Consider the following 234893-nt stretch of genomic DNA (forward strand, 5'->3'; position numbering starts at 1 on the left):
ATGAAAATTCCAAATCATTGTAGCTCCTTCCTGTTGCTAGGAATCTTAATGTTACTGCCAGGCGTTCATGAGGAGAAATTTCCCTTCTCATACAAGTATTTTTCTCATAATATGAGGGGTTAAATGCTTTAAGAGATAATTATAAGTTTCGACATCCATCCGCAAATAATTTCGCCAGTTCGCAACGAAATTATTTTTTTATTACCGTTTCTCTGTTTGCCGAGGCGCCAACTGCCCGCAATTTTTCAATTAGAGCATTGTATGCTGCTGTCTTTTTGTCTCGGTCACTATATTCTTTAGTTTTAATCTTCCACAAACATGGGTGGTTTCTGTATATTTCAATGAATTCACTTACAAACTCTCGAGAACACTGACGAGTATCAGCCATTTTAATGCCCTGTGCACACAAATACAAACACTAGACTGAGCAAACAGCTGTTTCGCGCCAGATTTGCGACGATCTCCTGTCCACACGCTCCAACTTGTCTGCGCAGATGTGGTTTGAACCGACAGATTTGAGAGGTTTCGCTCAAACCTCCAACTCCAACTTCCAGGTTTGCACACACCTCAGGTTGGTGCAAATCTTCTGTTCACACGCAACGATCTGTCTGCGCAGATGTAATGTGCGCAGACATTTGCGCAGACAGATCGTTGCGTGTGGACGGGCCTTAAGTTCTGTGTGTGTTCGTACAAGCAGTTGCCAGCGAGCTCGTGCGCATGCGCAGAGCTGAATTCACGTATGAGCAGTGCCTTCCTCCCGCTTCTGGGTACTTGAAGCGTGGCTGTTTGCTGTACGAGCAGAAGCAGCAAGTAGCCAGATGCTACCCGGAAAAATTTTTCCGGCGCGCACAAGCTGCCAGTTTCGCGCATGCGCTGAGCAAGCTGAGTTATAGTGGGGGAGTCCTCCACGTGACCCGCGTGTTTTGTGATGCTGTTTGTCTCTTCTTTTACAGCTCCCACGTCAAATGAAAACAAAACAGATTTCTGAAACTTCCTGGCAGATTAAAACTGTGTGCCCGACCGAGACCTGGGACCTTTGCCTTTCGCGGGCAATCTCATTCTGAAAACAGATTTCTGTGGCCGGGAGCCATCAAGTGAATTAATACACATTCTTATAACCATGAAGGCCAAAATAAGTTCGTGGTTTCAATTTTCTGATTTTATATTATTTCCACGTTATTAGCAATCAACCATTAATGTCTTAATGAAGCTATTTCTGTCAGTTTTGTAGAGAAATTTGCTCTATTAATTTTTTCCACTGTGGCAGTTAGTTTATTTGAAACGAAGTGTTCCATTGCGCACTACTGTCTACTCTCAATTTCGTTCCGTTTCAAGTGCAAATTTTCAGTTTCTGGGACGAATGACTTCATACCATAATAAAGAACCAAACATGAGAATACAGTACTGTACCTCCAAGAAAACTGGTATCACAAAAAGCACATACAAAAGCTGAATATCAGGTACTTCCGAGTGCATCTGGACATAGAAATGTGTAATTAGAGCGGAATGAAGTATTTTAGTGTGGTTTACGAAATTCCGATGCTGCTGGAGTAGACTCTATGTCCTGTTCCTTTTATGACACTGTAAAGCCGCGTACACACCTAGCAGCAAAGTCGCCGGACTTTGTATGGGGACAGATTAGATTAGATTAGTTTTTCGTTCCATAGATCTGTGTTGAGGAGATCCTCGTGAATGTGGAACATGTCACCTTTTCTTTAAAAAAAAAAAAAAAAAAAAAAAAAAAAAAAAAAGCTGAAATAACAATACTAATAGTATGAATATATACATTACATCATTTGTTTCTATTAAAAAATTCGTCAATGGAGTAGAAGGAGTTGGCCACTAGTAAGTCTTTCAGGCTCCTTTTAAGCTGATCTTTATTTGTAACTAAATTTTTTATGTTTACTGGCATATTATTGAAGATGAGTGTTCCTGAGTAGTGGACCCCTTTTTGAACTAACGTAAGTGCTTTTAAGTCCTTGTGCAGATCATTTTTGTTCCTGGTATTGTATGTATGAACTGAGCTGTATGTTGGAAAAAGAGATATATTATTTAGGACAAATTTCATTAAGGAGTAAATATGCTGAGAGGCAGTAGTTAGTACACCCAGTTCTTTGAAGAGGTTTCTACATGACGTCCGTGAATTTACTCCACAAATAATACGTATTACACGCTTTTGGACTCTGAAAACTTTTGTTTGACTTGAAGAGTTACCCCAAAATATTATACCATATGACATTATGGAATGAAAGTAGGCAAAGTATGCAAGCTTTTTCACTTTTATGTCGCCTATATCTGCTAACACTCGAATTGCAAATACAGTCGTCATACAATGTCTCGAGACTGTCGCTAAACAATGTCACGCGTTCACATGTACAAAGCCAGTTGCGATACAGAAATCAGAACGCGATGTCACAAGAAATAGCTGTTTGTGCTGTTCATCTCTGTTTAAATAATTTAATGTTGTTAAGAAGCAAAAAAGCGTTAACCTAAACGGTACTGGACGGGGAATTTATTTTCTGGTGGAGTTACTACAGCTTTCAATCTTCTTGAAAAACTGAAGCTAGAAGATGTCATTGGTTTCAGAAATTTTGTCAGAATGAGCCCTACCGATTTCGAAACCCTTCTGCAAACGGTTGGAGAAAAGATTTCGAAAGAAAACACTATATTTAGGGAAACCATTGCAGCCTCAGTCAGGTTATCTATCACCCTCCGGTTCCTTGCTAGCGGCGAATCATTTTCCAGCTTGATGTACACCTTTCGAGTGTCAAAACAATCAATTTCAAGTATAGTTCCAGAAGTCTGTGAAGCCATAATTACTTCGCTGAAAGGGTTTGTAAAGGTAAGAAGTAACTCAATTTTTATTTATTACATTTTTTATTTTAAGAATGAATTAATTACAGGTATACAATTTTGTCATTTTCTAAATTACAATGATTTGAAATTTTCAAAAAAACCCTCTATGGTTTACTCTTCTCTGGTCCCTTCATTTTGAGAAGGAGGTTCCAGATCTTGCGAAGATGTTGAGGGTGTAAAGGAACAGTCTGAAGAGTATGAGTTTTGGCCGTCTGCACTATGGGAAGTTGATGGTGAAGAATGGAATGGGGGTGGAATTGTTTGAAGTGGGCTTAACGGGTTTGAACTGACCTGGGGTGAATATCCTATCGTACTGTACATTCCCATTTCCAATTTTAAGAATGTGTCATCAATTTCACGCTGGGCTAAGGAAATTTCGATGCGACTTCTACCGCAATTTCTTGATTTATTGGCAATATGCTCTCCGTAAACCACAAATTCATTTCAGTTCCTCTGTTAAAGATTTCATGCAGCTTGCAGTATCCCTTGCAATATCAACATGGTGATCTGCAGTATCGGTGGCCTTCTGAATTCTTCTTTTGGTGGAGTGGACTGTCTTTCATCATATCGCTCTTCTTCTGTTCCGTTGTCGTTATCCTCCTAGGGAAAAACCAACAATTTCATTGAACTTATTTTGTTTAACAGTTGTTACTTGTATTTATTGTTTTGATGTTATTGTATTTTGTTTAATATTTCATATGCCAACATCTAACTCCGAATGGACAGCAATAGCAGAACAATTCGCAACGAAATGGAACTTTCCTCAGTGTTTAGGTAGTAAGGACGGCAAAGACCTGCAGATAGTGGCTCCAGAAAACAGTGGCAGCACGCAATTATAAAGGAAACTTTGGTATTGTGCTTCTTGGAGTAGGTGATGCCAATTATAACTTCATATATGCTGATGTGGGATGTCAGGGCCGAATATCGGATGGCGGTGTCTTAAAATTTACATCTCTGTACAAGAAAATGGTGCAAAAGAAACTAAATATCCCCCCAGATAAAGCATTGCCAGGCAAATCTACCCCTGTTCCTTATATATTTGTAGCAGATGATGCGTTTGCATTATCCACCCATGTTATGAAACCTTATCCAGCCCAGCGATTGTGTTCAACATCAGCAGAAAGCATTTTCAATGACAGGCTCTGTAGAGCTCGACGCAATATTGAAAACGTATTTGGCATTTTAAGTTTGAAATTCAGAGTGCTCTTAAAATCCATTGCACTGGATAAAGTAGAATCTGTGGTTATGACATGTACTTATCTGCACAACTTCCTAAGAAGAAATTCTGAATCAAGGAAGTTTTATACTCCTTCAGGATCGTTTGATTTAGAAGACATTGACGGAAGTTTAATAGAAGGGCAGTGGAGATCTGAATCACCAAATAGTCTAATAAAATTGCAAAGTATTCCTGTAAGAGCACCTACCGATGTGCATTAAATTCGAGATGAATTCAGAGATAATAATCTCCAGCAGGAGCGGTTTTTACTCGGATAACTTTTTATGTTCGCGCCTAAACTGTGATTTGAAACTGTGGATTTTTTCTCCATTTCGTGGTGTCACATCTGGTATTTTTTAACTAGAGATTCCATAGCATCCCTCCTCATATTTCTGTTTTAGCCGGCCGGTGTGGCCGAGCGGTTCTAGGCGCTTCAGTCTGGAACCGCGCGACCGCTACGGTCGCTGGTTCGAATCCTGCCTCGGGCATGGATGTCCTTAGGTTAGTTAGGTTTAAGTAGTTCTAAGTTCTAGGGGACTGATGACCTCAGATGTTAAGTCCCATAGTCCTCAGAGCCATTTCTGTTTTATATTTCCCACATGCCACATCCCAAAGACAAGAGCAAACTTCAAAATTTTCATTGTTGTCTCTATTGTAGCCAGGTACAAGATGACGCGCACACGTCAAAGTATACGTACAGACTGCGAAATGTCGCGCGACATTACATCATGTTCCCCGTTTTGACGGGGAACCTGAGACTCGAGACTTGTATAGTCACAGTCTCGCAACACGAGAAAATGTCCCGGAACAACACTGAGACGGGACAAGTGTTCCGCGACTTTTGTTGCTAGGAGTGTACGCGGCTTAAGATCTCTTAACGCTATATATGTACGTACATACGTAAACATTTACTTGAAGCTGACTAAGTAGGCAAATTTGGTCAGTAGTTTTGAACTAATTATTTTGTTTCAAATATAATGACAGCTGTAGCAGAATTTTACAAATCTGCCTTCTGTGAAAGTGTTTTTCGATCACAAGGCACTTGTCTAGTACTTCCTCTAGACCTCAAGTTATTTCTTCATTTGTGTTTGCGTCTTAAATTTATAGAATGCCATTCTACGCTAAAATGTAGACTGGCAGCATACCATGTTTTATCATTTTAACTCCCCACATGGCTTCATATTTATTCCTTGAGTAGAATATAAACTGTCAGTTGTACAGTTTCTTTGCCTCACAGACAACCTTGTTAATTTTTTTACACATTTTGAAATAGTCATGAAATTTATTGTCCTTTTATTCCGGTGTAAGCTACACAAGAAACCGTTATGTTTTTTTTTTTTTTCGTAGATGTAAACCTGTTGGAAATGCTACATAACAATATTGCAGATCACAAATTAAAAAAAAACTGTCAAAGTCACACCACAGCAAAATTTTATGGTACTTTGAACTGTTGAGTCTAAGTTTGAAATGATAGTTTGCCAAGAACTGCTTCCTTATTCGGGGTGGGATATGATAAAACAATTGCTCTGAGTACAACTCTGTATGTCCTCTCAACAACATGCCGCAAGGCTGCACATGGTCACGTGATGCCCCACCACGCACGAAATTCCAGCATAAATGCGACGAAAAGCGTATGAGCAGAGCAAGCGCCAAGCATGGGCTGCCTACGTCATCGTAGCTGCGCATGCGCAGTACAGCCTGTTGTCTGGTGCTGTCTGGTAACTCCCCTGTACCTGAAGTAACTCTGTTCTGTTGTAGTAACTTAGCTATTCTGATTTGTAAGAGACGAAAATCGGAACGCAAAATTACTGTTGGAAGGCTTCTTCAAAGTTAACTCTCGCGTAAACATTTTGAGTTATTAAGCTTTTCTGGTGGGCTTCTTTGAATTTACATATTGTGGCTGATCCATTTTTGTGTTTGGAAATATTAGTGCTGTGTGTTTCTTATGGTCAGAGATTTAATATTATTTTTCTTTTTTGTTCTGCTGTGAATAAGATACAGATATATTTATGAGTAGGCCATTGATTCTTGCAATGGACAAAGTTGTTTGTGTATATTGAAATTGGTGATAATGCAAGTTTTCTTGAATTTTGGGGATATCCTTGTTAGTGTTTGGTAATTGTGTTGAATTGTTATTGGTAGGTATCATGGTTATTGATGTACGATCGCTGGTTAGAATGCATTTCTGATATTAGTCATGTGAGTATGATTTGGTTTGTTGTACTGTGGGCTTCTCTTTCGATAGAGTAAGTGAAAGTGTGGATAATGGATTTTAGAATTTGGGTGTGTTGGTTTTTGGTACTGTGGGAATCCTATTTTGCTGCCATATAGGTCAAGTGAAATTTGTGTCATCGGGTTTTGGAATTGTGTGCAAGTTCACGATATCTAGGGCTTTGCTTGAAATACCGTATTTACTCAAAAATCTAAGCCATACTATTTTTCCTGTTTTTGTAATCCAATAAACCGCCTGCGGCTTAGAATCGAGTGCAAAGTAAGCGGAAGTTCTGAAAAATGTTGGTAGGTTCTGCCACAACTAACTTCTGCTATCGAATATAGTTTAGAGTTACACAGGCATGCTTTGCAGGTACAAAGATAAATGCTGGTGTCAAAACCTCTGCGTCAATAAATAAATTTAAAAAGAGGTAGAAGACGAGCTTTTTTCTGCCGCGAGTTTCGACCACTGCGTTTTCATACGTCGTCCAACGAAGTAAATAGAAATTCTGTATTGTTCACCTCCGAATGTAGCAGCCTTTCAAATATTTGTAGCAACAAAAAAAATTTCTTTACATAAAAATACCAACAATGCACAAGGCTTTAGAATTGTTGGATGAGTTGATACGCTGGGGCTCATTAAGATTTCACATAGCGGCACCTGTTGCTTCGTGGAATATTGTGAAGTGCTAGTTGGTGTTAGTGAACCATAATGAAGCGTTTTCATTATAGTGCCAAATTCAAGAGGGGAGTGATTTCTTTTGCAGAATGAAGTTCTAATCGTGCTGCAGGTCTGCGATACGGAATTGATGAGAGCAATGTCAGGCGATGGCGACTGCAGAGACCCTAGCTATTTGAATGTTCAAGTAGCAGGAAAGCTTTTAGTGGGCCAAAGTGAGGCCGATATCATGCACTAGAAGTGATTTTAAATGAATTTTTTAAGGAACAGTGTCAGAAATTCCTGCCTGTGAACATCGAAATTTTAAAAATTAAGGCACATGAAATTGCTAGAGAGCAAAAAAATCGAAAATTTTAAGGCTACTCGCAGCTGGATTGATCTGTTTATGAAGCGCTGGAGTTTTTAACTTCGGAGGCGAATTTCAGTTAGACGGAAGCTGTCGAAAAATTATGAAGAAAAACTTGTGGAATTTCAGCGCTTCATAATTAGACGGCGCACAGGATAGCAATACCTTTTCGGTCAGATAGGAAATGGTGACCAAATTCCCGTTTATTTTGACATGCCGTCAAATTATACGGTTGGCACCAAAGGAAAGAAAAACATAAGTGTTCTTACATCAGGGGGTGAAAAACAGCGGATGTATGTCATGCTTGTTTGCTCAGCAGATGGACATAAATTACGCCCATTCATAGTTTTCAAGCGAAAGAATTTACCGAAATCGGAAGTGTTTCCAAAAACTGTAATTGTACGAGCAAACGAAACTGGGTGGTTTTCGGAGGATATGGGTGCTAGAATGGATTAGGCGTGTGTGGTATCATCATCCCGGCGCAATGCTTGATTTACGCAGTCTGTTGGTATTAGATGCGTACGCAGGCCATACAGCACCTGCAGTAAAACGAGAATTATAGAGAAGCAAAACGGACTCGGCTGTAATTCCAGGCGGGATGACATCAATTCTGCAACCACTTGACGTCTGTTTGAATAAACCATTTAAGGACAAGCTTAAACGCATGTACACAGAGTGGCTTTCGAAAAGCGACAGACAACTGAGACCAACAGGACGTGTAAAACGCTCAAGTGTGCCAATGGGTTTATGATGCGTGGAAGTGTGTTCCAAATCAGACTGTGCAACAAGCATTTAAAACATGTGGGTCATTCCATCTCAAATCAACTAACAGTCTGAACCTTGATATCTCAGATTTGGATGAATTTTTTTTTTCAGGTAATGTACCCACTAACACTAGTTTAAATTTGAAATTTCAAATTTTTCTGATCTTTGGTTTTTGAGTTTCAAGGGTTTAAAAATAAAAAAAAACCTCCGTTTTTGATCAATCGATGATTGTTTTAAAATGCTCTAGCTCAAAAACTATACAACCTAGAGAGCTCAAACTTGCACCATTGTTTTCCTCTATAAATTGCCTTCAATTTGATATGTAACATGACTATGCTACCTAAATTTGAAAATTTTAAACTGTTTCAAAAACACATTCTTTGAAATTTCCAAACTATGTACCCTCGGATTTTTTTACAAAAATTGTATATGTTGTCCAGTCTCATTGGCTTCTTGTATAAAATAATATTTTACTACCGCAATACACACTAGTGAGGTGAAAAGCAGACTACCTCTACTCTATGAATACTAAGGTAGCCCTATGTAATTCTAACAAACTTAAATTATTATGTTAGCCTTTTTATGCAGCATTACCCTCTTATTGTTTGTTAATTCATTAAATGTTATTTTAATGCGAGAATAAAATAAAAAAATAATAACTTAAGAATCTTAAGATTTTGTGCGACATTCACCATTTATTACAAAAAAACGTGAGATTTACACGTAGGGTCAAGGCTGTAGTTTTGGGCACTACCCCACTTATGGCCACCTTGATGTAACGGGGAAGCTACACTGCATCCTTTCATCATATATTATAAATGGGAGGGAAAACTAAAACATCTGCAGTATGTCTTCATATCAGATTGCCTGAAACATAATGCAGTCGCTGTCTATGTATTCCAGAAAAAACTGCTAGAAATCATAAACCAAAACTTGCCTTTTGCACTTAAAAAGATTACTTACTTTCCTGATGGCAGCGCTGCACAATATAAAAATAAGAAAAACTCCCTTAATATGTGTTTGCATAAAACTGATTTTGAAGGTGAGGCAGAGTGGGAGTTTTTGCAACATCCCCTGGCAAGAGCACATGCGATGGCCTTGGTGGAACTGTTAAGCGGCTAGCTGCTAAAGCTAGCTTACAAAGGCCATTATGACCAACAAATCTTAACACCCAAATCACTTCATGTATTTGCCATGGAAAACATAAAAAACTTTGACTTTGAATATTGCACAACAGAGGACTATGAACTGACCAAAGAATACTTACTACTTCGGATTAGTGACTCAGAAGCGATTGTGGGAACACAAAAGTTTCACTCACATAAACCCTGCACAGAGAGTCAAAATACTGTCAAGCCTTATCATTTTAGTCTGGTTCAAATGGCTCTGAGCACTATGGGACTTAACATCTGAGGTCATCAGTCCCTTAGAACTTAGAGCTACTTAAACCTAACTAACCTAAGGACATCACACACATTCATGCCCGAGGCAGGATTCGAACCTGCAACCGTAGCGGTCGCGCGGTTCCAGACTGCAGCGCCTAGAACCGCTCGGCCACTCCGGCCGGCCATTTTGGTCTGGATGGGTCTCTTGAATATGTGATAACACTGAACCAAATAACACTGTCAGATATGGAAAATATTACTGCTGGTTTTGTGACAGTAGCATATGACGACTCTTGGCTAGGATGCATTGAAGAAAAATACAATGACATGTACCGAATAAATTTTTTACACCCAAAGGGTTCAGCCCAGTCTTTTTACTATCCATAACCAAGAGACATATTAGATGTCCCAGGAAATACTCTTTTACAAACAGCGAATCCAACAACAGCTACAGGAAGAAGCTACACTTTAAGTGCTAAAGAAATGAAGTTGCCTTCTCTTGCTGTGGAAAAATATCTTAAAAGATCATAAAAGAAGCACATTTAAATTATGTTACACCTCCCTCCCTGAACACTAAGTTGTATAGATACCATGAGTATTAACTTTGTAAATACCAATTGGTATTAGAAATACAGTTCTATCCATGCAGATATCAACAAGTTAATCTTTTTCCCAAGTGAAATTACTTATATGACAATTTCTAATATAAGAAACTTGTTGAAAATGATTTCAAATAACACTGGAAAACCAAGGAAAAGATAATCTCTGCCCATTTACAATGAAGGATGAAGGTGAGTGGCTTTATTCAAAATTTTAACTTGTAGCACATACATTACCAATTAAAATATGTTCACTTCCTTCTGATGCATAGTTAAAAGAATCATGAACATTAAATTAAAACAACACTATATCATTTAATGAATTAACAAACAATAAGAGGGTAATGTTGCATAAAAAGGCTAACATAATAATTTAAGTTTGTTAGAATTACACATGGCTACCTTAGTATTCATAGAGTAGAGGTAGTCTGCTTTTCACCTCACTAGTGTGTATTGCGGTAGTAAAATATTATTTTATACAAGAACCCATTGAGATCCCATCTTGAAACTTTGCATGCATGTAGTCAGTTAGACTGGACGACACATACAATTTTTATAAAAAAATCCGAGGTAAGTATTTTGGAAATTTCAAAAAATGTGTTTTTGGAATAGTTTAAAATTTTCAGATTTAGGTAGCATTGACATGTTCTATATCAAATTGAAGGGAATTTATAGAGCAAAACAATGGTGCAAGTTTGAGCTCTCTAGGTTGTATAGTATTTGAAGTACAGCATTTTAAAACAATTATCGATTGATCAAAAACGGAGGTGTTTTTGATTTTTAAACCCTTGAAACTCAAAAACCAAAGACCAGAAAAATTTGAAATCTCACATTTAAACTAGTGTTAGTGGGTACATTACCTGAAAAAAAAATTCATCCAAATCTGAGAGGTCATGGTTCAAGTCATGTAGTACAATTGGTTGATTTGACGTGGAATGACCCATGTTCTATATCCAATGCACTAGACGGTACAGAGGACGATGCTCTGTATGAAGAAATGAGCAATAAAGAATCGAGTGATAGTGAGTATGAATCATAACTGATATTTTAAATATTTCGTGTAAGATGTATTACAAACCTAATAAAATTTTGTTTTAAATTTCAGCGTTTAATTTCTAAGTTATTTTCATTCTTATTTAGTAAGTGTTGCGACTCTGCATTGCACAGGATGGAGAAGCGTGGAGAATTGTATCAAACCGGTGTTCGGACTGAAGACAACAACCACACACTCTGCATTTGAAGTCATCACTAAAAATCTACTACGGAAATTCGACTGCCAAGACTGTTTGGGATGTTTGCCAATATGGCCAACTCTACATTCTGAATTTTTTCCTACTTGTGACAAGAGATGGTTGCTAATAGGAACTTTTATGAATCGTGAGTCACATGCAGTATTCTCTTCACCATAAGAATAATACGAATGTAAACATAATGCCATGTATTCCTTTGTGCTTGCTGCTATCTCATTTAAATCCTGTCTGCCTCATAAACTACGAAACTAGAATGAGAGAACAGCAAACGTGGAAGAATATACATATCATATCATGTTTATATTCATGTTATTCTTATGCTGAATTGTGATACAGTCAGAAATGAAGCACGGCAACTTTAAATCTAAGATGACACTGATTTATGTGCAAAATGTAATGTACTAACTCTCGTTCAGAACATCTATCATAATCAGCCTATTATTTGGTTCTTGTTGATCATTATCAAAGAAAGCAGCAGTGTAAGTAGCAACAAATAGCAGTCTCTTGTCATTGTTTTGGTAATGAGACGATTCCTCTCTCTTTTTAATTGTAAGCGGCGGTGGCGCGCACAAAAGCAAGCCATGCCGCGAGCGGCGACACGTCGTAAACACCCATTATCAGAATGCGTCAAACAATGCATGACACAGTATAGTAACGCATTTTCAGCTGAGAGTGACGTAAACACCTATAACAAAGAGAACGGCACTTATCAGATCAAAGCAAAATATAGCAATCGATTCACACCAGACGAAGCACGTGAAAAGGGAAGGGTACCCGTATAAATAGGGAAGGAGCGCCTGATGCATAGCAATGGCTACCTGGTAAAGCTTAACTGCTAACCTTACGACTTGAACCAAACTATTGTAGCTGTATCTTCATCCATCCGACCTAAATTATGTCTCATGTGACAATGGACCAACTTTGTTTCGATTTGGAGGTGCGGTCTAAAACTTCTCTCTCCCCTTGAATTTCGAGTCTCAAATTTCCGGTGCGGCTTAGATTCGGGATTTTTTTTCCCCTTGATTTCGAGTCTCATTTTTCAGGTGCGGCTTAGATTCGAGTAAATACGGTAAATAATGAGAAGAAGCGGTAGTACTACTGGTATACAAGGCAAAAGAAGCAAGCAACGATAGCAAAAACTACAGGCCAATTTGTCTTACCTGTTTTGTAAATCAGATATTTCATGGGATAGTCGTTAAATACAGGTTGTTAAAAGAATGAGATTTTCACTCTGCAGCGGAGTGTGCGCTGATATGAAACTTCTTGGCAGATTAAAACTGTGTGCCGGACCGAGACTCCAACTCGGGACCTTTACCTTTCGCGGGCAAGTGCTCTACCAACTGAGCTACCCAAGCACGACTAACGCCCCGTCCTCACAGCTTTACTTCTGCCAGTACCTCGTCTCCTACTTTCCAAACATTACAGAAGCTCTCCTGCGAACCTAGCAGAACTAGCACTCCTGAAAGAAAGGATATTGCAGAGACATGGCTTAGCCACAGGCTAGGGGGTGTTTCCAGAATGAGATTTTCACTCTGCAGCGGAGTGTTCGCTGATATGAAACTTCCTGGCAGATTAAAACTGTGTGCTGGACCGAGACTCGCTAACCAAGCACGAGTTCTGCTAGGTTCGCAGAAGAGCTTCTGTTAAGTTTGGAAGGTATGAGACGAGGTACTGGCAGAAATAAAGCTGTGAGGACGGGGTTTGAGTCGTGCTTGGGTAGCTCAGTTGGTAGAGCGCTTGCCCGCGAAAGGCAAAGGTCTCGAGATGGAGTCTCGGTCCGGCACACAGTTTTAATCTGCCAGGAAGTTTCAGGTTGTTAAAAAATTCCGTGCTTTGTGAGATGGTATTACAAACCAAAAGAAGAAAAAAAAATGTCCAGTAAACATAGACTCTAAAACGCACAGCTTAAGAGCTCCGAGCACTTGTTCGTCTTCGCTACTGTTAAATAAACTGAGGTGACAAACGTCATGAGATGTCTCCTAACATCATGGCGCACCTCCTTTTGCGGTCGGCCGGTGTGGCCGAGCGGTTCTAGGTGCTTCAGTCTGGAACCGCACGACCGCTACGGTCGCAGGTTCGAATCCTGCCACGGGCATGGAAGTGTGTGATGTCCTTAGGTTAGTTAGGTTTAAGGGGACTGATGACCTCAGATGTTAAGTCCCACAGTGCTCAGGGCCTCCTTTTGCCCGGCGTACTGAGGCGGCTCGACTCAGCACCGACTCAAAGGAAGGCCTCGGCGCTTGTTGGTGACGTCACGTCAGCTAGGCACGGCGAGCGCCCTGTCTGTTGCAGGCATACTCATAATGGTGGTGTCTCCCTCTCTGACGCAGGAAAATGTGAAACTATTGGCGGTAGTTGACCAACACACATTGTTCTGAGAGATTTCTGCAATCAATTAATTCTGCAATTCATTACACTTCTTATCAAATAGTGTACTCCTGAACTTAAATTTTCACCTGTTTTAAGGATTGACATACAAAAAGAACTTCATGGTCCAGCAGCAACAGAATTCGTGTTTCTTTACCTTACTTGTAAACCTGAGGAAGTTACGTTTGTAGTGGGTTGCTTTTACGAGAAACTGTGAACATATTGGTGCTCTTCTTTAGGTATCTTGGTTGACTATGGGGTGAGGAGCACTGAATGTTAATGAAATATCTTGCGATTGTACACGTTGGTGGAGGGGGTGGGGGACAGAAGATGAGGCAAAAGAGATACTTGTTTTATCAAATAAAATTTTCTTATCTTATAAAGTTTCTCCTTTCAGTTGCAAATGAGTTTCTAATGTGCATGTTTGAAAAACTTTTAAGCTCAGCAGTATTTTCGATGTATGAAGCTATTTTCGTTTCTGTTTAGAATTCCTTTCGTTGAAAACTACTGTAATCTAATGACTGGCAACAGTTGGGCATTTACACATATAAATTAGTTCACATTTACAGTGACGATGTCAAACGAAAATAAATAAATAAATAAAAGAAACGAGTTCATTGTAAGGGGGATGGGGTGAGTTTCGATAACAAAATGGATCAAGTAAATATAGTTAGTTGAATGTAAAATTTCCGAAGCTTGCAATGGGGCAAAGCATCTTCTCATATTGGTCTACGTTTGTTTCACAGGATTCAGTAATACAGAAGTATGATCTTCATTTGTAGCTTTACGATAGTAAGAAAATTTTTCATCTAAATTGTTGTTGTTGCTGTGGTCTTCAGTCCTGAGACTGGTTTGATGCAGCTCTCCATGCTACCCTACCCTGTGCACGCTTCTTCATCTCCCAGTACGTACTGCAGCCTACGTCCTTCTGAATCTGCTTAGTGTATTCATCTCTTGGTCTCCCTCTACGATTTTTACCCTCCACGCTGCCCTCCAATACTAAATTGGTGATCCCTCGATGCCTGAGAACATGCCCTACCAACCGATCCCTTCTTCTTTTCAAGTTGTGCCACAAGCTGCTCTTCTCCCCAATTCTATTCAGTACCTCCTCATTAGTTATGTGATATACCCATCTAATCTTCAGCATTCTTCTGTAGCACCACATTTCGAAAGCTTCTATTCTCTTCTTGTCTAAACTATTTATCGTACATGTTTCACTTCCATACATGGCTACACTCCAAACAAATACTTTCAGACACGACTTCCTGACACTTAAATCAATACTCGATGTTAACAAATTTCTCTTCTTCAGAAACCTTTTCCTTGCCATTGCCAGTCTGCATTTATCCTCTCTACTTCGACAACCATCAGTTATTTTGCTCCCCAAATAGCAAAACTCCTTTACTACTTCAAGTGTCTCATTTCCTAATCTAATTCCCTCAGCATCACCCGATTTAATTCGACTACATTCCATTATCCTCGTTTTGCTTTTGTTGATGTTCATCTTATATCCTCCTTTCGTGACGCTGTCCATTCCGTTCAACTACTCTTCCAAGTCCTTTGCTGTCTCTGACAGAATTACAATGTCATCGGCAAACCTCAAAGTTTTCATTTCTTCTCCATGGATTTTAGTACCTACTCCGAATTTTTCTTTTGTTTCCTTTACTGCTTGCTCAATATACAGATTGTATAGCATCGGGGAGAGGCTACAACCCTGTCTCACTCCCTTCCCAACCATTTAAATAAAACTCCAGAATCCAAAACAATACCAAACATTTTGTCCAAAAATAAGAGATTTATAGTGATAAGCACGCCCAGGCGTTTCTGCCTGCAACAGACCTGGCGCTCGCCGTGCCTAGCTGACGTGACGTCACCAACAAGCGCCGAGGGCTTCCTTTGAGTCGGTGTTGCTCGACGTGGCAGGGACTCAACGAACCGCTGGAAGTCCCCTGCATAAAGGACTGAGCCACGCTGCCTCTGTAGCTGTCCATAACTGTGGAAGTGTCGGTGCAGGATTTTGTACACGAACTGACCTATCGATTATGTCCCGTGAATGTTCGATGGAATTCAGGTCGGGAGATCTGGGTGGCCACAACATTTGCTCGAGTTGTCCAGAATGTCCTTCAAACCAATTGCGAACAAATGCGGCCTCGTAACATGGCGCATTGTCATCCGTAAAAGTTCCATCGTTGTTTGGGAACACGAGCCCACGAATCGCTGCAAATGATCTCCGTGCAGCTGAACGTAACCATTCCCAGTCAATGACAGGTTCTGCTGGACTGAAGGACTTATTCCATTCAAATGTAGAGACAGTCTATTCACCATTATGGAGCCACCACCAGCCTGCACAGAACCTAGTTGTATAACAGCCCAACGACCCCCTTAAAGTCAATTAAGACAGAATATCATAATATGTAGTAGGGAAGAGTTATCTTGGCAAATACGACATCTTTGCCGATAAACTAAAACCAAGAAGTTTTGATAACAACAACATTATGCATCACTGAGAGTTTTTGTTATGAAAAGAGGAGGAAGAAACCTCAGATTTAATTAATGGACAAATATCCAAGAGATAATTGAATTAATATCTTGAAAGCTAAGTCCAAGGTGATGTTAGTCACAGATAACTTTTATGTGGAAGGCAGTTGTAAGCGCAACGAAGAAATTCAATGCGCCTACAATACTCTTTCACAGAAAAAGTCGCTTGCTAGCTCTCGTCCTGTAAAGACGTGCGAGAACAATTCTTGTCTTAGTTATTGAGACTACGGAACGCGACGAGATTGTTTTGCGTTCAGAGGTGTTTCTCGCGTGACGTGATTCACGAACTTCGGAAATTGATTTTCTAAACAGATTCTTTGATTTAACGAAGGCTTTTGACTTTGTTGACCACAGGTATTAAAGTCCATGGAGAAGAAATAAAAACTTTGAGGTTCGCCGATGACATTGTAATTCTGTCAGAGACAGCAAAGGACTTAGAAGAGCAGTTGAACGGAATGGACAGTGTCTTGAAAGGAGGATATAAGATAAACATCAATAAAAGCAAAATGAGAATAATGGAATGTAGTCTAATTAAATAAGGTGATGCTGAGGGAATTAGATTAGGAAATGAGACACTTCAAGTAGTAGACGAGTTTTGCTATTTGGGGAGCAAAATAACTGATGATGGTCGAAGTAGAGAGGATATAAAATTTAGACAGGCAATGGCAAAGAAAGCGTTTTTGAAGAAGATAAATTTGTTAACATCGAGTATAGATTGAAGTGTCAGGAAATATTTTCTGAAAGTATTTGCGTGGAGTGCAGCCATGTATGGATGTGAAACGTGAATGATAAATAGTTTGGACAAGCAGAGAATAGAAGCTTTCGAAATGTGGTGCTACAGAAGAATGCTGAAGATTAGATGGGTAGATCACGCAACTAATGAGAAGGTATTGAATAGAATAGGGGAGAAGAGGAGTTTGTGGCACAACTTGACAAGAAGAAGGGACCGGTTGTTAGGGCATGTTCTCAGGCATCAAGGGATCACAAATTAGCATTGGAGGGCAGCGTGGAGGGTAAAAATCGTAGAGGGAGACCAAGAGATGAATACACTAAGCAGATTCAGAAGGATGTAGGTTGCAGTAAGTACTGGGAGATGAAGAAGCTTGCACAGGATAGAGTAGCATGGAGAGCTGCATCAAACCAGTCTCAGGACTGCAGACAACAACAACAACAACGACCACAAAATATTACTGCAGAAGTTGGACCATTATGGAGTAAGGGGAGTAGCTTACAATTGGTTCGCCTCTTACTTTAAGGACAGAAAGCAGAAGGTAATTCTCCGCAATATTGAGAGTGGTAGTGATGTTCAGTCCCAATGGGGCATTGTTAAGTGCGGCATTCCCCAAAGGTCGGTGCTGGGGCCACTGCTGTTTCTTATTTATTTAAATGATATGACTTCTAGTATTACAGGTGATTCAAAAATATTTCTGTTTGCTGATGACACCAGCTTGGTAGTGAAGGATCTTGTGTGTAATATTGAAACATTATCAAATAATGTAGTTCACGAAATAAGTTCGTGGCTTGTGGAAAATAATTTGATTCTAAATCACAGTAAGACTCAGTTTTTACAGTTTCTAACTCACAAATCAACAAGAACCGATATTTTGACCAGACAGAATGGGTATATTATAAGCGAGACGGAACAGTTCAAGTTCCTAGGCGTTCAGATAGATAGTAAGCTGTTGTGGAAAGCCCATGTTCAGGACCTTGTTTAGAAACTAAAAGCTGCTTTATTTACCACTAGAACAGTATCTGAAATAAGTGACAGTTCAACACGAAAAGTAGTCTACTTCGCATATTTTCATATGCTTATGTCATATGGTATTTTTGGCTCAAAAACTGGCTGTTCGAGCTATATATGTGGTGTAAGTTCGAGAACCTCTTGTCGACCCCTATTGAATAGTCTGGGAATTCTGACATTGCCCTCACAGTATATATTTTCCTTAACGTCATTTGTTGTTAGCAATATTAGCTTATTCCCAAGAATTAGCAGCTTTCACTCAGTTAATACTAGGCAGAAATCAAATCTGCGTGTGGAATGCACTTCCTTGACTCTTGTGCAGAAAGGAGTGCAGTACTCTGCTGCATCCATTTGCAATAAGCTACCACAAGAACTCAAAAATCTTAGCAGTAGCCCAAACTCTTTTAAGTCTAAACTGAAGAGTTTCCTCATGGTTCACTCCTTCTATTCTGTCGAGGAGCTCCTGGAAGAGCTGAAAAATTAAGGAAATTCCTGTGTTACATTCTTGATTTTCTTTATTTAAACTTACGAATTGTCGCTTGAATACGTTTCTTGTATTTCATTTTATCTGTTTCTACTATCGTGTTATAATTTCATGTATTGACTCGTTTCATGACCATGGAGACTTCTCCTTAATTTGGTCCCACGGAACAATAAATAAACAACTAAATAAATAAAAAGACAGGAACTGATAGACGCGTTTAACCGTGCACAACAGGTTAATTGAATATTATTGACGAAACTAGTGAATATTGGACTTGACTCTCAAATAGTTGAAACTAAAAGAAGAGTGGATAGTATATCAAAGGACTACACTCAATTAGTCTCGAGTAGGACACAATTACATGACTTCACGAAGATAATACAATTACGCTGAAGAGTCAAGTTCTTGTAATTGTCAAGAAACTTAATTTTAATAGAACTGACTTTACCAACCAACCGCGTGTGCGTGTGGTGCGAAAGTTATAAAGTATTTAGTGGCCAAGGAACAATAAACTGTTCATTCCAAGTGAAATGTCAAGCGTGGACTACATCATTAAGTGATTAAATCGATGATAGTAAACCAACGACTGTTCAGCAGCGACAGTTTAATCTTAATATCAAAATACCTACTTCATTAATTGAAAAGAGAACTTTTGAACTTTTTTTTTTTTTACATTTCGGCGTAGTTTCACTCACAAGGGGAGGCCGCCAATTGTGAAATTCAGATTCTATTCATACTGCGCATAATAAAAGCTCATGGCCAGAGGTGTAATGTGACAAAGCACCAAGATGCACTTCTCAGCCGTTGTCGAGAAAATCGACAGTTAAAAGAAGCCGTTCCGGTGAAATACTCTCTACGATTAATAATTTTCCATAGCGTCGTGGCGCAGCGGTAAGCGTTCGGGTTCGTAATCCGAAGGTCGCCGCAGCGGATCTGGCGCCATGGAACATTTTTTTTTAGGTATTTGTTTTTTGTAATTCAAATGTATATATAAATACACACACACACACACACACACACACATACATATATATATATATATATATATATATATATATATATATATATATATATATATATAATTCCCGGCAAGCAGTTGCAACAATTATGCATATAACAAGTTGTTGAAAGTCGTTTGTCGTGGAAAAACTGGCGACTTCGAACATCATTATGTTTTCCGCAAACAAAGTTGTATTTCACAAATGTTATTAATCGTCTTCAAAATGTTTACCACGTATAGTTAACGGAAGACGTGGAAACGATATTCCGAAACGAATACGTATAGTGTAAGTCAAACGTTCGAATTAGAATAGAATTTTTAATCGAGTGAAACCGTGACATCAACTCCAGAGACGATTGTATAAAAATCCAATCCATCGTCCACCACCAATTGTCTTCTCCGATTTTTGCCGATCTTACACGATACGCGTGGTATCCATCAAACCTGACGAACGATAGAACAATTTTTCAGAATGTCAATCAGATGTGTTTTATAATTTAAAAAACAATTGTTCTTGTAAAAACGCATCGTTTATCAGATGTGCTCGATGTCGTACTGTTTCCTGCTTTCCATGTTTCTGTGATAACTACCACTCTGGTCCGTGCGATACTCCAGCTACTTCTGGTCACTAACTGTTAATTATGTGCGAGTGTGTACCGAACTCATCAATAAATTGTATCCACTTGAATATTATTTGTGATATTGTGTTTTATTTCAAGTATTATTTTTCCACGACAAACGACTTTCAGCAACTTGCAACTTTACAAAAAAAAATAAAAAAAGTTGCATGGCGTGGGATTCGATCCGGCGGCCTTCGGATTACGAACCCGAGTGCTTACCGCTGCGCCACGACGCTCTAGGAAGCTATCAATCGTAGAGATAATTTCACGACAACGGTTTCTTTTAACTGTCGATTTTCTCGACAACGGCTGAGAAGTGCATCTTGGTGCTTTGCCACATTACACCTCTGGCCATGAGCTTTTATTATGCGCAGTATGAATCGAATCTGAATTTCACAATTGGCGGCCTCCCCTTGTCAGACGTGATCAAAGAGTATCTGTGGATCTCGCTTCATACAGGTTCAAGAACTCCATAGCAACGAGCCAACAACGTACGAGAAGACTAATAATTACAATGTTTCCTGGCAATTGGTGGTGTGTACGATGCGGGTGAGATAAGATTTAACTACTGCATATCCGGGCAATGAATCATTCAATCTTAAAGTGCGCGTCATTTACGACGGCGGCCGAGTTTAGGTTCGTTCTGCGCATCTGATTGCACAAAACACAGTCAGCCAATGAACAGAGAACGACGTTGCCAGAGCTCGACTGCAGTGCAGAGCACGGACGAGTGTCTTCAGTTTTAGAAACGTTCAGTCGTAAATAATTGAACAAAAGCAATGTCTTGATAGCAGACTTTCTTTTACAGAAAGTTTTGAAAAAGCATTCTTTATACCAATTGCTTCATATTCTATTAATTAATTAAACCAAACAAGCAATAAGCCTCCTAATTCCGGCGATAGCAAGGAAAGGTGTTTGTATAGATTAGATTAGATTAGATTAGTTTTTCGTTCCATAGATCCATGCTGAGGAGATCCTCGTGGATGTGGAACATGCCAACTTTTTTTTTTTTTAGTTGAAACAACAATACTACTAGTATGAATACATACAATACATCATTTGTTTCTATTAAAAAATTCGTCTATGGAGTAGAAGGAGTTGGCCACTAGTAAGTCTTTCAGGTTCCTTTTAAATTGATCTTTATTTGTAACTAAATTTTTTATGTTTGCTGGCAAATTATTGAAGATGAGTGTTCTTGAGTAGTGGACCTCTTTTTGAACTAAATTAAGTGCTTTTAAGTCCTTGTGCAGACCATTTTTGTTCCTGGTATCGTATGTATGAACTGAGCTGTTTGTTGGAAAAAGAGATACATTATTTACGACAAATTTCATTAAGGAGTAAATATACTGTGAGGCAGTAGTTAGTATACCCAGTTCTTTGAAGAGGTTTCTGCAGGAGTTCCGTGAATTTACTCCACAAATAATACGTATTACACGCTTTTGGACTCTGAAAACTTTTGTTTGACTTGAAGAGTTACCCCAAAATATTATACCATATGACATTATGGAATGAAAGTAGGCAAGGTATGCAAGCTTTTTCATTTTTTATGTCGCCTATGTCTCACTAACCGCTTTTTCGCAATAAAGAACAGCGGTAATTGTTTATTTCCTATTGTACTTAGACGAAACGTGAATAATTCAAAGTCATACCAACAGTGTTTGTCGGTATTTTGCGTAAAGTGCTCAGTGATGTCCATTGAATGACGAGCTGTGTTAGTGTAATGGTTAAAGTGTTTGGCTGCAAAGCGAAAGGTTCTGAGTTTGAACCTTGCTCGGTGCTTAATATTTTCTTTATTTAAAAACAATATCGAAGTGACATACTTCATGAATTTTATTCGTTTGAATGTAATTTTTTGAAATTTCTAGTGGCAACTAAAATCGACCATACGGAAAGTATACGCTATGGACTTTTACCTCTGCAAACTCTTCAAAATTTCGTGCAATGGTTTACTAGATTTAATGCTGCACAATAACTGCGTTGAAGATCGAAACAAAATTAAGTCATTTATTGTGGGAAGGTATCAGTCAAGAAGTTGTGTAAATATCAAATTTTTGGGCCACATAGTTTTTGTGAAATCGAATCATAAAGTGTGTCAAAGCAGTTGAAACGCCATGTATATGCATGCACAGGCGAGCAGTGCAGTGATGACAAAATCGCGCACAGCGCGGAATGCGGGGAGCACGTCTCTGTAGCAGCGAAAGGGTTGATACGGCCGTGGTGGCTTTACTTCATTAACTGTGCGCTCCCCCCTAAACGTAAGTTTGCGAACTATACAGGGTGATTCAAAAAGAATACCACAACTTTAGGAATTTAAAACTCTGCAACGACAAAAGGCAGAGCTAAGCACTATCTGTCGGCGAATTAAGGGAGCTATAAAGTTTCATTTAGTTGTACATTTGTTCGCTTGAGGCGCTGATGACTAGGCGTCAGCGTCAGTTGATGCTAAGATGGCGACCGCTCAACAGAAAGCTTTTTGTGTTTTTGAGTACGGCAGACGTGAATCGACGACAGTTGTTCAGCGTGCATTTCGAACGAAGTATGGTGTTAAGCGTCCTGATAGGTGGTGTATTAAACGTTGGTATAAACAGTTTACAGAGAATGGGTGTTTGTGCAAAGGGAAAAGTTCTGGACGGCCGAGAACGAGTGATGAAAATGTAGCACGCATCCAGCAAGCATTTGTTCGCAGCCCAGGAAAATCGACTCGCAGAGCTAGCAGAGAGCTGCAAATTCCACAATCAACTGTATGAAGAGTCCACATTGGCACTTATCTGTTCGTAACTACCTGAACGTCAACTACCTGAGGCGATGGATCGGCCACCAGGCAGCCCGTGACAGAGCACTTCATCACTGGCCTCCAAGAAGCCCTGATCTTACCCCCTGCGATTTTTTCGTATGGGGGTATGTTAAGGATATGGTGTTTCGGCCACCTCTCCCAGCCACCATTGATGATTTGAAACGAGAAATAACAGCAGCTGTCCAAACTGTTACGCCTGATGTGCTACAGAGAGTGTGGAACGAGTTGGAGTATCGGGTTGATATTGCTCGAGTGTCTGGAGGGTGCCATATTGAACATCTCTGAACTTGTTTTTGAGTGAAAAAAAACCTTTTTAAATACTCTTTGTAATTATGTATAACAGAAGGTTATATTATGTTTCTTTCATTAAATACACATTTTTAAAGTTGTGGTATTCTTTTTGAATCACCCTGTACTATACTATGGCGCTGCTTCTCTTAGAGCGTGCGTCGTGTGCAACTGGCAACGCAGCAATCTCCCGTGTCTGGGCGGGCATGCGCGAGCCGCCAAGATAAAAGAATTGAACTATAAATCAGAAGAAGCATCCATCGTGCGAGTTCGCATTTCTGTGTCCCGTACACCAACGGGGACCTGCGTCATCGCGCATCGCGTGTAACTCGGCTGCGAGAGCTGTGGCAGTAGCAGCTCTACGGCGTCCACGGTATGCGGACGCCACACAGTTGTCAACTCGGCTCCATGTCCTCGTGGGATCTGGACCACACTGGAACGAGCTCCAACCAACTGAAATCGGGACTCATCTGACCAGGCCGCAGTTCTCCAGTGATCTAGGGTCCAACTGAAATGGCCACGAGCCCAGGAGAGACAGCGAATGCGATTTTGTGCTGCTAGCAAAGGCACTCGTGTCAGACGTTTGCTGCCCATTAACGAGAAATTCCGCCGCAGTGGGCTAACAGATACGTTCGTCGCACGTCCCACTTTGATTTCTGCTGTTGTTTCGAGCAGCGTTGCGTGATTCCTTGTCTATTACTACAGTCAACTCAAACTGTAGCGTTTGTCTCACCAGAAAAGTACTTGGGCTCGAACAAACACAAATACACCAAAATCGTGTGAGACATAATGTAAAGGTCTCTTATTGCACTAGTGATACTCCCGCATCTGCTAAACTCTGCAGTCGTCCGTTAGGCCGGTATTACACTATCAAATTTCTTTGTCAAAGATTTGATCAAAGATGTGATCCAATATTCCGTCCAATATATTTGACAAAGATCTTTGACGTAGCGCTAGAAGGGGTATTACACTGTCATCAAATTCTGCGTCAAAGTTCAAGATGGCTGACAACAACTTGTTATTTAACCGCAGCAGTTCTACGTACTCCAATTGCATTGTGTGCACATGCGGAAAAGAAGTGGGGGGAAAATGGAACCATACATACGAGGTTGACAGTCTCAAAAGTCCTGGGATTACAACTTGATAATAAATTCAGTTGGGAGGAGCACACCACAGAACTGCAGAAAGGCCTTAACAAATCTGTATTTGCAATTCGAGTGTTAGCAGACATAGGCAACATAAAAATGAAAAAGCTTGCATACTTTCATTCCATAATGTCATATGGGATAATATTTTAGGGTAAATCTTAAAAGTCAAACAAAAGTTTTCAAGGTCCAAAAGCGTGTAATACGTATTATTTGTGGAGTAAATTCACGGACCTCCTGCAGAAACCTCTTCAAAGAACTGGGTATACTAACTACTGCCTCTCAGTATATTTACTCCTTAATGAAATTTGTCGTAAATAATGTATCTCTTTTTCCAACAAACAGCTCAGTTCATACATACGATACCAGGAACAAAAATGGTCTGCACAAGGACTTAAAAGCACTTAATGTAGTTCAAAAAGAGGTCCACTACTCAGGAGCACTCATCTTCAATAATTTGACAGCAAACATAAAAAATTTAGTTAGAAATAAAGATCAGTTTAAAAGGAGCCTGAAAGACTTACTACTGGCCAACTCCTTCTACCCCATTGGCGAAATTTTTAATAGAAACAAATGATGTATTGTATTTATTCATACTATTAGTATTGTTATTTCAGCTTTAAAAAATCGACATGTTCCACATCCACGAGGATCTCCTCAGCACGGATCTATGGAACGAAAAAACTAATCTAATCTGGGTGAAGCCGTGGGTTTTACGACGACACGATAAAAGCATTCAACAAAACTTGTTACGTGAGCTTACAGTGGAAGACGTCAAGTCGTACGTCAATTACTTAAGAATGGATGAGCATACATTTCTGTATGTGTTCAATGAAGTGTATCCTCATATCACAAAGCACAATTTTCACTTAAGAACTGCTACATCTTCAGAAGACAGGCTCACTGTAACACTCCGATTCCTTGCTACAGGAGAGGGTTATGTTAGGTTAGGTTAGGTTAGGTTAGGTCAGGTCAGGTTAGGTCTCCAATCTTCTTAATCTATTTTTGTATTCCGGGTGCCTCACGTTGTATAGCGCCTCATCAGCTTCAGACATCTCTATTAATTTTGTAGTTGTCGGCACACACCAATTGTATTTACCGGCAATGGTTATAAAAACACTACAGACGACAGAACGCTGCAGCGATGCTAGCGCTCCATGTGGTAACATGTCACATTGCAGTGAACAGAAGACAAGTGGTTTCTTTGATCAAATATACAGCGAGGCCCTAGATTTGATCAAATATTGGACGACATTTGACGAAGTCCCTATTACACTATCAAATATCTTTGACAAAGATATTGGACAAAGATATTGGACAAAGAAATTTGATAGTGTAGTACCGGCCTCAGAGGCCTCTGCGTATGCCGTGCCGCACTGCACACTGACCTGCCGGTACGCCAGTCGCGACCAGTAGGGACGGTGCAGTGAGCCTCTGAAGTTGCGTTCTGTGACATTTGTGTGTTGAAGCGTCAGATGGCTCGGCGATTGGTAATCAATCCTGCTAATATATTGCGATTGGTTGAGATGAAGTTACGAAGAACCCTTGTTCGTGAAGATGGTATTGGTGTAGAAGACGAATCATTCGTATGTTTTCTGGTATCTACTATAGTGCAGAAATATAAGCATAAGTTAGAAACACATAATGATGATGACAGGGATGATAATGACGAACAACTCATTGCAAACGGTAGTGCTACGGCAAGTGCGGGAAGAGGCGATGGAAGCAGTGGCAGTGAATACCTACCGTCTCCCAAGAAGAAGGTTAAAGTTGCAAGTATCATCATGGCGTTTGATGACAACACACTGGAGAACATGTACGACGATTATTACGTAAGAGGTTTCCACACATACGACAACCTCCTGAAAAGATACCCTAAACTGAAGTCCGAAAGCAATATTAAAAACATACTGGATTACGTGGCAAAGAAAAGAGAAGGAAATACAGTTTTCAAAGGAAATAGTACACTGTTGTTCAAGACCATCAAGGAGCGAGTAATGGCGAAATTCGATGAAGTGCGAGAATGCGGTTCCGCTGTTCATTATTGGCATTTACAACATTGGGCATTGGACGTAACCAGAAATCTCGGGTGTACAAACTTTACAGCTTCACTAGCATTTATTACTAATTTGAAAAAGGAGTTTAGGATAACATCACGCCGTTTCACTATGCTCCAAGCACGAAAAGATAAGGATGACGAAGAAGAGCTGATTGAAGGAGCTCAAACGTTTGTTGTCAATGAGCATATCACGAGAGAAAACATCGATGTTAGTTCTGTATGGAACTGTGATCAGAGTCAGTTCAACTATGAACTTTCTTGTGACAGAACACTATCCATGAAAGGGGAGAGAAACACTGTCGCGATGTTGCAATCAGTTAGCTGTGCAACACACAGTTACACGATCGATGTTGCTATATCAGTGGACGGACAGATGGCAGACAAACTCTATATTTGCTTCCAAGAACCCAGTGGAAAGTCTGGACTCCGCGTGTCAAGGGAAATAGAAAAGCGGTGCCCTCCAAATGTCGTCGTCGATGCAAGTGTGAGTGGGAAGATGACGAAACAACATCTGAAGACGTTTTTTCTGTCAGTTTTGAATCCACATTTGTCGAGAAAGTCATTAGTACTTTGTGATTCCTGGTCTGGACATAAGGATGAACGACTACTACTGGAAGCATCTGGCGGAAAACATGTAGATTTAAAAATCATTCCGCCTAAAAGTACAAAATATGCACAACCTTCGGATGTGTATTTCTTCAGGCAGTATAAAATATATGTCAAGAGAATAACAGACTTCACTAAACTACGTTCCAGTAATGTGCAGCCAAAATAGCACGACAGATTCTTTATCATGAATATGCATTCTGCCATTTACAATCAGTTATCTGCGGGAGTATTCGTTACGCATGGCAGAACGCTGGCTACGATATTGGTGAACCAGTTAACAACTTCAAAAGTGTCATTGACGTGGCGTTCAACACTGATACTATAGAATGTGCAAATACGCTGCGATCAACCTGCATTTCTTCACTGTGCGTTTTGCAGTCATTCGCATTGCTCGGAGCATTTTATTGACATTCCGCATTTACATTTATAGTTAAGATTGCTGTATTGCGTATGGCGTCTACAATTACATCTACAGTGATATCTAGAGCATGACTGTAGTTTTTTTGCAGAAAAGCGACACCCACCAGCACATTCAGAGGTACATAATGGTCCTGTAACCAAACGTTCATACGGATCTGTTTGTTCGAGCCCAAGTACTTTCCTGGTAAGAATAAGCGGCTGCAAACAGCGTCTGGCCCAGAGTTGAATTTCACACACTGTAGGGCTCACTACCTCATTAGCCAAAACCCCATTATCCTTCGGGATAACCCAAAATTTCCTTATTTTTATTTTTATTCTCTTTTCATGATGGAAACACAACCTCTTGGATTACATACCCCAGGTGGTAACCAATCCACTCCCGTTCATGGGACAAGTAGATCTGCGGATTCTGGGGAGTCTACAACATCATGTCATAAGAAACCTAAGACTTTCTGGCAATCATAAATATAAACTCTCTTCTTCAAGTTGGAAAATTGAAACAAACACTAGACATACTAAGAGAAAAAAATGTAATGATATCAGCTGTACAGAAGACCAGATTCACAGATTAATGTTGCTTTGAATCAGAAGGCTTTAGAATATTCAGAGGAAAACCTGACAAAGGAGTCACAAAAAATATACCACATTTAGGCGCTTGCTTTATTGTCAACAAGAAAATGATCGATTCAATCTTGGATTTCTCTTCAAGTTGTGGAAGGATGTCAACACTGCCTTTCAAATCTATGAATAAAGCTAATACAATAGTAAATTTCCATGCTCCCACAAATGAATCAAACAAAAAAGAATCAGAATCAGTCGACAAAAATTTGGGAAAAACTTGAAGAAACAATTGACAAAGTTCCAAAACACCATTCCATAATTTTGATGGGCGATTTTAATGCACAAATTGGTAGAGCAAAAAGTATGGGCAAATTGTTGGTGACTACCCTACACATAAAAGAACAAATAAAAATGCTGAGCCACTAATTGATATTTGTAAGAACTGTGATCTTCTTTTAATATCCATGGTCGTCAAAAAGCCAAAACTTGGAAACACCCTGACGCAATTCCAGCTGGACCATGTAGCTATTTCTAAAAAATCCACCAGGGAAATTTTCAGTGTAAAAGTTTTGAGGAATGCCAACATTAATTCTGATCATTACTTGTCTCTGGTAAAAATGAATATCATCCCAGATAGCCGAAAGAACCTTTCCAATATTTCAAGAAGAAACAGACCTCCAAAATTTGATATAAGTAAACTGAAAGATGTCAACAACTAATTTACAGAAACTCTACACAGCAAACCAAATAAAACAGATTGGAACAGAATAGAAGAAGCCATGGTACAATCACCCACTGTAACTATGCTGACCAATAAAAAATATTAACACCCGTGGTGGAACGAAGATTGTAATGAAGAAATTGAAAAGCGAAGTCAGGGTTGGATAAAATGGGATAGCAAGAAAACCTCCGAAAATCATGAAAACTTCTTGAAAGTTAGGAAAGATACATCAAAAGTGTTGAGAACAACTAAGAGACTCTTCAGCAAAAACCAAATCGATGAAATAGAAGGCATGACACTCGGGAATTTTAGAAAGCCTTTAAATCACAACTATCGAAGTTTAAACTCCTACGTTACATATAAGAGGACTCGATGGAAAACTAAATTTGAATGACAAATCGTGTGCTGCAGCTTTTGGAAATTACCTTTGATCCCTACTGAATGCTTAAAAAGCAAATGAAAAGCTTGATTCCTATTCTACTGTTCCTCTTGCAGATAGTCCCCCTTACACATTAGATGAAATCATGAAAACTAACAAGGCTTGAAAAATAACAAATCTGGAGGTGAGGATCACATCTTGGCTGAAATGTGGAAATACGCAGATCATAATGCAATAAAACATCTCCATGATATAGTGAGGATTTGGGAATCTGAAACTCTACCTCCAGATTGGACCGTAGCAATTATTCACCCACTTAATAAAAAAGGCGATAAGTGTTATCTGAATAATTACCGAGGAATCTCTTTGCAACCAATGACGTACAAGATCTTTTACAGACTGTCGTTAAACAGAGCTGAATCAGTCTAAGATCAACAATTGGGCGAATATGAAGCTGGTTTCAGGACATCAAGATCCTGTGCAGAGCAGATCCATAACCTGAAATCTGTTATATCATATGCCAAATCAAGATCAAAAACGTTTGTTGTGACCTTTGTCGACTTTCAAAAAGCGTATGACTCAATTGATTGAGAAACAAAAAAGAACACCCTTGCCGAATTTGGTGTAGATAGGAAAACAATGGATCACCAATTTAGTATTGGAGGGCAGCGTGGAGGGTAAAAATCGTAGAGGGAGACCAAGAGATGAATACACTAAGCAGATTCAGAAGGATGTAGGTTGCAGTAGGTACTGGGAGATGAAGAAGCTTGCACAGGATAGAGTAGCATGGAGAGCTGCATCAAACCAGTCTCAGGACTGAAGACCACAACAACAACAACAAGGAAAACAATCAATCTGATAAGCGCCACTTTAAATAACACAGTGTCAAAGGTCAAGTTCAGAGACGAACTATCAGAACCATTTGGAATCTGTTCAGGGGTGAGACAAGGTGACCTGCTCTCTCCATTGCTTTTCAACTATGTCCTGGAAAAGATAGAGAGCGGATAACAACCGTACCACCAGGCTATGGGATTCAAATTGGACACAAAAGAAATAGCCTCAGTGGAAACAGTTTGGCTTTTGCTGATGATCTGGCACTCATTGCAAATAATATTGACGAAGCTAAGGTTCAAGTGTCCAGCCTACAATGAATTGCTGCTAAGACTGGCCTAAAAATAGCATTTAACAAAACTGAATTCATCACAAACATCAAACACGCTCCTTCTCATATTGAAATACATCAAGAGAAAATCAAGCAGTCGAAGAAATTTAAATATCTTGGAGAAATAATTACACCTGACGGTTCAGAAAATGCAGCTATAGAAAGTAGGTGTTCTAAACTAGAAGGTGCTTTTCATCTGTGCAAAGACTTATACAAAAGCAAAAGCCTGTTTTTAAACCTAAAACTTTGTCATTATAACACCGTAATTAGACCGTCAGCTTTGTATGCATCAGAATGTTTAAACATGACGAAGAAAGTACCACTACGAAAACTGGAAGTAAAAGATGGGAAAATTTTGAGGAAAATCCTTGGCCCTATCAAAGAAAACGGGAATTCCGCCGAAGACACAACTGTGAATTGTACTAACATACAGAGGACATTGTTACCAGCATAAGGAAGTGGAGAATGATGTTTTTTGGTCATCTGGTGTAAGATGGCAAGAACTATGAACCTTACATGAAGTCATTAAAGATCACCCAACTCACATTGAGCGAACAGTAGGACTGAACAAAAATGACTGACAAGGCACAATGCATCTTGTAGAGAGTATAGTATGGACGTATTGGAATAATTAATGTCGGGTGATGTAAAGTAATTCACGACATGAAAACTTTGTGGAAATGCGTCGATTTACTGGAGGCTAGTTTATCCCAGGGAAGTATTCAGTTGACCATGGCCGGGTGGCAGCGTGCGGCTGGGGAGCTGTGAAGGGAAGCTACAATAGGCAGCTTAGGGTGGCTCAAGCTCTGAGAAAGTGGTAAAGGGGCACGGCCTCCAGCTGCCTTAAGATAAGTGACGGTGAGTGGGTGGTTGACCCCATGCTTGTGTACCGGGAAGCAGACGGGGAATTTGTATGCCTGTTGATAAATGTCCGTCATCCCGTTTTCAGTGAAACATGCGAGAAAGCCGCGCAAAGCTACGGTGGAGCGGTCTACAGAGGCCAAAATATGCTTGTTCGTGATTATAGCAACTTCACGCTGAATTCACGGTCTGCAGAGTCTGAAGTAAATCAGGTGAAGAGCGACAGATGGGAGCGTAGGACCGAGGAATTTGAAGTACACTCCTGGGAGTCAGAATTCCGGAAAAATTGGTGTTTTGTGCAGAAGCTAACCTTGATGGGTGGCCTGGGAGGAGTTAAATAGCAGAAGTTGAGAGGAAGGGAAATTTTGTGGGAATTTGTTCACTTCCCAGTGCAGGCACTGGTCGGCGCTGGGAAGCGACGCATAATTAACGCGACTTGCACTGCAATTGGCGTAAGTGATTTTGCTGGAGGGGAAACCGAGGTGAAGAGCGGACTGGAAGAAGTCTCCGTAGGGGTCTTCCATTCCCAGCTTGCCTAGAGTGCGGACGTGGCGTTCTTGACTCAGCTTGCCTGAGAAAGAGTGAGCATCTCTGCAGTTTAGGACTTAGCAAATGGAACAATTCAGCTTGGAGATAGAAAGTTTTGGTTCAGCTATGTACTGAGCAAGATAGCTAGGAGTGAATAGACGAGCGCAGCCTTGCAGCACCACGAGGTCGGCCGACGTCCGCACAACGACGCCGTCCCTCCACACTAAATTCGGCGATGTTGCGCCAGCTCCAGCTTGAATTAGGCCACATTAATTTGTTGGATCATGTCGGCAAAGTTTCCACAAGGATTTCATGTACTGGGAATTCTTCTCGCACTTCACATTGCGCCTGGGTCAGTCGATAGGAATTAATTTTGATTTATCGCGCTTTACTCCACGTAAACGCAATTTATTACCACTGCCTGATAGGAGAATCATGTAATGTGATGATGGAAGGTCGGGAGTTAAAATAAATTTGTGCTAATCAACTGCATCTGTTTTCAATCAAGTAGTTGAAATCCCAAGTCATTTTCTTAATTAATTTTATGTTCAACATTTGCATCTGCTGTTCAATAGCTGAATATAACATCAATGTGCACCCGTTTTTAATTAAAAGTGATCAATTCTGAATCAATTAATGTCAACACTGGCACCACAGTTCAATCAGGAGTCAAAGGGCCTTATTGCTTTCTTTGCGTTATCCGACATTGCGGCAGTTTTGCACTCTCTGTTGACCTGTTAGTCAACTAGCTGGGGTGAACACACGCCAAAACCAGATAAGTGATGGGTGGGGTGTTACAGTGGAAAGAATGAACCCACGAAGACTTAATCATTACACGCATTCAACAATTTCAAAAACAAAATCGTATTCAAAATGTGCAAGCCATGTTAAAAAGCATTTACAGGAGGCTGAAATTTCATTTGATGAAATTCAGAGAAAAAGTCAAAATTACTAAAGGCCTTATTTCGCTTACTACACCAGTTCCACGTCCTGCCTGCAAATGGTCAAAACAAAGAAAAGGAGCACAGTCAGCCAAAATGAAAATCTACTGGCAAAAGAGGACAACACAATCAGGGAAGGGATAAAAATCTTCGTGGTCCATAGCAGCCCGATACAATAGAAAACAAACAACAACAAAACTGTCAACTCTATAAAAATGCCACTGCTCTCCATCGTTAAGTGAAGGCCCTCGGCCACTGCGGGGTCCCTGGTGGCAGGTAATGCCTGCAATATGGTGTTATCGGCACACTCTTGACACTGTGTTTCTCGGAATATTTAACAATGAGCATTTGGCGTCATTGGCCGGGAGGCCCCTTGCGGGGCAGGTCCGGCCACGTTGGTGCAGCTCTTATTACATTCGACGCCACATTAGCCAACCTTCGTGCTGGATGGGGATGAAATGATGATGAAGACAACACCCAGTTCCTGAGCAGAGAAAAATTCCAGACCCAGCCGGGAACTGAACCCGGGCCCCTTAGGACGGCAGTCTGTCACGCTGACAGGATAACTAACACCAATAGATGCGACGTACTCTAGCGCGAGTACCATCTTCTACTCGTAACAATACGAATATTGTAAGGTCTAAAACGATCTGCCGTTGATGGAGCTGTGGAGCCAGTGTCTGCTAGTGGCTGGAAAAGACAACTGGAAATCTGTCGAGATGATACCCACCATTCTGGATATTTTTAGCAAACAGTGCACAGGATCGAGGCTTGCTTGCATACGTCAGACCTACAACACTTACAGACGTTTACCATCAATGAACAATAACATACGAATGTGTCCTCAATTCTTTCATAATAGCAAACAGCTTGCGATAGGAGATATATGTTTCACAGCAGTATAGGTGAACTACTGTTCATGCTGTTTTCCTAACCTACAAGTCCATTATAATGGCATGTGAACATATACACAAGGACGGCGCGGATTTAACAAGTTTAGCTAGAGGAATCTTGTTAGAAATGATGGATTCCAATTTCATTGTAGGTTTAGTGATTTCAGACGGTACGTTAAATGCAGTCTCAACTTTATGTAAAGTTTTGCAGAGACAATCACTTAAAATTTCGCAAATGCCTCTACTTGTTTCTGGAACTCTGGAACATTTAAGACACATCGACTGTCTTTGTGACTGCGATGGACATAGTACAGAAAATGAAACTCTTAACAAAATTAAAAAACTGCAGGAGGACGCAACAGAAGTTAGAGGTGCGCTATTCTCGAACGTAGAGGAGCAGATTCAAGCTATGATAAGCGCAAGAAAAATTTGTCAAATGTATGAGAAGGCAATAAAAGTGATAGGACTAAGTGCATATTTTGAAAGTTTTAAAAAATTTCTCAAGTTTAGTGATAATGTTTGTAAAGAACAGTGCTTGATTTTGGGACTTACAAACGTCGACGCTGTTATTGCAGACTTGCATTCTTTTAGGTACGTTGTAAGCAATAAATTAGTCGATACATCTTCTGATGTTGCTTCTGAGAGCCGACATTGGCTGCGAAGCACTACGGGCACTCGCAGAGTGTGTACTGTGCAGTCCCGTTCCGACTTGCTGTGTGGGAAGGTCATTTAGCACAATGAACAGGGTGATGACAAAATTAAAGAGTAGCATGGGTCAGGAAACGATCCAAGCATGTGTGAAGATTTCAGCTGAAGGGGACGACGAGCCAACAGAAAGTTTTATTGGTGACGTCATCACGAGATATGCCGTAAAAAAGCCTCGACGTATTTGTTTGATGTAAATGTGAGTTTTTTTGCATGCAATAAAATTATTTTATTATTTAAAATAATTAACTTAGGCTTAGCCTAATCGCTTAGTACTTAACCTACATATTATTTAATTATATATTACCTATTCATGAAAAATTTTAAATATTGATATCGCTGCTTCGTCTTTAGAACGCTATCACTTAAATTTTACGCCTATAACTCTTTGTTCTCTTCCCCCCCCCCCCCCCCAGGGGGACAGTGGTTGTATTCATAACTGATCAGTGTTGTGGCCACTCCTGTTCCTTATTTACATAAATGATATGTCTCTAGTATTATGGGTAGGTTAGGCCATCATTACTAAAATTACTCCATTAATTGTTAAAGCAAAATATCCCTTTTAAGGGGTCTTAAGCGTTGGGACCATTACGTTAATCACATTAATAGCATTTAACAATGCTGGAAGATGTTTAAAAAATTTATCCTTTCTTCTTACCCTGTAAATTGCTATTGTTGGTCACATGCTGAATGACAAATCATAGGAAAAATTTCAGAGTGAGAAGATAGGTAAACTACAATGAAACTAATGAACCAGCAATCTTCATTACCATCATCATCTCTTCAGGTATTAGGCAGGAATTGCCCATCACGGTACCCATCTGGGTCGGGGTCTTCCTCTGCCTCTTCTCCCATGGCACTTATAATTTCTTGCCTTTAAGGGAAGTCTCTCACTCTCCATTCTTTGTAGGTGTTTGTTCCATCTCGAATTTTGTCATTGAGGCTGAAGATATCTTGATTTCTTAGCCTGTCTTCTCTTGTGTAACCTTTAACACCTGTAAGGAATTTCATATCTTGTGCCTGAATCCGGCTTTCTTGCTTCTTGGTAATCACCCATGTCTCACTTCCATAGAGCAGTGTGGGAACTGCAACAGTTTTGTAAAATTTAATTTGAGTGTCTTTCCTGGTTTTGTGTTTTAGGTTTATGTTAACTGTTCCGCATACCCAGCTGAATTTACTAAGCTTAATTTCAATATCTCTGCTGTAGCCATATGTCATTTCACATCCGAGATAATTGAAATTGTTTACTTGCTCTAAAATCTTCTGCTCTATCACTATTTTTGTTCTGATTGGATATTTCTCCATGAAGGCCATTGTCTTAGTTTTTTCTTTTGAAATTCCCATGTTAAATTTTGCACTTATTTGTTTTAGCAAGTAGATTCCTTTCTGAAGGTCATCTTCCTTATCTGCTAGCATCATCAACACACAGTAAATTATTTAAAAGAATGTTCCTGTCTGGGTAGATCACAACGAAAAGATCCGAGAAATTAGAGCAAATACGGAGACTTACAAGCAGTCGTTCTTCCCACGCACAATTCGTGAATGGAATAGGGAAGGGGGGATCAGATAGTGGTACAATAAGTACCCTCCGCCACACACCGTAAGGTGGCTCGCGGAGTATAGATGTAGATGTAGATGCCTTTCTGAAATTCTGGTTTCCATGTATGTATTATTTCATTTATGTAGATGTTGAACAAAGTTGGAGAGATGAAACAGCCTTGTTGTACCCCTTTGTTAGTTGGTATCTCATTAGTTGTTTTACCATTGAGAGCTAGAGTGATGTTTGTGACTTGATATAAACTTTTTATCGCATTTACTAGATTTTTGGATATCCATGATTCGTCATTATATCCCAAAGTTTCTGCCTATTGACACCGCCAAAAGCTTTCTCAAAGTCAATAAAAGCAATGTGTGTTTCTTTATTATACTCTCTCTGTTTTTCTATTATTTGCTGTAGAATAAAAGCTGCATCTATTGTGGAGCGTCCTTTCGCAAAACCCTTTTGTTCCTCATGCAGTACTGCTTCAGCTATGTTTTTAAGTCTTGTATTTAAAATCTTAGCATACACCTTGTATGCTATGTCCAGTAAACTTATTCCTCTGTAGTTCTTGCATAGGCTTTTATCTCGTTTTTCAAAAATTGATATCACTCTAGCTGTTTTCCAGTCTTTGGGAATACTCTTCTTCTTCCAACATTGGTTGAGGGGATGTAGCAGCATTCCTCCATACTTTAATAATTCAGCATTGATGCCACCTTTTCCTGTTGCTTTCCTGTTCTTAAGTGATGTTAGTGCAGAAGTTAATTCGTCAGACTGTATTTCATCTAATCCTTTCTCGTTTAGTTCTTCAATTTCAGTTTCTTGTGCTGTATAATCATACCACAATTTGTTGTAATGATTTATCCACTGTTCTTCTTCAATACTATTTATTGGTATCTTCTCTCTTTCTGTTGTGCTTAATGTTTTTAAAACCCATATGCCATTTCTTGTCTTTCGTGGATATCATGTTTGATATTAGAGATAAACCTATCCCAGTGTTCCTGGTGTGCTTTCCTTACTACGCATTTAGCGTTATTTCTTTTCTCCTTATAGTATTGTTTGTTCTCAATAGTGGGGTAACTTAAGTGTTTTATATATGCATCCTGTTTTTCTTTGACAGCTTTCATTATATCTTCATTCCAAATTTTGTGGCCTTTTCTTCTCTGTATTCTTTTCTTTTTATCAAGAGTTTCTCCTGCTCCTCTGTATACAGTATTCTTCAGAGCTTGCCATTCTTCTTCTATACTGTCTTTATTTTGTAAGTTTGCTAGTTCTTCATTTAATCTCCTTTGGTACAGGCATCTGATACTATCCTCTTCAAGCAAGTATACTTTATAAACGCACTGATCTTGTTAGTTGGTTACTTGTTTAGTTATTTTCTTCCATTTTGTAAAAATATCTTTTCTGGAGATTAGTAAGAAATGATCTGACCCTATGCCTTGTCCTCTATAAACTCTTGTATCCCTCACTTGACCTGCTAGCTTATCATTTACTAAAATGTCGTCAGTTATTGATCTAAGAGCTCTGCTGGCCCAAGTATACTTCTTAAAAGGTGAATTTATGATTTTTAAGTTGTTGTAAGTGGCAAAATCTCTTAGTAATTTTCCATTTTCATTACATATTTGTTCTCCAAATGGGCCTATAATGCTTGTTACTGGAATATTTCTTATTCTGGCATTAAAATCAACCATCATAATAATCTGATCAATCTTCTGTAGTTCTTCATAGAAGCTTTCAGACCTTTTTTCCCTTCTTCAGGTGCATATACACTTATATGTGTATACAGTTTCAGCCTGACTCTTTCTTTCACTTACGTATGTACTATCTTGAATGTCTTTTCCCCATTTTTTCTGCGGGAGTAGTTCTACACCTTTGCTTGTTTCTTTTATGTTGTTCAACACCACTATAGAATATAATTTAATCCTCTACATATTTATTTCCTCTTAATTTCTTTTTACTTTCTGTGAGTGCTAGAGCATCGATATTCATTTGGCATGTCATGCCCTGAACCAGAAATCTAATAAAACATATTCTGAATGGAGGTATACCTCTACGCAGTTGTGTTTCTTTGACATTTCTATAATCATTGGCTTTGTTGACATGGTTCAAATTGCTCTGAGCACTATAAGACTTAACATCTGAGGTCATCGGTCTCCTAGAACTTAGAACTACTTAAACCTAACTAACCTAAGGACATCACACACATCCATGCCCGAGGCAGATTTCAAACGTGCGACCGTAGCAGCCGTGCGGTTCCGGACTGAAACGCCTAGAACCACTCGGCCACCACGACCGGCTTTTGTTGAAATGCACAAGACGCGATAGCATGCCTCGATTCTTTCCGCACTGCACATGTTTATGGGCTAGCAAAGAACACATAGCTAAGTTTTTTGCAAAGGTGAACACTAAAAATGTTGTGCATACGAACTGAAAATGTACGAACAAGCGCTACAGTCTGGAACCATGCGACCGCTACGGTCGCAGGTTCGAATCCTACCTCGGGCATGGATGTGTGTGATGCCCTTAGGTTAGTTAGGTTTAAGTAGTTGTAAGTTCTAGGGGACTGGTGACATCAGAATTTAAGGTCCATAGAGCTCAGAGCCATTTGAACCAGTTTGTACGAACAAGATGAAGTATCGATACCAGTAAGCAAACAGGCACTGATTTCGGAGATGCAGTTTCATTTTCTATCGATAAAATGCAGTGAAATTGGAATGAAATGGATCACGAAAGCATGCTTTTCACATCACTTCCTTCTGTTTCTGGTTATCCGAAATATAGCGGCAAAAAGCAAGTTACTTTTACGATGCCAAATGTATTACTGAAGGATATACGCATTCAAGAACAGGAAAACGTTCGAAATAGCCTTCCGCACACTATGCTGTTCATGTAAGCACTGTTCTTTGTGGCATTTTGAAACAGCTGTCATGCGCACACCACAGATATAATGAACAAGAAGCACTCGCAAACAGTACTCTGCTGATGTTTTGGTCTGTTTAAAATGGCGGCCCTCTCACTCTGGATTCAAAACAACGTGCAGCATTAAAAGCCTTTAGCGCAACCTCCCTTCATTTTGCATCTCCATGGAAAAAACAGTGCTACCAAAGTGTGTTATGCCAACTTTGTTTCGAATGTCCAACGTAATCTACGTACATTCATTGTCCATGGTCGTCAAACTGCGTATTTGTTTGGAGCCACAAATAAAATTCAGAAAACAATGTTAAATAACATTGATAACAATGAGAGCAGCGCACACAAGGAAAATTGTCTGATGGCATGAATGTTACGTATTTCACATCGGTGTTTGGAATGACACCTCATGGTAATTATGGTAGCACATCATGATATAAGTAATGCTTATAACCAATTTAAAATAGTTCAGATGGCTCTAAGCACTATTGGACGTAACATCTGAGGTCATCAGTCCCCTAGACTTAGAACTACTTAAACGTAACTAACCTAAGGACATGACACATATCCATGCCCGAGGCAGGATTCGAACCTGCGACTTTAGCAGCAGCGCAGTTCCGGACTGAAGCGCCTAGAACCGCTCGGCCACCAAAACATTGTTTTTGATGTGTTGGTAAATGTGCCAACACCTTGTAGATATAGGAGGCCGAAATGCACGCTATCTAATGCAGACGGGCGTGAATTCTGAAACAGGATAAGTAGTGAATTCTAATAAGAAAAGTATGCAGCTCCTCGAATACTTATCTTTTAATTCCGTCATGTGAGTACAGCATTCTGGATGAGACATTTCATACGATAACTATCAAACTATGTAAGGCTAATGGCGCCTTGCTAGGTCGTAGCCATGGACTTAGCTGAAGGCTATTCTAACTGTCTCTCGGCAAATGAGAGAAGGCTTCGTCAGTGTAGTCGCTAGCAAAGTCGTCGTACATTGGGGCGAGTCCTATTCCGTATCTCGAGACCTGCCTTGTGGTGGGGCTCGGTCTGCGATCACACAGTGGCGACACGCGGGTCCGACATGTACTAATGGACCGCAGCCGATTTAAAGCTACCACCTAGCAAGTGTGGTGTCTGGCGGTGACACCACAGTTTTCATATCATAAGTAGGACCGCTCGGCCATCAGTTTAAACATTGTATGCATATCATGAGTGACCCGTGCGTGGCTCATTTTCCCGCCATCATGTATGTTATGCCCTGTTTTTAACGTACTTCCATTTCACTACATTAATTAAAATTACTACTCCCAGTGAGCTGCTGCTTTGGCTGACCGTGACCGGCGCTAGCTAGCAGCGCGTATCGACGTATCCCCTATCGTAGTATCTTTGCTCGAATGCTATTACTTCCCGAACCTTGTGCGTCGTAAGCCAGTTCGGATAGGCAGTTGGGCGTCGCCAGTTCGGGTCACTAGTTCAGGCTGCCTGGCAGTGGGAACGCATCTGGAGCGCAGTCCGGATCTGCCAGTCGGGGAGCTGCAAAGCGGCACCAGTGCAGTCGGGTTGGAGCAGCAGTGAGGTCTGCGTCGACATGGCTCGCCTGACCGTTGCCGCCACGCATCACTTGAGCCGGGCCACGGTCTTGGTGGATTGTCCGTCGGTCGTCCTACCGGACAACGCGTTTTGGCTCGCCGATCGTTCATGAGTCGGCTGTGTGTCTGTGTGCATCGACTCTCGAATTGTCTTCGTGCGTGTTTAGTTACTGTTGGGTATCGTTCAGGTCTTCGTGCAAGTGTTTGTCAGGTTGTGTGTGTAGTTGGCGTTATTTCCACTGACGACGATTTTAGATTTCGGCATTCTGAGGGGAGTCGGTCGGTTGCTGCAGACCAGGGAAGTTATCTCTGAGCGGTGCAGTCGGCTGGGGCCGCTGGCAGCCCCTGTGTAGTGTCGGAGCGTGTGTGGAATAGAGATGGGCAAAACTGTTCTTTTCAGAGATTGGATCAGAACTGTTCACTCCCTGAAATGAACTAGCTCTTTTTCATGACTCACCACTCACTCACAACAGAAAATAAATGGAAGGCACTTTGCCCTTTAAACTTGGTTTATTCCAGTACTATACCTGTATTTTGATCTTATTTGATCCTATTTTGAAGTAACACAGATAATGAGTAAGAATTTTGTATTGTTTATTGAAATTTCCACGATATAACAAAGTTTTTGATTATTGATTTATTTTGCACTATCGTGGTTTTTTGGGTGATCGGAAAATGTTGTAACTTGAGATTTACATTAACAATATATTTGGCTATAATGTATTAAAATTTCATTAACCTCGTACAAATACATCGCAAGCCATATATATTTTTTTTTTAAAGTGAACATTTCCTTCCGAAGACGCCTAAAATCGCAAAATCCGTACTACAATAAGAAAAAAAATATATAAATTTGACTGTAAGACCAAAGTGCTGCATATAGCCTTCCGCAGAATAAAACAAGGAAAATATTGGTGTATCACTTTTGCTATATGTTTATCGGTTTGCTCGTAATTAAAGTGTAAATTCGAGTGACCATAATAAAAAATCCTATAGTAAGAGGAGCCGTCAGGAACCTAATCTGATCAGTTTAAACAAATAAAAATAAAATAAAAACAAATGATGTATACATAACATAATTATGTAATATACATAGCGGTATTACTACGAAGAACAATATCCAGTAGAGACGAACTCCGATGCAGAGGCGCTGAGTCAAGCAGGTGGAGCCGCGAGCTGTATTACTGCGTGAGCTAAGACCGCAAAGAGCAGAGTGACACCTGAGTTGCTTTGCTCAACGCTCTGGCTAGAGTCGAGAACGGTGGGGTGAGCGTTGAGCGGGCGAGTTCCGAGGGTGGGGGGAGCGGTGAGCGGCCACCAGTCACCCGCTCCGAGACAAATCGTCCGCTCTCTTGCGAGCAGGTTGTTGCAAGTAGTTCTTATGTTCTCCGCTAGGAGGCTCTCTGTCCTGTTGCTCGCACCAACCGCCCAGAGGGCAGGACGTGCGACTGAAACGATCGCCGACGAAGTGCTATGCGAAGTTAAGGTGCGCCAGACACCGCACGCGGCAGAGGAAGCACAGAGGGGGCACGGCATATGTGAAACACAAAATCCAATGGGGCACTGCACAATGCAGGCAGCCAAGGCAGAAGCAGGGCAGAGGCCGGCGCCGGCTGTGTTGTGTGGCGTGCTGTGTGCTCTGACCGGCAGAGGCCCCGCTGACCTGCTCCGACTCTCTCTCTCTCTCTCTCTCTCTCTCTCTCTCTCTCTGCTGTGGGAAACGTTTGGAGCTACCGTTCTTTTTTTCTGAATCACGGATTGTTCACTCCTTTGAAAGATTCAACTCTATGAATTAGTTCAGGAGCGGATCCCCCATCTCTAGTGTGGAGCTGTCCGATCGCTACGTGCTTCGTGGTCCACCGACCCAGGACTTCAAACTTGAGTAGTGGTGTCAACTACCCAAGACACGTCCATTCATGTTGCGGTGGTTCGTTTCGGTGGTTTGCTGTTGGGGAGGTTTTCCTGTGAGCAACACCGAATGCTTCTACTGCTGAAATTTAGCCACCATGTGGTGCAATTGACTATATTGGTTGACTACAATTCAAGTGCACCAGCGGAATTTTCTGCCTTGTGGCCATTAGTGTTCTGGCTACCTGCACTGGCCGCTAACGTAATTTCAGGCAGCGTCCTTTCCTCACCTGTTGTCGCTGTCCAACATGGTGTGTAATTTTGACAGCTGATACATACTCCGTTGTGGATTATCACATTTGTAACCTTTCCCGTTTGAATTCTCATGTACTGATTGACAGGAAGCAAGTCGTTGTGTCGGTCGGTCTGTGGCTGTCCACTGGTTGGGTTCTGACAGATCAAGTGTAGTTGGGCTCACCACCTGTCTCGCCTAAGCGATTGAGGGCAGACCGGCCTCCCTGGAGGCTTCTGAGTGCCACCGATGTTTAATTATCTGTTGTCAGCTAGTTTAAATTCGAGGCTTATGGTTACTTTTTTATTTTCTTAAAAATTTTGCCAAATTAATTTTTAAATTTATCTTACAAGCTTAAACATTGCGGCCTTCTGCCTTTAGAAGATTATGGTAATATGTTTTAAAGTTTTGAAACTTAATTGTGGCCTTCAGCCATTGGTATTGCACCTTGCATATGTATGTTCTCCTGCTTAGTCTTAAGGCTTTCCAGGTAGCTGTGTTAGGTATTTTTATTTATTTGATTTGCCTCTTTAATTGCATTTTAATCTTGTTGATTTTTAAGATTGCTTGTTGGCCCTCTGCCTTTAAAAGTCTATGGTAATATAGTCCAAAATTTTGAAATTTAATTGTGGCCCTCAGCCATCAGTATTGCACTTCGCATATGTTTGCTGGTGTTTTTAATTATTTTATTGCTATTTTAATTGGATTTTTATCTTGTTGATTTGTTAACATTTCTTGTTTGGAGGCCTTCAGCCGTGAAAGAGCTGCGTTCGGTAAAAGCCTGGCTATGTGTCGCTTTGGTTGTAAAGGTTATTACATTACAATAAATGACAATTAGAGGGAGAAACTGACCTCAACCTTTGGCCCTTTCCACAATCCCATTACCTGTTCTGCCCAGCGGGTTTAGCGGGGATATCAATGAGTGTGTGTGTGTGTGTGTGTGTGTGTGTGTGTGTGTGTGTGATTCAGTTACCGGTATGTCTGGAAGAGTGAGTAATGTGACACAAATTGAAGAAAAAAATAAGAAAAAACGCGCTTGATGTAGTTGCACGTTTACCTCGTGTTACAGCACTTGTTTCTGAAGTTTAGAAGGCAGTGTGCTTCACTGTTGCCCGATTGTCGCAGTTCTTTGTCGTGGAGTCTTCATGGCAAACATCTCCGTCGTGCCACGCAGGGAATCGTGTCCACATCTCGTTTCGATTGAAGGAAAGCAGAAAGCTGTGTCATTCCTGCACTGCTGAAACAACGTAATGTACGCAAACGAAGCAAAGCCGCTGAAGCAGTTTTTCGCAAAACGTGTTACTTGGTGCGCAAAACACCACATTTTTTTTGGGTTCGATTGTCCTTTCGCTACGAAAATGTCCTTAAACGACTGCACGGATGTTATTGCTCAAAAATACTTGATATTTAAAACTTCAAGTTGTAAAACATGGCTGGAACAGCAACTGTTGAAATTCTTCACGGTAAATGATAACAGCCAAACAGTTGCAGGATAAAGATTTATTAAAATCCTTGACCACGGTTTCGGTATGTCTAAACATACCTTTATCAGAAGCAAAATACACCTGAACAGGAAGACATCTTCATTAGCAAAAACTTAGCACCGTAACTGAGAAAGAAGTTTTTGCTAATGAAGATGTCTTCCTGTTCAGGTGTATTTTGCTTCTGATGCAGGTATGTTTAGACATACCGAAACCGTGGTCAAGGATTTTAATAAATCTTTATCCTGCAACTGTTTGGCTGTTATCATTTACCGTGAAGAATATTTAAAACTGTAAGTCCCACACCTTAGGCTGATGATGAGACGGTTACCTTTTCGTTATTGATCGTATTTATTTCGATACTTCAAAGTTGAGTAGCTCAGTGTAGTTGTCCGCAGAATTTGCAGTGGATTAAAAGTGCGAATTGTTACTGGTAATCTAAGGAAGGCAAAAGTTAGCACTCTTAAATTATCGTCATATTGCGAAATGCATTCCCCTAACAATCTGTAGAAGTATTTCGAAATCTTGTGTTACGTAGTGTTGCCACCCGTCCCGATATATCGAGACCTTCACTGTTATGTATCTTCATGTTCCAACATCCGGCCAAGAACCAATTTTGTCCCGATTTTGCAAAACACTGTTGCGGGATTGGCTCAAGTACTAAAGTAACGCCATCGGTTAGCGCAACATGTAATTGCAGCCTCAGTCAGTTTTAATCATGTCAACAAGTAGATGTTGAAAAGATTGTCTCACAGATGGCGTTGCATGTTGCGTGTCCTGTACCGACGATGCGGGCAACTTCTATATCTAACGGCAAAATTCGAGAAAATACCAGACTACTCCAGCAGTACAGGGCTCGAACCATTAAAGCGTCGCCACGCGGAAGAGTGGTCAGTTCCGATTTGAGCAGCGATCTGATAAGACGATTCCTTCCAAACGTAATACGAACAACGAGTGGAAGTTGGTACTGTTGTAAGTGTTTCCTCCGGGTATGTAAGGCGCGAAGTGTATAGTGACGTGTACTTCGAAGACTAAAGTGTTATTTGTCGACCGTTTACCGTGTAATAAGCTTACCATAGCTGTAAGTAGGCTGTTTAGGTTTTTATATTGGTAACACCACGCAGCGCTCTGTATGAAAATCACTGACTGTGCTGTGTGCAGTCTGTGGCTGGTTCGACTCACTGTTGGAATATTCGCTATTGTAGTGTTGGGCAGCTGGATGTGAACAGCGCGTAGCGTTGGGCAGTTGGAGGTGAGCCGCCAGCAGTGGTGGATGTGGGGAGAGAGATGGCGGAAATTTGAGAGCCGATGATCTGGACGTGTGTCCGTCAGAGACAGTACATTTGTAATATTGCATATCATGAACTGATATATATATATATATATATAATGACTTTTGAACACTATTAAGGTAAATACATTGTTTGTTTTCTATCAAAATCTTTCACTTGCTAACTATGCCTGTCAGTAGTTCATGCCTTCAGTAGTTAGAATCTTTTATTTAGCTGGCAGTAGTGGCGCTCGCTGTATTGCAGTAGTTAGAGCAACGAAGATTTTTGTGAGGTAAGTGATTCATGGAAGGTATAGGTTATTGTTAGTCAGGGCCATTCTTTTGTAGGGATTATTGAAATTCAGATTGCGTTGCGCTAAAAATATTGTGTGTCAGTTTAGTGATGATCAGAATAAGTAAAGTGTGGTGAGCATACTCTTAAGACCTTCGGTACACACACCATGAGATTATTTGACTTGTCGCTCTAACGAAGTAGGCGAGTGTCAGCAATATGTCTCGTGGTCTTATCGTGGCGTGTTTATCTTCTGCCGTTAGGTCGGACGATAGAAATGCCACTTGCACGCTTAGAGTAGCAGATTGACGGTGACCAACTGTAAACAGAACTTGATTAATTTTCACACACATTTATTAAAATAATAACAAGCATAAAAATTACTTAACTTGGTTCTGGATGCTATTTACAATTGACAATCTGAAGTTGGTACGTTAATCTTATTCTCACATATATCTCTGATACTTGACTAACGTGTCTATACATTTATCTTCATCGCTATGTACAGGAATATGGTAATCTTATTAGGCGCAGACTGAAACTTGACTGTAGACTGGTTCAGACAAATGTAGAACTCGTACAGACTGGTACAGACTAATGCAGACTGGTACAGTTTGGTGCAGACTAATGCAGACTGACTAATCGAAGGTCTGTACACTCGCTATAATACCTAGCGTGTTCAGGTATCACTGTGCAAGTGTGATCCGCGAGCAGAAAAGGTTCTACCTTAGCAGCAATCTCATTGGCTGCGTTACGTATTAATACGCGGATCAGCGGAAGCAGAATTTGGTCCGTCTCTATGGCAGCGCCATCTCGTAGAGCGGAGACGGACGAGCGCTGCGCCTGCGCTGTTGTGCTTAGCGGGGCGCACTCTATAGGGAAAGTTGTGTACGGGCTGACTACACGGGACTATGTACACAACATAAAGAGAGAAATGTTTGAGTACGTTCAGTTTTGCTCAGCTGTTAGAAAATCAAATAACGTAAGGGGTTTACCAGCACAGTAATTCATTAATTTTTCTAAGGGGACTTTTCATAGCTTACGGAAATACCTAAGGATGGAAAGCGGAAGTGTAACTTTTCGGATGATTACACAAAAGAGTCGTCTTTGTCAAGAAAGGAAGTACGGAGTGAGATTTGTAGCTGTTTCATCTCAGTAACTCACGGAGGTGAGGCAGATTCTACGAAGAATCATACAAATAGAATCGCGGTAGCATCGGCATCAAAGCCTATTTCTACACTCATGATTAAAGAAGGCACCCAGGAAGCACTGCTCGTTGCTGCTGCAGAACTAACAACAGCTCATAAAAGTTGTGAAACTGAATGCCGCAATGTATCCTGACACCAAACTCGCCGCAAAGCAGCCTACAGCCAGGACCGAAGCTACGGCGGTAGTTAAAAAATATTCTCACACAACACTCCGTGTCACAACAGCAAAATCAATTGCAAGTAGTTTCATTTTACGGCATAGGCACCGACACATCGAACCATAAAACTGAAAAGATGTTCCCCTTAGTTGTTCAATACTTTACTGAAACTGATGGAATCCAACAGTAGCTGTTCAAACTTGATTCGCTGAATAACGAAGCATCAGAGACAACCGCAAAGTTTTGTCTAGACACTTTATGACAACTGCATATTCTATTAGATAAATTAATCGCTTTTTGTCGAGACAGTACCAAAACCAACTTAAGAGGGCTTCGTCGATGCGGCCAACGGCATGAATTTCACCAAAGTGAAGAAGGACCAAGAAAAAATGTAGAAGGAATTGGATGCCCTGCCCGTATTCTGCACAATACTGTATCAAGCGCTGCTGGAGTCGGTAACTGTCGTCATTGAAATAATCGTCATGAAAATATTTAATTATTTCTGAATGTACATGGTAAGGTAAATGAGGCTAAAAGGGTTCTGCTTATACGTTCATGCCAATCTTCATACACTTCTGTGTCACTCAAGAACAAGACGGCTGTCGTTAATGCACGCACCTGAGAGAATTCTCAAGTTTTGGATTCCATTAAAACAATTTTTTGACGTCGAAGGCAGGCCACCTACAATAATTTCAGATTTTGTCAATAGTCCGATCAGTGCAATGGACTTCATGTTCCTGCAGTCAAACTTGACTGTTCGAAAAATATAAAAATAAAAGGCGTGCAGAAGAATAAAGTCTCGATTATTGAAATAAGAAATATATTAATCGACACTCAAAGACGTCTGAACGAAAGGAAGATCGGCAATTTTATTGGCAAGCAAACCAAGATTAATTTGACCAAATTAAAGAATGAGAAGCCTAACCAAGAAATAATTCTTCTGATATCGAAATCTGAGGGAGAGACAATGGCTTTCTATACCATAGCATTTGCTTACTTAGAGAAATGGGTTATTTCATTTAATAAATATCAAGTATTTGGTTGTATGACGCTAATAGAAACCCGGATTTGGTGACGATTGAAAACACTATTATATATCTGACTGAAAATGACATGGGGGTTTCAAGAGACAGTCGTTTTCAGAAAAATACAGGGTGGTCCACTGATGGTGAGCAGGCGAACTATCTCACGAAGTAAGCGTCAAACGAAAATACTACAAAGAACGAAACTCGTCTAGCTTGAAGGGGGAAACCAGATGGCGCTACGGTTGGCCCGCTAGATGGCGCTGCCATACGTCAAACGGATATCAACTGCGTTTTTTTTAATAGGAACCCACATTTTTTATTACATATTCGTGTAGTACGTAAAGAAATATCAATGTTTTAGTTGGACCACTTTTTTCACTTTGTGAGAGATGGCGCTGTAATAGTCACAAACATATAACTCACAATTTTAGACCAACAGTTGATAACAGGTACGTTTTTTAAATTAAAATACAGAACGTAGCTACGTTTGAACATTTTATTTCGGTTGTTCCAATGTGATACATGTACTTTTGTGAACTTATCATTTCTGGGAACGCATGCTCTTACAGCATGTTTCATATGTTACCTGTAAATACCACATTAATGCAATAAATGCTCAAAATGATGTCCGTCAACCTCAATGCATTTGGCAATAAGTGTAACGACATTCCTCTCAACAGCGAGTAGTTCGCCTTCCGTAATGTTCGCACATGCATTGACAATGCGCTGACGCATGTTGTCAGGCGTTGTCGGTGGATCACGATAGCAAATATCCTTCAACTTCCACCACAGAAAGAAATCCGGGGAGGTCAGATCCGGTGAACGTGTGGGCCACGGTATGGTGCTTCGTCGACCAATACACCTGTCACGAAATATGCTATTTAATACCACTTCAACCGCACGCGAGCTATGTGCCGGACATCCATCATGTTGGAAGTATATCGCCATTCTGTCATGCAGTGAAACTTGTTGTAGTAACATCGGGAGAACATTAAGTAGGAAATCAGGATACATCGCACCATTTAGATTGCCATCGATAAAATGGGGGCCAATTATCCTTCCTCCCACAATGCCGCTGATGTTCCACTTGTCGCAGCCATCATGGATTTTCCCTTGCCCAATAGTGCATATTATGCCGGTTTACGTTACCGCTGTTGGTGAATGACGCTTCGCCGCTAAGTAGAAAGCGTGCAAAAAATCTGTCCCGTAATTTCTGTTGTGCCCAGTGGCAGAACTGTACACGACGTTCAGAATCGTCGCCATGCGATTCCTGGTGCATAGAAATATGGTACGGGTACAATCGATGTTGATGTAGCATTCTCAACACCGACGTTTTTGATTCCCGATTCTCGTGCAATTTGTCTGCTACTGATGCGCGGATTAGCCGCCACAGCATCTAAAACACCTACTTGGCCGGCCGCGGTGGTCTAGCGGTTCTAGGCGCTCAGTCCGGAACCGCGCGACTGCTACGGTCGCAGGTTCGAATCCTGCCTCGGGCATGGATGTGTGTGATGTCCTTAGGTTAGTTAGGTTTAAGTAGTTCTAAGTTCTAGGGGACTGATGACCACAGATGTTAAGTCCCATAGTGCTCAGAGCCATTTGAACCATTTGAACACCTACTTGGGCATCACCATTTGTTGCAGGTCGTGGTTGACGTTTCACGCGTGGCTGAACACTTCCTGTTTCCCTAAATAACGTAACTATCCGGCGAACGGTCCGGACACGTGGATGATGTCGTCCAGGATGCCGAGCAGCAAACATAGCACACGCCCGTTGGGCCATACATCAACACGATATCGACCTTTTCCGCAATTGGTAAACGGTCCATTTTAACACGGGTAATGTATCACGAAGCAAATACCGTCCGCACTGGCGGAATGTTACGTGATACCACGTACTTATACGTTTGTGACTATTACAGCGCCATCTATCACAAAGCGAAGAAAGTGGTCCAACTAAAACATTCATATTTCTTTACGTACTACACGAATATGTAAAAAAATGGGAGTTCCTATTTTAAAAAACGCAATTGATATCGGTTTGACCTATTTCAGCACCATCTGGTGGGCCAACCATAGCGCCATCTGGTTTCCCCCTTCAAGCTAGACGAGTTTCGTTCTTCGTAGTTTTTTCGTTGGATGCTTATTTCGTGAGATATTTGGTTCCGTCACTATTAGTGGACCACCCCGTATATGTATCTGAAGAGTTTTTTTGGAAACTAAACGTGACTCGGAAGAATGGAAGTCCAAACTCTCCGTGGCAAAAGGTGGACTTACTTTCTCAGGAAACCGTAGAAATATTGAACCCAAGTGCAAACTGCTAAAATTATAGGGTATTAGCTTCCTATTCCCGCAAACAACGGCACTGTGGAAATAGTATTTTCGCTGATTTAGGTCCAGCGGACTAAGGAAAGAAACAGACTGCTGCCAGGGATTGTGGAATCAGTCTCACAGTGCCAGTTTAACTAAAAGCTGAGTTTTACAAATTCGTAAAAGGGAAAAAAGACTTTCCGAAAAAGGTGAAATCTTTCGAATAATAGATGTAGCAACTACTTCTTCCGGAACAAGTTCGATGTAACTGTGATCTAAGTAAAAAATAATTTTATTAAATAAATTTTGTACGTCATTTCTACATGCCTACCTCAGAGTGTCCCGACGAGGTCCCAGCTGGATATGGCAGCCCTATGTGTTACGCGTATTCATCCTCAAGAAATTTCAAACTCCTATTCAAAAAGATGGTGCATATGTCTTTATGCTCGGTTTTTGAAGACTTAATGCTGTTTCTCGCCAGTGTTGATTCGTTAACGGGTCCCCTGTATAATTTGAAAGTTCCCAGACAAATAACATCCTTCCCAGCAGCACGCAGAGAACCGTGTTCGCATCTGTGTTTGACTCGAGGAAAGTAGAAAAATGGGAGTTGAGTCATCTTGTGCCTTGCGACTAAACTTCTCTATACGGACGAAACAAAACTGTATCTCACGCTGCGTTTTACTCTACGCATACATATTTGAAAACCACAAGTTTTGGACTGACATGATTATTCGATATGCAGTTATTGCGAAATGATTGTAATTGACTGGGTGTCACTTGAGTGACCTGCACGTGCCTAACTTGCTATCCGACCGGGGAAAAGGGGGGCTACGGTGTAACGTGGAATGCGAGACACGTTTCGTTTCTGGCGAACCTTCACATCGGTAACGGATGAATGTTAGTTTAAAAGGCAGAGTGCGAAAAAAAAATTCGACATAGCCAGGTTTCGATTACTTTTCCCTAGGTGGCAGTGGCATCGCTTTCACAAACTTAGACAATTTGTAGGAACTGTTTATAAATTGTTCAAATGGCTCTGAGCACTATGGGACTTAACTTCTGTGGTCATCAGTCCCCTAGAAATTAGAACTACCTAAACCCAACTAACCTAAGGACATCACACACATCCATGCCCGAGGTACGATTCGAACATGCGACCGTAGCGGTCACGCGGTTCCAGACTGAAGCGCCTAGAACCACACGGCCACACCGGCCGGCAACTGTTTATAAAATACAAACACAAACAACATAGTAGTCATGGTCGAAGGGAGCCGGCACGGTAGTTCAGCGTGTTTGGTCAGAGATCAGGCTGGCCGCTGTCATAAAATCTGAGTGAAAGTATCAACAACGAACTTCAATGTACGTCATGTGACGTCCGCTACGACCTAATACAATCTAATTTGTTTGCCAATCTTTGATTAGTAAACAAATCTTCCTTGGTCCCGGGTTTGAAGTCCAACAGCTCTTCCTTGGTCCCGGGTTTGAAGCCCAACAGCTCTTCCTTGGTCCCGGGTTTGAAGCCCAGCACCCCTTTTGATTCCCTTCGCTTTGGCGTCCGAAGACTTCCGGCGTAATTAGTTACCCACATTCTGACAACGGCGTTGTCAAAGAGGGCGGAGGTGCGGACAAATGTTCAAAAATGGTGCAAATGGCTCTGAGCACTATGGGACTTCTGAGGTTAACAGTCCCCTATAACTTAGAACTACTTAAACCTAACTAACCTAATGACATCACACACATCGATGCCCCAGGCAGGATTCGAACCTGCTACCGTAGCGGTCGCGCGGTTCCAGACATGTGTCTGCTCGACCACCCCGGCCAGCGGACACATGTTCAGGATACTCTCTTGTTCTTGTGGTGGAGAACTGCCCCTACCGGCAGAAGAATCAGCAATGATCAACGGCATGAGGATGTAGAAGGCAATGGAAACCACTGCATCACAGACACATAGCACGTATCCACAGCGTATGTGGCCTGTAATTTGAAAAGGACCATGATGATCTCTCCATTATCAAAAGATTCCGGAATAGTCCCCCATTCGCATTTCCGGGAGGGGACTGCCAACGGGGAGGTGACCATAAGAAAAAGACTGAATAATCAACGAAAGGATAACGTCTTACGAATCGGGGCATGGAATGTCAAATGCTTGAACGTGGTAGGGAAGCTAGAAATTCTGAAAAGGGAAATACAACGCCTCAGTCTAGATATAGTAGGGGTCAGTGAGGTGAAATGGAAAGAAGACAAGGATTACTGGTCAGATGAGTTAAATTGCGTGCTTATGGAATATCGCCTCAGTTCTCAGCTATGTGACTGGATCTGTGATTTCCTGTTAGAGAGGTCACATTTCGTAGTAACTGACGGAAAGTCATCGAGTAAAACAGAAGTGATTTCTGGCGTTCTCCATGGTAGTGTTATAGGCCCTTTGATGTTCCTTATCTATATAAACGATTTGGGAGACAATCTGAGCAGCCGTCTTCGGTTGTTTCCAGATGACGCTGTCGTTTATCGACTAATAAAGTCATCAGAAGATCAAAACAAACTGCAAACCGATTTACAAAAAAATATCTGAATTTTGCGAAAAGTGGCAGTTGACCCTAAATAACGAAAAGTGTGAAGTCATGCACAAGAGTGCTAAAAGGAACTCGTTAAACTTCGGTTACACGGTAAATCAGTCCAATCTAAAAGCCGTAAATTCAACTAAATACCTAGGTATTACAATTACGAACAACTTAAATTAGAAGGATCACATAGAAAATGTCGGGAAGTGTGGGGAAGTCTAACCAAAGACTGCGTTTTATTGGCAGGACACTTAGAAAATGTAACAGACCTACTAGGGAGACTGCCTACACTACGCTTGTCCGTCCTCTTTTAGAATACTGCTGCACGGTGTGGGATCCCTACCAGATGGGACTGACGGAGTACATCGAAAAAGTTCAAAGAAACGCAGCACGTTTTGTATTATCCCGAAACATGGGATAGAGTGTCACAGAAATGATACAGGATTTGGGCTGGAAATCATTAAAAGAAAGGCGTTTTTCGTTGCGACAGAATCTTCTCACGAAATTCCAAGCACCAACTTTCTCCTCCGAATGCGAAAATATCTTGTTGACACCGACCTACATAGGGAGGAACGATCACCACAATAAAATAAGGGAAATCAGAGCTCGTACGGAAAGATATAGGTGTTCATTCTTTCCGCGCGATATACGAGATTGGAATAATAGAGAATTGTATAGGTAGTTCGATGAACCCTCTGCCGGGCACTTAAATGTGATTTTCAGAGTATCCATGTAGATGTAGATAATATCAACAGCAGCAGAAAATAGTATACTGGCGGTTTGGATTCGTTACGAACAGTAAAATAGGGCAGAGAGTGTGTTACTGTGAATAGTTCAGTGATAGGGTTGTTCTTAGCAGAATCGAAAGCAAACCATCAGGAACGATAGTTAAGGTACATATGCCGACGTCGCAAGCTGAAGATGAAGAGAGAGAGAAAGTATATGAGGATATTGAAAGGATAGTACAATATGTAAAGGGAGATGAAAATCTAATAATCATGGGTGACAGGAATGCAGTTGCGGGGGAACGAGTAGAAGAAAAGGTTGCAGTAGAATATAGGCTTGGGACAAGCAATGACAGACTAATTGAGTTCTGCAATAAATTTCAACAAGTAACAGCGAATACTCTGTTCAAGAATCACAAGTGGAGGAAGTATACTTGGAAAAGGCGGAGTGATACGGGAAGATTTCAGTCATGGTCAGGCAGAGATTCCGAAATCAGAACCTGTATTGTAAAGTGTACTCAGGAGCAGATAGACCATAATGTAGTAGTGATGAAGAGTGGGTGTTAAGAGATTAGTCAGGAAGAATCAATGCGTAAAGAAGTGGGATACAGAAATACTAGGGAATAACGAGATATGCTTGAAGTTCTCTAACGCTACAGATACAGCAACAAGGAATAGCTCAGCAGACCGTAGAGTTGAAGCCGGCCGCGGTGGTCTCGCGGTTCTAGGCGCTCAGTCCGGAACCGCAGGTTCGAATCCTGCCTCGGGCATGAATGTGTGTGATGTCCTTAGGTTGGTTAGGTTTAAGTAGTTCTAAGTTCCAGGGGACTGATGACCTAAGATGTTAAGTCCCATAGTGCTCAGAGCCAGTAGAGTTGAACAGGAATGGACATTTCTAAAACGGGCAATCACAGAAAATGGGAAGAAAATCATAGGTACAAAGAAGGTAACTGCGAAGAAACCATGGGTAAAAGAAGTAATACTTCATTTCATCGATGAAAGAAGGAAGTACAAAAACGTTCAGGGAAATGGAAATGGCTGCATGAAAAATGTGAAGAAATAGAAAAAGAACTAATTGTCAGAAGGAATCACTCAGCCTACTGGAAAGTCAAAATAGCTTACGATGAAACTGTAAGGAAGGATGTTAACAATAAGAGTGCAGTGGGAATTCCATTCTTAAATGCAGAGGAGAGAGCGGATAGGTGGAAAGAGTACACTGAAGGCCTCTGTGAGGGGGAATATTTGTCTGGTGCGATAGACGAAGAAACAGGAGTCGCTTTAGAAGAGATGGGAGATCATGTATTAGAATCAGAATTTAAAAGAGCTTTGGAGGACTTAAGATCAGATAAGGCAGATGGGAAGATAATGTCCCATCAGAATTCTAAAGACATGGGCGAAGTGGCAACAAAACGCAGGTTGGCGTGTAGACTGTATGAGTCTGGCGACATACCATCTGACTTTCCGAAAAATATCATCCACACAATTCCGAAGACTATAACACCTGACAAGTGCGACAATTATCGCACAATCAGCTTAATGCCCATGTATCCCAGTTGCTGACAAGAATAATATACAGAATAATGAAATTGAAAATTGAGGATTTGTTAGATGACGACCAGTTTGGCTTTAGGCGAGGTAAAGGCACCAGAGAGGCAATTGTGACATTCAGATTGATAATGGCAACAAGAGTAAAGAAAAATCAAGGCACGTTCATAGGCTTTCTCGACTTGGAAAAATTGCTCGATAATATAAAATGGTGCAAGATGTTCTGAATTTCTGAGAGAAATAGGGGTAACCTATAGGAAGAGAAGGGAAATTTACAATATGTACAAGAGCCAAGAGGGAAGGATAAGAGTGGGCGACCAAGAACGAAGTGCTCGGCTGAAAAAGGGTGTAACACAGGGATGTAGTCTTTCGCCCCTTCTGTTCAAGATGTACATCGAAGAAACAATGCCGGCTGCTATGGCCGAGCGGTTCTAGACGCTTCAGTCCGAAACCACTCTGCTGCTACGGTCGCAGGTTCGAACCCTGCCTCGGGCATGGGTGTGTGTGATGTCCTTACGTTAAGTAGTTCTACGTCTAGGGGACTGATGACCTCAGATGTTAAGTTCCATAGCCCAGAATGAGATTTTCACTCTGCAGCGGAGTGTGCGCTGATATGAAACTACCTGGCAGATTAAAACTGCCGAGACTCGAACTCGGGACCTTTGCCTTACGCGGGCAAGTGCTCTACCATCTGAGCCCGGTACTCACAGCTTTACTTCTGCCAGTACCTCGTCTCCTACCTTCCAAACTTTACAGAAGCTCTCCTGCGAACCTTGCAGAACTAGCACTCCTGAAAGAATGGATATTGCGGAGACATGGATTAGCCACAGCCTGGGGGGTGTTTCCAGAATGAGATTTTCAATCTGCAGCGGAGTGTGCGCTGGCAAAGGTCCCGAGTTCGAGTCACGGTCGGGCACACTGTTTTAATCTGCCAGGAAGTTTCATGTCAGCGCACACTCCGCTGCAGAGTGAAAATCTCATTCTGGAAACACCCCCCAGGCTGTGGCTAAGCCATGTCTCCGCAATATCCTTTCAGGAGTGCTAGTTCTGCAAGGTTCGCAGGAGAGCTTCTGTAAAGTTTGGAAGGTAGGAGACGAGGTACCGGCAGAAGTAAAGCTGTGAGTACCGGACGTGAGTCGTGCTTCGGTAGCTCAGATGGTAGAGCACGTGCCCGCGAAAGGCAAAGGTCCCGAGTTCGAGTCTCGGTCGGGCACACAGTTTTAATCTGCCAGGAAGTTTCAAGTTCCATAGTGCTTAGAGCCACTTGAAGAAGCAATGTAAGAGAAACGTTCAAGAGTGGAATTAAAATTCAAGGTGAAAGGATGTCAATGATACTATTCGCTGATGACATTGTTAACCTGAGTGAAAGCGAAGAAGAATTACATGATCTGCTGAAGGGAATGAACAGTCTAATGAGCACAGAATATGGATTGAGAGTAAATCGAAGAAAGACGAAAGTAATGAGAAGTGGCAGAAATGAGAACAGCGAGAAACTTAACATCAGGATTGATGGTCACGAAGTCAATGAAGTTAAAGAATTCTGCTACCTAGGCAGCAAAATAAACAACTACGGATGGAGCAAGGAGGACATCAAAAGCAGACTAGCACTGGCGAAAAGGGTATTCCTGGACAAGAGAAGTCTACTAGTATCAAAATAGGCCTTAATATTTGAGGCAGAAATTTCTGATAATGTACATTTGGAGCACACCATTGCATGGTAGTGAAACATGGACTGTTAGAAAACCGGAACAGGAGAGAATCGAAGCATTTAAATTGTGGCGCTACAGACGAATGTCGAAAATTAGACGGACTGACAAGGTAAAGAATGAGGAGGTTCTGTGCAGAATCGGAAAGGAATATGTGGAAAATACTGACAAGGAAAAAGGGCAGTATGCCAGGACAGCTGTTTAAAGCATAAGAGAATGACTTCCTTGGTACTAGAGGGAGCTGTAGAGAACAAATACTGTAGAGGAAGACAGAGACTGGAACACAACCAGCAAGTAATAGAGGACATAGGTTGCAAATGCTGCTCTGAGATGAAGAGGTATCAAACCTGTCAGAAGACTAAAAAAAAATAAAAAAAAAAAAATAAAACCGCCTTTCTCATGAATTTGTGTATCAATTAGGAAAAACAGTATCAGAGTCCCTACAGCATTTCCTGACGTTAGCCTGCACATAGATACGGAGGTGAGAAGGCAACTTGAATTTAGAATTTATGTAGGTGTATGGAGTAGGGCTGCTGGTAAAATAACGATATATAGGTCTTTTTTTCAATTAAATATCGATAACTACAGGTGATAACATTTTTGCCAATATATGTACATCGACATGGTAATATCGAGTGCCGAAATTTTTATTTTATACTTTTTTCGCAGTTTTCAGTAAATATTTTAAACTGTTCTTTCGAAATTGTAGTAGAACATAATTTTACAGAACCTTCAACATCGCAGCGCGTCAGCAGTCGTTCGTTAATAAATTAAAAAACTAAAAACCCGCCTCGATTCCGAAAAAAACACCTGGTGTTAAGTGTTAACCCAGGTTTCGGCGTAGATAACTACAGCTTCTTCAGAACAACCATAAAACCCACAAGCGCCTAAGAAGATCTTTGTGAACGATTACAAGAACACCATAGCTATATATTTGTAAACGAAAGAGAAAAGGAAAACACAAACAGTGCATATGTACAAAGTCAAAACCGGTACTTAACTTAATGGCGTACGCTCCACCTCACACCGGCCTATGTCCTATGGTCCATGACCCGTCATGAACTGCAGCTACAAATGGTCGCTCACTTACAGGCCCGACCCGCTACCTATGCACATGCGCAAGACAAGGGAAGTTACTTGAATGCGCATACGAATACGAATACGTGAAAGTTTATACATGGGTCGTGGCTAAATAGCCCTTATACTCCCACCTGTGGATCAACGTATATCAAAAAATAGAATGGATAGAATAAGTGACGAGCTAAATAGGAGATGAAGCTTGAAAATAACCGCACACGGTTGCTTATGCTAGTAAGGAAAGTTATATATGAAGCTACCTATGACAACAGGAGGAACTCTTAAAAACTATACCTAAAGGCAGTAGTTAGCCTGGGGGGGGGGGGGGTCTGAGGGGACGTAATCTAAAGACGTCGTGGTAATAAAGATGTAGGGATAAAACGTGAGGTGTTCAACGGGCTAAAATCACCTTCATCGTAAAAGGAAAATGAGGATAAAAAGAAAGAAGACGAACAGCTTGACCAATTGCGCTCGCCAATCAGCGCGCGCATGGTATAATCCCCAGATCATCAGATTTACAAGTATGAAGAACAAAGTAAAGGTGCGAAACCTTCAAAAAATTTTCTGTTTCTTAGTAGGAGTTGGTCATTGGGGATATTGTCTTTAGCATGTTGCAAATGCTTAAAGATCTGCATTTCTTCCAATGTTACTTCATGCCGAGGTTAAGGGCTTAAAACTGGATGTTTTGGAAGAAATGGAGATCTTTAAGCATTTGCAACATGTTAAGGACAATATCCTTAACGACCAACACCTACTAAGAAACAGAAATTTTTTTGAAGTTTTCGCACCTTTACTTTGTTCTTCATACTTGTAAATCTGATGATCTGGGGATTATACCATGCGCGCGCTGATTGGCGAGCGCAATTGGTCAAGCTGTTCGTCTTCTTTCTTTTTGTCCTCATTTTCCTTTTACGATGAAGGTGATTTTAGCCCATTGAACACCTCACGTTTTATCCCTATATCTTTGTTACCACGACGTCTTTAGATTACGCCCCCCCCCCCCCCCAGGCTAACTACTGGCTATAGGTATATTTTTTAAGAGTTCCTCCTGTTGTCATAGGTACCTTCATATATGTTTCTTTCCTAGCATAAGCAACCGTGTGCGGTTATTTTCAAGCTTCATCTCCTATTTAGCTCGTCACTTATTCTATCCATTCTATTTTTTGATATACGTTGATCCACAGGTGGGAGTATAAGGGCTATTTAGCCACGACCCATGTATAAACTTTCACGTATTCGTGTTCGTATGCGCATTCAAGTAACTTCCCTTGTCTTGCGCATGTGCATAGGTAGGGGGTCGGGCCTGTAAGTGAGCGACCGTTTGTAGCTGCAGTTCATGACGGGTCATGGCCCATAGGACATACGCCGGTGTGAGGTGGAGCGTACGCCATTAAGTTAAGTAACGGTTTTGACTTTGTACATATGCGCTGTTTGTGTTTTCCTTTTCTCTTTCGTTTACAAATATATAGCTATGGTGTTCTTTTAATCATTCACAAAGATCTTCTTAGGCGCTTGTGGGTTTTATGGTTGTTCTGAAGAAGCTGTAGTTATCTACGCCGAAACCTGGGTTAACACTTAACACCAGGTGTTTTTTTCGGAATCGAGGCGGGTTTCTAGTTTTTTAATATAAACCACCTTGATTCGTTTCAACTTCCTACCTGTGTATGCTTTGTTCTCATTTCAAGTTTGTTTCCTGTCGAACACTTATCGAATCTGTTGAAACTGAAAAGAGAAACGTGGAAATCGAGTACCGTATCACAGTGTGGGCCGCAACACATTTCGATAGAGAGAATGATAACAGGCCCGTGTGTGTTATCTCTAACGAAGTTATTGTTGTTCCAAATTACTCTTCGATGTTTGCAAACATCATTTAATACCGTTATTACAAATGCAGTGCATTTGTGTTTATTCTCACATGGAAAAACGAGATAAAATTTAATCATTTTGAGAAGCAAGGGCAATCTATGATAAAACACACTGGAGAAGATAAACTTCTTTGCCAACATCGCTAATAATAATCTATGTTCCCGATAACCGGTTTCGATAATCGTTACCACCGAGATCTGAAAATGATAACATCGTCTATTGAAACCGAAAACGTTTATCTCGTTACCACCGAGATCTGAAAATGATAACATCGATTATCGAAACCGCAGACGTTTATCGTCTCTAATCGAAAATTCTGCTCTGCCTTAACGTGAATCAAAGTAATCCATAAATTAATTTCGCATTTCCTTGGCTACGGCTGTCTATTACATACGTTTAGCTATTTGAATGGTACTTTTGTTCCGGTTGATATGTCTTCCCATTTTCGTTCCAGTACTGAACACACAAAATTTCTACAAGTTTGAGAAAAACTTCCAGGAATTGTCTAGTAATTGAAGCAAGAAGTTTCTTCTGCAAGTCCATTTGCTGTGGGTGTTTCCACGTCAGAAAATTTGCTGAAGTACTGACTTGCTGAAGTCTACTTGCTGGTGGATTTGGTACCGGTCTGTGTTGGTCTTAAACAACAGAGAAGAATCGAGCGCTACGTATAAAAAGCCTGTCGCTCGAACGCGTGCCAAATTAAATCCCTTCGCCGATTGGATGCGGCCTCCCCGTCGTATTTTGGAGACCACCCTATCTCTACGTTTTCATGCGACACGTATTCCGAAAGACGAAAACAGAATTTCGGAAACCGTTTTTCTCTGTCGTGTTCACACGTTTATAAGGTCTGAAGCGGATTACTTAGCCAGTTAAATTTGGGGGCTGGAAAACATGAGTTACAGTATCCGATTTAGTCAGCACTACCGCTGTTTCTCGTGAATTAGGCGAGCTTCAGTCTAATATTTCTACTTACCCTTCTACATCTACATCTACATCTACATCTACATTGATAATCCGCAAGCCACCCAACGGTGTGTGGCGGAGGGCACTTTACGTGCCACTGTCATTACCTCCCTTTCCTGTTCCAGTCGCGTATGGTTCGCGGGAAGAACGACTGTCTGAAAGCCTCCGTGCGCGCTCGAATCTCTCTAATTTTACATTCGTGATCTCCTCGGGAGGTATAAGTAGGGGGAAGCAATATATTCGATACCTCATCCAGAAACGCACCCTCTCGAAACCTGGCGAGCAAGCTACACCGCGATGCAGAGCGCCTCTCTTGCAGAGTCTGCCACTTGAGTTTATTAAACATCTCCGTAACGCTATCACGGTTACCAAATAACCCTGTGACGAAACGCGCCCCTCTTCTTTGGATCTTCTCTATCTCCTCCGTCAGACCGATCTGGTACGGATCCCACACTGATGAGCAATACTCAAGTATAGGTCGAACGAGTGTTTTGTAAGCCACCTCCTTTGTTGATGGACTACATTTTCTAAGCACTCTCCCAATGAATCTCAACATGGTACCCGCCTTACCAACAATTAATTTTATATGATCATTCCACTTCAAATCGTTCCGCACGCATACTCCCAGATATTTTACAGAAGTAACTGCTACCAGTGTTTGTTCCGCTATCATATAATCATACAATAAAGGATCCTTCTTTCTATGTATTCGCAATACATTACATTTGTCTATGTTAAGGGTCAGTTGCCACTCCCTGCACCAAGTGCCTATCTGCTGCAGATCTTCCTGCATTTCGCTACAATTTTCTAATGCTGCAACTTCTCTGTATACTACAGCATCATCCGCGAAAAGCCGCATGGAACTTCCGACACTATCTACTAGGTCATTTATATATATTGTGAAAAGCAATGGCGCCATAACACTCCCCTGTGGCACGCCAGAGGTTACTTTAACGTCTGTAGACGTCTCTCCATTGATAACAACATGCTGTGTTCTGTTTGCTAAAAACTGTTCAATCCAGCCACACAGCTGGTCTGATATTCCGTAGGCTCTTACTTTGTTTATCAGGCGACAGTGCGGAACTGTATCGAACGCCTTCCGGAAGTCAAGAAAAATGGCATCTACCTGGGAGCCTGTATCTAACATTTTCTGGGTCTCATGAACAAATAAGGCGAGTTGGGTCTCACACGATCGCTGTTTCCGGAATCCATGTTGATTCCTACATAGTAGATTCTGGGTTTCCAGAAATGACATGATACGCGAGCAAAAAACATGTTCTAAAATTCTACAAGAGATCGACGTCAGAGATATAGGTCTGTAGTTTTGCGCATCTGCTCGACGACCCTTCTTGAAGACTGGGACTATCTGTGCTCTTTTGCAATCATTTGGAACCCTCCGTTCCTCTAGAGACTTGCGGTACACGGCTGTTAGAAAAAGCCACTCCCTCCTTATTGGCCGAAAATTTTTAAGAACAAGACGAAACCTGACAGCCTAAGCTCGTTTCGAGACGGGTTGCGTTTACATACAAGCGAAAATCGATCGCGGAATTGGAAAATCGGCAACCGGAAGCGGATTTCTAGAATCGATTTTGAAGTGTTTGCGTGAACACGCAGAAGTAATTTTGGGAAATCGGTTTACGAAATCCGGCTTTGGGAACGAGGCATCAAGCGACCGCAGCGCCTCTCTCAGGCGAGATGGCAAACTGCGTGATCTCGCGCGGCCCACGTGGTTACGCTGTCCACCGCAGTAGAGCGCTGGAAGCGCCAAGTTGGGCAGAGGTGGACGTCTGCACCTCGGACACAGCCCAGTGCGCCTTCAACCCTCCCGAAGGTGGGTTCGGTTCGTGCCTCACGGAAGCGTCGCATCCCGTCTGCCGACCGCTCGGCGTCATCGCGAAGACGGAGAAAGGCAGTCGGAATAGGACCAGTTAAATCCGTACATCCCACCCGACACTTTATGGTGATTCTCCTGTCGGGGCAGTGACCATATTGTACGTGGTCCGGAATGTAGCTGTCGACCTCGAGACCCTAGCAAGTGGTGAACCGCGTGAAGATGGCCAGTGGACCGACAGTGCAGAAAGTGTGCTTTGGAAATACAGGCAGATTCAAGGCGGACGCAGACGAGGAGTGAAGAATTTCAGCGTCTTCGGACCGCGCGGACAAACACCAGGTGAGCACAGCGCCTAAACAACAATACTCTACACTCGACCACCATTCGCCAACCTGCGCCAAGCTTGACAAAATCCGCTTAATGCTACAATTTCTGATTCTATCTTACTCTCCCCTAGGCTGCGTCTGTCATGCCTAGTACGGGATACGCATTTCTGCGTGTTTGGCAAGTTTTATTGTTATTGTTTTAACTTCGTGGCCGGATGGACTTCCTCACGGAACAGTCGTCGAGGTAACCGAAACACGTATGTAAACGATGTACGTCTACATGGATTCTCTGCAAATCACATTTAAGTGCCTGGCAGAGGGTTTATCGGACTACCTTCACAATTCTCTATCACTCCAATCTCGTATAGCGCGCGGAAAGAACGAACACCTGTATCTTTCCGTACGAGCTCTGATATCCCTTATTTTATCGTGGTGATCGTTCCATGTAGGTCAACAAAATATTTTCGCATTCGGAGGAGAAAGTTTGTGATTGGAATTTCGTGAGAAGATTCCGTCGCAACGAAAAACGCCTTTCTTTTAGCGATTTCCAGCCCAAATCCTGTATCATTTCTGCGACACTCTCTCCCATATTTTGCGATAATACAAAATGTGCTGCCTTTCTTTGAACTTTTTCGATGTACTCCGTCAGTCCTATCTGGTAAGGATCCCACACCGCGCAGCAGTATTCTAAAAGAGAGCAGACAAACGTAGTGTAGGCAGTCTCCTTAGTAGGTCTGTTACATTTTCTAACTGTCCTGCCAATAAAACGCAGTCTTTGGTTAGCCATACACACAACATTTTCTGTGTATACCTTCCAAAAAAAAATGATTCAAATGGCTCTGAGCACTATGGGACTTAACATCTGAGGCCATAAGTCCCCTATAACTTAGAAGTACTTAAACCGAACTAACCTAAGGACAGCACACACATCGCTGCCCGAGGCGGGATTCGAACCTGCGACGTAATGGTCGCGCGGTTTCAGACTGTAGCGCCTAGAACCGCTCGGTCACCCCGGCCGGCTGTTCCTTCCAATTTAAGTTGTTCGTAATTGTAATACCTAGGTATGTAGCTGAATTTACGGCTTTTAGATTCGACTGATGTATCGTGTAACCGAAGTATAACGAGTTCCTTTTAGCACTCATGTGGATAACCTCACACTTTTCGTTATTTAGGGTCAAGTGCCACTTTTCCCACCATTCCGATATTTCTTCTAAATCGTTTTGCAGTTTGTTTTGATCTTCTGATGGCTTTATTAGTCGATAAACTACAGCGTCATCTGCAAACAACCGAAGACGGCTTCTCTGATTGTCTCGCAAATCGTTTATATAGATAAGGAACAGCAAAGGGCCTAGAACACTACCTTGGGGAACGCCAGAAGTCACTTCTGTTTTACACGATGACTTTCGGTCAGTTACTACGAACTGTGACCTCTCTGACAGGAAATCACAAATCGAGTCACTTAAATGAAACTACATTCCATAAGCACGCAATTTCACTACGAGCCGCTTGTGTGGTACAGTGTCAAAAGCCTTCCGGAAATCCAGAAATACGGAATCGATCTGAAATCCCTTGTCAATAGCACTCTAAACTTCATGTGAATAAAGAGCTAGTTGTGTTTCACAGGAACGATGTTTTCTAAACCCATGTTTGTCAAATTCGCTGTTTGTTATAAACGAGATTGCCAAACAAGCGCGCAGACGTACCAACCGAGTTTGTGAATCTCAACCTCAGTTCTCAAGCAGTTGTGCGTATCGTGTCGCAAACGAATTTTACAAGTGGCTGCCGATGCAGACAGAGCGCGCACTGCATTGATTTTAGCACTGTAACGAAGGAAAGGCAAACAACGGATTGGTCCAGCGAATGGTTCAGTCTGAGACATAAATATATGCATAAAAATACTTAATAAAATAATAAAAGCAAGTCTTCTGGTCCAGACTGTACACCAATTAGGTTCCTTTCGGAGTACGCTGATGCATTAGCTCCATACTTAAGTCATACACAACCGTTGGCTCGACGAAAGATCCGTACCCAAAGACTGCAAGGTTGCACAGGTCACACCAATATTCAAAAAGGTAGTAGGAGTAATCCACTAAATTACAGGCCCATATCGTTAACGTCGATATGCAGCAGGATTTTAGAACATATATTGTGTTCGAACGTAATGAATTACCTCGAAGAAAACGGTCTATTGACACACAGACAACATGGGTATAGAAAACATCGTTCCTGTAAACTAACTCTTTATTCGCATGAAGTGTTGGGTGCTATTGACAAGGGATTTCAGATCGATTCCGTATTTCTGGATTTCCGGAAGGCTTTTGACGCTGTACCACACAAGCGGCTCGCAGTGAAATTGCGTGCTTATGGAATATCGTCTCAGTTATGTGACTGGATCTGTGATTTCCAGTCAGAGAGATCACAGATCGTAGTAATTGGTGGAAAGTCATCGAGTAAAACAGAAGTGATTTCTGGCGTTCCCCAAGGTAGTGTTATGGGCCCTTTGCTGTTCCTTATCTATATAAACGATTTGCGAGACAATCTGAGTAGCCGTCTTCGGTTGTTTGCAGATGACGCTGTCGTTTATCGACTAATAAAGTCATCAGAAGATCAAAACAAACTGTAAAACGATTTAGAAGAAATATCGCAATGGTGCGAAAAGTAGCAGTTGACCCCAAATAACGAAAAGTGTGAGGTAATCCACATGAGTGGTAAAAGGAACTCGTTAAACTTCGGTTACACGGTAAATCAGTCCAATCCAAAAGCCGTAAGTTCAACTAAATACCTAGGTATTACAATTACGAACAACTTAAATTGGAAGGAACACATAGAAAATGTTGTGGGGAAGGCTACCACAAGCTGCGTTTTATTGGCAGGACACTTAGAAAATGCAACAGTCCTTCTGAGAGACTGCCTACACTACGCTTGTCAGTCCTCTTTTAGAATACTGCTGCGCGGTGTGGGATCCTTACCAGATGGGACTGACGGAGTACATCGAAAAAGCTCAAAGAAAGGCAGCACGTTTTGTACTATCCCGAAATATGGGACAGAGCCTCGGAAATGATACAGGATCTGGGCTGCAAATCGTTTTTCGTTGTGACGGAATCTTCTCACGAAATTCCAATCACCAAATTTCTCCGCCGAATGCGAAAATATTTTGTTGACACCGAGCTACATAGGGCGGAACGATCACCACGATAAAATAAGGGAAATCAGAGCTCGTACTGAAAGATATAGGTGTTCATTCTTTCCGCGCGCTATACGAGATTGGAATAATAGAGAATTGTGAAGGTGGTTCGATGAACCCTCTGCCAGGCACTTAAATGTGATTTGCAGAGTATCCATGTAGATGTAGATGTACAAAATTTGCTTAAGGAAATACGAGGCGAAAGCGGAAAGTAAGGTCCGATCGGTCGCGAAATGAAAGCCACAGTGAAAATCAAAATTTTTTTAATCGCAACAGTTAGCCACACCTTCCAGCTACCTTTTCTAAACAGTCAGCGATCCGACTGAGACATTTGTCGTGGCGTTGTACAAACTTTCCAGTAGAAAGCTGCCGCCTGTGCTTTCCGCCAATTCTCTACGCCGGTCTGCCTTTCGTTGTTTCTGCCAAAATGTTGCCTTCGTAGCCGGCGGTTCATGTGAGCAAAAATGAACACCGGAGGGAGCCAGTAAAGGGATGTATTCTCGGCGATCAAACACTTCCCATCGAAAATGCTGCAGGAGCGTCTTCATTGCCCCTCAGGAATGCAGCTGGAAATTGTCTTGAAGGAAAAACATCGACATCTACGTGATTACTCTGCTATTCACAATAAAGTGCCTGGCAGAGGGTTCAATGAACCGCCTTCAAGCTGTCTCTCTACCGTTTCACTTTCGAACGGAACGCGGAAAAACGAGCACTTAAATTTTTCTGTACGAGCCCTGATTTATATTATTTTATCGTGATCATTTCTCCCTATGTAGGTGGGTGCCAACAGAATGTTTTCGCAAGCGGAGAAGAAACTGGTGATTGAAATTTCATGAGAAGATCCCGTCGCAACGAAAAACGCCTTTGTTTTAATGATTGCCACTCCAATTCACGTATCATGTCTCCCCTATCTCGCGATAATACAAAAGGAGCTGCCCTTCTTTGTACTTTTCCGCTGTCATCCGTCAGTCCCACCTGATGCGGATCCCACACCGCACAGCAATAGTCCAGAATAGGGCGGACAAGCGTGGTGTAAGCAGTCTCTTTAATAGACCTGTTCCACCTTCTAAGTGTTCTGCCAATGAATCGCAGATTTTGGCTTCCTCAACCCACAATATTATCAATGTAATCGTTCCGATTTAGGTTATTTGTAATTGTAATCACTAAGTATTTACTCGAATTTACAGCCTTATCGCGTAATCAAAATTTAGCTGATTTCTTTTAGTACTCATGTGAATAACTTCCGACTTTCCTCTGTTCAGAGTAAATTGCCACTTCTCGCACCATACAGATATCTAAATCATTTTGCAATTCGTTTCGGTCATCTGATGACTTTACAAGACGGTAAATGACACCATCATGTGCAAACAATCTAAGGCGGCTTGTCAGATTTTATCCTATGTCGTCAATATAGACCAGGAACAACAGAGGGCATTGAAAACACTTTCTTGGGAACGCCGGATATTACTTCTGTTTTACTCGACGATTTTCCGTCTATGACTACGAACTGCGACCTTTCTGACAGGAAATCACGAATCCAGTCGCACAACTGAGGCGATACTCCGTAGGCACGCAGTTTGGTTAGAAGACGCTTGTGAGGAACGGTGTCGAAAGGCTTCTGGAAATCTAAAAATATGGAATCAATCTGACATCCCCTGTCGATAGCACTCATTACTTCATGAGTATAAAGAGCTAGTTGTGTTTTACAACAACGATATTTTCTTCGAAGTACTTCATAATGTTCGAATGCAGTATATGTTCCAAAACCCTACTGCAAATCGACTTTAGTGATATAGGCCTGTAATTCAACGGATTACACCTACTTCCCTTTTTGGGTATCCCATTCAGGCCTACTGTTTTTCTGAAAGAGGGAAAAGTTTTCTTTGTGTGGTAATCCTCTTAGGTGATTTTTTAATGATTTTAGATGCAAGGTTTGTAAAAAAATATGCACCCGTTTTCAAAACGTACTTTGTAGACTTGGCTTCATTTTATGCATTAAAATAACTAATTAAGAAATATTCTCTTTTGTCGTAAATAGTACAATGATCACTCAATAACTACCATGCAAAATAACAATAACTATATTCACTTATAAAGTGGAATATAGCGAACAACACATCAGTGTTCAACATTCACAAATGTGTACCTCATGTTTCCACTGGGAAAAATACTTCTGTTGCAGCTAAAATACAGCAAAAGTTAATGTGCACAATTGTAGCCAGAGGGTGTGAAAGGGGTATTGGTGTGACTTGAGCAATTTTCCAGTCTTTAGGTACGGATCAGTCTGTGAGCGAGTGGTTGCATACAATCGCTAAATATGGAGCTATTGTATCAGCATACTCTGAGAGGAACCTGACTGGTACACAATCTGGACCTGCTTTTATTAAGTGATTTAAGTTGCTTTGCTACACCGAGGATATCTACTTCTGTGTTTCTCATCTTGGCAGTTGTTCTTGATTGGAATTGAGGAACATTTATTTCGTCTTCTTTGGTGAAGCAGTTTCGGAAAACCGTATTTAATAACTGTGCTTTAGTGGCACTGTGATCAGTGACTTCACCGTTGTTATCGCTCAGGGAAGGTATAGCCGGCCGCAGTGGCCGAGCGGTTCTAGGCGCTACAGTGTGGAACCGCGCGACCTCTACGGTCGCAGGTTCGAATCCTGCCTCGGGGATGGATGTGTGTGATGTCCTTAGGTTAGTTAGGTTTAAGTAGTTCTAGGGGACTGATGACCTCAGATGATAAGTCCCATAGTGCTCAGAGCCATTTGAACCATTTGAAGGTATAGATTGCGTTTTGCCACTGGTGTGCTTTCGGTATGACGAGAGTCTCTTTGGGTTTTCTGCCAGATTTCGAGACAGAATTTTGCTGTGGAAATGATTAAAAGCATGAAATTCATGTCATGTGGGCTGCATAGCTTCTGGCGGAATCTCTCACCAGATCCACATACTTGCCGGGAGATACTGTTTCTGCGAGATCACTTTGCGCTCTGAACTGGAAAGAGCGACGCGAAACGATTGACAGGCACAATAAAGACACTGCCCAACACATCTGCGCAAAGCTCCATCAGATTTTCACAGTGGTTTCCATTTCGGGCCTAATCGGACCTTACTTTCCGAATACGCCTCGTGTTTACTCCAAGAACCTGATGTTCAAAAATTATTCAAATGGCTCTAATCACTATGGGACTTAACATCTGAGCTAAGGACATCACACACATCCATGGCCGAGGCAGGATTCGAACCTGCGACCGTAAAAGCAGCGCGGTTGCGGACTGAAGCGCCTAGAACCACTCGACCACAGCGGCCGGCCACGTGATGTTCATCTCTACTTTCTGCGAACCGAGAGTCAAACTTTTAATTACTTGTGAGAATTACGTGGCGCCCCTATAGAAAAAGGAGACACAATTAGGGCACAATTTATTCGATTTTCTGGACGATTATCTGTAACTTCGAGATGTCTTGCAATTGGAGCAGCTTTCGAACACTCACCGACATCACTATGGGAACATGTGAAGTAATAAATAAACTACTAAAAGACTATTATTTTATTACACTGCCGCTTATACGTAGTGCGTACATTACTGATTTTTCCCTTTCAGCTTCACCAGTACTACATACATTGAAAAGTTGCAATGTCTCTTATCATTTTGGTAATGACATATCATCTTTCGTGTTTGTATGAGGGGCGTTTGAAAAGTCCGAGAGATGGCACCACCGGCGCGTATCGAGGTCTTGTTTGATTATTAGCATCTTTGGAAAGAACGCACACCAAGTTTCAGCCACAGTGGTCTATTTCTTTGTGTTTGGCATTCGTGTGAATCAAGGAAGTCCAGTGATTGTCAAAAAATGGACGAAAAGGAATTTCGTATGGTGATTAAACATTATTTTATGAAAGGCAAAACGCCCCAGGACACTAAAGAGAAGCTTGATAAACATTGCGGTGACTGTGCACCTTCGAATAGTTTATAAGTGGTTTCAGTATTTTCAGAGTGGCCATATGGGCACAAGTAATGCTGATCGTTCTGGACTCCCTGTGGAGGTTACGACTCCATTCATAAAATCCATGATATGGTGATGGATGACAGAAGAGTTAATGTGTGTGAGATTGTTAGTGCTGTGGGCATCTCGAATGAATGGGTACATAATATTTTGCACAAACATTTGGACATGAGAAAGCTATCCGCAAGATGTGTTCCGCGATTGCTCACGCTTGACCAAAAACGGAATCGTGTGAAGTGTTGCAAGGATGGTTTGCAGCTGTTCAGGAAGAATCTGCAGGACTTTAAGCGTCGTACTCCTGAGACCAAAGATCAAGCTAAACAATGGGTTACCAAGGGAGAATCTACACCAAAAAAGGCGAAGACCATTCCTTCGGTCGGAAAGGTTATGGTGACTGTCTTTTTGGATTTGCAAGGGATAATCCTCATCGACTATGTGGAAAAGGGTAAAACTATTACAGGTGCGTATTATTCATCGTTATTAGACCGTTTCAAAACCGAGCTGCAAGAAAAACGCCGGAAACTGGACCGCAGAAAAGTCCTTTTCCATCACGACAATGCACCAGCACACACCTCAGCAGTTGTGGTCCCAAAATTATTGGAAATACGATTCCAACTCGTTTCACATCCCCTCTATTCTCCAGACTTGGCTCCCTCAGACTACTATTTGTCCTCCAGTTTGAAGAAATGACTGACGAGGCAAAGATTTTATTCAAACGAGAAGGTGATTTCAGCAGCTAAAAGTTATTTTGCAACTTGGACAATTCCTATTATTCGGAAGGGGTCAGCAAATTAGAACAGCGTTGCACGATGTATGTAAGTCTAAAAGGAGACTATGTCGAAAAATAAAAACGGTTTACCCCAAACACGTAAATAGTTTTTATTTTTGCACAGACTTTTCAAACGCCCCTCGTACATATAGTGCTTTGATTATATGCGGAAACTGAGCATACGACGAGATAAACAACAAAAGGTCGCTTTCGCTCAAAATGCATTTTCCACGCCGGACGTTTGCCACGCTTTTACCTGCTCCGAAGTGTTGGATCTCTTGTCTCCCCCCCCCCCCCCCCCTCCTCCACCCCATCGCTTACTGAGCCTTTCCGCTGGTTTATTTAGCATACGACCAGAATCTCTTTGGATTTTCCGCCACATTTCTAGAGAGACTTTCGTTGTGGAAACTATTAAATGCGTCTCGCATTGAAATCCGCACCAAATTTCGAGCCTCGGTAAAACCTCGCCAATCTTGGACATTTTGCGCTCGTCTAAACTATACATGCCTTTTTCGGGGCTCCTGCAGCAGCTTATTGTTGCTTTTTGTGTGCCGTGATGGATCAGTTCCGTCTCGTATTAATTTATTTGGTATGAATCTCTCCAGTGCTGCCCATGCAGCTTCAACACGATACCACAGTTCATCGAGAGTAATGACTGGCGTATTGTGACGAGCCAGTTGCTCGGCCACCATTGACCAGACGTTTTCAGTTGGTGAGAGATCTGGAGAATGTGCTGGCCAGGGCAGCAGTCGAACATTTTCTGTATCCAGAAAGGCCCGTACAGGACCTGCAACATGCGGTCGTGCATTATCCTGATGAAATGTAGGGTTCCGCAGCCATCGAATGAAGGGTAGAGCACCGGTCGAAACACATGTGAAATGTAACGCCCACTGTTCAAAGTGCCGTCAATGCGAACAAGAGGTGACCGTGAAGTGTAACCAATGGCACCCCATACCATCACGTCGGGTGATACGCCAGTATGGCGATGACGAATACACGCTTCCAATGTGCGTTCACCGCGATGTCGCCAAACACGGATGCGACCATCGTGATGCTGTAAACAGAACCTGGATTCATCCGAAAAAAATGACGTTTTGCCATTCGTGCACCCAGGTTCGTCGTCGAGTACACCATCGCAGACGCTCCTGTCTGTGATGCAGCGACAAGGGTAACCGCAGCCACGGTCTCCGAGCTGATAGTCCGTGCTGCTGCAAACGTCGTCGAACTGTTCGTGCAGATGGTTGTTGTCTTCCAAACGTCCCCATCTGTTGACTCAGGGAAGGAGACGTGGCTGCACGATCCGTTACAGCCGTGCGGATAAGATGCCTGTCATCTCGACTGCTAGTGATACGAGGCCGTTGGGATCCAGCACGGGGTTCCGTATTACCCTCCTGAACCCACCGATTCCATATTCTGCTAAGAGTCATTGGATCTCGACCGACGCGAGCAGCAATGTAGCGATACGATAAAGCGCAATCGCGATAGGCTACAATCCGACCTTTATCAAAGTCGGAAACGTGATGGTACGCATTTCTCCTCCTTACACGAGGCATCACAACAACGTTTCACCAGGCAACGCCGGTCAACTGCTGTTTGTATATGAGAAATCGGTTGGAATCTTTCCTCGTGTCAGCACGTTGTAGGTGTCGCCACCGGCGCCAACCGTGTTTGAATGCTCTGAAAAGCTAATCATTTGCATATCACAGGATCTACTCCCTGTTGGTTAAATTTCGTGTCTGTAGCACGTCATCTTCAAGGTGTAGCAATTTTAATGGACAGTAGTGTATTGACATATTGTGGTGTGCGAATTTAATGATGTTCGAGCTATAACCGGTTTTGTATTTTCATGCACTGTGGTTTGCGTACCCGTCATTTAAGTCGCCTGCTAGAGCGAGGTCGGCGACCGCGCGATGAAGGCATCAGATTCCCAGAGTGTAGGGTGCGAGTCCGATTCTTGGTCGAGGCTTTACTTCATTCGAAATTTTTTTTCAGCGTGTCCGATAATATTCACCGTCGACATCCACCGCTCTTTGTCAGCCGTTGACGTTCACTTCTTCCGACAGGTAAAGAATTTCACCGCGCCACTTCTACACTGAAGCGCCAAAGAAACTACTAAGGCCTGCGCATTCAAAAACAAAGATATATAAACAGACAGAATACATCGCAACAAGTGTCTGGCGCAGTTGTTAAATCGATTACTGCTGCTACAATGGCAGGTTATCAAGATTTAAGTGAGTTTGGACGTGGTGTTACGGTCGGCAAACGAGCGATTGGACACAGCATAGCCGAGGTATCGATGAAGTGGGGGTTATCCCGTACAACTATTTCACTACTGTACCTTGAATATAAGCAATCTGGTATAACATCAAATCGCCGACATCGCTGCGGCTAGAAAAGGATCCTGCAAGAACAGGACCAAGGACGACTGAACAGAATCCTTCAACGGGACAGAAGTGCAAACCTTCCGCAAACTGCTGCAGATTTCAGTGCTGCGCCATCAACAAGCGCCAGCGTGCGAACCATTCAACGAAACACATCGATATGCGCTTTCAGACCCGAAGTCCTACTCGTGCGCCCTTGATGACTGCACGACACAAAGCTTTACGCCTCGCCTGGGCCCATCAATACGGACATTGGACTGTCGATGGCTGGAAACATGTTGCCTGGTCGGACGAGTCTCGTTTCAAATTGTATCGAGTGGATGGACGTGTGCGGGCGTGGAGACAACCTCATGAATCCATGGACCCTGCATGTCAGCAGGGGACTGCTCAAGCAGGTGGAGGCTCTGGAATGGTGTGTGGCATGTGCAGTTGGAGTGATAGGCGACCCCCGATGTCTAGATACGACTCTGACAGGTGACACGTACGTAAGCATCCTGTTTGACCACCTGGATCCTTTCATGTCCATAGTGCATTCTGACGGACTTGGGCAATTCCATCAGGACAGTGCGACACCCCACACGTCCAGAATTGCTACATAGTCGGCCCAGGCTTGTAGAATACATTCCTCGTCGAATTGACGCCATTATCAAGGACAGACGTGGTGTCACACGGCAGAAGCGTGCGACACTTCTATATAAAGGGTGCGTCAAAAACATGTATACACACTTTGAAGCGTCATAGAAAATTTATTTCCCGTTCTACAATGTTAAATTTCTGGAAATGGAAAGCTTAAAGTCCAATTGCAAAAATAAATGTACTTTGCAAATGTGATTAATGTTCAAACTGGTGGCCTTCAGCATCAATACATTTCTGAGTGCGAGTCACCACTGAGTCCGTACATCGTACCAAAGTGTCCGATGAGATTTCTGCGCACACCGCCTGAATCTCATTCCAAAGTGTGTCCACGTTACGTGGTTTACGTTTGTACACCTCATCTTTTACTGTGCCCCATAAGAAGAAATCCAGCGGCGTGAGGTCTGGAGAGCGTGCAGGAAACTCGATTGGTCCCCTGCGTCCTATCCCCTGGCCTGGCACATTCTGATCTAGGTATGCTCGTACGTCCCTATGATAGTGCGGCGGGGCGCCATCTTGTTGGAAATAAAACTCATCACTACCGTATAATGCACGAATGGCAGGGAATATGGAGTCAGCAAGCACTGTTAGGTACGTTTCTCCAGTAGCAGTACCTTCAAAGCGGAAAGGTCCAATGAGTCCCCTTGCACACAAACCACACCACACATTTACACCAGGCAAATTCACAGCCTTTTCAACTGCAATGTGAGGATTATCTTCAGGACAGTACACACAATCGTGCCTATTGACAGTTCCATTGAGTTTGAATTGGTCCTCATCTTATCAATTTATGCTACCCATAAATCCCGGTTCACGTCTCACCATCTCCTGAACCCATTCACAAAATTTTAATCTTCGATCTGGATCGTCGTCACTTAGATGTTGCACCAGCCTTGGAATGTACACACGAAACTTGCCTTTCTTCAGAATGCGTAGCACACTACTTGAAGGTGGTTCTGTACCATACTCACTTCTCCACTGTCTTCGAACCGCAGCCACATTCTCGTACTTCCAGTACCATTTAATTATCTGCTTCCGCGCTTCAAAGCTCTAACGCACGTCCGCCATGTTGCAGTTACTTCCTTGCCACTGCTGCCACCTGTTGAAGAAACATAACATTACTTTCTCACAGATATTTAACCTTGTAGAACGGGAAATAAATTGTCAACGACAGTTCAAAGTGTGTATACATTTTCTTGACGCACCCTGTATATACACTCCTGGAAATTGAAATAAGAACACTGTGAATTCATTGTCCCAGGAAGGGGAAACTTTATTGACACATTCCTGGGGTCAGATACATCACATGATCACACTGACAGAACCACAGGCACATAGACACAGGCAACAGAGCATGCACAATGTCGGCACTAGTACAGTGTATATCCACCTTTCGCAGCAATGCAGGCTCCTATTCTCCCATGGAGACGATCGTAGAGATGCTGGATGTAGTCCTGTGGAACGGCTTGCCATGCCATTTCCACCTGGCGCCTCAGTTGGACCAGCGTTCGTGCTGGACCTGCAGACCGCGTGAGACGACGCTTCATCCAGTCCCAAACATGCTCAATGGGGGACAGATCCGGAGATCTTGCTGGCCAGGGTAGTTGACTTACACCTTCTAGAGCACGTTCGGTGGCACGGGATACATGCGGACGTGCATTGTCCTGTTGGAACAGCAAGTTCCCTTGCCGGTCTAGGAATGGTAGAACGATGGGTTCGATGACGGTTTGGATGTACCGTGCACTATTCAGTGTCCCCTCGACGATCACCAGTGGTGTACGGCCAGTGTAGGAGATCGCTCCCCACACCATGATGCCGGGTGTTGGCCCTGTGTGCCTCGGTCGTATGCAGTCCTGATTGTGGCGCTCACCTGCACGGCGCCAAACACGCATACGACCATCATTGGCACCAAGGCAGAAGCGACTCTCACCGCTGAAGACGACACGTCTCCATTCGTCCCTCCATTCACGCCTGTCGCGACACCACTGGAGGCGGGCTGCACGATGTTGGGGCGTGAGCGGAAGACGGCCTAACGGTGTGCAGGACCGTAGCCCAGCTTCATGGAGACGGTTGCGAATGGTCCTCGCCGATACCCCAGGAGCAACAGTGTCCCTAATTTGCTGGGAAGTGGCGGTGCGGTCCCCTACGGCACTGCGTAGGATCCTACGGTCTTGGCGTGCATCAGTGCGTCGCTGCGGTCCGGTCCCAGGTCGACGGGCACGTGCACCTTCCGCCGACCACTGGCGACAACATCGATGTACTGTGGAGACCTCACGCCCCACGTGTTGAGCAATTCGGCGGCACGTCCACCCGGACTTCCGCATGCCCACTATACGCCCTCGCTCAAAGTCCGTCAACTGCACATACGGTTCACGTCCACGCTGTCGCGCATGCTACCAGTGTTAAAGACTGCGATGGAGCTCCGTATGCCACGGCAAACTGGCTGACACTGACGGCGGCGGTGCACAAATGCTGCGCAGCTAGCGCCATTCGACGGCCAACACCGCGGTTCCTGGTGTGTCCGCTGTGCCTTGCGTGTGATCATTGCTTGTACAGCCCTCTCGCAGTGTCCGGAGCAAGTATGGTGGGTCTGACACACCGGTGTCTATGTGTTCTTTTTTCCATTTCCAGGAGTGTATATATTTTACGCTGCGCTTATCGTGTGACAGGGAACTGTCAACTTCGCTTCCCAAAGTTGTCTGGTCAGAGATTCTTATACTTCGTGTGACGAATTCTTACGCAGGTGGTGGTAATTAATCGTTCTGCAAGGATAATGTGACTGGAAACTGGTCGGTTTACGTAAGAGATATTGAATAACGAGCAACAATTACCTAAATTTAGAACGAGTCTGTGAAGGATACCCACCTGCGACCTCGCAAAGTTAACTTCTTACCAGCGTGGCGTTGTGTAACGTGTTTCGCGACGGACACTAAAATCAGGTCTTGTCTAGGTTGTTGACTGCGCAATAGAGTTGGACGTTAAAAACAGCACGGATTCACGTTAAAAAATGTATCGATGCTTTTTGTCCAAGTGTTTGAGAGGAGCGGAAGCAAGAATTCCTTCAAATTAGACAATGAGTTTTTGTCTGAATTTTCACAGTGAAGAGTGGGAAATAGAGAAATGCTGTATCAAGTTGACCAGCGTGAGGTCTAATTATACAAATACAAGGTGTAATTGCTTTAATCACAATAATTAAGAAAACAATACTAGTGACTTGAAGGGAAACTGAAATATTTCATGAAAAGCTGCTGCACTATGTGAACAAAAGTACCCGGACACCTGGCTGAAAATGACTTACAAGTTCGTGGCACCCTCCGTCGGTAATGCTGGAATTCAGTATCTTGTTGGCCCACCCTTAGCCTAGATGACAGCTTCCACTCTCGCAGGCATACCTTCAGTCAGGTAGTGGAAGGTTTCTTGGTGAATGGCAGCCCATTCTTCACAGAGTGCTGCACTGAGGAGAGATATCGATGTCGGTCGGTGAGGGCTGGCACGAAGTTTGTGTACCAAAACATCCCAAAGGTGTTCTGTAGGATTCGCGTTACGACCCTGTGCAGGCCAGTCCATTACAGGGATGTTATTGTCGTGTAACCACTCCGCCACAGGCCGTGCATTACGAACAGGTGCTCGATCGTGTTGAAAGATGCAATCGCCTGGGCCGGCCGGTGTGGCCGTGCGGTTCTAAGCGCGTCAGTTTGGAACCGCATGACCGCTACGGTCGCAGGTTCGAATCCTGCCTCGGGCATGGATGTGTGTGATGTCCTTAGGTTAGTTAGGTTTAAGTAGTTCTAAGTTCTAGGGGACTGATGACCTCAGTAGTTAAGTCCCATAGTGCTCAGAGCCATTTGAACCATTTTTTGATGCAATCGCCATCCGCGAGTTGCTCTTCAACAGTGGGAAGCGGGAAGGTGCTGAAAACATCAGTGTAGGCCTGTGCTGTGATAGTGCCACGCAAAACATCAAGGGGTGCAAGCCCCCTCCATGAAAAGCACGACCACACCATAACACCACCGAGCTAGCAGATGACGTTCACTGGACATCCGCCATACCTAAACTCTGCCATAGGATGTTCACATTGTGGACCGTGATTCGTCACTCCACACAACGTTTTACCACTGTTAAATCGTCCAATGTTTACGCTCCTTACACCAAGCGAGGCGTCGTTTGGCATTTACAGGCGTGATGTGTGGCTTATAAGCAGCCGCACGACCATGAAATCCAAGTTTTATCAATTCCCGCCTCATTGTCATAGTACTTGCAGCGGGTCCTGATGCAGTTTGTAATTCCTGTATGGTGGTGTGGATAGATGTCTGCCTACTACACATAACGGCCCTCTTCAATTGTCGGAGGTCTCTGTCAGTCAACAGACGAGGTCGGCCTGTACGCTTTTGTGCTGTACGTGTCCCTTCACGTTTCCTCTTCATTATCACATCGGAATCAGTGGACCTAGGGATGTTTAGGAGTGTGGAAATCTCGCGTACGGACGTATGACACAAGTGACACCCACTCACCTGACCACGTTCGAAGTCCGTGAGTTGCGCGGAGCGCCCCATTCTGCTCTCTGACGATGTCTAATGACTACTGAGGTCGCTGATATGGAGTATCTGGCAGAAGATCGCAACACAATTCCCCTAATACGGAAAACGTACGTTTTTGGGGGTGTCCGGATACTATTGATCACATTGTGTGTGTGTAAAGTGACGATCAAATAGAAACGAAACAGGGGGATGGAAAGTAAGTAAACTGTTTATTATTTCGAAAGTAATCGCCTTTGCTCTTAACATAAGACGGTCAGTGCCCTAGTGCAAAGCTGTTTGCCGTCGGCTACAATCCATGATTGTACACAGTGGCGTATCGCTTTGCCCTATGCAAACCGGTGGCCACTAAAGTCTTTCTTAACGGCTTCAAAAATAAAATCGCATGCGGAGGGACAGGGGTTGTATGGAGGATATATGCAGAAGGCCCACATTTTGCCAATGTTGTTTCTGCTGCACTGAGACGTTTCGCTGCGAAGCCATTATACAGTCGAACTAACTGGGGCTTAGCCCATCTCGAACTAAAAGAATCACAGCTGATACGGAAATATCACTAAATCAACGGGTAAATAGTGGATAAATGTTTAATTAGCACAATAATGATTAAAAAATAAATAAACAAACAATGGAGTACATACTACACTACTGGCCATTAAAATTGCAACGCCGCGAAGATGACGTGCTACAGACGCGAAATTTAACCGACAGGAAGAAGATGCTGTGATATGCAAATGATTAGCTTTTCAGAGCATTCACACAAGGTTGGCGCCGGTGGCGACACCTACAACGTGCTGACAAAAGGAAAGTTTCCAACCGATTTCTCATACACAAACAGCATTTGACCGGCGTTGCCTGGTAAAACCTTGTTTTGATGCCTCGTGTAAGGAGGGGAAATCCGTACTATCACGTTTCCGATTGCGGTTCATCGTATCGCGAGATTGCTGCTCGCGTCGGTCGAGATCCAATGACTGTTAGCAGTATGTGGAATCGGTGGGTTCAGGAGGGTAATACGGAACGCCGTGCTGGATCCCAACGGCCTCGTATCACTAGCTGTCGAGATGACAGGCATCTTATCCGCACGGCTGCAACGGATCGTGCAGCCACGTCTCGATCCCTGAGTCAACAGATGGGGACGTTTGCAAGACAACAACCATCTGCACGAACAGTTCGACGACGTTTGCAGCAGCACGGACTATCAGCTCGGAGACCGTGGCTGCGGTTACCCTTGACGCTGCATCACAGACAGGAGCGCCTGCGATGGTGTACTCGACGACGAACCTGGGTGCACGAATGGCAAAACGTCATTTTTTCGGATGAATTCAGGTTCTGTTTACAGCATCATGATGGTCACATCCGTGTTTGGCGTATCACCCGGCGTGACGGTATGGGGTGCCATTGCTTACACGTCTCGGTCACCTCTTGCTCGCACTGACGGCACTTTGAACAGTGGACGATACATTTCAGATGTGTTACGACCCATGGCTCTACCCTTCATTCGATCCCTGCGAAACCCTACATTTCAGCAGGATAATGCACGACCGCATGTTGCAGGTCCTGTATGGGCCTTTTTGGATACAGAAAGCACATTCTCCAGATCTCTCACCAATTGAAAACGTCTGGTCAATGGTGGCCGAGCAACTGGCTCGTCACAATACGCCAGTCACTACTCTTGATGAACTGTGGTATCGTGTTGAAGCTGCATGGGCAGCTGTACCTGTACACGTCATCCGAGCTCTGTTTGGCTCAATGCCCAGATGTATCAAGGCCGTTATTACGGCCAGAGGTGGCTGTTCTGAGTACTGATTTCTCAGGATCTATGCACCCAAACTGCGTGAAAATGTAATCACATGTCAGTTCTAGTATAGTATATTTGTCCAAAGAAATCCTGTTTATCATCTACATATTTACCTGGTGTAGCAATTTTAATGGCCAGTAGTGTAGTATTATGCAGGGTGTCCTATTTTAATCAATACCAGCCGATATCTCTGGAGCGGCACAATTCTGCAGAAAAAGTCTTTAGTAAAAGTTGTAAGGTTTGAAGGGGGTCACGGAGTGGTTACCTCGAAATGACCTTGATCCCGGTTTTCAAGGTTAAACCAAGGTGAAGTTCGTTTTTGCAGATCGTAACCGCTATTTTTTATTTCATGTTCGTATTCTACGTGACAAAATACGCATTGTTTGTAGGCAACATTTTTTTCGGAAAGCCTATGGTTTGTCGCCATTGTCTCTTTCCCAGGTTACCAGTATCTCAAGAACGAAGCGAGGTCGGGAAAAAAATTTCAGTGAAAATCTAGTATGGTTTCTGAACTCCGTAAACTGGTGAAATTTTCGTGAGCTTGAAATGGCCATGTATTCTGCAGTAGGAATTAACCTGAAAGCGAATACCGTCGGCATTAGCGGAACCCAGGGTTGTCCAGCGGACTTAGCACATCGAGGGCCCTGAGGGCTGATTGGCATGATTCTCACTGCAAATCTACCATCTCATATGCTCGATCAAATGCCCATCTTGACGAGTTTGTCCTGAGTCCTGCGAGGCGAAATTCATCAGAGTTCGACTAGGTGGAATTTTTCTAAATCCCTTAATACACATTTTTTGTAAGTCCGTAAGAGAAAAAATTACGAGTCACGCCAGTCAAGAATCATTTTAACTGAGCACAGCCGAGAAATTTTCAGTCTCCAAAGGAAAAATTTCTCTCAACTCCAGTCAGTATTTCAAATTCCCCTACAATGACGCTTCTCCACCCCTCTCTTCTCTGACTGTGCCGGCACAAGCGCAGTGCTGCTTTCTGATTCGGCACCCTGCAAGTGGTCGCCAGTGGGTTCTGCTAATGCCGACGGTATTTACTTTCCGGTTAATCCGTACTGAAAAATTTCAAGGCCATTTAAATATCACGAATATTTCACCAGTGGACAGAGTTCAGAAACCATACAAGATTTTCATTGAAAATATTTCCCGGTCTCGCGTCGTTCCCGAGATACTGGTAACCTGGGAAACTTACGATGAAGTTCTCCCTGGCGACAAAGCATTCTTTTCGAAAAAAATGTTCCCTACAAACAATGCGCATTTTCTCGCGTAGAACACGAATCTGGAATAAGAAAAATAGGGGTTACCATTTGCAAAAATGATGGTTCAAATGGCTCGGAGCACTATGGGACTTAACTGCTGTGGTCATCAGTCCCCTAGAACTTAGAACTACTTAAACCTAACTAACCTAAGGACATCACACACATCCATGCCCGAGGCAGGATTCGAACCTGCGACCGTAGCGGTCACGCGGCTCCAGACTGTAGCGCCCAGAACCGCACGACCACTCCGGCCGGCTTGCAAAAATGAACTTGACTTGGTTTGACCTTGTAAACCGGGTTCAAGGTCATTTCGAGGCAGCCACTCCCTGACACGCTTCCAACGTTACAATTTTTACTAGAGACGTTTTCTGCAGAGTTGTGCCGCTCCAGAGATATCGGCCGGTATAGATTAAAACGGGACACCCTCTTTATACGTACACACATGAAAAAAAAGTTTTATCACCTGGGTTCCGAGAGTTCCGGAACCTGTACAGAAAATTGGAACAGAGATCAACGTAAACATCATTTCCGCCCTTTTCATTGCTCATGAAAACCACACATTGCATGTTGTACCACCATACAGCGAGACCTTCAAAGGTGGTGGTCCAGACTGCTGTACATAGCGGTACCTCTAATGCCCAGTAGCACGTCCTCTTGCATTGACGCATGCCTATATTCGTCGTTGCATAGTATCCACAAGTTCATCAAGGCACTGTTGGTCCAGATTGTCCCACACATCAACGGCGATTCGGCGTGGATCCCTGAGAGTGGTTCGTGAGTCACGTCGTCCATAAAGAGCCCCTTTCAGTCTATCACAGTCACTTCCGATGGGGTTCATGTCTGGAGAACAAGTTGGCCACTCTAGAAGGAAGTCATTCGCAATATGTGGACGATGGGGGCGCGAATTGTCGTCCATGAAGAGGATGTGGTTGCACTATCGGTCGGAGGATGACACTGACGTATCGTACAGCCGTTACAGCTCCTTCCATCACCACCAGCGGCGTACGTCGGCCCCACATAACGCCACCCCAAAACACCAGGGAACCTCCACCTTGGTGCACTCTCTGGACAGTGTGTCTAATGTGTTCAGCCTGACCGGGATGCTTCCAAATACGTCTCCGACGATTGTCTGGTTTAAGGCATATGCGACTCTCATCGGTGAAGAGAACGTGATGCCAATCCTGAGGAGTCCATTCGGCATGTTGTTTGGCCCATCTGTATTGCGCTGCACGGTGTCGTGGTTGCAAAGATGGACCTCGCCATGGACGTCTGGAGTGAATTTGCACATCATGCAGCCTGTTGCGCACAGTTTGAGTCGTAACGCGACGTCCTGTGGCTGCACGAAAAGCATTATTCAACATGGTGGCGTTGCTGTCAGGGTTCCTCCGAGCCATAATCCCTAGGTACCGGTCATCCACTGCAATAGTAGCCCTTGGATGGCCTGAGGGAAGTATGTCATCGACACTTCCTGTCTCTCTGTATCTCCTCCATGTCCGAACAACATCGCATTGGTTTACTCCGAGACGCCGGGACACTTCCCTTGCTGAGAGCCGTTCCTGGCACAAAGTAACAATGCGGACGCGATCGAACCGCAGTATTTAGGCTTGATTGAACTACAGGCCTCCTTCCTGGTGGAATGACTGGAACTGGTCGGCTGTCGGACCCCCTCCGTGCAATAGGCGCTGCTCATACAAGGTTGTTTACATGTTTGGGCGGGTTTAGTGACATCTCTGAACAGTCAAAGGAACTCTGTCTGTGACGCAATATGCACAGTCAACGTCTATATTCAGGAGTTCTGGGAACTGGGGTGATGCAAAACTTTTTTTTTTGTGTATATGGCCAACATTCCAAGTTGCAAAAATGTAAGTTAAATTTTAAATAAATAATCTACTTTGTTTTAGAATAGAACCTCGTTTTCTAGCAGCGGTGTTGCGCCATCTTCTAAGAAGCTATTCAGTATAACGCAGTGCCACATCTACCGCTGCCAAACCGTCGCTGGTGAAATTTCTTCAGGCATTTCCTCGTAATGCGAGTTCACTAGAACAAAATCTTCATAAAAATATTCGTGTCCATCCAAGAGATTTTTGATAGACATGTGTAACAGGCAGTGCGGAAGTAGGCTCTAGGCTTGACTGATTTCCCTATTACCAGCAGCCTCAGTCTCCAGTTCCATTCGATGCAGCAACAACTGTTAACCTCTCCCTACGTTTTCCGTAGCCCGGGACAGCGTTTTCTTCCTTTGAGGCTACAGTTTTAGATGTAAACATTTTATAAATTAGCCGTGTTTCATCACCGTTACACAGCTGATCAAGATTAAGATTTTCTTCCTGTATAATTTTTCTTAATTTCTCACAAAATTGTGTAACAGTCTCAAGAATCGGTAGACAGCCATACTGAACGTGCAGTAAAATCGTCCTCACCTTCCTTTATCTCATTTCTAAAAATAAATAAATAAATACAGCTTTTTCTTGCAGAATAAGCTCCGAAATTGGATTTCCGTATTGTAGTTGTTGAGGAAACCAAACAAACAAAGCTTCGCTCGTTTTTTCATATTCGGATTGTTCCACTGGCTTCCGTTCAGATGACGAAATGATGTTTTTTGTTTGATGAAAACTTTTCAGTTTCGTCTCTGTTTCTACTGCAAACTCCAACTCTCCCTTCACCGACTCTACACCCCGCAGCAAGTTTTTTTTAAAGCTTTTCCTTTGTCTAGTCTTTTAAAAGCCTCGAGTTTCACGTTCTACTGCACAAATTTTCTCTTACTCCTGCCACTCATTATAATGTTTGACTAAAAACATTACTGTTACATATGTACCGTACACTGTTCGTACATACAACACATAGCAGGAAAAGTGACACAGGTGGGCTCACTACGCAACCAACTACAGTACGTACAAAAATTGTCAGCCAGTGTTGTAAAGTGTCTACAGTATTGATACTTAAACGTACTGTGTCAGATAGGCGAAATACCCGTAGACTTCAAGAAGAATGTAATAATTCCAATCCCAAAGAAAGAAAGAGCTGACAGGTGTGAAAATTACCGAACTATCAGTTTAATAAGTCATGGCTGCAAGATAACACGAATTCTTTGCAGACGAATAGAAAAACTGGTAGAAACCGACCTCGGGGAAGATCAGTTTGGATTCCGCAGAAATGTTGGAAAACGTGAGGCAAAACTGACCCTACGGCTTATCTTAGAAAATAAATTAAGGAAAGTCAAACCTACGTTTCTAGCATTTGTAGACGTAGAGAAAGCTTTTGACAATGTTGACTGGAATACTCTCATTCAAATTCTGAAGGTGGCAGGGGTAAAATACAGGGAGCGAAAGGCTATTTACAATTTGTACACAAACCAGATTGCAGTTATAAGAGTCGAGGGGCGTGAAAGGGAAGCAGTGGTTGGGAAGGGAGTGAGACAGGGTTGTAGCCTCTCCCCGATGTTACTCAATCTGTATATTGAGCAAGCAGTAAAGGAAACGAAAGAAAAATTCGGAGTAGGTATTAAAATCCATGGAGAAGAAATTAAAACTATGAGGTTCGTCGAAGACATTATAATTCTATCAGAGACAGCAAAGGACTTGGGAGAGAAGTTGAACAGAATCACAGTGTATTGAAAGGAGGATATAAGATGAACATGAACAAAAGCAAAATGAGGGTAATGGAATGTAACCGAATTAAGTCGGGTGATGCTGAGGGAATCAGATTAGGAAATGAGACACTTAAAGTATTAAAGGAGTTTTGCTATTTGGGGAGCAAAATAACTGATGAGGGTCGAAGTAGAGAGGATATGAAATGTAGACTGGCAATGGCAAGGAAAGCGTTTCTGAAGAAGAGAAATTTGTTAACATCGAGTATAGATTTAAGTGTCAGGAAGTCGTTTCTGAAAGTATTTGTATGGAGTGTAGCCATGTGTGGAAGTGAAACATGGACGATAAATTGTTTGGACAAGAAGAGAATAGAAGCTTTTGAAATGTGTTGCTACAGGAGAATGCTGAAGATTAGATGGGTAGATCACATAACTAATGAGGAGGTATTGAATAGAACCGGAGAGAAGAGAAGTTTGTGGCACAACTTGACTAGAAGAAGGGATCGGTTGGTAGGACATGTTCTGAGGCATCAAGGGATCACCAATTTAGTATTGGAGGGCAGCGTGGAGGGTGAAAATCGTAGAGGGAGACCAAGAGATGAATACACTAAGCAGATTCAGAAGGATGTAGGTTGCAGTAGGTACTGGGAGATGAAGCTTGCACAGGATAGAGTAGGATGGAGAGCTGCATCAAACCAGTCTCAGGACTGAAGACCAAAATAAGCAGCAACTGTAACACTCCAGTGTTGGGACTACACACAAGACAGCACGTGACAGTCTCCAGGCTTTCGGGAAACCCAGTGGCGTCGCTTTTCTATACGCTACCTCCAGTATCGCTTGGCATTGAGTACAGAAACGAATGCCTCACGAGAGGCTGTCCGACCACTGCACCTAGTGTTGGAAAATTCCCGGGAATTTAAAATCGAAAAAATAGTGATAATTGGCAACCAATGCTGTACAATCGCACTAAAGTGATGAGATGTTCAATTGACTCTTTTATTAGAACAAGTTACGCGTTTCGGGATTACACCCATCTTCAGACATCACAAACTTTTCAACTCCTTCCTAACCAGCCAGGCACACAGCCTTGACAACTCAAAGAAAGTGCCCAATAACATATGACTATAACTGCGACACAAGCAGCTGTCAAGGCTGTCCGCCTGGCTGGTTAGGAAGGAGTTGAAGTTTGTGATGTCTGAAGATGGGCGTAATCCCGAAACGCGTAACATGTTCTAATAAAAGAGTCAATTGAACATCTCATCACTTTAGTGCGATTGTACAGCATTGGTTGCCAATTATTAACATAAAAATGATCGCAGGCCTCAGACGGACTTTTATGTCCTGTATATTATAGAAGAAATATTCCCATGGAATATTGCTGGTAATATTCACAAAGTTCATAAATTACTGGGAATTTATGATTAATTAGCAAGACAGCTCTAAAAACAGTAATTATATGGTTATATCAAATTTATATGGATCTGGACTAAACCTCCTTGTTAGGAATAAACACATTTTTTTGGTTTTTCAGTGTTTTAAATACGGAAGAATTAGCCCTAGAACTGCCAACCGTCGAAATTTACGACTCTTACGTTTCGTAGAACTGCCAACAAAGAAATAATCAACCTTTAGAAAAACGGAGTTTATAATCTTGGTTCAAATGGCTCTGAGCACTATGGGACTTTACATCTGAGGTCATCAGTCCCCTAGAACTTAGAACTACTTAAACCTAACTAACCTAAGGACATCATACACATCCATGCCCGAGGAAGGATTCAAAACTGCGACCGTAGCGGTCGCGCGGTTTCAGACAAGCGCCTAGAACCGCTCGGCCCAACGGCCAGCAGTTTATAATATTGATAGGCCATCTAGTGACTGACTAAAGTTACTAAAATACACAGGGAAGTTTGTTTATTCGATTCGTTAAGTTTTCTGTCGATGCTAGAGATAGTTTAGGCTATAAAGTTTATTTTAAACTCTTGCGAATTTTGTAAACATTAGTCATTGAAAATGGCAAAAAATGGCTCAAATGGCTCTAAGCAATAGGGGACTTAACGTCTGAGGTCATGAGTCCCCTTAAACCTAACTAATCTAAGGACATCACACACATCCATATCCGAGGCAGGATACGAACCTGCGACCGTAGCAGTCGCGCGGTTCCAGACTGAAATGCCTGGAACCGACCGCTCGGCCACAGCGGCCGCCTTTGAAAATGGCATTTCGGGGAAAAATTATGCGAATAAACCGGCCGTGATTTAGGATGTACTTGAATGTACAAGTAATTTAATGACATAGAACATAGTAAAATATTAACGATTCTAAAAGTTAACGTTAAAGTGATAACAATATTTCGGTAAATAAATTTATAAATCATAGTTCGTCGCAGGAAATGAGGAGTCTTTGGATTGTGAAAGTGAAACACCTCTACTCATTCGTCTGGAAAAATTGAAAAATACTACAGATGACGGCCGGTTGAGACTTACGCCTCCAGAGAAATATTTTGTAAGTTTAGGTTTCATTCGGAGAAATGTGCGGGTTTCTACTTGGCTAAAAGCAGTAGGCCTAGCGAACATTTTAAATTATTTTTTCCGCCAGACTTACGGTACATGATGTTTTTCATGGAATTTGCAAGGAAATTAATGCATGGATTGATAAACCTTGGATTAAAATGTATAAATTTACTTAGTTAATCTAGTTTTGAGGTTCTTTAACTGTTAATAAGTGTCAAAACATGCAAAATCCAAAAATTTTCATAAATTCCCAACTTTTGGGAACCTTCCGGGGCCAATGAAATATTCCCGCCAATATTCCCATGTTATAAGTTCCCTCCCACTAGGGATATAGCCGGCCCACACCACTAACCCATTGAATTACAGACCCATATAACTGACCTCAATTGGCAGTAGGATTTTGGAGCATATACTGTACTCGTATACATAATGAATCATCTTGAAGAAAATGACTTATTGATACATAACCAACACGCATTCAGAAAATATCGTTCTTGTGCAACACAGTTAGCTCTTGATTCCCATGAAGTAATGAGTGCTGTCGACAAGGGATCTCAGAGCGATTCCATATTCCTAGATTTCCAGAAGACTTTTGAAACCGTCCCTCACAAGCGACTATTAATCAAATTGCGTGCATATGGAGTATCGTCTCAGTTGTGTGACTGGATTCGTGATTTCCTCTCAGAGAGATCGCAGTTCGTAGTGACAGACGGTAAATCATAGAGTAGAACGGAAGTGATACCTGGTGTTCCGCAAGGTAGTGTCATAGGCCCTTTGCTGTTCCTGATTTACGTAAATGATTTAGGTGATAATCTGACCAGCCCTCTTAGATTGTTTGCAGATGACGCTGTAATTTACCGTCTAGTAAAATCATCAGACGATCAATTCCAATTACAAAATGATCTAGAGAGAATTTCTTTACGGTCCGAAAAGTGGCAGTGCTGCCCAAGTTAAATGCGCCGGTGAAGCTGTTGTCCCTCGTTATCGCTCAGCCTGTGTGCGTGTAAAACAGCATAAAACGTATCCTTATGACCGTACTTGACTTTACGGAAGACAGCTTGGATTCCGCTCCACGTGAAACGAAATCCAATAAGATTGTAGCAAATGCGGAAGAATACAGGGCGTAATGTTTACATCAGGTCTATTCTTGTGTTGAACAGAGTACAGCAAGGGCGACTTGTCTTTAACGTGAGTGCATTGGTGACCTTCACGACGGCCCAAGGTCACCGGTCGCTGGCCACCTGTTCCAGTCTTATATGACTGCCCAGGCGAGAAAAACTTCTTCGCGATCGTGTTTACCGCTACGCATGCTAAAGCACATCATAAATTTGTCCGCAGATGGTGACCGAAGCATTGTACAAGACGAGTACAGCTCCGTAACGTTCACACTTGTTTCTAAAGTACCTCTTCTTTCCCACCACATATTCTAGCTACATTTGTGTGTACGGAGGAGCATACTGAGCTACCCGTAAATTTTCCTCTCTGCCAGAATGAGATTTTCACTCTGCAGCGGAGTGTGCGCTGATATGAAACTTCCTGGCAGATTAAAACTGTGTGCCGGACCGAGACTCGAACTCGGAACCTTTGCCTATCGCGGGCAAGTGCTCTACCATCTGAGCTACCCAAGCACGACTCACGCCCCGTCCTCACAGCTTCACATCTGCCAGTACCTCGTCTCCTACTATCCAAACCTTACAGAAGCTCTCCTGCGGAACTTGCAGAACTAGTAGTCCTGAAAGAAAGGTGGAGCACTTGCCCGCGAAAGGCAAAGGTCCCGGGTTCGAGTCTCGGTCCGGCAAACAGTTTTAATCTGCCAGGAAGTTTCCTCTCTACCCTTGCATTTGTGAATGGCGCCTGTGCGTTAGCTTTATTTTCTCTAATTTTCTCGTCGTGGTCTTAACGCGAGGGACAGGAGAGTGGTGGGTGGGGAAGGGGGCGGGAGGACAGAAGTTATTCGACCCTTGTTGGACCGTCTGTGTTGAAATTTCAGCAGTTGCTCTCTCCCTGCTGGAGAGCGCATCTCTTACAGCACGTGTTACTAGAGTATGCTGAGCAGCTGCGTAACATTCTCGCACCGACTAAACGGTCCCCTGACGAAAACGGGCACTTCCTCTTTGGATCTTTTGTTCGTCTTCTACTGACCCAAACTCGTAAGAGCCCCACAACGATCTACTAACCCGCACTCTTAAGAATCCCAGACCGATCTACATCGGCATGTTTACTCTGCATTTCACGTGTTTCTGGCAGAAATTGCGTAGAACAAATTTCACGATGATTTTTCTTATCAATTGATGATGGTTTTCTATCAATTGAGGAGTGCTCAGAACTTTGCCTAGGCACGCCAACTGCTGGTCTGGTGGCATTCTGCAACTACTCCCGACACCATATCACACACACTACGTGATCGAAAGTAAATGATGGAATTAAGTATGGTGTTGGCCCACAGCCTCGATAACAGCTTCCACTCTTCCAGGTGTATGTTCAGTCAGGTGCTGGAAGGTTTCTTGGGGAATGGCAGCCCATTCTTCACGGAGTGCTGCACTGAGGAGAGGTAACGATTTCGGTCAATGAGGCCTGGCACGAAGTCGGCGTTCCAAAACATCCCAAAGGTCTTGTATAAGATTCACGTCATGACTCTGTGCAGGCCAATCCATTACAGGGTTCTTGTGTATCCACTCCGCCACAGGCCGTGCATTATGAACAGGTGCTCGATCGTGTTGATAGATGCAATTGCCATTCCCGAATTGCTCTTCAACATTGGGAAGCAAGAAGGTGCTTAATACATCAATGTAGGCCTGTGCTGTGATAGTGCCAAGCAAAACCATAAGGGGTGCAAGCCCCCTCAACGAAAATCACGGCCACACGATAACACCACCACCTCCGAATTTTACTGTTGGCACTACACACGCTGGCAGATGACGTTCACCGGGCATTCGCCACACCCACACCCTACCGTGGGATCGCCAAAATGTTTACGGTCCTTACACCGAGCGACGCGTCATTTGGCATTTTCCAGCGTGATGTGTGGCTTATGAGTAGCTGCTCGACCATGAAATACAAGTTTTCAAACCTCCCACGTAACTGTCATAGTACTTGCAGTGGATCTTCATGCAGTCTGGAATTCCTGTGTGGAGGTCTGGATAGATGTGTGCCTATTACACACTACGACCCTCTTCAACTGTCGGCGGTCTCTGTCGGTCAACAGACGAGGTCGGCCTGTACGCTTTTGTGCTGCGCGTGTCCCTTCACGCTTCCACTTCACTATCACATCGGAAACAGTGCACCTAGGGATGTTTAGGAGTGTGGAAATCTCGCGTACAGACGTATGACGCAAGTGACACCCAATCACCTGACCACGTTCGAAGTCCGTGAGTTCCGCGGAGCGCCCCATTCTGCTTTCCCTGATGTCTAATGACTGCTGAGGTCACTGACGTAGAGTACCTGGCAGTAGGTGGCAGCACAATGCACCTAATATGAAAAACGTATGTTTTTACGGGCGTCTGGATACTTTTGATCACATAGTGCACATTGACTCCTGCAGCATTTTTAACTGTGTGTATTAAAGAAATGCACTGCTAAAACTAATCAGTGGCTTCAAACGGAACATGTCGGATATTTAGCAAGAAAATAATCTCAACAAATATGAGCTAAATGAGTCGAAATGCAGTAGTTGTGGCGAGCATGAAATACTCTTTTTTTCCCTGCTTACCTTTATTAATAGTGAAAGCAGATTTGTCACTTCTTGTTGCGGTATCCAGCTTGAAGACCTGTTTTCGTAATTAACTTTAAATTGGTCCTATCCAATAGTCATCAGGATAAAAGGGGAACCAATATTAGTTCGGAAATGCAAGGAAATGTACGTCACTAATTTAAAGCTCTATATCGACTTGTTCCGGCTACTCGGTTCTACGAAAATTCGCCGAATTTCTCTTTTGTTATATGAAATGAAGCATTAGATTCGAATATATATGCGCGGTACCGTAGAAAATAGAATTGATAAACGTGCCTATATGACTACACATGCTTTATATTTTTGTCAGATCTACTCCATACAATTCTGTCTGCAAATTGTTCTGTGACATTAGGAGAATGATTAATTCTGTCTGCAAATTGTTCTATGACATTAGGACGGTGATTACGAAAGTACAAGAAAAATTAATGTTTTCAAAGTGTGTTCGAGGAAAACGAGGCCTACCATCAAAAGTAGACTATAGGAAACAACAACAACAACTATATTAGTATTAATGCACTGTAGATTAGCGGCACTGTTGCAACACTAAGAGTGGTCTCCTCTTAATGTTAATGGTTACAGAATTTAAGGTCGTCGGTTCGGTACTTGCGCAGTGAAAAAAAAATTGTAGGTTACACTGTATGGAACAAAGCACAATTTATTATTCTGTGGCCGCGCTGGATTAGCCGAGCGGTCTAGGGCGCTGCAGTCATGGACTACGCGGCTGGTCCCGGGGGAGGTTCGAGTCCTCCCTCGGGCATGGGTGTGTGTGTCTGTCCTTAGGATAATATAGGTTACGTAGTGTGTAAGCTTAGTGGCTAACGTCCTTAGCAGTTAAGTCCCATAAGATTTCATACACTTTTTTTTATTATTGTGAGCATCGTAAATATAAGTGTAAACCATACTGTACAGTCAAGCATGTATAATTTTTTTACCACTTATGACATCTCCCTTACTTTATGAATCCATATGATTTATTTACCGGCGCGTTAATATAATTACTTATATATTTGCACCTGGAGTGGATGTAAGTAAAGGTGATGCATAACAAAGTATTTTTGTTGTACTTATCTTGTAATTTGCCTGAGTCGGGTGGCTGGTGATTCCTTCTAATTAAAACTCAAGGTCATACAATTTGCGGAGGTTTATTTGTTGATGATAACATTTTTCCAAAGTCATTGCAGAATACATCTAACTTCACATATAGTCTCTTTTACAATCCAACAGCTGACAGACTGACTTACTGACCAAAAAGACTTGACTACAAAGTGAACACCTGGGCGAACTGACTGCATTGCCGCGTTTGCTTATATATAATCCAAACAGTGAGTGTTCGTTACTTCAATATTATCGTGAAATTAATAGTTGCAATTAAAAGTTGCAAATATACAAAGGTTGACAATCAGATTACTTACAGCATAAAATATTAGTTCGTTACAGATGAGTTTTAGGTTAGAAATTGCCGGCCGCGGTGGTCTTGCGGTTCTGGCGCTGCAGTCCGGAACCGCGGGACTGCTACGGTCGCAGGTTCGAATCCTGCCTCGGGCATGGGTGTGTGTCATGTCCTTAGGTTAGTTAGGTTTAAGCAGTTCTAAGTTCTAGGGGACTTATGACCTAAGATGTTGAGTCCCATAGTGCTCAGAGCCATAGGTTAGAAATTATACAATTTAAGATTGAAAATTAATTTTTACGATGATGCGTTTCATTAATTTAATAAATACAAATCAATTATTGATTGAAAAATATTGCTAACATTTACGTAATATATACACAAGTTGTTTGACCTCTTTAATGGCTCATAACTTTGAAATATGCATCCAAACGTAAGAAGTGGAGTTAATTACATGTGCTAACAATGATCAATTAATTATTTTACTAATGTTATTAATTCTGGTTTACAAATTTGGCTTTGAAATTACATATCACTTGAAATTACGTGAATTTAAATTTGGTTCCTGCTTCTTGTATCGATTTACTATAACGTTTTTCAAAGTGAACTTTCGAGATCTAATTGCAGTTAATTAACGAAAGTAATAACGACGCTAATATTTATAACTACTTGTAATCAAATGAATTACATACTGATTATTATAGTTCTGAGTAAATGTTGATGGTTCATAGTGATTATTATGTTACATATTTACATATTATTTAATTATTCGTAAATTTTGTTTAAATATTATTCATAGTATTATATAGTACAAATCGTAACAGGAAAAGGTGCGATAGTGGCATCATTTTTATTCTTTGTGTAACAGAAAGTACCGATACCCGGCTACAAATTCCGGGTATCGAATATTATAGTAATGGTGGGGTGGGGGTGGGGGGAGGGTACGTTACACAGTTATGATAACTTTGCACGGCACCACTCACTCGTTTTATGTGCTAACAGTGACAGTTTTTATCTCCAAGATTTCTGTTTTGTAGTTAAATTACCATTAAACCATCCTGTTACCTTTTCTGACTTCTTTTTTTTTTGTTTTTTTTTTTTTTTTTTTTTTTTTTTTGCTGTTCGAATGGATTGGAAGGTAATTAACTGAAATGTAAGACGCAGACAAAGACAAAAGGCCAGAAATGAAAGAAAATAACTGAATGGTTAAGTCGAAATCCTACAACCTTTCCCATTGCGACCAATATTTTACTTCTTGCTGCATCTCTCCCTTCGGAAGGAGTTCTGTACAGTTTTCCTCCCTTTCCGCCTCGAAACGAACAGCCAAAAGCACAGCACTGAGGCATTATTCTACACTACTGGCCATTAAAACTGCTACACCAAGAAGAAATTCAGATGAGAAACGGGTATTAATTGGACAAATATATTATACTAGAACTGACATGTGATTACAAAAATGGTTCAATGGCTCTGAGCACTATGGGACTAAACTTGTAAGGTCATCACTCCCCTAGAACTTAAACCTAACTAACCTAAGGACATCACACACATCCATGCCCGAGGCAGGATTCGAATCTGCAACCGTAGCGACTAGAAACACTCGGCCACCATGACCGGCATGTGATTACATTTTCACGCAATTTGGGTGCATACATCCTGAGAAATCAGTACCCAGAACAACCACCTCTGGCCGTAATAACGGCCTTGATACGCCTGGGCATTGAGTCAAGCAGAGCTTGGATGGCGTGTACAGGTACAGCTGCCCATGCAGGTTCAACACGATACCACAGTTCATCGAGAGTAGTGACTGGTGTATTGTGACGAGCCAGTTGCTCGGCCACCGTTGACCAGACGTTTTCAATTGGTGAGAGATCTGGAGAATGTGCTGGCCAGGGCAGCAGTCGAATATTTTCTGTATCCAGAAAGGCCCGTACAGGACCTGCAACATGCGGTCGTGCATTATTCTGCTAAAATGTATAGTTTCTCATGGATCGAATGAAGGGTAGAGCCACGGGTCGTAACACATCTGAAATGTAACGTCCACTGACAAAGTGCCGTAAGTGCGAACAAGTGGTGACCGAGACGTGTAACCGATGGCACCCCATACCATCACTCCGGGTGATAGGCCAGTATGGCGATGACGAATACACGCTTCCAATGTGCGTTTACCGCGATGTCGCCAAACACGGATGCGACTATCACGATGCTGTAAACAGAACCTGGATTCGTCCGAAAAAATGACGTTTTGCCATTCGTGCACCCTGGTTCGTCGTGGAGTACACCATCGCAGGCGCTCCTGTCTGTGATGCAGCGTCAAGGGTAACCGCAACCACGGTCTCCGAGCTGATAGTCCGTGCTGCTGCAAACGTCGTCGAACTGTTATTGCAGACGGTTGTCGTCTTGCAAACGTCCCATCTGTTGTCTCAGGGATCGAGACGTGGCTGCACGATCCGTTACAGCCATCCGGATAAGATGCCTGCTAGTGATAAGAGGCCATTGGGATCCAGCACGGCGTTCCGTATTACCCTCATGAAATCACCGATTACAAATTCTGCTGAGAGTCATTGGATGTCGACCGACGCGAGCAGCAATGTCGCGATACGATAAACCGCAATCGCGATAGGCTACAATCCGACCTTAATCAAAGTCGGAAACTTGATGGTACGCATTTCTCCTCCTTTCACGAGGCATCACAACAACGTTTCACTAGGCAACGCCGGTCAACTGCTGTTGTGTATGAGAAATCGGTTGGAAACTTTCCTCATGTCAGCACGTTGTAGGTGTCGCCACCGGCGCCAACCTTGTGTGAATGCTCTGAAAAGCTAATCATCTGCAAATCACTGCGTCTTCTTCCTGTCGGTTAAATTTCGTGTCTGTAGCACGTCGTGGTGTAGCAATTTTAATGGCCAGTAGTGTACTTACAACTTCCTATGCTTCACACGTAACGCTTGGGCCCACAACGGCTCGTAATGTGACGTGACGCGCTTTTAAGCAGATCCTGAACCTGCAGACGGCGGCAGACGCAGGGGAAAAGGATGGCCACACTTTCCTTCATACAGAGCTTTATTGCACTGCCGTGCGTAGCGCCGACAGCATAGCAGGCTGCGGTTTGCAGGCTGCAGCGGCGCCGCGGCGAAGGCGGCGCGTGCCGGAGCGAGGCCTGGAGACTGCAGGCGAGGCCAGCCGGTGAAAGTGGTTTCTCCAGCCCGCACTCACTCACACACACACGGCCGCTGGACAGCGCCGGCCTCGCCTCTGGAGTCTGGTCTGCCAGAGCCCTCAATAAACTCCGCGAGAACCGCTCTCCCTCACACACACACTCTGCTGCCCTGCACCCTGTGCGTTCGTACGCTGTCTCTCACTGGGAGAAAACATAAACGTTTCGATATATATATATATATATGACGGTAGTATCTGTTACCGAAAGAACAGTTACCGTTGATGACCATGCAGCTTTGCTAGAAATGAAATGATAATCAAATGAACACCCTAGCTGCAAACAGTCTTTGATGTACTTCATTGGGGACATGTTGAAAATGTGTGCCCCGACCGGGACTTGAACCTGGGAACTCCTGCTTACATGGCAAACGCTCTATCCACCTTTTTTTATTTTATTCTTTGTTGATCTCATTTCGTTCTATTTTGTTCGGTGTATATGATAGGGGCGGACGTCTCATGACACCCGTTCAGGTTCTTCGTTGAACCGCTCACTCAGTTTTTCTTTTTTTTTTTACAGAGGGTAGCTAACCCTCTGACCGAACACGCTGAAAAAAAAATGCCTCTGAGCAGTATGGGACTCAACATCTATGGTCATCAGTCCCCTAGAACTTAGAACTACTTAAACCTAACTAACCTAAGGACAGCACACAACACCCAGCCATCACGAGGCAGAGAAAATCCCTGACCCCGCCGGGAATCGAACCCGGGAACCAGGGCATGGGAAGCGAGAACGAACACGCTGAGCTACCGTGCCGGCGTCCATCGGAGCCACCGAGGACACAGATGAATACTATCACTGCACGGACTTACCCCTTGCACGCTTCCCGTGAGACCCACATTCGCAACTCTCCACAATCTACAAACGTTGTTGTTGTTGTTGTGGTCTTCAGTCCTGAGACTGGTTTGATGCAGCTCTCCACGCTACTCTATCCTGTGCAAGCTTCATGTCCCAGTACCTACTGCAACCTACATCCTTCTGAATCTGCTTGGTGTGTTCATCTCTCGGTCTTCCTCTACGATTTTTACCCTCCACGCTGCCCTCCAACGCTAAATTTGTGATCCCTTGATGCCTCAGAACGTGTCCTACGAACCGATCCCTTCTTCTAGTCAAGCTGTGCCACAAACTCCTCTTCTCCCCAATCCTATTCAACACCTCATTTGTTATGTGATCTACCCATCTGATCTTCAGTATCCTTCTGTAGCACCACATTTCGAAAGGTTTTATTCTCTTCTTCTCCAAACTATTTATCGTCCACTTTTCACTTCCATACATGGCTACACTCCATGCTCCCCAAATAGCAAAACTCCTTTACTACTTTAAGTGTCTCATTTCCTAATCTAATTCCCTCAGCATCACCCGACTTAATTAGACTACATTCCATTATCCTTGTTTTGCTTTTGTTGATGTTCATCTTATATCCTCCTTTCAAGACACTGTCCATTCCGTTCAACTGCTCTTTCAGGTCCTTTGCTGTCTCTGACAGAATTACAATGTCGTCGGCGAACCTCAAAGTTTTTATTTCTTCTCCATGGATTTTAATACCTACTCCGAGTTTTTCTTTTGTTTCCTTCACTGCTTGCTCAATATACAGATTTAATAACATCGGGGAGAGGCTACAACCCTGTCTCACTCCCTTCCCAACCACTGCTTCCCTTTCATGCCCCTCGACTCTTGTAACTGCCATTTGGTTTCTATACAAATTGTAAATAGCCTTTCGCTCCCTATATTTTACCCCTGCCACCAATCTACATACGAAAGGTTCCTAATAGACATTTTCCCTTCCACTCATTACATTCAATTAATTATCATTATTCTAGAGAAGCTGCACGGTCATAAGTGGTATCTGTTCTTTCGGGAACAGTTACTGTCTTCATATACATAGTTAAATGGTCACCCGGCCGTTGACCTTCGTCTGTCCCAATGCGCACAGGTGCCCCGAACTCTTACGGGAATCGTCACTTTAATTGGCGCGAGTGGTGAGTGGGTGGGCAAATGTCTATTAGGTACATTACGTAGGTAGGTTGTAGGCAGTTGGGAATGTGGGTCTCACGGGAAGCGTGCAAGGGGTAAGTCCCTGCAGCCGCACTGTCCCCTGTGCCCTCGGTGGCTCAGATGGATGGGGCGTCCGACATGTAAGCAGGACATCACGGGTTCGAGTCCCGGCTGGGGCACACATTTTCAACATGTCGCCAATGCAGTACATCAGCGCCTTTCTGCAACTAGGGTGTCCATTAATTATCATTTCAGAAAACTTTTCGCTCGATCACAGATCTGAAAACACAATTTTTTTTTTTTTTGCGCCAATTCCAATTCAAAACACATGAGCAGGGTTACGAAAAAGTATTGCGCACAAACTGAAAGATGTAATACGGGAATCTAATGAAGGGATTTTCAGTGTTGCGAGTAATCCCGAGAGTGACAGCTTTACTTATCACTGCTGCATGGAATTGGTTGGGTGCAGAAACTATGTTATACACTGATGCGCCCAAGAAACTGGCATAGGGTTGCGTTGTTTGGGGAAGGAGACCAGACAGCGATGTCATCGGTCTCATCGGATTAGGAAAGGATGGGGAAGGAAGTCAGCCGTGCCATTTCAGAGGAACCATCCCGGCATTTGCCTGGAGCGATTTAGGGAAATCACTGAAAACCTAAATCAGGATGGCCGGATGAGGGATTGAACCGTCGTCCTCCGGAATGCGAGGCCAGTGTCTAACCACTGCGCCACTTCGCTCGGTTAAATTGGTATGGGCATGAATATTCAAATTCAGAGATATGTAAACGGGCAGAATACGACGCTGCGGTCGATAACACCTATACAGGATGGTCCATTGGCAGTGACCGGGCCAAATATCTCACGAAATATGCATCAAACGAAAAAACTACAAAGAACGGAACTTGTCTAGCTTGAAGGGCGAAACCAGATGGCGGATTGGTTGGCCCGCTATGTGGCGCTGCCATAGGTCAAACGGATATCAACTGCGTCTTTTTAAATATGAACCCCCATCTATTAATATATATTCGTGTAGTACGTAAAGAAAAGTGAATGTTTTGGTTGGACCACTTTTTTCGCTTTGTGATAGATGGCGCTGTAATAGTCACAAACGTGTAAGTACGTGGTATCACGTAACATTCCGCCAGTGCGGACGGTATTTGCTTCGTGATACATTAGCCGTGTTAAAATGGACCGTTTACCAATTGCGGAAAAGATCGATATCGTGTTGATGTATGGCTATTGTGATCAAAATGACCAACGGGCGTGTGCTGTGAATGCTGCTCGGTATCCTGGACGACATCATTCAAGTGTCCGGACTGTTCGCCGGATAGTTACGTTATTTAAGGAAACAGGAAGTGTCCAGCTACGTGTGAAACGTCAACCACGACCTGCAACAAATGGTGATGCCCAAGTAGGTGTTCTAGCTGCTGTCGCGGCTAATCCGCACATCAGTAGAAGACAAATTGCGCGAGAATCGGGAATCTCAAAAACGTCGGTGTCGAGAATGCTACATCAACATCGCTTGCACCCGTACCATATTTCTATGCTCCAGGAACTGCATGGCGACGACTTTGAACGTCGTGTACAGTTCTGCCACTGGGCACAAGAGAAATTACGGGACGATGACAGCTTTTTTGCACGCGTTCCATTTAGCGACGAAGCGTCATTCACCAACAGGGGAAACGTAATCCGGCATAATATGCACTATTGGGGAACGGAAAATCCACTATGGCTGCGACAAGTGCAACATCGGCGAACTTGGCGGGTTAATGTATGGTGCGGCATTATGGGAGGAAGGATAATTGACCCCCATTTTATCGATGGCAATCTAAATCGTGCAATGTATGCTGATTTCCTACGTAATGTTCTACCGATGTTATTACAAGATGTTTCACTGCATGACAGAATGGCGATGTACTTCCTACATGATGGATGTCCGGCACATAGTTCGCGTGCGGTTGAAGAGGAATCGAATAGCATATTTCACGACAGGTGGGTTGGTCGTCGAAGCACCATACCGTGGCCCGCACGTTCACCGGTTTTGACGTCCCCGGATTTCTTTCTGTGGGGAAACCGAAGGGTATTTGCTATCGTGATCCACCGACAACGCCTGACAACATGCGTCAGTGCATTGTCAGTTACATTACGGAAGGCGAACTATTCGCTGTTGAGAGGAATGTCGTTACACGTATTGTCAAATGCATTGAGGGTGACGGAGATCATTTTGAGCATTTATTGCATTAATGTGGTATTTGCAGGTAATCACGGTATAACAGCATCCGTTCTCAGAAATGATAAGTTCACAAAGGTACACATGTATCACATTGGAACAACCGAAATAAAATGTTCAAACGTAGCTACGTTCTGTATTTTAATTTAAAAAACCTACCTGTTACCAACTGTTGGCCTAAAATTGTGAGCCATATGTTTGTGACTATTACAGCGCCATCTGTCACAAAGCGAAAAAAGTGGTCCAACTAAACTAGTCATATTTATTTACGTACTACACGAATATGTAATAAAAATGGGGCTTCCTGTTTAAAAAGACGCAGTTGATATCCGTTTGACCTATGGCAGCGCCATCTAGCGGGCCAACCATAGCGCCATCTGGTTTCGCCCTTCAAGCTAGACGAGTTTCGTTCTTTGTAGTTTTTTCGTTTGACGCTTATTTCGTGGGATATTTCGCCCGGTCACCATCAATGGACCACCCTGTATAAGACAGGTTACTACTGTTACAATGGCACGTTGACAACATTTAAGTGAATTTGAACGTCGCGCCGGCCGAAGTGGCCGAGCGGTTCTAGGCGCTACAGTCTGGATCCGCGCGACGGCTACGGTCGCAGGTTCGAATCCTGCCTCGAGCATGGATGTGTGTGATGTCCTTAGGTTAGTTAGGTTTAAGCAGTTCTAAGTTGTAGGGGACTGATGACCTCAGATGTTAAGTCCCATAGTGACAGAAGTGCAACCCTCCCGCAAATTGCTGCAGATTTTAATGCTGGGCCATCTACAAGTGTCAGCGTGCGAACCATTCAACGAAACATCATCAATACTGGTTTTCCGAACCGAAGGCCCACTCTTGTACCCTCGATGACTGCACGACACAAAGCTTTACGCCTCGCCTCGGCCCCTCAATACCGACATTGGACTGCTGGTGACTGGAAACATGTTGCCTGATTGGACGAGTCTCGTTTCAAATTGTATCGAGTGAAAGGACGTGTACGGGTATGGAGACAGCCTTATGAATCCGTGGGCATTTCATGACAGCAGGGCACTGTTCAAGCTGGTGGAGCCTCTGTAAAGGTGTGGGGCGTGTGCAGTTGGAGTGATATGGGACCCCTGATACGTCTAGATACGAGTCTAACTGGTGACACGTACGTAAGCATCCTGTCTGATCACCTGCATCCATTCATGTCCATTGTGCATTCGGACTGACTTGGGCAATTCCAGCAGGACAATGCGACACGTACAGAATTGCTACAGAGTGACCTCAGGAAAACTCTTCTCAGTTCAGATTATGGACCATGTCTGGGATACCTTTCAACGTGCTGTTTCGAGGAGATCTTCTGGTATGATTTTTAGTAATTTAATTGAAAGCTTTGTTGCTTTGGTAAAAATAAAATTGGTTCTTTTTGTCGTGACAGGATAAATTACTATTAATCACACCAGATTTGTCGGAGAACAGCAGCAACATGTGTAATTGATCCAGCTTTAAGAAATTCTGTTACCTTTTAGCGGAAAATTCGTGCGGTACTCTCCGATGTTAGAAAAATCGTGGTGTTCCGTTCGGAGCAGGAGGCGGCTGTCTTTTCTCATTCGCGATATCGAAAATTACTAAAAAATGAACAGAAATTTTTTTTCGGAGAAAGATCGCGCGGAGAAAACAGACAGAAGTTACATGAAAGAAACCTAAGGGACCAACTAATTGGATTTGTACGAACATATAAACGGAACTGAAAGAACTTGGAATAAATACTATAACGATGTCGTCACGACAGCCTCCTGTTCCGACAGAACACACGCTGGATCATAAGCTGCATAAATCTTCTAAACAGAGAAGATTATCACAAGTATAATTAATGAAAATAAGGTTGAGAGTTTTTCTTTGAAATTAAATAAACTTCAAGGCTTCAAGTATTATATTATGAAACGGAAACTTACATTAACATGGCCACCCATTGTGGCGGTGGAGCGAATTTTCACGATATACATTCTCGCTTGTTTGTGGCTACATATATTTTTAATCACTTAAACTCTTAAATTTACAATAAAATGATTATATCAGTATGGAGCACAATACTTTTGCGTCCGACTCGCAACACATTGACAGAACAGCTAGAGAGCGGCGCGGCTCCCTGCAGAAGTAAAAATTGGCAATTGTTATTTTGAAACATAGGTGCATCGTTTTTTTTACTGATCGATAGCAGCGTATATAGCTATCGTGATATTCTGCGCTTTTCAGGAGCGCGGCAAAGATATCTGGTTACAACATTCATTGGTATATGTTAAAAGCTCGCACATACTGACGCGAATACAGAAAAAAAATTTTTACACGTTAAAAATCGCAGTGATAAAGGCTGTAATGTCACAATCTCCACACCCTCATACTCTTACAGATTTGTGGACAGCCCTGCAGGAATCACGGTGTCATTTCCCTCCTACTTCTGACATAAGTCGAGTCCATGCCACGTCGTGTTGCGGCACTTCCGCGTGCTGTCAGCAGCCCTACATGATATTAGTTACGGATTTGAAAAATTTACGCTTGAATCTACCTCACCATACGAAAGCTAAAGATCGATACTGTGCCAATCTTTCACTGTACATGCTTCGGATGTGGAGTTGGATGATCCTAATTATGAGAGAATAATTTGGGCCAGAGACGAAGAAGTTCCCACAAAGAAATAGAAGAGATTACAAGTGAACACGGATAAATAGTTTGGACAAGAAGAGAACAGAAGCTTTCGAAATGTGGTGCTACAGAAGAATGCTGAAGATTAGATGGATAGATCACATAACTAATGAGGAAGTATTGAATAGGATTGGGGAGGAGTTTGTGGCACAACTTGACTAGAGCGTTCTCGCTTCCCGAGCACGGGGTCCCGGGTTCGATTCCCGGCGGGGTCAGGGATTTTCTCTGCCTCGTGATGACTGGGTGTTGTTAGGTTAGTTAGGTTTAAGTAGTTCTAAGTTCTAGGGGACTGGTGACGATAGATGTTAAGTCCCATAGTGCTCAGAGCCATTTGAACCATTTGATCTTGACTAGAAGAAGGGATCGGTTGGTAGGGCATATTGTGAGGCATCAATGGATTACCAATTTAGTATTGCAGGGTGCGTGGAGGGTAAAAGTCGTAGAGGGAGACCAAGGGATGAATACAGTAAGCAGATTCAGAAGGATTTAGGCTGCAGTAGGTACTGGGAGATGAAGAAGCTTGCACAGGATAGATTAGCATGGAGAGCTGCATCAAACCAGTCTCAGGACTGAAGACCACAACATCAACAACAAGTGAACACATTATCAGCTAATGAAGGAACAACAAACAGGCGAAAACGTTATCTTCAAAAACAAACACTGCTGTAAACGTGACGTAGCACGTTTGTTCCAACAACAATCATGGGAAAAGAGACAAAAGCGCTTAAGCAAAGGAACAAAGATTTACAGGCTCGTGTCTACCGGTATACTGCTGAATTACATAAAATAAAACTTGTTCAAAAAGAGTTTGAGAGTTCTTTTGCTGATTGTCAACCGCAAGTGGTTATGATAGGAAAGTGTACTAATTCTTCATCTGAAGATATGGTAAGGTCTGCAAATATTCGTTCTATCTATCCATAAGTAAATTATAGTTGCCTCCCATTATCTCTGTATGTTTGGGCTAATCTTACGAGTTACTGTAGAGAGTTTGATATGGTTTATACTAATACATACATAAAAAAGTTTTGGAATAGGATTAGAGATCAACATAAACATCATTTCCGCCCTTTGTATTGCTCATGAAAACCACACATTCCATGTTGTATCACCATACAGCGAGACCTTCAGAACTGATGGTCCAGATTGCTGTACACAACGGGATCTCTAATACCCAGTAGCACGTCCTCTTGCATTGACGCATGCCTGTATTCGTCGTGGCATACTATCCACAAGTTCATCAAGGCAATGTTCGCCCAGATTGCCCCACTACTCAACGGCGATTCGGCGTAGACCCCTCAGAGTGGTTGGTGGGTCACGTCGTCCATAAACAGCCCTTTTCAATCTATCCCAGGCATGTCCGATATTGTTCATGTCTGGAGAACATGCTGGCCACTCTGGTCGAGCGATGTCGTTATCCTGAAGAAAGTCAGTCAGAAGATGTGCACGATGGGGGCGCGAATTGTCGTCCATGAAGACGAATGCCTCGCCAATATGCTACCGATACGGTTGCACAAGACGACTGCCTCGCCAGTATGCTACGATATGGTTGCACTATCGGTCGGAGGATGGCATTCACGTATCGTACAGCCGTTACGGCGCCTTCCATGACAACCAGCGGCGTACGTCGGCCCCACATAATGCCACCCCAAAACAGCAGAGAACCTTCACCTTGCTGCACTCGTCGGAAAGTATGTCTAAGGCGTTCAGCCTGACCTGGTTGCCTCCAGACTCGTCTCCGACGATTGTCTGGTTGAAGGCATGTGCGACACTCACCGGTGAAGAGAACGTGATGCCAACCCTGAGGAGTCCATTCGGCATGTTGTTGGGCCCATCTGTACCGCGCTGCATGGTGTCGTGGTTGCAAAGATGGACCTCGCCATGGACGTCTGGAGTGAATTTGCACATCATGCAGCCTATTGCGCACAGTTTGAGTGGTAACACGACGTCCTGTGGCTGCACGAAAAGCATTATTCAACATGGTGGCGTTGCTGTCAGGGTTCCTCCGACCCATAATCCCTAGGTAGCGGTCATCCACTGCAGTAGTAGCCCTTGGGAGGCCAGAGCGAGGCATGTCATCGACAGTTCCCGTCTCTCTGTATCTCCTCCATGTCCGAACAACATTGCTTTGGTTCACTCCGAGACGCCTGGACACTTCCCTTGTTGAGAGCCCTCCTTGGCTCAAAGTAACAAATGTGGACGCTACCGAACCGCGGTATTGACCGTCTAGGTACGGTTGAACTACAGACTACACGAGCCGTGTTCCTCCTTCCTTGTGGAATGACTGGAACTGATCAGCTGTCGGACCCCCTCCGTATAATAGGCGCTGCTCGTGCATGGTTGTTTACATCTTTGGAACGGTTTAGTGACATCTCTGAACAGTTAAAGGGACTGTGTCTGTGATAAAACATCCACAATCAACGTCCATGTTCAGGAGTTCTGGGAACCGGGGTGATTCAAAACTTTTTTTGATTTGTGTATATAGATAGATTCACAGGGAGGGTTTGTGTTGTAGATATTTCATGCAAATTGGCTGAACTATGAGCAATTAAACCTCTCCACCAATGTGAAAATTATGCCACTGCTGTCTAGCGATGAATGGCAGAATTCCTAGGATAATGAAGAAGGTGTGTGACACTAAAGAGAGGCTTAAGGCCCCTAGCTACCACTTCCGGAATGCGATTGAAAGCCAGCGTGGCTTTCTGAACAGGACATGGCACATATTAAGCTGATGATAGAGTGGATTGGGTGTGAAGGAGAATCGAGAAAGGCTCATACAGAATGCAGCCTGCGCTAGACTTGCACTGGATCGGGCGAATCGGAATTGGCTGCAGACTGCGCTGACTTCGATGCAGTCCGGCGGACCGCAAAGTACAGTGCTGGCCATTAGAATCGCTACACCAAGAAGAAATGCAAATGATAAACGGGTATTCATTGGACAAATATGTTATACTAGAACTGACATTTGATTACATCTTTACGCAATTTGGGTGCATAGATCCTGAGAAATAAGTACCAACAACGACCACCTCTGGCCGTAATAACGGCCTCGATACGCCTGGGCATTGAGTCAAACAGAGCTTGGATGGCGTGTACAGGTACAGCTGCCCATGCAGCTTTAACACGGTACCACAGTTCATCAAGAGTAGTGACTGGCATATTGTGACGAGCCAGTTGCTCGGTCACCATTGAGCAGACGTTTTCAATTGGTGAGAGATCTGGAGAATGTGCTGGCCAGGCAGCAGTCGAACATTTCTGTATCCAGAAAGGCCCGTACAGGATCTGCAACATGCGGTCGTGCATTATCCTGCTGAAATGTAGGGTTTCGCAGGGATCGAATGAAGGGTAGAGTCACCGGTCGTAACACATCTGAAATGTAACGTCCACTGTTCAAAGTGCCGTCAGTGTGAAGAAGAGGTGACCGAGACGTGTAACCGATGGCAGCCGATAGCATCACGCCGTGTGATACGCCAGTATGGCGATGACGAATACACGCTTCCAATGTGCGTTCACCGCGATGTCGCCAAACACGGATGCGACCATCGTGATGCTGTAAACAGTACCTGGATTCATCCGAAAACATGACATTTTGCCATTCGTGCACCCAGGTTCGAGTACACCATCGCAGGCGCTCTTGTTTGTGATGCAGAGTGAAGGGTAACCGCAGCCACGGTCTCCGAGCTGATAGCCCGTGCTGCAGCAAACGTCGTCGAACTGTTCGCGCAGATGGTTGTTGTCTTGCAAACGTCTCCATCTGTTGACTCAGGCATCGAGACGTTGCTGCACGATCCGTTACAGCCGTGCGGATAAGATGCCTGTCATCTCGAATGCTAGTGATACGAGGCCGTTGGGACCCAGCACGGCGTTCCTTATTACCCTCCTGAACCCACCGATTCTATATTCTGCTAACAGTCATTGGATCTCGACCGACGCGAGCAGCAATGTCGCGATACGATAAACCGCAATCGCGATAGGCTACAATACGACCTTTATCAAACTCGAAACCGTGATGTACGCATTTCTCCTCCTTACACGAGGCATCACAACAACATTTCACCAGGCAATGCCGGTCAATTGCTGTTGTGTCTGAGAAATCGGTTGGAAACTTTCCTCGCGTCAGCACTTCGTAGGTGTCGCCACCGGCGCCAACCTTGTGTGAATGCTCTGAAAAGCTAATCATTTGCATATCACAACATGTTGTTCCTGTTGGTTAAATTTCGCGTCTGTAGCTCGTCATCTTCGTGGTGTAGCAATGTTAATGGCCAGTAGTGTATCTCTTTTACTGGACAAGTAGTCATAGCTCTTATGTTATGCATTTTAGAGTCCATTTTTAGTATACAATCTTTTCTTGCTTTGGTCTATACTATGACCTTTGAAAATACGGAAAGCAATGAGCTTTCTGCGGAAGAGATTTGTTTCACAGTATCCAAGAAGTGTTCAGGTCTCTTGAGGTATGCATTTCAGATCCCCTGTTTACTGGACAAGTAGCTTTGAACGATCGTTTCTGTCATATCCTTGAATATGAACCATTCCTCCTGGAACATTGTATATGAAATTGGTGGTTGTCAGTTTCCTGTTGTCTGAACTCTAATCAAAACTCTGCCTATTAGCCCATACATAAAATTAGCTGTATCACGGCCAGTTTACTTCCTGGACTCGAGTAGGCCCACTGGCCCCGGATCGAATCGCCAGGCGGATTTTACGACAAGGGCAGGTGTGCTGGCCAGCCTGGATGTGGTTTTTAGGCGGTTTTCCACACCCCACTAGGTGAATACCGGGCTGGTCCACACGTCCCACCTCAGTTACACGATGTGCAGACATTTGCAACACATTCGCAGTATTCCACGATTTCCACTAGATGCAGACAGCTGGGGTACACTCACTCCATGTTGGGGGGGGAAGGGGGGTATGGGGTGGTGGCAGAAAAGGCATCCGGCCACCCCTTGAAGTTAACCGTGCCAAATCCGTCCTTATCCCTACCAACCCCTCGCTCGATGCTGGATAAAGACAGTAGCCGAAAAAGCATAAGATAAAATTAGTTGTATGCCACTTGGCCATCCCCATTGGTGTGTAGCACTATTTGTGCGAATGCTGGACGGGTTGCGAATTGTTCAAAATGGTTCAAATGGCTCTGAGCACTATGGGACTTAACTGCTACGGTCATCAGTCCCCTAGAACTTAGAACTACTTAAACCTAACTAACCTAAGGACAGCACGCAACACCCAGCCATCACGAGGCAGAGAAAATCCCTGACCCCGCCGGGAATCGAACCCGGGAACCCGGGCGTGGGAAGCGAGAACGCTACCGCACGACCACGTGATGCGGGCAAGGTTGCGAATTGTGAAGCAAAATTTTATAGAGATAAAAACTTTTAAATAAAGGCAAATTTATTTGTTTATTTAACGAATAAATAAATTAATAGTCACTAATAATAATAACACACTGTAACACGAAAAAACGAATATATTTGCAACTGTGTACAAGTGTAACATGTTTTTGTGGGGCAGTGAAGTTAAGTAGTGATGGCACCGCTCGCAGCTAGGGTGACCAGATGCAGTTGTTTAAGAAGGAGGACAAAAGCTTCAAAATGGAGGACAATGAAAGAAAAACGAGGACACATCAAACGGGTCAACTGCAGACGAGGATACCACCCGTCAGCTTTGGACAAGTCACGTGACTGCCGGGAATTACCGGTAAAACTAGTAGTTAATTGTTACTGATGGTCAGGTGGTGATTAACTGAGCAATACGAAAAAAATAAAAACATTAATTGTGGTGACAGTGTGGCGTCAATTGTTTTCTTATGTCAACAATACGGAATTGTTTACAAAGCGAAAAACGTAAGACCCTTCACTTCCCTTTATTCGACGCACCGCTACCGACATCTACTATTCAAGCAGCTGATGACGACATGTAAACTGCACTTTAACCTTCCGAATACAAATAAACAGAGCCGGCCGCGGTGGCCGTGCGGTTCTAGGCGCTGCAGTGCGGAACCGCGAGACTGCTACGGTCGCAGGTTCGAATCCTGCCTGGGGCATGGATGTGTGTGATGTCCTTAGGTTAGTTAGGTTTACGTAGTTCTAAGTTCTAGGGGACTGATGACCTAAGATGTTAAGTCCCATAGTGCTCAGAGCCATTTGAGCCATTTTTGAACAAATAAACAGAGTGACTATGAAACAATGAAATAAAACCATGAAAGTTAATCTGTCGAGTTATTTCTTACCTTTATTGCCCACTGAGACGTACGTTCCAGCTCCACATATCTTACATTCCGCTTCAAATTCATTTCTCCCTTTCTTGAAAGCAGGATATTTGCAGGAAAGGACATCAGAAAATGTACACTTTCGTGTAGGCATAGCCAAATATTTTACGTAACTCACTCGGTTAAAAATTACACTCACAAATCACACGTGCACTACAGGAAGCCAAGCCAATAAAATGGTGCAAATGGCTCTGAGCACTATGGGACTTAACTGCTGAGGTCATCAGTCCCCTAGAACTTAGAACTACGTAAACCTAACTAACCTAAGGACATCACACACATCCATGCCCGAGGCAGGATTCGAACCTGCGACCGTAGCTGTCGCGCGGTTCCGGACTGAAGCGCCTACAACCGCTCGGCCACATCGGCCGGCCCAAGCCAACACAAAGCGAAGATACGAAACGAAAATTTTAAATAATCGATATTTGCATTCGCTTATAGGTCGATCAACGACAACATCGACGATCCTTGTGCCACCTACTAACACCCACCATCGTGCGTGTTTATCACGAAGGCTGTGACAATAGTGAAAGTATTTAAGAAATTGTAATTTAACTGTATTATGCTCAACTTTGCAAAAAAGCCGGACACTGTAAAAATCCGCCCGGACCCCGGACAAAGAGCTAAAAAGGAGGACATGTCCGGATTAATCTGGACGTCTAGTCACCCTACTCGCAGCATATTTTCACAACGCCCCTACTGTGTATTCTAGAAACCGTGGTTGCGAGTGTTCGCTCCGTTTTTTTATTGTTTTTGTGTAGGCGCTGCTGAGAGCCTGTCTGCCGCCATGTTGGCCCTGAACATCCTGTGCCTGAAGCGTAGGCGCTCCTCCAGCTGGGCGCCCGCCGGGGGATCCCCGCTGTCCGGCAGCGGCAAAGGGTAAGTACCTCGCAGGCCTGCCAACACTCGCACAGCGCAGCTGAACGGAGTCACTCTACCGGCAGACTAAGTCTGAGCCGTGTGTAGGTCTGCTGTGCGTTCTCGCGCATGGCTTCACTGTTCGTTACAAACGATTACTTCACTGCGTAACCCAATTTCTAACATGACTGTTGTTCTTCTTCCCCATCGATGGATCTTCACATCGCCTGCAATCTGATGTCACAGTTATGTTGCCCACTTTTTTTCCCAATAGCCCCAAAATCTTAGCCAACACACTGTCCTTCTCTGTACAGTAGCACTTACACACATCCTCAATTATTTTTTTGATATAAAAAAATGGTTCAAATGGCTCTGAGTACTATGGAACTTAACATCTGTCATCAGTCCCCTAGAACTTAGAACTACTTAAACCTAACTAACCTAAGGACATCACACACATCCATGCCCGAGGCAGAATTCGAACCTGCGACCGTAGCGGTCACGCGGTTCCATACTGAAGCGCCTAGAAACGCACGGCTATACCGGCCGGCTTTTTTTAAATATATTCCAATCTGTCTTCCCCTACAGTTTACATCTACTGCTCCCTCTAGTCTTAACACGTGTCCTGTCACCCTGTCCCTTTTTCCCTGTCAGTGTTTCCTACGTATTATTCTTCTCGCTGATTCTGTGGAGAATATTATTCCTGATCAGTCCGTCTAATTTCCAACAACCTGGTTTTCCCACAGTCCATGTTTCATTTCAAGACAATACTGTGCTCCTGACGTACGTTCTCGTAAATGTCTTCCTCAAATTAAAGCCAACATAAATACCAATACACTTCCTTTTTCACCATTTTAAGCTGAAAGGTGGTTGAAGTGAGTGGACTTTTGTGATATGAATAATGATGTGCCTTTTCCTTAAATATTTACATTTGTGTGATTTTCTTAGAAGCTTTTTCGTGAGGGTATACCTAGAACACAGAGTGAATTTAGGAATTCTGTAGGCAGATTTACACTTCTGTCACGATTCACCACTCTATCAGTGGATTTAAATAATTTCCCCCTTGTGCTGTATTCTGTATTCGATTATTTGTTTGTTGAACCACATCGATTTTTGTTGCTAAAATTGCTCATTCACACACACAATTTATTCAGTCCTTCTCCATAAATGGATACACTTTTTCGATAGTTGTTCCTTTGTCATTATTTTGTTGCATAACTCATAGCTTAAGAGGATTTTGCCGGAATCTGGACCAATATGGTATGTGCAGTCTTCAGGTTGTGTTTTACAAAATTAAAGAACATTCTAGTGTACTGTAGAACATTCGTTGATATGCCAGAATATTTGTGAGGGAAAAAAACAAAAAAAAGTTTTGCATCACCTCTGTTCCGAGAGTTGCGGAACCTGTACCGAAAATCGGAATAGAGAGGAACATAAACTTCATTTCGCCAGCCGCGGTGGTCTCGCGGTTCTAGGCGCGCAGTCCGGAACCGTGCGACTGCTACGGTCGCAGGTTCGAATCCTGCCTCGGGCATGGATGTGTGTGATGTCCTTAGGTTAGTTAGGTTTAAGTAGTTCTAAGTTCTAGGGGCCTGATGACCACAGCAGTTGAGTCCCATAGTGCTCAGAGCCATTTTTTAAACTTGATTTCCGCCCTTTTTACTGCTCATGAAAACCACACATTGCATGTTGTACCACCATACAGCGAGACCTTCAGAGGTAGTGGTCTAGATTGCTGTAAACATCGCTACCTCTAATACCCAGCGGCAGACCCGGGTTCGATTACCGACCTTGCTACAAAATTTTCTTCGCTTCTTCAGTCTGTATGGGGCCTACATGATGGTTCAAATGGATGTAAGCACTTTGGGGCTTAACATCTTCGAGGTCATCAGTCCCCTAGACTTAGAACTACGTAAACCTAACTAACCTAAGGACATCACACACATCCATGCCCGAGGTAGGATTCGAATCTGCGACCGTAGCAGCGGCGTGATTGGGATTGAGGCGCCTAGAACCGCTCGGCCTCGATGAATTCACATCTGTATGAGACTAGTAAAGTCTCAGAAATTGTGTCATTTAATATGAATGAGTTAATGTGTCAAATAACTGACATTAAGCAAGTAACCGACAAAAAGTTTGAAACTATTTTAAACTTTTTGGAAGTCTAGATCTACATCCATATTCCGCAATCCATCTGACGGTGTGTGGCGGAGGGTACCCTGAGTACCTCTATAGGTTCTCCCTTCTATTCCAGTCTCGTATTGTTCGTACAAAGAAAGATTGTCGGTATGCCTCTGTGTGGGCTCTAATCTCTCTGATTTCATCCTCATCGTCTCTTCGCGAGATGTACGTAGGAGGGAACAATATACTGCTTGACTCCTCGGTGACTTCAATAATAGCCCGTACCGAGCTACTGAGCGTCTCTTTTGCAGAGTCTTCCACTGGAGTTGATGTAGCATCTCCGTAACGCTTTCGCGATTACTAAATGATCCTGTAACGAAGCGTGCTGCTCTCCGTTGGATCTTCTCTATCTGGTACGGATCCCACACTGCTGAGCATTATTCAAGCAGTGGGCGAACAAGTGTACTGTAACCTACTTCCTTTGTTTCGGACTGCATTTTCTTAGGATTCTTTCAATGAATCTCAGTCTGGCATCTGGTTTACCGACGATTAATTTTATATGGTCATTCCATTTTAAATCACTCCTAATGCGTACTCCCAGATAATTTATGGAATTAACTGCTTCCAGTTGCTGACGTGCTATATTGTAGCTCAATGATAAAGGATCTTTGTTTCTATGTATTCGCAGCACATTACACTTGTCTACATTGAGATTCAATTGCCATTACCTGCACCATGCGCCAATTCGCTGCAGATCCCCCTGCATTTCAGTATAATTTTCTATTGTTACAACCTCTCGATATACCACAGCATCATCCGCAAAAAGCCTCAGTGAAGGGATGTCATCCACAAGGTCATTTATGTATATTGTGAATAGCAACGGTCCTACGACACTCCCCTGCGGCACACCTGAAATCACTCTTACTTCGGAAGATTTCTCTCCATTGAGAGTGACATGCTGCTTTCTGTCATCTAGGAACTCTTCAATCCAATCACACGGTTGGTCTGATAGTCCATACGCTCATACTTTGTTCATTAACCGACTGTGCGGAACTGTATCGAACGACTTGCGGAAGTCAAGAAACACGGCATCTACCTGTGAACCGGTGTCTATGGCCCTCTGAGTCTCGTGGACGAATAGCGCGAGTTGGGTTTCACACGACCGTCTTTTTCGAAACCCGTGCTGATTCCTACAGAGTAGATTTCTAGTCTCCAAGAAAGTCATTATACTCGAACACGTGTTCCAAAGTTCTACGACTGATCGACGTTAGAGATATAGGTCTATAGTTCTGCACATCTGTTAGACGTCCCTTATTGAAAACGGGGATGACCTGTGCCCTTTTCCAATCTTTTGGAACGCTACGCTCTTCTAGAGACCTACGGTACACCGCTGCAAGAAGTATCAAGCACTGGATTAGTATGTTATGAGTAATTTTCGCTTGGTTTCAAGCAAACGCTGTTCCTCGCGTATCTGAGTGTTTATGATGTCGTATTTGCTGAACTGTGTCTCGTAAAGACAGTGGCGGATACATACGCCTCCCCCCCTCCCGCCACAAAGCGGGGCCGCCCCCATGGCCACCCGCGCCGCCCCCGCCAGTCAGCCCGCATGTTATTCGTTCCTTTCTTTCGTCAGTCGACGACTCAATCGACTTATCGAGTAGTCGTACTTTCCTATGTAGCACTCGCGTCCGCGTGATCGTATTTTATACATTTCTGCCTGGCACATAGACAGCTAACACATACCTACGAGAAAAGTCGCAGCCGTTCTAGTGATCCCGATACGTTATTCTGTCTGGTATTAGTTCGAGAAAAGTCGCGAATATTCTATTGGTTTCTTGTACAGAGAACGCTCGATACGTAGTGTTTTAAATACGGACTATTCGCTGAATAGGAAGCTAGTTTATACACTACTAGCCATTAAAATTGCTACACCAATAAGAAATGCAGATGATAAATGGGTATTCATTGGACAAATATATTATACCAGAACTGACATGTGATTACATTTGCACGCAATTTAGGTGCACAGATCCTGAGAAATCAGTACCCAGAACAACCACCTCTGGCCGTAATAACGGCCTTGATACTCCTGGGCATTGAGTCAAACAGAGCTCGGATGTCGTGTACAGGTTCAGCTGCCCAAGCGGCTTCAACACGATAGCACAGTTCATCAAGAGTAGTGACTGGCGTATTGTGACGAGCCAGTTGCTCGGCCACCAATGACCAGACGTTTTCAGTTTGTGAGAGATCTGGAGAATGTGCTGGCCACGGCAGCAGTCGAACATTTTCTGTATGCAGAAAGACCCGTACAGGACCTGCAACATGCGGTAGTGCAGTATCCTGCTGAAATATAGGGTTTCGTAGGGATCGAGTGAAGGGTAGAGCCACGGGTCGTAACACATCTGAAATGTAACGTCCACTGTTCAGAGAGCCGTCAGTGCGAACAAGAGGTGACAGAGACGTGTAACCAATGGCACCCCATACCATCGCATCGGGTGATACGCCAGTATGGCGATGACGAATACACGCTTCCAATGTGCGTTCACCGCGATGTCGCCAAACACGGATGCGACAATCGTGATGCTGTAAACAGAACCTGGATTCATCCGAAAAAATGACGTTTTGCCATTCGTGCACCCAGGTTCGTCATCGAGTACACCATCGCAGGCGCTCCTGTCTGTGATGCAGCGTCGAGGGTAACCGCAGCCACTGTCTCCGAGTTGATAGTCCGTGCTGCTGCAAACGTTTTAGAGCTGTTCGTGCAGATGGTTGTTGTCTTGCAAACGTCCCCATCTGTTGACTCAGGGATCAAGACGTGGCTGCACGATCCGTTACAGCCGTGCGGATAAGATGCCTGTCATCTCGACTGCTAGTGATGCGAGGCCGTTGGGATCCAGCACGGCGTTCCGTATTACCCTCCTGAACCCACCGATTCCATATTCTGCTAACAGTCATTGGATCTCGACCAACGCGAGCAGCAATGTCGCGATACGATAAACCGCAATCACCATAGACTACGATCCGACCTCTATCAAAGTCGGAAACGTGATTGTACGCATTTTTCCTCCACACACGAGGCATCACAACAACGTTTCACCAGGCAACGCCGGTCAACTGCTGTTTGTGTATGAGAAATGGGTTGGGAACTTTCCTCATTTCAGCATGTTGTAGGTGTCGCCACCGGCGGCAACCTTGTGCGAATGGTCTGAAAAGGTAATCATTTGGATATCATAGCATCTTCTTTCTGTCGGTTAAATTTCGCGTCTGTAGCACGTCATCTTCGTGGTGTAGCAATTTTAATGGCCAGTAGTGTACTTAAACCTAAATAACCTAAGGACATCACACACATCCATGCCCGAGGCAGGATTCGAACCTGCGACCTTAGCGGTCACACGGTTCCAGGCTGAAGCGCCTAGAGCCGCTCGGCCACACCGGCCGGCTAGGTGCTCTTGAGTGCAACCGCTAAGCTGGTCTGTGCTGCGGAAGCAGGCATGGGGCATGTAGAGGGAGGCTGGCTTTTATTCTGTCTAGAGCGGCGATTTCGTGAGAGTTATGTCACAGCGCCCACACACACACACAGAGTCGCAGTACGTGCGACCCTGGCACGCAGCCCAGGAATGCCGGCAGGGCTGGCTTTATTTCCTAGCCACGTAGCGCAGTCTGCCCAGAACAAGGTCCACCAAGGCCGCGGTGCTTAGTGACTCGGCCGGCTCCGCCCTGTCCAAATACTGACGGCGGCAACTGCTTTTCATTTCATTACCCAGTCTTCACACCACAGCCAACTCATGCGGCACCCGCCTCCCCTCCCAAAATCTCTTTTACATCACAACTGCGAAGCTGACCAAAAGCTGCGAATCGTATTCGTAAGGCCTCCATGAATTCGAAACACAAAGTGATGCCTTACACGGCTCGCTCGATAAGTAATACCTACAATTTCTTCTACAGCCATTAAAATGCACTGAAGATCCAAAGAAACTGGTACACCTGCCTCTAACATCGTGTAGGACCCCCGCGAGCACGGTTCAAAAAAATGGTTCAAATGGCTCTGAGCACTATGGGACTCAACATCTATGGTCATCAGTCCCACAGAACTTAGAACTACTTAAACCTAACTAACCTAAGAACATCACACAACACGCAGTCATCACGAGGCAGAGAAAATCCCTGACCCCGCCGGGAATCGAACCCGGGAACGCTACCGCACGACCACGAGCTGCGGACTAATGTCTGAAGCAGTGCTGGAGGGAACTGACACCATGAATCCTGCAGGCCTGTCCACAAATCCGTAACAGTACGAGGGGGTGGAGATCACTTCTGAACAGCACAATTGCGAGGTATCCCAGATATATGCTCAATAATGTTCATGTTTGGGAAGTTTGGTGGCCAGTGGGAGAGTTTATACTCAGAAGAGTGTTGCTGGATCCACTCTGCAGCAATTCCAGACGTTTGTGGAGTGTAGCATTGTCCTGCTGGAATTGTCCAAGTCCGTCTGAATGCACGATGGACATGAATGGATGCAGGTGATCAGGCAGGATGCTTGCGTACGAGTCACTTGTCAGAGTCGTATCTAGACGTATCAGGGGTCCCATATCACTCCACCTGCACACGTACCACGCCATTACTGGACTTCCACTTGCTTGAACAGTCCCCTGCTCACATGTCCGCCCCTGGTAGCTGACTGGTGTGTCAATCCTAAGGGCCCGCGTTCTATTCCCGGCTGGGTCGGAGATTTTCTCCGCTCAGAGACTGGGTCTTGTGTTGTACTAATCATCATCGTTTCATCCCAATCGACTCGCAAGTCGCCGAAGTGGCGTGAAATCGAAAGACTTGCACCCCGCGAACGGTCTACCCGACGGACGGCCGCAGTCACACTACATTTACGGATTTGTGAGGTTGTCTCCATACCCGTATACACGTGCATCCACTCAATACAATTTGAAATGAGACTCGTGCGACCAGACGTTTCCAGTCATGAACAGCGCAATGTCGCTGTTGATAGGCCCAGGCTAGGCATAAAGCTCTGTGTCGCGCAGTCATCAAGGGTACATGAGTGGGCCTTCGGCTGCGAAAGTCCAAATCGATGGCCGCGCGGGGTAGCCGCGCGGTGTAGGGCGCCTTGCCACGGTTCGCGCGGCTCGCCCTGGCCGAGGTTCGAGTCGGGCATGTGTTTGTGTGTGTGTTTGTGTTTTGTCCTGAGCGTAAGTTTAAGTTAGAGTAAGTAGTGTGTAAGCCTAGAGACCGATGACCTCAGCAGTTTGGGCCCATGAGAACTTACCACCACCACTCCACATCGCTAATGTTTCCTTGAATGGTTCACACGCTAACGTTTGTGTACGGGCCAGCATTAACATCTGCAGCTATTTTCGCAATGGTTGCACTGGTATCCCGTTGAACGACCGCCTTCATTCGCCGTTGGTATCGTTCTTGCTGTATCTTTTTCCGGCCGCAGCGATGTCTATGATTTGATGTTTTACCGGATTCCTAATATTCACGGTACACTCGTGAAATCTTCGTACGAGAAAATGCTGACTTCAACGCTACCTCGGAGATGCTGTGTCCCGTCGCTCGTGCGCCGACTGTAACACCACGTTCAAACTCACTTAAGTCTTGATAACCTGCCATTGTAGCAGCGGTAACCATTCTAACAACTGCGCCAGACACTTGCTGTCTTATATAGGCATTGCCGACAACAGAGCCATAATCCGGCCGGTGTGGCCGTGCGGTTCTAGGCGCTACAGTCTGGAACCGAGCGACTGATACGGTCGCAGGTTCGAATCCTGCCCCGGGCATGGATGTGTGTGATGTCCTTAGGTTAGTTAGGTTTAACTAGTTCTAAGTTCTAGGCGACTGATGACCTCAGAAGTTAAGTCGCGTACTGCTCAGAGCCATTTTATTCTGCCTGTTTACGGATCTCTGTATTTCAATTCGCATGCCTATACGAGTTTCTTCGGCACTTCAGTGTACGAGGATCACTCCAAAAGAAATGCACACTATCTATATTTTTTTAATCGATCTTTTATTCTTCATGTTTGAAAGTTTTACACTGAGTAGATACATCCTTTAGGAACAACATTTTGATTTCTCCACATAATTTCCATCCCTCTCAACTGCCATCTCGGAACCAGCGCCTGTGTACCCGCACGGTAAAATTCTGGACCAACCTGTTGGAGTCACTGTTTGGCAGCGTGCACAAGGGAGTCGTCATCTTCAAACCTTGTTCCACGAAGAGAATCTTTCAGTTTCCCAAAGAGATGATACTCACATGGAGCCAGGTCAGGACTGTAAGGCGAGTGTTTCAGTGTTGTCCGTCCGAGTTTTGTGATCGCTTCCTCGGTTTTTCGAGTGACATGTGGCCGTGCATTGTCGTGCAACAGCAAAACATTCTGCTTTTGGCGATGTTGTCGAACACGACTCAGTCGAGCTCGAAGTTTCTTCAGTGTCGTCACATATGCATCAGAATTTATGGTGGTTCCACTTGGCGTGATGTCCACAAGCAAGAGTCCTTCGGAATCGAAAAACACCGTAGCCATAACTTTTCCAGCAGAAGGTTTTTTTTTTTTTTTTTTTTTTTTTTCCTTGAGTGAATTTGCATGATGCCACTCCATTTATTTCCTCTTCGTGTCTGGTGAAAAATGATGGAGCCATGTTTCATTACCTGTCACAATTCTTCCAAGAAATTCATCTCCACCATTCTCGTACTGTTCAAAAAGTTCGCTGCATACCGTTTTTCTTGTTTCTTTGTGAGACAGTGTCAACATCCTGGGAACCCACCTGGCACAAACCTTTTTTTTTTTACGGCAACGCTTTCAGTATTCTGCAAACACTTCCCTCTCCTATCCCAACGTAGCGTGACAATTCGTTCAGTGTGATGCGTCTGTCAGCAGTCACCAGTTCGTTAACTCTCTGCACATTGTCTGGAGTGTGTGCAGTACGAGGCCTGCCGCTGCGAGGACAATCCTCAATGTTGCCGTGCCCGCTTTCATCGCGTAACCTGCTCGTCCACCGACTAACTGTGCCGGCCGCGGTGGCCGTGCGGTTCTAGGCGCGCAGTCCGGAACCGTGCGACTGCTACGGTCGCAGGTTCGAATCCTGCCTCGGGCATGGATGTGTGTGATGTCCTTAGGTTAGTTAGGTTTACGTAGTTCTAAGTTCTAGGGGACTGATGACCACAGCAGTTGAGTCCCATAGTGCTCAGAGCCATTTGAACCATTTGAACCGACTAACTGTACTGCGATCGACAGCAGCATCTCCGTACACCTTTTTCAACTTCCTGTGGATGTTTCCCACTGTCTCGTTTTCACAGCACAGGAATTCAATGACAGCACGTCGCTTCTGACGAACGTCAAGTGTAGCAGCCATCTTGAAGACATGCTCTGACGGCCCCACTCACGGGAACAAAAAAATGGTTCAAATGACTCTGAGCACTATGGGACTCAACATCTGAGGTCATCAGTCCCCTAGAACTTAGAACTACTTAAACCTAACTAACCTACGGACATCACACACATCCATGCCCGAGGCAGGATTCGAAACCTGCGACCGTAGCAGTCACGCGGTTCCAGACTGCAGCGCCTAGAACCGCACGGCCACTTCGGCTCACGGGAACAGGTTGAAAACAAGCGGGAAGCATGTATCTACACACTGTAAAACTTTCACACATGCAGAATGAAAACTATATGTTTACAAAAATAGTGTGCATTTCTTTTGGAGTGACCCTCGTATATTGTGTGAACTACAGTTTTTCGTGGCATTACTGAGGCTTCACACCACACGTAATTCATCCCAGACCTCCCTTCACACCTCGCTCTTTTTCATCACAACTGCAAAGCCGGCCAAAAGCTGCAAATCGTGTTCGTAAGCTCTCCGTGAACTCGAAACACAAACTGATGCTTCTAGACGGCTCGCTCAAGTCTTTTTCTTAGTTTCGTGGCGGTGGCAGACTACACTTCAGAGTTGATCGTCGCAGAGGACGCAGATCGAACAGTTGCAGACGACCGTCGCCACGACTTTCACTAGTTGAGACTGCGTTTTTGAACCTTTTCTTCGCAGGAGAGGTGGTGTGGCGCCACTAGATGCATTGCCATATTGAAACGTCCCCTTAGAAAAATTAATGAATTACTGTGCTGAGAAGCCTCTTACGTTATTTGATTTTCAAACAGCTGAGCAGAACTGAACGTACTCAGACATTTCGCTCTTCACCTATTCTGCTCATCACTAAACTGACACACAATATTTTTAGCGCAACGCAATGTGACTTTCAATAACCCTGACTAACAATAACCTATACCTTTCACGAATCACTTACCTCACATAAATCTTCGTTACTCGAACTACTGCAGTACAGCGAGCGCCACTACTGCCAGCTAAATAAAAGATTCAAACTACTGAAGGCACTAACTACTGATAGGCATAGTTAGCAAATGAAAGATTTTGATAGAGAACAAACAATGTATTTACCTTAATAGTGTTCAATATATATATATATATATACAGGGTGTTTCAAAAATGACCGGTATATTTGAAATGGCAATAAAAACTAAACGAGCAGCGATAGAAATACACCGTTTGTTGCAATATGCTTGGGACAACAGTACATTTTCAGGCGGACAAACTTTCGAAATTACAGTAGTTACAATTTTCAACAACAGATGGCGCTGCAAGTGACGTGAAAGATATAGACGACAACGCAGTGGGTGCGCCATTCTGTACGTCGTCTTTCTGCTGTAAGCGTGTGCTGTTCACAACGTGCAAGTGTGCTGTGGACAACATGGTTTATTCCTTAGAACAGAGGATTTTTCTGGTGTTGGAATTCCACCGCCTACAACACAGTGTTGTTGCAACAAGACGAAGTTTTCAACGGAGGTTTAATGTAACCAAAGGACCGAAAAGCGATAAATAAAGGATCTGTTTGAAAAATTTCAACGGACTGGGAACGTGACGGATGAACGTGCTGGGAAGGTAGGGCGACTGCATACGGCAACCACAGAGGGCAACGCGCAGCTAGTGCAGCAGGTGATCCGACAGCGGCCTCGGGTTTCCGTTCGCCGTGTTGCAGCTGCGGTCCAAATGACGCCAACGTCCACCTATCGTCTCATGCGCCGGAGTTTACACCTCTATCCATCCCATGTGGGCAGCATTTGATTTCCTGACGAAGCTTATTTTTACCTGGACGGCTTCGTCAATAAACAGAACTGGCGCATATGGGGAACCGAAAGCCCCATGTTGCAGTCCCATCGTCCCTGCATCCTCAAAAAGTACTGGTCTGGGCCGCCATTTCTTCCAAAGGAATCATTGGCCCATTTTTCAGATCCGAAACGATTACTGCATCACGCTATCTGGACATTCTTCGTGAATTTGTGGCGGTACAAAATGCCTTAGACGACACTGCAAACACCTCGTGGTTTATGCAAGATGGTGCCCGGCCACATCGCACGGCCGACGTCTTTAATTTCCTGAATGAATATTTCGATGATCGTGTGATTGCTTTGGGCTATCCGAAACATACAGGAGGCGGCGTGGATTGGCCTCCCTATTCGCCAGACATGAACCCCTGTGACTTCTTTCTGTGGGGACACTTGAAAGACCAGGTTGTTGTTGTTGTTGTTGTTGTGGTCTTCAGTCCTGATACTGGTTTGATGCAGCTCTCCATGCTACTCTATCCTGTGCAAGCTTTTTCATCTCCCAGTACCTACTGCAACCTACATCCTTCTGAATCTGCTTAGTGTATTCATCTCTTGGTCTCCCCCTACGATTTTTACCCTCCACGCTGCCCTCCAATGCTAAATTGGTGATCCCTTGATGCCTCAGAACATGTCCTACCAACCGATCCCTTCTTCTGGTCAAGTTGTGCCACAAACTTCTCTTCTCGCCAATCCTATTCAATACTTCCTCATTAGTTATGTGATCTACCCATCTAATCTTCAGCATTCTTCTGTAGCACCACATTTCGAAAGCTTCTATTCTCTTCTTGTCCAAACTATTTATCGTCCATGTTTCACTTGCATACATGGCTACACTCCATACGAATACTTTCAGAAATGACTTCCTGACACTTAAATCAATACTGGATGTTAACAAATTTCTTTTCTTCAGAAACGCTTTCCTTGCCATTGCCAGCCTACATTTTATATCCTCTCTACTTTGACCATCATCAGTTATTTTGCTCCCCAAATAGCAAAACTCCTTTACTACTTTAAGTGCCTCATTTCCTAATCTAATTCCCTCAGCATCACCCGCATTAATTCGACTACATTCCATTATCCTTGTTTTGCTTTTGTTGATGTTCATCTTATATCCTCCTTTCAAGACACTGTCCATTCCATTCAACTGCTCTTCCAAGTCCTTTGCTGTCTCTGACAGAATTACAATGTCATCGGCGAACCTCAAAGTTTTTATTTCTTCTCCATGAATTTTAATACCTACTCCGAATTTTTCTTTTGTTTCCTTTACTGCTTGCTCAATATACAGATTGAACAACATCGGGGAGAGGCTACAACCCTGTCTTACTCCCTTCCCAACCACTGCTTCCCTTTCATGTCCCTCGACTCTTATAACTGCCATCTGGTTTCTGTACAAATTGTAAATAGCCTTTCGCTCCCTGTATTTTACCCCTGCCACCTTTAGAATTTGAAAGAGAGTATTCCAGTCAACATTGTCAAAAGCTTTCTCTAAGTCTACAAATGCTAGAAACGTAGGTTTGCCTTACCTTAATCTTTCTTCTAAGATAAGTCGTAAGGTCAGTATTGCCTCACGTGTTCCAGTGTTTCTACGGAATCCAAACTGATCTTCCCCGAGGTTGGCTTCTACTAGTTTTTCCATTCGTCTGTAAAGAATTCGTGTTAGTATTTTGCAGCTGTGACTTATTAAGCTGATAGTTCGGTAATTTTCACATCTGTCAACACCTGCTTTCTTTGGGATTGGAATTATTATATTCTTCTTGAAGTCTGAGGGTATTTCACCTGTTTCATACACCTCGCTCACCAGATGGTAGAGTTTTGTCAGGACTGGCTCTCCCAAGGCCGTCAGTAGTTCCAATGGAATATTGTCTACTCCGGGGGCCTTGTTTCGACTCAGGTCTTTCAGTGCTCTGTCAAACTCTTCACGCAGTATCGTATCTCCCATTTCATCTTCATCTACATCCTCTTCCATTTCCATAATATTGTCCTCAAGTACATCGCCCTTGTATAGACCCTCTATATACTCCTTCCACCTTTCTGCTTTCCCTTCTTTGCTTAGAACTGGGTTTCCATCTGAGCTCTTAATATTCATACAAGTCGTTCTCTTATCTCCAAAGGTCTCTTTAATTTTCCTGTAAGCGGTATCTATCTTACCCCTAGTGAGATAGGCCTCTACATCCTTACATTTGTCCTCTAGCCATCCCTGCTTAGCCATTTTGCACTTCCTGTCGATCTCATTTTTGAGACGTTTGTATTCCTTTTTGCCTGTTTCACTTACTGCATTTTTATATTTTCTCCTTTCATCAATTAAATTCAATATTTCTTCTGTTACCCAAGGATTTCTATTAGCCCTCGTCTTTTTACCTACTTGATCCTCTGCTGCCTTCACTACTTCATCCCTCAAATCTACCCATTCTTCTTCTACTGTATTTATTTCCCCCATTCCTGTCAATTGCTCCCTTATGCTCTCCCTGAATCTCTGTACAACCTCTGGTTCTTTTAGTTTATCCAGGTCCCATCTCCTTAAATTTCCACCTTTTTGCAGTTTCTTCAGTTTTAATCTACAGGTCATAACCAATAGATTGTGGTCAGAGTCCACATCTGCCCCTGGAAATGTCTTACAATTTAAAACCTGGTTCCTAAATCTCTGTCTTACCATTATATAATCTATCTGATACCTTTTAGTATCTCCAGGGTTCTTCCATGTATATAATCTTCTTTCATGATTCTTAAACCAAGTGTTAGTGATGATTATGTTGTGCTCTGTGCAAAATTCTACCAGGCGGCTTCCTCTTTCATTTCTGTCCCCCAATCCATATTCACCTACTATGTTTCCTTCTCTCCCTTTTCCTACACTCGAATTCCAGTCACCCATGACTATTAAATTTTCGTCTCCCTTCACAATCTGAATAATTTCTTTTATTTCATCATACATTTCTTCAATTTCTTCGTCATCTGCAGAGCTAGTTGGCATATAAACTTGTACTACTGTAGTAGGCGTGGGCTTCGTATCTATCTTGGCCACAATAATGCGTTCACTATGCTGTTTGTAGTAGCTTACCCGCATTCCTATTTTCCTATTCATTATTAAACCTACTCCTGCATTACCCCTATTTGATTTTGTGTTTATAACCCTGTAGTCACCTGACCAGAAGTCTTGTTCCCCCTGCCACCGAACTTCACTAATTCCCACTATATCTAACTTCAACCTATCCATTTCCATTTTTAAATTTTCTAACCTACCTGCCCGATTAAGGGATCTGACATTCCACGCTCCGATCCGTAGAATGCCAGTTTTCTTTCTCCTGATAACGACATCCTCTTGAGTAGTCCCCGCCCGGAGATCCGAATGGGGGACTATTTTACCTCCGGAATATTTTACCCAAGAGGACGCCATCATCATGTAATCATACAGTAAAGCTGCATGCCCTCGGGAAAAATTACGGCTGTAGTTTCCCCTTGCTTTCAGCCGTTCGCAGTACCAGCACAGCAAGGCCGTTTTGGTTATTGTTACAAGGCCAGATCAGTCAATCATCCAGACTGTTGCCCTTGCAACTACTGAAAAGGCTGCTGCCCCTCTTCAGGAACCACACGTTTGTCTGGCCTCTCAACAGATACCCCTCCGTTGTGGTTGCACCTACGGTACGGCTATCTGTATCGCTGAGGCACGCAAGCCTCCCCACCAACGGCAAGGTCCATGGTTCATGGGGGGGGAAAAGACCAGGTGTACCGCCAGAATCCAGAAACAATTGAACAGCTGAAGCAGTACATCTCATCTGCATGTGAAGCCATTCCGCCAGACACGTTGTCGAAGGTTTCGGGTAATTTCATTCAGAGACTACGCCATATTATTGCTACGCATGGTGGATATGTGGAAAATATCGTACTATAGAGTTTCCCAGACCGCAGCGCCATCTGTTGTTGACAATTGTAACTACTGTAATTTCGAAAGTTTGTCTGCCTGAAAATGTACTGTTGTCCCAAGCATATTGCAACAAACGGTGTATTTCTATCGCTGCTCGTTTAGTTTGTATTGCCGTTTCAAATATACCGGTCATTTTTGAAACACCCTGTATATATATATATATATATATATATCTGTCCATGATATCCAATATTACAAATTTCCTTTTCCTGTCGGACACACGTCCATATCGTCCGCTCTCAAAACTCCGCCTCTCCACATCCACCACTGCTGGCGGCTCACCTCCAACTGCGCAACGCTACGCGCTGTTCACAGCCAGCTGCCCAACACTACAATAGCGAATATTCCAACAATGAGTCCAACCAGCCACAGACTGCACACAGCACAGTCAGTGATTTTCGTACAGAGCGATACGTGGCGTTACCAATATAAAAACCTAAACAGCCTACTTACAGTATTGTATCTGGTTCGAAGTGATGAACCCATATTTATCGGCTGTTCCGATCTTCGACAAAAAATTTGCGACAGTAGCCTCGTAACGCGCAAGCAATTCCGGACACGCTACGGTCGCAGGTTCGAATCCTGCCTCGGGTATGTATGTGTGTGACGTTCTTAGGTTAGTTACCTTTAAGTAGTTCTAAGTTCTAGGGGACTGACGACTTCAGATGTTGAGTCCCATAGTGCTCAGAGCCATTTGAACCATTTTTTTTAAACACTTTCGTCCGCCAGTTCGAGTACTCAAAGGTGTTTGCCCGTTGGGTTCCTTGCTCCCTAAACAGAACACCGCAAAAAGCAACGAAGGACGATTTGTCCGGAGCTCAAATGGTTCAAATGGCTCTGAGCACTATGGGACTTAACATCTGAAGTCGTCAGTCCCTGTAATGACACATTCCGACGCAGAGACATACAATACCTTAAAGGCTGCGCTAAAGATTAAATTGAGAGGGATGTACAATATAATCTCTGTAATATTAATATTGGATTCTCTTCTGTTGCATACTCCAAGAAGGAGTTAAGATACACTTTCGATTGTTACCTCGTAGGGGATGGACGTAATTTTTGATGTGTACGGAAAGGCAGCCATCTTGTTAGTATTTATGATTTGTGCGACGAGCAGAGCAAGTCTTATTGTGTTGTGAATAAAAAATAGTGAGAAATATTTAAATGTGACGAGAATTATTTAAAGCGACGTAGCATTGTATTCCTTGGTTTCCACCGTCTTCGTGAAGTAAACCGATGCCGATTTAGGAAGATACACACGGTCAACAAAGAGGAGAACGTCCATGGCGACTAATGAATTAATATTGTGGCAGAAGGACTAATTCTACGTCTAAGGTGAGAACTCTGATTAAATCGACAATGACGTAGAATTCAAAAATGTAATTAATCGGATAGTAAATTGTATTACTGGCAAATTTCACGCAGCACGGAATTTGTCCGCATTCAAGTCGGTCAATAAAGTCTGTCGAAAAGCCTATCAAAAATTCTAAAGTCGCAGTTCCATATCCATAATTTTTTCTCTTTTCAAAAAATCAATAAATTTAATTTTACTTATTTATTTCGCCACATCCCCTGGAGTTTAGAACTACTTAAACCTAACTAACCTAAGGACATCACACACATCCATGTCCGAGGCAGGATTCAAACCTGCGACCGTAGCAGTCGCGCGGTTCCGGACTGAATCGCGTAGAACCGCTCGGCCACAACGGCCAGCTAAAGGGTTTCACCTCTAGCAACACAGAGGGCGGCTGTGCAAGAAGTGTTTGATTGTGAACCGTCGATCACCTCGAATGAGAGTGTCCGCACGTACCAACGCTGCAGGAGCTGCGTGCGGCCAGCCGGCGCGCGAGAGAAGGGACGGGTCTGCGCGACCTCGTTGCGATGACGGCAGACGCCTCGCCCAACGACTCACCGTGCTTTTGTTCACTGCCAGGTCTCCGTAGACGTCCTGCAAGTGCCTATGCGACGCTCTGTTGTTCCGCCAAAAGCAACTCAGTGACGGCGCTCTGTCCGGACCGCGGCTCCGTTACAGACGCCATTTGGAAGGCCACGTATAGCGCGCCGTCTCCTATGAGAACTTCACGGAACTGTAAGACCTGGAGCAGGAATATTCCATGATGTCTCTCACCACACTCCACACTCTTTCAACCTGTACTGGCCGGGAAGAAAAACTACTTGCATTAGTTTTGCATTACTAACTGAACGGCCTCGCTTCTGCCACGTTGACACTTACAACGAGGTCCCCAGGGGCGGGATCCAGTTTCGGAAACCATGTATACAGTGGTATGGGTTAGGATCCCAAGTATCACCCCACGCAGCCGTTCACCCTCGTGGGCTCTCGTCTGCGAGTAATATATGAAAAAAAGAGTTGCGTTATTTTGAGTGATTTTCTAGAGCCTTAGAATAGACAGTGATACTAAAAGAGGGGTCGTAGCGGAGTTCTTAGCATGCGAACATGACGTGCAAAATGTTACGCTTTCGAATCTGGTCAGGTGGTCCCAAAACTTTTTATTTTTAAACTGTTATGAAAAAGACTTTATCATTATTTTTACTCTTTTAACTTGTTGACATGTAATTTTTACATTTATCATCCTTCGTTACATCTCTTTAATCATAGTATTAATTTTTTCATTTGCTCTTACCCTTTGTTCCTGAAATTCTATTACCATCTGAAATTTTTGTGCATATCGGTGTATTTAACTAACCCAATATTTCAGCGTTTCATCTATCGGAAAAATGCCTAAAAATAAGTTTATGTTAAATGTGCATTGTTGTCAAAAATGTATTTTTTGTGAAGTATAAGATGTGCATTTTTTGGAGGGTAATCATCATACAAACATTTACTATGGACAAGAAAACGCAGTTGATGAGTTAAAAGAAAGAAGGAATTATAAATAAATGCGAAGGATGGGGAATAGGAAGAGTATGCAGGAAGTATGCAGTAACATGGACGAAAATATGATTACATGGTATGAGTAAAATGACGTGACAAGAGGTTAAATTTTTTTTAAAAAATCGCGTTTCAATCAATCAGTTGGGCAAAAATAAAGAAAGCCGCTTCGATAAATATTAAAAAATTTAAAAAAAATTAGAGTCCTGATGACAAAAACGGAACACATAACCTTCCGCCCAGCGTCCTTAGGGGCTACAACGTCTGTAATACTCTGAAGTGCCAAAGAAACTGGTATAGGCATGCGTATTGAAATACAGGGATATGTAAACAGGGAGAATACGGCAACGCGTTTTGAACATGGGGTTATAGTCGGCGGAAGAGCGACGGGACACAACCTCCGCTAGGTAGGCATCAAGTAGGCATTTTGTCGTACAACCATCTGACGAGTGTACCGTGAAGATCAGGAATTCGGTAAAACATCAGTCTCCGGCATTGATGCGCGGCCCGAAAAAGATCCTGCAAGAATGGGACCGACGACGACAAAAGAGAATCGTTGAACGTGACAGAAGTGCAATCCTTCCGCAGATTGCTGCAGATATCAAATCTGGGTCATGAACAAGTGTCAGTGTACAAACCATCCAACAAAACATCATCGATGTTGGCTTTCGGAGCCGAAGGCCGACTGCTGTACCCTCAGTGACTGTACGGCACAAAGCTTTACGCCTCTCCTGGGTCCGTCGACACCGACATTGGACTGTTGTTGATTGGAAACATGTTGCCTGGTCGGACGAGTCTCGTTTCAAATTCTATCGAGTGAATGAATGTGTAGAGGTATGGAGACAGCCTCATGAATCCGTGGGCATTTCATGTGAGCGGGGCGCTGTTCAAGCTGGTGGAGGCTCTTTAATGGTGTGTGGCGTGTGCACTTGGAGTGATGTGGGACCCCTGATACGTGTAGATACACTCCTGGAAATGGAAAAAAAAACACATTGACACCGGTGTGTCAGACCCACCATACTTGCTCCGGACACTGCGAGAGGGCTGTACAAGCAATGATCACACGCACGGCACAGCGGACACACCAGGAACCGCGGTGTTGGCCGTCGAATGGCGCTAGCTGCGCAGCATTTGTGCACCGCCGCCGTCAGTGTCAGCCAGTTTGCCATGGCATACGGAGCTCCATCGCAGTCTTTAACACTGGTAGCATGCCGCGACAGCGTGGACGTGAACCGTATGTGCAGTTGACGGACTTTGAGCGAGGGCGTATAGTGGGCATGCGGGAGGCCGGGTGGACGGTACCGCCGAATTGCTCAACACGTGGGGCGTGAGGTCTCCACAGTACATCGATGTTGTCGCCAGTGGTCGGCGGAAGGTGCACGTGCCCGTCGACCTGGGACCGGACCGCAGCGACGCACGGATGCACGCCAAGACCGTAGGATCCTACGCAGTGCCGTAGGGGACCGCACCGCCACTTCCCAGCAAATTAGGGACACTGTTGCTCCTGGCGTATCGGCGAGGACCATTCGCAACCGTCTCCATGAAGCTGGGCTACGGTCCCGCACACCGTTAGGCCGTCTTCCGCTCACGCCCCAACATCGTGCAGCCCGCCTCCAGTGGTGTCGCGACAGGCGTGAATGGAGGGACGAATGGAGACGTGTCGTCTTCAGCGATGAGAGTCGCTTCTGCCTTGGTGCCAATGATGGTCGTATGCGTGTTTGGCGCCGTGCAGGTGAGCGCCACAATCAGGACTGCATACGACCGAGGCACACAGGGCCAACACCCGGCATCATGGTGTGGGGAGCGATCTCCTACACTGGCCGTACACCACTGGTGATCGTCGAGGGGACACTGAATAGTGCACGGTACATCCAAACCGTCATCGAACCCATCGTTCTACCATTCCTAGACCGGCAAGGGAACTTGCTGTTCCAACAGGACAATGCACGTCCGCATGTATCCCGTGCCCCCCAACGTGCTCTAGAAGGTGTAAGTCAACTACCCTGGCCTGCAAGATCTCCGGATCTGTCCCCCATTGAGCATGTTTGGGACTGGATGAAGCGTCGTCTCACGCGGTCTGCACGTCCAGCACGAATGCTGGTCCAACTGAGGCGCCAGGTGGAAATGGCATGGCAAGCCGTTCCACAGGACTACATCCAGCATCTCTACGATCGTCTCCATGGGAGAATAGGAGCCTGCATTGCTGCGAAAGGTGGATATACACTGTACTAGTGCCGACATTGTGCATGCTCTGTTGCCTGTGTCTATGTGCCTGTGGTTCTGTCAGTGTGATCATGTGATGTATCTGACCCCAGGAATGTGTCAATAAAGTTTCCCCTTCCTGGGACAATGAATTCACGGTGTTCTTATTTCAATTTCCAGGAGTGTATGAATCTCACAGATGACACGTGGGTAAGCATCCTGTGCGATTACCTACAGCCATTCCTGTCCACTCTGCACTCCGAAAATGGCTCTGAGCACTATGGGACTCAACTGCTGTGGTCATAAGTCCCCTAGAACTTAGAACTACTTGAAGCTAACTAACCTAAGGACATCACACACATCCACGCCCGAGGCAGGATTCGAACCTGCGTGCACTCCGACGAACTTGGGCAATTGCAGCAGGAGAATGTGAAACCCCAAACGTGCAGAGTTGTTACAGAGTGGCTCCGGGAACACTGTTCTGAATTTAAATACTTCCGCTGGCCACCAAACTCCCCAGAAATGAACATTATTGAGCATATCTGGGATGCCTTGCAACGTGCTGTACACAAGAGATATTCACCCCCTCATACTGTTACGGATTTACGGACAGCCCTGCAGGATTCACGGTGCCAGTTCCCTCCAGCACTGCTTCAGACATTAGTGGAGTCCCTGCCACGTCGTGTTGCGGCACTTCTGCGTGCTCGCGGGGACCCTACACGATATTGGGCAGGTGTACCAGTTTCTTCGGCTGTTCGTTCTTGTATGCCTGTCTTCTTTTTAAGGCCCTAGAAGATCACGCAACATATCAATTTTTTTTTCGTCTTAACTTACTCACAAACGAGTCTTCGCCGGGGTGAACCCGCATCACCGTACAGATGCTTTCGGAATTTCGGTGCCACCCGTCGTCAGCAGCGGGAGAGGGCTTAACGGTGGCGGCGCGCTGTGTCTTCTCGTACGAGGCTCCTCTCGGTCTCCTGCAGCAGCAGCGGGGCTTTGACCTCGGCCCAGCGGCCTGTTAGCTGGCGGGGGGGAAGGGGGGGGGGCGCCCGAGAAGAGGAGGACCCGTAACGGGGCGGCCCAGCCTGGCCCCGGCTGCCGCTGCTGGCCGGTCCGAGCCGTCGCCCCCACGCGCACTGAGCGTCTCCATTAAAACGACGTCCCTGTTTCACTGCGGTCCTGTAGCAGCTTAATTTCGACTTTCTACACTCCTGGAAATTGAAATAAGAACACCGTGAATTCATTGTCCCAGGAAGGGGAAACTTTATTGACACATTCCTGGGGTCAGATACATCACATGATCACACTGACAGAACCACAGACACATAGACACAGGCAACAGAGCATGCACAATGTCGGCACTAGTACAGTGTATATCCACCTTTCGCAGCGATGCAGGCTGCTATTCTCCCATGGAGACGATCGTAGAGATGCTGGATGTAGTCCTGTGGAACGGCTTGCCACGCCATTTCCACCTGGCGCCTCAGTTGGACCAGCGTTCGTGCTGGACGTGCAGACCGCGTGAGACGACGCTTCATCCAGTCCCAAACATGCTCAATGGGGGACAGATCCGGAGATCTTGCTGGCCAGGGTAGTTGACTTACACCTTCTAGAGCACGTTGGGTGGCACGGGATACATGCGGACGTGCATTGTCCTGTTGGAACAGCAAGTTCCCTTGCCGGTCTAGGAATGGTAGAACGATGGTTTCGATGACGGTTTGGATGTACCGTGCACTATTCAGTGTCCCCTCGACGATCACCAGTGGTGTACGGCCAGTGTAGGAGATCGCTCCCCACACCATGATGCCGGGTGTTGGCCCTGTGTGCCTCGGTCGTATGCAGTCCTGATTGTGGCGGTCACCTGCACGGCGCCAAACACGCATACGACCATCATTGGCACCAAGGCAGAAGCGACTCTCATCGCTGAAGACGACACGTCTCCATTCGTCCCTCCATTCACGCCTGTCGCGACACCACTGGAGGCGGGCTGCACGATGTTGGGGCGTGAACGGAAGACGGCCTAACGGTGTGCGGGACCGTAGCCCAGCTTCATGGAGACGGTTGCGAATGGTCCTCGCCGATACCCCAGGAGCAACAGTGTCCCTAATTTGCTGGGAAGTGGCGGTGCGGTCCCCTACGGCACTGCGTAGGATCCTACGGTCTTGGCGTGCATCCGTGCGTCGCTGCGGTCCGGTCCCAGGTCGACGGGCACGTGCACCTTCCGCCGACCACTGGCGACAACATCGATGTACTGTGGAGACCTCACGCCCCACGTGTTGAGCAATTCGGCGGTACGTCCACCCGGCCTCCCGCATGCCCACTATACGCCCTCGCTCAAAGTCCGTCAACTGCACATACGGTTCACGTCCACGCTGTCGCGGCATGCTACCAGTGTTAAAGACTGCGATGGAGCTCAGTATGCCACGGCAAACTGGCTGACACTGACGGCGGCGGTGCACAAATGCTGCGCAGCTAGCGCCATTCGACGGCCAACACCGCGGTTCCTGGTGCGTCCGCTGTGCCGTGCGTGTGATCATTGCTTGTACAGCCCTCTCGCAGTGTCCGGAGCAAGTATGGTGGGTCTGACACACCGGTGTCAATGTGTTCTTTTTTCCATTTCCAGGAGTGTACAACAAATCCTGCGTAATTCTGAAGGCAGACCACCCTACTTTTGCGCTATAGCTGATGTACGAGGTGCGGCTAGAAAAAAACCGGACTGATGCTGGAAAAAACATTTATTTACAATTATTTACAATTTCATGTTATCTCCTTCAATGTACTCTCCTCCTCGGTCTCTACACCGCTCCATACGAATTTTCCACTGTTCATAGCAATGCTGCAGATCATTTTCGGCAAGTCCATACATTACTTCCTTCGCTTTTTCTCTTACTGCTTCAACAGTCTCAAATCTAGTTACTTTCAAAGCTGACTTGACTTTAGGGAAAAGAAAAAAGTCACAGGGGGCCAAATCAGGTGAGTAGGGTGGATGATCTAAGATGGGAATGTTGTGTTTTGCCAAAAACGTCTTCACTGACAACGCACTGTGAGCTGGGGCATTGTCTTGGTGAAGGATCCATGACTTTTTTCTCCACAAATCGTTCCGTTTTCTCCGTACTCGCTCACGTAGGGTAGCCAGGACGCTAATGTAGTAATGCTGATTCACTGTTTGTCCCTCTGGTACCCAATCAATGTGCACAATCCCTTTGATGTCAAAAAAAAAAAACAATCATCATTGCCTTGAATTTCGATTTTGACATTCGTGCTTTTTTTTTGTCGTGGAGCACCAGGAGTTTTCCAATGCATCGATTGGCGTTTAGTTTCGGGATCGTAAGTAAAAAACCACGATTCATCGCAAGTAATAACATTTTGTAAGAAGGTGGGATCACTTTCAATGTTTTCCAGGATGTCAGAACAAATCATTCTTCGGCGTTCCTTCTGTTCAATTGTGAGACACTTTGGAACCATTTTTGAACACACTTTGTTCATGTTGAAACTTTCATGAAGAATCTGCCTAACACTTTCCTTGTCAACTCCTGTTAACTCAGACACTGCTCTGATTGTTAAACGGCGATCTTGTCGAACAAGTTTACCGATTTTTTCAATGTTTGCATCAGTTTTTGCTGACAATGGTCTGCCAGTGCGAGTGTCATCACTGGTGTCTTCGCGGCCATCTTTAAATCGTTTAAACCACTCAAACACTTGTGTTCGCGATAAACAATCATCGGCGTACACTTGTTGTAACATTACAAACTTTTCACTTGCAGATTCTCCTAGCTTGAAACAAAATGTGATGTTAACACGCTGTTCTTTCTGTACACTCAACATTTTCCGACGCACAGACAAAACGTCAACTACTTAAAACAGACGCCACGGGCAGACTGAGTGCAGGAGGCAGATGAAACTCGAGCAGTAGGCGGAGCGAGAGTCACGTGACAGGCCACGCGACTTTCAGCCTTATTGCATTCGTTTTATTGTTTCACCAGTACTAGTCCGGTTTTTTTTCTAGCCACACCTCGTATAATCCCTCATGGCACACAAAACGGATCAGATCGCTGTTGCAGAAGCAATGAAAAAAGCACGTCAAAATTAAAAAACGCAAAATCCCCCAAGATTGGATGAGTATTGCACGATTTTCGCTAACACTGTTTCCCCTATATATTAAGAATATACCGCTTATGTCTACCTGAACCGTTTGTAGAGTATCATGTAAAATTTTGAAGTAATTCGGTCAACACCTTTTCGAGTAGCAACGTTTAACAATCACCTTTATTTATGTAGCAGTATAGGAATGGAGTATATTTTAAAATGAAAACAAGAAGAGCCCATTCGCTGAATCTCTGTTTTCGACATGCTACTCCATGTGTCTCAAAGCGAAGGGGTCATAATTTAGACTTTACACGATTTTTTTTAATGATACTAAAACAATTTAACAAAACAGTTGGCCGTTCCTTTTTCAGTTTTCAGCTTGTGAAGCACAACCAGTAATCATCTGAAGAGCCTAACAGGCATTAGTACTACCTCGAAGTTCGTTCTAATATCAGATCTTTTTAGCTCCAGTGACCAGCTTCTTTTAATTCGACTTTCGAAAATCTCTGGTCTCATTTTATCGAAAAACTTGCCCCCTCCTCCTCCCACAGAAAAACTATGTATAGGTAACAGAAAAGTAATTCGAAAAACAATGAGTATGAAACGTATTCTCATTGTTTTTTAAATTACTTTTCTGTTACCTATATATACTTTTTTTGGGGGGGGGGGGGGCGAGCAATTATGCAAGATGTGTCAGATTAGAAAACTTTATAATTAGAAATATTTTATGAATACTTTCACAGGACAGAGGGTAAAGCTCGCTCCCCCCCCCTCCGCCCCCCCCCCCTGTTTGAACACCCACAGCCGACCTCTTCCGGCCGGCCGGGGTGGTCTCGCGGTTCTAGGCGTTCAGTCCGGAACCGTCCGACTGCTACGGTCGCAGGTTCGAATCCTGGCTCGGGCATGGATGTTTCTGATGTCCTTGGTTAGTTAGGTTTAAGTAGTTCTAAGTTCTAGGGGACTGATGACCACAGATGTTAAGTCCCATAGTGCTCAGAGCCATTTTTCGACCTCTTCCCCTCCCTAAATCGCAGAAAAAATTGATTCAGACCACCTAAGCTCGCACTGTGCTCTGCGGCAGAGACAGATTAGCCTACATTATCAGTTCAGTGTGATGTAATGGATAGTGACTAGTCGCATGTATACCAAGAACTACTTGAGAAACATCTGAATTGTTCGCCGTTCATCAAGAAACTAATAGAAGTTTAACCCTCCTTACCTCTACGTTATATGATGGGTAAGCTCTTACTACTGGCCATTAAAATTGCTACACCACGAATATGACGTGCTACACATGCGAAATTTAATCGAGAGGAAGAAGATGTTGTGATATGCAAATGATTAGCTTCTCAGAGCATTCACACAAGGTTGGCGCCGGTGGCGACACCTACAACGTGTTGACATGAGGAAAGTTTCCACCCGATTTCTCATACACAAGCAGCAGTTGACCGGCGTTGCCTGGTGAAACGTTGTTGTGATGCCTCTTGTAAGGAGGAGAAATGCGTACCATCACGTTTCCGACATTGATAAAGGTCGGATTGTAGCCTATCGCGATTGCAGTTTATCGTATCGCGACATTGCTGCTCGCGTCGGTCGAGATCCAATGACTGTTAGCAGAATATGGAATCGGTGGGTTCAGGAGGGTAATACGGAACGCCGTGCTGGATCCCAACGGCCTCGTATCACTAGCAGTCGAGATGACAGGCATCTTGTCCGGACGGCTGTAACGGATCGGCCAGCCACGTCTCGATCCCTGAGTCAACAGATGGGAACGTTTGCAAGACAACAACCATCTGCACAAACAGTTTCGACGACGTTTGCAGCAGCACGGACTATCGGCTCGGAGACCGTGGTTGCGGTTAGCCTTGTCGCTGCATCGCAGACAGAAGCGCCTGCGATGGTGTACTCGACGACGAACCTGGGTGCACGAATGGCAAAACGTCATTTTTACGGACGAATCCAGGTTCTTTTTTACAGCATCACGATGTTCGCATCCGTGTTTGGCGACATCGCGGTGAACGCACATTGGAAGCGTGTATTCGTCATCGCCATACTGGCGTATCACCCGGTGTGATGGTATGGGGTGCCTTTGGTTACACGTCTCGGTCACTTTTTGTTCGCATTGACGGCACTCTGAACAGTGGACGTTACTTTTCAGATGTGTTACGACCCGTGGCTCTACCCTTCATTCGATCGCTGCGAAATCCTACATTTCAGCAGGATAATGCACGACCGCACGTTGCAGGTCCTGTACGGGCCTTTCTGCATACAGATAGTGTTCGACTGCTGCCCTGGCCAAGACATTCTCCAGATCTCTCACAAATTGGAAACGTCTGGTCAATGGTGGTCGAGCAACTGGCTCGTCACAATACGCCAGTCACTACTCTTGATGAACTGTGGTATCGTGTTGAGGTTGCATGGGCAGCTGTACCTGCACACGCCATCCAAGCTCTGTTTGACTCAATGCCCAGGAGTATCAAGGCCGTTATTACGGCCAGAGGTGGTTGTTCTGAGTACAGATTTCTCAGGATCTATGCACCCAAATTGCGTGAAAATGTAATGACGTGTCAGTTCTAGTGTAATAGTCCAATGAATACCCGTTTATCATCTGCATTTCTTCTTGGTGTAGCAATTTTAGTTCAGGATGCCCACATAAAACCAATACGCCACCAGCCCGACATTCAAGTAACAACGAAGTAACTAAAAAAGAATAGATAATAGTAGCATGTGTATGTGGGACACCCAGCGCGCCTGTATTGCATCTGAACTTCATTAAAAGCCGTTCAGCAGTACTTCTTTTCTCTTTGCGTCTTGAGCCTCTAGGTGTCCGCGCCTTCGAAGATTTCCAAGTCGGTCTTTGCTGGCCGCCCGGCCTACGCGTCCGTGGCGCTTAGCCGGCGACCTTGCGACCAGAGGCAGACGCAACTGTTGCGCAAGGCGGACGCGCACCGCTGTTAAGAAAGCCGCTCTGCTCGCACGCCACACCGGTAGCCGCGCGGGCAGTCCAGGCAGCTCTCATTTGCCCCCCGCTTCACGTCCCGTTCCGAGGTGTACGCGTCGTCGGTCGTTCTCGCTACAGCCGGCTGTCTGCTCGCAGATCGTAAACAGCTGTCGGGCTGTCTGACGTGACGTCGTATTGACGCGTACTCCATCTTAGCTGTTCACAAATATTGGTCGTGAGGTTTTCATTTTCTCATTGAAAAAACTAAATTACCCAAGTAACTAGCGGCGTGCTACGGCACTGTGGCCTGGGAATTCCAATTTTACCTGGACTACAGAAAAGTCATTTTATTGTTTTCAAGACTATAATTAAAACTGTGTCACTGCCACTAGTATACACCCCAATTCTCCTCATTTAATCACCATACCCACACTCTTTTTTTCTTCTCCTATCGTATGCTCTTCTCCTCTCTTTCCTGATTTCTTCTCTTCCTCTACCTCGTGCTCCATTGCCTTTCCTTTCTTTGTATTAATGTTTTCTCTGTGCGTCTTTTCCTTCTGTACACTGCCTACTGTTTTTCTTTCTCATTTTCCTCTTTTCCTCTATCCTTCTCACCCTTTTCTGTTCCTTTTGGGCATTCTCTATTTATTCCTACGTCATCTCTTTCTCTCTACTTCTTCCTTCTACTTCTTTCCACCTCTCTCAATTTTTTGTTTTTATTCGTTTTCTCTTTCACTCTGTCTATTTTTTCCTATTCTCTACATTTCAGCCTATTCCTTCCACTTCCATTCTTTGGCTCATATGCTACAAGATTTGTAGCTCCCATATTTTTCTAACTGGAATTCATGTTGAGCTGGTTAGCCAACAGCAGACAAAAACTAATGTTCGCCTATGCTTTCGATACAAGCCGACGTGCAACGGCTTGTATATTCTTTTAATTATTTTTGTGCTGTTGTTGTGGTGTTTAGTCCTGAGACTGGTTTGATTGCAGCTCTACGTTCTAATACAATAAAGCTGCATGCCGTCGAGAAAAATGACGGCTGTAGCCTTTCTTTCAGCCGTTCGCAGTACCAGCACAGCAAGGCCGTTTTGGTTAATGTTACAAGACCAGATCAGTCAACCATCCAGACTGTTGCCCCTGCAACTACTGAAAAGGCTGCTGCCCCTCTTCAGGAACCACACGTTTGTCTGGCCTCTCAACAGATACCCCTCCGCTGTGGTTGCACCTACGGTACGCCTATCTGTATCGCTGAGGCACGCAAGCCTCCCCTCCAACGGCAAGATCCATGCTTCATGGGGTTATTTTTATAAAGTCTTCATTCACTCGGAATTCTCTTTTAGTGAATATTCACATTTATAGCTAGACTCATCGCCTGTATGGTACCGATTCGTTTTGAAACTGCACCATCGCGCGATTGCTAAATGACAATCTGTGGAAATGAACTTAATCTGAAAAGCTTCGCAACGTGTCCCACAGCTTGCAGTATGCGCGCGTGGCTCCAGCAGCACCAGGACGAGTGTACCGTGCTCCCCTGGCCACCAAACTCCCCGCATTAAAACCCGATCGAGAATCTGAGGCGCCGTCTCCAGCCGGCTTTTCGTTCCATGGATTCTCGACCGAGAAACCTAGCGCAGCTGGAGTCCGCACGGCTCCACATACCTTCCAGAAGATCAGTGACTTTCTTCCTGTACTACTCGAAACGGTCCACATAGCATGAAACCTCTCTGTGGAGTCGTTTCATAGACGCATGTCTCACAGGATTCTGTACATTCTATTCTGTCCACCGCCTAATCCCGGTTTACTCTATTAACACTCCCAGTCCGCATCTCGTGGTCGTGCGGTAGCGTTCTCGCTTCCCGCGCACGGGTTCCCGGGTTCGATTCCCGGCGGGGTCAGGGATTTTCTCTGCCTCGTGATGGCTGGGTGTTGTGTGATGTCCTTAGGTTAGTTAGGTTTAAGTAGTTCTAAGTTCTAGGGGACTGATGACCATAGATGTTAAGTGCCATAGTGCTCAGAACCATTTGAACCATCTTTAACTCTCCCAGAATGACTGAGCAATCAAACCAAGGCTTATTAAATAATATTATGTTTGATTTTTTTGTGTTCCTTAGATAATCATGTCCTGTATTTATTACGCTTTTCCCTTCACCCTACCCTATGTGTGCGTAAATGTGTTTTTACGAGTGGTTTCGGGTTTCTTTTGTGGGGGACGCTGACTTGGTTGTCGTCTGCTAGGAGCAGGTGATGTTTGCTTCTCGTTTGGAGGGTAGCAGAGGATGACTATCTTAGGATGGAAATACAGTGAAGCCACTTTATAAAAAGGGAGACAGGGATAATGTTGACAATTATAGACCTATTTCTATGCCATCGGTGTTTGCTAAAGTTATTGAGAAGGTTGTATATACAAGGTTACTGGAGCATTTAACTTCACATAATTTGCTGTCAAATGTACAGTTTGGTTTTAGAAATGGTTTAACAACTGAAAATGCTATATTCTCTTTTCTCTGTGAGGTTTTGGACGGATTAAATAAAAGGTTGCGAACGCTAGGTGTTTTCTTTGATTTAACGAAGGCTTTTGACTGTGTTGACCACAAAATATTACTGCAGAAGTTGGACCATTATGGAGTAAGGGGAGTAGCTTACAATTGGTTCGCCTCTTACTTTAAGAACAGAAAGCAGAAGGTAATTCTCCGCAATATTGAGAGTAGTAGTGATGTTCAGTCCCAATGGGGCACTGTTAAGTGCGGCGTTCCCCAAGGGTCGGTGCTGGGGCCACTGCTGTTTCTTGTTTATATAAATGATATGCCTTCTAGTATTACAGGTGATTCAAAAATATTTCTGTTTGCTGATGACACCAGCTTGGTAGTGAAGGATCTTGTGTGTAATATTGAAGCAGTATCAAATAATGTAGTTCATGAAATAAGTTCGTGGCTTGTGGAAAATAATTTGATGCTAAATCACAGTAAGACTCAGTTTTTACAGTTTCTAACTCACAATTCAACAAGAACCGATATTTTGATCAGACAGAATGGGCATATTATAAGCGAGACGGAACAGTTCAAGTTCCTAGGCGTTCGGATAGATAGTAAGCTGTTGTGGAAAGCCCACGTCCCGGATCTCGTTCAGAAACTAAATGCTGCTTTATTTACCATTAGAACAGTATAAGTGACAGTTCAACACGAAAAGTAGTGTACTTCGCATATTTCCATACCCTTATGTCGCATGGTATTATTTTTTGAGGTAATTCTTCTGATTCAAAAAGGGTACTTTTGGCTCAAAAACGGGCTGTTCGAGCTATATATGGTGTCAGTTCGAGAACCTCTTGTCGACCACTATTCAATAGTCTGGGAATTCTGACATTGCCCTCACAGTATATATTTTCTTTAATGTCGTTTGTCGTTAGCAATATTAGCTTATTCCCAAGAGTTAGCAGCTTTCACTCAGTTAATACTAGGCAGAAATCCAATCTGCATGTCGAATGCACTTCCTTGACTCTTGTGCAGAAAGGAGTGCAGTATTCTGCTGCATCCATTTTCAATAAACTATCACAAGAACTCAAAAATCTTAGCAGTAGCCCAAACTCTTTTAAGTCCAAACTGAAGAGTTTCCTCATGGCTAACTCCTTCTATTCTGTCGAGAAACTCCTGGAAGAGCTAAAAAATTAAGCAAATTCCAGTGTTACATTGTTGATTTTCTTTATTTAAACTTACGAATTGTCACCTGAATATGATTTTTGTATTTCATTTTATCTGTTTCTACTATCGTGTTATAATTCCATGTATTGACTGGTTCCATGACCATGGAGACTTCTCCTTAATTTGGTCCCACGGAACAATAAATAAATAAAAGGATCCCAGTATCTGGACGGAGAGGTTTACCCGTTTTACTCTGAGGTTGGTTTGTCTGTCAGGTTGGTGGCGGAAGTCTACCCTTCTGGCAGCTTCCGTTGCACCAATTATTCAAAATGAGAGTGACAATCGCATTATTTATTTTGCCGCCAACCGGTTTCAACCCGCGATGGGGTCATCTTCAGGGCAATGTACACGGTTGGTAACTAACCGTGCACAGGCAGGGTGACGACTCCAGCGAGCGACCAAATGGTGTGCATTGCCCTGAAGATGACCCCATCGCGGGTTGAAACCGGTTGACGGCAAAATAAATAATGCGATCGTGACTGTTATTTTGGATAATTGATTATAAATAAACCAATCGCTGTTATCTTCACACAACTATGTTGTCTAGAAATTCCGTTGCACCGGTAGTTAGGCGAAGCTTGGTGGAGAAAGGACACTCTGCAGCTAGCGGTAGGTGAGTGCAGTTCGTAGCTCCTAGAGAAGGTTTCCGCTGATAGGAAGTAGGTCAAATTAGAACTTCCCCATGTCAAATCCATAGCATATTTAAGTGCTTCAGCTTAACTGAAGCGTGTGTAGTTATGTATTTTCGGAATGTGGCATAATTATTTTGTTAAAAATCGGGGTGATAGTGGTTGAAATTAAAAGTGTGGAAGTTGCTTTGTTCTTTTCGGACAGTCGTGGGTATGTAGATGGAATGATTGAATTCCACTTCCCGTTTGTGTGTTTATCCTTTTTTATTGCGCGATTCTACAATTTTTTGCGAATTATTTAGTTAAACTTTTTTATTCAGGCACCAGTCATGTGTATTCATAGGATGTGCATCAAATTCAGTAATGAAATAAATGTGCTACGTAAAAGATAAACTCTGCGTCCTTTAGTTTCTCTTTGATGCCAGTTTTCAAATTAATTCTCTATTCCCTGATTTTTGAAAAGTTAATCTGCTTGATTGTGATGAACAAAAATGGGGAAAAAATCAAAATGAACGGTGTACTGTCTCAAAATTAAGAAATTATAACATTTAATGAAGCTCATTGATGTACGACATACAACGCTGTTCATCTTGTTAGTTTCTTTAAAAAAAATGCATTCCTATAATTAAATGGTTCAAATGGCTCTGAGCACTATGGGACTGAACTGCTGTGGTCATCAGTCCCCTAGAACTTAGAACTACTTAAATCTAACTAACCTAAGGACATCACACACATCCACGCCCGAGGCGGGATTCGAACCTGCGACCGTAGCAATAGCGCGGTTCCGGACTGAAGCGACTAGAACTGCTCGGGCACTGCGGCCGGCTCATAATAGTGAACCCAAGTTCAATCACAAGTTAAAATTTTGCTGAGAAAGTGCTCACCTTCTCTTTCATAAAATTCTTTTATCTCTGTGTGCACTCTCAGCCTCGTTTCCCCGTGTAGACGCGTCAATTCCTTTGGGACCCATCTTGCACATCTTTTGCGGTAATTCAGCTTGTTAAAGATAATGTTATTAACTGTACCAGTACTAACTTGAACCTCGTCGATGTTGTGCACTTGAGACTGGTTTGATGCAGCTCTCCACGCTATCCTGTGCAAGCTTCATCTCCCAGTACCTACTGCAGCCTACATCCTTCTGAATCCGCTTCATGTATTCATCTCTTGGTCTCCCTCTACGATTTTTACCCTCCACATTGCCCTCCAATACCAAATTGGTGAGCCCTTGATGCCTCATAACATGTCCTACCAACAAATCCCCTCTTCTAGTCAAGTTGTGCCACAAATTCCTCTTCTCCCCAATTCTATTCAATACCTCCTCATTAGTTATGTGATCTACCCATCTAATCTTCAGCATTCTTCTGTAGCACCACATTTCGAAAGCTTCTATTGTCCAAACTATTTATCGTCCACATTTCACTTCCATACATGGCTACACTCCATACAAATACTTTCAGAAACGATTTCCTGACACTTAAATCTATACTCGGTGTTAACAAATTTCTCTTCTTCAGAAACGCTTTCCTTGCCATTGCCAGTCTACAATTTATATCCTCTCTAATTCGACCATCATTTTCACAGTCACACGGCGGTCGGCACGAATAATGTCATCAATTCGACTTTCAAGTGAGGGAGTTGAAACTGCAACTGGTCGGTCAGAACGGTGTTCGTCAGTCACTGAGTCGCGACCGTTTTCTAACTGCTCTACCCCCTTGTAAAAATTTGCACGGTTCATAGAACCTTCACCACAAACTTTAGACATTCTACGGCGTACAGTCACTGGTTTCTCGCCTTCAGGAAGTAAAAAACGAATAGCAGAATGTTATTCAAGCTAATGTGGACGTTTCAAGCAGACTCACCATCTTGAAATCTATTTTAGAGGTTATAAACAAAACAATGTCGATACATCAGCTGATCAGGGCGCGTCCCAGTAATGCCAACTTAAAGCCATGAAAGTACCAAACTTACCCTACTAACAGTTTTTTCCCCAGACGAATTTGTATCTTTAATTATTCAGTGACCCTCGTAGATATAAAGAAATAATCGTAACTGGCCAGCTGCTTAATTGTCTACTAGCTGGAGCAGCTGAGAGACGTGGAAATACCAGCCAGGGTGACCTCTTTAGGTGGAGTCAGTCAGTTGTTTTTTTTTTTGTTTTTTTTTTTTATAGACGGGCCGCGGCTCACGAAGCAGGTAGCAGTCGAGCCGGTCAAGGCAGGCAGCAGAGGATGTGGCGTGTGGGGCAAAAGGAAGACGAGGTGCTGAGCGGAGAACGGGAAAAAATTATAAGAGAGGACAGAGAGGGGGGAGGGGGAGAGCAGTGACGAGTGAGAGGCAAGAGGGGGGCGGGGCCCGGGGGGGCTGCTGAACTTTCGACCTGCAGCAGGATGATACGGGGGCAGCTATGCGTGACCCACCGACCTCAACACGCTACCGCTACCCGCTACGCCACGCCACTGCTGCATAACCACATGCACACGTGTCCCCCCTACGCCGTACGTTGCGTAAAAGTGCGTTCACACCTGTGCGTGCCTCGCCGGGCACCTGGCTTTGCCACACACGGAGGGAGAGGCACGCGTGAAGGTACAAGCCTGTTTCTCGACACGAGCGGTTTTACTCACAGCTAGTCTGTATATTGAGCAAGCAGTAAAGGAAACAAAAGAAAAATTCGGAGTAGGTATTAAAATCCGTGGAGAAGAAATAAAAACTTTAAGGTTCGCCGGTGACATTGTAATTCTGTCAGAGACAGCAAAGGACTTGGAAGAGCAGTTGAACGCAATGGACAGTGTCATGAAAGGATGATATAAGATGAACATCAACAAAAGCAAAACGAGGATAAAGGAATGTAGTCGAGTTAACTCGGGTGATGCTCAGGGAATTAGATTAGGAAATGAGACACTTAAAGTAGTAAAGGAGTTTTGCTATTTGGGGAGCAAAATAACTGACGATGGTCGGAGTAGAGAGGATATAAAATATAGACTGCCAATGGCAAGGAAAGCGTTTCTGAAGGAGAGAAATTTGTTAACGTCGAGTATAGATTTAAGTGTCAGGAAGTCGTTTCTGAAAGTATTTGTATGGAGGGCAGCCATGTATGGAACTGAAACATGGACGATAAATATTTTGGACAAGAAGAGAATAGAAGCTTTCGAAATGTGGTGCTACAGAAGAATGCTGAAGATTAGATGGGTAAATCACATAACTAATGAAGTATTGAATAGGATTGGGGAGAAGAGGAGTTTGTGGCACAACTTGACTAGAAGAAGGGATCGATTGGTAGGAGTATTGGAGGGCAGCGTGCAGCGGATAAATCATAGAGGGAGAGCAAGAGATGAATACACTAAGCAGATTCAGAAGGATGTAGGCTGCGGTAGGTACTGGGAGGAGGAGCAGCTTGCACAGGACAGAGTAGCATGGAGAGCTGCATCAAACCAGTCTCAGGACTGAAGACCATAACAACAACAACAGCTACACTCATGCTTGTAAATTAAGGATAGTTGCAGAGTGTGGTGCCACACAACGTGGCACTACACAAAACTGGCGCTAATAGCATAGGCACATAGGGAACACACACGACACAGATATATGCAAGTCCATGGTATTGGTGATAAGTTAAGAAAACCGTCCCGAAACACATGTGCTACAAAACGCCACTGTTTGCTGAGCATATACCCTGACACTAGTGTGGCATATGATCACCATGCACACGTACACAGGCCGCATAACGGGTTGGCATACTCTGGATCATGTGGTCGAGCAGCTGCTGGGGTGTAGCCTCCCATTCTTGCACCAGTGCCTGTCGGAGCTCCTGAAATGTCGTAGGGGTTTGAAGACGTGCAACGATATGTCGACCGAGAGCATCCCAGACGTGCTCGATGGGATTTAGGTCTGGAGAACAGGCAGGCCACTCCATTTGCCTGATATCTTCTGTTTCAAGGTACTCCTCCACAATGGCCATTCGGTGGGGCCATGCGTTATCATCTATCAGGAGGAAGGTGGGACCCACTGCACCCATGAAAAGGCGGACATACTGGTGCACAATGACGTCCCGGTACACCTCACCTGTTTCAGTTCATCTATCAAAGAGATGTAGTAATCCCACCCCACACCATGAAACTACGACCTCCATATAGGTCCCTTTCAAGGACATTAAGGGGTTGGTATCTGGTTCCCGGTACCCGCCAGATGAAAACCCAGTGAGAATGTTCAGACTAAACCTGGACTCGTCGGTGAACATAACCTGGGACCACTGTTCCAGTGACCATGTACTGTGTTCTTGACACCAGGCTTCACGGGCTCTCCTGTGACCAGGGCTCAGTGGAATGCACCTTGCAGGTGTCGGGGCGAATAAACCGTGTCTGCTCAGTCATCTGTAGACTGTGTGTCTGGAGGCAACTGTTCCAGTGGCTGCGGTAAGGTCCCGAGCGAGGCTACCTGCAGTACTCCGTGGCCGTCTGCGGGCACTGATGGTGAGATATCGGTCTTCTCGTGGTGTTGCACACTGTGGACGTCCAGTACTGTAGCGCCTGGACACGTTTCCTGTCTGCTGGAATCGTTGCCATAATCTTGACATCACATTTTGTGGCACACACAGGGCCCGTGCTATGACCTGCTTTTTGACCAGCCTCCAGTCGCCCAAGTATTCTACCCCTTATAACGTCATTAATATGTGTTCTTTGAGACATTTTCAACCCACAGTCACAATCAGCACGTCTGGAAACGTCTGCACACTTACTCGCTGCACCGTACTCTGACATGCACCAACACATCTCTGGGTATGTGGACTGCTGCCAGCGCCACCGTGCGACGACCGCAGGTCAAACGCACCGCATGGTCATACCCCGAGGTGGTTTAAACCCGCAAAACGCCCGCCAGAGCGTTGTTTCACCGTGTATCAGCATTATCCTTAATTTATGAGCACGGGTGTAGAATGACGCTCGCTCCATCAGTGCTGGAGACGACCCCTCTGCCGCAGCCGGTATGGACAAGAAAGTGAAGCACCTGGAAGACATAGCAGAAAGTCAGTTTTAACTTCGTGCATAAACACGCCATAGGTGGGTATGTAAATGATGTGCAGTTCTCTGTGACACGTAGAATGGCCCCCAGGTGTTGGACCAGGCGTGGCTGGGTATACGGTAAAGCCCTGCATAGGGAAAGTACGGCGAAATTGGCAGTGGTCGCCATTTTGGGCGCACTTCGCCGCTGGTGATACATTTACTTCTGCGGCATATTTAGCCGTGTATGTTAAAGAAATGCACTCAACCGTCTAATGCACTGTTAAAACTGATCGGTGGCTTCAAACGGAACGTGTCTGATATTTAGCAAGAAAACAATCTCAACAAATTTAAGCTCAATGTGTCGAAAAGCGTTTGTTGTGTCGAGAATGAAACACAGTACTTCCTTGCTATTCTTTAGTAATAGCGAAAGCAGATTTCGTAGTTCTTGCTTGAATACCTGTTTTCGTAAATGGTCCTATCCAATAGTCAGCAGGACAAAAGGGGAACCAATATTAGTTCGCAAGTGCAAGGAAAACTCCATCGCTAACTTAAAGCTCTATATCGACTTACTTCTTGTTTCTGCTACTCGGTACTACGAAAATTCGCCGAATTTCTCTTTTGTTATACGAAATAAATCATTGGATTCGAATATATTATGAAACGTTCCCTTAGAAAAATTATACATGTCTGTGCTTAAACTGACACACAATATTTTTTTAGCGCAACGAAATCTGACTTTCAATAATCCCTACAAAAGAATGGCCCTGACTAACAATAACCTATACCTGTCATGATTCACTTACCTCACAAAATCTTTGTTACTCGAACTACTGCAATACAGCGAGTGCCAATACTGCCAGCTAAATAAAAGATTCAAACTACGGAAGGCACTAACTACTGATAGGCATAGTTAGCACATGAAATATTTTAATAGAGAACAAACAATGTATTTACCTTAATAGTCATAACATATATAGCAGTTCATGTCATCCATTCTTACAAATGTACTGTTTCTGATGGACACACCTCCAGATTATCCATTCTCAAAAATCCGCCATCTCACTTCCCCACATCCACCACTGCTGGCGGCTCACCTCCAACTGCGCAACGCTACGCGCTGTTAACATCCAACTGCCCAACACTACAAAGGCAGACAACAATGCGAACTAGCCACAGACTGCACACAGCACAGCCAGTGATATTCATACAGAGCGCTACGTGGCGTTACCAATAAGAAAACCTAAACAGCCTACTTACAATATATGCGCGGTACCTTAGTAAATAGAACGCATAAACGTGCCTATATGATTAAGCATGCTTTATATTTTTGTCAGATATACTCCATAAAATTCTGTCTGCAAATTGTTCTATACCTTAGAAGAATGATTACGAAAGTACAAGAGAAATTAATGTTTTTACAGTGTGTTCGAGTAAAACAAGCCCTACGATCGAAAGTAGACTATAGGAAACAACAACAACTATATTAGTATTAATGCACTGTAGATTAGCGACACTGTTGCAACACTAAGACTGGTCTCCTGGTAATGTTAATGGTTACAGAATTTATGGTCGTCGGTTCGGTACTTACGGAGTGAAAAAAAAGTGTTACACAATTTATTATTGTGAGGCCGCGCGGGATTAGCCGAGCGGTCTCAGGCGCTGCAGTCATGGACTGTGCGGCTGGTCCCGGCGGAGGTTCGAGTCCTCCCTCGGGCATAGGTGTGTGTGTTCGTCCTTAGGATAATTTAGGTTAAGTAGTGTGTAAGCTTAGGGACTGATGACCTTAGCAGTTAAGTCCCATGAGATTTGACACACAATTTTTTTTTTATTATTGTGAGCATCGTAAATATAAGTGTAAACCGTACTGTACAGTCAATGATCTCAAATTTTTTTACCAGTTATGATAACTTTGCACGGAACCACTCACTATTTTTCGTTTTATGTGCTAACAGTGACAGTTTTTATCTCGAAGATCTCTGTCTTGTAATTAAATTACCATTAAACCATCCTGTTAGCTATTCTGACTTTTTTTTTTGCTGTTCGAATGGACCGGAAACTAACACAAATGTAAAAAGGCGACAAAGACAAAAGGCCAGAAATGAAAGAAATTGTAAATTAAAACTGAAGAAATTGCAAAAAATGAAGAAAGTTAAGTAGATGGGACCTGGATAAGTTGAAAGAATGAGCGGTGGTAGAGAGTTTTACAGGGAGAATTAGGCGACAATTGACTAGAACAGGGGAAAGAAATAAGTCGAATTCTTGCTACCTTTCCCATTGCGACCAATATTCTCCTTCTTGTTGCATCTCTCCCTTCGGAAGGAGTTCTGTACAGTTTTCCTCCCTTTTCGCCTCGAAACGAACAGCCAACAGCACAGAACTGAGGCATTAGCCTACTTAAAACTTCTAAAATACACAACACTTCCTATGCTTCAGACGTAACGCTTGGACCGACAACGGCTGCTAATGTCATGTGACGCGGTGTCAGGCAATCCTGAACCTACAGACGGCGGCAGACGCAGCGGAAAATGATGGCCATACATGCCTTCATACAGAGCTTCAGTAGGAGCTGAGTGATGGCGATATCAAATGGTTCAAATGGCTCTGAGCACTATGGGACTCAACTTCTGAGGTCATTAGTCCCCTAGAACTTAGAACTACTTAAACCTAACTATCCTAAGGACACCACACACATCCATGCCCGATGCAGGATTCGAACCTGCGACCGTAGCGGTCTCGCGGTTCCAGACTGCAGCACCTAGAACCGCACGGCCACTTCGGCCGGCGATAGCGATATCCACGCTTACAGATGGCAGTAGTATCGCGTACATAATGTGTAAGAGGGCAGTTCATGGGTAGAGCTGTCATTTGTAGTCAGGTGATTCATGTGAAAAGGTTTCCGACGCGACAGGAATTATCAGACTCTGAACGCGCAATAGTAGTTGGAGCTGGACGCATGGGAGATTCCACTTCGGAAATCGTTAGTGAATTCAGTATTCGGAGATTCAGTGTTGAGACTGTGCAGAGTTACTACCATTAGCTCTCGCCACAGACAACGCAGTGGCCGACAGCCTTCACTTAACGACCGAGAGCAGCGGCGTTTGCGTTGAGTTGTCAGTGCTGAGAGACAAGCAACACTGCAGAAATCATGTGGGACGCACGACGAAAGTGTCCGTATGTCAGCGCAGCGAAATGTGGCAGCAGACGATCGGCGCGAGTGCCTTTTGCTAACAGCACGAGATCGCCATCAGCGGCTCTCCTGGGCTCTTGACCGTACCGGATGGATCGTAGACGACTAGAAAGCTGTCGCCTGGTCAGATGAGTCCGGATTTCAGTCGTCAAGAGCAGACGGCACGGATCGAGTGTGGCGCATAACCACACGAACCGAAGTTGTCAACAAGGTGCTGTGCGAGCTGGTAGTGGCTCTGTAATAGTGTCAGTTGTCTTTACATGGAATGGACGGCATCCTCTGGTCCAACACAACCGACCATCAACTGGAAATGATTATAATCCGCTGCAACGGGAGCATTTTGAGCCAATCAGTCAGTCAGGGCATTGAAATACACAGTATCCGGACACCTGGCTGAAAATTACTTACAAGTTCGAGGCGACCTCTGTCGCTAGTTCTGGAATTCGGTATGGTGTTGGCCCACCGATGGCCTTGATGACAGCTTCCACTGTCGCAGGCATCCATTCAATCAGCTACTGGAACGTTTCTTGGGGAATGGCACCCCATTCTTCACGGAGTGCTGCACTGAGGAGAGGTATCGATGGCAGTCGGTGAGGCCTGGCACGAAGTCGGCGTTCCAAAACATCCCAAAGGTGTTCAGGTCAGGACTCTGTGCAGGCGAGTCCATTACAGCGATGTTATTGCCGTGTAACCACTCCGCCACAGGCCGTGCATTATGAATAGGTGGTCGATCGTGATGAAAGATGCAATCGCCATCCCCGAATTGCTCTTGAACAGTCCCAAGCGAGAAGGTGCTTAGAACATCAATGGAGGCCTGTGCTGTGATAGTGCCAAGCAGAACAACAAGGGGTGCAAGCACCCTCCATGAAAAACACGAACACATCCTAACACCACCACCTCCGAATTTTACTGTCGGCACTACACACGCTGGCAAATAACGTTCACCGGGCATTCGCCATACCGACACCCTACCATCGGGTCGCCACATTGTGTACCGTGATTCGTCACTCCACACAACGTTTTTGCACTCTTCAATCCTCGAATGTTTACGCTCCTTACACCAAGCGAGGCGTCGTTTGACATTTACCGGCGTGATTTGTAGCTTATGAGCATCTACTCCACCGTGAAATCCAACTTTTCTCACCTTCCGCCTATCTGTCATAGTACTTGCAGTGGATCCTGAATCACTTTGGAATTCCCGTTTGATGGTTTGCATAGATTTGTGACTATTACACGTTACGACCTTCTTCACCTGTCGGCGGTTTGTCAGTCAATAGACGAGGTCGGCCTGTACGCTTTTGTGCTGTACGTGTCCCTTCACGTTTCCACTTCACTATCACATCAGTGGATTTAGGGATGTTTAGGAGTGTGGAAATTTCGCGTACAGGCGTATGACACAAGTGACACCCAATCACCTGACCACGTTCGAAGTCTGTGAGTTCCGCGTGTAAGTAGGCTGTTTAGGTTTTTATGTTGGTAACGCCACGTATTGCTCTGTATGAAAATCACTGCCTGTGCTGTGTGCAGTCTGTGGCTGGTTGGACTCACTGTTGGAATATTCGCTATTGTAGTGTTGGGCAGCTGGATGTGAACAGCGCGTAGCGTTGCGCAGTTGGAGGTGAGCCGCCAGCAGTGGTGGATGTGGGGAGAGAGATGGCGGAGTTTTGAGAGCGGATGATCTGGACGTTTGTCCATCAGAGACAGTAAATTTATAAGACTGGATGTCATGAACTGCTATATATTATGACCTTCGAACACTAAGGTAAATACATTGTTTGTTCTCTATCAAAATCTTTCTTTTGCTAACTATGCCTATCAGTAGTTAGTGCCTTCCGTAGTTTGAATCTTTTATTTAGCTGGCAGTAGTGGCGCTCGCTGTACTGCAGTAGTTCGAGTAACGAAGATTTTTGTGAGGTAAGTGCTTTGTGAAAGGTATAGGTTATTGTTAGTCAGGGCCGTTCTTTTGTAGGGATTATTGAAAGTCACTGCGTTGCGCTAAAAAAATATTGTGTGTCAGTTTAGTGATGAGCAGAATAAGTAAAGAGCGAAATGTCTTGAGTACGTTCAGTTGTGCTCAGCTGTTTGAAAATCAAATAACGTAAGGGGTTTACCAGCACAGTAATTCATAATTTTTTCTAAGGGGACGGCTCACGCGGAGCGCCCCATTCTGCTCTCTCACGATGTCTGATGACTACTGAGGTCGCTGATATTGAGTACCTGGCAGTAGGCGGCAGCACAATGCAGCCAAGATGAAAAGCGTGTGTTTTTGGGGGCTGTCCGGATATTTTGGATCACGTAGTCTATAACATAAACGTAGAAATTTTCCAGGCTCTGGTCAAATGGCAGGAAAGGTACAATAAGGTATAGGTACGTAGCATTGCAGTAGAGACTCTTCGGGTGTAGAGGTGAACAGTGTTTGCAACATTCATTCTAGACTACAACAATTAATGCACGACTGACGAATACGTAACCTCGTGGAAGAGCTTTAGCCACTGGACCGCAGCACTGAGAGCGGCTGCGCGAACCTGGATGGACGTGTTGACGGACCGATGAACTCGTTCAGCACAATGCATCAGTCTGTGAAACAGTCCCTCACCTGCAGACCAGGATCTAGACATCCGTGTAGCGCAGATGCACGTGCAGACTAACACGATATGAAAGAAGTGGTGGCCGGTCTAACATCGTCCACGGACGAAATCCAGTCACACGTCGCACCTGCTGTAGCATCAGCGACCGTAGGGAACCGTCTTGTCACAGTGCGACTAAGATCAAGAGTGCGTCTGGCCGGGCTCCCACTGACACCGTGTCACCGTCAGTCGTGCGTAGTCTGGCCGGCCGCCATGGCCGAGCGGTTCTAGGCGCTTCGGTCCGGAACCGCGCGACCGCTACGGTCGAAAGTTCGAATCCTGCCTCGGGCATGGATGTGTGTGCTGTCCTTAGGTTAGTTAGGTTTAAGTAGTTCTAAGTTCTAGGGGACTGATGACCACAGATGTTAAGTCACTGTTGTGTGCATAGTTCCGCGTAGTCAGCGCGTACACAACTTTCCCACTAGAGTGCGCCCTGCTAAGCACAACAGCGCAGGCGCAGCGCTCGTCCGTCTCCGCACTACGAGATGGCGCTGCCTTAGAGACGGACCAAATTCTGCTCCCGCCGATCCGCTTATTAATACACTCCTGGAAATTGAAATACGAACACCGTGAATACATTGTCCCAGGAAGGGGAAACTTTATTGACACATTCCTGGGGTCAGATACATCACATGTTCACACTGACAGAACCACAGGCACATAGACACAGGCAACAGAGCATGCACAATGTCGGCACTAGTACAGTGTATATCCACCTTTCGCAGCAATGCAGGCTGCTATTCTCCCATGGAGACGATCGTAGAGATGCTGGATGTAGTCCTGTGGAACGGCTTGCCATGCCATTTCCACCTGGCGCCTCAGTGGGACCAGCGTTCGTGCTGGACGTGCAGACCGCGTGAGACGACGCTTCATCCAGTCCCAAACATGCTCAATGGGGGACAGATCCGGAGATCTTGCTGGCCAGGGTAGTTGACTTACACCTTCTAGAGCACGTTGGGTGGCACGGGATACATGCGGACGTGCATTGTCCTGTTGGAACAGCAAGTTCCCTTGCCGGTCTAGGAATGGTAGAACGATGGGTTCGATGACGGTTTGGATGTACCGTGCACTATTCAGTGTCCCCTCGACGATCACCAGTGGTGTACGGCCAGTGTAGGAGATCGCTCCCCACACCATGATGCCGGGTGTTGGCCCTGTGTGCCTCGGTCGTATGCAGTCCTGATTGTGGCGCTCACCTGCACGGCGCCAAACACGCATACGACCATCATTGGCACCAAGGCAGAAGCGACTCTCATCGCTGAAGACGACACGTCTCCATTCGTCCCTCCATTCACGCCTGTCGCGACACCATTGGACGCGGGCTGCACGATGTTGGGGCGTGAGCGGAAGACGGCCTAACGGTGTGCGGGACCGTAGCCCAGCTTCATGGAGACGGTTGCGAATGGTCCTCGCCGATACCCCAGGAGCAACAGTGTCCCTAATTTGCTGGGAAGTGGCGGTGCGGTCCCCTACGGTACTGCGTAGGATCCTACGGTCTTGGCGTGCATCCGTGCGTCGCTGCGGTCCGGTCCCAGGTCGACGGGCACGTGCACCTTCCGCCGACCACTGGCGACAACATCGATGTACTGTGGAGACCTCACGCCCCACGTGTTGAGCAATTCGGCGGTACGTCCACCCGGCCTCCCGCATGCCCACTATACGCCCTCGCTCAAAGTCCGTCAACTGCACATACGGTTCACGTCCACTCCGTCGCGGCATGCTACCAGTGTTAAAGACTGCGATGGAGCTCCGTATGCCACGGCAAACTGGCTGACACTGACGGCGGCGGTGCACAAATGCTGCGCAGCTAGCGCCATTCGACGGCCAACACCGCGGTTCCTGGTGTGTCCGCTGTGCCGTGCGTGTGATCATTGCTTGTACAGCCCTCTCGCAGTGTCAGGAGCAAGTATGGTGGGTCTGACACACCGGTGTCAATGTGTTCTTTTTTCCATTTCCAGGAGTGTATGTAACGCAGCCCATGTGATTGCTGCTAACGTAGAACCATTTCTCCTCGCAGATCACACTCGTGCAGTGATACCTGAACGTGCGATGTATTATAACGAGTGTATAGACCTCCGATTAGTGAGTCTGCATTTCTCTGCACCAGTCTGTACCAGTCTGCACCAGTCTGCATTAGTCTATAGTCAAGTTTCAGTCTGTGCCTAGTAAGATTATCATATTCCTGTACATAGCCATGAAGGTAAATCTATAGACACTTTGTCAAGTATCAGAGATATGTGAGAATAAGATTAACATACCAAGACCAAAGGAACTAAAGATTGTCAATTGTAAATACACTCCTGGAAATGGAAAAAAGAACGCATTGACACCGGTGTGTCAGACCCACCATACTTGCACTGGACACTGCGAGAGGGCTGTACAAGCAATGATCACACGCACGGCACAGCGGACACTCCAGGAACCGCGGTGTTGGCCGTCGAATGGCGCTAGCTGCGCAGCATTTGTGCACCGCCGCCGTCAGTGTCAGCCAGTTTGCCGTGGCATACGGAGCTCCATCGCAGTCTTTAACGCTGGTAGCATGCCGCGACAGCGTGGACGTGAACCGTATGTGCAGTTGACGGACTTTGAGCGAGGGCGTATAGTGGGCATGCGGGAGGCCGGGTGGACGTACCGCCGAATTGCTCAACACGTGGGGCGTGAGGTCTCCACAGTACATCGATGTTGTCGCCAGTGGTCGGCGGAAGGCGCACGTGCCCGTCGACCTGGGACCGGACCGCAGCGACGCACGGATGCACGCCAAGACCGTAGGATCCTACGCAGTGCCGTAGGGGACCGCACCGCCACTTCCCAGCAAATTAGGGACACTGTTGCTCCTGGGGTATCGGCGAGGACCATTCGCAACCGTCTCCATGAAGCTGGGCTACGTCCCGCACACCGTTAGGCCGTCTTCCGCTCACGCCCCAACATCGTGCAGCCCGCCTCCAGTGGTGTCGCGACAGGCGTGAATGGAGGGACGAATGGAGACGTGTCGTCTTCAGCGATGAGAGTCGCTTCTGCTTTGGTGCCAATGATGGTCGTATGCGTGTTTGGCGCCGTGCAGGTGGGCGCCACAATCAGGACTGCATACGACCGAGGCACACAGGGCCAACACCCGGCATCATGGTGTGGGGAGCGATCTCCTACACTGGGCGTACACCACTGGTGATCGTCGAGGGGACACTGAATAGTGCACGGTACATCCAAACCGTCATCGAACCCATCGTTCTACCATTCCTAGACCGGCAAGGGAACTTGCTGTTCCAACAGGACAGTGCACGTCCGCATGTATCCCGTGCCACTCAACGTGCTCTTGAAGGTGTAAGTCAACTACCCTGGCCAGCAAGATCTCCGGATCTGTCCCCCATTGAGCATGTTTGGGACTGGATGAAGCGTCGTCTCACGCGGTCTGCACGTCCAGCACGAACGCTGGTCCTACTGAGGCGCCAGGTGGAAATGGCATGGCAAGCCGTTCCACAGGACTACATCCAGCATCTCTACGATCGTCTCCATGGGAGAATAGCAGCCTGCATTGCTGCGAAAGGTGGATATACACTGTACTAGTGCCGACATTGTGCATGCTCTGTTGCTTGTGTCTATGTGCCTGTGGTTCTGTCAGTGTGATCATGTGATGTATCTGACCCCAGGAATGTGTCAATAAAGTTTCCCCTTCCTGGGACAATGAATTCACGGCGTTCTTATTTCAATTTCCAGGAGTGTAGCATTCAGAATCAAATTAAGTAATTTTATGCTTGTCATTATTTTAATAAATGTGTGTGAAAATTAATCAAGTTCTGTTTAAAGTTGATCACCGTCAGTCTGCCACGATAAGACCACGAGACATATTGCTGACACTCGCCTACTTCGTTAGAGCGACAAGTCAAATAATCTGATGGTGTGTGTACCGAAGGTCTTACAGTACGCACACCACAGTCCCATAGTGCTCAGAGCCATTTGTTATTATGTAAGTATAAGTTCACCTTTTTTTGAGGAGTCAGTTTGTTCGCTTGACTTAATCTACAGCACACCTTGCACTATTTCAGAAATGGTTCAAATGGCTCTGAGCACCATGGGACTTAACTTCTGAGGTCATCAGTCCCCTAGAACTTAGAACTACTTAAACCTAACTAACCTACGGACATCACACACATCCAGGCATGAGGCAGGATTCGAACCTGCGACCGTAGCGGTCGCGCGGTTCCAGACTGAAGCGCCTAGAACCGCTCGGCCAGCCCGGCCGGCTTTTGCGGGTGTCCGGGTACTTTTGATCACATAGTGTATAACATAAACCTAGAAATTTTCCAAGCTTTGGTGAAAACCCAGGAAAGCTAGATTTGTTGTCGAACACTCTTACAGTGGTGACCTACCTGTCAATAAAATGAGCTTGTCCTTAGGGGTGCTATCTTTTTTTTTTCTGTGAGTTTATACCTGGGAGTCCACTGCGTGTGCTTCGGAGCGCCGTTAACAGACTGTAGTGGGACAGTGCGTGGCTCTCTCGGCTGGACTTTTCCCTCCGCCTGGCAGGGACTGTAGCGCTCGCACCTAAATGAACGCGGGCGGCCGTGCCGTCTGTGCCAGTTGGCTGCGCCTGCCTGCTTTAACAAGTAGCTGGCGGCCGCTGTGACAAAACGGCCCATTGTGGCCCACGGCTGCTGACGAAGCGGCACCGCACGCACGCACTCTCCCGGCAGCGTCAGCACGTACGTGCGTCACGCCGGACTGCTTGTGCGTATGTACCGACGGAAAATTCCCTTTCGTATTCTCAGTTAAAAAAAAAAAAAAAATCGTATACACAGGGTGTTTCAGAAGTGACGGTCATATTCAGCGATATGACAGGAACGATTATTTGAAACAAAAAACTCAAGTAAGCATGGACTCTGAGACGCGGCGTACCATTCTTGATCTTTCATGTTGTTGTTGTTGTGGTCTTCAGTCCTGAGACTGGTTTGATGCAGCTCTCCATGCTACCCTATGCTGTGCAAGTTTCTCCATCTCCCAGTACCTACTGCAGCCTACATCCTTCTGAATCTGCTTAGTGTATTCATCTCTTGGTCTCCCTCTACGATTTTTACCCTCCACACTTCGCTCCAGTACTAAATTGGTGATCCCTTGATGCCTCAGAACATGTCCTACCAACCGATGCCTTCTTCTGACTACGAAGTCTTTCGCGACGGAGTCCTTGCATAAAAAGCTCTCGGTTTACTTGCCGCGTCAGATTTGGATAAAATCCCAAGCTTTCGATGACTACCTTGTCTTGTGACAGCCAGAGCGAGAGCACCAGCAGCAGCGAGTACTGTTTGTATAAAGCGTTTTTGTACTTATTTGCTGCGCTTAGCTTTTAAATAGTTTTTCTGGGAAAACCTAGCGTAGTTTTCGCGTCTCGTATTTCAGTGAGTGTTTCTTGATTATCAGAGTAGCTCATCAGAAGATTATCTTGGGAATTTGTCACCGTATAGAGTAGGGTAAACATAGTCATGTGTAGGGACTGTGGTTGTTGTGAGCGGACGCAAGGAGAATTGGCCACTCTTCGGGGGCAGGTGGAGGCTTTGTCTGTTAGGCTCATCGAGCTCGAGGCGCAGGCGTCGGCTCGTAGTGGCGTTGGGGCAACTGTGGTGAGACCTATGCCTACTTCGGTGGCCTTGGAATCACATGGAACCCCTGATGTCGCTGCGTCTTCCGGCAGTGAGCATCTTACCGGTCAGCCATCACTCCAGGGTGAATGGCGGACAGTGGTGGGCTCGCGCGTGCCTGGCCGAAAGGCGAAGGTGGGATCTGGCCGCGTGGCAGCTGCCTTACCCCTTTCCAACAGGTACGGGGTGCTTCCTAGTGGTGATGACATCGTTTCCGAGCCACCACAGGATGCCTCGCCTGTTGGGCCAGTGGCCGATTCTCCGGCAAGGTCCCGACAGTCACAGAGGGCGGGCCTATTAGTTATAGGGAGCTCCAACGTTAGGCGGGTTATGGAGCCCCTTAGGAAAATAGCGGGTAGGTCGGGGAAGAATGCCAGTGTGCACTCGGTGTGCTTGCCGGGGGGTCTCGTCCGTAATGTGGAGGAGGCCCTTCCGGCAGCTATTGAACGCACTGGGTGTGACCGGTTGCAGATAGTAGCACATGTCGGAACGAATGACGCCTGCCGCTTGGGTTCTGAGGCCATCCTTGGTTCCTTCCGGCGGCTGGCTGATTTGGTGAAGACAACCAGCATCGCACGCGGAGTGCAAGCTGAGCTTAATATCTGCAGCATAGTGCCCAGAGTCGATCGCGGTCCTCTGGTTTGGAGCCGTGTGGAGGGTCTAAACCAGAGGCTCAGACGACTCTGCGACTATAATGGTTGCAAATTCATCGACCTCCGTTATTGGGTGGAGAACTGTAGGGCCCCCCTAGACAGGTCAGGCGTGCACTACACACCGGAAGCAGCTACTAGGGTAGCAGAGTACGTGTGGCGTGCACACGGGGGTTTTTTAGGTTAGAGGGACCCCCCCTTGGGCGAAACGATAAAATACCTGACGGCTTACCAGAGAGGACATTATCATCGTTGATAAAGAACGTCCGTCCTCAGAGACCAAAAACAGGAAAAGTTAACGTAATATTGGTAAACTGCAGGAGTATCCAGGGCAAGGTTCCTGAATTAGTATCTCTTATTGAAGGAAATAGTGCGCATATAGTATTAGGAACGGAAAGTTGGTTAAAACCGGAAGTGAACAGTAACGAAATCCTAGACACAGAATGGAATATATACCGCAAGGATAGGATAAACGCCAATGGTGGAGGAGTATTTATAGCAGTAAAGAATTCAATAATATCCAGTGAAGTTATTAGCGAATGCGAATGTGAAATAATCTGGGTTAAGTTAAGTATCAAAGGTGGGTCAGATATGATAGTCGGATGCTTCTATAGACCACCTGCATCAGCAACCGTAGTAGTTGAGCGCCTCAGAGAGAACCTGCAGAACGTCGTGAAGAAGTTTCGTGATCATACTATTGTAATAGGGGGAGACTTCAATCTACCAGGTATAGAATGGGATAGTCACACAATCAGAACTGGAGCCAGGGACAGAGACTCTTGTGACATTATCCTCACTGCCTTGTCCGAGAATTACTTCGAGCAGATAGTTAGAGAACCAATTCGTGAAGCTAACGTTTTAGACCTCATAGCAACAAATAGACCGGAACTTTTCGACTCCGTGAATGTAGAAGAGGGTATCAGTGATCATAAGTCAGTGGTTGCATCAATGACTACAAGTGTAATAAGAAATGCCAAGAAAGGAAGGAAAATATATTTGCTTAACAAGAGTGATAGGGCACAAATCGCAGAATATCTGAGTGACCACCATCAAACGTTCATTTCTGAGGAAGAGGATGTGGAACAAAAATGGAAAAAGTTCAGGAACATCGTCCAGTACGCCTTAGATAAGTTCGTACCGACTAAGGTCCAAAGCGAGGGGAAAGATCCACCATGGTATAACAATCATGTACGAAAGGTACTACGGAAACAAAGAAAGCTTCATCATAGGTTTAAGAGTAGTCGAATCATAGCTGATAAGGAAAAGCTGAACGAAGCGAAAAAGAGCGTAAAGAGAGCAATGAGAGAAGCATTCAACGAATTCGAACATAAAACATTGGCAAACAATCTAAACAAGAACCCTAAAAAGTTTTGGTCATATGTAAAATCGGTAAGCGGATCTAAATCCCCTATTCAGTCACTCGTTGACCACGATGGCACCGAAACAGAGGACGACCGAAGAAAGGCAGAAATACCGAATTCAGTGTTCCGAAACTGTTTCACTGCGGAAAATCGTAACACGGTCCCTGACTTCAGCCGTCGCACGGACGCCAAAATGGAAAATATTGAAATAAACGATATCGGAATTGAAAAACAACTGCTATCACTTAGTAGCGGAAAAGCATCCGGACCAGACGAGATACCCTTAAGATTCTACAGTGATTATGCTAAAGAACTTGCCCCCTTTCTATCAGCAATTTATCGTAGATCGCTGGAAGAACGTAAAGTACCTAGCGACTGGAAGAAAACGCAGGTCGTTCCCATTTTCAAGAAGGGTCATAAATCAGATGCGAATAATTATAGGCCTATTTCGCTTACGTCAATCTGTTGGAGAATAATGGAACATGTTTTGTGTTCTCGTATTATGACGTTCTTAGATAATACAAATCTCCTTCATCATAACCAACATGGATTCCGCAAACAGAGATCATGTGAAACTCAGCTCGCCCTATTTGCCCAAGAAATTCACAGTGCCGTAGACACTGGCGAGCAGATTGATGCCGTATTCCTGGACTTCAGGAAGGCATTTGATACGGTTCCGCACTTACGTTTAGTGAAAAAAATACGAGCTTACGGAATATCGGACCAGGTTTGTGATTGGATTCAGGATTTCCTAGAAGAAAGAACACAACATGTCATTCTTCACGGTTCAAAATCTGCAGATGTAGAGGTAATTTCGGGAGTACCGCAGGGAAGCGTGATAGGACCTTTATTGTTTACAATATACATAAATGACTTAGTTGACAACATCGGTAGCTCCGTGAGGCTATTTGCAGATGACACGGTTGTCTACAAGAAAGTAGCAACATCAGAAGACTCGTACGTACTCCAGGAGGACCTGCAGAGGATTAATGCATGGTGCGACAGCTGGCAGCTTTCCCTAAACGTAGATAAATGTAATATAATGCGCATACATAGGGGCAGAAATCCATTCCAGTACGATTATGCCATAGGTGGTAAATCATTGGAAGCGGTAACGACCGTAAAATACTTAGGAGTTACTATCCGGAGCGATCTGAAGTGGAATGATCACATAAAACAAATAGTGGGAAAAGCAGGCGCCAGGTTGAGATTCATAGGAAGAATTCTAAGAAAATGTGACTCATCGACGAAAGAAGTAGCTTACAAAACGCTTGTTCGTCCGATTCTTGAGTATTGCTCATCAGTATGGGACCCTTACCAGGTTGGATTAATAGAAGAGATAGACATGATCCAGCGAAAAGCAGCGCGATTCGTCATGGGGACATTTAGTCAGCGCGAGAGCGTTACGGAGATGCTGAACAAGCTCCAGTGGCGGACACTTCAAGAAAGGCGTTACGCAATACGGAGAGGTTTATTATCGAAATTACGAGAGAGCACATTCCGGGAAGAGATGGGCAACATATTACTACCGCCCACATATATCTCGCGTAATGATCACAACGAAAAGATCCGAGAAATTAGAGCAAATACGGAGACTTACAAGCAGTCGTTCTTCCCACGCACAATTCGTGAATGGAACAGGGAAGGGGGGATCAGATAGTGGTACAATAAGTACCCTCCGCCACACACCGTAAGTTGGCTCGCGGAGTATAGATGTAGATGTAGATGTAGATACCTCCGTCATCTTCGTCAGGGGTAAAACTGACTGTCGTGGACCGGTGAGGCTTCCGCTTTTATAAGCGGTGGACGGCTTCTCATTGGCTGGATGACGTCACGGTGAAACCGATGCGTACTGAGGTGGCGGCCTCTATATCCATAGATTTTGTTTGCGCGCTTTATCCAGCAGTTGAAATTAGACTCTGTGAAAATAATTTCAACAGAGATTCCGGTTATGCACTCAGCAATGCATGGAAGCGCGCAATTGATATAGAAAGAGCACAGGGGGAGACTTCCTACATTTCTCGCAGTTCTCCGCCTGTTGCGATGGATGGCGCTGCAAGCAACGCTGGATAAAGCGCGCAAACAAAATCTATGGATATAGAGGCCGCCACCTCAGTACGCATCGGTTTCACCGTGACGTCATCCAGCCAATGAGAAGCCGTCCACCGCTTATAAAAGCGGAAGCCTCACCGGTCCACGACAGTCAGTTTTACCCCTGACGAAGATGACGGAGGTAGTCATCGAAAGCTTGGGATTTTATCCAAATTTGACGCGGCAAGTAAACCGAGAACTTTTTATGCGACGCCTTCTTCTAATCGAGTTCTCCCCAGTTCTGTTCGGTACCTCCTCATTAGTTACGTGATCTACCCACCTAATCTTCAACATTCTTCTGTAGCACCTCATCTCGAAAGCTTCCATCCTCTTCTTGTGTAAACTGTTTATCGTCCACGTTTCACTTCCATACATGGCTACACTCCATACAAAAAGTTTCAGAAAAGACTTCCTCACACTTAAATCTATAATCCATGTTAACAAATTTCTCTTCTTCAGAAAAGCTTTCCTTGCCACTGGCAGTCTACATTTTACTACGAAACAAATCTCTTCTACTGCAAGCTCTTTCCATCCCATCTTTTGGTAAGCGGTGGTATCCACCAAAAGAAGGAAAAAATGTCCAGTCAATACGTGCTCTAAAATGCATCCCCCTCCCCTTTTTTAGAGCTATGACCACCTGTTCCTCTTCGCTACTTTGAAACACAATTCTTCTGATGAACAAGCGGTCGTGACTTTTTAGGTATGCATTTTAGAGCTCATCTTCACTGCACGTTTTTTCTTGTTTTGTTCCATACTACCACTTCCCAAAATATAGAGAGCAAACAGCTTGTAATAGAAGAGGTTTGTTTCACAGTATGAAGATCAAGAACTGCTCGGAGCTCTTAACATACGCCTCTTATTGGCCATGCTTACTTGACTTTTTTGTTTCCAATGACCATTCCTTTCACACCCCTGAATATCGACCATCACGTCTGAAACAACCTCCATAAATGAAACCACTTCTGGGCTTCTGAAACGCCCTGACGGAAAATTGCTTATATATATGAGAACCAGTCTGAAAGCTGATGACTGAATATACACTGCAGAGCCAAAGAAACTGGTACACCCGTGTAATATCGTGTAGGACCCCCGCGAACACGCAGAAGAGCCGCTAAACAACCTCGGATGGACTCGAATAATGTCTGAACTCACACCATGAATCCTGTAGGGATGTCAATACATCCGTAGCAGTTGAAGGGGGTGGAGGTCTCTTCTGAACACCACGATGCAAGGCATCCCAGATATGCTCAAGCGGATGTGTTTAAAATCATAAGAGTGTTACTGGAGTCGATCTGTAGCGATTCTGCATGTGTGGGATGTCGCATTGCCCTGCTGGAATTGCCCTAGTCTATCGGAATGCACAGTGGACACGAATGGATGCAGGTCATCAGACAGGATGCTTACGTACGTCTCACCCGTCAGAGTGGTATCTAGACGTATCAGGGGCCCCAATATCACTCCAAGTCTACACGCCCCACACCACTGCAGAGCCTCCACCAGCTTGAACAGTCCCCTGCTGACATGCAGGGTCCATCGATTCATGAGGTTCTCTCCATACCCGTACACGTCCATCCGCTCGATACAATTTGAAGCGAGACTCGTCCGATAAGACGTTTTCCACCCACGACTTACCTAGACAACTCGTCTCTTCGCCGGCCGAAGTGGCCGTGCGGTTAAAGGCGCTGCAGTCTGGAACGGCAAGACCGCTACGGTCGCAGGTTCGAATCCTGCCTCGGGCATGGATGTTTGTGATGTCCTTAGGTTACTTAGGTTTAACTAGTTCTAAGTTCTAGGGGACTAATGACCTCAGCAGTTGAGTCCCATAGTGCTCAGAGCCATTTGAACCAACTCGTCTCTTCGCTGCAACATAATGTTGCTACGACTCACAGTCTATTAAAAATTCACCTCATTTCACTGACAAGTTCAAGGAAATGAGCGTGCGCCCGGATGACATCCTCGTTAGTTTTGATATTGTGTCCCTGTTTACCATCATTACGATAAAGTAAGCTATCTCATGCACAGCGGATATTTTTCCTACCGATATCGTGGCATTATTCCGACACTGCCTCACCACAACCTACTTTCAATACAGTAGTGACTTCTATGAAGTGCTATGGGCAGTCCTCTCAGCCCTGCTGTGGCTGACTTGTTTATGGAGACTTTTGAACAACGGGCGTTGCAGACTGCCAGTAAGAGACCAGCCAGATGGTATCGCTACGTCGATGACACTTCTGTAGTACGGATACACAGAACAGAGGAGTTGGGTTTTTTCTGACACATCTAAAGAGCATTACTCCGAAAATCCCATTTACTATGGAGACGGAGAGTAATGGCCAACGGAATTTTCTGGATGTGTTTCTGATAAACGATGGGGCCACACACACTGATCGTTATCTGCATAAAGATTCTAACCACCACTCTAGACAAGAAAAGAGGTGTAATAAAAACATTGGTAGACAGGGCTTACAAAACTTGTGAACCTGTTTATTTAAGAGACTGGCTATTCTAGCAAGGAGATAGATCGAGCACTTCGCTCCAGGCAGAGAATCAGTAGCAACGACGAACAAAAGCCGCACAAAGGTAAGGTTTCTCTTCCGTTCATTAGTAAGGCCACAGATCGCATTGGGAAAGTGTTAAGCTAGTTTGGGGTGGAAACAATTTTCGGAGCCACCAGGAAAATAAAATAATATTTAAGGTCGGCAAAAGATGCACGACATCCTTTGGCCACACCGGGGGTATATAAAATCCCTTGTAGTTGTGGACAAGTTTACATCTGTGCCACAAAGAGAAGTGTGAACACCCGTCTTGTTGACAATAACAGGAATTGCCGCGTCGGTCACACGGATAAATGGGCCATTGTTGTTGTTGTTGTGGTCTTCAGTCCTGAGACTGGTTTGATGCAGCTCTCCATGCTACTCTATCCTGCGCAAGCTTCTTCATCTCCCAGTACCTACTGCAACCTACACCCTTCTGAATCTGCATAGTGTATTCATCTCTTGGTCTCCCTCTACGATTTTTACCCTCCACGCTGCCCTCCAATGCTAAATTTGTGATCCCTTGATGGCTCAAAACATGTCCTACCAACCGATCCCTTCTTCTAGTCAAGTTGTGCCACAAACTTCTCTTCTCCCCAATCCTATTCAATATTTATGTGATCCACCCACCTTATCTTCAGCATTCTTCTGTAGCACCACATTTCGAAAGCTTCTATTCTCTTCTTGTCCAAACTAGTTATCGTCCATGTTTCACTTCCATACATGGCTACACTCCATACAAATATTTTCAGAAACGACTTCCTGACACTTAAATCTATACTGGATGTTAACAAATTTCTCTTCTTCAGAAACGATTTCCTTGCCATTGCCAGTCTACATTTTATATCCTCTCTACTTCGACCATCATCAGTTATTTTGCTCCCCAAATAGCAAAATTCCTTTACTACTTTAAGTGTCTCATTTCCTAATCTAATTCCCTCAGCATCACCCGATTTAATTTGACTACATTCCATTATCCTTGTTTTGCTTTTGTTGATGTTCATCTTATATCCTCCTTTCAAGACACTGTCCATTCCATTCAATTGTTCTTCCAAGTCCTTTGCTGTCTCTGACAGAATTACAATGTCATCGGCGAACCTCAAACTTTTTACTTCTTCTCCATGAATTTTGATACCTACTCCGAATTTTTCTTTTGTTTCCTTTACTGCTTGCTCAATATACAGATTGAATAACATCGGGGACAGGCTACAACCCTGTCTCACTCCTTTCCCAACCACTGCTTCCCTTTTATGCCCCTCGACTCTTATAACTGCCATCTGGTTTCTGTACAAATTGTAAATAGCCTTTCGCTCCCTGTATTTTACCCCTGCCACCTTCAGAATTTGAAAGAGAGTATTCCAGTTAACATTGTCAAAAGCTTTCTCTAAGTCTACAAATGCTAGAAACGTAGGTTTGCCTTTTCTTAATCTTTCTTCTAAGATAAGTCGTAAGGGGCCATTGCAGAACATGTATACCAGGAAGGTAATCATGAAATGCAATTCAGCGAGACCAGCGTCATATCTAAAACGTCGCATTATTATGCGCGCATGTATAGAGAGGCTATCGAGATTGATAAAGACCATAATAATTTTAGCAGGACGGAGGAAGCTGTTAAAGTGGATAAAACCTGGATGTGAGCGTTACACCGGGAGCCTGACGATTACCAGAGACAGTGTCATAGCCGACGTCACGTGATGAACAGAGGACTGCGTATACAATGAGCGCTTCCCCGAGTTCTGTCCACAGTTCACCGCTTCACCTCGGAGGATGTCTCCCGCAGTCGGAGACGAAACGTCAGGGCACACTTTTATACATCGCTATCAGACCGGAAGTTTCAAGTGTTACCAACAAACTGTCGGTTCCCTGATACGGAGAATCAGCGATGTATTTCGTTCCAAAGACGGACAAACAAGTTGTTAAGCAGACGGTCATAATGTCTCGGCGCTCGTCAGGGTATGCCGCAGCTTTAGCAGCAGAAGAGATCGTCTGATATGACACTGCGCTACGCTCCGAGGAATCGTCAGTTAACGGAGGAAAGTGTGGCGGAGGTGAAAACTGCAGAGAGACCTGGGCATCGGCCGGGAGAGCGGAATGATACACGTCGGCCGCAGCGCTTATACACAAGAGGGAGGCTGTATCTCTGACATGGATCTGTTGTAGAATTTTAGAACATGTGTTTTGCTCGCCTATCATGTCGTTTCTGCAAACCCAGAAACAACTCTGTAGGAATCAACATGGATTCCGGAAACAGCGATCGTATGACACCCAATTCGCTTTATTTGTTCACGAGACGCAGAAAATATTAGATACAGGCTCCCAGGTAGATGCCATCTTCCTTGACTTCCGGAAGGCGTTCGATACAGTTCCACACTGTCGCCTGATAAACAAAGTAAGAGCCTACGGAATATCAGACCAGCTGTGTGGCTGGATTGAAGAGTTTTCAGCAAACAGAACACAGCATGTTGTTCTCAATGGAGAGACGTCTACAGACGTTACAGTAACCTCTGGCGTGCCACAGGGGAGTGTTATGGGACCATTGCTTTTCACAATATATATATATATATATATATATATATATATATATATATATATATATATATATATATATATAAATGACGTAGTAGATAGTGTCGGGAGTTCCATGCGGCTTTTCGCGGATGATGCTGTAGTATACAGAGAAGTTGCAGCATTAGAATATTGTAGCGAAATGCAGGAAGATCTGCAGCGGATAGGCACTTGGTGCAGGGAGTGGCAACTGACCCTTAACATAGACAAATGTAATGTACTGCGAATACATAGAAAGAAGGATCCTTTATTGTATGATTATATGATAGCGGAACAAACACTGGTAGCAGTTACTTCTGTAGAATACCTGGGAGTATGCGTACAGAACGATTTGAAGTGGAATGATCATATAAAATTAATTGTTGGTAAAGGGGGGTGCTAGGTTGAGATTCATTGGGAGAGTCCTTAGAAAATGTAGTCCATCAACATAGGAGGTGCCTTACAAAACATTCGTTCGACCTATACTCAAGTCTTGCTCATCAGTGTGGGATCCGTACCAGGTTGGGTTGACAGAGGAGATAGAGAATATCCAAAGAAGAGCGGCGCGTTTCGTCACAGGGTTATTTGGTAAGCGTGATAGCGTTACGTAGATGTTTAGCAAACCCGAGTCGCAGACTCTGCAAGAGAGGCGCTCTGCATCGCGGTGTAGCTTGCTGTCCAAGTTTAGAGAGGGTGCGTTTCTGGATGAGGTACCGAATATATTGCTTCCCCCTACTTATACCTCCCGTGGAGATCACGAACGTAAAATTAGAGAGATTGGAGCGCTCACGGAGGCTTTCCGGTAGTCGTTCTTCCCGCGAACCATACGCGACTGGAACAGGAAAGGGAGGTGACGACAGTGGCACGTAAAGTGCCCTCCGCCACACACCGTCGGGATGTCGAGGTGAGGCTCGCATAGGAAGGGTTATCGCGCAGAGCTGTGTGGAAGACGGGAGACGACGGCAGCAATAAATACACATTTACGTACCCTAGCCGTGCAGTTTGCCAGCCACTTGCTGTTATTCCGTGCGGCTCTGGCCTCGCCTGTCCAAGTGCTGGCAGAGTGAGTGTTTCCGAGAAGTGTGGCAGTATACAGACACACACAGTGCTGAAGCCGTCCGTGACCGACCTTGGTGGTCAGCCTAGCTGCTCCACAGCCCTCCCCCCCCTCTCCGTGCCACCCCATCCCAGTCACTTTCTATCACCTCCCCTCCCCCTCTCACCGCAGTGCTGACGTACAATGCGGACCCTGTCGCACTTTTTCTTCACCGTCCGCAAGGTCGCTTCTTCCGGGCTGGCACGACACGCAGCTTCTGCTGTACGGTTATCGCGCACTGCCACACCGGGCGCTGTTATTCCCGCTCCTTCCCCCCCCCCCCCCTCCCCCCTCCTCACACACACACACACACACACGCCCGCCCAAGTATACACTGATCAAGACGCCGAAACATTACAGCCGTCCGAAATGTATCAAATTTTCTGCCGGTCTGAATCACATACACTGTGTGATCAAAAGTACCCGGACGCCCCCAGAAACATACCTTTTTCATATTAGCTGCATTGTACTGCCACATACTGCCAGGTACTCCATATCAGCGACCTCAGTAGTCATCAGACATCGTGAGAGAGCAGAATGGGACGCTCCGCCGAACTCACGGACTTGTCTCATACGTCTGTACGCAAGATTTCCACGCTCCTAAACATTCCTACGTCGAATGGCTCTAACCTCTACGGCAGATCTGAGGTCATCAGTCCCCTAGAACTTAGAACTACTTAATGAGACAACATCTGAGGTCATCAGTGCCATAGAACTGACAAGGGAATCTCCCCATCGCACCCCTCTCAGATTTAGTGGATAGGCCTTGAAAAACTGAACACACATCAATCGAGAAAACAGGAAGAAGTTGTGTGGAACTACGAAAAAAATAAGCAAAATATACAAACTGAGTAGTCCATGCGCAACATAGGCAACAACGAGGATAATTTCCAGAATGAGATTTTCGCTCTGCAGCGGAGTGTGCGCTGATATGAAGCTTCCTGGCAGATTAAATCGACCGAGACTCGAACTCGGGACCTTTGCCTTTCGCGGGCAAGTGCTCTACCATCTGAGCTTGCCCGCGAAAGGCAAAGGTCCCGAGTTCGAATCTCGGTCGGGCGCACAGTTTTAATCTGCCAGGAAGTTTGAACAAGGATAATCTGAACTCAGGAGCGCCGTGCTCCCGTGGTTAGCGTGAGCTGCTGCGGAATGAGAGGTCCTTAGTTCAAGCCTTCCCTCGAGTGAAAAGTTTAATTTTTTTATTTTCAGACAAGTATTATCTGTCCGTCCGTCTGTCCGATGCGAGGTAACTGACATCCACAAGAAAACCTAAATCGGGCAAGGTAGAAGAATCTTTTTACCCATTCGCCAAGTGTACAAGTTAGGTGGGTCGACAACATATTCCTGTCATGTGACGCACATGCCGTCACCAGTGTCGTATAGAATGTGTTTTCCTGTGGAGGAATCGGTTGACCTGTGACCTTGCGATCAAATGCTTTCGGTTCCCATTGGAGAGGCACGTCCTTTCGTATACTAATCGCACGGTTTTGCGGTGCGGTCGCAAAACACAAACTTATTGCAGTGAACAGAGACGTCAATGAACAAACGGACAGATCATATCTTTCCGAAAATAAAGAAAATAAACTTTTCACTCGAGGGAATACTCGAACAAACGACCTCCCGTTCCGCAGCTTCTCACGCTAACCACAGGACCACGGCCCCCCTCAGCTCCCACTATCCTTGATGTTACCTATCTTCCTCATGGACTACTCAGTTTGTATATTTTGCTTATTTTTTTCATAGTTCCACACAACTTCTTCCTGTTTTCTCGATTGATCTGTGTTCAGTTTTTCATGGTCTATCCACTGTGCTAACTTATAACTAAATCTGAGGGGGGTGCGATGGGGAGGTTCCCTTGTTAGAACTACTAAACCTAACTAACCTAAGGACATCACACACATCCATGCCCGAGGTAGGATTCGATCCTGCGACCGCAGCAGTCGCGCCGTTCCAGACTGCAGCGCCTAGAACCGCTCGGCCACAGCAGCCGGCCTAGGTCCACTGTTTCCGATGCGATAGTGAAGCGGAAACGTGAAGGGACATATACAACACAAAAGCATACAGGCAGACCTCGTCTGTTGACTGACAGAGACCACCGACAGTTGAAGAGGGTCGCACTGTGTAATAGGCAGACATCTATCCAGACCGTCACACAGGAATCGCAAACTGCATCAGGATCCACTGCAAGTACCATGACAGTCAGGCGAGAGAAGAGAAAATGTGGATGTCCCGGTCGAACAGCACCTCATAAGCCGCACATCACGCTGGTAAATGCCAAACGACGCCGCGCTTGGTGTAAGGAGCGTAAGCATTGGACGACTGAACATTGGAAAAACGCTGTGTTGGAGTGACGAATCACGTTACACAACGTCGCGATGGGATGGCAGGGGGTTTGTATGGCGAATGCCCGGTGAACGTCATCTGGCAGTGTGTGCAGTGCCAACAGTAAAATTCGGTGGCGGTGAAGTTATGGTGTGGTCGTGTATTTAAAAAAAAAAGTGCAAATGTGTGTGAAATCTTATGGGACTTAACTGCTAAGGTCATCAGTCCCTAAGCTTACACACTACTGAACCTAAATTATCCTAAGGACAAACACACACACACACCCATGCCCGAGGGAGGACTCGAACCTCCGCCAGGACCAGCCGCACAGTCCATGACTGCAGCGCCTAAGACCGCTCGGCTAATCCCGCGCGGGCTTACAGTCCTGACCTGGCTACATGTGACTATCGTCTCTTTGGGAAACTGAAAGACTCTCTTCGTGGAACAAGGTTTGGACATCTCCAACAGGTTGATCCAGAATTTTACCGTGGCTCCAAGATGGCGTAAGGCAGTTGAGAGGGATGGAAATTATGTGGAGAAATGAAAATATTGTTCCTAAAGGACGTATCTACACCGTGTAAAACTTTCAAACATGTAGAATAAAAGATGGATTTTAAAAAAAAATATAGTGTGCATTTCTTTTGGGGTGATTCTCGTACAAGTGCAGCATAGCGCACAGCGACGAAATACCTGCCTAACAGCAAAAACTCAAGGCTTTCAGATCTCTGTGTAACTTTCGAGTGGACTAAAAAGAATGTATCGATTTAGCGCGTTGAACACGTCGACTTTTGCACCGACGTAACAGCGTCTGCGAAAGCGTTACTTCTCTGCTACCATCGACTCACCTCAATAAATCTGCTTTCTAGTCGAAGCGTACGGAGAACACGCTCCGCGGGAAAAAAACGCGCGCAGATTGACTTCGACGTTTCCGAGACAACGATTCGGAAGCGAGAGACAAAACTGGTCCTCTTCGATGTGCCACAACCACTAGCTGCTTTTAACCGGATCAAATCCTTCATGTTCGAGGTACGAAGCACAATTACTTCATCCGTATCGAGCACTTAAAAACACAAATACATCAAATGAATTTGCAATTCCGAATGACTAACATCAGAGTGTGACGGTACGTCACGTAAATGGACATTCGGAGAAAGGGAAAGGATGTTTTTATTGTGCGACTTGTTAATTATAAATTATTTCAAGACTGTATATGTGTGCGCGATGTATAAGAAAGATTAAAAAAGTTAAATAATACCACCAAAAATCACAAACAGCGATGTGATATAAAAGTAAAAGAACATTCTTTTTATCTGTGTAATGAAAACGAACGTGACCAGAGACTATTGCTTTATTGAAATCTGCGTTGAAGCAAATATCCTCAGAGAAGTGAAGGAACTTCAATCACTTAATAAAAGCAAGTCTTCGGGTCCAGACTGTATACCAATTAGATTCCTTTCGGAGTATGTTGATGCATTAGCTCCATACTTAACAGTCATATACAACTGTTCGCTCGACGAAAAATCGGTGCCCAAAGATTGGAAAGTTGCACAGGTCACACCAATATCCAAGAAAGGTAGTAGGAGTAATCCACCAAATTACAGGCCCATATCGTTAACGTCGATATGCAGCAGGATTTTAGAACATATATTGTGTTCGAACGTAATGAATTACCTCGAAGAAAACGGTCTATTGACACACAGACAACATGAGTTTATAGAAAACATCGTTCCTGTGAACTAACTCTTAATTCACATGAAGTGTTGAGTGCTATTGACAAGGGATTTCAGATCGATTACATATTTCTGGATTTCCGGATGGCTTTTGACACTGTACCACAGAAGCGGCTCGTAGTGGAATTGCGTGCTTATGGAATATCGTCTCAGTTATGTGACTGGATTTGCGATTTCCTGTCAGAGAGGTCACAGTTCGTTGTAATTGACGGAAAATCATCGAGTAAAACAGAAGTAATTTCTGGCGTTCCCCAAGGTAGTGTTCTAGGCCCTTCGCTGTTCCTTATCTAAATAAACGATTTGGGAGACAATCCGAGCAGCCGTCTTCGGTTGTTTTTGCAGATGACGCTGTCGTTTATCGACTAATAAAGTCATCAGAAGATCAAAACAAACTGCAAAACGATTTAGAAAAAATATCTGAATTGTGCGAAAAGTGGCAGTTGACCCTAAATAACGCAAAATGTGAGGTCATCCACATGAGTGCTGAAAGGAACTCGTTAAACTTCGGTTACACGATAAGTCAGTCTAATCTAAAAGCCGTAAATTCAGCTACATACCTAGGTATTACAATTGCGAACAACTTAAATTGGAAGGATCACATGGAAAATGTCGGGAAGTGTGGGGAAGGCTAACCAAAGACTGCGTTTTCTTGGCAGGACACTTGGAAAATGTAACAGACCTACTAAGGAGACTGCCTACACTACGCTTGTCCGTCCTCTTTTAGAATACTGCTGCGCGGTGTGGGATCCTTACCAGATAGGACTGACGTAGTACATCGAAAAAGTTCAAAGAAAGGCAGCACGTTCTGTGTTATCGCGAAATATGGGAGACACTGTCACAGAAACCATACAGGATTTGGGCTGGACATCATTAAAAGAAAGGCGTTTTTGGTTGCGACGGAATCTTCTGACAAAATTCCAATCACCAACTTTCTCCTCCGAAGGGGAAAATATTTAGTTGACACCGACCTACATAGGGAGGAACGACCACCAAGGTAAAATAAGGGAAATCAGAGCTCGAACGGAAAGATATAGGTGTTTATTCTTTCCGCGCGCTATACGAGATTGGAATAATAGAGAATTGTGAAGGTGGTTCAATGAACCCTCTGCCAGAGCACTTAAATGTGATTTGCAGAGTATCCATGTAGATGTGGATGTGGATGTAGAAAGCTCTCCTGTTTTGTTTCGTCTAGAGGTAGGCCGCCATTGTAGCGCTGTCTGATAATTAACGTTATATCTGTATTTTTGCAAAATATAATAGAAATTGTTATTAGAAAGTGTGTATTATTGACTTAGTTGTCACCTCTCGTGATCGCAAGCATTAATTATAATTACCAAAATTTTTTGCATAACTTCGTAGTGCAGGGAGCTCTTCTGCCCCAGCAGGATTTAGTCGGCCATTACGCTGACTGTATTATTGAATTAAAATTTGATGTCATAATATTAAATTTAAATGCGAGACTTCTCAGTTTCGATCTTTCATTTATTTCAAAGTTAAAGACAGTAGTGATGGATTTCATTTACCAAAAATATGTAATTACCCCGTGATAAAGTGGCCACAAACACACGCATACATATACACTTATACCGTGATAAGAGGCAGAACAGAATGACCACGATGAATTTTATCGCTAGCGATAAGGAGGAAATTCGGGTTAGAGTAACGGTCCGGCACAAATTTTCATTGTTGTCATTCCACGCTACAGCCGATGGCTATCCACATCCGCAATTGAAGACAAAATGCCCGCAATATGCTCAGAGGGATAAGGAACTCATTCTACTTCTAGGCAATACCACAACACATTTTGCAAACCGAGAGACACAAACTCTAAATGGGCGTCGGTGGGATATTTTACCCCACCGGCCCATGCAGCCTGGCCATTCTGAACAACGCTTCACATCTTTTAAATGATCTCGGAAACTGGCTCTACCTTTGGGTCACGTCAAAAGAACTGAATCCATTTGTTGCTCGAAAATTGGGAAAAGGATCTAGCTATTTCAGGACACGACTTTCAGTAACTATATTGTACCGTTCTACTAAATAAACATGTGTTTTCTGTCCAACGAACAGCGAAAAAATAATGTACCAAGATTTTAAGAAAGGTCGTAATCAGTGTGGATGTCAAAAAGATCTACGTTAATGCAAGAACGCGGGAAAAATCTGAGCGCCGCCGTATGTGGCAATCACAACTGCTGCACGATCCCAGCGCACGCTGACTTGCGAGACGCACTTGCAGTGTGAAAAAGAAAAACCCTTGTTCCGCGTTGCGTTAACGCCAGGAAGCCAGATGTGGAGCAACGCGCGTGCTCTGCGCATGCGCGGACTGTCTGCGCATGCGCGACACCTCGGCGCATGCGCGCCTCTTTCTCTTAATGAGCTCCGAGCGGCTGACTCCGGACTCCACAAGTGGTTGCAGGGCGCCTACCGCCAATTACTGCACTGCACTGCGCCGCTCGTTACAACGGGAGAGCCCGACACGCCGCAGTTCCCAACTCGGCCGGCAGAGGTCAGCGCGTGCGATATCACTCCGGCAGCCCAGTCATGCACGTGTCGAAACTAGGGGAGCACACCTTGCCTCACACCACGTCACCAGAGCAAAGGACCTAAATAGCTGGTGCACCGGAAAACATCGTCTCTTCTTTAAAAATGGATTAAAAACAGTTCACACCACAATAAAATACTTATTGGCAATTGCTGGAGGAGAGAGCAGACAGATGCAAAAAGTATATTCAAGGCCTCGATCAGGGGGGAAGATTGTGTGATAATGTGATAAAAGAAGAGATGTAGAAGAGATAGAGGATCTAGTACAAGAATCAGAAATGGACAACTTAAGATCGAAAAAGGCAGAAGGGATAGATAACACGCCACCAGAATTTCTAAAATCAATAGGTAGGAGGAGAGGAAAAAAAAAACCAACAAAAAACGCCTATCCTCGTTGGTGTATAGAATGGATGAGTCTGGCAATACCATCTGATTTTCGGAAAAACATCGTGTACACAACCGGCAGATTGCAAGAACTGACAAGTGCAAGAATTATCGTACAATCGGCTTAACAGCTCATGGATCCAAGTTGCTGATAAGAATAATACACAGATGTGTCAGATGACGATCAGTTTAACATTAGGAAACGTAAAGGCACCAGAGAGGCAGTTCTGACGTTGATTATGGAAGCAAGACTGAAGAAAAGTCGAGACAGGTTCATAGGAATTTGTCGACCTCGAGAAAGCGTTCGACAACGTAAAATGGTGCAAGATGTCGTAATTCTGAGGAAAATAGCGGTAAGGTATTGGGAAAGACAGATAATATACAACATGTACAAGATAAAGACGGAACGAAAAGGGTGGAAGACGAAGAACGAAGTGCTTGGATTTGAAAGGTAATAAGACAGGGATGTAGTCTTTCGACCCTACTGTTCAATATATACGTCGAAGAAGCAATGACGGAAATAGTAGAAAAGTTCAAGAGTGGAATTAAAGTTCGAGATGAAAGCATCTCTGTGATAACATTCGGTAATGACATTGCTATTGTCAGTGAAAGTGAAGAAGAATTACATGATCTGCTGAATGGAATGAACAGTGTAATAAGTACAGAATATGGATTGATAGTAAATCGAAGAAAGATGAAAGTAATGAGAAGTATCAAAAATTAGAACAGCGAGAAACTTAACATCGGGATTGATTTTCGAGAAATAGATGAAGTTAAGGAATTCTGCTACCTAGGTACGGAAATCATCGGTGGCAGACGGAGCAAGGAGGTCATCAAAAGCAGACTAGCACTGGCAAAAAGGTCATTCCTGGCCAAAAGAAGTCTACTAGTATCAAACTTAGGTCTCAGTTTGAGGAAGAAATTTCTCAGAATGTACGTTTGGAATACACCATTGCATGGTAGCGACAGACGGAGAGTGGGAAAACCGGAACAGAAGAAAATTGGATTTGAGATGTGGTGCTACAGACGAATGTTGAAAATTAGGTGGACTGATAAGGTAAGGGTTGAGGAGGTTCTGCGCAGAATCGGAAAGGAATATGTGGTAATCTCTGACAAGGAGAAGGGACAGAATGAAAGGCCATCTGTTAACACACGAGGGAATGACTTCCGTGGTAATAGAGGGAGCTGTAGAGGGCAAAAACTGTAGAGCAAGACAGAGATTAGGACACATTCAGCAAATAACTGAGGACGTAGGTTGCAAGTGCTACTCTGAGATGAAGAGGGTGGCACAGGAAAGGAATTCGTGGCGGGCCGCATCAAACGAGCCAGAACACTGATGGAGAGGAAAAAAATGTTTTGGATAGAATAAGACCACCTTCGCATCATTTATTACGATGATGGTAGGTGTTGGCTGTGAACGGAGCAGGTGCTGTGACTCCACGAACCTCAGCTGCTACGAGGGTAATCCCAAAAGTAAGGTCTCCTATTTTTTTATAAGTACATAGACCTGTTGATTTCTACAATGGTTTACATCATTTTACAGCTTGAACATTTATCTATTTTTCGACGTAATCACCATTTCTGTCGATGGATTTTTGTAGACGCTGTGGCAGTTTTTGCATGCTCATGTCATACCAGCTGGCCGCCATGCTGTTCAGAAAGTTATAAAACTCTTGTTTCACCTCGTCGACGGAGCTGAATCGCTTTCCTGCCAAATGTCATTTTAACCTAGGAAACAGGTGATAGTCAGGACTATAGGGAGGATGGGTGGGTGATTGTGTTCCACTGAAACTGTTGCAGAGGACAACGGTTTGCAGAGCGATGTGTGGGCGAGCGTTGTCATGGAGAATGTGTACGCCCTTGCTCAACATTCCTCTTCTCCGGTTCTGAATTGCCCGTTTGAGTTTTTTCAGACTCTCACAGTACCTGTCAGCGTTAATTGTGGTCCCAGCGATTCAGCTCCGACGACGAGGTGAAAGAAGACGTTCATAACTTTCTGAACAGCATGGCGACGAGATGGTACGACATGGGCATACAAAAACTGCCACGGAGTCTACAAAAGTGCATCGACACAAATGGTGATTATGTCGAAAAATAGCTTAATGTTCAAGCTGTAAACTGATGTAAACCACTGTAGAAATAAGCAGGCCTATATATTTATCAAAAAAGTAGGAGGCCATACTTTTGGGATCACCCTCATATTTTTAATCCATTTTTATAGTATTTCAGCCAGACCGTTGTTTTTTGCCACGGAAATGATCTCAAAAATTACCGTACCTTCTTCCTCCGTGCGACCCGGGCGTTTGTGGCCGGAACTGAGCCGCTTGTTGTGGTATGTTGCGCGCAGAGACGAAGCGGATGACGTATTGTACCACGGAGACGTACAAGAGTGGACATACGGTTTTAATTACGATCTCGAAAGAAATGACGTTCCGATGTTGCAACTTCATAATGATGTTAATTTCCAATGTACTAAATTCTAGCTGAGGGGGGGAGGGAATGGTATATGTCCATTACTGTAGTAATCGATACATATGTTTATAAAAGCTCTCAATACTATGTGGATCATCGGATAGCTGTGGTCGCATGTGGGTAATTATTTTATTCAGTCCACGTAGAAGTTAATGGAGGAAATTCTTTTTAAGTATAGTCAAGTACAGCAAGTATGTTTACTAAACAGTAATAAGAGTTCTTCCCACGTTAGTTTTATTTAATAACAGAGGTAATTAAAAAGAAAAGGGGGAACTAATGACCCAAATAACAGTTTCATTTGTACTGTCTTTTAAGTGGTAGTATACACTGAAGAGCCAAAGAAACTGGCACACCTGCCTAATATCGTGTAGGGTCCCCGTGAGCACGCAGAAGTGCCGCAAAGCGACGTGGCAGGCACTCCACTAATGTCTGAAGTACTGCTGGACACCGTGAATCCTGCAGGGCTGTCCATAAATCCGTATGAGCACGAGAGGGTGGAGATCTCTTCTGGACAGCACGCTGCAAGGCATCCCAGATATGCTCAGTAATGTCCATGTCTGGGGAATCTGATGGTCAGCAGATGCGTTTTAGAAGAGTGTTCCTGGAGTCACTCTGTAGCCCTGCTGAACGTGTGGGGGGTCGCATTGTGCTGCTGGAATAGCCCAAGTCCGTCGGAATGCACAGTGGACATGAGTGGATGCAGGTGATCAGACAGGGTGCTTACGTACGTGTCACGTGTCAGAGTCCTATCTAGACGTATCATGGGTCACATACCACTCCAACTGCACACGCCCCACACCATTACACAGCCTCCACCAGCTTGAACGGTGCCCTGCTGACATGAAATTCCCATGCATTCATGAGGCTGTCTTCGTACTCGAACACCTTTCACTCGATACAATTTGAAACCAGACTCGTCCAACCAGCCAACATGTTTCCAGTCACCAACAGTCCAATGTCGGTGTTGAGGGGCCCAGGGGAGGCGTAAGGATTGGGCCTTCGGCTCCCAAAGCCCATATCGATGATGTTTCGCTGACACTTGTTCATGGTCCAGCACTGAAATGTGCGGAACGGTTTCACTTCTGTCACGTTGAACAATTCTCTTCAGTCGTCGTTGGACCCGTTCTCGCAGGATCTTTTTCTGGCCGCAGCGATGTCGGAGATTCGATGTTTTACCGGGTTCCTGATATTCACGAAACACTCGTGAAATGGTCGTACGACAAAATCCCCACTTCGTCGCTAACTCGGAGATGCTGTGTCCAATCGCTCGTGCGCCGACTATAACACCACGTTCAAACTCACTTAAGTCTTGATAACCTGCCAGTGTAGCAGCAGTAACCGATCTAACAACTGCGCCACACACTTGCCTTATATGTTTCCCTCCGGAATGCGTACTGCAGATTTATTGTATCCCAGGAGCACGTATGACATATACAGCGTGTTACAAAAAGGTACGGCCAAACTTTCAGGAAACATTCCTCACACACAAATAAAGAAAATATGTTACGTGGACATGTGTCCGGAAACGCTTACTTTCCATGTTATAGCTCATTTTAGTGTCGTCAGTATGTCTTCCACCTACGCTCAATGGAGCACGTTATTATGATTTCATACGGGATACTCTACCTGTGCTGCTAGAACATGTGCCTTTACAAGTACGACACAACATGTGGTTCGTGCACGATGGAGCTCCTGCACATTTCAGTCGAAGTGTTCGTACGCTTCTCAACAACAGATTCGGTGACCGACGGATTGGTAGAGGCGGACCAATTCCGTGGCCTCCACGCTCTCCTGACCTCAACCCTCTCGACTTACATTTATGGGGGCATTTGAAAGCTCTCGTCTACGCAACCCCGGTACCAAATGTAGAGACTCTTCGTGCTCGTATTGTGGACGGCTGTGATACAATACGCCATTCTCCAGGGCTGCATCAGCGCATCAGGGATTCCGTGCGACGGAGGGTGGATGCACGTATCCTCGCTAACGGAGGACATTTTGAACATTTCCTGTAACACAGTGTTTGAAGTCACGCTGGCACGTTCTGTTGCTGTGTGTTTCCATTCCACGATTAATGTTATTTGAAGAGAAGTAATAAAATGAGCTCTAACATGGAAAGTAAGCGTTTCCGGACACATGTCCGCATAACATATTTTCTTTCTTTGTGTGTGAGGAATGTTTCCTGAAAGTTTCGCCGTGCCTTTTTGTAACATCCTGTATATCCTTGAGTCTGCAACATTACATTCTCTTCGGACCATTCCACCGCCGGCCGTTGTGGCCGAGCGGTTCAAGGCGCTTCAGTCCGGAACTGCGCTGCTGCTACGGTCGCAGGTTCGAATTCTGCCTCGGGCATGGGTGTGTGTGATGTCCTTAGATTAGTTAGGTTTAAGTAGTTCTACGTCTAGGGAACTGACGATCTCAGATGTTAAGTCCCATAGTGCTCAGAGCCATTTGAACCATTCCACCACTCACGCTACCAAAGTCAACAACGCAAGCAGACACGAAAGCAGGCGAAATCTTCGATTATTCCTAGCGCCGAAACGGAGGCGACATTATCCTAAAAGACCGTCAACCAGCGCGCCACGAGCGAACACCAGCGAATGGCAGCTGAACGCAGTTCTCTCCCACTCGCCTACCCCGGTTACGCCAGAGAGAGAGAGAGTTGTCGACCATCGATGCCCCTTTGCTTGTATTCGCTGCGGTGTGAACGGGGCTTACGGCAGGATGTAACTGAAAATGGAGACTTTTATTTAAAAATATCATTACAGCCATATTTATTAATGTACAAATCTAAAATTTTGCATGTCTAAAGAAAAATAGCTGTGTTTTAACGGAAAAAATATAATGAGATATGCAGGGTTAATATTTTGACAGAAATTAGAAATTTTAATTACTTTTATTGTCTGTTTTATAAAAAGCCGTAACTAAAATTCTAATCATGCAATTAATCTGAAAATTGTAGTGTCTTGAGAAGGTTATAAGATCACTGAAGTATAGTTATTAATTTATAGTACAAATTGGATCATTAACAGTTTCTAATTTTTCACATACAAAATTAACTTTTTTTCTACACACAGTCATCTAAAAATCAGATTCTAATTGGAGGCTGTCGTATTTTTTACTTCCAGGGATACGGCAATACGTTGCGAATAGTTACCGAAAATTTCATAGCGTTAGCGGATACACATTTTGAGAAAGGCTTCTAGTAGCGTAAAAAATGTAAAACAGAGAAAATGAGGTTCAAAAATTTGGTTCTCATGCTTCTACATGTAATAAACATACGTCAATTTTAAAATCCTCCATCCTGATATTCCTCACCGTCCAGTGACAGGTAGGTGGTTCTTATCCCGACACCGATTGTTTCCAGACAGTAAATGATACGTGTACGAAGTTTTTGTTGAAATGTTTACAGTGACTTAGGTCCAAATGGCTCTGAGCACTATGGGACTTAATATCTGAGGTCATCAGTCCCCTAGAACTTAGAACTACTTAAACCTAACTAACCTAAGGACATCACACACATCCATGCCCGAGGCAGGATTCGAACCTGCGACCGTAGCGGCCGCGCGGTTCCAGACTGTAGCGCCTAGAACCGCTCGGCCACTCCGACCGACATTGACAGTAATAACCTAACCTAACCATATTCCTAACAAAGGAAAATAGTCTATTATGAACTCACTTTCCAACCGAATGCGTCCTCTGGTGATACTTTAGTAACACAATCACTACATTCAATGCTGAAACCGGTAAATATGTTTAAAATAACAAATTATAGGTGTACATAAGCCACAGCTGACGGATCGACAGGGCCCCACCGAAATCCAAATACTCTCGGTACAATTATCGTAAAATCGGTGGGACGAGCGTTCGGTAACAGGTCTCAGAAACTTACAGACCAGGATATTTCGATAAAGAACCGAAAATGACGTCAGTACCGAGCCAAACCTACTGCACCGATCGGTATGAACGATACAGAATAGGGCCGCTGTGATAGTGCCACCTTCCCGCGCCCGGGTTCCCGGGTTCGATTCCCGGCGGGGTCAGGGATTTTCTCTGCCTCGTGATGACTGGGTGTTGTGTGATGTCCTTATGTTAGTTAGGTTTAAGTAGTTCTAAGTTCTAGGGGACTGATGACCATAGATGTTAAGTGCCATAGTGCTCAGAGCCATTTGAACCATTTTTTGATAGTGCCACGCAAAGTAACAAGGGGTGCAAACCCCCTCCACGAAAAACACCATAACACCACCGCCTCCGAATTTTACTGTTGGCACTACAGACCCTGGCATTCGCCATACCCTACCATGGGATCGCCACATTGTTTACGGTCTTTACACCGAGCGAGGCTCATTTGGCATTTACCGGCGCGATGTGTGGGTTATGAGCAGCCGCTCGACCATGAAATCCAAGTTTTCTCGCCACCCACCTGTCATAGTACTTGCAGTGGATCCCGATGCAGTTTGGAACTCCTTTGTGATGGTCTGGATAAATGTCTGCCTATTACACACTACGACCCTCTTCAACTGTCGGCGGTCTGTGAGGTCGGCCTGTACTCTTTTGCGCTGTAGGTGTCCCTTCACGTTTCCACTTCACTATCACGTCGGAAACAGTGAACCTAGGAATGTTTAGGAGTGTGGAAATGTCGCGTACAGAGGTATGCCACAAGTGACACCCAGTCATCTGACCACGTTCAAAGTCCGTGAGTTCCGCGGAATGCCCATTCTGCTCCCTCACGATGTCTAATGACTGCTGACGTCGCTGATATGGAGTACTTGGCAGTAGATGGCAGCACAATGGACCTAATGTATCTTTTTGGGGGTGTCCGGATACTTTTGATGACACAGTGTAGGCTGAACACGAGTGGTGCAAGTACTGATCCTTGTGGCAGGCCTTTATCGAATTCTCTTGGTGACCTTACGTTGGCCCCCATGATAATTTACAATGGTCTGTCATTTGGCATCTCATTTCGCAAGCCGGCCGGGTTGGCCGAGCAGTTCTAGGCGGTACAGTCTGCAACCGCGCGACCGCTACGGTCCCAGGTTCGAATCCTGCCTCGGCATGAATGTGTGTTAGGTTAGTTAGCTTTAAGTAGTTCTAAGTTCTAGGGGACTGATGACCTCAGAAGTTAAGACCTATAGTGGTCAGAGCGATTTGAACCACTTTGCTAGTGAATTAAGAGATTATGCTCATGTACTTCATCACAGAACAAGTGCTCGATCGTGCTGAAAGATGCAATTGCCATCCCCGAATCGGTGTTCAACATTTGCAAGTTACAGAGTGCTTAAAACATCAGTGTAGGCCTGTGCTGTGATAGTGCCCGGTAAAACAACAAGGCTTGCAAGTCCCCTCCATGAAAGACACGACCACACCGTAACACCACCGCCTCCGAATTTTACTGTCGGCACTACACACGCCGGCCGCAGTTCTGGTGGCGCCGGCCCGTCCTTACCGGAGCGGCGGCAGGCAATCTCTCAACTGGTGGGCGGGTCCGCCCGCAGGGGCAGGGGAACCCGTCTGGGACCAGGGCCGTAGCCGTAGCTGGAGTCTGGAGCCACCAGGCTGGCGCGGCGGTCACTGGAGCGGCGCGGCCCCCGCGGCTGCGCACCGGGACCCCGGTACCTGCCGCCTCATCCGCCGCTGCGGCTGGAACGCGCGCCCCTCACCCATTACACAGTCCCTGCAGCCGACTGCTCTTCCCGTCTCATTTGTTTACCTGCCCTGGCAAGATCAGGGCTCTCACGAGGAGGCCACACGGAAATCTTTTACACTGAACGGCCGAAGAAGCTGCTACACCTGCCTAATATCGTGTAGAGCCCCCGCGAGCACGCAGAAGAGCTGCTACACGACGTGGCAGGGACTAATGTCTGAAGCAGTGTCGAGCGAATTGACACCACGAATCCTGCAAGGCAGTCCAAATCCGTAACAATACCAGTGGGTGGAGATCTCCACTCAACAGCAGGTTGCAAGGCATCGCAGATGTGCTCAATAATGTTCCCGTCTGGGGTAATGGTGGCCAGCCAAAGTATTGAAACACAGAACAGTGTTCCCGCACACACTGTGCAGCAAATCTGGATGGGACGTCGCATTGTCCTGCTGGAATTGGCTAAGTCCATCGCAAAGCAGAGTAGACATGAATGGATCCAGGTGACCAGACAGGACGCTTACCTACACTATGTGATCGAAAGTATCCGGACACCTAGCTGAAAATAATTTAAAAGTTCGAGCCGCTCTCCATAGGTAATATTGGAATGCAATATGGTGTTGGTCCACCCTTAGCCTTGATGACAGCTTCCAGTCTCGCAGGCTACGTCCAATCAGGTGCTGGAAGGTTTCTTGGGGAATGGTAGGCCATTCTTCAGGGAGTGCTGCACGGAGGAGAGGTATCGATGTCGGTCGGTCAGCCGTGGCACGAAGTCGGTGTTCCAAAACACCCCAAAGGTGTTCTAAAGGATTCAGGTCAGGACTTTCTGCAGGCCAGTCCATTATAGGGATGTTATTGTCTTGTAACCTCTCCGCCACAGGCCGTGCATTATGGACAGGTGCTCGATCGTGTTGAAAGATGGAGTCGCCATCCCCGAATTGCTCTTCAACTGTGGGAAGCAAGAAAGTGCTTAAATCATGAATGTAGGCCTGTGCTGTGATAGTGCCACGCAAAACAACAAGGGGTGCAAACCCCCTCCATGAAAAACACGACCACACCGTAACACCACCGCATGCGAATTTTACTGCTGGCACTACACACGCTGACCGATGACTTTCACCGGGCATTCGCCATATCCACACCCAGCCATCGGATCGGTAGATTGTGTACCGTGATTCGTCACTCCAAACTACGTTTTCCCACTGTTCAATCGTCCAATGTATGCGCTCCTTGCGCCAAGCGAGGCGTCGTTTGGCATTTACCGGCGTGATGTGCGGCTTATGAGCAGCCGCTCGACCACGAAATCCAACTTTTCTCATCTCCGGCGTAACTGTGATAGTACCTGCAGTGCATTCTGATGCAGTTTAGAATCCCTGTGTGACGGTCTGGATAGATGTCTGCCTATTACACATTACGACCCTGTGCAACTGTCGGTGGTCTCTGTCAGTCAACAGATGAGGTCGGCCTGTACGCTTTTGTGCTGTACGTGTCCCTTCACGTTTGCACTTCACTGTCATAGCGGAAACAGTGGACCTAGCGATGTTTAGGAGTGTGGAGATCTCTCGTACAGACGTATGACACAAGAGACACACAATCACCTGACCACGCTCTAAGTCCGTGAGTTCCGCGGAGCGCCCCATTCTGCTCTCTCACGATGTCTGATGACTACTGAGGTCGCTAATATGGAGTACGTGGCAGTAGGCGGCAGCACAATGCACCTAATATGAAAGAGATATGTTTTTGGGTGTGTTTGGATACTTTTGATCACACAGTATAGATACCTTAGGGGTTGCGAAGCAACTCAAATCGCTTGATACGGGCAAGTCTTCAGGTCCAGATTATATACCGATCAGGTTCCTTTCAGATTACGCTGATACAATAGCTCCCTACTTAGCAATCATATACAACCGCTCGGTCACCGATAGATCTGTACCTACAGATTGGAAAATTGCGCAGGTCGCACCAGTGTTTAAGAAGGGTAGTAGCAGTAATCCATCGAACTACAGTCCTATATCATTGACGTCGGTTTGCAGTAGGGTTTTGGAGCATATACTGTATTCAAACATTAGGAATCACCTCGAAGGAAACGATCTATTGATACGTAATCAACACGGTTTCAGAAAACACCGTTCTCGTGCAACGCAGCTAGCTCTTTATTCGCACGAAGTAATGGCCACTATCGACAGGGGATCTCAAGTTGATTCCGTATTTCTGGATTTCCGGAAAGCTTTTGACATCGTTCCTCACAAGCGACTTCTAATCAAGCTGCGGGCCTATGGGGTATCGTCTCAGTTGTGCGACTGGATTCATGATTTCCTGTCAGGAAGGTCGCAATTCGTAGTAATAGACGGCAAATCATCGAGTAAAACAGAAGTGATATCAGGTGTTCCCCAGGGAAGCATCTTGGTACCTATGCTGTTCCTGATCTATATAAATGACGTGGGTGACAATCTGAGCAGTTCTCTTAGGTTGTTCGCAGATGATGCTGTAATTTACCGTCTAGTAAGGTCATCCGAAGACCTGTATCAGTTGCAAAGCGATTTAGAAAAGATTGCTGTACGGTGTAGCAGGTGGCAGGTGACGCTAAATAACGAAAAGTGTGAGGTGATCCACACGAGTTCCAAAAGAAATCCGTCGGAATTCGATTACTCGATAAATAGTACAATTCTCGAGGCTGTCAATTCAACTAAGTACCTGGGTGTTAAAATTACGAACAATTTCAGTCGGAAAGACCACATAGATAATATTGTGGGGAAGGCGAGCCAAAGGTTGCGTTTCATTGGCAGGACACAAGTCGACTAAAGAGATAGCTTACACTAAACTCGTTTGTTAGAATATTGCTGCGCGGTGTGGGATCCTTACCAGGTGGGATTGACGGAGGACATCGAAAGGGTGCAAAAAAGGGCAGCTCGTTTTGTATTATCACGTAATAGGGGAGAGAGTGTGGCAGAAATGATACGCGAGTTGGGATGAAAGTCATTAAAGCAAAGACGTTTTTCGTCGCGGCGTGGTCTATTTACGAAATTTCAGTCACCAACTTTCTCTTCCGAATGCGAAAGTATTTTGTTGAGCCCAACCTACATAGGTAGGAATGATCATCAAAATAAAATAAGAGAAATCAGAGCTGGAACAGAAAGGTTTAGGTGTTCGTTTTTCCCGCGCGCTGTTCGGGAGTGGAATGGTAGGGAGATAGTAAGATTGTGGTTCGATGAACCCTCTGCCAAGCACTTAAATGTGAATTGCAGAGTAGTGATGTAGGTGTAGATGTAGATGTATAGTTCTACGGCATGTTCGCTAGTGAAGGAACTTGGTCGTTAGCGAACGTCCTTAGTGAGACGGGTTTAGGAACAGCTGTGCTCGACGCTGTAGCCCGTGCCGGCCATCTCGGCCCCACCCCTCCCCCCACGCTGCTGACTAGCAGCTGACTCGGTGGACGGGCCGCACGTGGCTGGCGCACGTGGCGCTGACACGTGACGCCGCCCCTGCCGACGGCGGTCGATACCTCCCTCTGTACAGACGGGACAGGCAGCACACGGGCAGGCGTGTGGTACGTTGTTCGGCGGCCCCGGCTGTGCCACACACTACTGCTTTTTAGTTGCCATGTTAGGGAAGGTCACCCGCCCGCTGTGTCCGAGCGGTTCTAGGCGCTTCAGTCCGGAACCCTGCGACCGCTACATCTACATCTACAATCTGCAAATCACATTTAAGTATTGGTTAAAAACAGCCTTGCTTCCAATTTAAGTTTTTTTTTTTTTATTTTTCAACGACGCGTTTCGCCTTATTTACGCATCTTCAGGTTATCTACATAGAAAACAGAGAACAAATACATCTATTTAAGAATCGCGATCGCGTTGTGCAGATTTGGATAACCTATACGCATGTATGAACAGATCACCTATTGAAAATACAGGGTGTTACAAAAAGGTACGGCCAAACTTTCAAGAAACATTCCTCACACACAAATAAAGAAAAGATGTTATATGGACATGTGTCCGGAAACGCTTAATTTCCATGTTAGAGTTCATTTTAGTTTTGTCCACCTACGCTCAATGAAGCACGTTATCATGACTTCATACGGGCTACTCTACCTGTGCTGCTAGAACATGCGCCTTTACAAGTACGACACAAGATATGGTTCGTGCACGATGGAGCTCCTGCACATTTCGGTCGAAGTGTTCGTACGCTTCTCAACAACAGATTCGGTGACCGACGGATTGGTAAAGGCGTACCAATTGCATGGGACTCCACGCTCTCCTGACCTCAACCCTCTCGACTTTCATTTATGGGGGCATTTGAAAGCTCTCGTCTACACAACCCCGGTACCAAATGTAGAGACTCTTCGTGCTCGTATTGTGGACGGCTGTGACACAATACGCCATTCTCCAGGGCTGCATCAGGGATTCCGTGCGACGGAGGGTGGATGCACGTATCCTCGCTAACGGAGGACATTTTGAACATTTCCTGTAACAAAGTGTTTGAAGTCACGCTGGTACGTTCTGTTGCTGTGTGTTTCCATTCCACGATTAATGTGATTTGAAGTAATAAAATGAGCTCTAACATGGAAAGTAAGCGTTTCCGGACACATGTCCGCATAACATATTTTCTTTCTTTGTGTGTGAGGAATGTTTCCTGACAGTTTGGCCGTACCTCTTTGTAACACCCTGTATAAGCCGGCCGGAGCGGCCCAGCGGTTTTAGGCGCTACAGTCTGGAACCGCGAGACTGCTACGGTCGCAGTTTCGAATCCTGCCTCGGGCATGGATGTGTGTGATGTCCTTAGGTTATTTAGGTTTAAGTAGTTCTAAATTCTAGGGGACTGATAACCTCAGAAGTGAACTCCCATAGTGCTCAGAACCATTTTGAAAATATAAACAGATCACCTACTGAAAGAGCAAATACCTTAATTTGCCTACACTGACTTAAGGATTCTTAAGAAATACCAAATTAAAGTATTTGCTCTTTCAGTCGGTGATCTCTTTATATTTCCAATAGGTGATCTGTTTATACATGCTTATAGCTTATCCAAGTCTGCACAACGCGATCGGCATTCTTAAACAGATGTATTTCTTCTATGTAGATAACCTGAAGATGCCTAAATGAGGCGAAACGCTTCGTTGAAAAATAAAAAAAAAAATAAAATTGCAACCAACAATATTTTTAAACATTACTGTTAAGCACTGGTTTGCTTTTATGCCACATATGCACTTGAAGAGTCACATTTCAGTGCCTGGCAGGGGGTTCATCGAACCACCTTCACAATTCTCTATTATTCCAATCTCGTAATGCGCGTGGAAAGAACGAACACCTACATCTTTCCGTATGAGCTCTGATTTCCCTTATTTTATCGTGGTGCTCATTCCATGTAGGTCGCTGTCAACAAAATATTTTCGCATTCGGCGGAAAAAGTTCGTGATTGTAATTTCGTGAGAAGATTCCGTGCAACGAAAAACGCCTTTGCTTTATGATTTCCAGCCCAAATCCCGTATCATTCAGTGGCATCTCTCCCTTGTTTTGCCATAATACACTCCTGGAAATCGAAAAAAGAACACATTGACACCGGTGTGTCAGACCCACCATACTTGCTCCGGACACTGCGAGAGGGCTGTACAAGCAATGATCACACGCACGGCACAGCGGACACACCAGGAACCGCGGTGTTGGCCGTCGAATGGCGCTAGCTGCGCAGCATTTGTGCACCGCCGCCGTCAGTGTCAGCCAGTTTGCCGTGGCATACGGAGCTCCATCGCAGTCTTTAACACTGGTAGCATGTCGCGACAGCGTGGACGTGAACCGTATGTGCAGTTGACGGACTTTGAGCGAGGGCGTATAGTGGGCATGCGTTAGGTCGGGTGGACGTACCGCCGAATTGCTCAACACGTGGGGCGTGAGGTCTCCACAGTACATCGATGTTGTCGCCAGTGGTCGGCGGAAGGTGCACGTGCCCGTCGACCTGGGACCGGACCGCAGCGACGCACGGATGCACGGCAAGACCGTAGGATCCTACGCAGTGCCGTAGGGGACCGCACCGCCACTTCCCAGCAAATTAGGGACACTGTTGCTCCTGGGGTATCGGCGAGGACCATTCGCAACCGTCTCCATGAAGCTGGGCTACGGTCCCGCACACCGTAGGCCGTCTTCCGCTCACGCCCCAACATCGTGCAGCCCGCCTCCAGTGGTGTCGCGACAGGCGTGAATGGAGGGACGAATGGAGACGTGTCGTCTTCAGCGATGAGAGTCGCTTCTGCCTTGGTGCCAATGATGGTCGTATGCGTGTTTGGCGCCGTTCAGGTGAGCGCCACAATCAGGACTGCATACGACCGAGGCACACAGGGCCAACACCCGGCATCATGGTGTGGGGAGCGATCTCCTACACTGGCCGTACACCACTGGTGATCGTCGAGGGGTCACTGAATAGTGCACGGTACATCCAAACCGTCATCGAACCCATCGTTCTACCATTCCTAGACCGGCAAGGGAACTTGCTGTTCCAACAGGACAATGCACGTCCGCATGTATCCCGTGCCACCCAACGTGCTCTAGAAGGTGTAAGTCAACTACCCTGGCCAGCAAGATCTCCGGATCTGTCCCCCATTGAGCATGTTTGGGACTGGATGAAGCGTCGTCTCACGCGGTCTGCACGTCCAGCACGAACGCTGGTCCAACTGAGGCGCCAGGTGGAAATGGCGTGGGAAGCCGTTCCACAGGACTACATCCAGCATCTCTACGATCGTCTCCATGGGAGAATAGCAGCCTGCATTGCTGCGAAAGGTGGATATACACTGTACTAGTGCCGACATTGTGCATGCTCTGTTGCCTGTGGTTCTGTCAGTGTGATCATGAGATGTATCTGACCCCAGAATGTGTCAATAAAGTTTCCCCTTCCTGGGACAATGAATTCACGGTGTTCTTATTTCAATTTCCAGGAGTGTACAAATTGTGCTGCCCTTCTTTGAGCTTTTTCGATGTACTCAGTCAGTCCTACCTGGTAAGGATCCCACACCGCGCAGCAGTATTCTTAAAGAAGACGGACAAGCGTAGTGTAGGCAGTCTCCTTAGTAGGTCTGCCAATAAAACGCAGCCTTTGGTTAGCATTCCCCACAACATTTTCTATGTGTTCCTTCCAATATAAGTTGTTCGTAACTGTAATACCTAGGTATTTAGTTGAATTTACGGCTTGACTGATTTATCGTGTAACCGAAGTTTAACGAGTTCCTTTTAGCACTCATGTGGATGACCTCACACTTTTCGTTATTCAGGGTCAACTGCCACTTTTCGCACCATTTCGTTATTTCTTCTAAATCGTTTTGCAGTTTGTTTTGATCTTCTGATGGCTTTATTAGTCGATAAACGACAGCGTCATCTGCAAACAACCGAAGACGGCTGCTCAGGTTGTCTCCCAAATCGTTTATATAGATAAGGAACAGCAAAGGGCCTATAAGACTACCTTGGGGAACGCCAGAAATCACTTCTGTTTTACACGATGACTTTCGGTCAGTTACTACGAACTGTGACCTCTCTGACAGGAAATCACAAATCGAGTCACTTAAATGAAACTACATTCCATAAGCAGGGAATTTCACTGCGAGCCGCTTGTGTGGTACAGTGTCAGAAGCCCTCCGGAAATCCAGAAATACGGAATCGATCTGAAATCCCTTGTCAATAGCACTCAACACTTCATGCGAATATAGAGCTAGTTGTGACCCATGTTGACTGTGCGTCAATAGACCGTTTTCTTCGAGCTAATTGATAATGTTCGAACACAATATATGTTCCAAAATCCTGCTGCATGTCGACGTTAACGATATGGGAATGCAATTTAGTGGATTACTGCTACTACCTTTCTTGAATATTGCTGTGACGTGTGCAACTTTCCAGTCTTTGGGTACGGATCTTTCGTCGAGCGAACAGTTCTATATGATTGTCCAGCATGAAGCTAATGCATCAGCGTACTCCGAAAGGAACCTAATTGCTATACAGTCTGCGATCTACGGTCGCAGGTGCGAATCCTCCCTCCGGCATGGATTTGTGTGATGTCCTTAGGTTAGTTAGGTTTAAGTAGTTCTAAGTATAGGGGACTGAGGACCTCCGATGTTAAGTGCCATAGTGCTCAGAGCCAATTGAATCGGGGAGGTTGTTTTGTACGTTTGAGGGTTCGTCTACGCTTTTGTCTGCTACGCAGTTGCTGAATTTCTTTTCGGAATCGCGCCTGCCATGTGACCAGAGTATAAATGTTCGCACATGTCTGGAGATAAGATTCAAGACTGGTGTAAATGCTTTTACATATCGTGTTCTCTAATTACGCTTCGTTTCGTGTGCTATGATCTATTTAGTTCCCTGTGTAACAGAGCTCGTTTCGTCCAAGTTGTTGTAACAAGTGAAACCCCCTATCGCAGCCCCTCAGGTTTAATGGTAACAGGGCTCAGTGGGCAGCCTATGAGAAACTCAACACAGTTTCAGCACGGAAACAGGAAGGAGGTGTAGAGAACTGTGAAACAAAGGCAAAATACAGGAGAGAGCCAAAGACACTGGTACACCTGCCTAATATCGTGTAGGGTCCACGCGAACACGCAGAAGTGCCGCAACACGACGTGGCAGGGACTCGACTAATGTCTGGAGTACTGCTGGAGGGAACTGACACCGTGAATACTGTAGGGATGTCCGTAAGTCCGTACGAAGGGGTAGAGATCTCTTCTGAACAGCACGTAGGAAGTGTCGCAGTCTGCGTCCATTTCAGTTCTAGTAAAAATGGTGTCGGGAGAACAGAAAGTGAAGTGTTGGCAGAAGAGCCAACACCGTGTTGCTAGAGGAAGCCGAAATGCACGCGTTAAGCTCACGCAGATTGGCGTGAGGTCTGGAACAAGGTAAAGTAATTATCCTATAAAGAAAAGAACGTAGTTCTTGGAATACTTAACTTTAATCCACAGTTGGAGAACATCGCTCTTGACGGTACATGTTTTATAATTTCAATAGTAACTGGTAATGGCGCTTTGCTAGGTAGTAGCAAATGACGTCGCTGAAGGCTATGCTAACTATCGTCTCGGCAATTGAGAGCGTATTTTGTCAGTGAACCATTGCTATTAACGTCGTCTGTACAACTGGGGCGAGTGCTAGTAAGTCTCTCTAGACCTGCCGTGTGGCGGCGCTCGGTCTGCAATCACTGACAGTGGCGACACGCGGGTCCGACGTATACTAACGGACCGCGGCCGATTTAAAGGCTACCACCTAGCAAGTGTGGTGTCTGGCGGTGACACCACAGAAAGCGTTTTGTGTTCTGTGTTTTGCGCAGTGCCGGTCAGTAATAAGTGTTCAGCGTGACTTTGGCTCTAGGTATAGTGATGATTCTCCTACAGCACAGAGCATTATATTATGCTACGAACAATTCCTAGAAACAGGTTGTTTGCGTCAAGGCAAATCGCCGGGCCGTCCCCGAGTGTCTGACACATACGTCGAACGCTTCCGCCATAGTTTCACAAGGAGTCCGCAGAAATCCGTTGGCCGTGCAGCTCGACAGCTCAACATGGCCCCGATGTCCGTCTGGCGTGTTGCGTACACGTTTACGTACGAAATTCATCCTCTGCAAGCTCTTCGTGAAGGTAACAGACAACAACGTGTGGAGTTCGGCAATTTCGTTCTTGGCAAGATGGAGAATAACGGTTGTTTAGTGTTTAGTGACGAGGCAACATTCCATTTAAATGGAAAGGTCAAACGTCATAATGTGAGAATTTGGTGTACGGAACAACCACATGAAGTTGTACAACATGAGAGGAACTCTCCAAAACGTAATGTGCTTTGTGCAGTTTTATGGGAAAACGTACAGGGCTATTACAAATTATTGAAGCGATTTCATAAATTCACTGTAGCTCCATTCATTGACGTATGGTCACGACACACTACAGATACGTAGAAAAACTCATAAAGTTTTGTTCGGCTGAAGCCGCACTTCAGGTTTCTGCCGCCAGAGCGCTCGAGAGCGCAGTCAGACAAAATGGCGACAGGGGCCGAGAAAGCGTATGTCGTGCTTGAAATGCACTCACATCAGTCAGTCATAACAGTGCAACGACACTTCAGGACGAAGTTCAACAAAGATCCACCTACTGCTAACTCCATTCGGCGATGGTATGCGCAGTTTAAAGCTTCTGGATGCCTCTTAAGGGGAAATCGACGGGTCGGCCTGCAGTGAGCGAAGAAACGGTTGAACGCGTGCGGGCAAGTTTCACGCGTAGCCCGCGGAAGTCGACGAATAAAGCAAGCAGGGAGCTAAACGTACCACAGCCGACGGTTTGGAAAATCTTACGGAAAAGGCTAAAGCAGAAGCCTTACCGTTTACAATTGCTACAGGCCCTGACACCCCATGACAAAGTCAAACGCTTTGAATTTTCGGCGCGGTTGCAACAGCTCACGGAAGAGGATGCGTTCAGTGGGAAACTTGTTTTCAGTGATGAAGCAACATTTTTTCTTAATGGTGAAGTGAACAGACACAATGTGCGAATCTGGGCGGTAGAGAATCCTCACGCATTCGTGCAGCAAATTCGCAATTCACCAAAAGTTAACGTGTTTTGTGCAATTTCACGGTTTAAAGTTTACGGCCCCTTTTTCTTCTGTGAAAAAAACGTTACAGGACACGTGTATCTGGACATGCTGGAAAATTGTCTCATGCCACAACTGGAGACCGACAGCGCCGACTTCATCTTTCAACAGGATGGTGCTCCACCGCACTTCCATCATGATGTTCGGCATTTCTTAAACAGGAGATTGGAAAACCGATGGATCGGTCGTGGTGGAGATCACGATCAGCAGTTCATGTCATGGCCTCCACGCTCTCCCGACTTAACCCCATGCGATTTCTTTCTGTGGGGTTATGTGAAAGATTCAGTGTTTAAACCTCCTCTACCAAGAAACGTGCCAGAACTGCGAGCTCCCATCAACGATGCTTTCGAACTCATTGATGGGGACATGCTGCGCCGAGTGTGGGAGGAACTTGACTATCGGCTTGATGTCTGCCGAATCACTAAAGGGGCACATATCGAACATTTGTGAATGCCTAAAAAAACTTTTTGAGTTTTTGTATGTGTGTGCAAAGCATCGTGAAAATATCTCAAATAATATATTGTAGAGCTGTGAAATAGCTTCAATGATTTGTAATAACCCTGTATATCGTACATTTTTCTTTGCCGAGAACGCTGTCAGACGAAGGACGTATCTCGATATGCTTGAGAACTTTCTTTTCCCACAGTTGCAGACTGATTCGAACGACCATTTATCAACAGCATGGGGTACCGCCACACTGGCATCTGGAAGTGCGGGAATTTTTGAATCAAAGGATTACTGAACGATTGATCGGTCGCACTGGACCAAATGATTCAGCCTTACATTACTGGCCTCCAAGGCCACCGAACCTGATTGTATGTGATTTTTTCTTCTGGGGGTTTATAAAATAGTCTCTGTTTATCTTACTCCGTTATCAACAACAATGAATGAACTGAGACGTCGCATAACAGCAGCTGTGGAAGCCTTAACTGAAGACACGCTCTCTGCAGTGTGGCAAACATTTGAATACCGCATTGACATATGTCGTGCATTTCAAGGGGGCATATTGAACACCTGTGAAAAGGTATGGAAAAAAGTTTTGAGTTTCCCCTGTTCATCAAAAAACAAAATTCATTGTATATGCTTATTGGTTTCAGATATGTAGCGACCACCAATAACAATGCAGTGCAGTTTGGTTCACGACTGCATCACCCTTGTGTCACACCGCAAGTATTTTATTTTGCGCGGATAAATTAGTTTCGCGCCGGCCGCCAGGGGCACTGTGTTATGTCCGCTACACCGTCCTGTTTATTCTTAGTACATAGTTTTTTCCATGTTCTTGTTTTCTCCATGTTAATTATTAAGAACCTTTTTTATAGAAATAAAGCTGTCAGGAGGGGGCGTGAGTCGGGTTGCTCAGCTGGTAGAGCCCTTGCCCGCGAAAGGCAAAGGTCCCGAGTTCGAGTCTCGGTCCGGCACACAGTTTTAATCTGCCAGGAAGTTTCATAATCTTTTTTATACTTAGTCCTTGAGTAACCAGGCAATAAGTCACTTACTCATTTCCCATCGAGTCTCGCCTTGACGTACACTGTGTCTAAAAGACGTCCTGTATTAATTGTCATCTCAGCACTGGAGATATCGTTTTCCGTTATTTATCTCGAACTAGCAGGCTAACCGGTCGGACGGGCCAGAACCTAGCCCTACGGCGAAAGATACATAGACGTGAGAAATCGGATGATTCTTTTTGATACGCCCTGAATATCTGTTGCGTGGAGCGGCGTGTAATGTTGTTGCATTAATTTGAGGTGTAAGCGGTGCTGATATTCAAGACCATAAAAGTGGCTTAAAAGCTGTGAGCTATGTGAGCATTACTGCGCAACTGTTTCACCAAGTATCCAGTCTAGCTTACCAAATTCCCAACCAGACTAACATTAATTATAATCTTTTAGTACTCATCTTACGATAACCGGTGATATGTATATAAAAAGACAATTTAAATAAAAAGGAATAAATCAGTTTATATTTGGAAATTTATTTTAACATTGATCATTGAAATTTCAGCATATTAAACTTGATTCATAACTAAACTGGTGCCTTATTTAGGATTGTGAAAATGCTAGTTTGTAATCTTATGGAACACATCAAATGGGGAGCCAAGATTGGGAGACTGCATACAACACTGCATTCATAAAATAACACACGAAGAACGTTGAAACATAGGCAAGAGGAAATTAACCACAACCAACCGATTCACTTTTCACCCAAAGAAGTTACGTTCATAGCGGAATCCTGTCCGTCACGAAATTACCACACACTGGTATACTAAATTCATACCAACTCTCTGTGAAACCTTCCCGAAAAGAATAGCTGAGGGCTACTTTGATGATTACACCACATGCTTCACGTGGTCAACTTGGTTTACACAAAGAGTGTAACTGCACAATAATTTTGATAATTAAAATAAATTAGATCGAAAAGCAATTTACAAAAGAAAAACCTCAAACTGGTTACTATCGTCTTACTATTAACCTGATGGGTCAAACAGTTGTATAAGCACGTGGTACTGGTCTCAAAGTAGACCCCACGTGGGTTGAACATAAAGAAAAGTTGCTATATTGAAAAATATTGTCAAGACGAGACGTTATAATCTCACGCACATTCACATTTAAGATTGATGATCTTAGAGTTAGTGATCAACACGTGGTTCCACTTTACTCATAAAGTAGTGACAAAGCAACTAACGGAATATATTCTGAACTTCACACTCGCATTACACTGCGTTGCAATTTAAGATAACATTAGATATTTTAGAGCTAAACCTGAAATGAAGGTGATTAAATTTTCAGTTAGGCTGAACTTAAGAAATCCATTGTCCTACGGACTTAGCAGACACGCGCTTAGCCGGAGATCTTACCACTTCAGACGCTCGCCATGGGCAGACTGACCTGGTCCCTTCCTGAGGGTGGCTCACAAATACAAACGGAAGTGGCCAGAGAGGCAGCTTCCTATACCAACATGGCAAGGGACGGACAGGACCATACTAGGGATAGAAACCTCTTTGCTTTTAGAAAGCGTAGCTACCTGTTCCGACGTTGGTCCTACTGTTCTCTAGCAGACAGGCTTGTCTGCTACCATCAAGCATGCAACTAGAAATACATTTGCTCATTCATCCGCTCACACAGAAGGGAAGGGGGATGACAGTATCTTATCGTATACAGTATATAAAAGAAAGCGGATGTAGGTTCCGCATGAGACCGTGTGACATGAATTACATATAAACTGTGTTTTAAAGTGTAGTAGTGTGACAGATCGTCCTTGTTTATGTGTAAAAGTAACACATTCCACTGCTGAGTCTCCTCCCAGATAGTCAGAAACACCACAGTAAATTCAGAAGGGGAATTTATGCCGTAAATGACAACAGATTTAAGAAATTAACATGAAAGGAATCCAACAGAGACCTTTCAGGCGTCTCCTTCCTCAGTGCAACACTGTTTTTCCTGTGAATGTGAAATGAATGAGGTACGTACAACCGAAATTAGCGCAGTCTCTCTGTAGTATGTTCGCCTCTGAAGTGGTTCTTATTCTTCGAAAGTTTTCTGTAGAAAAGCGTGTCCTAAACCAGACGGAGGTGCATCCGAAACTAAATTTTACAGACTGTATATTTTACTCGTAGATGCTCCGCTAGTAGCCATTTTGTAGTTTTCTTACGCAAGGTCACATAGCACGCCCGTTTGTTTTGACTACCGAAAATGTGGCGTAGGCCTGTTCAGTTTGCTTCACTCTGGTCGCGGTATCTCCGCTCAGGACATCAGTTGACCAAAGTGAACAACAATGCGCCACGTTTTATGTTGCCAAAACAAGTGGTAGTGGTGTAGGATCAGCACCATCATTAATCGCTTCAGTTGTTGAGACCCCGCTCTAGTTGTTCAAAAATGCCTCTGAGCACTATGCGACTTAACTTCTGAGGTCGTCAGTCCCCTAGAACTTTGAACTAGTTAAACCTAACTAACCTAAGGACATCACACACATCCATGCCCGAGGCAGGATTCGAACCTGCGACCGTAGCGGTCGCGCGCTCTAGTTGTTAATAAGGACTTAAGGACGTCGACGATCAATCGATCAGCAATTAGATCGGGCTCTTTTCAAGTAGGTCCGAAGGTGCTGTTTTTAATGCCAAAAATGGGAGCTACATACAGGCTGACAATGACTGAACTATATGAAAAATAACGTAAATTACTTTTAAACATTCTGCGTGGTGTCTGTCTGTTCTATATCGTGTCTCCCAACCACTTTCGCGCAACGACGCTCTGAGCGTCTCTTTTAGGGAATTGACTGCTTTGAACCTGGGACCTGTTGCTGGTAAGGAGACGCCAGACCACACATGACATGTAGAGTTCAGAAGAGTTCAGTGAGGCTAGCGATGGTATAACCAAATACTTAATGATTTCAGCGTCACCTCCACTGCACTCCCTGTAAAGGAATCTTAATACTAACTAAATTTAGTGGAAGGGGTTCAAGGCTTTCCTATTTTCAGTTAGCTGGTAAAATAACGTCTAAAAACCAGTTAAGTTTACCATTGGAAATTTTACTCTACTCACAAAACATTGTTTATAAATTGCACTATTGATAAAAGGAAATGTTTTAATACAGGATGATAAAAACCAACTGCGTTCAACAAAAATGTGAATGAATATTCCCTGAATGGGTTTCCAAGTTTTACAATGGATCGAAGGATGACCTATGCCATATCACATCTATAATCTAGGTTTAAATTAAGTTTCACAAGAGAGAAAACTATCAAAATGGTCTACTATCTTTAATTACTTATCTAACTTGTCGTAAATTACAGTGGCTGATGTGGCTTCTCAATAACTATATAACAGAAAAATCATCGAGTTTCAGATTTTTTACTTCAAGTGGCAAATGTGAATACCATGAGCTTTAATTGACGATCGACACTAGTATTACGCAACAAAGGGGTGTAACAGATGAGACTTCTGCAGTTCTGAGTGAAGCCTTATGCGCTGTTATGCGGCATCGCGTGCGTTCATTACCTTGTCGGTGTTCGTCAGGGGGCGGCGGCCGGCGCAGCTCCGTCCAGCTCGCCCTCTCGGAAGCAACTCTGTCCTAACTTCTCCTTACTACAGTTTACCGAAGTTGGTTTAAAAAAACTATCTGGCTGTGTTTTCATCTGACCAATCAGGGTCTCAATGTTAACCTTAAGCTCTGCCTACAAAAATTCTGTCTATCCAATGAGAAACGTTATACTTTTCGTGCTGGGGCAATGTTTTTAAAGTTTGCAACGTAACAGACGCGAAAAAGTCTCACGCTAAAACTTGCAGCTGGTGTGGTCCTTTTAGCGTTATCGTAAGATCTATACTGTTCTTCTGGAGGGCTCTGTCATTTAACATGGGCTGGGGGGTGGTCCTGGTGTAACAGAGACGCGAAAAAGTCTCACGCTAAAACTTGCAGCTGGTGTGGTCCTTTTTGTGTTATTGTAAGATCTATACTGTTCTTCTGGAGGGCTCTATCTTTTAACATGGGCTGGGGGGTGGTCCTAACAGAGACGCGAAAAAGTCTCACGCTAAAAACTTGCAGGTGGTGTCGTCCTAGCGGTTAGCTGGCGACGTGGGTGTCTGTCCCTTATCGTAGGGCCTTCTCGCTTAACACGGTTCCGCTCTCGGCTTCTGTTCTCGTTTCTCCCCTCGGAACTGTGTCTGTCCCACGGTGGGAAGGTATGACATGCATTTAGGCATTCTTGTGTTAGTCTGTGGTATTCCATTTGCTCACTCGTTTCTCGTATTACTTTGGTTAATTTAATGTCACGATTTATTCGGAGCTATGTGACATACTACTGGATTTGCTTATCATGTCAGGGTTTTCATGGAAGGTGTTGGATTTGCCTGACACCTTACATAGTTACAAACTACGGCGCACACACACTTTATCCAACATGTAAACGTCACTACAGATATGAGGATTTAGGTTATGACAGGTTCGATATGCCTGCCATCATTGGTGGTGATGAGGCGCCGACGAATACAGAAATTCTGGATGACCCGCTGAAGTGTCTGAACACCGGTGTACCGTCCATCCGTCCGTGAATCCAGTCAAATATCAAATCTCCGACATCGCTGCGGCCAGATCCTGCAGGAACGGGACAAATTACGACTCTAGAGAATCGTTCAACGTGTCAGAAGTGCAACTCTTCTGCAAATTGCTGCAGATTTCAATGCTGGACCATCGACAACAGTCAGCGTGCGATCCATTCAGCGAAACATCATCAATACGGGCTTTCGGAACCGAAGGCCCACTCGTGTCCCCTTGATGACTGCACGACACAAAGCTTTACGCCTCGCCTGGGCGCGTCAACGCCGTCATTGGACTGTCGATGACTGGAAACATGTTGCCTGGTCGGACGAGTGTCGTTTGAAACTGTATCGAGCGGATGGACGTGTACAGGTATGCAGACAACCTCGTGGAACCATGGACTCTGCATATCAGCACGGGAATTTTCAACCTGGTGGAGGATGCGTAATGGTGTGGCGCGTTTGCAGTTGCAGTGATATGCGATTCCTGATATGTCTAGATATGTCTCTGACAGGTGACACCTACGTAAGCACCCTGTCTGATCATCTGCATCCACTGATGTCCATTGTGCATCCCGACGGTCAATTCCAGCAGGACAATGCGACACCCCTCACGTCTAGAATTGCTACATGGTGGCTGCAGGGACACTCTGGCCACCAAACTCCCGTGACATGAACATTATTGAGCACGTCTGCGATGCCTTGCAACGTCTGTTCGGAAGAGATCTCCACCCCTCGTACTGTTACGGATTTATGGACAACCCTGCAGGATTCACGGTGTGAGTTCCCTCCAGCACTACTTCAGACATTATTCGACTCCGTTCCACGTCGTGTTGCGGCACTACTGCGTGCTCGCGAGGGCCCTACACGACATTAGGGTGGTGTACCAGTTTCTTCGTCTCTTCAGTGTAGTTACCTTATGCAATTAGGTTGCGTGGTATAATAGCTAGGAAAATAGCTGCTTCATATGCACGAGGTTGTGGTTTCGAATCTCGTCAGGTGCAGTAACAATCTTTTATTTCTAAATCTTTTTCGAAATGACTCTGATCATCATTCTTGTTCAGTTAATTGATTTAAATGTAATTTTTTATTGCATTCCTCTGTCACATAATTTTAATCATAATATCAACTTCTGCAGTTGCTCTTATTTTTCTTCCTATCGTTCCTTCTCCACTTGAAATCTAGGTTCATGTGTTTTTAATTAAAATTAATTTTATGTATTAATTTCGATTTAATTTCTTGTTTTATCACCTTGTTTTTTCGTCTTTGTTATTGCGTTTATTATGTCTGTTTCTCATTTTCCTTGAATTCCGTTTTATTCATAAACTCGTCTTTCATTTAAATTTTCATCTGCGTCATTTTGTCCCTAGTGCTACAGGTATTTAGGTTACGCTTTAAATGTTTGTGTGACTATTGTCATGCAAAAAAATGCGCATCTTGTAACAAAAACAAATTTTCACAGTATTGTGCAAATATAAATAAATTATTTCGCCTTTTTTTAACTGATAGATCGGAATTCTGAAATATATGATCATTATAATAGATGAAAATACTTATATTCATATGCACAAAAATTCCTACTGCAAAAATAATTAAATAAAAAAAAGTAACAAATGAAAAAGTTCATGCAGTGGTTAAAATGATGTGACAAAGGAATAGAAAAAAATTACATTTAAACCAACTAACTGAATAAAAATAATGATTGAAGTAGTTTCGATAAAGATTTAAACATAAAAAAACGTACCGCACCTGTCGAGATACGAACCTACAACCTGCAGTATGTGAAGCTCTTATCCTATGCATCATACCACGCAAAAAATGGTTCAAATGGCTCTGAGCACTATGAGACTTAACATCTGAGGTCATCAGTCCCCTAGAACTTAGAACTACTTAAACCTAACTAACCTAAGGACATCACACACATCCGTGCCCGACGCAGGATTCGAACCTGCGACCGTAGCAGTCGCGCGGTTCCTGACTGAGCGCCTAGAACCGCTAGACCACCGCGGCCGGCAACTAGGCTAAAAGAACGCAACTTTTTATTTACCGCTACTGACAAGGGAACCTCCCCATCGCACCCCCCTCAGATTTAGTTATAAGTTGGCACAGTGAATAGGCCTTGAAAAACTGAACACAGATCAATCTAGAAAACAGGAAGAAGTTGTGTGGAACTATGAAAAAAATAAGGAAAATATACAAACTGAATAGTCCATACGTAAGATATGCAACATAAAGCAAGTACAACCAAGGAGCGTAAAAAAAAAAAAAAGGAGCGTCGTGGTCTCAGGGTTAGCGTGCGCAGCTGCGGAGTGAAAGGACCTTGGTTCAAGTCTTCCCTGGAGTGAAAAGTTTAATTTTTTATTTTTAGTTTATGTGACAAAGTCTTATGTTTTCATCACTTTTTTGGGAGTGATTATCACATCCACAAGAAAACCTAAATCTGCCAAGGTAGAAGAATCTTTTTACCCATTCGCCAAGTGTGCAAGTTAGGTGGGTCGACAACATATTCCTGTCATGTGACACACATGCCGTCACCAGTGTCGTATACAATATATCAGACGTGTTTTCCTGTGGAGGAATCGGTTGACCTATGACCTTGCGATCAAATGTTTTCGGTTCCCATTGGAGAGGCACGTCCTTTCGTCTACTAATCGCACGGTTTTGCGGTGCGGTCGCAAACCACAGACACTAAACTTATTACAGTGAACAGAGACGTCAATTAACGAACGGACAGATCATAACTTTGCGAAAATAAAATTTTACTCAAGGGAAGACTTGAACCAAGACCCCACGTTCCGCAGCTGCTTACGCTAACCACGAGACCACGGCGCTCGTGTACTCACACTATCCTTGATGTTGCCTATCTTGCGCATGGACTACTCAGTTTGTATATTTTGCTTATTTTTTTCATAGTTCCACACAACTTCTTCCTGTTTTCTCGATTGATCTGTGTTCAGTTTTTCAAGGCCTATCCACTGTGCCAACTTATAACTAAATCTGAGGGGGGTGCGATGGGGAGGTGCCCTTATGAGTATGACAGAAAATTCCGAATTTCCGTTTTTTTTCCAATTACTCGCAAACCTGGGTCCACCTGAGTGAATGTGTGCAGTGTGTGATACTGGGATCATAATCCACATCGCCGTATAGATAGTTTCAAAAAGTCGATCCCGCCGCTAGGGACCTCCCCCTGTTAGATCGTACGAAAGTCCCAGGACGCCGTCGGAAGCTCTCTCCGCCTCTGACTTGCACCGGGCCCGCTGCGCTGGCATCCCACTCTCTCTCTCTCTCTGTCTCTCTCTACCGCCTAACAGGTGGCGCTCTCCTTGCTGTGGAGTTCGTTGCCCGCAAGGGTCGGCGCTGCCTCACGTCGGCAAAGCGGGCGCAAGCCTTCAGCACGGCGAGGCACGGCAACTGGGCCACCGGTCCCAGTTCGAACCCCGCGTCGGCAGCAGCGCGTGGTTTACTTTGCCGTGTGCAGCCTGTGCCACCAAACGGGATTCCGACTCTCTCGTAGCATACGGCTGGTACCGCAGCTGCTCTGAAATGTCCGCCCAGGTGGCCAGAAACTCAGCTCTGCATTTCGCAGTTATTCAAACGATTTTGTACTGCTTAAAAGTAAACTAAACTGAGGAACCACGGATAATGATACACCTGCCTAATATCGTGCAGGGCCCCCGCGAGCACGCAGAAGTGCCGCGACACGATATGCCATCTACTCGACTAATGTCTGAAGTAGTGCTGGAGGGGATTGAGACCATGAATCCTGTAGGGCTGTCCATAAATCCGTAAGAGTACGAGGGGGTGGAGATCTCTTCTGAACAGCACGTTGCAAGGCTCAATATGTTCATCTGTGGGGAGTTTGCTGGCCAGCGGAATTGTTTCCTGGAACCACTCTGTGGCAATTTTTGACGTGAGGGGTGTCGCATTGTCCTACTGGAATTTCCCAAGTCGCAATCCACAATCTTCACGAATGGATGCAGGTAATCAGACAGGATGCTTACGTATGTGTCACCTGTGACAATCTTATCTAAACGTATCAGAGGTTCCACATCACTCCAACTATACACGCCCCAAACCATTACAGAGCCTACACGAGCTTGAACAGTCCTCTGCTGACATGCAGGGTCCATGGATTCATGAGGTTCTCTCCATACCCGTACACGTCCATCCGCTCGATAAAATTTGAAACGAGACTCTTCCGACCAGAAAACATGTTTCCAGTCATCAACAGTCCAATGTCAGTGTTGCGGACCCAGGCGAGACATAAAGGTTTGTGTCGTGCAGTCATTGAGGCTATACGAGTGGGCCTTCGGCTCCGAAAGCCCGTATCGATGATGTTTGGTTGAATGGTTCGCACGCTGACACTTGTTGATGGCGCAGCATTGAAATCTGCAGCAATTTGCGGAAGGCTAGCACTTGTGTCATAATGAACATTCTCTAGAGTCGTCGTTGGTCCCGTTCTTGCACGATGTTTTTCCAGCCGCAGCTATGCCGCACATTTGATGATAGACACTGGACTCGCATTCGGGAGGACGACGGTTCAATCCCGCGTCCGGCCATCCTGATTTAGGTTTTCCGTGATTTCCCTAAATCACTCCAGGCAAATGCCGGGATGGTTCCTCTGAAAGGGCACGGCCGACTTCCATCCCTAATCCGATGACCACGCTGTCTGGTCTCCTTCCCCAAAACTAACCAACCAACCTGATATTCATGGTACACTCGTGAAGTGGTCGTGCTTGAAAATCCCCACTTCGTCGCTACCTTGGAGATGCAGTGGCATGCGTCTTCAAATACAGAGATAAGTAAATAGGCAGAATACGGGGCTGCGGTCGGCAATGCCTATATGGGACAACAAGTATCTGGCGTAGTTGTTATATTGGTTACTGCTGCTACAATGGGAGGTTGTCAACATTTAAGTGAGTTTGAACGTGGTGTTATAGTCGGCGCACATGCGCGAACGCTAACCACTTTTTTTTTCTTTAACATACAGGGCGTACATAAAGTCATGGAACACTTTCAATTATTTATTGCACAAAAACTAAACATTGCACAGAGGTCATACATACTGCGTTTTGAAGAGAATCTCCGAAAGCTTTTTTTTTATTTTTATTTTTTTAATACAAACATTCGATATGTGAACCACGACTGATGTGGGAGACGTCAATACGGTAATCGAATTCTCGCCATACCCGTCCCAGCATGGCATCGTCGACTGTAAACAGTCGCTCGATTCCCGTATTCTCTCCAGGAGCTCCGCTACATCACGTGGTAGAGGCGGTACACACACCAGATCTTTAATGTGTCCCCACAGAAGAAAGTCACACGGAGTGAGATGTAGTGATCAGGGAGGCCATTTCACGAACTCCAACACACAGAAAGCTTGCTCCGCACCTGAACCCGCCTCGTTTGCGGCTAGCGCTGACTACCGGAAAATTACCAAACTACGCTGTGGGGGAGTTATACATGAAGGAACACTTTCAGGGTTTCTCTTCAAAATGAGAAATGTATGATATCTATACAATGTTTGGTTCTTGTGCAATAAATAATTGAAAAAGTTCCCGGATTTTATGTACACCCTGTATTGTTCGTTATTGTTACTTGCGCTTGTTCGGGGCGGACGTCCCATGACACCCGTTAAAGTTCGCCTTTGAGCTATTCACTCATTTTTTTCTTACATAGGGCAGCTAAGCCTCTGACCGAACACGCTGAGTTACCGTCCCGGTCAGCACCTGATCACAACGTCTCATTGCCCGCAGCTCGTGGTCGTGCGGTAGCGTTCTCGCTTCCCACGCCCGGGTTCCCGGGTTCGATTCCCGGCGGGGTCAGGGATTTTCTCTGCCTCGTGATGACTGGGTGTTGAGTGCTGTCCTTAGGTTAGTTAGGTTTAAGTAGTTCTAAGTTCTAGGGGACTGATACCATAGATGTTAAGTCCCATAGTGCTCAGAGCCATTTGAACCATTTGAACAACGACTGATTACGATCAGCACGTTCGCACAGACACATAAGCCACACAAGAGACGCATAAAACTTCTCTTGCCATTTTCTCGAAATTACCAGATTAGTGCGCCTACTTGCAAATCGTGTTGTTTTAATGGCCTACCAGAAGCGCACAACGTCTGAAGTAGATCCGTGATCCCACCGTCATCGCCTGCCCTTGCTAGTGCAAGGGGCCAGAGTCCACACAATCTCGTTAAGGCCAGTACTACACTATCAAATTTTCTCCACGAAAAAATTTGATCAAATATTCATGTTATTTCTTTGAGCAATATCTCAGACGTGGCCGACATTGACGATTACACCGTTATCAAATATTTCAGGACAGTTACTTTAGAATAACCAACGGCCCTGCCGCTGTGGCAACACCGGTTCCCGTCAGATCACGAAAGTTAAGCGCTGTCGGGCTGGACTAGCACTTGGATGGGTGACCGTCCGGTCTGCCGAGCGCTGTAGACAAGCGGGGTGCACTCAAGCCCTTGTGAGGAAAACTGGGGAGCTGCTTGATTGAGAAGTAGCGGCTCCGGTCTCGTAAACCGACAAAACGGCCGAGAGAACGGTGTGCTGACGACATCGGCATCTGGTGACGCCTGCAGGTTTAGGATGACACGGCGGCCGGTCGATACCGTTGGGCCTTCCGAGACCTGTTTAGACGAAGGGTTGGGTTTTTTTTTTTTTTTTTTTTTTTTTTTTTTTTTTTTTTTTTTATACTTGATAATGGCCCACGAAGATTTGTTACTACGCTCTGCAGTTGCGTATACTAAAATTCCATTTAATGCATGCGAACTAGACACGATTTTTATGTTCTTTGACATCAGGTGCTGTTTATTCCTACATAGCCGCTGTTTATTCCTATAAAAGGCTTTCTGCCTTGCCCTCACTTCTGCGATGTACGTGTACCTATCGAGTTACTCTTTCCCGGCTGCAGTATTCATTACTCTATCATTTTTGCCTGTGACGCTTTAGACGGCCTCTGTGGCCGAGCGGTACTAGGCGCTTTAGTCCGGAAACGCGCTGCTACTACGGTCGCAGGTTCGAATCCTGCCTCGGTCATTGCTGTGTGTGATGTCCTTAGGTTAGTTAGGTTTCAGTAATTCTAACTATAGGGCACTGATGACCTCAGATGTTAAGTCCCATAGTGGTTACAACCATTTGAACCATTTCTGTGTCGCTTTATTGTTTATATGCACATCTTAAGTTCCAGTACATTCAGCACAAAACCTCAATTCCTGTTCTGTTCAAGCAACCACCGCTGGGTCATCTACGATTCGTGTAGTGCTAATTTTCTGCCCTTGACAAACAATAACACTTCTGTAATCCCTTTTCAGTTAACAAATAAGTATCGGTGGTGATAATGTAGTTGCCGTACATCTTTCCTGTTTCTGACTTCAAATACAAATGTGTCAGTGCAGATTATTCTAATTCACTGTGCAGAAAAGACGGTGGACTTCCATGTCCCTGTCTAAATAAGGAACGCTCTTATATTTCATGCCACATTACACAAGGCGTTTCCATATTTATAGCTCCACAGTAATCTCCGAAATACGGCATTCTTTGCTTTTTGTAATCGTTTTGCGGTGTGTTTACTTTATACGCGCCAGCCGCTTAGCGACGTTGCAGAAAAACGGTGGCACTTTTCGTGACTCGTCGTCTTACGCTCTGGTCAAAGCAAGGAGGCGAGATTTCTGCTCACAGTAAACACAAGGAGATCGCACCAAATCTAAAAAAAATGGTTCAAATGGCTCTGAGCACTATGGGACTTAACTGCTAAGGTCATCAGTCCCCTAGAACTTAGCACTAGTTAAACCTAACTAACCTAAGGACATCACACACATCCATGCCCGAGGCAGGATTCGAACCTGCGACCGTAGCAGTTGCGCGGTTCCTGACTGCGCGCCTACAACCGCTAGACCACCGCGGCCGGCGCACCAAATCTAAGTCGATGCGCTAGATCTGATCAGACTCATTTGACTAAAAATAACATTTGACAATAGGTCAATGTTACACTACGTCAAATACAGGGTTACTGTAAATGATGGGCCTATTTTCAAAAATTCGTATGTATTGAAGTAGAAATCCAAAACGAACAAGCTTCATATCAATGAAAAGAGGAAGTTTCAAAGTTTCCCGGGGATGGCGGCGGGCGGGCAGTGATGGTTTCAGAAGCGGCCGGTAGAGTTCGCGCGGCAATGGGGCCGTCATTCCAAATGCTCCTATAAGTTAGAACTTCTCTCTCTCTCTCTCTCTCTCTTTTTTTTTTTTTCCGTCTGTCTACTGACTGGTTTGATGCGGCCCGCCACGAATTCCTTTCCTGTGCTAATCTCTTCATCTCAGAGTAGCACTTGCAACTTACGTCCTCGATTATTTGCTTGACGTATTCCAATCTCTGTCTTCCTCTACAGTTTTTGCCCTCTACAGCTCCCTCTAGTACCGTGGAAGTCATTCCCTCATGTCTTAGCAGATGTCCTATCATCCTGTCCCTTCTTCTTATCAGTGTTTCCCACATATTCCTTTCCTCTCCGATTCTGCGCAGAACCTCCTTATTCCCTACCTTATCAGTCCACCTAATTTTCAACGTCTATAGCACCACATCTCAAATGCTTCGTTCCGGTTTTCCCACAGTCCATGTTCCACTACCATACAATGCTGTACTCCAGACGTACATCCTCAGAAATTTCTTCCTCAAATTAAGGCCGGTATTTGATATTAGTAGACTTCTCTTGGCCAGAAATGCCTCTTTTGCCATAGCGAGTCTGCTTTTGATGTCCTCCTTGCTCCATCCCTCATTGGTTATTTTACTGCCTAGGTAGCACAATTCCTTAACTTCATTGACTTCGTGACCATCAATCCTGATGTTAAGTTTCTCGCTGTTCTCATTTCTACTACTTCTCATTACCTTCGTCTTTCTCCGATTTACTCTCAAACCATACTGTGTACTCATTAGACTGTTCATTCCGCTCAGCAGATCATTTAATTCTTCTTCACTTTCACTCAGGACAGCAATGTCATCAGCGAATCGTATCATTGATATCCTTTCACCTTGTATTTTAATTCCACTTCTGAACATTTCTTTTATTTCCATCATAGCTTCCTCGATGTACAGATTGAAGAGTAGGGGCGAAAGGCTACAGCCTTGTCTTACACCCTTCTTAATACGAGCACTTCGTTCTTGATCGTCCACTCTCATTATTCCCTCTTGGTTGTTGTACATATTGTATATGACCCGTCTCTCCCTATAGCTTACCCCTACTTTTTTCAGAATCTCGAACAGCTTGCACCATTTTATATTGTCGAACGCTTTTTCCAGGTCGACAAATCCTATGAAAGTGTCCTGATTTTTCTTTAGCCTTGCTTCCATTACTACCCGGAACGTCAGAATTGCCTCTCTCGTCCCTTTACTTTTCCTAAAGCCAAACTGATCGTCACCTAGGGCATTCTCAATTTTCTTTTCCATTCTTCTGTATATTATTCTTGTAAGCAGCTTCGATGCATGAGCCGTTAAGCTGATTGTGCGATAATTCTCGCACTTGTCAGCTCTTGCCGTCTTCGGAATTGTGTGGATGATGCTTTTCCGAAAGTCAGATGGTATATCGCCAAACTCATATTTACTACACACCAACGTGAATAGTCGTTTTGTTGCCACTTCCCCCAATGATTTTAGAAATTGTGATGGAATGTTATCTATGCCTTCTGCCTTATTTGACCGTAAGTCCTCCAAAGCTCTTTTAAATTCCGATTCTACTGTAATTACAAATTATTAAAATAATATCAAACAATATGAAAAAAATTTGAAAGTTCCTCTTTTCATTAATATAAAGCTTGTTCATTTTGGATTTGTACTTCAACAAATACGAAGTTTTGAAAATGTGTCCATCATTCAGAATAAGGCTGTATCTTTGGCAGACCAACTTTGTCAGACTTCTCCCCAGCTGCGGTGGACAGGCACCGTCGGGGACGTCTGCAACTGTTATATGTTTGTCGTGAGTTGGCACGGTGATGGTGTCAGCCCTCTTAGCTGGGCGGTGACGTGCTCGCCTCCCATGCACTGGACCTGAGTTCGATTTCCCGACCGGATCGGAGATTTCCTCCACTCGTGCACTGCGTATTGAGTTGTCATCATCTTTAACATCGGCCTCAAATCGCCGAATGTTGCGTCGAATGAAATAAGACTTGCACTTGGCGGCCATACCCGAATGGGACATTCAACCTGTAATGGTACTTGAATTACGCAACCATTATGGTACCTCACCTGAACCTCTCGATACCAGTAATATTCTACTGTATTTCTGTTAACTACTTAACATATTTCTGAGACAACATTCAGATTTGATTTCATTTGTGATACATCGATATGTTTATATTGCAATGATATTATTCTTGTGTGTATTGTGTCCCTATGATCTTTGACGTACTTGTAACTCTGATTTTTGGGCGCGTAAGCGATAGTTAGTTTATGGTTAGTTGTTGAGTTGTTAGAGAGTCGGACCTTGAAAAAGTCAAGTCGTGGACGTCATGTTGGAAAGACGAATATTGTCGTCAGCTTATAAAATGTGAACTTTAACAGTGACTGTGAGGAAGATGTTTTCAAGTATGTTTTGTATTGTGAAGTGATGTTTTGTGTTTACGTGATATTGCAATTAAAAGGAATTGTAACTTAAATTCGGAGTGCTTATTATTTTTTTACATCACCATTGTCCAGTAAAAGTGTAATCTTCAAGAATGGTTTGTGAAGCGCATCTACAAAACTTTTGAATATAGCAGAATAAAACCTAGGGCTCTTTGCATCCGAGCTTGGAAACATAACCACCTAGATTTTCAACGATTGAGCCATGATTTTAAGACGAGACCATCGTGGGAAACACAAAAAGGTGAGTGCCTAGTTTTTTCATTATTACATGAAATGACTATTAACTGTGCTCTAATGACGCCTGCCACATAATATGACTGGTGTTGCCCGAAAATGCAGTATTTAGCAGCGTGAGCAACACAATCGTTATTAAAATGCTGACCTTTGTTGTCATAGGGTTGTTAGAAGCCCAACAATGGCATACGAACGTTTCGTTTTTACCGTCGCAGTAACCACACTTATGTCTCGTTAAGCTCTCGACACAGTTGCTGCAGCGTCGCTAGGGAAAGAAACCTTGAAGTTATTGTGTGTGAGTTATTCTTTTTTCTTTCTTTCCAGAATCCTGTCAGCAGCGCGGGGCAGCCGAGGCGGAGGTGGCGCCGCGCCGCCATCATGCGGCGCCGCTGCGAACAACACCGTCGCTTACAGGTAGCGCTCTCTTCCACTTACGACGGTACACGATGGGTTGTAGCCGGAACGATACGGAATTTCCCCGTTTTGTTCCGGGTACGATGCAAACATTTAACCGCACGACAAATGTACCGATTTTGAACATGAGGCATAGCGACATAGTTTTTAACCTTCGAGTACCAAATTTTACGACGCAGATTACGCTCTTCATGTTAGGGTGCGCATGGGATGGGACTTGAAACTCTGCCGGCCGGCGTGGCCGAGCGGTTCTAGGCGCTACAGTCTGGAACCGCGCTACCGCTACCGTCGCAGGTTCGAATCCTGCCTCGGGCATGGATGTGTGTGATGTCCTTAGGTTAGTTAGGTTTAAGTAGTTCTAAGTTCTAGGGGACTGATGACTTCAGAAGTTAAGTCCCATTAAAAAAAAAAAAAAAAAAAAAAACTTTAAACTCTCAGGGTGAGACGGATGTGACGTCGGAAGCAGAACTGTGCTGTGTGCCGTCTAATAAGGGGGGTAGGACGTCAAACGCGCCGACGTGGAGCAGGAGAGGTACCACAGGACATTTTAATTTGCACTGTCTATACTTTTACAAATAAATTCATAAAACTTTGTCAGCATCACCAGCAAGGATTCAGGATTCACACTCTTAGCAGAGGAAGTTCGAAAACATAACGAAGTAATTTGTTTTTACAAGTGAAATTTCATCATTTTTTACACTTACTAATGGCAGCATTTGTTGCTATAGGTACACTTTTCTTCATAAGTAAGAGAGATTCTTCGATGAATTTTGCACAGCACACAAACCATACTTAAAGGTGTATGAAACTCTAGAATTTTCAACATCTATTAAAAACTGTCATAAAATTTGAGGTAATAAAAAATGAAGTTTAAAATATAACAGCTCATTAATTTTTTCATAAGTTAAATAAATTCTAGAGTTGCATACACCTGTAAGTGTGGTATGTGTTCTGTGCAAAATTGATCGAAGAATCTGTCTAACGTATGAAGGAAAGTGTACCTATAGCAACAAATGCAGCCATTCGTAAGTGAAAAACTAATGAAATTTCGCACGTAAAAAAGAAAATTACTTCGTTATGTTTTCGAACTTCCTCTGCTAAGAGTGTGAATCCCGAATCCTTCCTGGTGATGCTGACAAAGTTTTATGCATTTATTTGTAAAAGTATAGACAGTGGAAATTAAAGTGGTGCCTCTCGTGCTCCAAGTCGGCCCTCTTGACGCCCTACCCCCCTTAACAAAGAGATCAGCAAGGGCCGGCTAGTTCTGGCTCGTTGGTCGACTTCGGCCTGTTCCTGTCTCGTGTCGATCGTTCCGAAGCTCTGCGAGCCGACACACAACGTTGAGTTGCAGCCATTGCGAAATGATCGTTGGTTTTTTTTTTTATTGCCAAAATATAAGTTTTATTACCGGCTCTTTTCAATTTCGAATTGTCCATGATACGGAATGGGAGCAAAAAAGCACAATCAACATGAAACTATCAATTCGGATTGGAGGCTTGCTTAGGCATAAATTGATACCTGTATGTAAGTGCGAGTGTCGTACTAGCACTGCGTCACGAAGTCCGGCTTGTTCTCCCAACACCGCACCTCCTCAGAATTTTTCTTCCTTCTGACGGACTTGCGAGAGCCAGTCCTGACAAAACTCTACCATCTGGTGAGCAAGATGTACGAGACAAGCGAAATACCCTCAGACTTCAAGAAGAATATAATAATTCCAATCCCAATGAAAGCAGGTGTTGACAGATGCCAAAATTACCGAACTATCAGTTTAATAAGTCACAGCTGCAAAATACTAACGCGAATTCTTTAGAGACGAATGGAAAAACTGGTAGAAGCCGACCTCGGGGAAGATCAGCTTGGATTCCGTAGAAGTGTTGGAGCACGTGAGGCAATACTGACTCTACGACTTATCTTAGAAGAAAGATTAAGGAAAGGCAAACCTATGTTTCTAGCATTTGTAGACTTAGAGAAAGCTTGTGACAATGTTGGCTGGAATACTCTCTTTCAAATTCTGAGCCGGCCGGTGTGGCCGTGCGGTTAAAGGCGCTTCACTCTGGAACCGCGTGACCGCTACGGTCGCAGGTTCGAATCCTGCCTCGGGCATAGATGTGTGTGATGTCCTTAGGTTAGTTAGGTTTAAGTAGTTCTAAGTTCTAGGGGACTGATGACCACAGATGTTAAGTCCCATAGTGCTCAGAGCCATTTGAACCATTTTTTTTTTTCAAATTCTGAAGATGGCACGGGTAAAATACAGGGAGCGAAAGGCTATTTACAATTTGTACAGAAACCAGTTGGCAGTTATAAGAGTCGAGGGTCATGAAAGGGAAGCAGTGGTTGGGAAGGGAGTGAGACAGGGTTGTAGCCTCTCCCCGATGTTATTCAATCTGTATATTGAGCAAGCAGTAAAGGAAACAAAAGAAAAATTCGGAGTGGGCATTAAAATGCATGAAGAAGAAACAAAAACTTAGAGGTTCAAAAAAATGGCTCTGAGCACTATGGGACTCAACTGCTGAGGTCATTAGCCCCTAGAACTTAGAACTAGTTAAACCTAACTAACCTAAGGACATCACAAACATCCATGCCCGAGGCAGGATTCGAACCTGCGACCGTAGCGGTCTTGCGGTTCCAGACTGCAGCGCCTTTAACCGCACGGCGACTTCGGCCGGCCTTAGAGGTTCGCCGATGACATTGTAATTCTGTCAGAGACAGCAAAGAACTTAGAAGAGCAGTTGAACGGAATGGACAGTGTCTTGAAAGGAGGATGTAAGATGAACATCAACAAAAGGATAATGGAATGTAGTCGAATTAAGTCGGGTGATGCTGCGGGAATTAGAATAGGAAATGAGACACTTAAAGTAGTAAAGGAGTTTTGCTATTTGGGGAGCAAAATAACTGATGATGGTAGAAGTAGCGAGGATATAAAATGTAGACTGGCAATGGCAAGGAAAGCGTTTCTGAAGAAGAGAAATTTGTTAACATTGAGTATAGATTTAAGTGTCAGGAAATCGTTTCTGAAAGTATTTTTATGTATGGAAGTGAAACGTGGACGATAAATATTTTGGACAAGAAGAGAATAGAAGCTTTCGAAATGTGGTGCTAGAAAAGAATGCTGAAGATTAGATGGGTAGATCACATAACTAATAAGGAGGTATTGAATAGAATTGGGGAGGAGTTTGTGGAACAACTTGACTAGAAGAAGGGATCGGTTGGTAGGACATGTTCTGAGGCATCAAGGGATCTCGAATTTAGTATTGGAGGGCAGCGTGGAGGGTAAAAATCGTAGAGGGAGACCAAGAGATGAATACACTAAGCAGATTCAGAAGGATGTAGGTTGCAGTAGGTACTGGGAGATGAAGAAGCTTGCATAGGATAGAGTAGCATGGAGAGCTGCAGCAAACCAGTCTCAGGACTGAAGACCACAACAACAACATTGTGAACAAGGTGTACTTCTACTGCATCCAACAAAACATTGTTTCGTTCGTTTCGGGAACAGGTTCAACACTCTATCGTAAGTCATCGTATATTTTACGTTTTAGAACTCATTACTTTGTGGAAGAAGTGTATTCAAAATGGATAGGCCTGTGACAAATCCCACGATTAGAAAATTAGATATTCAAAGCAGCACACACCGGAACAGAAGACTACAAATGTGTCGTTCATTTTGAGAAAAAAAATTGTACGCTCAACTGAAAAGTTCTCCTCTTCATTGTGTGTATTATGAAGAAAATGTGCAGTAAATGTACTTATTTTAAAAAAATTTCAGTGTCGATTAATGTGTTCCTATTTGTGCTCAGTGAAATCTGGCAACCCTATACGCGAAATGGCGAGGGAACTTTGTTCGTGGCTCGTTCCTCGTGTGTAAAACAGCAAAAACATAATACCATTACCTTGTTCGCAGCAAAAAGTAGCGCTAAGGACGAACGAGCAGTTACATGGTTCAAATGGCTCTGAGCACTATGGGACTTAACTTCTAAGGTCATCAGCCCCCTAGAACTTAGAACTACTTAAACCTAACTAACCTAAGGACATGACACACATCCATGCCCGAGGCAGGATTGGAACCTGCGACCGTAGTAGCAACGCGGTTCCGGACTGAGCGCCTAGAACCGCTCGGCTACCGCGGCCGGCGCAATGGCATTAGTGATACAATGTCGCATAGGAACATAGTCCACTTAGGTCGCATACACGTGGTCCTTCACGAATCCCCACATGAAGAAATTAAGGAGCGAAATTCGGGTGAACGTGGTGGCCAGGCAATGCGTCCTCCGCATCCAATCCAACGATTGGGAAGTTTCCTATCCAGGAACTTGCGAACAGCTGTCGTCCAATGCGGCGGACCTCCACCTTGTTGAAAAAATGACGTTGGGTTGCAAGTCTTGTATCAGAGGCTACACAAACTGCTCCAACATGTAAAGATACACTGACCCATTCACTGTTTGTTCTGCAAAGAAGAACGGTCCAACAATCCTGTCGTGCATTTGCCCGCACCAGACGTTTAGTTTAGGGCTGGCACGAACATGTTCAGTGACAACATGTGGATTCTGCGAACCCCAAATCTGAACAGTATGCCTATTAACCCTTACTGATAGGTGAGAGGTTGCCTCATCTGAGAATAAACATCTTTCCAGGAAGCTGGCATCCACATGAATATGCTGCAGCATGTCCCCAGGGAATTATTGTTGGCGTAGCACTTGTTGCACTTTGTAAGCACATATACGAAGGCGCTACTCGATGCAATGTCGATCGAGGTACACCAAGTTGCCTAGATCCTCGACGAATTGACTTACGTGGGCTTCTGAGAAACGTTTGTCTAATGTCCTCCATTGTCTCTTCTGAAACTCCGTAACACGCACCACCAGAATGTTTCAAAACACTTCCTGTTGCCAGAAACTTCCTAATGTTTTCACATCTGGTAGATCACATTCATAAACATGACCATAAGTTGTTTGCACATTAATCGCCGATTTTGTTTCTGCAAACCACACTACTGCTTGCGCGCTCTGCTGTGGAGTCGCCATTTTCACTCCATGCGACCACGCTGCACTCTGGCGACTATACTTGGCACTTCTGACGCGGGAATATAAATTCTCTGAGATGCTCTACAATGTGGTGCATTTTTCATTGTCGTATCTACTGCGGTTTTTCCCTCCTGGGTCCTTGAAATCAGGGAGGTTTGAGTGGGACACCCTGTACATAAGCGACCAATGGCAAGGCGTCCGTAAGCTAAGCCGACCCAAAAAAATTCGAAAATAATTCGTCCAAACTGATTCTAAACCGATCTGATCACGTACCCTCGTAAACGTTTTCAAATATTTTGCGTTTGAACGTCGTAGCCACCAGTATAATGCAACCAATAGCGGCTCGGAATTCCGTGCTTGCTGGGAGCAAGCGCAGTAAGACCATTTCTTTCGCATGGCGGACTGGAGTTTCTACAGCGTAGATACGGTTTTAAAAGCTGGCGTTTGATTTGATACTACTTACGTCACCCGGCGTTTACTAGCCTAAGTGGAATGACAAGTCATTCGGCAGTTCCCAAACAGGCAGCGCTACTTCGCAACGTCTAGCAAGCCGCGCAGAACGAGAAACCATTAAAACGTAATTTCAGTGTTTATTTAAAACACAGAGTACAAGAAGGCATTCACAATGCACAGAAAATAACTGTGAATACGTCACTGGATGATGTTACAATATGACTGGAAATAGCCTATGTATATTCATTGTTCCAACACATTAAAATTTAATAGCCATACTTACTTCAAACGTTGGTGGTTTCGTAGCTTGTCTCTAGGTTTTCTTATCATTAGTAATAGACGTACTTATGGTGAAACCTGGAACATGAATTTTGTAGTTAAAATGTAGTAAGCAGTGGTAGTGTTTAACTGGTGAGTAAACTACACTACTGGCCATTAAAATTGCTACACCACGAAGATGACGTGCTACAGGCGCGAAATTTAACCGACAGGAAGAAGATGCTGTGATATGCAAATGATTAGCTTTTCAGAGCATTCACACAAGGTTGGCGCCGATGGCGGCACCTACAACGTGCCGACACGAGGAAAGTTTTCAACCGATTTCTCATACACAAACAGCAGTTGACCGGCGTTGCCTGGTGAAACGTTGTTGAGATGCCTCGTGTAAGGAGGAGAAATGCATACCATCACGTTTCAGACTTTGATAGAGGTCGGATTGTAGCCTATCGCGATTGCGGTTTATCGTATCGCGACATTGCTGCTCGCGTTGGTCGAGATCCAATGACTGTTAGCAGAATATGGAGTCGGTGGGTTCAGGAGGGTAATACGGAACGCCGTGCTGGATCCCTACGGCCTCGTATCACTAGCAGTCGAGATGACAGGCATCTTATCCGCACGGCTGTAACGGATCGTGCAGCCACGTCTCGATCCCTGAGTCGACAGATGGGGACGTTTGCAAGACAACAACCATTTGCACAAAGAGTTCGATTACATTTGCAGCAGCATGGACTTTCAGCTCGGAGACCGTGGCTGCGGATACCCTTGACGCTGCATCACAGACAGGAGCGCTTGCGATGGTGTACTCGACGACCAACCTGGGTGCACGAATGGCAAAACGTCATTTTTTCGGATGAGTCCGGGTTCTGTTTACAGCATCGTGATAGTCGCATCCGTGTTTGGCGACATCGCGGTGAACGCACATTGGAAGCGTGTATTCGTCATCGCCATACTGGCGTATCACCCGGCGTGATGGTATGGGGTGCCACTGGTTACGCGTCTCGGTCACCTCTTGTTGGCATTGACGACACTGTGAACACTGGACGACAGCAGACGTTACATTTCAGATGTGTTACGACCCGTGGCTCTACCCTTCATTCGATCCTTGCGAAACCCTACATTTCAGCAGGATAATGCATGACCGCATGTTGCGGGTCCTGTACGGGTCTTTCTGGATACAGAAAATGTTCGTCTGCTGCCCTGGCGAGCACATTCTCCAGATCTCTCACCAATTGAAAACGTCTGGTCAATGGTGGCCGAGCAACTGGCTCGTCACAATACACCAGTCACTGTGGTACCGTGTTGAAGCTGCACGGGCAGCTGTACCTGTACACGCCATCCGAGCTCTGTTTGACTCAATGCCCAGGCGTATCACGGCCGATATTACGGCCAGAGGTGATTGTTCTGGGTACTGATGTCTCAGGATCTATGCACCCAAATTGCGTGAAAATGTAATCACATGTCAGTTCTAGTATAATATATTTGTCCAATGAATACCCGTTTATCATCTGCCTTTCTTTTTGGTGTAGCAATTTTAATGGCCAGTAGTGTACCTGCAACAGCATTTCCAATCAGGAATATTGCTCAGTCGCGCCCCAATATTACCACGTATTGCAGCAACATGTTGCCAGTAACATTACTGCCGAACCACACACGGCCATAACGTACGGCGCGTGGAAACGCACGTTCAGTTTAGCCGGCACCACGCTTCTCTGTTCCTCTTTCTCCGCGCGCTTTGGTTGCGGCCCCTTTTGTTTCCGCGCGCTGCTGCTGCCTCCCGCCTTTACTCTCCCTCTTCCGTTCCCACCACCCCTTCGCGGACGCCAGTTAACTCCGCAACTCTTGACCTTGAAAGAGCGGCGCTGCATAGGTGTCCGTTTAATGGGTCTGTGTGCGCGTGTGTCCCACGACTTAAAATGGCTGCTGCCAGTTTACTGCTCAGCGAGCTTTCTGCCCGTAATTGCACGTTTTTCCAAACTGCCCATTTCAAGTTCTCCGAGTACCGCGAAGGACGTGGCTCTCTTGACGAGAGTGCGGGATATTTTTCTCACAGGGAGTCGGAGAGAAAAAAAAAAAAAAAGTTGAAAGATAGAAAACGTCTGTCTTTGTCTAGCCGTGTGGGGTGAGTTGCCTTGACACCGCGTCATCCAAATCCCGCCTTCAGCGGTTCCTATACGGTCAATATTACTGTACAATAATATCATGAAACGTTACTGAAGTTCTCCCCACACTGCTCAATAAAGTGTGCAACGCCGGCCGCTGTGGCCGAGCGGTTCTAGGCGCTGCTGCTACGGTCGCAGGTTCGAATCCTGCCTCGGGCATGGATGTGTGTGATGTCCTTAGGTTAGTTAGGTTTAAGTAGTTCTAAGTTCTAGGGGACTGATGACATCAGATGTTAAGTCCCATAGCGCTTACAAGGGAACCTCCCCATCGCACCCCCCTCAGATTTAGTTATAACTTGGCACAGTGGATAGGCCTTGATAAACCGAACACAGATCAATTGAGAAAACAGGAAGAAGTTGTGTGGAACTGTGAAAAAATAAGCAAAATATACAAACTGAGTAGTCCATGGGTCACATATGCAATATTACGGAGTTCGTGGGTTCAGGAGCGCCGTGGTCTCGTGGTAGCGTGAGCAGCTGCAGATGAAGAGGTCAGAGGTCCTTGGTTCAAGTCTTCCCACACAGAGGTCCTTGGTTCAAGTCTTCCCACAAGTGAAAATTTTACTTTCTTTGTTTTTGCATAGTTATTATCTGCCCGTTCCTTCATTGACGTCTCTGTTCACTGTAATAAGTTCAGTGTCTGTGTTTTGCGACCGCATCGCAAAACCGTGCGATTAGTAGACGAAAGGACGTGCCTCTCCAATGGGAACCGAAAACATTTGATCGCAAGGTGATAGGTCAACCGATTCCTCCACAGGAAAACACGTCTGATAAATTCTATACGACACTGGTGACGGCATGTGCGTCACATGACACGAATATGTTGTCGACCGACCTAACTTGTACACTTGGCGAATGGGTAAAAAGACTCTTCTACCTTGACCGATTTAGGTTTTCTTGTGGATGTGATAATTACTCCCAAAAAAGTGATGAAAACATAAGAGTTTGTCACATAAACTGGAAATAAAGAATTTAAATTTTCACTCGATTGAAGATTTGAACCAAGGACCTTTCGTTCCGCAGCTGCTCACGAGACCACGGAGCTCCTGCTGTCCCAGCGTCCTTGAACTACTCAGTTTGTATACTTTGCTTATGTTTTCTCAGTTCGACACAACTTCTTCCTGTTTTCTCGATTGATCTGTGTTGAGTTTTTCAAGGCCTATCCAGTGTGCCAACTTATAACTGAATCTGAGGGGGGTGCGTGGCGAGGTTCCCTTGTTAGAGCCATTTGAAAGTGTGCAATGATAGTGTGCTGCACTAGTCTGGTTCGGAATGTTGGACGATTAACACGCTACTGGTGTGCTGATTGTCCTCGTGACTTATAAACTCGTGTATACTTGAAACTTTCCTGGCAGATTAAAACTGTGTGCCGGACCAAGACACGAAGGCTGGACCTCTGCCTTTCTACCAACTGAGCTACCCAAGCACGACTCACGCCCCGTCCTCACAGCTTTACTTCTGCCAGTACCTCGTCTCCTACCTTCCAAACGTGGCAGAAGCTCTCCTGCAAACCTAGCAGAACTAGCACTCCTGGAAGAAAGGACATTGCTGAGACATGGCTTAGCCAGAGCAACATCCTTTCACATCTCCTCCGCGTCCAATCTAACGATTTGGGAATTGCCCCTCCAACTCATTTCTAGCCATCAGCGAAAAATGTGCCGAACACCAATCGTGTTGATACCACATTGTGTTCCTTGCTCCTAAAAGTACTTCTTCCAATAACAGACCTAATGTTTCTTGCAGGAATGTGGTGTACTTCCTACCATTAAGATTTCCTTCGGTGAAATAGGGACCTAAATTCTATCGTCCACAATCCCACACCGTACATTCAATGACCATGGTTCTTGGTTTGCAACTTGCCGCAGCCAACATGGATTTTAAGTTGTCCAATAATGCATGTTATGCAAATTAATATTTCCATGGTTCGTGAATGTAGCCTCGTCAGTAAATTAGATCAAATTAATAAATGTGTCATCCCTCTGAATCTGAAGTTGAACCCATCGGCAGAATTCAACGCGTCGCATACAATCCGTACCAGTTAGTTCTTGTTGGAGACTGATATCGTAAGGATGATATTTATGGCGATGCGGAACACGAACAACACTACTCTGGCTCGTGACAGATTCCCTTGCGATTTGACGCGAAATAACACGAGGATCTCGAACCACAGTGGCAAGAGTACCAAATTTCCGTTTCCTCGTCAGTAACTTTCTCTTGTCGGATATGTTACTGATGCGTTAAAGATTCTGTTGTTCTCAATTTATCGTACACGTATTTAAATGTACTACCTGTAGGGTGAGTACGTTGAGGATATCTTTCAGTGTATAAGTCTCTACCTCTTGCTGAATTTCGTTGGCATTCTCCGTAAATGAGCAGCATATCGACTTGTTCTTCGAAAGAATACGTCATTCACATTCGATTGATTCGACGATACTAGTCTTACCGGTGATATTAGTGTTGTTTTGCGAAGCCGTCGAATGGTGTTTACATGTCAATGGCACATTGGATGGAAGCGCCGTATTCGGCGAATATTTACTATTTGCACGATATACGAGAGAGAGTTGTCAGAGCATGGGCTTCGGTAAGTGCCGAAGTGATAAGGAATACCACTCAATGCATGATAAGAAGACTGCAGCACTGCATTGATACCAATGGACGTTCATGCCACCTTTGTGACCTCTGTTGACCTTCAAAGACCTTACTGTGACACATCACTGGATTCGCCTCGATGGCCGCTATCAGAAAATAAGTACCAAACTATAGCATCCCATTTAAAACAGGAAGTTGACCACCATATCTCTGGCGCAAACCCACCTAGCAACAAAAAACCACCCACCTAGCAACAAAAAACCATCGTCATATTATAGCCCCTGTTGTCCCATGCAACATTTGTCCCACCAACTTTTCAGCTACTATCATACTTCGGGAGCTATTCTACGTGGCAATAGTTAGTGACTCGCCCTGTATAGCGGGATTTATGCCAGGTGGACGAAAGTGTGCTGTAATGTGCTACCATCTGGTGGCATTGATGTGAACTTGTAGGTGAGTGCAAGGTCTAGTTGTGCACGCCATGAACAGTACTATGAATCTAGTATGTATTTTGCCTGTAAGGCTCTTACGTCACGCCAGTTGCGCATGCGCAAAGCCCCCCCCCCCCCCCCCTGCCGCCCTTGAAAACATGCGCAACCGAAGACGTGCTGGAGATCCTGATGCCAAGTTTCAAATCAAGGAGTCTGAAGGAGCAGCTGTGTAGTACAGTGCAGTACATTTAGTGGCGTTTCTTTGAGATTACCGTATTGAACAGCATTCAAAGAAAAACAAGCAATAAATCGGCAATGTGTCAAAAGTTAGGGTGTGGACGTGCTCTTGTGCTCTTACACAACAGCCGCCACTGAATGTGACTTCGTGAAGCGGCACGCCACCAACACCGTATTCGAACGTTACAGCATTGTTGTTGCTAGTCATCTGCGTTAGCATAACATTCAACATACGGAAAAGAAATTGTGTGAAAGTCATCGCGTATGCTCCTATAGTTAACGACGAAAAGTTCCCGCATACGGCAGCCTCGTCAGCGAACATCCGCAGACCATTTATGTACAGGGAGTACATAAAGTGTGGGAACACTTTCAGTTATTTATTGCACAAGAACTAAACATTGTGCTCATGTCATACATATTCCATTTTGAAGAGAAACTCTGAAAGTTTTTTTTTTTGCAAACATTCTATATGCGAACCATGAGTGACCCGGCAGACGACAATACGGTAATCGAATTCTCGCCATACCCGTCCCAGCATGGCATCGTCGACTGTGGCAGTCGCTTCCCGTATTCTCTCCCGGAGCTCTGCTACATCGCGTGGTACAGGCGCTACACACACCACATCTTTAATGTGTCCCCACAGAAGAAAGTCACACGGAGTGAGATGTAGTGATCGGGGGGGAGGCCGTTGCGTGAAACAGCTGTCCCCTTCTGTAGCACGGCCGGTCCACCGAAGCGGCAGCTCAATGTTCAGGTACCCGCGAAATTCACGGTGAAAATGGGTTGGAGCTCCATCCTGTTGAAAGATGGAGAGTCCGATTGCATTTGAGGCATCAGCCATTGCTGCAACATGTGCGAGTAGGAATATCCAGTGACAGTGCTCTCGGCGGAGAAGAATGGCCCGTACAGTTTTCCACTCGACGAGACACAAAAAACAACATACGAGGGTGAGTCAAATGAAAACCTTAAATTTGTAATAACAAATCGAAATTTCGCGCCGTTATCGTGTAAGTTGGTGAGCGTGGTACAAACAGAGTGCAGAATGGCCTGTAGGTGGCAGCATAGTGCAGACGCACACAAACCATCAGTATAAAGATGGCCGCCCCAACTGCGACTTGCACCAGGGAAGAACAGCGTTCTGTTATTCGGTTTTTGCGTAAAGGTGTGAAACCTGTTGAAATTCATCGACGAATGAAGGTTCAGTACGGTGATGCACGTTTGTCACAGCAGCAAGTCTACGAATGGAGTAGGAAGTTCGCACATGGTGTGACTTCAGTGGAAGATGCTCCTCGTCCAGGTCAGGCACAACGAGTTGTGACTCCACGGAACATTGCAGCAGTTGAAGCCGTAGTGAAGGAAAACCGCCGAGTGACACTGAATGACATTGCAGCATGTTTACAGGTTAGTCATGGGTCAGCACACCACACTGTGCACGATGTGCTCCAGTTTCACAAAGTGTCTGCAGGATGGGTGCCACGGCAGTTGACTGATCAAATGAGAGAACGACGTGTTGATGCTTGTGAAGAACTTCTTCGGCGCTTTGAACGAGGAGGTGATGGCTTCCTTGCAAGAATCGCTACTGGGGACGAAACCTGCGTTCACTTCCACCAACCGGAAACGAAGAGAGCGAGCAAGGAACGGCGCCATTCCTCATCACCAAAAGCAAACAAGTTTCGAACGGAACCGTCAGCAGGGAAGATTATGCTGACTCTCTTTTGGGACGAAAAAGGCGTCATTTTGGAGCATTGCGTGCCTAGAGGGACTACTGTCACCAGGGCATCGTACACAGATCTCCTAAGAAATCATCTGCGGCCTGCAATCAAATCAAAGCGACGTGGATTGCTGTCAGCAGGTGTCCTTTTCCAACATGACACTGCAAGGCCCCACACTGCCGGTACAACAGTTGCAACAATCACAGACCTGCATTTTGAGTGCCTTCCTCATCCATCATACTCACCAGACCTTGCCCCAAGCGATTTCCATATGTTTGGACCACTGAAAGACGCAATGGGAGGAAAGAAATTACGTTCTGATGAAGAGGTATGCCACACGGCGCATGAGCGGTGCCCGGACTACCAAAAGAATTTTTTTGTAAAGGAATTTATGCACTTTGTAAGCGCTGGAGGACTTGCATTGAGTGTGGAGGAGATTATGTAGAAAAGTAATACAGCTTTCTTCCACTTCTGCACAATAAATAATATTTGAAAGGATATTTAAGGTTTTCATTTGACTCAGCCTAGTATGTTTGGGGAATCACGCTTAAGGGGCTCCGGAACGCCCTATACTTGCAATGTTAAAATAACGCTTATAAATTACATCTTTCCTCACAAAGTATTTGAGATAGGAAGTTGAACTTTTTACTGATTATTTATTGGAATATGGGCTACAACTTAACACAGGGATTTTACAAAATTTTAGTTCAGTTATTAAAGATGATTTTTTTTCAATTGTAATGAAAATTCACAACACTTTTTTGCAATTTCTTATTTATATATTCAAAAATATAAAGTTTTTTGGAAAAAGGCTGTGTTAAATTATGGAGAAGGTACTGTGTAACATTTACTGAAAGTTTGAAACAAATATGTTTGGAAGATCCTTAGAAAACATGTAATTAGTATGAGAAAGTAAAAGTTTTGGGAATCGAGCGACAAAGATTGGATTAACTTTTTAGTGCATTCCAGGCCCATAGGACGGATTATCTTCAGCCTCTGCAAACTCCTCCTCCAGCTTCCTCTTGTTCCTCCTCCTGTTTACTCTTGGTTGTATTTCTAGACTCTTTACAGCCCTGTCTGCAGCCCGAAGGCGTTCCTTGTATAAAGCAAGCATCGCTCGTTGTTGTGTTCGTAGATTTTGCTACCATTTTCTTCAGTTGCAGTTACTGCAACACTGTTCCAAAAGGTGGTCATGTATGAACACTTACCACATTTCAGTTGTATTTCACTAGCAAGTCCTACGTGCTTTATTATGGAGAGTTCCAGACCAACTTCACTACAATCAATACATCTTACACAGTTTGAAAAAATTCCTTTGAGAACCGACATATCAAATATTTCATTCACATCCGATCGCCCATAAAACATTCATAGTTTTCACTCATTGAACCAAGCTTCTTCTGTGAAGTATTTTCTTTCCCACTTTGACTCCTATGGGCAGGTGTACTTGAGAGGTTAGGTTCACTCACTTGGTTATCGCCTTTATTGTTTACAGTAATAACACATACCTTTGGCTTTCCAACATTTCTCCTTTTCTTAAAAGCCTTCACAGGATTTCTAATAACTTTACTTTTACTCATTATTATACTTCAACAAAACAGAGACTCTAGAAACAGAATTAATTACGAATATTTTCGAGATAACGACAGAGTAAATAAACATGAAACAATCGACAATCACACCAGCGATATATATATTGAACCATCACAGGTTAGCCACAACACATACTTTATCTCACATCACTAAAATGTACCTGATGAACACGGACGTTAATAATAACACCATTTGACAGCAGTTTAACAGCGCCACAGTGGGTCACGCCCATGTAGAACACATTTCAAAAAAAATTTAAAAATAGTTGTAGTCTTCGGAATTGAATAAATTGTATATCTATTAAAAGATAATAGTCTGCAGATTCAGAAAACGCAAAAAAGTAAAAATTGAACTTTTCATGATTTTGAGCCTTTCCAGAGCCCCTTAAATTCAATGCATTCGTGCGGATGCTTTGTACCCCAGATTCGACAATTATGCCTGTTCACTTTCCGAGTAGTGTGAAAAGTGGCTTCGTCGCTGAAAATTAAGCGATCAACAATGCCATCCCCAACCTCATTAAATTGCTGCAACAGCGAACAAAACTCAAAGCATCCTTTCTTTCAGGAGCGCTAGTTCTGCAAGGTTCGCAGGAGAGCTTCTGTAAAGTTTGGAACGTAGGAGACGAGGTACTGGCAGAAGTGAAGCTGTGAGGACGGGGAGTGAGTCGTGCTTGGGTAACTCAGATGGTAGAGCACGTGCCCGCGAAAGGCAAAGATCCCGAGTTCGAGTCTCGGTCGGGCACACAGTTTTAATCTGCCAGGAAGTTTCATATCAGCGCACACTCCGCTGCAGAGTGGATAGCTCATTCTGAAAACTCAAAACGCTTGTCTTTGTCGTCGCCATTGAGCTTCTGCACCAGCTCCAATTTGAATGGTTTCATAGACAGCTTATGTCGCAGGACTTTCCACACTGTCACTGGAGACATTTCGAGTCACGGGATGCACGACGCTCCGATTTCTTTGGACTCGTTACGAATGTCTCTCGTACGCGCTCCACATTGACTTCACTCACACTGGGACGCACGCTTCTCTTTGCCGGGCACAACCAACCCGTCGTAACAAATTTGTTGTACCAGTCGTAAATGGCCTTCCTTGTTGATGGCTTCTTACCGTACTTGGTTCTAAACATTCGTCCAACAGCTGTAGCACACTTGTTTTTGCCGAACTCCAACACACAGAAAGCTCGCCACGTTTGCGACTAGCGCTGACTATCGGCAAATTAACAAACTACGTTGTGGCGGTATACATGAAAAACAAAAAAAACTTTCAGGGTTTCTGTTCAAAATGACATATGTATGTTTTGTTCTTGTGCAATAAATAACTGAAAGTCTTCCCGCACTTTATGTACACCGTGTATGTAGAGACAACAGCGGTCCTATCACAATTCGCTGGGGCGCCCCTGACGATGCCCTCCTCTATGGTGAACACACACCTTCCACGGCAACGTACTGGGTTCCATTCCTTAAGAACTCTTCAGGGCACTCTCGTATCTGGGAATGTAATCCGTATGCTCCGAAGACGGCAAGAGCTGACAAGTGCGAGAATTATCGCACAATCAGCTTAACAGCTCATGCGTCGTAGCTACTTACAAGAATAATATACAGAAGAATGGAAAAGAAAATTGAGAATGCGCTAGGTGACGATCAGTTTGGCTTTAGGAAAAGTAAAGGGACGAGGGAGGCAATTCTGACGTTACGGCTAATAATGGAAGCAAGGCTAAAGACAAATCAAGACACTTTCATAGGATTTGTCGATCTGGAAAAAGCGTTCGACAATATAAAATGGTGCAAGCTGTTCGAGATTCTGAAAAAAGTAGGGGTAAGCTATAGGGAGAGACGGGTCATATACAATATGTACAACAACCAAGAGAGAATAATAAGAGTGGACGATCAAGAACGAAGTGCTCGTATTAAGAAGGGTGTAAGACAAGGCTGTAGCCTTTCGCCCCTACTCTTCAATCTGTACATCGAGGAAGCAATGATGGAAATAAAAGAAAGGTTCAGGAGTGGAATTAAAATACAAGGTGAAAGGATATCAATGATGCGATTCGCTGATGACATTGCTATCCTGAGTGAAAGTGAAGAAGAATTAAATGATCTGCTGAACGGAATGAACAGTCTAATGAGTACACAGTATGGTTTGAGAGTAAATCGGAGAAAGACGAAGGTAATGAGAAGTAGTAGAAATGAGAACAGCGAGAAACTTAACATCAGGATTGATGGTCACGAAGTCAATGAAGTTAAGGAATTCTGCTACCTAGGCAGTAAAATAACCAATGACGGACGGAGCAAGGAGGACATCAAAAGCAGCCTCGCTATGGCAAAAAAGACATTTCTGGCCAAGAGAAGTCTACTAATATCAAATACCGGCCTTAATTTGAGGAAGAAATTTCTGAGGATGTACGTCTGGAGTACAGCATTGTATGGTAGTGAAACATGGACTGTGGGAAGACCGGAAGAGAAGAGAATCGAAGTATTTGAGATGTGGTGCTATAGACGAATGTTGAAAATTAGGTGGACCGATAAGGTAAGGAATGAGGAGGTTCTACGCAGAATCGGAGAGGAAAGGAATATGTGGAAAACACTGATAAGGAGAAGGGACAGGATGATAGGACATCTGCTAAGACATGAGGGAATGACTTACATGGTACGAGAGGGAGCTGTAGATGGCAAAAACTGTAGAGGAAGACAGAAATTGGAATACGTCAAGCAAATAATTGAGGACGTAGGTTGCAAGTGCTACTCTGAGATGAAGAGGTTAGCACAGGAAAGGAATTCGTGGCGGGCCGCATCAAACCAGTCAGTAGACTGATTACGACAAAAAAAAAAAAAAGATGCTCGGATCTTCGTCAACAGCGTGCAGCGGGAAATCTAGCAACAGGGAATCTCCTTGCCGCCCTTCATCCATGGATCGCAGGGTATCAAAAAATGGTTCAAACGGCTTTGAGCACTATGGCACTTAACATCTGAGGTGTCCCCTAGAAATTAGAACTACTTAAACCTAACTAACCTAAGGACATCACACACATCCGTGCCCGAGGCAGGATTCGAACCTGCGACCGTAGCGGTCGCGCGATTCCAGACTGTAGCGCCCAGAACCACTCGGTCACAGCGGACGGCGCGCAGGATATCGTCTGAGAAATGGGCGAGCTGAGTTTCGCACGAGCGATGCCTTCTGAAACGGTGCTCACTTACGGACAGAGCCTTCTCCGTCTCGAGGAAATGTATGAAATTCGAACTAAGAATATGTTCAGGAATTCTGCTGCAAATCGATGTTGGGGATTTTGGTCTATGTCGCGGGTCTGTTCTTTTGCTCTTCACACAGCAGTCACCTGCATGTTTTTCCAATCGCTGGGGACTCCTCGCAGGGGAGAGATTCGCGACACATGCAAGGTTACCGAGGGACGAATGCTGTAGGGCACACTCTGTAAAACTGATCTATGATTCCATCCGCAGTAGGCTACTTATTTGTTTCCAAGTCTTTCACTTGCAACTTAATGCCAGGGATGCCAATTATTACCAGGTGTAAAAGTAGGAAACCGGAATATCCCTTTAGATGGTCCTAGCCGTCAGCGTAGGGCCGTTGAGAGCGCGTCTGCGTCGCCGTCTGCTTCCTGTAACGACTGACGACGAATGTCGACACACAGTAACCAAAGTTACGTAAAAGTCGGTATCTGTTTCAAACCCGTAAACATGTCGACATTTGTGCCTAGGAACTACGATTTGCGGACAGCATTTTTTTTCTGTTATCATCTGAAGAAACCTGGTGCAGAATCGCATTAAATGCTTGTAGAAGATTTTGACGAACATGCTCTTAAGAAAACAGTGTTTCGAGCGGTTCAAAAAATTCAGAAGTGGTGATTTTGACTCCCATACCATCTGCACCTGCCCTGTCCGCCTCTCCCCTACCTTCGACTCACCATTGACCATCACCTCACCTGGATCTCTCATCTCTGCTCTATCCAATCCAAAGCCCAGAGCCACCTCTGTCTCATTAAACTCCTCTCTGGTTGGGCATGGGGGTTGAACCCCTCTACCATCCTCCAGACCTACAAATCCTTAATCTGTCCCATCCTCTGTTAGCTGGCCAGAGTGGCCGAGCGGTTCTAGGTCTGGAACCGCGCGACAGCTACGGTCGCAGGTTCGAATCCTGCCGCAGGCGTGGATGTGTGTGATGTCCTTAGGCTTAAGAAGTTCTAAGCTCTAGGGGACTGATGACCTCAGAAGTTCCATAGTGCTGAGAGTCATTTGAACCATCCTCTGTTATGCCAGTCTTGCTTGGATATGTCCCCCCCCCCTCCAAATTCTATGAGTCCCTCCAGATCCTCGAGCAGCATGCACTCTGCCTCACCTTCCGTGTACGTCTCCCGCCCCCCATGCGGATCCTCTATGACCTCATTCGTTTCCCCCATCTGCTCCTTTTCCTCGAACATATCCGAGTCCTCTACACCTCCGCCGACTTGATCCCCCCCATCCCCAGGTTGCTCCTCTTCTCTCCAGCCCCCACCGTCTATTGCACCTTCACTGTTGTGTCTCCCCTACTGTCCACCTCTACACCATCTACTTTCGCAAGGTGGCTTCCGTCAACTCCCCATCACAGATAATGCCCCATTTATCCCTCCTATCAACTCTGCTCCTCACCTTCCCCTCCCTCCCTCTGTCGTTTTCCCAGGCTCCCTCCCCCCTGTTCCTTCCTGTTTCTTTTTTCCCCACCTACCCTGTCTTTGATTCCTTTCTCTCCCCCAAGCCCTTTTTCTTTCCCCTCCATTGCCTTCCCCACACCTTCTCGCGTCTCCCCTGTAGCCCCTTTTTCCTGTGTCCTCACCCTCCGTCGGCTACCCCCTTTTTTCTTTTCCTCTCCCGCCCCTTTTTTCCCCCTCATCGGTTAGGGTTCCCCCCGCCAACCCCCCGCCATCAGCCGACGTGTCTCCTCTATGGAGCAAGTTTTATGTGAGTGTTCAGTGTTGTGCGTCACGTTTCAGTGTTGGGAACATACGGCCATACTATCGCTATGTGTGTTTTTTAACTCTTGCGAACTGAAACCTGACTGTCGCTGTGTTTTTTGATTGTGCCTGTCTAATTACTATTTGGTTTAATCAGCATCCCAAACCCTTTATTTTTTATTTTCATTTCGCAACTTTTCGCCATGTCACAATTTTAACCAGTCACCGTCTTATCGCCTGTTTTTATTGTCTCCTCATTATGTTTTTAACTTCTGTAGATTGCAGAGCGGCATATTACTCTGCTGCCAGCCCGCCCCCAATCTCGGCGGAATGGAAATTCAATAAAGAAAAAAAAAAAAGATTTTGACGTGAGAAACGACGGGCGCGGGGAATCACCGAAAAAGTTTTAAGACAACGAATTTCAGGCCTTACTGGATGAAGATGATGCTCAAACTCAACAGGAACTTACGGAACAACTGAATATGACGCAGAAAGCCATTTCTCTTAGGTTGAAAGCTATGGAAAATGTGCAGAAAGTGGGAAACTGGGTTCTGCACGAACTGAATAAATGACAGCAATTCGAAAGACCAGTTCTGAAATGCTGCTCGTCAGATACAAAAGAAAATCGTTTGTCCATCGAATAGTGACAAGTGAATGCAGGTAAAACATCGACATCCACAGCTCTGTGTTTTGTGGCGTCAGAACGGTGAGCTGATGAAACCTGATGAAACCATTAACAATGATCGCTACGAACAGCAGATCATCGATTTGAATCGAGCATTACGTCAAAAACGACCAGAATTTCGAGAAAAAAAGCAGCATAAAGTCCTATTGCTCCACGATAAAGCCCCATCAAAAACAGCGAAACGGATCAGAGAAACGATCAAGGCGTTCAGTCGGGAAACACTGGGGCGTGCGGCTGATTCTCCAGACTTGGATCCGGCCGATTATCATCTGTTTGCGTCACTGGGACACGCTCTAGCTGAACAGTTCGTATCAAAAGTTACGAAAATGGCTGGATGACTGGTTCGCTTCAAAAGAAGAACTATTTTTTTGGCGTGCCATTCATAGCCTGACGGAGAGGTGGGAGAAATTTGTAAATAGCAATGGAGATATATTCGAATAAAATATTGTTCATCAGTTTCAATCAACTGACGTGTAATTATTGCAACCAAATTCCGATTTCATATGCCTACACCTGCTATGTCCTCCATGCTAGACTCTGTGCGACCGTCAAAAGATGGTTTGTCCGTGTAAGGAGGAGAAATGCGTACCATCACGTTTCCGACTTTGATAAAGGTCGGATTGTAGCCTATCGCAGTTGCAGTTTATCGTATCGCGACATTGCTGCTCGCGTCGGTCGAGATCCAATGACTGATAGCAGAATATGGAATCGGTGGGTTCAGGAGGGTAATACGGAACGCCGTGCTGGATCCCAACGGCCTCGTACCACTAGCAGTCGAGATGACAGGAATCTTAGCCGCACGGGTGTGACGGATCGTGCAGCCACGTCTCCATCCCTGAGTCAACAGATGGGAAGCTTTGCAAGACAACAACCATCTGCACGAACAGTTCGACGACGTTTGCAGCAGCATGGACTATCAGCTCGGAGACCGTGGCTGCGGTTACCCTTGACTCTGCATCACAGACAGGAGCGCCTGCGATGGTGTACTCGACGACGAACCTGGGTGCACGAATGGCAAAACGTCATTTTTTCGGATGAATCCAGTTTCAGTCTACTGTATCCTGATGGTCGCATCCGTGTTTGGCGACATTGCGGTGACCGCACATTGGAAGCGTGTATTCGTCATCGCCATACTGGCGTATCACCTGGCGTGATGGTATGGGGGCCGTTGGTTACACGTCTCGGTCACCTCTTGTTCGCATTGACGGCACTTTGAACAGTGGTCGTTACATTTCAGATGTGTTACGACCCGTGGCTCTACGCTCCATTCGATCCCTGCGAAACCCTACATTTCAGCAGGATAATGCACGAACGCATGTTACAGGTCCTGTACGGGCCTTCCTGGATACAGAAAATGTTTGACTGCTGCGCCCTGGCCAGCACATTCTCCTTCACCAATTGAAAACGTCTGGTCAATGGTGGCCGAGCAAGTGGCTCGTCACAATACGTCAGTCACTACTCCTGATGAACTGTGATATCGTGTTGAAGCTGCATGGGCAGCTGTACTTGTACACACCATCCGAGCTCTGTTTGACTCAATGCCCAGGCGTATCAAGGCCGTTGTTACGGCCAGACGAGGTGGTTCTGGGTACTGATTTCTCAGGATCTATGCACCCAAATTGCGTGAAAATGTAATCACATGTCAGTTCTAGTATAATACATTTGTCCAAAGAATACCTGTTTATCATCTGCAATTCTCCTTGGTGTAGCAATTTTAATGGCCAGTAGTGTAGAACTTTGGCTTTCTTTTTGCTGACTCCTACTGCCCTATCAGTCTTGTCGACTGGATAGTAGGTAGTCCACAGGAGAGTAGGAGAAGACGTCTTGACGAGTCACGCCAAATCACTCGGAAACTTTTGACAGAAAAAAAGAAAAGGAAACACTTTGCTAACTGGCGACTTGGGAGCGTGACATTGTGTGGTCGTGGGAGTTCCTCGATGTGGGCAGGAAGCTGTCCAATATCAGCGTCGGCGGGGATTCAGCGGTTCGCACGGATGTGAGGTAAGCCTCGTTACCTGGCAGCGTCATCGGGCTGAGCCATTTCCAGCGCCTGGCCCGTCTTCCCATTATCCACGGGAGCATCTGCCATAGCCTTCCCACGAGCTGTAGGCGCTCCAAGGCCGCATGCGGCGAAGTTGATGTCAGCTGGCTGAGGCACTCTAGGGGCGATTATCACCTTCAGAAACCGAGCTACACTCGTGCCGGTGGTCTTAGTCCTACCCTAATAAACATATCAAAAAAGGTTTTGCATCAACCCCGTTCCCAGAACTCCTGAAGTTGCATGTGGTATCACAGACATAGTCCCTTTGACCAGAGATGTCACTAAATCCGCCCAGAGATGTAAACAACCATGCACGAGCAGCGCCTATTAGACGGAGGGGGTCCGACAGCCGATCAGTTCCAGTCATTCCACCAGGAAAGAGGTACACGGCTCATGTAGTCTGTAGTTCGACCATGCCTTGACGGCCAATACCACAGCTCGATCGCGTCCGCATTGTTACTTTGTGCCAGGAAGGGGAGTGTCCAGGCGTCTCGGAATGAACCAAAGCAACGTTGTTCGCACGTAGAGGAGATACAGAGAGACAGGAACTGTCGATGTCATGCCTCGCTCAGGCCGCCAAAGGGCTACTACTGCAGTGGATGACTGCTACATACGGACTGTGGCTCGGAGGACCCTGGCAGCGCCGGCCGCGGTGGTCTAGCGGTTCTAGGCGCTGAGTCCGGAACCGCACTGCTGCTACGGTCGCAGGTTCGAATCCTGCCTCGGGCATCGATATGTGTGATGTCCTTAGGTTAGTTAGGTTTAAGTAGTTCTAAGTTCTAGGGGACTGATGACCACAGATGTTAAGTCCCATAGTGCTCAGAGCCAAACCCTGGCAGCAACGCCACCACGTTGAGTAATACTTTTCGTGCAGCCACAGGGCGTCGCGTTACGACTCAAACTGGGGTTGCACGATGCGCTACTCCACTCCCAACGTCCATGCGAAGGTCCATCTTTGCAACCACGACACCATGGAGCGCGGTACAGATGGGCCCAACAACATATCGAATCGACCGCTCAGGATTGGCATCACGTTGTCTTCACCAATGAGTGTCGCATATGCCTTCAACCAGACAATAGTCGGAGACGTGTATGGAGGCAACCCGCTCAGTCTGAACGCCTTAGATACACTGTCGAACGAGTGCAGCAAGGTGGAACCTCAAATGGCGCAAATGGCTGTGAGCACTGAGGCACTTAACATCGGAGGTCATCAGTCCCTTATAACTACTTAAGCCTAACTAACCTAAGGACATCAAAAACATCCACCCCCAAGGCAGGATTCGAACCTGCGTCCCTTGCAGTCGCGCGGTTCCGGAATGAAGCGCCTAGAACGGCTCGGCCACCGCGGCCGGCGGTGGAGGTTCCCTGCTGTTTTGGGGTGGCATTATGTAGGACCGACTTACGCCGCTGGCTGTCATGGAAGGCGCCGTAACGGCTGTACGATACGTGAATGCTATCCTCCGACCGATAGTGCAACTTCATTGGCACCATATTGGCGAGGCATTCGTCTTCGTGGACGACAATTCACGCCCCATCGTGCACATCTCGTGAATGACTTCTTTCAGGATAACAACATCGCTGGACTAGAGTGACCATGTTCTCCAGACATGAACGCTATCGAACATGAGTGGGATAGATTAAAAGGGCTGTTTCTGGACGACGTGACCCACCAACCACTCTGAGGGATCTACGCCGAATAGTCGTTGAGGAGTGGGGCAATCTGGACCAACAGTGCCTTGATGAACTTGTGGATAG

At 44.7% G+C, this 234893-nt stretch overlaps 1 long non-coding RNA gene across 1 annotated transcript; it reads left to right on the forward strand.

Annotated features, from left to right (window-relative positions):
• Positions 1–62308: 62308 nt before the first annotated feature.
• On the forward strand, positions 62309–211000 carry LOC126426419 (uncharacterized). The gene is made up of 3 exons (XR_007576383.1): positions 62309–62646; positions 109559–109676; positions 210911–211000. It is a non-coding gene; the product is annotated as an uncharacterized LOC126426419 (long non-coding RNA).
• The last annotated feature ends 23893 nt before the right edge of the window (positions 211001–234893 follow it).

Source organism: Schistocerca serialis, chromosome 11, assembly GCF_023864345.2.
Source record: "Schistocerca serialis cubense isolate TAMUIC-IGC-003099 chromosome 11, iqSchSeri2.2, whole genome shotgun sequence".
In the NCBI taxonomy this organism is placed as follows: Eukaryota; Metazoa; Arthropoda; class Insecta; order Orthoptera; family Acrididae; genus Schistocerca; species Schistocerca serialis.